Genomic DNA, 237,596 nt, shown 5'->3' with positions numbered 1-237,596 from the left:
CCCCCCCCCCCCCCCCCCCCTTCTGCATGTACAGAAACGGAAAGACATTTAATAAAAGTTTGATTATCTCTCTTGCGTCAGCGCGTTCATGTTCATTAAAGCTGATGGTGTGACACGCAGGTGAAATGATGTGGCGCGATGGTCCTGCCATTACGCGCACCTTCCAGTGATGGACGCACCATGTGCGCCGCGTTACCGTGGCGATTCATTACGCTGATGAGAGGAAGAGCGTTGCCGGAGAACTCAGACTGAGGAGCTGCGATGTTTGGGAGATTGTCATATCCATCAATACTCGGCCGCATATTAATAAACCCTCATGCCACTGTGGTCATTAGCGTTCTCATCTTCCGGAGGCGTGGGCCAGGAAATTCTTTAATATCAAGACTAATCCGATAGCGATTGCCTCGTCCTCATGCGGACACTATCTTGACAGCCCTTAATTCAAATTAGCATTTTTATAGAGCAGTTGAGTGGTGTGTGACGTGGAGATGGAATATTATGGGAACTTGGTGACGTTTTTTTTTTTAATCTCTTGTTACTTACCCATTTCTTCCTGCTCTCTGATTTCCTTGCCCCCCGTGTCATCTTGTTCTTCTCTCCCTCTGCTTTTTCCGTGTCTGTTTTTTCTCCCCGTTCTTCATTCAGGCTCCCCGGTGTGAGAGATTTGCACGCTGTGAGTATGTGGTGTGATGGCCGGCCTTGTGGATTTCTCCTGGGGCAGCGTTCGGCTTTCAGGAGCCCTGTGACTCAGAGACGCAGACAGGCCTGGGGATGTAGTGTTCTCCAGCCAGCTCCCCCTTCAGCTAAGTCGCTGGATTTCAGCTGAATGCGTTCTGCCTTCACCAACAAAATTAATGGCAGCAGCTGGAACTGGAATCAAGCTTTGAATGAATACTGTTAAGAGCAAACCTAAATCCGATATGCATGTGCAAGAAAATTATTTGTGTAAGATTCATTCTTGTTTTGATTTGGCATTATCTGTGTAAAATGGAAGTGGCAATCAGCAGGGGGAAGGCAATCAACTGCTTGGTTTGATTTTTTAACTTGTAATAACTAATAGTAATCCCATGGGATGTGTGACATTTAGGGGAAAAAAGAATGAAAATGGATACTGGAAATGTTTTCACTTTGCTGATTTCGCCTCAGCATGGTTGAGGGCATTTGAGCTTATGCAGGACTGCATGTTTGATTGAGTTTAGTAATAGCTCCGTGTGCAGTGATTGTGAAGGCCTTCCGCAGCGGCAGGAATGAATTCCTGATTCATTACTCTGAATCGGCCCTTGAAGATCCACCAGAGATTAGCCCGGGAAGGGAGATGATATGGAAGTAATGGTTGGAAATGAGGAGACCCATGTAGCCCAAAATGCATTTGATCCGGGTGAGCTGATAGCCTCTTAAAAAAACAGCCCCTTATCTTGTCCTTGAAGGATCCCGTATTTTACTATCAGTGGTTTTCATTCGCTGGGTCCTGAGTGGCTATCTGCTCCATCGCCAGCCCAATCCCTCCAGACCCCATGACGCAAAGAACCACAGATCTGAAGATTTCGGGGTCGGGGGAAAGAGAACAAAAACAAAATAAAGGGAAGGTGCAGGGAAAAGGTAACTGTTTGCTGTGATCAGTCGGCTCATCACGACTTCCAAATATCATCTGCACCAGTGAGGTTCCCTGCGTAGCAGACAGGATCTTTTTTGGAAGGGTGTTATTAAATTTTCATCATCTGAAAGCAGCTTTCACTAATACATATGCTAGTGCTCGTACACGCCTCTGCAAAGCTACACCATTTTTACTCTTTTTGTGTTGTTGGTTCTGTTAGAAGAGGTGTGAATAAAGTGATCACTTCCGTGCAGAGAGGACACATTTGTACCAGGGGATGTGTGGGTCTGTGATCATGTGCGGTGGCTCAGCTGTTAAGAGGAGTGCATGATATCAGCAGTGAAATCTACTTCCTATCGATGGATTGCAAATCAAAATCTCCATAATCCTGTAGAGCAGCATTGTTCCTCTGATTGGTCTTATCCACCATTGTGTGACATTCATTTAAGACCCCTTTTTGTGAGACATGAGGGATGTGCACAAACTCATGCATTGAATTTATAGTCTTTACGCTGCAGGAACTGTGGGTGAAAGGATTGTCTCTGTCTGTAAAATAATTCCAACCCATCTTTCAACACTTTTACTGCGGTTTTTCTTTTCCACAATATGGTGAGACCGGGCAGAATTTTAAACAAGGCATCCATAATCACAGACACTGCACTTCCACAGATGTTCATGATAACATTTGGGCATAAGTGTAAATATCAATTCATTAATATTCATGAGGCGAATGTAGACTGTCCTTCAGTATGATGCAGTGTATAGATTAAGATAGCTCTATCCATTCATTATTTGTCACTTTTTTCCTGACCTTATGCTCACCCAGATAAGAGCCAGGGGTGCTGTGTAATGGGTCCTGATGTGCGGCAATGAGTACTGACTGAATCTTGATGCTGCTCCCTGTGTCTCTGCCCCTGTGAAGCTGTTGGGATGGAGCACGGGCACTGGGTTCTGTTCTCATAATCAAACCGACAGTATCAGCCACATCCACACTGATTCTAGGAGAGTTCTCACACTTACTTACATTTACATTTATTCATTTGGCAGACGCTTTTATCCAAACTTTTATCTGACTTACAAGTGAGGCAGAGTACAATACGAGCGAAAGCCACACACGGAGTCACAGCAGTAAAAGTGTTTCATTAGTTGGCCAGACAAGGTACAAGCTAGCTGGTAGAAACACAAGTGCAATTAAACCAATACATTTTTTTTAAAGGAAAACATTATTGATTTATTTGTCCAAACTAAATTTAGCTTACACTCGATTCATAAAGTTTAGCACAATCAAAAACACCTATTACCCCGTCAGTGACTGCACCAGCAGGAGGGGCTTTCTCTGTAGTTCTGCTCAAGGCATTTTGCTTACAAAAATTCTGAGTCTGGCTGGAAACTCCTCCCCCCCCCCCCCCCCCCCCCCCTTTGAGATAAGAAACCAATTACTGTTCACAACACATGTGATGGTGGAGACACAGGGGCTACACATGAGTGATGCGCATTGACCTTGGGTTGTCCTTCCCTCAGTCTGCAAAATGGCTGGGAACAGGAAGCTGGTGCGCTCAGCAGGAAATGTGAAGGGCAGAGAATACGTGACATTTCTTTGCCATCTGACCGCAACAGGAGATCATATTAATGAAGTCCTACAAGGGAAAAAAAAGTGGCAAAAACTCACACATGCACAGCCCTGTCAAAGATGGGTTTACAGCATTGCACTCAAGCGTAGACCACAGATCATGCTGGCTGTCTTTGAAAAAAGACAGTGGTATGTCATATCCCGTTCAGAAATGCCTTATAATATTTGGCTTACAGACACAGTAGTCGTATTTCAGTGGTCTACCATTAATAAAAATATAAAAAGTGCAAACATTTGAAGCTGCGGGCAGGGGCAAACATTAAACACACAAGGCTTACAATATCTCCTGTGTCCACTAGACGGAGACATTATGCATACTGTGTTTTTGCCTCTGAAGCGCTAAGGTCATGTCCCACACGCCTCTCGTACGCCCGTAGTCTTTCTTATTCAGGCCAGGTGGGAAACTGAGATGAGAGAAAAAACCGCAGTTAAACAGTTAAATTTACTGAAGAGAAATATTTTTTGGAGCAGTCCGACTACACGCACATTCTCCCCCACAGTGAACGCCATATAATAGGCGTTATAGAACGTCCAGTTCCACGTCATCGCCATTTTGGAGTGCTTTTCTTTTTTGTCTCCACTAGGTGGCGACTGTTTACGGTCAACATGAGGCGGTGGTCCATCTGCCCATATGGTCAATGGACGGCCGGCTCATGTACTGTACTGGACAGACAGTGTGCTTTTCGACTGCGCTCTGATTGGTCGAGTGACGTCACCACGCGAGTCTGAATCAGGTAGCTACAAACCTGGGACAATTAGATGCGGGGTGTGCGACTTCGTATTTTAATTAAGTTATAACGTGAGAATTGTCGCTGAAACTCGGTAAGTTTAATTAAATTCCATTCTAAATTAACTTAGCTTAATATATAACCTACGTTTTCATTTAGTTACGCTAGAGACTTGGGATATGGTAGGTTTGTCAGACCTAACTTGAGGTAAACTGTTTAGCTTTTCAGTAGTTGCGAGCGGTTTGAGCTTTTTACATTACGGATCTTTAGACGGTAGCCAGGTAGAGATTTAATGCATCTCGCTAGTTATCTAGACAGTGCTTAAAAACATAAAATGAGAATAATAGGCTACTTTGCATCCTAATGCAACGTAATTTACAACTGCATTTTATTTAACTGTGGGCTCGCACGTATTATAACCCCTGATATGTTAGCTATACCCTGTTACCTTACAGTTACACCTTTTAGTCTATTCGGAAAATTCACAACAGGAACGAACTTTGTCGCCTGCCTAAATGTCATCCTTGGATAATGTAGTCTGGTCTAATAATGTAGTCTGGTCTGCATCTGAATGATTGTGACATCATTGTTTTCTTGAATACTAATAAAAGTAATTTCCTTGAGCAGTATTGTCGCCATAGCCCTGTAGTTAAAATGGTAGTACGTTCCTGTGTCGCCGTTAATTGAATGCTCCTTGAAAGCAGTGGCGCGTGGACGGGAAAGCGCGGGAATCGGGGAGCCGGGACTGCGCGCCCTAGCCGCCTTTTCTCAACCTTAAGTGAGATAATGTAAGTATTGTCCGCCCGTGCTGCCGTTTTCAGCGATATTAATTTTGCATTGTTCCCAGAGGTATTGGCAGATGTGGTTAATATTAAGTTGTTATGTGGTGTGAGTTGGGTGACAGTGTGTGGTTTGCTTCGCTTGGGCGAGTCCCATACTATCTCTTCCTTGGACTCCAGGACCAAGTTCAGATGTGGTGTTACTAAATCTAAAATACTGCACTCCTCAGGAAGACCTTTTTAAATGTATTTCACTTATCTGGAAATTGTTTGGACGGAATTGTGTTTTAAAGATGATTGAATTTTTTCGGTTACACTTTGACGATCATACGAGGCTCTCCAGATGAAATTAGGGTAATAAATGAGGTATGACGGGCCCTGTCATAATGCTCTAGCCATTTATGGTGCCCTCTTTTTTATCCATCATCCAGAGACAGCATGTGTTCTGCAGGTGGTGCATATTAGCATATTAGAGACACATTTTTGACAGTTGATTTTCACATACATTTAGCCATGTAGTATGAACAACAGAATATAACAAGTATGGTACCAGCACAGGAAGTAGTCACTGAAAGGTATGTTTCTTCTGAATAAATGATATACGGTCCTTTACCATTTCCTGTGAGATCACATTTTAGCAGGGGTGTCTGCAGAATCATTCATCAATAAACAGGTGGCCATAGGTGTAAGGTCCCCCCCATGGGTGTAGTTTAAGCTCACATTATAGTCTGAAATAAGTAAATGGGTCATTCTGAGAATCTGACATTTCCTCTCCTCTTCGATATTGCATTTTGCTGTTTTTGCAGCGAACCTTTTCATCTGCAGCCATTTCAAAAAAAAGAAACTTGACATTTATACTCAGTATCCAAGGACAGAGGCAACAAAAAAATCCAAGTAATAAATTGTGTACTCTCCCTTAGAGGCAGACTCTGTTAAAGTGGGATGATGGTACTGTGGTTGTGGAGTCTGTATTGTAAGTCCAGGTTCAGTTCTTAGGTGGAGTATGTCACTTGCTCAAAGGTAGAGTGTAGTGCTTCAGCAGTTCGAATGGGTAATATGTGAAATACAAACAATAATTTACCCTGGTAAGTAATAGGGGTGTAACAATATCCTGGCATCTCATTTTATCTATCCTGTGTATGACATGGGTGTGATAGTGTGAGATTATAATTTGTACTATTGTGTGCAATTTGGCTTAAATGACTCACCTCTTCTTGATAGAAACGAAGAAGTGAATTCTCTTAAATATCTTAATATCTTAATATCTTCATAGGCATTAAAAAATGCCTATGAAGTTACCAACCCCTCGTACCTGTGGGAAAGATGTGACGGTGAAGGATTTAAAAAAATAATTTGATGTATTTTCAGTATTGTCTAGAAAACTTATAAAAAAAAAATTATATTGCATGAAGGTATATGAGTGTGCGTGTAAACTTGGGATTTACCATTTACATTACATTGTGTCATTTGGCAGATAAGCAGCTTGCATAAAGCTACGTAAAGGAAACCTGCACCATAACAGGACTGAAAAAAAGTCTCAGCTGTCCATTGTAAAGCTTCACTCTCTTTGCCAATGTGAAGTTGTAAAGAGATTGAAACCAGAACTGTCAGGTCATTAAAGTAGCATTTATGCTGTTAGCCCCTTGAGAGGTTGGTGATTTACACTTCATCCACAGACAGGATATAAAAGAGTTCATGGAAGCCCATCTTTTTAGCCTTGCTCTACTTCAAGATCATGGCTCATGGCAGCTTTATGTTTGATAAATGTCTTAAATGATAAATAATACAAAACTTTCACAGTGCATAATTTTTTAACTCTGTAACAGGAAAATACCCCAAATTATGTTAAATTTACACATCTTAAGCAATTACTGACTAAAAAAAAAGGTGAAAAGTGCCCAGGTGGCTGTGGCGTTGGAGGAAGATCTCCCCCGAGGTTTCGGGAGATGGAAGCTGGGGGTTATGCAGCCAGGCGCAAGAGCTTGCTGAAATTTTGCTGCACGCTGTGGCAGCTGCGACACATGAGGAACTAAGACAGTTAGTAGTCGAGGGACTAACTAGCGAAAAAGTGGGCTTGGCTTATTGCATCTGTCATTCCGTCCATCAGCCCCCTCTTGGTCTTGCTACACCCTCTCTCTCTGTGGCCTCAGCTCTCTACTGCCCTCTACCCCCTGTTACAACCTCAGCTCTCTATTGGCCTCTAGCTCCTGTTACAACCTGAGCACTCTGCTGCCCTCTGCTGCCCGTTTGGGAGCCTCCTTTGGCTATCAAAACTAATGAGAGGGCTCTTCCAGGGTTTGAACCCAGGACCTGTTGTTTGGCAGTCTGGCATTCTGTCTCTGCCCCACCTGAGAGATGTGATGTACAGCTAAGTGAACTAACCTTCTTATGTGTCATCATCTAGCATGTTTAAAACAAAAGAAAATGTGAGGATTGAACCCAGGACCTCTTAGATACCAATGTGGCACTCTTTCTCTGTCCCACCTGAGAAATGCGAGCGTTGGAGTTCCGATAGCCTTCTTCCATTTCATTCACCACGCGTAAAACAAAAGAAAGTGACAAGATCAGTGGAATAGTGGAAACAAGGACAGATGAGCGGCAAGTCAGAACTCCAGCAGCTGGCAGGTGGCACTGAGGGCTAAGCCGTGTGGGTTCGGCGTGTGAGGTTTGCGGTTCAAGCCCCCGTTGCCCTCTGTTCTTTGCTCTTTGCCGGTCGTCGTTTGTTTTCCGGTCGTTCTGGCCGAGTCGCTTGTCAAGCGCGCAAAAAAAAAAAGGTGAAGTGTGTCCTGGCGGTTGGGGTGGAGGGCTAAGCCGTGTGGGTTCGGTGCGCGAGGTTTGCGGTTCAAGCCCCTGTTCCCCTCTGTTCTTTGCTCTTTGCCGGTCGTCGTTGGTTTTCCAGTCGTTCTCGCCGAGTCGCTTGTCAAGCGCGCAAAAAAAAAGGGGAAGAGTGCCCTTGTGTCGGTGGCGTCGGAGGAAGATCTGCGCCTCACTCCCGTGAGGTTGCAGGTTCAAATCCGGCTGTCGGCGGCACGGGACCTTGGGGGGGACTGCGTCTCCCCCAGAGGTTTCGGAGAGGTGGAAGCAGGGGGTTATGAAGCGGGCCGCGCCGGCCGGCTGGGCTTTTGCTGCGAATTTTTTTTATTTTTTTTATTTTTTTTTTTTTTGGGGGGGGGATGGGGGGATGGGGGATGGGGGATGGGGGGGGGGTGGGGCGGGGAATGGGGGGATAGGGGATGGGGGGGGGGGGGGGGGCATTGACATTTTTTGGCAATGCGTAGCGTTCGCTTTTTTTGGGGGGGGTTTTGCTGTGCGGCACGCTACGCATGTCATCCCCACCCCATCCCCCCCCCCCCCCCCCCCCCCCCCCCCCCCCCCCCCCCCCCCCCCCCCCCCCCCAAAAAAAAAAAAAAATAAAAAAAATTCGCAGCAAAAGCCCAGCCGGCCGGCGCGGCCCGCTTCATAACCCCCTGCTTCCACCTCTCCGAAACCTCTGGGGGAGACGCAGTCCCCCCCAAGGTCCCGTGCCGCCGACAGCCGGATTTGAACCTGCAACCTCACGGGAGTGAGGCGCAGATCTTCCTCCGACGCCACCGACACAAGGGCGCTCTTCCCCTTTTTTTTTGCGCGCTTGACAAGCGACTCGGCGAGAACGACTGGAAAACCAACGACGACCGGCAAAGAGCAAAGAACAGAGGGGAACAGGGGCTTGAACCGCAAACCTCGCGCACCGAACCCACACGGCTTAGCCCTCCACCCCAACCGCCAGGACACACTTCACCTTTTTTTTTTGCGCGCTTGACAAGCGACTCGGCCAGAACGACCGGAAAACCAACGACGACCGGCAAAGAGTGAAGAACAGAGGGCAACGGGGGCTTGAACCGCAAACCTCGCGCACCGAACCCACACGGCTTAGCCCTCCACCCCAACCGCCAGGACACACTTCACCTTTTTTTTTTTTGCGCGCTTGACAAGCGACTCGGCCAGAACGACCGGAAAACAAACGACGACCGGCAAAGAGCAAAGAACAGAGGGCAACGGGGGCTTGAACCGCAAACCGCACGCACTGAACCCACACGGCTTAGCCCTCCACCCCAACTGCCAGGACACACTTCACCTTTTTTTTGCGCACTTGACAAGCGACTCGGCGAGAACGACCAGAAAACAACCAACAACCAGCAAAGAACAGAGGGCAACAGGGGCTTGAACCGCAAACCTTGCGCGCGGAACCCACGCGGCTTAGCTCTCTGCACCAACTGCCTGGACATGCTCACTGCACTTCGTTCATCAAACTTGTGATTGGGTTAGCTCGCTTCCACACCTGGAGGCCACCTTGTTAGATAATTGCTAATTCAATTCACCTGAGTGCATTTAAAGGCTCATTACCTGTGCAGTGGGTTTCCCAGCTTCTCTCAGGTTGTGAGTGTGGTGTTTGAGCAAGAGAAAGTACAAGTGGGACAGAAGTGCTAAATTTTGTTTAGACCTGTTGTTTAGACCATCTTGCTTGTAATAGTGATACTCTTAAGTTTTCTAAATGCATTTAACCTTTAGACATGCATTATTGGTAAAATGGGCAGTAAGATAAGGGACAGATAACATAGACAGTGTCCGAAATGAACTGTGTGGTCTGCCAGCCAGGTTGGTCAGTGGATGGAAAAAATTCACATTGAAACAACACCCACAGCAAAGACATTTGCAACATTAGGTGTTGTGGGAATGTCTCCTTTATTAGTTGAGACAACTTTCAGTGTCATTCATGATTTAGTTTTTACTTGAGAAATTTATTTAACTGTTGTCCCTAGAGTGTAATGTGTATGCCAATGTATGCAAATGTGAAAGAGAAGAAAAAAAAATTGTGAAATGGCAAAAATATTAGACCAACACCAACACCAACAAAAGACCAACAAAAAGAGGCAAAAAATTCAGATAAAGAACACATCAACAGGAAATAAAACCCTTTTTATTGAACATTTGTGTATATGAAGTTATATAACAACAATCAGAAAACTCCACAGAGTGAATCACTACACAAAGTGAAACAAAATCGTAAAACACCTCATCAAAAATGAAGGTATACACAGCAATATAACTGTTGGCTCGCTTGTCTGCACGAGCGATATGGCAGGAAAAACACCCCAAACATTTTTACAAGATTACAGAGAAAATTTTCACACAAAAAATACTCAAGCAGGCAGTTGATATACACAAAGGCAACTAGGATCTTTCTACAGCATCAGATTCTAATACTTTACACAGCTTTGTCTGAAAGGGAGGTGTGGCTTTTCTTGTTGAGGAATGATTATCATTGGTCACACAGCAAGTTTAAAGTTTTTATTTTTTTACTTTTTTGAAAAGGACGTTGCAGCGTTGCACGCATGCTTGCGTGGGGAGACAATAAAGGTTGCATCGCGTCACATTGCAGGTAATGGCTTTTTTCATTTGTTGCTTGAAAGTCTGGTTGGTTGTGCAAATTTCAGCGACTTGTTTCATAACCTGATCCAATGCTTTGTTTAATCAGTTAAACTTATATATATATATATATATATATATATATATATATATGTTTTTTTTTTTTTTACTCTAATTTTTTTGAATGTATCATTTTTATCCCATGGAGTTCATCCTAACATTAGCAATATATGCATTTTTTTTATTCTTGGGTTTTTTTTTTTGTCCCAAACATTTTCATAGCTCAGGAATATTCAAATAATATACATCTATTAAAGAAAATAGAACTATGAGGTTCCTTGTTACAAGAGAACACACTTAGGTGGCCTAATGTGACTACATCTAATAGTTCTAGAACAGATATATCTGGGTTGGATCACAATTGGGAATTTAAAAAAAGTAAGATCTGGGAAAAAAAAAACTATTTATTGCAACCATTTTAAAAAGTGCCAACTATGTCTGGTCCCACAATAAAAGTATGAAACAAAACAGAATCCAGTACATTCAGGTCCGCGCTAAGTCATAATAGAAGGGTTGGATGACACCAGGATTTAATAAAGCAGTAGTGTCATATCATTAGTACGTTTTATAATTATTTTAATTGAGTGTATTCATCCCCAGTATAATTACAATAATTATAATCTTACTTGGACAAATATAAAAATATATACAGGTGAGTGTGTGCGTGTGCGTGCACATCTGTGTCAAGTTTTGGTACATCCAACGCATTTCCTATTTCCTGAAATTCCAGTGTGGGACCTGTGAGCAAGATCGTTAAAAAGAATTGAAACTGAGAGGGAAAACTAAACCAAGGGTAATGGATGGCAGTTGTGTTAAGCTCTACCTACCCTACACAGAATCTACGTGTGCTGTGTCCTAACCATTTAACTGGAAAGGAATATACCCAGATATGACAGGAGTCGTCTTTCTCGGGCAACACCACCCACATAACACTATGGGATGAACATACAATATTGCACAGTGCTCAACAAAAATGCTGTGTGAATTGACCCACTCTCGTTCAAAAACTCATGTTTGCCGTGCATAGCCCATCAGTTCCTGATTGGTCCATAGATGTTGGAACAGCCGGCGCTATGCTTGCTCTTAGCAGTGCAGAAAGGGAATGGCAGTATTACTACAATAATCACTACAGAATAAACTGGTCGCTATCTATTGAGAAATCTACATTTCTAAGCATACACGGCAGTCACAGTGATACACAAAGCTCTCCTTATAGACTCGTATGGAATGACAAATAGCTTTATAATAGTGCTATTAACTACATAACATTGAGAACACTTAGAAACTCCTCCTGAAGCTAGCATCGAGTTCACACAAGAGGTTCTTCAAAGGTAAGAAACTTTTTTTTAAATTGATCAAAACTTTTTCTTTTATTCCTCTTGTTAACCTATAGTAAAGGACACATGGATTCATGTTTTAATTACCTTTACAGACCATTAACTTCTACGGTTTCTGTTGTATGTTTTGACAGCCTTTGCGTTTTGAACAAAAAAAGGCCAGCTACATTTGTCTCAGTTAAGAACTGTGGCATTGTCGTTTTCACATATTCTCCATAACTGACAAACTTGTCTCCCGGATACTCACCCCGGCATCAATCATTTATTGATTAATAATTAATTTATTAATTAATAAGCAACTCAATAGTCTTCGCAACCCAAGCATTGAAAAATAGTGCGATGCCTATCTCTGACACGGGACCTACAGTGCAAATTGGCAGCCATGGAAAAAAATCAAACTGGCAGTAACACATGGCTAGCTGTATTGTCACTGTTTGAAGGCAGTAAAAAGTTTCCTCTCCTATTCAGGATACCATCATGACTGGAGACATCATTCCCAGTAAAGGAAAAACAGGAACTGTTTCCTGGAAGGAGTACGCATGAGGGTAAAGGTCAGGATGTATCTGTTACCTCCCTGAAATTGGCAGTGTTTTTAATTCACGTCAGCTTGTTCCATATGTAAAGTATACTGTTCTACCCAACAAACTACTTATCTTTCAGCTAATTGTACAGTATACCTTTCTTGATTCCCATTGGTTGAAGGCTAAAGAATTGTATAAAAATCCCCATCATATGCAGAATTCCTCCTTCCCAGCCTTTAGCAAAGATTGTTAGAAAAAAAATCATGCAGATACAAAAAATATTCCAAATTGTATCTAAAAAATACTAAGTCCTGAAGCCAGTTGAAACTCTTCCTCCCATTTTCAATCCCGACTCCACACCCTAAACTAAGTATCCAATGACAAGGCGATCAGAAGTAAGACATTAACAAGTTACTGTTATTCAAGCTTGAAGGACACAATGGCTACAGCTTGGTTCAGAGGACTTATTGTGGGGGTTGGAGGAAGAGACAGACGAGTCCAAGAGGACCAGCTAGTTAAAAAAACAAACAAAAAAAACAGACCATTTAAGGTGGCCTTAGAACGAGGACCCATATCATGTAAAAGTAACTGAGGTGAAGCTTTGCCAGACCAGTACCAAAACAAACAAACAATATTACATTGCACTGATATAGAAGGTTTTGGAACATTGGGCTTCAAAGCTAATCTCAGGTCCTCGACTGGGGGAAAAAAAAAAGTATAAAAAGTCATAAGAAACCATGTGCTTATATAATTTTCAGCAGCGTAATTTCCAGGGAACCATATTAGTTAATGGCCTAGTTCTTTTTTGTCCCTCTTTTTTTCTTGGTTTTAATTTTTCAATGGTTTAATAAGTAAACATACAGGCTGACACCGTCCTTTACAACATGAGTATACCTCCACTAGCATCTTGCAGGTTGGAATTTTGTTTTTCTGGAATGCAGTAAGATAGAATTTTGAATCCTGTAATATATATTATCAGCTTTCCTATAGCTCCATTTACATAATTTAAAATAGAACATCTTATTAAAAACATCAAGTTATACACAGATTAGGAAACGCGAAACAACATACAAACACATAAACTAGAAATCATTTAGTCTGCATACTGATATATACAACTGTGTGGTACAATAATTTCAGTCATGCTCTATCTATACAGATCATATTGCTTAAAAGAAGGGGGCACTGGGGTGGGAGGGGGGCATGGGCTTTAGGGGACTGTGGAGGTGAATATGAAAGAGGGCCTCCACCTGGAATGATAACTCAAATCTGAAAACAGGGGGGGGTCAGGAATGGTAAGTACCATTATAATTTGCGAAGGGGTGAGGTTGGGTTTGCTTGGGCAGGGGGGTGGAGAGATGGAAGTGAATGGAGCCATATATCACTGAGGTATGTACACATACTGGCTAAACAGCACTACACGCAGGTGTTGAAAGGCCTTCCCTTTATTTCTTGGCGCTAAGCAGGGCGTCCACTTCCTCCTCGGGTTTCAACACGTGCCACTGGGCGATGGGTCTCCGCGGATTGGCCAGCATGTCCGACCAATGCCGCAGCTCCGTGCCTGTGCTGTTGAGCCCCACAAACACCTTACCGATGGCATCGTTCTTGCCGATCTTGTCATAGTCCAGAACAGTCACAACAATTTGTACTTTCTGTTGAGGAAAAGAAAAGGCAGGGACATAGAAATGGTTAATATTAAATCTGGGGAAGAAAATGGACCAAATAAGTTCCCATTTTATCCAGTTTTCATTGCACTGAGTAGTGATCTAACCACAAATACATCTTCACTGTAATGTCCAGAAGCATGTTATTTTGGTTATAGTTAATTTTAGTTAATATATAGTTAATTTTCCCTTTACAGGTAAAGTGTCTACCCTTGCTAAAGCGCCTCTGTCTTAGAACGGCTGGAAAAAAATCCCTTGTCCTTCGCTACGGGGACACAGTACAGGTAAATTGCCCTGGTTTTCTATTTCTCTTTCTGTATCAGCAGCACTAATAGAGAAGCACATAATTACAGTGATTTCCCTGAAACAATCAACTTCATGGCTTTACAAATATGATCATTATTGTCATTCACAGAAAAAAATAGCAGCAGGATGGGTAGACCACTAAGAGACTAGGCTAGGGGTCAGGGAATAATTTTAAGATTAGACCATGGGTTTTTTTTTTTCCCTGTGGCAAACCTCTGTACAGCTCTTTATGACAACCTTGGTTGAAAAAAAATGTACCACATTGTTGCTGTTCTGCTGCTCCTAATGCATGTCCTAGCTAGAAACCTTGCTATTGGTTCAGTGGGAAGGGTTAAATATTCCATTGTGATTCAAGTTTGTCAGGCACAAAACTGTAAACAGATGAGCAGATTAATCAAAGTTCAGTGGTTATTTATTTATTTCTGTTGCCTTGATGTGAAAGCAGCAAATCATGCATCAAATGCAGGCGGGAAAAATGAATTCGTTGACGAAGAGCTTTGATTACGTTTCGATCTGTGGTCAGGCCGAGAGCTCACTATCTGTTCATTACTTGTGCTATGCGGTTGCCCTTGGTAGGCATACCTAATCTTCCACATAATGGATTAGCGGAAGGGGGGGGGCGGGGGGGGGGGGGGGGGACTGCAGTTATTTCAAAGAGAAATAACTGCAGTCACATCAGGGGTGCATACTCTATTTTCATGTTCTTTGTGTTTATTTATATATTTTGAATGAGCAGATATGAAGAGCTCTGATTAGCAGTCACACGTACAGAGTAGCAAACAGCTGCTCAGTGTGACTTGGAATTGAAAGTGAACCTTGGGAACAAATTGCTGTATCTGAGCTTTGAAGTGTTTAATCCATTTAGAGCAATTAACTGCGGTCTGCTTACAAGGAAAGGCAAACTCAGACACTGTCAGATGACATCATGAATGCAGTCACATACATATGATTTCCTTCTGTATCAAATCCCCTGCCACAGAGGCTACACCCCCTTTTTCACTTTCTGTTGTATCTGAGTGTGATGGAGTGCCGTCACTACGGTTGACTATGCGCTCTGACTGCCATACCAACGAGCCTGGCTCTTTGGCGTCGCGGTCAAAGTCGCATGTTTGGTACCCCGTAGCTTCTCTCAAGCTTATTGGTGGCCACATGGCTAGCTAGCTGAGATGTGTAAATTATGAATAACAGTCAAAGATGTTTTTATGTAACATTATCATAAAGATAATTTAATCTATGGTCAACGTTGTACTCAGAGCACTAGGTAGACACCCTGATCTAAATAATAACAAGGTTCTCAGCTCAGTTGTATTACACAGTGGTAGAATTTCCCCATGTAAATCATGCTCGAAAAATTCACCATGCATGGCTGTAATTAATGTATGACATTGTAGTCTTTACCTCAGAAGGGTAGGATAGTGTGCCTGTGGTTTAGAGTCATATGTGAAGTCATATATGACCTTTGAATTCGGCTTCTTTGCTCGTCACATGACAATGCGGACCATGAGCCAAGTTACAGTGGGTTGTACATAATAATTGTCAAATGTGAAGTCTGCACTACAGATGTCAAACAAGGAAAAAGTATGTTAATGCATAGGTAGTAATATCGGAAAGTAGGAAACATTTCATAGGCATGATAAATAGATATATTTCAATATAATGTGGAGTGGCAGAAGTCTTCATTCTATGAAGAAAATTCCGAAGAACTTCATTGGTTTTGGAGTGAATCCTGTTCCTCCCCCATGTCTGATACTACTTTGAAACCTGAGTATCTTTGGAATTTGTTACCTGCTTTCACTTTTAATTGTCTGGGGGAAATGCCAAAACAATGAACTTTTTAATTAGTTTCACAACAGGGAATATGCGCTGAGTGTTGTAATATTATGTGTTATTTTGCATTGTTTAAGCAGTTGCATTGGCAGCTGTTTTCTCTGTGGACATTAACTGCAGGAAGGTACGAGCACTCATTTTCCTTATTGGATAAATATGCATTAGCACATACAATGCGGTGGTAATTAATAATAGATTGTGCCTTGCCAATAACTCAGACAGTAGTTCACCTGGTATACTGCAGTTTGAAAAATACTGGCAAGAGAAGAGACATTCTTGCCAGCACTGGGTTATCAGAAATGTTATCAAAAAAAGTACAGGGTGGTTCTGGTATAGTGGTTGCAATATTAATTTAACATTTAAATACTGAGAGGTGAACGAGACACAAACTTTAAACAGGATTCTGTTCTTAGTGTCTTATTTATCCGTTTTCCCCTGTGAACCACCCAACCCGCAAAACGGCCCCTCCCTCACCAGTACATTCACAGCTCATATTCCTTGACTGTTGGCTCTGAGACGAAGATGGCTCAAATAAAAGAACTTAAAATCCTGTTATCCACTTACAGCCACCAGTCCACGACCCAAGAAAAAACCTATGCATTGAATTTAGTCAGATTTAGCTGTGGCGAATGCATATGAAATGCTTGCAAACTAGAATTGCTATTTGAAAATCCAACCTTAGTAAAGGTTTTTCTCAATGAGGAAGTCAGTCATTACCTGGATTTGTTCGAATGGCACTTCGAAGCTGAAGGACTCGTTGTAGTAGGGGTTCAGTGTGTTCTTTTTGATTGTCGTTTTCTTTTTCTTCAGCCTCTTCCCGTTTTGCATCAGATGGATTTTAACGTATGGATCTGTGGAAGTGAGACAGACTATGTTCAGAAACTGCACATTGTCACAACCTTGTAATAGAGATGAACCTCTTAGGTTTGTAACACCAACAGACATCAAAACATCTATCTCTTTATGCACCACACTTAAGAGATGAAGTGTAAAATAGAGCCGGACGTGGGTCTACGTCATATGAGATCGCAGTGACCGAGAGTCTGAAATGATCAGACATTTTAGGGTTCATTCTTTTCAGTCTGTTGTTGTTACCTCTAAACTTCTTTCTTCCCCAACCGGCCTAATTGGAATGTATTACTAGACAGATTAGAGGTCATGTGAGCAATCGGTTGTACCATTTATGCCCTTTCCCTCATTAGCTTCTTAGGGAATCTCTGCATGTTGCAAGTAATACAGCGGCTGTATCAGTCTGGCAGTTCTCACCGTCTCACCCACTCTGTAGCCTTAGATAAGAAGTGGATCTAAGCAGGGGTCTCACTTCATGAGGTGAAAAGGCAGAGGTTGGCGATTTACTCCACTGTGAGGAAGTCAGATCTGTTACGTGGTGAACACAAGGTATTGCAGGGACTGTAGTCTCATTTTCTGAGGCTACGGCCAAGGCAGCCAGACTCCAGCATCTTTGCGCGAAGCTCACAACTCTTCCTAAGCTGTTCAGTAATCAGGTCGAGAGTGCTTGTTAGAGATGCAATCAGGACTAGCAGCCCGGCAGGTTTATCATTAGCAATCAAGATGCTGAGGTAGGACTCGTGACTTATTTATGCACTCTGAATGCTAATCAAGTGCAGGAACATGGAAGGAAATACAGCATTCTGTGAAAGGCAAGACGAGATTCTGGAGTGCAGAAGAGGCTTGCTAATGACATCATAAAAGGCAGATTAAGTGAAGTAAATGCTAAATCGTACTAAATGAGGAGAGGTCCTCCAATTCATCTTCAAGAGACAGGGTGAGGTTGGCTCATTTAGTGAAGCCAAATATGAGGGCAAAGGCATCCAGACTGACGAACCTGCATAAACGGGTTTCACTCTCTAATCTCAATAAGCAAACACACAAAGAAAAAAATATGGAAGGAGTCTATCATTCCTTTCCTTCCCCTGGGAAATTATGCTTAGAACTATTTTCAGCATTAAGTGGCCATCCCATATGCTGCATATTATTAGGGATTATATAAAACCTCGTGAGCAATGCTGAAAAGGCAAATTTTGACTCTGAACATCTGTGGGCTGCTGTAGCAGTAGCAAATATTGGTAAAGCTTAATTCCCCTAATCTTTTATCCAATTTAGAGGGATAAGGTCTGCCAGCGAATTAACGGGAGTCATACCAGCGCCGTTTTCGGTGCGTGAGAGAGAGACAGACTCGTGTGGGAGGGAACATTTATTGTGGCTCTTATTATTACTGTGAAGGGTTTCTGATGATAAAAAAATACAGTAGATGGGGCATGCATGAATGGGTCTGCGCTATCTAAATTAGAATCTCCTCTAGTGTTGTGCGGACTGCAGCATACGGGCACAAACACTTTTTATCGTTTGCTACCTTCTACAGCATCATTTGCATTTAAATCCCTGCAGCCAGTCGCATTCTGCCTTCAGACGGGAATTAAAGACTCCGCTTGTATTGTATGTAATTGCATAATAACAGGTTCACTGTGTTAAACAATGTGACGTTGCTTTCTCTGCATGTCTGTAGTTTTGAAGTGTTGTCATGTACTTGTGTGCAACTTGCATAATTGCATTCATCAGCGCTGAACTACAGAGAACCAACAGGGGAGAAAGTGGTGAGGCTCACAGCCTTCAGATGAGTGGTGTTTTCTTACAAATTCTTCCCTGAATTACGGGCAAAGTGGCCAGCGTCTGCGGGAGTACATTTTTGGCTTGGCGTCACTAGAGAATGAGCAGCTGCGGGAGGTTAGAGATGGAGATGATGATCCCTTTAGGTTTGGGCAGTTTATACCAGGCACCCGTAAGCCAGGCCACCTCAAACAGATGTGTGTCAGAAACAAGTCCAGTCCAGTCCAACAAGACCGTCCAGTTACAAACCCAGCTCCCTGACCCCTCCTTCACATTGCTTAATTTTACACTTACACATAATGGTGAAATCCATTAGTCAAGGTCCCAGTATTGATCAAATGACAATGCCACCATGCAAGGTTAAAGGTGAAAGGGCACTCCATCTTAAACGATCTCCAGCCTCACTCAGGAGGCGAATTAATTTATCGAAATACTCAATATTAAGAGGCTGTGGAGGATTTATGCTTCATCCATGTTATTTATTTCTCTACCCCGAGTATGTTCACGTTGCAACCCAGACAGGGGGGGGGTCATCATCATCCTCTTTCTGTTCTGTCAGGCCTGAATCTGCTCTGCTGGGACGCTGAACTCCCACTTAAAAAATCCCAGGCATTTCCTTGCTTTTCAGCTGTTCTAAATACCTTCTCTTTTTTTTCCTTTAAATCTCCACACACAGGAAGGCGCATTCCAGAGCCGAAGACTCGCGCCGAATCCCGCGCTCTTACCATATTAGGAGCACGGCCACGCGGAACTCACAGCAGAGCGTGCAGACTGCCCAGCCAAGAGAACCGACCGGCGGCAGGAACATCACATCAAAAGCTGGCCCGGTTCCCATCCAGCCCGGTCTTATTTTCTACGCAATTTGTCCAAGCTCCCTCCCTTAATGGCCAATTAGCGTCAGGGTTTTTTAGATTGGTGTGTGTTGGGATGACGATTAAATGTTGCAGAGCGTGTGAATTAGCGTGTGATAAAAGGGCAGGTAAGTTGATTGATTTTCTTGACCCGCAAAACAAACAAGGGCTAATGATCTGTGACTTTGAATCTGAATGTCTCAGGTTACTTTTTAAAAAATATCACCGCACATGTAATAAAATAGAGCCCATAATCACACTGCTCACTCTGTGATTCTGCGGTTATTGAATAGAATGGCTTTGTAGCTCAGCTGGTTTGCATACAGTAAAACTACCCCTTTTTGGCAACAGATCAGTTAATCTGAGTACATTTCCTGTAATTAAATATTACATAAACACACTTTGAAGATTTAGCTTCTTAGTCATTACCATTGCATAAAGAAGTCTTTCTAATGAGGGCAGATATGCTTCCTTATTGTAGAATCATAGCGCCACCTGGTGCCAGGCATAGACACTGCAGATGCATTAACCCACTGGTTAGTTATAAGTAATAATCATCAGATATATTTACACCATTATTACCACATTCACATTTTGAGATAAGAGACATTGCTAGTGCATGATTTCTTGCTGTATAAAACTACAGTCCCTTGACACAACAGTGACTACCTGGATTTTACTGTGACACATGCTCCCTGTTGATTTGTAAAGCTTAATCTTTGATGAGAGAACCAGTAAGGGCTTACAAATGTAGAGAGGAACTGTGTAATCCTGTCTCAAATTCTTAAGTTCACCTTAAGCCAAAAGCAACCTTTGCTCAGTGGTATAGCAATTACAGGATATTTCTTCTGAATGCTTTTCATGTTAGTTGTTATTCTGGCTGTCCAAAGTGAGCAGAAAAATCTGCTAGACTGGTATTTTTCTCACATCTAAGAGGAGAAAAAAGCTTAAGTTCCTCAAATGTCTGTCCAGGGGCAAAACATCTAGGGGGGAAGTGATTGAAGGTCCTTGAAATTACTGAAGGTGTTTTTGGGGGAGAGAGTCTAAATCTTCCACATTGACAACAGAGGATTGCACTATCTTACATACAGTGCAAGCTGTCAAGTGTGTCTTGAGTTTTGAAACCCACTTTGCTCTTCCATGCTTCTTCACACTGTCTGTGTTTCCAGGCTTTTTAAATTGCCCGAGTCATTGGTTCTCTGTCCAGTGTAGGGATAATGCATAAGACACGGGCATTTGGAGACTGTCTACAATAAGGAAAATCCAGCCTTTCAGCATGAGCGGCACTAATGCAATGTAGCAGAGTGGGAATATGCATTAACACATACAAAGTGCGTGCACACAAACACAGCTATACTTGCACAAAGGAATGCACACAAATACACACACACACACACACACACACACACACACACACACACACACACACACACACACACACACACACACACGTGCATGCACAAAACGCTCTCAGTGCCTGCCGTATGGGGCCTATGAAGAGGGGGGAGCGTGGGCTGGAAGATCCTCATCTTTATTGTAAAGCGTTTTGGGATGCTGTGGGGACTGTAAATTTATGAGGCAGATAATTGTATTTGGAATTATAACCATACTGGGATTTTTCAGTGCTTAACCGGCAACTGGAAAGTACAATTTGATTTATGGAGGTCTCACTTGCATCAGCTATGTTATCTTGATCCAGGAGGGTTGTGGCTGCAGAAGATAAAGGGGTGTGGACAGATTCATACTCCAGACACTCAAGGTCAGCTTCAGCTTTTTTTCCCCCCAAATTATAGGGATGGGGAATAGGGTTGTGTTAAGCTGATCCAGGATCAGTTGTTGAGGGTTAGAGAACCTGGAGAGGAATGAGTAAGGCTGTGAATTGTAGCGGCAGTGGAAGCTGAGCTCCAGCAAGGAATGTGTGACACTGAGAAATAGCCGCACCTCTCCCTCCCTGGAAATAGACCAAAAGAAAAATCTAGCATTCAGCGAGAAACTGCAACACATTCAAATTCAAGTCTACGACTGTCTGGCACTGTCTGGCCGTGATCCTCCACACATAGTTCATTCTGTTCTGAGATACCGTACCTCATAAAGCGGATGCATTCAACCTGTGCGACAGAAGCTAGGTACACGCTCCCTGACCAGCAGGCCATCCGAGATAACCTTCGCATTACCCAGCTATCACCGCACGCCAAGGTGAGTTCAGCGGCCTTTGCGGGTCATATCCGGCTCATTTCAGTTCGTCTTACCTACATGTGGTAATCAGCTTGCCGTGCGCCTGTACATACCCGTGTGCACCGAGCTGTGGTGCCGTGGCCGTCATCTTCCTCGGTGTGTTTTAGCATGGACCATTAGGCCAAAGATAAACTTGTGTTTGCCCCCCCCCCCCGGCGTTGGGATAATGAAGGGGGATGACGGGGGCTGGGGGCATTTCTCATTTCGGTTGTTGGCGGGACTGGCGTGGTGAGCCTGGCTTCTGATGAGGAGGGACTGAGGGAGAGATTCATCTTCGCTAATGCGGCCCTAAGACAGACACTTATACCCCCAAGTGCCCGGGACAGCTGTAAGTCTGCGTTACTGCAGCGGGTTGGTTCCAGTTCACACAACACAATATAAATATGCTTCATAACCTGCCTCAGTGTTCAGAGTACATTTGGCACCATAATTCTCTGGTTAGAAATACAGCTGCTATATTTTGCCACCGTGTAACCCATCATGCCGAGTCTTGTATGAGTGCAGTGTAAAAGAGTTGATGTAATTGGCTCTGAAACAGTCAGCCAAGGGCACTGACATCCTTTTGTCCGATTGACCTGTGAATTGATCAAATGCCTCTGTGCCCGCTTTGTTCTCCAAATCTTGCTCGTCCCTTCAAACACAGGATTTTTTGATGCAGAAAAATGGAAAAGACAGTTTGAGGACTTCTCGGGACACAGCCGCGGTGTGAAATTGACAGGATCCTCATTTTAAAAAGCCTGGAAACACAGACTGTGAAGAAGCATGGAAGAGCAAAGTGGGTTTCAAAACTCGAGACACACTTGACAGCTTGCACTGTATGTAAGATGGTGCAATCCTCTGTTGTCAATGTGGAAGATTTAGACTCTCTCCCCCAAAAACACCTTCAGTAATTTCAAGGACCTTCAATCACTTGACCACTAGATGTTTTTCCCCCACAATGCCCCTGGACAGACATTTGAGTGACTTAAGCTTTTTTCTCCTTTTAGATGTGAGAAAAAATACCAGTCTAGAGACTTTCCTGCTCACCTTTGATGGCCAGAATAACAACTAACGTGAAAAGCATTCAGGAGAAATATGCTGTAATTGCTATACCACTGAGCAAAGGTAACTTTTGGCTCAGGGTGAACTTCAGAATTTAAGACAGGATTACACAGCTCCTCTCTGTATTCGTAAGTCCTTCTTAATCAGTCCCCACTAGCAGTACTGTATTAGCACTCTACAGTGTGTGGTCTATGCTGTGTGTCAATTATGTGATGCATTATACTCCAAATCTATATTGACCCTGGTCCCTGTCCTGGAGGCAATGAATAACAGGACAGTTAGTAGTCTCGTAAAGAAATAGTGAACGTGAAACCGTTACGATTTCCTCATCTCCTGCTGCTCCTTTGTGTTGATGTCCGTTCACCAACGTGTGTGTAACGCTACACTGCAAAGGGTACGTCCACAGTGCTGTGATGCTAACGATTGCTCAGCTGAAAGGGTATTCCTAAATGTTGATGAAGAGGGGACATTATGAATCCACAATTTTGAGGTGATTGTTTGGCACTGGCATATAAAGCCCCCCAAAAATCCCCATCCATTCCAGCTGGATAATGGCAGGGGTGAAAAGAATAAAATGTTTGCCGAGAGAAATTGATTTCTAAGTTTGCGGAATCAACTGCCTTGTGAAAGATTATGATAACAGCCCTGATAATGAACAACAAAACCCTATGCAAGCTGAGGCAGGGAACACATACTGATTAGAATGCAAAGCCTTGAATTTTTAAAAATGTACCATTGATTTTGGGTTCATGCTTGATGTGTCTCTTCCATTTTAACATTCGTGCAGTTGTGCTCTTATTTTCCAGTAAGCAATCTGACACAAAATGGAGTGCTTGTACATCTTAACAGCATGACAGACAAAGATTGAAACATGAGCTGTTGCATCAGTGGATGCAAAACACTTTCCACTGCAGGAGGTGAGCTTCCTCACAGAGCAGGCCAAAGTTGACAAAGCTGCTTCTGTCACACAATCATCTAAGAGTAATCAAGAGTAGGGGCTTCCCTGGTGCCCTGGCTAAATTCCCCAAACAGTGCTCTTTCAATCTGGCCATCTAATAATCCTTTAATGTAATTTGCTAAATAACTCACTCCCCTCTCTGCCTCATCTGATGTGTGGTGAGCGTTCTGATTCAAAATGGCTGCTGTGTATCACCCAGGTGGGTGCTGCATAGTAGTGATGATGGAGGAGAGCCCCCCCCTCTGTAAAGCACTTTGAGAACCTTGACAGGCTGCTTTTTAAAGGTGCTATAAAAATGTAATTTGTAAGTATTATCTAATCACAAAACCACAATGACCCCCCCCCCACCCCCTCACCCCCCCCAAAAAACCTTTATTGTTTTCTCTTACCATCCACAGCAAGCACATACAAATAAAAGGGTGTCTGACAGGCATGTCAGTGGTGTGTTACAAGCTTTCTGAATCACAAAGGAAGAAAACTCCCCAGATGAATCCCATGGAGATTTCAGATTGAATTGGTGCAGCCAAGTGCATGCTCATATATCAAGCAAAGGCAGTGAGATCTAATACTGGTACCAGGATATTCACTTTCACATCAACTACTGCCAGCAGGGTGCCAAATGAGCTATACCAACCAGCCCAGCTAAGATGACATTTAAAATGGAAAGATTGCATGTATATCACATCTCACCCATTCATGCATGTTTTTTCCCTGATCACATGGCACATTTGTATTAAAGGTCTACTGAGACATATCAAATGTGAAAAGAAATTGCATCTATTACTGAAATCCTTTCTGACATTCCAGTACCAAATAGGTGCTTTGTTGGCTTTCTTTTTATGTCTGCATCAACATTTACCTTCTCCTGTGGCTTATGTGTTATCACATGTCTCTAGCGGGTATCGCCAGCTTGCTAGTTTTACATTAGAGTGCGTGTTGTATTCATGACCGCTCAGGCAATTTTGTTAGACTATGATTAAAAGTCAGGCGGCTGAAATTGCAAAGAAGATTTAAAACAAAAAAAAAAATCCTCTTGGTTCTGTCACTGTAAGAGATGGTGGGGTTACCTGTAGTTTCCTTCTTGCTGCATTAGGACTGTGTGCCTGAGGAAATGGCAAACCTAACACAACCTAACACAAAAACACATTGCAAAGGGCCGCTCTGAAGGGTCAGGCTTCAAGATCATACCGACGGGTAACCTGACAAGCATCAAAACAGTGCCAAAATTAGACGCACAGCCTTCCTCTCCACAGGCAGAAGCACGACATTATACATCACACCAGAAAGCATCCGGCTCCTTTAATCTATACACTGGAGCCAGATGGCCTATTCCACTGCAGACACTGACAAGACACCGGGTTAAGCAACACTCGGGTCTGTCGGAAAAAGCTGTGGTGTAAGAGCTTCTTAGCCTTTATGTACACATTCATCATGGGGTGAGCTACATGTGCATTTGACTGCCTTTTTGGTTTTATAGAGGCAAATGACACATCACACATAGGACAGTGTGTAACTGCACACTCCTCCATCACCTGAGCACAGCCTCTATCCTCTTGAGTTACAAGTCATATGGAGAGTCATATGTTCCCCTCTGCTCTATTCCAAGCATGCTACATACACATACATATATACATATATATATATATATATATATATATATATATATATATATATATATATATAGTGCCTGTTATTAAAATCCCCTGGCCCCTTCTGGGATGAAAACTCTTATCGGAAAGCAACAAGCTTTTCACGCAAGAAATAAAACAGATTAACCCACCTGTCAAAAGCCCAACGGCTCTGCACGGTGTCCAAGCAACAGGGGTCCATTAATAACAGAATCGCTACACTAAAATGGCTCTGGAAAGGTCCCCAAGTCATCTATAAAGCAGCAGCCTCGGGCTGGGAGCCAACAAATGGCAACGTACAAGGAACTCCTTTGCCCCTCGCTCTAGTCGCTGCCTCCACTGATTGGTGCAAGTGCGTTATGGGAGAGGAAGGATTTGGACAATACCCCAGATTTTACCTATTGTGCCCACTTGCCACACTCACACGGGCCAATTTTATTTAATATGAGGCACCTTTCACCATCTGTGTTGATGGCGAAATGCAGCCTCGCAGACTGAACTCCGTACCATGAACACCGAGCACACCAAGCTCATTAAAAAAAGTACCACAGTGCTATCTACTTAGTAATTAATTGGTAAAAACTTGGATGATGGTAAGGCTGATAGGATAGCTTTATTTCTGTTGACATTTTGTTGGTTACTTGCCCTGTGGAGGGAACCTGCCTGCAACAGTACAGTAAAATAGCTTCTCATTTTTGGAGACTGTCTTCAAAGGGTCCATTAGGAATAGGCTTTTGTCCAACTTCTGAATTAGTGCTTCTAATCTGGACCTACGAATCCAACACATTGTTTTTGTGAGCATTGCCTGGAACCATTATGCAATTTACTCAATTAATTCATGAGTACAAAAGATAGTTTAAAAGCACGTTTGAACTCTTTGTCACCACATTACCACAATTCATCACTGTTGCTTTGTAATGACCACACTAATACATTTCAAAAATCAAAGTTTTAGGAGTTCTTTTTTGTAAGACAGGGATGGCTATTCATTAATATTTTAGCATCACAGCCTTTATTTTATAGCCTCCTTTCTGCTCTCTAGATCTGTCTCATCCTGATTAAAATTACAGCAGAGGGACATGGCTAGGAATCGCATAATGAAGGAGATCCCCTGCACATTGCTAACTACAGGAATAATGTTACATTTGCTTAGAAAAGGTGTGATCAGCCATACTTTTCCTCTTTGGGGTTATTTATGAGCAAAATGGACAGACAGGTGCGTCAGCTTTGCCAAGGAAATGCTTAGGGGACCGTTTCGGGGGAAATCACTCACCTGCGTGTGATTTCACCACAATTGCAAACACTCCATTGAGATGTTGTACTGCCTTCCAAAACCACACGTGTCATTTGGCAAGAAATCATTTTGGCCCCAATTAAAATGTAGCTTCCCAAAGAAAGGAGAATAGCCATGTTCATGTTATTTTTCATGCCAGCCTCTACCACTGTCCAATACTGCAGACATTGTCTGTAAAACATAATTGTATGGGCAGAGGTTTTACTTAGTAGGGTTACATAATTTGTTCATTTCCTGTATCAACAGTTGGGGCTGTGTGGTTGAGTGGTTACAAAATGTGGCTTGTGACCACATCAGGTGATACTGCTGCTACAGCACTGAGTCAGGTAATTAACCTGAATCTCTTCAGAAATAAACAGCAAGCTAAACAAAAGAATAAAATGTGAGATATGCAAATCATCCTGGATGGTGTATGCAAATAAACGATGTGATGTCCATTTGCTTTCCCATCAGCGTTTCAACTTTCCATTTGTTCGGTTGATTACGTGCACCGTTCATAAGTCATTTCAAAGTTGCAGTGCCACACATACAGATACAGAAGGCACATAAAGACCTTCATTAGTCACCATTTGCAGAGGCAGTAAACTCCAAATCCAAACAAAAATGCAATTATACACTTCCTATTAAACAGTTTAGTGTACTCATTTTAATAACACTAGTTTTCTTAGCAGAGTTCTTAATGGACTTGCTGTGTTATTTGTACATTTTTAACAAACTGGGATAATTTCTGGATCTCCTCCAAATTATTTCTTTTTCATTGATAATTAGACATCTTTTAACTGAAATATCTGCAATAAATGTGCTGCATACCAATTAGACTCTGTAAACAAGTATGAACGCCAGTGGAGAAAAGGAGTTGCCAAATTGCCCTTCATCAATTACTTTTCCTCCTTTTGAAATTCAGTGTCATGATAGGGATACTAAGTAATTATGGTCATTACACATGCCACAGTAAGATCTTAACAGTGATTTTTATACCAGAATGTTGACTGTGCTAAGTGCAACCTACAGTTCCTGATGAAATAATATAGTCTCGAATGAAAGAGAGCGCTAGCACGATCTTGCGGTGTTTTTTTTTTTTTGCCTTAAGGCATCAAAATGAATTTGTTCTGTTTGGCAAACGCTCATTTCATGAATCGAGCCAAAGGCGACAGCTCATAATGAGGACACACTGGTTCTTTCCAAAGAAAATAACTATCTCTGTCACAAAATAATTCAGTATTTTCTTTTTTTTTTTTGCTTTCAGCAACATATTTGAAGGTAAAAAGGCAAAACCAAACTTACAAAAAGAAAAATAAATAAATAGAAGCACCACCCAGAGATGAGATTTTGTAAAGGCAGCTTGAAATACCACATTTTCTTTTCCCCTCTCAGCTCTGACGGGAGTCCTGGGGTTCTGTACTGCTTTGTGAAAGTCTGTCTGAAAGCCAGCGCTCTCACAGTGGATGCTGAATGATGTGTCCTCTAATCCAGGCTCCCTTGAGTCAACACTTCCAGACTGAAGCTGCCTACCTGCCTTCCAGGTACGTCCTCTTCTCTTCTGACTCCGATTAAAACTCTCAACAAGCTTCTCCCCTTCCTTTTTACTTTGCCTTCTGTCCCCCCCCCCCCCCCCCCCCCACCAGAGCTCCCCAAACTCACATCAGTCACTGACTATGGAACGCTCAGCGTGTTAGAAAATATCTAATTCTGAATGAAGTCGTTACCTGCAGCTGGGTTAGCCTTCAATTTGTGCCTTGAGCTACGTGTGTATAAACATGCAAGTGTTGCGGTGTGAGTCACTGAAATATTACACTTGTAAATCCAAAGGGCCACAACATGACATTTGCCTTCAATCAAGAGGAAAACAGTACGAAATCTTTGCAGTACATTATGTGCATTGCAATTCCAGGAATTTGCCCCAAAACATATGGCATGTAGATAAATAAAACTCATTAACATCAACACACTGCATTTCATCTGAAATAATTTCTTCCATGTACGTCCCCAATCAAAACAGCTTTTGCCAGCTACCGAAGAACACCGCTGCACATGAAGGACCGACTTTCAACTAAATTGCAAACGGTGCCTTCTGATTGGTTTGCCAATATGATGGACGACTCTGGACACTTACAAATCCCCTTCCTGCCTGGGAAGAGATGCAGACGGGTGTGAACTCATGCATATATGATCAGCAGAGCTGCGGTCCAGGGGAAAAGAGGCTTCCCAGTAGTTACTCAGCCCGCTGACAGATGAGAAACAGTTTAATGTTCAAGCAGGTGGGTTCAGCTCTGTGGGCTGGCGAGGTTGTCAGCATAGGAAAATGACTCAGGTGTGGTAACTGCAGCGAGAGGGAGAGGAGAGGAGGGTAATGATTTGGAGCCGGTCCAGCGGAGGCAGGGAAAAGCGGACCCAGCTGTGGCTTAGCCTCTACGTTGGTGGAGATTCATGTAGGTGTTTTTTTCATTAATCCTGGACTGATAAAGTGTCAGGCCCTGAATAAAAGGAAGCATTTTCGGCTAAGACCTATTGTGAACATGCGGTAGGCCCTCAGTGTTGCCTAACACCTCTGTCCCAAGGGATGCCACTCAGATTTGGTGGCTCAGGTCAACACAAAGGCCTGCTTGAGACTAATTCTCACATTTGTTTAATGTGTCCCTGGGGGTGATTCCAGGTGCCTTACCTAGCAAAAAAACTACATCATCTGACAACAGCAACAACCCTCACATTTAGTTTGGAGACACTCCATCAGAGATGTTTTGCAATATCTTCTCAGCAGAAAATTACAACCGAGTTCCAGTAACTTACTTTTTTGCATTTGCTTGAATGTACTTTCACCAACAATTACGACTCCTCTTATTTTAAAATGAAAATTACAGACACCTCATGTGTGTACGCATTGTTAATCAATAGAATAGCATTATTATGTCCCACAGCAAATGAAAGCACATGCACAGAAACCTTTCAAAAGAGAGAAAAAAAAAACATTTTCTTTTGGCTAGTATGCTGAAATTATTCTCCCAAAAACCCTCCTTTCATGTAAAGAAAGGATAGCTGGGGGGATCGCTTTTGCCTGAATGGAGCAAAGCATTATGGAAGCAGGGCTGATGATCCATCACTCCGTTCCCTCCACCCCCTCGGGGAGAGGCGCGCTCCGTCTTCCTGCTCTCAGATTGATGAAAAGCCTCCTGAATCCCGCCGGCTCCAGCTTCACGCAGCGACAGCTGAGCACATACAGAGGTCAGCGTGACCTCTGAGCGTATCAGACAGTAAAACTGTAACCCTCTGTCAGAACCCCACAACTGCAGCTCTGGCCTCTTCTTTAAGAGGACACTCAGGCTTTAGCGTAGGTCTGGTGTGAGGGCCTCATAAAAGCACATTTTAATCCATAGTGTGAGATGCAGGAGGGTGAAGAAAGGATACCTGTTGCGATACCTGGGCCTTGTAGCATTTCTGTTAAAGCCTAAGTTGGATGCCCACAAACTGGTTTGGCGAGATGAAGTGTGTGGAAGTGGGATGGAGTTGTGTCCAGCTCTTGTCTCCACATCCCCCCCCCCCCACGGTGCTGGCTCCGCCCACACAGTCACACATACTCCCACGCTCAGCAGCAGGTTCGCACCATGTTACACTATCTCACCACCCACGCGGGATCCCTCAGGATATCTACACTTCAAACTGGTGTGTTCTGGCCAGGTATAAAATTACACCATGCAGAAAACAGCACAATTACTGTGGTATGCAAAACTGCCTGCAAAAATGTGTATATGCTGTATACACACACACACACACACACACACACACACACACATATATATACATACATACATACATACATACAAACAATGTAATATTTATTTAAACTGGTATGGCAAATGAAGGACATTGTGGAAAAAAGCTGACATAAATATATGTTACTTATGATACTGCCGTGTTCATATAGGCCCATATAGCACATTGTGTTAAACTGTACCATCCACTTTGCGGTGCATTTTATTGGAGAGAGTTTACTTGAGGAAATGAAGGACACCTTTGGTGCTTTTGAGCATTGAATACCATAACGAGGCAAATGGGGCCCTCCTTAAGAGCACAGCACATCAGTAAATTTCAACATTTCAGCTCTCATCAGTTTCCACTCTCCCAGACTTTAAGTGCTTGTTTCCAGCTGTTCTCCCAACGTTCAGTGAAATTGTGCGTCACGCGATTATGTTGATGGACCGTTTAATGGAGAAAAGAATCCCCGGTGAGGAGTGAAGGTTTCTGTGTTGCCCCCCGTCTAATTGTGAATCTTGGCAATTTTTATCGTTTATTTATTTTTCAGCTGCCGTGATTTGGCTCACCTGAACGGCAGGGCCCCAGGTCTTATCTGGGGCCACCAGCCGACACCGGATCACGGAGCCGCTCGCTTTGCCAGCCGCGCTGCCCAAAAAGCCTGGCTGCTGTACACCAAGTCTCCTCCAACATCACTCACCTGATAAGCCTCCCACGTCCATCTTCTTCAGGTTCTTGGCCTCCAGGATGACCACGGTCAGCTTGCCGGCGGTAGGCACGTACCGCAGGGAGAAGCAGATGTCACCAAGCTTCTCTTGCTGTGCGAAGGAAAAGGAGAGAGAGTTACGACCTGAGCTCTAAGACAGGACAGTCCTTCCTTCATCCAGTGGCATCGGAGGCACACCGGTGCAGACCAGGTGATAACCTGAATTTTTCTCCTCCCAGCGGAGCATTCCGAACCTTGATGTAATCAGAAGGGCCAGTCTTGTCCACAGAGGGAGGAAACCACTTGCTGTTGTACACACAGGGGAAGACCACCCTGTTTCTAGAGTGTCATAACCCTAAGAATTGCCTTGGTTTCTCAAAATGCTAAAGTAATGACAGCCTTGAGCACAAGGTCACTTTTATTAACTTACACACTTAACTGACACCATCTAGCGATCAGAAATTAATGTAAACCTAATGCATCTCTAGGGCTTCTTCTGTTGGGAGGCATTTTCAAACATGTTTGCTATATTTCTTTGAATTAAATAAAAGTTTAATAAACCTTTTACAACTTCCATGAATGTGCCAACATCTTTTCCCAGATTCAGAGCAGCTATTGACAGCTTACTTGTAAAACATCTCATTGGCAGGGTGCCAGTACTGTTTCTACAAAAGAAATGAAACGGTTGAAGCAGTGTGAGAAATTGATGCCCTCTAACAAATGGATGTAATGATAAGAACAAACGAGTGAGGGATAGCTGGCCCAGAGTGCCTGAAACGGACTGGTGTTGATCCGGTTGGGCCCGTGTGACTTCCTGTTATCTCCCTGCCTTATCCCAGGCACTGACCTCCATGTTATCTTTGCTGTGTCTCTAATTGTGTATGTAGAATTGACTTCATCTCACACCAAATGAGTGGTGAGATTCTGCCATCCTGGGTCCTGCACTGAGGTGTCCTGCATCCCAGTGTCTGGAGACTCCTTAGGTGTCATTTGTATCCAGTAAAACATGGCTGGGATGCGTGGTATTAAAAATTATACACCCCAAGGATGAAAGAAAAGCCGACGCAAAGCTCTGCTCGCTATTGGACAGCTGATCTGAACGAGTTGGTCTTCTTTAGGCAGCCGTGATTTTTGCCTTTACACTTGGAGCAGTGGACAGAAAATAAAAGGTTACAAGGATGGATGGATTTAGATGGATTCTGATATCTACATGGAGTCTGATATCTGCCTGGTTATGCACCGCAAATGAAATGATGGAATGTTGGATCTGGGTGTAAAAATAGGAGAAGTTTTAGTTACTGTGAATTGGGGGGGGGGGGGTTATGGGTATTTGTAGAAACAAGCCAGCAGCTCCTTGTCATCTTAAACAACTTAATTTAATAGGTTGCAAAAAGGAAAAGAAATGTACATTGAAACAAGAAAGCTAATGTATCTACGCATTCTGATTTATTTAGGTAAATACACAGCATTCCCTGTAAGAATCAGTTAACTGAAGTAATAAGTGATTCTGTCTTCACTAATTCTTAGCGAAGAACATTGTAATTCTGTTCCATCCATCTGTTACAACCTGCACATCAGCAATGATTAAGAAATAAGCACACAGCTGTATACCTACACAGCTCTTCCAGGTCTGTGATTAGATATAATAATACAGTAGCTGGTTTCTAATACCCTGAAGTTACAAAAGAAATGGCTGCAAGTGTTGTTCACTGTGCATGCCTGTGAGTGGGGGCTATATATGTGTTACAGTTTTTATGAGAAGGCAGAAGAAACCTGACCCACTGACAGTAAACAGAATCAAAGACCTCTCTATGAAAAGCAAAAAAGTTTATGTAGAGTAGGCATGTACGTGTGTGTGTGTGTGTGTGTGTGTGTGTGTGTGTGTGTGTGCGCGCCCATGTGCATGCGTGGCTATGTATAGCTTGATTCTGTTATGATGTTTTTAATATTAAGTAACTGAAAGATTCAGGATGAATCAGTGACAGAAGGTTCACATAAACCGTTTTAAATCTAAAGAGATTAAAGCACGTATCTCAATCTCCTCCTGTGAAATTATCAGGTAAAACAGTATTCAAATTAGACAGGATTAAAGACCGGCCACAGACTTCAATGGGTGCAGATAAAGGCCTTCAACTCGTGTGCTGTACAGCGTTTGCCAACTTTCCAATTAACCTTTACATTAACCGACTGGAACAAGAAAGTAAGTTTCTATGGCAACTCATGTCAAAGTCCTATGTACCATGACATTTTCCATGAAAATTGAATTACCACTCAGAGAGTCAAACTTTGATTAATGGAAGGAAGTGAAGCATGATGGGATTCTAAAAGCCATGGGAGAATGACCTTTATATCTGGGGTCACTCTGGATCATACCTTGATTTTGGTACTCATGATCTCATCTACGGTGCTATAACAGTAGTATGAGAAAAACAACCTCTTGTACGGGATAATCTGTAGGGTATTAACCTTTTATTTCTGTTACACCAGTATATTTGAAGGAGTTGGTTAAACGGACTCTTTTACACAAGGACATACATCAATAAATGCTGAGGCAATCCACTGTTGCAATATAGGCTTCTGACATCTTAGATTCAATTACTTAATTCAGGACAGAAATAATGGACTGAGACAAATACCATGAGAAAGCTCATGTCTAATTCATGCCTTTATGCATTAACTAAACAGAGCATGTCAGGGTATTCTGTTGGGATCATTCATGCTCTCCAAACAGCAGAGCAGATCCCACTCCTCTTTGAATGCTCACAGGCGGCAGTGTGGCAGCAGTGTAGCATAGCAGTTAAAGAGCAAGACTTGTAACTTGTAAAGTCCCCACTTACGCACTGCTGTTGTACCCTTGGGCAACGTACTTAACCCACAGTTGCCTCAGTAAATATCCAGCTGTATAAATGGATAACATTGTAAAAAAAAAAAAAAAAAACTAACCGATGTAAGTTGCTCTCGATAACAGCATCTGCTAAATGCCAACAATGTAACGTAATGTAATGTATTGAGTGGGGGAGAGAGCTGTGTGAAAGACCGCGCCCATTTTCCCGCCAGTCGGCGAAACCTCACCTCCTCTTTCTCGGCGCTCTGCAGGTCCCGCCACTCCTCCGTCACGTGACTGAAGTCCACCTTGTTCATGGGCACCTTCACGTCCCCGATGGCATCGTGCTTGGAGAAGCGGTCAAAGTCGTACACCGTCATCACCAGGGTCTTGCCTCCCAGTTCAGTGTACGGCACCTGATGAAGGGGGGTCAGGACATATTAATTATTTACATATTGATAAGTTTGTAATCTGTTCATAAAACACTCGTGCAGACCATGTTCATATGGTTAGGAGTCTTTGAATCAGTAAAGACACACAGAGATCAACAGTGGGGTCCACCCAGCTGGCTTCCTTACTTTCGTTCGACATTTTTACCGTTACATTTGGGGACAGGCTTTAAATGAACCCCCCTCCAGGGAGATGGAGAGGCTGCCATGCTGCTCTCCAGTCTGATGTAAACTTAAGTTAACCTCACCAACGTCAACCTCAACTGTAAATGTCAGGATACTGCTGCTATATGCAGGAGACGCTTTCTACAGATCCCAGCTGGTGGGAAACGGAAATCTGTGAATGCTATACTCTGCTGATGATACAGACTTTTCGGCAAAGGGAGGTTTGCTCCCAATACAAAATGACCACATTTTCATTATTAAAAAAGCCCAATGTAATAGTGTGATAAAATGATGAAGATGTACATCTGTGTAATGTGCTATAAAGCTGTACAATATGTTAAGTACATTTAGGAGAGGGAGAGCTGGAGTGGCGCTTAATAGCCTGGGAACTGAGGACTGAGGGTGGGAACAGGGAGTGCTGCCTGGAGAGAATGCTCAAAAACACGCATCGCAAATTCAAGTGTCCCCTGTAGTTATGAAGGGTTATGATAACGGGTGAGCTTGGGTGATAGAGAGCGCCGCCGCATGATAAGGGGGCTGGTTTGCTGCGTTCCAAATAAATCACACCCGAAGATGCATCCCTGAGACTGACGGGCCGCAAGCTTATCAGATGGGAACTCACAAAAGAACCTAGACGGGGGGGATGGTGTGCGTGTCTGCGTGTGTGGGGGTGTGGGGGGGGGGGGGGGGTGGTTAGGGGGGATTCAGTGTAGGATTTGATTCCTGCTGGCTTCCAATTGAGCTGTCTTTTTCAAGAAATTCATTAAGGAGAAGGACAGAAGGACTTTGCTACAACGGTGTGACAAACTGCTTGACTGGGTCGGGGGAAGCGATAAGGCAGAGAACTGGCATTTCGCCCTTGAGGCGATCGCACTCGCAGTGTAATCATTTTATTTCAATAAACGAGACGCTTTTGATCGGATGAGGACACTGATGCGGCGTGGCTATTTTAAAGTCCTCTGGATTCAACAGATACGGCCAAACACTGTCCACGCCAACCCAGGCTGCTGACGTGCACGGCCACAAATTTTACTCTTACCCTGGTGAATGATCAGGGCTGAATTGTGCTCCATGTGCAAAATTAAACATGTTAACACAATAGTGTTTCATTTAATTGGGTGCAATATATCACCTTAGTGTAATAAAGCATCTTTTTATGTAGTGCAATGCCGGACCTTTTTGTTTTTGCTGTTTTTTTTCTTTGTTTGCAGAAAGCAAGTGCCTATGAGGCAGTTGCTCGAAAGCTTGTTAATGTTCCATCTGCCGATCATAGTAAAAAGCGAGTTGCATGAGAGACTCTGAAGAACTCTGGATTTATACTAACATGCTAATGTGTTGTTCTTAGGGCATCTAACAAAAAACCTTGGCAAAACAACCTTCCACTTAATTAAGGTAAAAAACAAAGAACTGTCAATAGAAATGTAAGGTTCTAGGAAATACAGCAGTGAACATTATTCGTTTTTTGGCATAGTAAAATAATAAGGCTCATAGCTTCAAGACTGCAGGTTGAAGTACGAGTTTGTTGCTGTGTATTTCACACCCTGAATTACTTTAGAAAAGTAGTTGTTTAAATGGATCATGTGTAAATCACACATTATGTATGTAGCTATAGATAAGAGTGACATTTCACTCACATACACTTCAACATTTCACACACACACATTTAACACAGTGTGAAAGTGCTAGTGAAAGTATACCTTGAAGATGAACTGCTCATTAAAGCTGGGGTTGAGCGTCTTCCTGTGGACCTTGGTCTCAAACTTCTTCTTCTTGTCGGGCAGGAGGTAGACCTTGACGTAGGGGTCAGAGGTTCCGCCCATGTCCATGGCTGGCAGCTCTGCCGCCTGGATGATCCCCACGATAAGCTGCGGGGAAGAACCAAAGAACGGGGGGTTCAGCACAGGATGTGGGGTACACAGCAGTCCCTGCGGGCTTCCTTTCTGACCCCGTCCCTCCACCCCCACCACCACCATCCAGAGGGGCCCCTGCATTGCCATTCACAGTGAGTTCGCACCCCACTGAGCTTTTAATCAAATTAATTACCAGGGCCGGCTTTATCTGTTCCATGATTCTGAAAGCACATTAGTCTCACCAAGGAGCTTTTCCGTGACCCTCAGAACTGGGAGAGAAGGACCTGAGCTTTACTGAGGGTGGATTGATTAGTTTTTATGCATGACATATCGACAGTGGAGGGCAATTTCCAAAAGGAAGGGCTAAAATGATTTCTGGCTTCCAGCAGAGTTTTTGAATGCCCAATACAATACCTCATGAAGACATACAGTCATGTTGCCTTTTATTACAGTTATAAATACATTAGTTGTTTAAATGTGCCTTTAGACACATTAATACATAAAAGATCATTGATGACCTGAATTTCCCACCCATAAAAATGTGAAACTGCTCCTCCTTATTCAGGTTTCTCTTCCCCACACAACAAACCAACCTGATATGAGAAGGCAGGGGATGCCAAGAGGTAAAAGGCTGCTGTCTCTGTCAGCCCTGTAAGTGATAACCACACTGGGGGGTCCAGGAGGCTGATTGACCTGCCAATCAAAGTGGCTCCTCCTCTCTTGGGTCCCTCAGGTTGGTCAATCGGCAACCAACGACTCATCAGGCAGCCATCAACTGGCAATTTGTGGATGACCAAGGCAGTCGGGCTGCACGATTTCTAGCTGTCACTGCAACTCGATTGCTTTGCACAGTGATGGAACACATTTGGGCCAGTGTGTACTGACTGTAGAGAGGGCTCACAGCAGAGGGTGGTGGTTCTGGACCCCCACCCCAACTGAGAAGGTGTATCATTGTGTAATGAGGGCAGGTGGCTGACCATGAAGGACGTGAGGACGGTACGAAGCAGACCACACAAGACGCACTGTTCACACACAGGTGCACCACACAGCAAGTCGATCTTCTGACGATGGAAGGATACGGATGCCAAGAAGGTGGGCGCAGTGACCCCAAAACTAAGCATATCACATTCTCACAACATCCCTGCAATGGTGCCGCAGCGTCCTCACCTGGCTACACTGGTTCCCTGAAGGAGATTTAAACTTTCAGTCACGTTCCAAGAGCCACTGCATTAGCTCAGACACCACTAGGTCTTTGCCAAGGTCACTGTGTGACAGGTGTTTGACTCGAGATACATCAGAAACGAGCCTAAGAAATGAGTATTTAATTTTCATAAACTTGTTCAAAATTAATGGGTATTCAAGTAAATCACCTGACAAGCGCAATGGACGGCAATGTCTTCAATCCAATCTACACCAACACACAAAAGAGCAAGACAAATGTCCTCCAGCTTCAAAAAGCTATTAATAGCTCTGGGTGAGAAAGACATAATACGGTTCATGATATAATAGCAACCGGAACTGATATTTTCAGAAATCTCAATTCTGAAAAATTTCGTCATATAGGAGTGTGACTATTCATGCTGACATCCTGTCAACTGAATTACATCCTAGATTGCAAAAAAACCCTCAATGTCAGCTACATTGCTATAGTTCATCATACTGAACAAAGCAGGTAACCTACAATGCCTTCCAAACATTCTGCACATTCTCGGTGAGAACTGACAATATGCAGGATTTTCACTGAAAGATGAGTTCAATATAAATATATATAAAACACTGCTCGCTGTGTGTGTGTGTGTGTGTGTATGTATAAGAGTATTAAGGATAATCCAAATCATTTCTTTATATTGCCACAGTTTGAATACAATAAAGCTTTAGCATTTCCTTGAATGAAGAATGTTTTATGTCAATACGTTAGATATGTTATGTTGTGAACAGCATTTCCAATTACTTCTCTTTGTCTTCAAAATTAAAAAAAATGGCTTTCCATTTATCAGTGTAAACACTTTTAATGTCTTAAATGTGTCTTTTGCAACACAAAAATGGCACTGTTAATTAAAACTAAACATAAAAGGCTCTACTTGGAGTTCATCTGTTTGCCAATTGAAATTCATTTGGTAACACTAGAGGCTAGCTATTCAAGACAAAAAAAAACTGTACGAGTCACATTAAAGTGAATTAATTAAACAATTTAAGAGAACAAATTCTTCGACAACCATTTACTTGGTGATGAAACAGATGTGCAATTTTATCAGAATGACTTCATGAAGGCTAAATCAAGAGGTACTCTAGAAGTACTACTTTAGTTACTTTAGTTTAAAAAAAAAAAAAAAAAAAAATAACAGAAGCATTTTTTCCAGATGTTGTATTTCTCATATATACTGTTGTTCACGTGGCCCAAGGAGAGCAATTGCTTTGGAAGTCACCCTGGCGGGAACTTGAGCCAAATGACTAAATATAAATGGTACGGTGGTGCGTATCTGAACTTCATGCGGTGTGGCTTTAATATTGTGGGTTGTATAAAGTGCTCTGGCTGTGGGAAGAGCTGAAGGGCAGTTGAGGTCCACAGCGGTGTGCAGTTCTGCCCTGGACATCTCTGTGTGCTTGCGCTACTGGACAGGGCTGAACAGCGGGACTCCAGCGTATGACTCAGCTTTAAGCAGCTTGTCCCCGGGGGATTTCCCATAATGCACCGGTCTCGCTCCACAGGCCACACAAACAGCATGTACTTAAAAAAAAAAAAAAAAAAAAAGGGCAAGTGACTCGTAGGGTATGAGCGCTATTGTGTCCATCCCCTTCACTTCCTTCTGCTGGTAAAATGGACATCCTTTCATCCTCTCTGGGGTCAGTGGTGGTCTCCTTACAAAGACACCCCCGACCCCCTGCTTCCAGGAATTGGAGTGTAGAAATGAATATTTAAGCACAAACAGCAACTTTGAAGTTAGGATTTTTCAGCCAGCCTCTCACTGATGACACAGAATGTCAGCAGCTGACATCTAATGTGTGTATGCATCATCAGTGCCCCTGTGGACCAGTTCAGAGGCATATGGAGACCTTGAGCTGTAACTGAAAAGGCAAGGCACAATGCATTTTCCCTTGGAATTATGCATTAAAAAGGCGGCGACATGACGCATCGGAGACCCATCCGCGAGATACGGCAGCTGCGAGTGGAATTCTAAAGACAGACTTCCTTTATTAGGCGGGTCAGGATCCCAGGAGTTCAGAAACAATCAGGCTGTTACAGACCAGCCTTTAGGCAGGGAATACAGGCAGAGTTTTTAGGCATAGTGGGCCTCTTATCTCTTCGCTCTGCTGGGCTGGAAAGGGCAGGTTACCTTTAAACAAAGAGAGGGCTTAGTTTCTCCCCAAAGCTCCGTGCACAGGATGGAGAGTGCATGAACAATCACCTCCACCACCCAGGCAGGTAATCCACTGCCGCCTACACCTGGGCCTCAAAGGCAGTACAACCCAACAGGGCTTTTTGCTAATGCTGCTGTGCTTGTTACTAAGCCAAAACTAGGTCCGTCTGAGCTCTCTGTGCTTTGTGTCCCTAAGTGCCACCTGTAGGTTCCTCTGCAGATTCACATGAATACGCTGCCCAGATATACTTTCCAAGTGAAGGCAACTCAAGATATGCGTAAGTATAGCGTATCGGATTATATTACACATATGATGCTCATGAGCTATGACGAAACAAGATAAATACCCTACATTAGTTATAATGCGCGGTGCACTTATACTCTCTGTATATTTACGTATCAGGTGCTATAGTTGTATAAATGCATACAAAAGCCACATGTAAAGGTATACCAAATTGATTGGATTTGCAATTCATGACCTGAGGACCTTCCTCTCAGAGGGAATTCTTCTTCTCAAAAGTATTCATTTCTGAACGCTTTACGCCTGGGTGTGCGTGGATAATCACAGACTGTCAGCTTTGTTTATGGTTGGAAGCTAGCAGGCCCCCAGCGCGTGACCGGACGGCTTTCACACACCGCCTCCCTTATCTGTCACAGAACATCTGCCATCGGGAAGTTTAGCAGCTCCTCAAGACGCCCGGCTTTGAAACTCATCCGCTGTGAGTGGGAGCAGATGGGGTTCAACACTATCATTTATAAGCGTGTTGAATTTATCTGGGTAGTTTTCAAATACAAATACGCTGAGAGGAGGGGTGAGGGCCTTGCCCCCCAAAAACTCAGAGGTGTTTTTGTTGTAAGGGTAGTTTAGGCATCAAACGAATCACGTTACTTTTTTCACAAAACAAGCATCGTTGTGAGAACAGGATATGCTGTCAAGGTAACAAGCTCTAATGCTAATATAAGGGTGGGTATGGCATTGGTTCTGGTACAACGGAAGGACAGACAGATGGATGGCTTGATGGATGGTCAGGTGACCATACTTACGAGTGGGATTACTTTCGCAAAACGACACACAGAAAGGCGACTGGGACGCGGGCCTCTTACCTGGTTTTCAGTGAAATTGTAATCCAAGGAGAACTGTAATTTGCCCAGTTTCTCTTGCTCCTTGGGCTCGGCCTCTTTCTCCCCATCCGTCAGCCCTGTCTCAGCATCATCATCATCATCCTTCAAGGCCTGAAGGAGACACCCACCAACAGTCAGTCCTCGCCGCTCCGCTGGCGCCGGCCTGCGTGGACCGAGCTCTCCCTGCCCACGCCCGCTCCCACACGCCGCCGCTACCGGGAGGGCGAGCGCTACAACACCACAGTGGCCAACACCCTGACCTCACTAGCATGGGGTTGTGACCGTTTTGTGTGTTCAGACTGTATGCTAGAAAAATAAAATCATAATAATAATAAAAAAAGAAAATCAATGGGCAAGCAGTTTTGGGGGGGGGGGGGGGGGGGGACAAAAAAAAACCCTTTTAAAAGCAAATGAGTTTTTCTTTTCAGAAATCGACAGTTCCCTTGATGCTATTTCAAGCAGATCACTTTCTTGCAAAAAACAATTCAGCCGGGGAAATGTCGGAAATGGTGTTTAGGGGAAAGAAAGGTCCCTGGCTAAACCTCATATTTTTCAGGGGGACAGGTGGAGGGAGGCAGTTTGTTATTGGTACGCATGCAGTTGAAGAGGCAAACCCGTTTGGCTCAGTTCATTCAGTGCGAAGTTGCCTTTCAAAATGTCAGACCGCTCATTGTGCATGCAGGGCATTCTCGTATTATAGAAGTGCTGTGTAGTGAGGCTCCCTACTCAGTCACCCACCCTGCAGGCGGAAGTACACTTGCATTGTCATAGACTTCGGCTGCACGTGTTATGTCCATGGAAGCTATAAGCATCATGCCAGCACAGTGTGGGTTACGGGGTTGTAATGTACATGAGCCTCAACCTACTCCTGTTTTCAGGTTGCTGGTGTGAAAGCAGAAGGCTGAACAAAACTGATTCACATTTATTTTTATTTGGTTACTGTCCATCCTGATACGCTCTGATCCTGCAGCTCCTTCCCGTTTGAACATCATGTACGGACAGTGTTTGTACTGGACGCGCGCACATCGTGGGGTCACTGCATGTACGCAGGTGTTTTTGTGCCAACTGATTGTGGTGCACTGGCAGCACACAGACAGGGGCGGAAAGGTAAGATAAAATGATTAAGGCCACCAGTGGCTCAACAGTCTAATCCTTCATCAGTGCTCCACTGCAAAAAAAAAAGCCCCAGCGGCTTGAAGATATTCCTTAGCAACAGCATGGTGCTGTTGTGCATAGTGATGGGCAGCAAAGGTCAGCGACAGCAATGACCCGAACTATGACTGTGGCTGTCCAAAACCCTTTGTGAGGATCCAACAAGCTGTAAAGTCAAATGCCAACCCCTACCGCCCGGCACCAATTTTGCTTAAAACGATGTGGCAAGCACAAATGTCACCTTATCTGCCCATCTCTCTGGCAGAGCACTTTTAAAAAGTACATTTCTACAAATATTTGAGACTGTATCGTTCAACAAGAGTTGTTTTGGGAGAGACTGGCAGCTTAATCATTATCCATTTTGATTATGGGCACTCCTGGAAAATGCAAATCAGAGCACAGCTCTGTGTTAACTGGGAAAATCAATTTGGTTCAGCCTTGTCGAAAAGCGCACCAAAGAGTTATATATGTGCATACATGGGGATACACACATATACAAGAGGATGTCAATGTACTGTATGCATAGTTACATTTGTTCGGTTCTACAGGAGAGAGTTGTTTGTCAAGAGGCTAAAAAACGCCATAGCAGCAGGCTTAGAAGATCCAACAGCAATTAGGGGACCTACCGCCAGTGACAATCCCGCATAGTCATCAGACACAACACAGATAAGGAGGACATAGAAGGAAGAAACACAAATTAAAACAACCACACACAGGCGTTACCACAAAAGTCTGGGCATACCAGGAGAAATGACTACTGCAGAGCCATGGGCTCTGTGATAATACCCTCGCGGCTGCTGTCAAGCACAGCGTGAATGGCTGGGAATGCTTTTTGAGGGAGTGTTGTTCTCATGTTGTTGTTACCAGCTCATAATAATCAGAGTTTAAAATGTGGAAGCCAAACAAAGTAAAAATTTTGTGTATTTCTGGATTTTAAGTCCTCTATACACCATGTAAGGAAGGGCTTGTGTTATAGTAAAGAAATATTATATGTCATGTATCAGAAGGAATTTAATGATTGCTGAATTTTTAAATTTTAGATGCAGTATTTCCTGTTCATTAAGTAGCCAATAAGATTAGTCAGATGCAGGCCACGATCTGCTCAAACCTGCTGAAAGCACTGCATTCACACTAGTAGGTTCAAAACTGCAATGCTGTCAAAATCGAGTATAACTTCAAAACTGACCACAATGTGGTCTGCCGACAAAGTTATTTGCTTGGGTCACGGTCTCTGATTGCGCCTCGAACAGCATTTGCATTAAAAAAAGTGTCTTCAAATTTTGAATTAAATGGATTTTGCCAATTATTCTGTCAGAACTGTGGAACCACAAGCCCCCATAATGCAATTAATATGCTAAAAGGGGCTAAAGTGTACATGTTCTTTATCACTTTCCCCATGCATTTAAAGGGAAGGACTGAATTAATTTGCTCCCATTGACACTTATTAAGTAACGTCATTTCTCAGGGTTAATACCAATTCATTATGCAGCATACCACACCACAATATTGTAACATGTGCATAGTTCTTTAAACAAAGAAATAAAACTGTTCAGACCAGGAAAAAAAGCAGTTTTAGTGCTGATTACAAGGTGTGTTTTCTGTAACAGTCCTGCAAAAATACAATCTCATGCTTTAGCACAGGTTGAATACATTACTAGAGGAACACCAGTGAAGAAAACAAACCCAAAAAAGAACATTTCCAAGTTCCCACATGCTGTTTTTTTCCCTGACTGTGATTAGAGTCCAGGGTAAGATGTAATATCAGTTGAGCACAGTCCTCTAATTCAGATACCAAATGACGCATGCGTATGCAGTATATGTGTGGCATGGAAGTATTATGTCTGTTTATGTGTGCCTGCTGCATCTTTGCAAAATACTGCATCCTCCCATCGCACTAGGAGGTTGACAGGCTACACTTTAAATCTAATGCCTGCTTTTCTGTCAGAGAACTGCATGTTTTTTCTGCCAGTTGTCAGTTGTCATGACATGTATTTCACTAGTTTCATACACAACCTGTATGCCTGCTTCTTTTTTTTAAACTACAAAACTACTAGTGGAATGAACTCCTACACTAAGGCTGAATACATACAGATATAGGTAACACAACGAGGAGTGTATACTGTTTGAGGTAGAAAAGGATATTTCTTTTGGTCTTTTACTAGTTAACAACTGTCAGGGACTAACAGACTACATGCATTGCCAAACCAACACGTAAGAAACTGGAAACAAAAGCCCTTTACCTCCATTTTGGCTCCTTCCTTGACATCCTTCATGTTGATGGCGTTTTTGCCCTTCTCCTTGCCTTTCTTCTTGTTCTTCTTCTTGAAGATGCACTTCTTGCAGAGGCAGAAGCAGCAGGTGAGAATGAGCAGGACGGCCACGAAGGCGATGGCGATGATGGCCCATGACGGCACTGCCAACCAACCAACAGACACCGTCACCAGGCCAGCCAACACGTAACAAGTGCCAGTCATAACACAGGTGCCACACACAGACGACAATGATGACATAAATGACTGTTTTGTTTTTGGCTGGAGATATGCAAATAACGTCTTTGATATTCTAATATTCATATATTCCATGACTCCTGACATCAAATATTCTAATTATGAACACTTTATCTTATTCCAAGGCTCTCCTTCACAAAAAAGAAAGAAAAACAACTGTTTTTCTCCCCTTTGCTTAGAGCACTGGCCTCGATTAAGTAGAAAAGATTCTGTTGCTGACAGGTGATGCTTCCTTAAATGGGCAAGCTTGTTAATCATGAAAACTCATGGAAAAACAAGTTCAGGATAATTATCAGTTTAAAGGTATGTTCTCTGCCAAGTATTGCTTTCTTCCATTCTGCCAGCGGTGAGGTCAAATGAAATCCACCCGAGCTTATCAATGATTTCCCAACCGGTGCTACTTTTACAACCACCACTGTGTACTCTGCTACTAAATTCCAGTTCAGAGTGATCCATTTTTGAAGTGCGGAGAACATTTAACCAGCACCAGAATCACCCCATTCATGGATAGTCAGTGATGCAATAGTGATGCCAGTTTGCTGTAACTATCAGATTTCCTGGGTAATACAGCTTCACTGTTGTCTTAAGTCTGAAATGTATCTGTTTTTCATACCACCGCTTTTCATCACTTATCCACTACAATGTGAATTTTAACATATTTAACATATAGTGCATCATAACCAATAAGACCGATAAAGACTCCTTAATGATGTTGGTCTCCCTCTGGGAACAACTGTTCCTGACACAGCTCCTACAGCACTAACTACCATTCTCAAGTTAGCATGTCCATGGGCAAGCAAGCAGCACCCAGCTTTGCTCTGGAGTGAAGAAGTACAGGGCTAGTAGGTACATGTTGGACCTTGGGGATGTCATGCCCTCAAAACAAAGAAAGCTCTCCCCTACGAAACAACACACCCATTACAAAGCAAGTTCCGTTGCCGCGGGAACCTGAAAGCATGGCTGCTGAAAGTATCAGAGAGGGATCATTGAGCCCCACACAGCCACGGGACTCAGTGGCAGAGCAGACTGTACCATTCAGCCCGGTAATTACAGCCTTGCGCCTGCATGAAGTGGGACCGCTGCTGGGGACCGAGCCCGACTTTCTCTCAGGCGGGTAAACACAGGCAAGCCTAGTCAGGAGTACAAATGCCTTCTTTCAAAAAAAAAAAAAAAGAAAAGGTTTGAGCACAAAATAAAGAGGGTTCAGTTCAGACAATTTTACTTCAAAATGGCTCTTATTGTGGGTATGGATGTTTTTTCCAGAATGCTGCATTGTATTGGGATTGTATTGATTTCATTTTTGGAAAGAAATTTACATAAAAGTATTCAACAATATCCAAATCTAGTGTGTGTGTGTGTGTGTGTGTGTGTGTGTGTGTGTGTGTGTGTGTGTGTGTGTGCGCAGGGAGGGGGATAATGGGATTCTTACGTGAGCATCCTCTAAAATATTAAAATGTGTTTAATCAATGGTTCTTTATATAAAAAGACTGCACATTTCATGTACATCCACTCTAAACATCTGGTCTGTGTTTTTGAAATGCAGAAGGCTGGACGAGTGCCCGGTCTGAAAATAAAAGGCATTCTGGGTATTACTTTCCAGGCTTTTTGAGTCCTTGATATCTGTACCACACTAAAAAGAACCATCAAAGGACAAGTATATTACAGCCGCTCTGTTCGGGAGCTCATTTCAGTGCCACTAACCTGTATTGTCTTATCCCAACGAGTCCAGGGCAGAGGGAAAAATCAATGGACTGTTGACAAAATCGATAAAGTGCTCTCCTCCACAGAAAACAGTGAGTGATTCCCTGAAATAACTGAACTTCTCGGTCAGCTCAGCTTTCCCGCACTCTTCCCCTGGACCCACGCTTATCCACGAGCCTCCGATTATAAGCCAAACTCCATATGGATGAGATGTTTACCAAAAAATTTCAACCAAGTTTCTGGGAGGTGACTTCATGCTCTAGCTGATAAGTGAATGAATAATGTCTAAAAGAAAATAACTTGTATTGCTGTTTTTATTTTTTTATTTTAAAATATAACTACAAGCATACACATGGCTGACAGTGTAACAGCGACACACTTGTACTGCATATGTGTAAGCTAAAGCTATGAGATCATCACTACAAATATCTATGTGTGTGTATCTACACGTGTGTCTGTAGTGGGGAGGTTTTTGGTCTTGACCTTGCAGTGTGGATAACAGGCGGGCATTTTGAGGCTGGATGGGAGGTCCCAAGTCATCATCAAGGGTAAACACAGTACAATTCTTCATTTAGATTAGCATACAGATACAAGCAGTACACACGGAAACAAGGTGTCACGAAAACACTGCATATTTTAACTCAGATAAGATTTGTCACACCAAGGGCAAAGCGGGGATATATTTAGGTTGTTGTAGCCTGACTGGGGTGCTTATTAGTTCTCACTGGCTGAGGGGAGAAAAAAAAAAAACATTTCATCATGCTTTCACACCACTGTATCATGCTAGCTTTCCATTCAATAATCTATATTCATATGTGAATTGCTCATAATTACATAGTCTTATATTGACTGTTCATAATTGATGTGTGTAGCCATGCTAATAATTAAAAAATAAAGAGAACAAAATATACACGCTATGGGGTGGAAACTATGAGTTAGAAGCTTGTAAACAGTGTTTGAAAAATATACATTTATTTATGCAAAGCAGGGGAATTGTAAAAGGTGCAGAAATACAATATGTCAATTAGAATGACTAATTAGAGGTTGGCAAAGCATTAATTGCATTGCAGTTCACACTGAGAGAACATCTACCTGCTGCCTCGGATGTTGACACTAAGCTGTCAATCAACCACTGGCAATGGCAGCACGCGTGCCAGAGCTTCACCCGTCCAATCGCTGCACAGCTCCCGGGGGGACACGCCCAGCAAAGCAAGTCCTATTTGCAAACACCCCCAGTGCCCGTTTTTCTCCACGAGCTGTGGATTGTGGATTTGAAAAGCGAGGGGAAAAAAAAAGATGCTTCCCTGTTCGCTCATGCGAGGGCGATGGTGTGGGGCTGATGGCTTGAGTTAATGGAGAGGGATGTGTCACGGCATTTGGCTGGCCACACACAGACACCAAAAACACTGCCTATTAATGGAAGAGTCCAGGATGCAGAAGCATCACACTAATACCTGAGAGCAGTGATTGACAAAAGTCCATCCAAAGAAATCAAATCGTGTCTTCTTTTAATGAAATCACAGATGAAATGTTATCTAATGTAATAGAATGTAATAGCACAGCATGAATCTAGGCAAACTGATTTAGCGTATTTGATGGCTGCAGTTTATGTTATTTCAGTCGTACATTATTGCTACCAGATTAGATTTTAAAAAGATTTGATGATGTGGAATGTTTTCTCCCAAGCAATTCCTATTATTTAACAGCACGAAAAACTGTAAATGCATTAGACTACAAGTGTCTTGCCTTTACATTGCCACACTGAATACTCCATTCTAAAGTTTCACCAGGGTGTTGTCTGTACGCTACTCTAACATTACCATGGCTCAATCCTCAAAATCCAGTGGAACATATCTTACTGATTAAATATGAAGTCTTTTGGTGCCAGACGCTTTTATGTTTGTTAATCAAAGGAAGCTTAGCTTCTAAAGGCTGTGAAAATGTGGCGCATGAACATGGGGAGCTTAGTGCTAATATTTATTTTCTTTTAAGAATTACTGCTCTGAAGAACAGCCATTAATTAACTACTACAGCCAGCCTGTGCCTTTAAACGCTGAGTGATTTTTACTGTATGTTCCAGTGCACACACTGTTCCACAGAAAATGAAGATTGCACGCGGAGGGCCGGGTGATAAAATTCGTGTTCGCAGCTTGCGAGGTGAAAATTAAATCCTGAAATGTAGTCAAAGTCAGAGAAACCATGGCAGCCACGCCGCACCGCTACACGGTGAGACACCTGCTTGCCTTACAGCGGTGAATATAAAGAAGCAGCCGGTGTCCTGGCTTCAAAGTGGGGCCGTGTTTTGTATTGTGTTTCGGTAAACAGTCACAGTGATGTGTACAGGCAGTGTGGTCTGAACTGCTTTTGTATGTTGAATGCCTGATTCACTGTGGTCTCGTAGGCAGCTTATCTGATGTAGCCTGTCCTGACATGACGTGGCACCGCCTTCTGGAAAGGTTCATTCTGATTCATTTAGTCTGCAGCACTGCAGGGCATCTGATTGGTTGTTGTCTTGTCAACCACACACGCCCCTGGGTATGGGCGGGGAAAGGCATGCATGTGCCACTGAAATTAAGCCAATGTGATTCTTCCTCGGCTCTGAAAAGTTCTCATCACGGGTGAGTATCTGTCGGGACAGAACCGTTACAATGTGGTAACCCAGAGTGAAACAGGGTATTTCTGTCTTCTGAAGGGTATTTCTTTGCGAGGCTGAGAAGTAATTATCCAGTAATATGGATCTGTCTGATGGGAAAGCTATGGTGAAAGGTATCTGATGGAAAACATGGAGACAAGAAGCTTGGGAACAGACAGGTAGTGTTACAATAGGGAACATGAAAGATATATTATCAGCCATCCAGTGTTTCAATGCTTCTGGCCTGAATTGCTGACAGCGAAAACCATATTAAAATGACTGGCAGACTTTCCAGGTTTCACAGGAGCCGGTTCACCATTTTCATCCTCACCATGACCTCAGATTATTTCAGTATGACAGAACCGCTGCTCGAGATGAATTTGAGACAGCAGGGGGCTCCTCACTTTTATTAATGTAAGAAACTGCCACCGACGTTAAAACTGCAGTACATATTCAGTACAGCACATTCCTTTATCCTCTAGATCAAGGCACGAGGAGCTCTTTGTATGGTATGAGCACTTGAAGATTAAACAAATTATAGCCTGTATCATCCCAATAGAATTACACATCACAGCCCAATATTGGAATACATGCCTCCATGCTGTTTTGTCAGGTACCTAAATGAAGATCAACGTGACATGAAAATCAGTAGACAAATGAAAACATCACATAACTAACAAAGCTGTAGGTCACAGCATCAAATACGAGGGGCTTGGAGAGAACAGTTTTAAACACTGTGCCTCATTTCGTTATTTGTGGCTGGTTTCCGGCCACCGGGCAGAGTGTGTTGGTGCAGTTTGCCATTTTGGCAGGGAATCATCGGTGAAGTAACGACTCAGTCAGGGGTCTGCCGGAGCTGCAGCACAAACCAATGGGAGGTAATCAGGCTTGTTATCTTCCTCTGAATTTTCAGCGTGGTTCCCAAGATTCAAATCAGAAACGGCAATTATGAGGACCACTGGAAGGAGTGTACAGTGATGGACTGTATTGGGACCACATGACATCCGCAATACAAAAACCTGTATATTATAACAGCAGTATAGGTGATGTCTAGTTACTTTATTGTTATGACGTTATGACGTTACATCATGTTTCCTTTTTTGCCTAACATGATCACCTATACAACCATGTACACTGTACCATAAAATTATGTTTGAACAAAAAGCACCCTTGTATAAGACACATAAACCTAAGGCCTGATATATGAATGTAGAAGGAAGGCAGTAATATCCTGGCTTTCCAAATTTGCAGGACGTGAGATCAGATAATGTGCGTAGCTTCAAAGCTCCAGGAGGAGCTGCTGTTCGAGTGTCTTGAGGGAAATAAACCAGACTGAACCAGGAAATGAAATCCGGCGGCAATAGACACAGACACTAGTCTCGTGTTTTACATGTAGACTGCCTGTATCCTGTTTCCTGATCATGGTAAGGTATACGGGCTGTGATGGGCCACACTGACTCGGATGATGAAACGGTATATGAAAGGACTGATAATAACCAAAGTAAAGTGCATCACAGACAAAAAGTCTGGGGTGTATGGGTTGTGATGGGCCACACTGACTCAGGTGATGAAACAGTATGTAAAAGGACTGAAAGCTAAGTGCGTCACAGAGAAAAAGACCCCTCTGCCTCTTTCAGTCAACAGAGTGACATTTACACTGAGGTCCAGCTATGTTATCAACTCCCTGTCAGCAAGGGAACAGGGATGGACGAGCAAGTGGGGCTCTGCAAATTATACCCCCCACCTCTCCACCCCTGGCTCTTTGAGAAGCTTTCTCATGGTCACCCCACCGCAAAGACCCAAGGCTGACGAGGGACAGGAAGAGGAGCCAGCCGGAGATCTGCGGGGCAACACAAATGGAAACTACATAGCTGTTTCTTCACAGCTGGCTTACCTTACCTTTATGAAGAATAAATATGCGCCAGTGAACACAGCATGCAGTGAAGATATACAACGCAGGACAGAACAAGCACGTCCTGAAATTAAAGGCTTGAATTACAAATCGACTGCTGGTGGAGATATGCATTCCAGCTGTTCACAGTACATTGTGCACTACAACATCTAGAAGTGGATAAAAAAGGCCACTCATTCTGTGACGTTACTTGCCACTCAAAGCACAAAGCTCAGCCACAAAGTGTCTTGAGGTTTCTGTCTAAGAGCTAGTGCATGCATTATAAATAAAACTGGTGGCGGGGGACACATGCAGTGGAAAAGAACTGAATATTTTACTTTGTACATATACTTCAGTGGGATAATTAAAAGCCTTGTTTTTAACATATAAATGTACAGCCTGGGCAAATGAAGGATTATAAAGTGTATTTTACAGAGTTTATTTTCCATTGAGAACAAATCAGCTGACACGACTAGTCAGGTTGGACAGAAGTCAGGGCTCTCTCTCTCGAAGGACCTTGAGAGCGGTACTGAATGCACAATCCCAGCTACACATGCTTCCATCCCAGTGGAAGACAGGTGCCTGGACTACTTATCCCAGCTAAAATTTAAAAAAAAATTCTTGCGGCATCACAGCGATCTTGTGACCGAGGCTTGCACGACCTGAGAGGGTGGTTTTTCATTGGCTGCATGGCCAGAGAGTCCTCCACCCATCACATCGTAATGGTGTTCACATAATTCTGTCGCATTTGGACATGCACTGTATGCATGTACCACTGCAAATCATGCACACTGCAAATCTGCACTGGGGAGGGGGGGAAACAATAATGTCCGTAATATCGCACATCAATAATATCAGTAATATCTCACAGGGGGGCCCTACTGGTGCACGTGAAACAATATTCTTTAAGTAAACAGCCTATGAAATGACACAGTGGCATTAACTAGAAAGAAAAATGGTTGTAAGTAATGTAATTTCCCCTGGATTTGGACCTCTATTTAACAAATAAATGTTTTTTGAAATAATTGTCTTGTTCTGTGGTCATTGCATACATACCACATGTACAACCTCTGTGTCGTGGGGGTATGGAGGTCTCCCAACAGCAACTGTACACTCAGTCATTAGAAAACTGCCACTGTTCTCACTTGGGACTTTACTTTAGCACACCCATGATGGGATGCAGAAGTTTCCCAGAATTCCCCAGGGCATGTCGTGTTTTCATACAGTGTACTGCACTGTAACAGTATACACGACGGCACATAGGCTGAACATTCAAGAGGAGTTCGCACAAATTAAGCCTGATAAAAACGGGGCTCTTAATTACCCAGTCAACCCTAGCTTTCCTCCAGAGCGTGGGCTGGGTCTGCACTGTGAGATAGAGGCTGTCAGCCGGAACAGACACGTGCATCTGTGAGGGTAGCTCCTCACTCACAATCACAGAAAAGCAAGCAAGTAAATCCATTATTAATCTAATTTTTATACAGATTCATAGACTTTATGATGGCGGTGCATGATGGGAAGGGTGACAGAACGCCCACAATAAATGAGGCTTTATCGCCCTGAATTACTGTAGAACGTGGGCCGACCTTAACAGGAACTCATTTACCAATCACGCGCTATTGTGTGATAATGAAACAGCCAAATCTGGAGACTCCTCTTTATGCTTTGTGAACTGACACACTTCCTGTGCACAGAAATTCTGGGCGATTATGACAATAAGCTTGGCGAAATAAAACGTTTGTTAAAAATGTGGGAGAGAAAACCTGCCTGTGAAGGAAGACAGTCCTCATGGTACCTTATGTTACCTTAAAATGGTCTGGAGCAGTGTTGTGCTGTGCAATGGCTGTACCTGCCTCCATTTTGTAGGAAAGATGGTAGGTAACAGCAGTATGCTATAACAATATTACTTTCTAGAGAGACAGAAATGATGGCAGCAAGAAGAGCAGTGGTGTTGTATCCAATGGTACACATACGTTTTCCCTGTGTATTCACATACGTTTGTACAGGGTGCTCGTTTTCATCTTTGTTAAAAATAGAGCTAAAACCACAGTTTTAACCACAGGAAAAATGGCAGAAGTCCTTGTGTAGTCCTTATATAGCTTTATCTTCATCTGCTTGGAACTGTGATACCATATGCTGAAACAGCAGGCGTTGTGTCATTTTCGACTGCAGGTGATGACTAATAAAGCAATGTATATTTGTTATTAATGCGGTATGCCAGTCTTATGAGGCAGCGTTGACATTCTGAGACACAGACAAGTCTCTGATGTGCAGCGAGGCGTTCGTGGCCCTGGCAGTAGCGGCATTTGCACACTCTCCTGTGACTGATGGTGGCAGAATAAACAGTAATTCAAATCTGACGTAACGGAACGGCTTTCTCCACTTGTACTCGGACTACATTTTTCCCCTGACAGGTATATCACAGCCCCTTATTTAGTGGCTGTCTGCAACGTGCAATGTGCTAATTAGTCACGACTTTACATGCAGTGAAAGGCTAATAAGTCGCCCAAACTGAAGCGCTGACAATATGTAGACATGAAAGGTCACCTTGGGTTACAGAGTGGAAGTAAAAGCTGTAGGAAGTACTTTGGCTGGAAGAATCCATCTTTTATAAATTGGCCCGGTGGGCCGTTTGGGGTCAGCGTGTGCCCGGAGCGCACCACTGAATGCTCCCCCTGGGGTTCATTTTCAAACGCCGCTGGCCTTTTCCCGGTAAAGCCGTAATCAATTTCAATATTCGCCGGGACACACATGACAAATAATTAACCGAACCGCTGATGAGTGTTCGGAGAATGACTCACTTCTCCATTTTAGAGAGACTGAAACATTTCGGGAGAAACTCGCGTTCGCCTCCTCCGGCAGGCGAACTTGCTGACAAGTTCTTATGTAAAGTGAGATGACAGCTGCAGGCGCAGCTCCTCACTGCTTTGCAATCTTCTATGACATGCAGAACATTACATGGGACCCCTGGGATCATTGGTTTTAATATGAAGACCCATTACTCAAAATCACAGGGGGCCTCCGTGTCGTTTCCCCGGCGACGGCTCCATAGCAACATCCATATGTTGCTTCACACTTATTTCCTCTGAAGGCCAAATTTGTTCATCATATTCTTATATGAGGAGATAGGGCAGTGGAATGGAATCACACAGGCCTCTGGGCAGCTGACATGAAGACCCAAACTTACAGGCCTCCATCATTCAGTAATCTGTGGCTACATCTCACAACATAATGAGTATCACGCGCAGTATATTTAAACTGTTGTTATGACTTTGTATTGCTAAGCAAATATACCGCACATCTGAATGAGTGCTCCCAATGGAAAAAAAAAAATTCTCTCTTATCATATTTGCCGCATCATAAACAAGACTCAGAATAACAACAAGTGATATCTCTCATTGCATTTAAAGAATGGAAAATTAGCTTTTTATGGCAGTCATTTCCTGACAATGAAATTACTTCCATGAGTCAATAAAGCATCTACATTTAGATTGTAAAAGCTTGCTTCCCTGTTCTGCTCACTAAATAAAGGATTAGGCCTAAACTAGGATGAAACAGATGCTTCTTCCCTGCATTAAGCACCACGTACACTTGAAACCAAATATACAACCGATTCAGCCGTTACACCTGTGTGAAACTGAGGACTTTGTGAACTTGAGGACTTGTTACTCACAGGGGATCTTGTTGAGCTCGTTCATGAACTTGTCCTTCAGTTTGGAGAAGGCCTCGTCCTTGGGCTCGGTCCCGGCCCCGCCCCCGCTGGGCACGGCGGCCTCAGTGGCGTTGGGGGTGGTGGTGGGCGCGGTGGTGGCCACCGGGTTCATCACCACGGCTTCCCTTTTGCTCGCACTCATGGTCGCGCTGGGCAGCCTGAGAGAGGGTGGAGGAGGGAGAAGAGAGAGAGGGAAAGAGACAGGAGAGAAAGGGAGGGGGGAAGGGGGGAAGAGAAAGGAGAGGGAGGGAGGAAGAAAGAGGGAAAGAGAGATGGAAATGAGAGATAGGGAGGGAGAGAGCGACAGAGGGTCATAGAAGGAGGGAAAAGGGGAGGAGAGAGAGGAAGAGGAGAGAGAGAGGGGGAAAGGAGAGGGAGAGCATGTGGAAGAGAGGAAGAGAGAGGGAGAGAGGGAACGAGATAGGGAAAGAAAATGAGACAAAAAGAGAGGGAGTGATTAGTGACTGGAACGTGTTGAGTCCCCGCAGAAGCATGTTGGAGACAGCAGGCGGTCCCAGGTACACACGCCAGTCTGTGTGCACACCTGCCAGCTTAGTCTGGGCAAACAGTGCATCAGTCCTATACCAATCTGTCCACAGCGCGTGTGCAAGGACCTCGCATTCACTCATTACAAGGCCAGTACAGCAAGAAGCAATAAACAGACCACTTCTTCTGTTGCAGTAGATATTAATTTCCATACAATCAAAGGGTGAAAGCTGTGTTTGATGTGGATGTATAGCAGCATTTACATTTGGCTTGGAGTCTGGTGGATGGACTGCACCTGGCCACAGACCAAGGTTGTTGACAAATAAAATAAAAGGGGGCAGTGGGGTAGAGGAAGGATGCTATGAACAGCTGACGCAGAAAGGAAGTAGTAAGAGGGATTTCTATAGTCATCGAAAAGACCAGTTTTTCCAGATTCGCATAGGGATTGCCTGAAGATTCTCCCCAGTCTTCCTTAGGAAGTTCAATTCCTTATTCCACTACCCTCCTTTTCGCCAGACCTGTTTATCCACAGGGCCCTGACAGCACCCAAAGCGTAATGATTAAAACACACACGCAAACCGCACGCGGGCACAGACACAAAGAAACCCGGGCAAGCGCAGGAGGCAGGCAGGTAATTTGTTTGTTCGGTTTAGAGCGCAGTGTCCCCGCCTCCTGTAGCGCCGTGAGGTGGGGGTGGGAGGGGGCACTCATGGGGTCTCTCTGTGGGCGGTCGGCAGCAGACAATGGAATTTGTTGCTGCCAGTTGTTCCGAAGCAGGTTGTCAAGAGTTCTGGTCTCCATGGCAACGTGAGGTTAATGGCCCGACTGAAGGAGTGGTGGCGGGTTTTCGCGGCCGGATCGCAGCCTGCTCGGGGATGCTATTTCACGGTGACATGAAGGTCCCTGCTAACTGCTCATTTCATCCCACTTTGCTGGGACAGATTTCGCCGAATCTTTTGCCCTAATTGAGTTAGATAGGCAGCAGAGTGTAGGTCACCGACAGTCCCAGCGCCGGCATCGGCTCTTCAAAAGCACTCGCTCCTGCGCAGGAGAAGGGTACCAGCAGCAAAGACACGGAACTGTAGCGTTCACAACATCCAAGCAAACATTTCAGAGCCAGCGCATATTAACGGTACAGAGCAACCTTAAGTAATTCAAAGAATTTGTGCCATAGATTTTGTGTTGTTCACATGTTGGCTGCAACACGTGCTAATGTTTTTATTTACATTTCCGTTAAAAGAAGGAGCATTCCAAGGGACTCTGGGCCATTTCAACGTTGGCGTCTACACCACACGTGTGGAGAGGCAGGTCTGTTACAATAGGTTTGCTGCACTGAATAAAGACCCAATCACACTTAATTGAAAGGGTACACTTTTGATAAAAGCATTTCATAAGCATGTTACTAAGCAGGTTGTAAATCGGTTGTAATGCAATTCTGTAATGCAATACTTGTCTAAATATTAATGTTTGAACCTGGTATGAAGATAAAACAACAAATCTGAACATAATCCGGACTATAATTTAACACACAAAGTTTATTAAAGTTTAAACTGTTTTTTGTTCCTTTATTGCCTGCGCACTACCTCTGCAAACAACCTGGAATGACTCATTCTTAATGAATCGGTAGGAACGTAATTATCAAATGGTTTCTAACAATATAATTACATAAATAAAGTATGATCAGGGTCTTATTGACAAGGTGCCGGTGAACACCTCAATCTTGAAAAAGAAACAATTCAACTGAATTCAAAATCTGGGAAAACGATATTTAATGCAGCAAAAATATTGCTAATATTGTTATCAGATAAAAGCAAACTTCCAGTAAAGTTTTTCTTTTTTTTTCCTGTCTATGTTTCAGTTTAGTTCTCGAGTGAGATTTTCAAAGCGAACTGCGTCTCCCTCCCCCTTCCCCCTCTCCCCGGCTGGCAGCTGCTTCTGCTCCACAGCTCTTTGAATCGTACTCTCTGCGGTGCCCACATTTAGAACAAGCAACACTTCCAGTGTCTGGCCTTCGTCCAGGCGGCTTTCAAATGAAAACACGCTGTCCGTCCAAACGAGACAGAGAGTGATGGGAGCGCACAGCAGACGCACGTGCACAGCGTGTGCAGCGTACAGGGGTGGGCAGACGATCGCGGATTTAATTTCACGCACAGGCTATGGCTGCACCTCCGGCGGACAGTACACAGGAGCACAACACAGACGCTCAGCTACTCCAGCAACCTTTTCATCCATAGTTAGAGTGAGTCTCATTAAAAAGTGAAGATTGTTGTTTTTCTGTGAATGGTTTACATGATATTCATATGTTTCTATATATTCATACAGTGATTTTTTGTTTTAAAAGGCATTTTCATTTATTCCCTAAATGCTGAAAGGTTTGTGCCTGTGGTGTCTGTGGGCAAGGGAACTGACCATCACACAGTGTCATGACTTCTTCAGATCCATGAACAAAAAAAAATACCACGCCTGCAAGTTTGCATGGCATTAAGCATTATGAAGTGGTGTTCAGGCGAAGACTGATTTTCCCCGAAGTTGTGATGCTGTGTATCCATCTGCAAGCGTTAGCCCTGGGACAGCTTTGTGGCCTCCATCTGTACAGGCAGCTTTGTTTGTGCCTTTGCTTTAAGCCTCAGACAGCGCTTCACCATGTTAGGATAAGGGATGTCTTCTTCCCAACAGTGTAAATTCATGTTGTCTACTATGGCAAATATCCAATATTGTTAATGATATGGCCCAGATACAGAAAAAAAAATCAAAAAGTAGTGCCTTTGATGTTTAGTGCCTCATTTCTCATTTATTATATTCACACGTGTGGCCAGCTAGGCGGTGTTCAATTATTCAGACTGCCATTTCTCACTCACAATGAGTCCTGCAGCTGTAGGCCTGGCAAATGTCAGTTGGTGGCGGCCACAGTGATGACCCAAACTTGTGCCAAAATCTGTGCCACGCGCAGCACCTGAGACAGCGGGCACAGGAAAGAGTGATCTCCCCTTGGCGGCGTTTACCGTGCTCAATGTGTGAATGTGCTGATGAGCCCAGTTGATGCCACCCAACTAAATGCCATCATCTGCTTTCTGTCAGGGGTTTCCATCACCTGCCTGGCAACACAGGCACCAAACGCCGGTTTTGTGTCAACATTTCTCACGTCAGCGGTGGTCACCGTTCACTTTTATTCACATTGTCGCTGTGAGTAAAAGTGAACAACAATGTGGCCCTTTTTTTGCCTTTTTGGCTGGTGACTTTCACAGTGCAGCTTGCTTCCTGATGCTTCTGTGGCACTCTCACACAGCTTAGAGGAAGAGGCTGTCAAGTTTATTTTTCCTTTGTGTTACGGTTTCACCTGCTGCTTGGAAGTGGGGCGAAGGACCGTGACTAAAAAAAAACGATTAAAAATAAAAATTCCAGGATGATGAAAACGCTTGCAAGCACAATGGCAATTTGTCCAGATTATGTGGGTGGTGTTTTTCTTCTGCAAACTGAGAAAAAAAAAACCCCACCCAGGGACTGAGAGAGGCCACCATTTGATATTTTGATGTTATTCAACGTTTAGCGTAAGCGGCACTAATGCACACCTGCCAAGTTTCAAGGCTTCACACTTTAACCTACAGCAGTGAGTCAGCCATTTGCACAAAAGACCTATACAAAGGCGGTAATTAGATGGAAAAAAAGAGAAGAAAATAGCCAAACTGGAGTGCATTAGCATTGCAGGGGTGAATCAAATTCTCTCCCCAGTTGCCGCCTACGTTACATTGCATTTGCTTAGCAGATGCTCTTATCCAAAGCAGTTTAAAAACTGTAGATAACCATTTGTACATATTGTCCATTTATGTTAAACGTTACCCAAATATTACCTATTCACACCAGCAATCTTTGGGTCAGGAACCCAACTCCTTAACTGGTATACCACACTTCTGAATCAGTGTCTGCTGCCTAAGTCAGTGGGTCTCACAGACTTACATTATTGAGAAAAGGTGGAAACTCTTCCAAGCCTGAAAACCGCTTCTGCAATGTAGACTTTTCCTTGTCATTTTAGGCTGTTACAAGTATATTGCTTTATGAAATCATAACAAACACTGACCTATCTCAACCTGCTTGGCCTCTTGGTGTAATTTGATTTCATCTCAGTTTCAACACCGAGTCAACACCTCCCCTTTTTCTTACCCTCACACTGAATGACCCCCTGGTCTTTGCTTATAATAACACATCACTTTGCACTGTCTGACACCAGCTGATATATGTTACTTGCAGTTGCTCGGTTTTTATTTAACCACCACAACATAAAGTCCTTTTCACGCAGTGCATGGATTGAATCCGTTGTGTTTCACTGAGAACATCATTGCAGTTGTGCCTTGTTCACCTACATCAGTCAGGCAGTAAAGGTATTTTTTCACAGGGACACATACTATAATAAGTGTAGGAACAGAGTAATTATGGCAAAGTACCACAGATTATGTTACAACTGCAATGTCTTATAGGAGATTACAATCTAGCCCAGTGTCTGCAGTGTCCAGATTCCAGTGCTTGCATATCAAAGCTGGGGGACAGCACACTAATACATAAATGCATTACATCCATAGTACTTTGAAAAGGCTGCAAAGTTGAGAAAAAAGATATAGTAGAGACATGGCTTAAGCAGAACCATATAGGCAGACAGTAACCTAGTCATTACAGACAACCCTTCACTCTATCCTATTTCCTTTGTTAGATTGAAAAAACTGTCATTTGGTGGTAATGTGTAAGCGTTAAAAAATCAGAAGAGTCACTGCAGACAGATACAGAAAAGGAGAGTGCGGAACCAGGAAGCACAACTTAGGGCTGTAGTCAATCTAGCCACAATGAGGTTTGTACACAAGTATTCCATTTGGTAGCAAGAGTTCCATTTTGTTCCAACTGCTCAAAAAAGAATAGATAAAGAAAACTAGTAACACTTTCTCTTACAAGTTAGCAACTCAAAGTTAAGGACTAAATGCAATGCGGCTGAACTCAGTCTGGACATTCCGCTTCAAATCGAAATGCATCCAGAGATGAAAGGGGACATTTCTCCTAAATATTCTCCACCTGCAACGTGCCAAAGCAGGTGTAAAAAAAAAACACCCAATTAGTGGGGTGCCAGATGTCTCAGCATGGGTCCCATGTTGTCCGCACCCCACTCTAACTGGGTTACAGTGTGTCCCCCCCCCCCCCCCCATACACACATATGCACACACACGTTCACACTCACAGTGCTGCACTCTACCCCCTGCGCTACTCTGATTGGTCAATCTGACACCAGTGAATGCCTTGCTGAGCTATTGACTCGAGTGAGAGAAACCACCTTTTCCCCCCAGCCTCGTTCATGTTCTAAATGTAACTGAAATCATTTGCACAAGGACAGCATGCTCTGGTTGTGAGGCTCTTGGGTACTGCAGATGCTGATTCAGTTGTCATGGTGGCCTGCATACTTCTGTTAATTTTATCTTGTGAGACTACAAAGATGACCAAGACTGCAAACTCAGCCCATGACAAGGCACACTAAAGATGGATGAAACCTGGCACAGTTTCATCACACCCAAAATAAAATTTTAGCCTTTATGCAAGGGACCTCCTAAGAATATAAAGTAAAATATCAAGAACTGAAGCATTTCTTTGAATGTATTTGTGCGTCAGGTTTAAAAACTCAACTTGTAAACAAATTCATTCTTTTTCCATTTGTCACCTGTCCCTTTTTAATTGTTTGAGGCTTTATATGCACTTTTCTCTGAGGAATCTGACCAGTAATAAGCCAAGTAACTGTAACTGTCATATGTAACACACACCGACATTTAGTGGACAAGTATCTGTAGTCACAGACACACTGAAGCATTAGCATTACACTAACCAATTGTATCAGGGGCTGATGGGACATGCGGTCCAGCAGGGGGGAAAATACAGGCCTGAAACTCTGGCCAGGAACTTCATATCCCAGCATAGGCATGTGAAGCACCGCCCAGCAGCTGAGACAAGTGTCTCTTTCAATGATGCTTATCTCTCTTGCCCTTCACTGCTCCCACCCCACCATGAAATTACTACAGGACATGCTGGTAATGAGAAAATCCTACACAGGGAGGTAAGGGACCTCGTTGATTTCGCTCTTGATTAAGGGCAAGATGGTCTCAATCTCTGCTCATGTTAAACACTGTGTGTAATGGCCCTAGCACTTTGTAAGAGAGCTATTTCGCTCTCTGTAAAGGATTGGTTAGTTAACTTAATAACTTCAGGTAGTGCGGGGGAGGTAGAGAGTCGTTTAGGAACTGGAACCATTCATCTCTATGTTACACACTCATTTCCTATGAGTCTTTCTTTAGCAACCCAACCAATATTCTCCTTTTGCAGGGATTTATTTTCATCTACCATTGTAAGACACAAACCCATCAAAATCATGCTAAAGATGCTATTCACTACTACGGATTTTAAGACCAGAACAGAGGGCTTAATACCTGGGTTGAAATGATGCTTCTTTAAGTGTCAAGCACCTTTAATGTACAGCATGACAATTCTTCTGTAGATTAACACAGAAACACTGACGGGGGATATTAAGAACATTAGATTTGCATAGCAAACACTCTTATCCACAGCAACTTGCACAACTTACAGTGTTTACATATTATCCCTTTCTACAGATGGATCTTTAATAAGGCAATGCGGGTTAAGAACAAACAGTGCGGTTAAAGGGCACTAAATCGGCAACCTCTGGGTTATGATCCCAGCTCCATAACACTGTCTCCATCCCATAAGACGAGTCAAAGTGTAACACGGGTCTTTAGAACACTTTCAACAGGTGCAGGAAAGGTTCAGATTTAATCCCAGTCTTGATTACAGCTGAAAGCTTTGACATTTGTTCCCTTTGAGATAATCCTCTTCCAGACAATTGCCCCTGCTTGTCACTCTCGGATGAATGGGATAAATTAACAATCCTAGCAGGGACACTTGTTTTCATCTAGCAGGAATGATAGCAATGTAATTACACTAAAAGGAATGAAAAAAAAAACACAACCAAACTAAATTAGAGGCTGTGTTTCTGCGCGTTAAAACAGCAACTGCAGTGCACTGAACAATTAGGCGCACTTATTGAATTGTTAAACAGTGATCAAGGAGAAATTAAAATTTGAAAGTAATGCCTTTATGCTGTCAGTGTTATTCCTTTCCCATGCTATCTTGAAAGGAACAAGTAAACTTTAAAAGGACCTTGAATTTTTTCGCCACGCCGAGTTTATCCACTTTCTTAAAACTGACTTAATTTACTTGCAAAACTCATGTTCATTTTTATCGCTGTACTTCCAGACAAACACATCAATTGCTCTGAGTCAGCGAACATCGGTCCTTTGACTCACAATTAAATGTGAATAATGCAAGTGTTGCTTTTTACTTTCAGAAGCACAGTTTGGTGCCTGAGCCACCACCAAAATTAATGGAAAAATTTGAGTTTTTGTCAGAAGAAAGTATTAGTTGCACTTAAAAGTTAACGCCAGTGTAAATGAAAATTAAATTATCAATGCAATGAAAATCCTGACGGAACCTAGGGACTGCTCTCTGTGATTTTTCATTGAATAGGCATATTATGCCCACTGTCTCAGGATATTATGGCATTGTTTTCAAACTTTGGAAAGTTTTGTCTCAAAATTGGAAAACAAAATGATAACAGGGCTGAATTTCCTTCATAGCATCATTAATGGGGGGTCTTCACAGCAGGTCAAAACTGTTGACCTTTAGGAATCAGACAAAGTTTATCAGAAATGACATATTGACCTTTGTTGAACATTTAAGTTTCTCGTCATCTGTTTGTGAGCCATTACGGATAACTTAAGGGAAGCTGGGTCCAGCTGCTACTTTTTTGGAAACACTAATGTTCATCACCTGCAATTTTGAAGCTGCCACACACTAAATTCGCATGACTGTACAGGCTGTTAGATTGGAAACCTTGGAAATGTGATCGAAAAACCCCAAAAACATATGCACGCATGCATGCATACACACACACACACACACACACACACACACACACACATACACACACACAGAAAAAGAGCAGAACGCACTAAAATAAGGTATTTATCCAGGATAAACTGAAAGGAGATAAAAAGGAGGCAAATGAAGCCTAGTCCCCTGGTTTTGCTCCAGCATGGGTCTTTACTCACCCCAGAGGCAATCTCAAGGGGTAATGGAAGTGGAAAAAGTCATTAACCCTGCTTTGCAGCACGGCCGGGACAGCTCTATTAAGCGAACGTGGGCAGAAACCCCCCTTTCAATTACCGACTGCGAGGTGCGGAGGAGCGGCATAAATACAGCAACCTCGGCAGTCATAAAAGCGCCAGGAACGAGCCACCCGGCGCAAATCCGCAGGCTCTTAACTCCCAATCGAACTCCTCGCAGGCCTAAGCACTCCTCCCGCCATCATTCGCATCTGGGGATTTTCGTCCCACTAACATTTCGAGGGCCCCGCTTCGCTTTCCTATGAGTTTCCTATGGAAGCACGGACTCCGTGGATTCCAGGTGGGAGACCCTCTGCGCCCTGCGGGGGATGAGAGGGGGATCGGCAGCTTTGTAGGCAGGTGTGCTATGCAGCGGGCTCCCAGCGTGCGGGGTCACAGTAAGGAGGGGGATGCAGGTGTGTGGATTCTTTGGGATTAAGCTCATCGGCCGTACCCACAGCAGTGGAGGAGGAGGAATAGAGAGGGCCGTTTTGAGTCATCTGCTGGGCTCATGATTACGAAGACCGAGGGCTGTCTGTGCCAGCTCCCACAGCTGGGCAGCCGGACAGAGGAGACGGCTCTCAGAGCGAGCGCCTGCACTTCTAAAAACCCAATTATCTTCTGATACGTGGGCAGAATTTTCCAGTTATGAATCATCAGATTGACCCATTTCCATGCTTCAGTCTTTACAAATACGCCCTCAAGAGACATAAGTAATTCAAACATATTTGACAAAAATTTTTTGTCATTCCTTGTCCTAATGAAGAATGATGAAGTCTAAGAGAGAAAATATTGCGAGCATTAGCCTACAGTATCTTAAGCAATCTCCCCTTTAAGTGAAAGGACCAGCAATGTGTCTATTCATTTATCAGTTTATTTATTGCAGTGCAGGGTTGAAGGCTTACACATACAGCACATCAACAAAAGAAAATGGCCTCACAGCTCATCTCTGTTTACCACAGAGAAGCAAAATCATAATGGACTCTCAAAAGCTATCCACGTAAAGACAGGGTAAAGGGCCAGGCTGAGTGAATACTTTTTTTGTCTGCCGGGTTTACCAAAGTGATGGGAAAAAGAAAAGGACAGTTCCAGGAAGGGGACAGTTCCCAGGTCTTGCACCATGAAAAGGTTGGAGTCATGGATTGGCTGGGAGCCGGCCGCAAACAGCTGACTCATGCGGTCAAAGGGTCGTTTGTTCCGGCTGTTGTCGAGGACAAACCACCGGGGAGGGTCACATGACAGCCGCTTTGGAGTGACAGGGAGGGCAGAGGCCGTTTTGACTGACAGGACGCTAATGGCCCTGGAATATACAATGAGACCACCTCTCTGCAGCAGTAATGGACCGCGTATCTTTCCATTATGGGAGTGAAAAGGAGGGAGGCCATGCGGGTCTCAGAGTGCATGGATTGGGGGGGGTGGGATGCATTTCCTGCGGGTTACGACATCTCATTTCCACCTGCCACTGCATGTGCAGCGACTGCCTTTTTGAATACCTGAATGTACGAATGCTGCATTTGCACTGCGGCAGTTTATGATCATTCCTGTTATGATGATGATGATGATGATGATGATGATGATGGTGACACTGAGGGAGACAGCTCATTAGGAGCTCCAAAACACAGTGTGAATCGGGACGGTCCTATAACTGGGTGTGGCTGTAATACACACGCTCTTCTACCAACCAGTAAACAAGAGGAAACCTAAAAGGCCTACAGTGCCCTTCTGTGGAGCTTCCACTGCGCCCCCAGAAACACAGGCACAGCCTCGCCTACCCGTCCTCTGCAACCTGGAGCAGCACAGGTCTGTAAAGACGACTGCTCTGGGAAATCCGATGTGACAAGGACTCCCAGTGCATGATGGGACAGAACGCTGGGGGCAGAATAATAAGAGGAACACCCTTACGTAACCCAGATGGCTGCAAACCATGTAAAGGCGCAGAAAGAAATCATTCATGTCGAAACAAGCAGAAGGATATATTGACAGCTAAAATCACAGACGTATTCTTACAATGATAATACCGACTCCATGTATCTACACATCACACCACATTTGAAATACTGGAGGAGCAGCAAGCTTTCAGCTGCACAAACGCACTTAATTGAAGCTCTCTAACTTGTTGCACATCAGTTATTACTCCCCGGGGGCATAATGAATTCAATAAGGCAAACCTAAATCCTGTTCTGGTTCCATTTTGAAAAGATCACAGTTAGCCTGATATGAACTCTATAATTGCAGAGGCCGCCCTCCACTTGCATAACCATTCCCACTGAAGGCCTCTGCATTTCTGTTACCATATGTGTGTCTGTATGCTGCGTCACCAGCTAATGAAACCTATAACACTCAAATCCCCTGCTCTCTGCTCGATCTACTGAGCCACGGGTAGAAATGTTTCAATCCCTGTTATTCTTTTGTGCCGTTTCTCAGAAGAGACTCGAAGAGATTTAAAATCCCCTCATTTGCATACGAACAAAGTGTTGCCAGGCTGCCAGCGTTAAATGGAAAGTAAAGCAAACTGTGGATGGAAAGGCGCAGACCCTCACAGAGACCAGAAGGTGAGCCTTTGAAGGAAGAAAGAAAAACTTAAGAAAAAGCCTAAGACGGTAAGAGGAGAAGCAGCATTAGTGCCGTCACCATTTCGAGTAAAGTAAGGTTGCATTTGAAGCCATCGTGTTCAAGGAAGAACAGGGATTTACACAGATCCCATTGGTGACTTCAACAGGTAGAATACTCTCTTGCCATTGGTTTCTGTGGAGATGACATCCATTTAGATGTCACCCAGGTAACTAAAACTGTTCGCTTTCTTCACTGTCCCAAGATGGGCGTTAGCCTTCTAACTCCTAGAATTGCAAGTTAGTCCTGACACACACGTCATGTGTGAGTTGCCAAACCACTGCTTCCTGAAGCTCGGCAGGAGGTTAGCTCCATATCGTGGCATTTTGATGATGTCGTCGTCTTGTCACCCTTGCCTAACACTCAATCACGGTGACACGCTACGTGTCACGCTGTGGCCGTGCTGCAGTGCACGCGTGTGACAGCGTGAGCTATGTTCTCCTTCCCGCACACGGGGTCGATGACGAGCGGGGGGCTTCAAGGTAATGAAGAATTGAACAGGGCATGGTCCAAGCCCACCCCTGACATGCGGAGATTTTTCCCAGCCTAATCCTGGATTTCCTGTGAGGGACTGGGGAGTGGAAGTGGAGAATGGCGTTGGCATTCTCATTCCCTCTCTTCTACCTTTTCACTTTCCCCTCACTCCTCTCTTTCCCTCTCTCTCTCTCTCTCTCTCTCTCTCTCTCTCAGCAGCGGCCGATCTTGAGATGTGTGGTGGGCTTTTTATGGTTGCATTTCAGAGTTGATGCAGTAAGAGCTAGCAGATTGCCTCTAACCTGCGCAGGGGGATGACGCCTCCCCCCCGATTCCCTCCCTCTCCTTCTCCCTCTCTCCCACTCTAGGCTGTTATCAGCAGATTGAGCACTTGCCCGGTGATTTAGGTGTCCTCTTTGCGTGCCCACCTCCTCCCTCTCCCCCTACCACGAGGAATTTATAAGGAGTAAGAAGGCTCAGAGTCTCGTTTCCTCCCACATGATTGCTCTGTCTTTTGCTACACTTACATCTTGTTCAGCAGAGGCTTTAATATGCAAGTACTCCTCAGATATTTATCACCGATGAAAGCCTCTCTGCGCTCCCGACAGAGAGAGGGGCAACAAAAGGGCGTCCCTGCAAAAAAACTCATCCTGCTGGATTACACGCCAACTCGAAAACCGGCCACATGCCTCCCCGCGGATCGCTGGCAGGACAGTCTGTTCTCCTGTTTATTCATTTAAGCGTTTGTTTATTCCGTTAGGAGAAATTACAACGATGCTCAGCCTGTCAGAGGGGCTGGCGTCTCGGAAGAGGACGCGTAAAATCAATTTGAATCCAGCGTTTTTTCCGCAGCTGCAGACGACAAGTCTCATGAAGTTCCAGCCACTGACAGAGTGTCAGGAAAATTAGCTGTGTGGTTTAGACACCACTCGTTTTGTGATACTGAAATCCAGCGCGTGTATTTCGCTACTGTAATTACATTTCACTTTTTGCTGGTGGGTAATGTATCCCGATGAAGGCAAAATGCTGGTTTACATTTAAAGTTCAGTAACGGAGAGCAAATGACTAGAATAAAAGGGTAGAGAAAATAAAAATAATAAAAACCTTCAGCTGTTATTCTTTGCCACCAGGAGCACCTGACACTCCTGATTAATTAATTAGGTTCCTGATTTTCTCATTGGGAAAAGTGTTCTCATTTACAGAACTGCTATCTCTCTGCCCCAGGGTTATACACATCTCCAGTGACTACAGAGCTGCAGATAACACATAACACCAAGCCTGTCACTGCCTCCACTTTTTTCTCCAGTAAAAAAGTTTCAACTTTTAATCCAACGTTACAGAGTTTACTGCAGGTCAAACACAAGTGACACAAAAGTATAGTTTTGCCTTTCAGTCAGCGGTGAACAGAATTATGCATAAGCCACATAAAACACATGTGATCTAAAGCTTTTTAGACTACTGCGGACATTACATAAATGCTAGCTGACACAGCCAAATGTTCTATAATTGTACTGTCACTCAAAGGAAGGGAACTCTTTTTCAGTTCCGCAACTGACACCAGGCTGACACTGTGCGAAGCCGAACGCGGTGCCGGCCCTCGCGCCTGACAGACATTTCACTGAGCACTGCGCCGTGTGGTGCCATTGCCGTTTTGTGATCTGAGCTGACACCGAGACACTATTGTGAAAGATCTGCACCTGCAGGAGCTTTGGAACAGGCCGTAGTGGTTCTCTCACAGGCCCACCTCCCTCATCAGCCACAGATAACTGCATGCTGACGGGCAGAAACATGAGTTGCCAGGAAAGACTGCTGGGCGCTACTAATCACCCCAAAAGCAAATCTCCAAACAGCACAGGCCTAACCACACAACTAGATTGGTGCTGACACCACAGTTATTAATTGCTATCAGAATCCTAATCATGGCTGCACTAATGTCATGCCCTGCCTCAGTGCCTGCTCATGAGTTATTAATGCCTTAATAACACTATTATGTTTAACATAATAAAGCAGAGACTGTGGATCTAATATACTTCCTGATGATTTATCATGTCAGAAAATATGGCAATAAATTCTTAGGCCATGTTTGCTATGGATAATAAACTGGTAATATAATTTCTTCCATCAAGGTAATACGTTTTATGACTTTAGGCTGAAAATTTAGACAAAACTATTACATGGTATTGGTAGCATTTAGCATTAGCAACCTGCAAAACATTTATAAATTACTATTATTATAAACTATTATTATTATTATTATTATTATTAGTAGTAGTAGTAGTAGTAATAGTAGAAGCAGCAACAGCAATAGCAGCAGTTGTAATAGTAACAGCAGTTATAGTAGCAGTAGTATGAGTAACAGTAGTAGTAGTAGTAGTAACAGCCATACTAGCAGCAGAGGTTATAACAGCAAGGGTGTCTGTACTTTACAAAGCGGACTGAAGAGGAGACATGTTTCACAGAGACAGAGTAGAGCTTTCTGCAGTCTGGCCCACAGTGCAGGCCAGGGGGATGGAAGTGTGTGTGAAGCTTGTGTGAAGAAGTTGCCGTTTGTGCTCTGTGAACTAGCTGGCAAAGAGGAGCCGTGCTGCACGCGCTCAGCTGTCAGGGAGAGCGCTGTCCGCGGTGCTGGGCTGCGGGCTCGGAAACCCTGCCGCTGTCCGCGGTGCTGACCAACAGGCTGTGACAGCCAGGGACCCAACTGCACTGAGCTGGCCATGAGATGCAAACACAGCTGATGGGTCTGCATCTGCACTGAGCATTTTAATTCGAAATGAGATTATACGATCCTTTCTTCTGCTCCGCTCGGTCTCGAATTAATACTTAGCTGATAAGACAGAAACAAGGATGTTCCCGATCGCACTTCAAGCTGATTGAAGAAAACCATGCTAAGTTTAATGCTTCTGACGTTTAATTTAGACGGTGGCATTTTATATTAGATGGAGGCAATTCATATTTTTATACTGAAATTAGCATCTGTTGTTACACTGAATTTAAAATGTTGTTTCTTTCCTATATTAACGAACATGAAGAAAAGAAACAGTTGAGAAGATTGGACTGTCATACTGGCTTCATTTTCATTGTAAAACATTTTGTTCAGGAAAATAGAAATTGACTTCTGTGCTGCTACTGGAGCTAGCACACTGACATAAAGAAGAGGCACTTCATGATGGTTTAGCCTCTAAAAAGCTCTATCTATTGACTTGGGCGGACTCGTCTGGGTTGTCTACAATTACCGACCCTAGGATGGTAGCAGCAATGTAATTCATATTGATTCTAATCACACACTAAGATGGGGATCGGAGACCGGCGCCCCCTGGGGATGATAAGAGAGGCTGAACATGGGCATTTGAAGATGTTTCAATACTGAGAAAGCTCTCTGATGCTGAGGCCCAGGAAACATAAGCCAACTTCCATCACACCGCTGCCATGACATCACAGACAGATGATGCCTTGAGTGAGTGACAGCCACTGACAACCTGGAAATCCATCCAATGACAATCTAATACAGAATCAAACGGTGAAATAATTCATGTGTAAAGGGTCTCAACTGGAAATTAGTGTGTTGAACCATGACATAACTGTACAGACAAAACAAGCCTCCATATTTCGCTGGGAGGCAACAACAGTACTGAAAATTATGCTTTTGCAAATCTAATGCTGTAAACCAGATTATAAACAGTGGGTCATTAAACTGGAGATGCAAATTAATAATCTACTGTCTCAACGGTGCTTTTGGTGGAGAGCAAGCATGGGGCTAATTGCATGATGTCTTATTTTTTTTCCCCACACTCTTGCTAATTACAAACTTATAATGACATGTATCAATTAAGAATGATCGTTAAGACAAATGGCAAAGACATTTAGGCAAAATACTGCTTTATTTTTATTGCTGGTGTGCTAATTATGATCATTAAGATCACTAGCTGAATGTGAATCACTGAGATCATATGAAAAGGAGATTTTATCATCATGCAAGAAATAAACAAGGCTGTTTATTGAGTCTAAAGCTTAGAGATATGTACAGTAAACATTAATAAATTAAATAATTGAAACATGCACACAGTATGCAATGTGTATTAAGTTGAAAATACTTCTAAACCCATTATAATAAAATACTTACGAAACACTTCAAACAAAAACTATTGGTGCATGAGCATATAATATAACCAAGACATTTCTTACAGCTAACACAAGGTCCTGAATAGACAAAATCATGATTCAAATTTGAAGGTGAACCCGGGACCAGATGACAGCCCAATTACTGCATCAAATTTTGCACAAGCTTGTTTACTGTAGGGTGCTGGGAGCCCAGACTGTCGGCTCCACGCAGGAATAGGTCTCACAGCAGCCTACTCTGTGCCTCTCAGGAACAGGTCACAACCTTATACTTAGTTAAAGTTCAGAGTAGATGCTCCCCGTTGTGAGATTCCTCACAGTGCAATTAGAGGACAATTACAGGCCCCTTCACTGCCTACTACATGGGAGACCTGCAGAGGGCAGTGTCTCTGAGTCATCATCCACCCACCTGCTACCTGAAGCCAAACTTTTGCACACACTACCCGCTGACAAAAAGAAAGAAAACGCAGACACACACGGACGAACCCACACGCGTGCACGCACACACTCTAATACCATGCAAAGCACACATAGAGTGTGTTGGGCATATTTTTCACTACTTTTGTACCTTTGTGAGGGTATAAAAATATGCTAGAGGAAGATGTAAAACTACAGACATTATTAGTGTCACTGAACAAGGGAATTGCAAGGCAGACCAATAATAAAAGAAGGGAATTCAGCTATACCATTTACTTCTCCCGTTGGTCAATTTATGGTTTATATTGACCGGGAAAAAAAGCTTGACAGAGGAAACAGGAATGAGCACTTTTTTAATTAATTACACACACCTGAATGTCATTTGGAACTTCCAAATGGTGGAATTTGCCAAGGTGAGCCCAGGTGTACTGCTATGATAGCTTGCAGCTTCAGTACACAGATGAGGGAGATGCTGAAAGAGATTTCCATTATTCCTGTAGGGCTCCTCTGCAGTAAGGCTATTTCCAATTTAATTGAATCCCAGTTGGTCTTACCTCGGGCACCGGCTATAAGCGCATGTTCCTATAAAAAAAAGTCTCTATCTGATTAGAATGAGAGCAGGCGCTCTGGCAAACCAACAAACAAGACCCAAACTCTCAGCGGCTGAACAAACCCAGTGGACAGTGGTAGTCCTTAAATCTGAGGGAGAGAAATCGATTGTGACAAACACACACGAGAAGAAGGGAGAAAAGCACTTCCTCCTCTCTGGAAAGATAAAGGAGAGGATCTCAACAGGATGCTTGGGCTCCAGCTTTGAAAGGAAGAATATACCTGCTTCCCATCCCTCTCTCAGAGCTCTTACTCCATTCCTTCTAGAGAGGTGTAAACCAACTGACTGGTTGGGCTGCTGGAGCCTTGACCTTGTTTTCCGACCACTCCGCCTCACACTTTTCCCCCTCTCTCTCTCCCTCTCCCGTGTGTGTCTTCTGAGCAACACCCACACCCCAGCTCCCAACAACCAAGAGGTTGCCAATGACAGCATTCGCACTGCGTCATTGGATAGCGAAGGCCTTCATTCAACAGGGAGACCCCGACATTCCACCCTCAATAACCGCTGAATGGGAAACCCCTGTAGCCTGCAATATGTCCCTCCAGCCACCTGAGTCTCTGAAATCATGAACTGATAGATATTTGGTTCTATTTTACGGTTTATTTTTTTCTTGACGTTTCTGTGGTCACAGAATACCATTTCAAATACTTCCAAAATCAGCCAAGGATTCTATGGTGTTTCTTACTCCTATTAATATGCTCCTGTATAAAACACACTACAAAATATATATTTTGATTTGATTGATTTTTAAATTTCTGATTGATTGATTGATGTGTACAATTAGGTCAATACTGTCCATAAAACTGTGTCATAACAAGACCCATTAAATCACACATAACACTTCCCTCCTGCCTCCATTCTATTAAATTCACTAAGGAGATGCACGGTGTTAAACACGCAAGGCATATATTTCCTGAAAAGAAGAGAAGCAAATAAATACATGGCTGTTTTTTACAGACAGATGTCTAAAAGAGGAAAAAAAAAATAAAGTGTGACCAGTCATCGGGTTTCTCAATTCCTTTGCTGTATTCCAGTCCCACCAGAGTGATTTTGTAGTCAGCAGTAGTGCCAAAGTGGACACGAAATGCTTCAAAAGGGATGCAAACATCTATTTCAGCTCAGCCCTATCAGCGGGCTGTTTTCTCCCCCATTCATGGGAATGGGATTCATTACTGTTTTGACTACGTAACATCACACGTAAAACACAATTTTAGATCTATACTTGTATTTTCTGTTCAATCTGGCTCCAATTTTTCGGGTGAATAGGTCTAGTCTATTTCATAATAATGTGTGTCTCAGATGCATGACACCAAAAGGAAATGTCTGCCTTGGTTGTTTGACTGCAAAATAGAGGAAACCGTGTCAATTTGATAGTCAATCAAATCTCCGTGACTTTCAGAAGTGCTGAAATGATATTGCAAGTCATGTCACCCATCAACATTTCTATGTTTTTCTACCCTGGTTAAAGGCAGAATCCGGTTTCAGTGTAATGCTACACTTCAAACATTCATAAACCTTGCCAACTGAAAACTGTTATTGAAAAAAAAAGACTTCATTATTCACTTCACATTACTTGCTCACTTACGATGTAATGGGAAGAATAAATTGAAAGAAGAGTAATTTAAACTGAGAGGATAAATCTGAGCAGAGACAGGCTTGCTGTGTAAAAGCAAGGATAATTCCTCTGAAACCAACAATAATTTTGTCATGCAGAATCAATCCTGATAAACCTGTTACCAGGTAACACATGACATTCTCACAACTCTGTGAAGTTACTATGAGGCCACAGTAACTGATTCATAACCGCCAAATAAGAATAATCAGTGTTAAGTGAGTTTTCCCACTTTCATAACTGGACTGACCATGGGAGAGATTGCCATTGACATGGTTGAAAATTTTAAGCTAGAATCTATAAATGCATATGTATGAATCAATAAACCTCTGAAGAACCACTTGGTATCTGGCACTCCATCAGAGATTGGTGGGATCTGAATACCACAGTCATGATTTACAAGAGATCACATTTCTAAAGCCAACACATTGAGATATGAACAAAAAAGGCACTAATGAATGAGTTAGCTGTTGTCAAGGATAAAGACCTTAGAGGATGAACTTCTTGAAAATGTCCAGGCAAGAAAGCCCCTAATTAAAATATCAAGGCAATGCAATAACTCTGAGCATTGCAAGGAGGTAAAAATACAGAAAAGGGAGGCTGACAGAGAAATAAGCAGGGGAATATAGTGTGTGTGAGAGAGAGAAGAGAACCAGTTTCAAAATTAAAAATCAAAAATCCAGAAATAGTACTACTTCCCGCACCCTCAGCAAATGCTTTAAACCTTGAGTCCTGACAGTGCGCTCACCTATCACCTGCCTTTATGCTCAATATTCAGAGGTACTCAATCGGCAGCCATTGCAATAGGGCCCTCAAGAACAGTCATTCGTCAAAGGGAGAGGCTTTAGGCTGCGGAAGGTCCTTTTACCCCTGCAAACACTGCCTGTGCATAACATCTGTGGGCTACACCCACATGGTCTGAGTAGGCTATGTGTACCCAAAACCCAGTTCAGAACAGAGCGGAGCGAAGCAGCTAGCATATAAAAAGAATCCCATTGTATTTCATCCCAAGTCTCACCGAAGCAACAGGGTGATAGTATTGTAGTAGTGCTAGTAATAGTATTGACCTAAGGATGCAACAGGGTGAGCCATTGGGGTCATAACGGTGTACATCAATGCAGAAAAGTGCCTGCTTAAATTGATCTGGGGACGAATGCTATTATGCTAAAACTCTTTTTTTCCATGTCAGGTTGACTGCCTTGAACCCCTGTGCAGGGACGTTCACTTTGAAATCCCCTGGTTCTTGTGAGCATAATCCAGTAGATTTTCAGTTTCCTCTGACTAATGTATACAAGCAATTTATCCTGATCTTGGGATGAAACTGTTTAGGAGCAAAATGCATGTTTTTCTGCACTTACACACCAACCTTTTGGGAATTACGGAAATGTTACCTATTTAGACTAACTGAATGATAGACTACATCCATTAAAAACATACTGTACACTATACATACATACTGAGTGTAGCTGTCTTTAGCCTGCAGCCATTCATGTGCTTGTGTAACGTTTAAATTGCTAAGCAATTAAAACTTACGTCATGTTGTTTTCGTCCAACTCTACACTGATATAGATTTACATTTATTTCAGTTAAATGCGTCTCCACTTGAGCAATTAAAAAAACCATAGGCAGCCCGGAGAAGACTGGATGAGAGCATCTACTAAATGACTAAATGTTAATGTATGTAGGCAATGCGAGAAGGTCAAGGGTCAAAGAAAGTAAGGTACACAGGAAATGAAGTAGAAACAGAGGAGCTCTGTACTGTGGTCGTATTTACGATCATCACTGGATTTCATACTTTACTGAAATCTCTGAATACTCCTCCTGTGTTTGATCACCTTTATTACCTCCAAACATCTGTACCTGATAAGCCTCTACTGAGTGATCCCGAAGTAGGAAAGGCGCAGTTCACGTAAACAGCGAAAGCGACTGTAAAACCAACTGCCGCAAACCTGCACAGGTGAATATAGGAACAGACAGAGCCGAAATGAGTATGCATGGAGCTCTGTTATTAATAATGACAGCCTGTGATGCTGAGAGCCAAACCATGCTCCAGCGTTATCACCAATAATAGCTCTCTTTAAGCGCAATGTCATGGTAGTCAATTTCATTTACCACGGTCTGTTTAACCACTGAGGAGTAAAAACAATTAGAGAGTCCCGCTGCAAACCTGAGTTTGGGAGCTGGGAGGATGGACTGAATTTCTACCAGTCGCTCAATATGTTTTCCTTTGCTTCTGAAGAGTGGGTAACCCTCTTTAAATTGGCGCTGTGCTTGGCTGACATTTGGAGAGAGAGCGCACCTGTGTGTGTCTTCAGACTGTGGTAGAGGTTTTATCCTGAGAAAGGAGCCGTTCTCACTCACTCTGGCCCAGACAGCTACAGCCGAGATAAGAGATCTGAGAGAGAGACTCTCACAATGTTGATGAGAAGTTATTGCGCTGTTATTGGGATGGCAGCAGGATTAGAGAAATGTTATAAGAAAGGGGGGGGGTGCTGAGGGACTGCTTCACCTGCTCAGAACAGTCTCATGGTAACGAGGCCTCAGTTCTGAAAAACTGGAAGCTACAAGAACTGGAAGAAAAAAAAATCAAACCGGCGGCTTCAGAAATATGTGATTAGGGAGAGCTTTCCACAAATTTGCATGCTAACAGATGAGTAAGGCCAGGAGGCGAAGGGCAGTTAGCACAGGAGAGAGAGAAACACTGCAAAAAAAAAAAAGGATGATCACCTCTTTTGTGCCTCATTGATATCAGATTTATTTAAATGGGAGCTTGGGCCCTGGGCTCTCAGAAGACTGCTGAAGTGGGGGAAACACAATCGGAATACAAACAAGCTTCGGTTAATTCCCCACAATGGAGAAACAGAAACACAGTGATGGCCTACATTCAGAGAGCGATAACTCACCCGTGACACAGACCGAGTATGGGGAGCCGAACTTCAAACGGACTGTGGGTTATATATTGGCTGAAGACGCTGCGTCCACCGGGCGAGAGAGAGAAAAAAATAATTGCTATTTGATTCCGATTAGGAAAGCCAATACAAGAACACCTCTCCAGACCTGATGCATTTCGCAGGCCCCTGGAACAAAGTGTTTACTTCCTTAGCTCAGCGTCCAAAGCGTACTGTTTGAGGACCCACTGCAGAGGCAGAACAGCACACACGTGAAAAGTCCCTTTGCCCTGCATCAGGTGCTTTGGGTCTTGGCTCACTCGCCATGGTGTAAGCTTCACGATCACCCGGCTCCCTTCGACTTTGTCCTGAACGGCTCGCGCTCTCTCTGTCCCCCTGCCCACCCCCCCACCCCCACTATTGCCCTTTTCCCAGATGCTGCCATTTGCCACGTCCTCCATAAATCTCCTCCTGGAAGAATCCCCATAAGTCACGCGGAGCAGCCCGGCACGCTCCGACCTTCCCCTGACCTTGGCAGTTCGGCAGCAGCCGCATCCAGTCTCTGACCCAGAGAGCTAAGCGCTCCGCGGAGGCCCACAGGTGATGACGCAGGAAAGAGCTGGGTAGATCTTACCCAAAGCGCTAATCTGAGCCTCAGAGCTAACAACGTGGGCAGCTGAATGGTACAGGTAAACTCAAGCAGGGAATAAACCCACCACAACGTTAGCTGTGCTGGAAGTCGGTCTGGATAAAAGCGTCTGCTAAATGAATGTAATGCAGTGTAATAGTATTACTGGTTGGCAGAACCTGCAACATAGGTTTTTCCCACTACATAAACAGCATCACAGAATTCAAGGCAAGAATTTAACCTTACGATTTCGCAGGGCAGGGTGAGATTATTATCCCAACAGTGAAACGGACTGGGAATTCTGTGGTTTGCATTAGGGCTTGCGTTTCACAGCACGTTGGTCAAAGATTAGGTTTATCCAGTGTTTCTGTGGGCAAATGGACTTGCTTTAGGAACTACTGATTATTACTAAATGATTATTACTAAATCCCACTTCCCACATACATGAAGCAAACGAATATGCAAGAACTGATAGAATCAGATATCAACATTGGAAATCCATAGCTGTTTCAGTAAATGTCTTTGGCGGCCCATTACTGCAACAATTTTTGCAAGCGTTTCTTTGGCTCAGCAAATGTTCCCCCTGGCAAGTCTCTTAAAGGACCCTGCCGGGCTAGTTTTTAAGACACTGTTTTTAAAGCTTTCATTCCAATAAAAAGCACATCTAGTCCTCATCAAGTGCTGCTTTTTTTGTGAAGCCTAGGAGACTAATTCACAGAACTCAGTCTTCATTATGTTCCTGCAAACTGCAAACTGAGTGTAGCTCAGTCCCATAGAAGTCCATCAAGTACTTCCTGCTCTTTCTATCACATTACCATTGTAGCACCTTGAAAAATCATGGCCAGCAATCAACACATACTTAATTTGAGGTCAGAGTGCTGTGCCCCAGGGGACCCCCTGTCCTTCTTAGTGGGATTAGATCATACATCTACTCTGCTTCATGGACACAGGAGAGACAACCACATTTTCAGTATACGTACGATAAAGCAATGTAATAAGTCACTAACTAAATGATTAAAGTGTATATGCATGTTAAATATGCATAAAACTATTAATAAATAATACACGTTAATGCTGTAAATTGGCAGCATGGACTGGATTGGTGTGCTGCTCTGCAGCCCAGGAACACAGAGATGTTCCAGAAACAGGGAGTACTGCCTGGCATGAATGTTCAGAAATGGGGAAATCCAAATCTTTGAAAAGTGAGGGTTTCCCGTTTTTACTGCCCCACATCTGAGACACGCGTCTGCGCGTTTTACTTGTCAGTGTAATTTATGAATCCATCTTCCCCAAAGCGTTTTGGAGGTCCAAACTTAGTGACCCTTAGTGCTAGCATTGAAATAACACCTTTGGGGAAAAAGAAATAATAAAAAAAAAAAAAAGCCTGGTATTTACAGAGCTCAGCCCTCCTTCCACAATGGGAGCGTGGCTCTGACTGTCCTTTGTAGGTCACTGGAGAGATAACTCCGCTTTGTCTTCCTCCTACAGATAATCTAAATCAGTGTGTGTGAAAGTAGGCCTGCAAACGTGCATATTTCAGCCGGCGTGACAGGTCTGTATATTCTGGGGGTAGGTATTTGCCATGCTCGACACAATCCTATTCTGAATGGTTCTTTGCAGTAATAAGGTCATTTGTCTTGCACTAGCGGGGGGGGTGATCTATACATGTCACACCGGGCTGAAGATGGATATAATCGACAAGGTCTACACTCCTTAAAAAAAAAAGCATAAGGTAGCAGTGCTGCTGTGTCTTTTTTCACAAATCATGGTGATTTAAGGCTGATGAAAAGCAAATCATTGCAGCACATGTACCCCGAAACCAGGGGCACGGCTGCAGCTTGCGCTTGAGTTAGCTGGGTTGTTCCAGCTGCACCCCCATGCATGACTGTAATGCAATTTGATCGTATCTGAGTCTCTCTAATGAACTCGAAGTCTCCCTTCCAGCTCTTGGTAATATGGAACAAAACCTCTTCACAGTTTCCAAAATGCTGGTGCAGATGAGGGTTTATTACGTGGGACTGTAGTCTACAGTATTTTCAGGAAACTAAGGAGAACGATATTCGATTAAATACCTTCTGGGTTTCATCAAAACAGACAAAATCTAATTCACTGTGAGAGGATAAGAATAAGATTTCTTAAAGGCATCGCAAGACCTTCTACAGTGTTAAGTTTAGATCCCACTAGCACATTTATTCGCTCCTCTTGAGATTTTTTTATATTATATATATATATATAAAAATAAAAATCAGTCCACAGCATTAGAGAAGACTCAGAATGAGTGTTCAGGCTAAGCTATTATCTTGCTACAGTTGTCTCTCTGGCTGATATCATCATCCTTTCTCTAAGGAACAGCTACCTTTCATTTGTTAAATGCTTGCTGAAGCAGTTTTACACAACAGGACCAGGCTCGGCTGCTTTAGAACAACAAAGGATGTTTCCTGCGTGCGTGTGGCCAGAAAGTGAAATTCCTTTAAGTGTATAAATTTCCTAATTCTGCAGATTCATCCAAACTAGACTGATCATGTTTGCAAAAGCTATAGTGGGAATCCGATTATCATACAGATGAGGGTCGTCATGGAAACGAAGGATCTTACATGGTGCAAAGACTTTTTTTTTTATTACATACAAAATGTCCCTTCTCGTGCAAAAAATGTGGCAAATCTGAGTAAAATTCAAGGGAGTGAGAATACATTTGAATAACAAATGTGATTTTTGCTGCTGCTGCATCTCTATACAGAAGTTATTTTCAAAATGCAAGACCTTCATTACTAAAATTTCCCAACAAACCGTAACAGCTCCCAGCACAGATACTAAAATTGAGATTTATAAATCAGAAGGGGCGGGTGGCGGGTGAGGTCTTTTCTTGAAGGGCAAAACTGGTACACGTTGTCATGCTTCCTGTGAACTGTAGCTAAAGAGCTTAGATGCACTACAGGCAAAGAAAGTCAATTCCAAGTACAGACTACACTCTGTGTTAATCAGTGGTGTTTCAATGTCAGCCTTCCCGCAGAGCTGAATTGTGGTTATTATGAAGGAACTCCATATTTCAGCATTTTGCAAAGCTCTCATGAAGATCAGGAGCTGTGGGCTCATTGTCAGCAGATAACAAGGCCAATTCCAAGCCTGGGCCACGAGGCTCAGCTTGCTCTGGGAACAAGTTCACCTTGTTCCACAGCACTGTGTAACTTGACAGCGATCTGCAACCCCTGATCAGCACCACCATACATACTGGAGCTCAGCCATTGTGATGACCACACATCTCTGCAATGATGGAGCCCATTAAACTGAAACAAATTAAATCTAACAAATGGGGAAGAGCTGAAGCACTGGAAAAAAATACCATGATGTTATTATCTCTTGAAAATATTAATAATACATATTTATTTACGTATATATTTATATACGTAGTTTATACTTATAATATGAACACATAACAATTTACATTTACTCTTGTTTTATATCCCTAATTGAGGGGATAATTGGGGTACTATCCTCCAACACACTTGTACGGCAACAACAGCTTCTCATATTAGAAGTCCCACAGTGCACCGGGAGAATGCACCTCAAGTCTCAAGAACCTTGTTGCGGCGCATGTGCACACATATCGTCATGTCGGCTACTCAGACTGAGTTTTTCTGTTGCATTTTCCGCTTTAGCTCATTGATGTGAACCCTCGCTTTGCATGTAATCAATTACACACAGCCAGCTGTTGCTGATGCTCTCTCCCTTGCAGTGCAAGACTACAGCTTCTGTTTAGAAAGGTTCCCATTCTGCAGTGAAGTGATGTTAGAACAGCTTATATCAAGTTCTATAAATGTGGTCAGGGGAGTCTGATTAGTGCACTGACAGGAGCCGGGGACAGGCCATCTGCTTCTGCAGAGAAGAGCCCAGCAGAGCCACAGCTGTGTGCTCCAGAAAGGGGGAGGAGACAAGCCAGGCACTGTGTGGCACAGCCTTTAAGGACCTGGGCTTGTAACAGGGGATTGCAGGTTCAATTCCAAGAAAATTCCTCTCCCAGGTGACGGATATAACCTGAACTGTGGAAGTAATTCTCAGGCTAAATGATATTAAAAATGACATATACTGTAAAATCTGCCCCAAATGCCCATGCCTTTTCCTCATTTTGTCCCAATTTGGAATGATCAAGTATGTCATAGAAATGCCACCCATTACTCAGGTGGGTGCTGACAAACATGTGCTCTCCTCCAAAACAAGAGATACCAAGCACCGCTTCTTTACACAATGCAGTGCCCCAGTTTGGGCTTGCACATACATGAACAGGAGGTAGACATGTCATGCACAACTTTATACAGGTATTCTGGGGTGTCCCAGGGTGCCCCTGTTTGACACACCCACCCCTACATCCCCTAAGCTATGTTGTTCCGCTGCTGTGGGCTCCCTGTCATCGTTGGCTGATGACACAGCTGAGATCGAACCCAGGCTGCAGGGATCGGCCTGCATTTGAAACAAGTGCTTTTACCATGAGAACCGCTCGGGAGCCCCGAAGTTGTTTCAGTTTAAGTATGCATAAAAATTTGCACGTGTATTTTGGAGAAATGAGACAAGTACACACTGGAGGATAATGTTATTAAAGCTTCTCTTGAGGCCTGAAAAAATCATGGCTTCCCTTTTGCACCGCTAAATCTCTTTTCCAATTATGGGCGTACGGTACAAACATGGGAAATGCTGCAATGAGTTGATAAAACTACGTCACAGAAACCAAACTCTCAAAGCTTCAGTTAACGACTATGGATACTGTGTTTCCAACAACATCAACTTAGACGTAACCAAAGAAACAAGACAGTACTGAGTGTCTTTGATGATGCTGTCCTTTTTATAGATGTGTATTTTTGTATTTTCTTTCATACCTTTTTGTAGAAGGTATGAACAAACCCCTGCATACCTCAATTCTTGAGAAAATATTCATCCATAGTTGTTAATTGTTTTTCTAATCCAACTCTGTGAAAAGGAGAATTGCTTAGCAACATTACACAATATGCAGCCACCGTTGATGGACGTTTCCTGAAAATACTAATATTAAGGTAATTTCTGTCTTGTTTTACTTCTTTAAAGCTTGTTACAAGTGAGAGCAGCTACAGTTACTACAATCCTCCCTTTAATTGCTTTGAATGCAGGCATCTGGATGCGTTTCAGCTTTGGTCACCAACACCTTTTCAGTCTTTACTGAATCAAAAATATGAAATCGCGAAACTCCGTACACTGTTCTCTGGAATGCATTTGCTCATCACGCCAGAGTAATTGTTGTTAATATGTTGCATCTGTTTCTGATTTCAATGCTTTTGTAATCATGCATTATAAAATACCCTATATCAGATACCATGTAATGGCTGTAACGGTGATATCTTGATGTGGACCTGGTGCGAATGATATGAAGGTAGGTAACGGTAGTGTAATGTGATGTAATAAAAAATAAAAAATAAGTAAGAAAGCGATTCTCACAGCTGGAGCTGGAATGGCAGACACTCGTGCGTGGCGGGGGGTAGGTACGACAGGTACTGTCACTGCTCATTTCACAGGGCTTCTTCAGCCTCGCAGCTAACAGTATACGCACAAAGGAATCACAATCACACCATGACAGACTATCCTCTTCATATGAAATGATTACACTGTGCTATCGGAAAAACAGGAGACGGCAGAGTGCAGAATGCAAACATGCTGGCACGGCAGCGGGACATGAAAGTGTGTGGGGGGGGGGGGGGGTTGGGGGCTGGGGGGGGGGGTTGGGGGCTGGGGGGGTGGGGAGGGGAGGGAAGGGCTGCTTGTCTCCTCACAGGAGGGCAGAGCAGACTCACAGGCTGAACATGAATGGGGAGGGAGGGGGACGGCAGCCGTGTTCACTCCGGTTATGCTGACGGGGCGGCCCCCTGGTCCCACCGGGCCACTGTCGCGTGCGGAGAAACGTGATTCAGGGTCGTGCCACATCCTCCCCGGTGCGTCTGCCTCCCCCCCTCCCCTTGTGTGGAGCTCCCAGCAGGCTACCTACCTGCCCCTCTGCATACTCTACCCAGCTCTGCGTGCCCACACACACACACACACGCACACACACACACGCGCACGCACTCACACACGCACACACACCACACCACTACAGATGTCACACTCGCAGGCAAACTGGATAAGATGTGAAAGGTCTACAAAGAAACGCACAAGCACTCTGCACAAACGTGCGAGTAACGGGAGATGCATGCTGTCGAGAGCTTCTATTTATAGTGTGTGCGTGTGTTCCTGCATGCAGAAAACGCAGAATGCACTGCATACAGAAATGCACACAGAAAATGCATGCCTGCATGCCAGCAAGCACAGTAAAGGGACTATGAACGTGTCAATGCCAGAATCCTGACGTTTTTACCCGTTTCTATGGAAAAATGTTCTGTTCCTTAGATGTGCTATGATATTGAGATGGGAGCAGCTTCTTCCTCCATATAGTTAATGTTAAATCACTGCTGCCAACCAATGCTGCAAATAGTAATAGTAATAATAAAAACAATAATAATAATTATTATTATATTTTGTATAAAGTGTATTGTATTTTGAGTTTGCATTTTGATGGCAGCATTGCTTTACACAGAGAGGAGCACCGTGGAGGATCTGTCCTGCTGTTTCATGTTGCTGGGGGTGAGGGCTCAGTGTGTTTTAACAGCCATGTCCTCTGACGGCAGGGCAGCGCCCGCAGCAGGAGGGTCAAACTCCGGGGGTGTGGGCGCATGGTGGGGGAGCTGCCTGTGGTGCCAGTCAGTCTCTGTGTGACGGGCCAGAACGGACGGGTGGCCTGGACCCATGCTGGGCTGAGAGACGGGGGGACCGAGAGAGGGCCGGCGTCCAGGACTGTCACTCACTCCCACTGACAGGGAGCACAGCCACACACACACACACACGCACACACACACAGAAACTGACATACAGACGCAGACACAAACTGACACAAATACACAGAAATAGGCACACAGACACACAGCCACAGACACACACACACAATCTTACTAGCACAAACACACACACACACACACACACACACACACACACACACACACGGTGTCCATGAACACACACAAAAAAAGTCAGCCTACACCACAGGAGCATTTTGTAATGCATAATTACTGGTCTAATTACAAAAATGTATGCATTGATGAGATGACACAAACTGCGATAATTGGGTTAAGCTCAAACCATTACAGGCCATTCAGAACTGAGACGATGCCGTCCAGTTAGGTCAGGGAAGGAAAATTAATGCACGTCACTGCATTAATGCAAATCCCACACTGATGTTCCATTAAAAGACGCGGCTCTGTGCTCATTTGTGAGCTTGTCTCTTCGCTTTGCATAACATGCATTACCATCACAACCCTCAAACCATGGAGCTCCGCGCGCTGGTAGGATCACCGTGTACCAATTCATCAGACACCAAAATAGCCTTAATGGCTGGGACTGCTTGTACTGAAATGTTTAGAGTTTGCATATAGACAATGGAGTGAACAGTGAACAGGGCGCAGTATAAAGCAAAATCTCTTATTGTTCATCTGTCCCCCTTCCTCGTGCATGCCGGGTAATTTGCTTCTCCCAGGACTTTATGATGTCATGTGGTGAGAGCAGTGGGAGAGAGAAACAGAGATGATGAGAGACAGAGAAAATGTCTTTCCTTGGACTGCGGAACATCCATCTGCGTTTGGCACCTTTTGTGACATCACACGTTTATGACATCATTCACACCCTCCTGGCTGCATCACTGCAACACTAGCGGCCCAGACGGGGCGACGTCTGAGGTGAAAACACATTCTTGGCAGCCAAGGGGTAGTCCAGTGGTGGAAACAGTCCGATGCTTCCCTCAGCGAGAGTTGATTTTATCAAGCCGTTAATTTGGCTCAAGTTTTTTTTTCGTGAACAATGTGGCCAAAATCAGTCTCCATTTAGCAGAGGTGAAGGTGACGGAGCATGAATAATGGATGAAATTTATCTCCTCTTTCATGCCTTCAGTCTCTAATCACTCGGATCACCTCCCAGCTCTGCCGCACTTTTGAACAGATGAGGTGACTGGAAAGTGTTCTCAGACTTGGTCCCCCATAATTGCCAGGCTTGGAGAGTGGCACACTGGGTTTCATTTCAGTGGTTTGGGGTCTGCATCCTCAACTTCTTCCCATGTGAAACTTTTGTCGACTGGCTTTGGCTGCCCCCCGCCAGCCAAACATACTCCTCCTCTCTGAAAAATCTCCTCCATCGCTCAACACTGTGCCAAATCGCATAAAGCGCAGGGAAATTAGCATTTCACAGCCACGGAAAACCTATTGAGGACGCTTTCTGTCACACATCTGTTTCCTCGGCTCATTTTCTCTCATTCAGTATTAATAGGCCATTTCAGAAACCTTCATCAGTGCGTTTATCTTAAATGCCACAAAGCACCGACAGCCTCGCAAATATAGAATATGAGCTCAACCACTAACAGATGAAACATTAAAAAAAGTAAGAGACGGAAGAATCCTGAAGTGAAGACTTTGGATAGATAAACGTTTACAAAGGGGGTGCACATCAGAGTGGCAACGATTTGGCAGCTTGTAATCTTCCTCTGCTCCGAGCATGTCGATACATCAGGACCGAGACGGCCCCCCCAAAAAAATGACAAACGTTTAAAGATGTTTGCAGCTCTCACTTCATGTCGATAACAGAACAGCTCTTAAGATCTCAATCCGTCGGTGTTAAGAACAACCCTGGTGAGCGTGTTCAATCAGGCTGGATTTGTCGAAGGCAATGAGCCCAGAGGCCTTTGAGGATGATGCAACCGACCCATGTAAATGCACAGAGGGGCCGTACAAAAGAAACAAAAGCGCTGACTGCAATGGAGAGGTTTTTCTGGAACAATCACCCGGGCACACCTTTCTCTTGCAACATGATCTAGTGGCACAAAGGTCACCAATCAAAGTATTTCACCAATAGTGCTTAATAACAGGGCTGGAACTTGGGAAATGGCTCTCGATTTTTCCAGGAGGTAAATCAATTCTAATAAGAGTTTGCTTTGATAGTGTGCTCACCCCTCTGCGCACCTAACAGCTCATGTCACTTAAGAGTACGGTCTTCCGAGGCAACCTGACCACAGAGCATGCTACTACACTGCAATTCAAAAGGAGTGTGTGTAGTACCTGGGCGTGTGTGTGTGTGTGTGTGTGTAACAATGTGTGGCCCTCAAGTGGGTGGGGACCCAGAAGACTCCCCTTTGAAATCATGTTCCATCCAGAGTGTGGGCATTAGTGCTGCTTTAAGATCAGGGGAAGGGTAACACCAATGACAATGGAACCTGATCAGGTCGGACGAGAATAAGACAGTCAACAGGCCTTCATGCTGTGGGATGGGGAGGCAAGGTGGATGGGCCACGAGTTACACACCACTTCCCCGGGACGGCAGCTGTGGTTTACAGGGACATTTTTAATAAAAAAAAAAAAAAAACCCATCCGTTCTCTCGCAGGAACGGCGTGCACCGCATCTCCTCCTTTCCGTGTGCGTACACGCTGGTTCCGCCACAGAGCTGGCAAAGCCATGTCCGCTGATCACTGCTGATTAACCAGAGACAGAGGAGAGGGACTGAAAGGCTGAGTGCAGCCCCACAAGGGCTCCTGCACAAGGGGCTCTTCCAGCGCACACACCAGCGTCTGCTCTGCTGTCCTCAGCGTCAGTGCCCCCCTCCCCAACCGACCCCCCTGCCAAAAAAAAAAAAACAAAACACACACACACACACACAAGCAAACGTACAAACAGACAGCAGACTTTACGCTGCTTGTGAAAAGTTCAGACCGTAATTAGCCCGGGCATTATCATGCGGGCTGGGTTTCCGGCACAACCTGATGGGTTTCAACAAACAGGGGCGTGATTTACAGGGTGAATAATGACCCCCACCTCTGCACGGTGCATTTGGCAGAGCCAGTGGGGAGAAAGAGGGTAGCTGATGGCTGGGGGGGGGGATCAGGGATTAATGGATGAATATCTGCTCCAAGACAGCATGGCACCGGGTGAAACGACATGTGGTTGGCTGCCTGTGCGGGCACACATTATTAACAGGCCGTCGGTGCACAGTTATCCTATGCCTTCGCAATTATGTCAAACCCCACATGGAAATTGCTCTCTTCAGCTACGCTATGTTGTCTCAATTAGGTGACATGTGTACAGGCGTGCACTCGTAGAGCAGGTGGGTCCATTGTCTGTCCGCCACAGACAAGGCTTGTGGGGAGATCTCTTCCTCATGCAATTAGCGATGCGCTGTTTCCCATCAGGCCCGTCATGTGTAGAGTTCGGCCAATATCATTAACATTTTGAATTATTATTATCGGTCATTGTTGTCTTCAGAGAGGGGGGCATGTATGTGCTTGATGTTTGCACTAGGAAGGAGATTCAAAGCAATGGATATGATAGATAAGGTCTGAGTGTGTGTGTGTGCGTGTGTGTGTGTGTGTGCGTGGTTTCCAATGCCATTGTTCTTCCTGGCTGAGATTTTGAGCCTTTGGACCATTAACCTTGTGTTTAATTACTGCAATTATCACAAAGCCCTATGGACGGAACTGTTATACCACACTGTATCCGGATTTTAAAAATAACCCACAAAGAGCTAAAATCATGTACCATTTCATTCTTTTCCCCCAATAGCAATGTTTTTCTTTGAAAATATTACAATGTACTGTGGTTGAGCACACCAGATTGATCCATTGGCCTGGTAATATCAGATAGACGCTGAAAACACTTACAATACAATTACCCAAACCTTTCTCCATGCATCGGCAGCGGCGCACTTCAAATGATACAATACATCTGAATCACTGATAAATTACTCTGCTGCATGAATCACACATCTGGTGCATAGCTGTCAGGTAGAACGCGGAGCTCAATCAATACGGGCCATTGACAGTCCCATAATGAGTCATACATTCAATCCAGTTCCAGTCAAACCGGGTTTATAACAATGATTCAAAGTATGCAGTATTTTGCACTGGTTGCTGTGTGTTTGACTGTGTGGGCTCAGTTTTGCAGTTTATTTTGCATGTAGTATCATTATGCGTTTTGGATTCTGTGATCGAGTGACTGATGTATGGTGGAATACTTGTGCAACCTGACTAGACAAGGGAAGCCAAGTTGTGGTAGGGCTTGAATAGTGTTATGTTCACACTCACTAGTCTTGGAGTGTTGTTAGCCTGGTCTGACACTGTCGCTTATTCATCTTGAATGGATTCACTTCTGTTCTTTTGTGCTGGAAGTTGCTCTGGATAAGAGTATCTGCTAAGTGAACGTAATGTAATGTAATGTAATGTTTTGCTTGCTGTCCACTGCGATGCACATGGGCTGCTAGTGCAGAACTGGCTGAGCTTGAAGACGGCTGCTTCATACGTGAGTGTGTCCCATGAGACACAGAGTAAGCGTGACTAATGTGACCCACGTGGCCTGATGACATGTTTTACATTGGAAACCTGCCAATCACACCGAGTCATGCTGGACTCCAGGACTGCACATAGTATCAGCTGTAATCTCTGAGCTAAAAACACCACACACACACACACACACACACACACGCGCGCGCGCACGCGCACACACAAAACCAAAAAATGTAGGGTGAGCCGATTACATAACATGTAACTGGCCTCTTACCACAGTTTACCAACAGCTGACTGCTCCCAGGGAAAATAAAAACAATTGAGTGCAGTAATCACAGTCCATCTAAAGCCGCAGAGCTGTGATCCTCCTAGCGTGGCTTCAGATTGGTCCCCAAATCAGGCCAGGCCGATGCCGGACCTCTCAGATCGCAGCATAATCACCTCTCCTGGCTGCAGCTTATAGGCGCCACACAGTGAGCTGGGAGACGTGACAGAACAGGCTAAAATCCAGAAGTGTATAGTGATTTTTCTATGCTATCGGCCTAAAGAGATAAGCGTGATGCACACCGCTGTGGATGACCTCTCCACTCAGAGCAAGGCCGTGGCGGGTTTATCCTCACACTCATCTGTGGGTTTGTGTCCTGCCGGAGGCTGCACTCATGAGAGGGTCTCACTTCCTGAGGTGGCCATCACTCAGACTCAACCTCAATCTCTGTCACAGCTTGTCAGGGAATAAAGTATGTGCATCATGTGCACATTACTGTCATGTAACTATGTTGTTCTTATGGTCAATTGTTAGGCACTATATGTACACTAAAATTACTGCAACATGTATTTTTTTCCAGCACAGTTTCTTAACTTTATGCCAAAATGCTATATGCTGATATGTGATATGTACTCATGCTTGTGTTATTGACTTTGCTGTTGTGATATGATTTGAGTACATCTCAAATACACAAGAAGCCTCAAAATATACTGAGCCATGCACACAGAGGGTGACAGCCACCAGCTCTGGCCAAAGTGAGGAAGGTAATCTCACTCTTATACACACACACACACACACACACACACACACACCAGCAAAGCTGCCTGGCACCGCTTGCACTGAGGGTACTGAGCGTCACCCAAATCCCACGGAAACGACGGCCAGTTTCCAAGAGAGAGCAGGTGCAGAAACGCGTCTCAATCCTAAACGGAACGCCCGGCGCTGTCCAGCAGAGGGAGGTGCTGAAAGTCCCCTCTCTGCCCACGCCGCCGGCGCTGTCCAAGGCCAGGAGGCGCCGAGAGCCTCTGGCTGGAGCAGTCGCGCAGCCGCAGCTCTTGGGTGTGTCAGTGCTTGCCTGTCTTGTTTGCTTTGGAGCTGTCAGACGCCACGGCCTCGTCTGTAACAGAGGCGACGCTGCGGCGCGAGAGAACAAACAGCATGAGGAGCGCCCGCGTTCTGTGCTCCTCCTCAGATCCTCACGCTCAAACTGGTGGCAAAACCAGCCCTGGCATGTTAAAAGACTGTTGTTTTGACAAAAATATAACTTATTATTCTTTACTTTAAAAAAAAAAAATCTTTTTTCTTTTTACAAAATAAAATGTGCAAAACCATTTTAGAAACCCGCTCCACATTCAACAGCAGCTGCCACACTGTATTAAATTATTTGTGTGACAGCATGTCAGCACGTTCGCCTTTATGGCAAACAGAGAAATGATTCAATGGAAACGAACCCAGAGTCACACAACCTCCTCATTCGCCAATGACATTTCCCTCTAAGATTAAAAAAAAAGAGGTAAAGGGGGCCAATCAGACGTCCAGGTTGCTGTGAGTCACGGCAGCACTGGAGCGTAATAAAGCGCCTGTGCTCTTGTGAACAGAACGTCCATCCGAGTGACAGGCTGATTAGCTGGGTGGAGTGGGTGGACACGGTCCACTCCCTTTGGCCACGGGGCCAGCAGCAGTCAAAGGATGAACGGAGACTTAAACTGATTAAAAGGATGAGAAAGGCCACCCACACTCTCTGCATATGGAGTCACAGCAAGCCCCAGCGCCATCAGATAACTGCACAGAGGCTGTATCTCGTGGTTTCACACCTCCCAGACCATACTCTCCGCTGCCCTGTTATTCCAGGCTACTGAGTCTCTGCAATGCTGCACCCACACCACTAAAATCTGGGGAGCAGCTGAGTGTGCTTGCTTCCCACTCCATAGAGGTGGCTCAGGTGACTATGAGTCTGTGTTATCACATGCAGATGTTGCAGCTTGCACCTCGTTCCACAGTGTGCGCAAACGAATTCCGTTTGTGTCAGAGGAGTCCTGCGTAGCAGCTGACAGTGCCACGCATTAACTATTGATGCACTGGGAGATGGAGAGCTGTCTACACTGCAGCAGCTGGGTGTAAACACAGCCGCTCTGAACAGGCTGTGTCCTTCTCTCTCCAGCACATACGCCTGCCTCAAAGATGGCAAATGACGCCCTGTGGTCCTGACTGACAGGCACTCAGCACACGTCATGTATTAGAATTAACAGCGCAGCTCTGTTGTGACATCACAAACGTGTGGGTTCTTACACGGGTGATCTCTGTACGTCTGTGACTGCTGTGCGTGAGACAAAGGCGACTCTTACTGCTGGCCCCGAGCACAGCTGACACGGTTAAAATGTGGAGTCAAAATCGCTTCCACGTTACAGTTATGGTGATGAATAAAACATTGAGGCTTCAGGAATAGAACGGAGGGAAAAGGTCTAGCAAAATGAAATAAAATCAAAATTCAACTGATTTACATGGAAAAAGAAACACTGGCTTTCAATTTGCTTTGAATGAATAATGTGGGTTGAGGACCAAACAGGACAGGAATGTTAAAAACTGAACGACGACTACCCTTCCATCTTTCATATTCCCAAATGAGGACACAGCTGTGAGCATGCTCTGATTTTACACATTACTTATTTCTGTTAAAGCAGATATTAGACAGGAATTGAGGAGGGGGGGGGGGGGTGTCAGTGGGTGAGATCAGTCTAGCGTTATATCCAAAACTAGAAAATTAAAAGGGGAAAAAAAAAACTGAATTCCCTTCCTGAGCCTGCTTCCAGCGGGCAGAGTTAATACTGTCAGGCAGAGGCAGAGAATAGGCAGAGAGTGCAGTGATTTGATTACTCCGTAAGTCATGACTAAATGACTGCACTGGCGGCATTTCTCTTCCAGCTGACATCAGGTTACTGGGAGGAAACCACTCCCGAGTGGGGGCGGAGGCCAGCCGTCGCAGAACGCACGTCATCCGCCGAGCTTGTAAACAAGCGGCTCCGGTCCCGCGTTCGCGCTAACGCTAAGCCACGTTCGTGGAACGTCTTCTCCCAGGGGGAGAGGCGCTACTGCTTTGGATGCTCTGAGCCCTAAACCTGGCAAGCTGCTCTCTGCCTCCATCTGAACGCAGCAGCACGCCTGCTCCTCCCGTATCTATAATACCAGCCATTCTGCTGACTTTAGCACATCCAGCGGGGTCACATATACACGTACACCGATACACACACACCTATCCCACACACACATGATCACACACCCCTATCCACACACATACACACTCATCCCCACACACGCACACACACACACCCATCCCCACACACACGCACACACACACACACACATGCAAACACACACACACACCCACCCATCCCCACACACACATGCGCACACGCACACGCAAACACACACACACACCCATCCCCACACACACACACCTATCCTACACACACACACACTCACACACACACACGCAAACACACACACACACCCATCCCCACACACACACACACCTATCCTACACACACACACACACACACATGCACACGCACACATGCACACACACACCTATCCACACACACCAACTTTGAAGGACCAAGCAGAAAAGATGCTGGCACACCTCTTTCAGCACAAGGAGTACGGCAGAGACAAGACCCTTCCTTCAACTTCAGAGAAGTGCTCCCTGAGCTGATCTAAACAGGATCTGCCACAACAGCATTAAATACCCCAGACAGGGGGAATGGAATTACAGTTAGCTTTATTACTTGCTCTCCAGATTCATCCTGCCGAGCCTGTCTGAAGAGAGGATTTTTGGTTGCACTTCTCAGAGTTGTTTTTCTCACCCTGCCAGTGTCAAACAGAATGTGCCACTGTGGGCTGACAGGAGGCACGATGTCCCCTGATGCCTGCCATTAAAGCGGAGACACAATCGAAACTGCTGCCGCCTGGCCGTGCAGGCTACTACGCTCACTCTCTCACACACATGCTCACTCACGCACACACACACACACACACACACACACACACACACACACACACACACACACACTCACTCACACACACACTCACTCACTCACTCACTCACTCACTCACTCACTCACACGCACTCACTCACACTCACACACACACACACACACATAGCACAAACATGCACACGTGCACGTGTGAGCACACACAAACACACACTGCCCACGCAAACAATAAACCTCACATTCCACTCGGTGTATGTAAGCAAGCCAACAGCAGGAAAGCCAGAAAGACACGAAAGCTTTCTTGGAAGGAAAGCTATCCTACAGTACTTGCTAAGGAAGAGTAATTCTCATCTCCACAGTGAGTAAGATGAGATGCCTTGAAGGGGATCATCTGGGCATAAAAACACTGCTCCTACCTGGTTCTGGATCGCGGGTCTGCTGAAGGTGCAGGCCGCGGGTGGGAGAGTCCTGACCCGGGGGTGTCGTTTCAGGTGTGAAGCACAGTCCCTTTCCCCAGCGCGCTTCAGCGGAGCTGTCACTCAGCTCCAGCAAACAACGCTGTGTCTCTCCCTCACTGAGACACGCTCCTACTCCCACTGCCTGCCTGCTCGACTCCTGCGCCCCCTCCTCTCTCTCTCTCTCTCTCTCTCTCTCTCACACACACACACGCACGCTAGCTCTCTCTAACAAACACACACACTCTCTCTCTCTCTCTCTTTCCAGCACACGCGCCTACTCACTCACTGTCCTTTCCGTCTCTCATCCCCCTCTCTCTCCCTCCCTCCTCCTCCGTGTTCTCTGCGCTCTCGCTCGCTTTCTCTCGCTCGCTCGCCCTCTCACTCGCACACATTCTCGCTGAAGCGGACGAAGACACTGCCACGCTCCATCTCTTCCCCTCTCTCTCTCCATATCTTCTCTCCATCTCCGCATTTATCCATCCACCTATCCGTCTACTTCCCTTTCTGTGTGTTTTTACAGGCATTTCTGGGATGCAGCTCACACCCCTTTGCTAAAGACAAACACTCCAGCCTCATTCAAGGGCATTCCCCACGTAGCGGTATGCTAATGCCATCCCCCCAAGGTTCTGGTTCACCATTCAGGAAGTCCAGATGTGCGGCCTGAGGAGGGAGACTTCTGCTATATTTAGGTATGGCAGACATTTGCCACATAAATAATGTACTCGCTCTGAGCGTAGTCTTCATGTTTGGTAGCAATCAGGGATCTAGGTTTGCTTCAAAAAGGGGTTTGCCCGGTGCTAACAGACTTCTTTCCCTCCATTTGAAAGCGGATGCAGCTTTTACAGTGGCTAATAGCCCTCTGTGCTTTGATTTGACCTGATTTCAAGGACACCTTAATGTAACTGTTTAGCCTATGTTTATAATTAAAGCAGGAAATTACTCACATTGCCACAAAAAATCAACACAGTTCAACCCATAGAAGGATCTCAGTTGGCCAACCCAATCGTTAACAGCAGGTTCCATATTTTCCATGGAATAATCTTTACTTATTTTCCCTTACACTTTCCATTTTTCCACACATAAGGTATTTATTCTTTAAATAAATAAAATTGCTAAGTGGGAGCAATGTAACAAGACCATAAAACAAGAAGGAATTAATTCAGATTACTCTCAGATTACTCTCTACTCTGGAAAGAATGCTCTGGCACAAAAATTAAGACTAACACTAAGACTGAAACTAGCTACTTCTGATGAAGCTCCTGCAAACCCAAAAGCTTCTTCTAAAACAAAAAATGTGACTGTTTTGCAAGTCTCAGTGTGTGCAAGACCACTTTTTCCAAGTTTCTAATATTACTCTACCATCAGGCACCTGAGCTTTGGCTGGCTTGGATGTGCGACTATCTGTCATCCTATTCAGGACTGATACTTCCGTGATAACGCAAGACAAGATTCTGTTTCCGTGGCAGCACCTCACATTCCGCCCCTAAAGCCCCTAGAACTCTGTCTCTGTGCTGTGAGATCGCTCTGTTCTGACTCCTCCCTGCTGCTAACAGAAAAAGGCCCTCACTGTACATTTATAATGACACCTTGTGCAAGTATGCTATTATGAGCACCACTGCTTCCACTTTCCAGTGCCTTCCGTTCACACTTTTCAACAGAGCATTAATTAGACACATTGTGGACGGACGGACAAAAATGGCCAAATGATATGCTTAATGACACGCTGTGGGGCACGTACCAGACAAAAAGCAAACAAGCTGTCTGGGTTAATGATTACCTTGACAACGCCAGCGGCCCTGACAGGTGCAGTCCTTTACCTGGCGGCGTACCTACTCTCCTTCATCTCTTCGTCACAATGAAGTAGCTATCATTAAAAAGCAGCCAGACCATCAGCTCAAAACTCTCGGGACGGTGGGGGAATGAATGAAAGGCTATTGATCAGTTAAAATTCCTGCCCAACGTCCATGAAGACTGGCTCTAACCTTAGGGAAAGGTGGCCAGGTGTATCTCCTATAAGGGTGGTGGTGTAATGGTAGAGGTAATCTGTGGTTTACCACAGGATAGCACCTGTCTGTTCCCAGCAAGAACACATAATCTGTGCCCTCCCTCGACAATAGGTTGTAAATTGCTGATAATATCGTGTCACCATTGCCTCTCAGCTCCCAGACGGCCTTTTCTCTGAAAATGAAAATTAGCAGGGTCTTTCTGAGGCCATGGGGGGAAATCAGTGAAACAGGAGAGAAATCAACGCTTCAGGAATGACAGTGTGGGAGAGAAAGACTTCCTGTGATGATGATTGAGCATTGGATGCTCGTAAACATGACAAATAACATCAAAGGCCCGTAGCAATGCTGCCCCCTAGGGGTACATACTGTTGGGAGAAGGGGAAGGGGTGGTGTCAGAGAGCAACTTCATCAGAGGACACTATCTACACCCTTTAAAGAGCAGGTAAGACACTAAGATTTAAACCAAAAAACCGTTTAAAACTAATTCTCAGTAACGTTTGAAATGCCAAACATCAACATTCACTGTGTGTGTGCGCGGTTATACGTGTGTGTGTGGTGACCACTTATTGATTTTAATACCTAGCTAATATTCCTCCAAAAAAGTTTGACTGGCTGTGGTTAGTATTCTCCTTGTGAATGGTGATCAGGTGTTCCAAGGTACAATCCTTTCCCAGAGGACCCTCTGCACACATACTGAATGTCTACCTGTCTCTCTGCGGGTTTGATTCAGGTGAATGGTCAAACAGGAGAGTGGATGAAGCATGACTACAGAGACATCCAGCTCAGGAAAATGAGCTGATTTTACAGTAGAATCAGTAGAAAAATTACAATCTGATGGAGAAAATTGAATTTTTTCCATCAGCTAAAACTGAATCTCTTTTTCAAGAGTCTATTCATATCACAAGGTTAAATGAAGCAAGAGGAAAAACAGTCACTCTTCATGATATGAGAAGATAAAGGAGGCTATTACTACTTTGAATGATTTGCCATCTAGTGGTAAACAAAGGTACTGTTCTTTCTTTGCGGGAGCCGTTAATGCTATCAGTAACCGAGTGGCACTATAGTTTCGAATGCATAACATAGCACCGACCAAAAAACAAGCAAAGCTTTGATATTCTTCACAAAGATAACTGGCAAATATGATCACAGACAGCAAAAAAATAGCTGAGGAGTTCACAGACTCCTCCGCTCCAGAATATAATTCCTTATGAGCCCCATCTCAGGGCTTCGGTGATATGATCAACAGACTTTGGTCTGGACGGATTTGTGACTAGCTGTACTTCAGCCTGGGCAGTACACAGCGGGGGTTCAATTTCCAGGCCCGAAAAGAAAAAAAAAATGATGTTGGACTTAACTTCTGTGTGTGGCTCGGAACAAGCCAGCTGGTTTTCCTTCAAAAAAAACACGAACAATGAAGCTCTCGGCTGCCACGTCTCTGAGGAAAGCCCAGAGACACCGCCTGCTTGGCACTACAAGGTTTGTTACCTGCCAATCTGGTATGTCATAACAAGCAAACAGCGGCGGTTTTGATGTTGCCACCCAAACAGAAGTGAAGGATACACCGCCCAAAGCAGAAAGGGGCCAAAACTGGCAAATCGGGCAGAATTTGAGTTGGTTGGGTTGATCTTAGGAACACTACATAAGTTAGGGCTGAATGACTGTTAGGTGCACATGCTGAGTGCTGAGTGCAAATGGGTGTGAAATCAACCTACGCAAACAAAATATAGACCTGGATTACTGAGGTGTAGACCAACAGAAAGTACTTCAGAGAAACGTACATGAAGGTCATATCACTGTAGGGGCTGCACTGTGGTGTTGCGGTAAGGACTACTGATTTGATTCCTTGGTGGGGGACTACTGTTATACGCTTGGGCAGGGTGCTTAACCTGAAATTCCAACTGGATAATTCGGTAACGTAAAAATTACAGCTATGGAAGTTGCTATGGATAAGAGCATTTGCTAAGCAAATGACGATGAAGGTCACACAGCTCTCAGATCTCAAGAGTTGTTAAGGTGCAAATTTCATTGCCCTTATTTATTTCTAAAAACTACTGTAGGTATCATAGGTTTATTTTAATGTCATTTATTCATTCCCCCCCTCGATTTCACATTGTAAAGTTGTATATGGTCCACACTCACTGGTCTATTTCTATAAAAATAGGCATAGCAAATTGAATTGTCAAGCAGCAAGCAGTTCTAGCTTCTAAACATGCTCATGGCAATATTCTGAGTCCTTATCTCACAATGGTCCTCTCAGCTATTTATTTCAACAGAGCCTGGTCAAAAGGCCTTAGCTGTGTCTACTCTCACACAAGCGACTGCTCAAACAACGTTGCATTTCTCTCTGTGGGTAAATGAATGTTTACTATGCAATCCTATTTGACCCAGTGCCCTGAAGTAAGTGCACATCAGTGTGTCTGTTCTGTGAAGATCCAATCCACTCTGTAACAGGGAGATCTGTTTGACAGTGACAGTTAAGTGCAGGTGCTTACAAGTGACAGACAGAGTGATAGTTCCTGAAACCTTTGACGGTGCCCATTTGCTGTCAGACTGGCATTTCTGCAGAGGACTTATTGTTCGCTGTAAACCACAGCAGACCCCGTGTCACCGTTTAATCATTTCTTCTTGGCTATCTCCCCTTGAGGAGGGCCTCTGTTTTCTGCCACTCAGGTAAACAGGTCAAGGTGTCTTCCCTCCAGGAGCCAATTCATTCATCAATATTTACTAGTGCGCTTCTATACATCGGAGTTGACCAGCAGGAAATGATGCCACGTGACAGGAAGTGACATCACACCCACCCACCACCCATCAGGGTCAGCGTAACCCGCGCTGAACTGCAGCAGCAGGCTCGAGACAGGGCTGCTATTATCCGCTTGCCTCCGCGCTGTAGTTTAGCCCATCTGAAACAAAAAAAGCAGAACTGACATTCGGAAACCAACGCAGAGTTTGACTGCAATCCAGGGGAGGGAGGAAAAAAAAAAACTTTTCCTAATTACTGGTGATGGTTTAATTACACCTCTCACTGTATACGACGGCGGCAGCAGCAGCAGCAGGAGGAGGAAACTGCCAGTGCCCCCGCAGTACAGCTCTATCCACACTAATTCCGGGAGCTGATTGGCTCTTTCACGCTACCCAGGTGTTCCTTTCATTGTGGGCGCTATCTCCATTCTCTCCTCTGTGGTATAGCCCACAGGAGTCTCTGGCACCTGCCAGAAGAAACCCTGTGCACCAGCACAATTGACACACCTGCTTGACTATGTGCAAAGAGAGAGGCCATGACTGGGTTCCCTTTTGGAAATTATCCTAAACACCTTGGAGGGATTATGAAATGTCACCTGCTTTACATACCAATCAAACATTAGATGACAAACCACCTAAGTGAGGTACTGGTAGTTTTTGATATGTTTAGATCAAATCCAAGGAATTGTAAATGCGCAAGCAGTACGAAGCTTATCACTGGAAAATTTACTCTGAGTCTCCTTGGAAAACCTTGATGTTTGACCTTTCAACCTGAGGATGAGTATGGTTCTGGAGAACAGAGAGGAGAATACTGTACTTATGTCAGGTTCCATCAAATTTCAGGCACAGTTGGCTGAGGCAGAAAATGGAAATCAGAAAGGGCTTTTCTCATCATGCCCTTTGACCTTATGACCCGAACATCAGTTGGGTTTTAGGAAAAATAAAGACAGCATGTGTGCCAGGTTTCATCAAAACACATACATATTTTGCCATTTAAGAGAGTGGCAAGCACTTCTGTGACGGACAGATGGAACCAAGGAAACCCAAAAATAAACAAGCGTACTGCGTCCCTGAGTTCTGCAGTACCCGCCATGTTGATAACAGCCGCATCGTTCTTCTCCTTCACAGAACTTCTCCTTCCAGCACTTCTTTGAAGAGGCACCAGGCCCCACAGGGATCAGTTTAATCTCTGCTTCCTGCTTCACATACCTGATGATAAAGTTCATCTCTCATCTCTGAGTATCTGTCACTGAGACATCACCGTGAGAAGGTCAGCACTGCTTCTCCAGGAGTACACACAAACAAATATGCAGACACGCACACACAGGCATAAACACACTCGCATGCACACATGTACAGTCATACATACACACACACACACACACACACACGTATGCAGGCATGCACACACACACACACACGCTGTGCCTGCATCCTGACCCGTCACTGTACCCCAGCTCTCTGGAGAGGGTCTTGTAGACGCTGTGAAAATGGGGGAGGTGAGCAGTGCCCTGGTGCCAAGGCTACTCTGTGGATTTGCACGCGGATTAGGGAGGATTTGGAGAACAATCATTAGCCTAGCCTGCAAAGGCTTTGTAATTAAATTACCTGATGTATGTGACCGCTACCCTCCAAAACAGGAGCCTGCAAGGTGACTTGGTAAAATATGAAAAAAGACTTGAGCCTTCTTTGTGAAGATGCAGAAGCCACAATACATGCAGTACTGCCTTAACACACAATATATCATTGCTATATTGCAATTACTATCAAGATGCTACCATATATATAAGGAAACAAAACACAGTATCATCAGTATATTACCAACTTAATTAAAATTCCTCAGTCCATAGAGAGAATGTAAACCTAACAGCACACTATATTGAATATTGAATATTGAAAAATATTCAAATATTCAATGCTCTTCACAAACATTCTACCGTTCAGAACACTAAACCAAACAGCATTTGGTTTATGCAGTGACATGCTGTTCATCAGAACACTCAAACAGGTTGAGCAAAGCACCTGGGACGAGTGGACGCCTCATAGGACCTGGCGTTTTCTGTATGTGTGCTGTGGCCGCCTCATATGCACTATTGCACCCTATTCTGTAAGTTGTTCTGGGAAGCAACATGTAAACAGGAAGGCGGTGTAGTGTCTCTGTTCCCATGAAAGAGGAGCTGCAGGTGCCACAGAGGATCTCTGATGATGTACATGATGCAGAGAGGAGAGCTGTGGGAGGGAGGGGTCAGGGAGGAGAGGACGGGGGCAGGGAACTCCTCTCCTCGTGTCTCATTCTGGACGTGGTGTGTGGGCAGGCAGGGAGAGATCAAGAGCTCCATCAAAGAGGCCAGGCAGGCTCTCCTCACACACTCACAAGGAGTGTCTCTGCCTCTCTGTCATACACACACCCACATAGGCACGCACGCACGAACACACACACACACACACACACACACACACACACACACACACACACACACACGCACACGCACACAAACCTATGCAATGCACTCACAATACACCTAGCATCAGAACTCATCAGAAATATACTGTTTGTTCATTTGATGAAAAATGTGTGTAAGTTCAGTTGATGAGTAACACTGGCATGAACGGGTTACTCTGAAGTTTGACTGTTTCAAACGTCTCTTGATCTGATCATGCACTTTTCAATGAATCCCACTGGAGGCCGTGACTGATGCCACGCATGACCTTGGCAACCCGTGTCCACCTACACATTCCGTAGCGAAGGAACTGACGAACACGCCAAGTCCAGTGAAAGGCCCTGATGAGTAATCAACAGCAGCAATGTCATATTTAAAGCGGTGGGGTCAGTGAAATCATTAAAATTGATCTCATTGACCTCTCCGTCTCCCAACACGTCCTCTACAAGAGTCTGAATTACAGACGGCATCAATCAAAAAGAATCCGCTCCCTGGCCCTGGTGTCTCCCATTAACCTTCTCAACCCAAGCAATCGCCCTGAACGTCGTCAATGCTTTAAAAATCCATTTTCAGTTATGAATCAAACTATGCAAAGTATTATCTTAAGAAGTAAAAAACACACTCGACAGACACCTCTACTTCTATCTGTTATATGCAGGAAATCGCACACTATAAAGCAGCTTTAACCAGGACTCCATTTCAGTGTAATACACAGTAGTACGATGGCATTAGAAACTGCATTTGTAGAGATGACAGAGGCAGTGACTGTCACACTAGTCCCATCCTTAATTACCTGTCACTCCACAACAATTAAAGGTAATTAACAGAAATCCCTTAAGGCTGTGGACCATGTATATTAATGAATTACTTTTAGGTTGGAGCACTGCTCTGTGTTGACACAGTGAGTGACAAGCCTCACAATAGTTTGTCTAGCGGAAAGGCGGCTCAGGGCTCATTACATACAGAGGAAAGTTCCTCGCCAAAACGAAGAGCAAACTAATTACCCGCTTCGACAGTCAATTAGTTCAGTGGGTGGGCAGGTACCTGAACGGATTGTGTTTGCCCATGCCAAGCTGTACCTCAGGTATACACCCTCAGCACCCCCCCCCACCTGCACACTGATCTCTTCCTTGTTCGTGGGTGGAGAGATCACCTCCTCTGAGATTACGTACAAACATAACGCTGGAACTCCAAACACTAACAGCCATTGTGACATCACTATATACATATGCAACAGACAAAAAAGACCTGAAAACAGCACGGTATGTGGACAAAAGCACAAGGACATCCCAAAACGTAGACTATGTGAGCAAGCACTGCTTTATGCAGTTCTGCCATCTAGTGTTGAAACAAGGAAAACTGCTACTTTTGAGGGAGCCCCTCACTTATTCAGGGAAAGTATTGCTTTCTCCACTCACAGCAAAAAGCCCAAAATGTGCTACCCAGGATTCTCCCACACTCCACATTCTCTGGGCTATCTGGGTAACAAGGTAATGACTGCTGAATGTGGCAACATCAGAGAAATGCTGTGAGAATGTTCCATGTTAATCAACTGATTCATTTGTGACAGTACAACACAGTTAAATCTGCTACTGTATATACGACACCAAATACAGACAAGACAGCAAATTATGCGTTTTTAATAAGACAACAATTATAGTCCTCATTGTCCAACATGCCTGTAACTGAAGAAAGATGAGTCAAAGAATCAGTTCATCTGATTCAAATTACATGGGATGCCATCTTACAGCTGTAATGATAGCCTCCTCTCTCTACATGCACACAACCCTGGTGATGCTGATAAGTGCATTACATTAAAACACAGCACTGCCTTAAAGGAGTACACTGGCACACAGTATCATCCTCTCTGGCATTTACTGGATTTCCTCCTGCTCACCATACAGAGATTACTTAGTGCATCAGAAGACATCTTTTTGTTTTAGCTGAAGCCGGTGATGCGCTCAGCACTTCTTAAACAGATGTTTCATGGGGCGGTTAAGCGTGATTGATGCCATGCGGCGCTGTCGGGTAGTAACGGTCGTTTGATTGCTGCTGGGGGGGGGGGGGGGGGGGGGGGTAGAATACGGCAGGGGCACGCTGCAATCACCAGTCTCCCGGGCGCCTTCCGTTTTTACCAGGGCGACTGAGGAACAGGCGACTGGAAATGCAGGGATTGGCAGCCCTCCAGAATGCCAGCCAGCGTGTTGACAGCAAGACGCAGCTTTCATTACCTCCTATCTCTGTGCAGCCAAAGTGTCGACGACACCACGGATGCCTAATTCTAGAATAATCCGCCGCATCGCAGAGAGCAATAATTAAAAGATCTTAATTTGTGGGTCGCACGGTGGGGGGAAAAAAAAAATAAATAAAAAAAGACTGTTCATTGGAAAGCGGCTGGTGTCTCCCTCCTCGAAGGAAACCCCATAACGCGTAATTTGTCATACAGCGCGCCGCTTTGAAAGCGCTCTGCTGAAGACGTGTGACGCCCACCCCCTCCCCCCCTCCCTCCCTCACCCTCCTGTGCCAGTCACCTCCAAATCGTCCTTGACAGCCACACACGCACGCACACATGCATGCACACACACACACACTCCTGCACATGGTCCCACCTCTCTCATAGTAATTCATTTACTGCAGAGCGGGTGCGAGGGTGCTGGGGTGACGGCTCGTTTTGGTCACGTGTGTCCAAATTACCATGTTTATAGTCTCCCGCAGGGGCAGATCTCCACTTTATTATCCCGCCACAAAGCCAGAGGAAGGAAATAATGACGGCCTCATCCCGGCGAGGAGACCCAGTCTAATGCAGGCTGTGTAAACGGCTACATTTTCCCGCTGCTGCCGAGAGGAGCAGGACGCCACCTCCCACCCAAACCCATTTTGTCCTGTTCGCACACAGCTTAAGTCTGCTGCGTGGAGCTTTGTTATGAAGTGGGGGACTGTCCCTCTGCCTGGACCCATTTCCTCCAGTTTATCCCAAACCCGCTCTCTGCAGGTAAGCGGCACCTGTTGTAGCTCGTCCCGAGACGGCCTGCCGCTCGGGACGATCGGAGACAATCAAAGAGAAAACTCTCTCATCTATCTAACGCGTGCACCTCTCTCGTTCCCCCCGCCTGCATTCTGTCACTTTGGGTATGTCATGTGTAATAACAATGAAAAATAGCAGGGCCGCCTCCAGTCACAACTCTGCACTGAGGTCTCCTGAGCCTCCCTGCTTCTTATTCGCCTGGGGGAGGTCGGGCTCAGGGAGAAAACGAATGGGAATTAACCAGGGCACACACACCCACAATGCCTCACAATCCCTCTGGCAAATGGCCGCTTGGCACGCACTGGCAACCAGGCAAAGACAAAACCTACAGATCTGGCTATATATCTGTGACCAAAGATTGTCAACTGTAGTGGTTATTGGTCATTGTCACAAACTGTCACCATATTGTTTATTGCCATGGCTGCTCCATCCACCATGGAAAATACATACTTGGAAATACATATAGCCTTATATCACTTATATCACTCATATATATATATATATATATATATATTTATATATATATATATATATATATATACACTGAACTTACTTCCACATGTAAGAGAGGTGCTAATTTCACCTCATCTTTGGATTTACTTACATTTCTGCCATGACACAGAAACCACTATGGTACAGTATCAGTACATACAGCGGTAGGGCAGATGCTACCATGCACTTTAGAGCGTTCCCGTGCAACTGAACCCTGAGGTCGGCATTATTCCTTTCAGCAGATATCCAGATCCTTTAACTTCCTGCAGGCTTGTGTTATTCACAGATGGGGCTTTTGAAATTGTGCAGAGATGATAAATGACTCAGTTCTGGGACTGTAAGCTCCTTCAAACAGAGTCAATGTTCACTGGCTTTTCAACCATTTCCTTCCTTTTGTATTCAAACAGCGACTCCTCTACTCCTCTTCATGTGTATGCAGTTGACCTTGAATATCTGGATCAATATGGAACTAATAATGCATGGCTTTTGGAGCTTTTGTGGTAAAAAGCATGCACAAACATACACACATGCACGCATCCATGCACGCACACACACACACACATTGTGCAATGCAATGTCGTACAGACTGAAAATGATAACGGAGCTGAACAGTCTGCCACCTTAGAATTTTCCAAACATTCCAAAAACGAGAAAGGGGCATCTACGGTGTGATGTCATGCTCCCCCAACCAATCAGACTGGCTCTACAAAAAATTGATAGCCACACCCCCTTTACCACTCATAATGTCCCAGTTGAGGGGTGGCTGCAATTCATCCCAGAGGATATATGATCCTTCCCCTCTTCTCTATAGCTGAGCACTCCCCCAGTTGCTACCATGTATTTTTGTATCTCCCCTTCCCAGAAAAGCAGAAATCAATATTTCATTAGTCAGAGTCTTTAACCCTGTGAAGGGGGCCACAGCAACAGCGGGAATCCACACAACTCCAGCTCTCCCGCACCCTGGTACAACATCATTTTTTTTGGTAAAATGTGTTGCAAAGTTTGTTCTAAAATCTCCCCTAACAGTGATGTTTGAAGAACAAAATCTGACTGCACCAGAGGGTTGTAGGGTCCAGTTGGGGCAGCTATCAGTTTCTTGGCAAATACACTTAGTGTTTCAGTTCATGTCCAGCTGTTTAAATCAATAACATGTAAAACAGAACTCTGTCACCAACTCTGGATAAAGGCATCTAATTAGGAAATTTTAAAAAATGAAATTTAACTTTGGGAAGAGCACTTCAGTGCTTCAAGTGTAGTGTCTTGAAAATTTCTGTATTGTTATTTAATGTCAAAGAGTGGACCCAGCCTGCTGGCATTTAATCATGAAAGAGACCGGGTTATTTGCCAAGTTGAGTCTGAAAAAGCCTACGCATGGTTGTAAATGGACCAAACAACTCCCCAGACCTCCCTCAACCTCTGGCATTTCTAATGAAAGAAGGCCGGCCGTTTGTTTGTCTTGCTTTGAAGAGAGAGAGCTCAGACTAACCTTTAATTCAATGGCACCCGCTACAAGACCTCCGCAGACACTGAGTCAAGGCAGATAGAGTCGCAGCAGCACTGATTCTGTTCTGTAAGAGAGAGAGAGAGAGAGAGAGAGAGAGTGCAGGGAGGTGATCCACCAGTTCGGAAAAAACACAGCAGAAAGGCAGACGAGACAAATACAAACAGCACATGTCCAAACATGTCCAACTTCCACGTCCAAATGTTGAGCTGTAATTCGGGGATCCCAAAAACCTCCCTCACAGACGGTACCTCCAAACGTCCGGCCAGGGGTGTTTTATTTGTTTTTCGAACGCAGCTCTGAGTATTCAGGGTTTCCACAAGCGTATCATAGCAACGGTGCGGAATCACGACTCATGAGCGCACCCTCAGACCTCCTCCTCCTCCTCGCCAGCGAGTTTTTGGATTTGAATTCAGGAGGAGCACAAAGTTGCGGGCTTCAGCAAGAGCGGGAGGGAGAAAAGGCACGCGCGCTGCGTCGCAGCCGTAAATTCACAGGGACCGCGGTCTGTCGCTGGAGAGAAAAAAAACAAACAAACACGGCGGCTGCCCCATCTGTTCAATTAGATGCGTTTGTCCCGCTTTCAGGAACTCCGTCCAAATGGTTCTGTCTGGTGTTGCATGTTCTCTCCAGCTGTGGTGATACCTCATTCATTTTCAATGGGAACATCCTTGCCTGAACTCTAAATCAAAACCAACCTCGAATTTCGGCTCACATGACACGGCCAGCTTCCAGTCCCCACAGCCCAGACCTCGGGTTTTAAGCAGCAGGCCCAAGAGTCTGTTTTGAACTGCTGGATACCTAAGGGTTCATATTGCTCACTGTATCCCTGTGCTCACTCACTGGCCCTGTGGAATGGAGCAGCATCTTACAAATGCAGGCCAATACCAGCAGCTCACTGTGTGTGTGTGTGTGTGTGTATGTGTGTGTGCGCGCGCGCGCACGCGCGCGCGCTGGTGGGGGGGGGGGGGCTTGTCCGCACCCCACTGGCTCCCCTCCAGGTGAGGGTTTGGAGAGGCGGAATCCAATCACACTCGAGTATGAGGGAGCGGGAGGGGGTTAGGGCTCCAGTTTCAGGGCCAGGTGTTTTCAGGCGCAACACCTTAATCTCTCATGTGCATCTAAACGAGACACTCCAGCAGAATTTGCCTGTACAGCATAAGCCCAGCTCATTACTCAACACTTACTGGATACAAAACTAACATTAACCGTCAATAAGCATCCTAAGACCTGTAAATAACTTCTGTTTTCTATGTGGATTAACCCATGCTTTTTTGAATAATTTAGGTGGTCTGACGCAAAGTAATTATAGATTGTTATAAGATTGTAATAAACAAAAACTTGAAAAAACTACTGTTGTTGCCGATAGGCTAGGGGCAAATTGCCTTTAGCTCAACTGGTAACGACGCTGGCCGGAAGGGGTTGCCAGTGAGCAGTGAGAACCCTGGATTACCACTGCCCTGACCCACGTAAAACCTGGCAAACATCTGCATTAAGTTCAAGGACTGAGGTCACTGCTCCCTGATAGTACACAGACTCCACTTTGTGAGACATACCGTAGCATTTGTGAAAACATTATGGGAGGCGATATTGCCTGACAGATGTGGTTAACCTCCGCGTGCAATGACTATATCTCCCCTATCTCACTGGGATGTCACCCACAGATACCCCTGGTAAATCGAAATGGAGGCGGGTTGGGTGTAAACGTACGTAGGCCATTTACAATAGGTACCACAGCCTCGCCATTATGCTCAACAATCTGAACATACTACCGCTTATTATATTTCCATTTTCACCACTTACCTGAGTCACACTGCCTACGTGTTTCCTCATTGTCTGAAATGGCCCAAACATGCAATTTTCAAACTCAAGATCGTTTCAGATCTTCAATGATGGGAAAAAAAAAAAAATTTACAATGGAAGACCTGCTACTTGATTTTTCCCCCCCTGCAATTCGGTAATCCTGAAATGCATTAACAGAATAAGCAGTGAGTAATCTGTCACTGTCAGCGGAGTTAGGCCAAGATATTGATGAGGGCTGAGATTTAGCAGTATCTGTTAGAAGGGGAGAAAAATTACAGATTCCAATCCTTTATCCCTTAGCGCAAGAGAAGATGTTCACTGCCTCTTTGATGCACAGATTAAAAGCTATTAGTCAGGGGCTGGCAGGTGCACAAGGACAAGTATGCGAATGAAAAAAAAAAATGTACACGATAGAATATCAAACAACACACTAGCCATTCATATAAAAAATGAATAGCCCCACCCTGGGAGATGGAACAGCCACAGCCTACTACAAAAGGAAGAAAAAAAGCTGGCATTTTGTTCTTATTCGATTGCCAAGAGCCAGCAATAGCAAAAATAACGTTGGTCACATTCGAATCACTTTTATCAGAATGACAGTTAGCGGTCAGAAGCCCTGTTTATAACTAAAACTGCAGTTTTGTGTCTGGCCCACATGTTTTATCAGGTGTGTTCCTTGACTCAGGCAAATGATTGCAGCAATTTGTTATGATTTATTTGTTAACTTTTTAACTTTATTCATTACCTTTAACAAACTTTGTCTTGAATAAGAAATTTCAGAAAGTTTCTTAATTACTTCTTGTTATTTTGGCCTTACACTGTCATATACTACATTAGACAATACTGCGTAAGTAAAAAAAAAAAAAAATGGTGATGGTACCATAAATTTGTTTAGGACAGCCCACACTGTGGTTGCAGACTAAAGTGCCCTTGCTGATGAAGATATGAAATATGCACATGACAAGAGAAACAGCATCAAATGCAGCATTGAAGTAAGGAACACAATGGGTGTCAATCAAACGCATTCACAGTAATTCTCACACCCTTAGTTTAATCTTCTTTCTTGTTTTTCAATTGATCTGTTTGAATATTACTGCTTTGCACAAATTAATATTGATTTGAAATTTGTCACATCAGTTGTACATCTGCCAACAATGGCAGCTGTTCTCACGTCTAAATTGGCTTTAATAAACCAGCATCGAGACACTGCCTCACACAATGTGCACTGCGTGCACAATTAAGTGAACTTGCATGTGTGTCATACAGCCATACATAAAAAAGACCAATCAACAACTATTCTGACAGTTTTATAATCTGATTGCTGTACAGATACAGATGAGTATGCAGTTGCAACTGTCGCCAGCCACACGCATATAAGCACACGTTTTGCTCCATCGCTGCATAGCTACACATGTGTATCTACATGCATGCATGCACGTGTTCAAGGATTTGTGTCTTGGTTACCTTCACATAAAATAAAAGACGCCGCGGTAAGCAAAGACCAAGGCTACAGTTGTCCTATGATTGGTGTTCTTGCCCGCACGTTTCACCCTGGCCAATGTGCCGTGTCTCTTTTTACGGTGATAAATCAGACCACGCTCACGCAAGACACCCACCACGAGTTAGCCTGCGGTCCGAGCCACAGCACACCAGCTCCTGCAGGTGATATCATGAAAGATTCTCCTTTTCTCACGGCACGCCCTGAGCCCTGCTTACATTTTAATAGATCAGAGCCTCGCGTAACCAGCCAGCAGATGAACTGGGAGGAATGGCAGGGGAGCACAGACACATCATTTGGGGCGGCTGTGCGTTTCTGACAGCAGAGATATTACAAGAGTAATTCAGAATGAAGGGTGAGGTGTAAAACAAGATGACCTTCACAATTTGGCTCTGCAATTCAAGAGGCTCTTTCTTCACTCCTTGATCGTAATAGCAGGGATCCATGCCGTGTTTACTGGAGTGTTAAGGAGCAAACAGGCCTTATAAATTGTATGCCCAGATTTTAAGTTTTTCTAATGCAAGCCAAAAATGTATGTGTGTGTGTGTGTGTGTGTGTGTGTGTGTGTGTGTGTGTGTGTGTGTGTGTGTGTGTGCGCGTGTGCGTACCACTCTCTTCCCTGAGTACCACTCCCACTCCCCCCCACCCCATCCATCTAAACTCATTTTGCCTTGCTATTAATAGTTTGCACTGGATCTACTCAAAACCATATTTAGAGAGATAAGAGAGTTTAGATAGAGAGTTAAGAGAGATATTCAAATTCAAGACTGTATAAACCAAAACTTTCCTGACCTAAAAAACTTATAGCATAGGCATACGAAACTGCCAAAACATTTTCATTTCGCCAACAAATCCCTGCACGCTGATACGTACTGACAGAGATCCTGTGAATCATACTGCTGCGCTGTTCACAAGCGAAATGTGTCAGATCCATTGTCAATGCGTTACCACTGCCTCTGCTGGTACATCTACCAAAGACTTTCCCTAACTGGTGCTCAGAGCGGATGCAGCTGGCGGTCTTCAAATCAAGACATTCTACAATAAATTTAGGGCAGATTTTAATAGAGATAAATACAGACACGGATATCCATTTTCACATTTGGTCTCATGTGCCATTACTGAAGCATATGGAAATCACGTCAGCCATTAAAACATGCCTCTAAAGTGCATGCTTACGGACCACACAGCATCAAGTATCAAAGCTCTCACTTCTCAGTGTGGTTATTCCAACGCCAGTATCTGCTGTGCAGGGACGTGGTTTAGACGAGTGAACCGAATGGCATCTGCCTGAGCAGATGAGATGTAGGGCATGAGCTGCTGTCATTAGGGAGCTGTTGTGTCTGGGTGCCGGATTAAAAGAGGCTGCCTCAGTCCTCGTTTTGCCCCATTGATTTTCACTTCCACCATTCTGGCTACTCAGTGACTACCAGGGGAATGATGCACATGCTGTGGGCCTAGACCTCGCATAGGTCAGTTCAGTTCAGTTCAGTTCAGCTGTATTTGCGATTTGTATATCTATCAAACACATACAGTGGAATTCCATGTCCATCCTGACGCAGCTGATAAACAGCCAGTCTACTGTTCCCAGACAATTTAGATGAGGTTTCTTTGCACACACAAACAACATAAGCAGTGTTCCTTCATCAGGATGCCTGCTTTGATGGCCATGATGGATGCGACCGGGTAGTAGAGGCCAGAGTCAGGGTCTGGGCCACCAGCTTGCTTACAGAGGGGCAGGCGGGGGTCTCCTGGCTGGGGGCTCTTAACCCCATCTGCTGTGGGTACAGCTCCCACTCACTCATATTGAAGACCCTGGCGGAGTCCACCCTTCAGCTGAGGACCAGAATAACTTTCCTCCATCCAGGACCTATCATGACCAAAGGGGTGGGCCTTGTCATTGTTTTACCCCATACAAATGACCCCTAGAGTTTTATTCACTATCCACCCGGTTCTGTCAGAGCTTCGCTCGGCGTCATTGTGCTCTTCCAGATAGACGGCTCTGCTGGCTTTCCGGCGCCGTTGCCTCCCGTGACGATGCAGCATGCTCATAATGTGCTTTAATTTTCCGTTACGTGGGCTGTGCCAGATCTTGAATGAATTAGAGAGGGAGGGGGGGGAGAGAGAGAGAGAGAGAGAGAGAGAGAGAGAGAGAGAGAGACAGAGAAAGGGACAATGAGAGAGGTACAGAGAGAAACAGAGGGGGAAAGAGAGAATGACAGAGTGAGGGGTGAGAGATAAAATGAGAGGAGGAGAAAGGAGGAAAGAATGAGAGAGAAAGTGCAAGAGAAAATGAGAGAGTGAGAGACAGCGATAGAGGGAAGAGAACACGAAAGAGCGAGAGAGAGAGAGAGGCTGGGGGAACAGTCTTCGCTGGGAGAGGGCATTAGAGAGGAGAAGATATGACAAATGACGGCAGCGGGACGTCGTTTGTTATTGTTGTTTGCTTCCATTAACCAAATTCTCTTCAGTCCTTCTCTTCTCCTCTTCCCCTCCCTTCCCTCACTCTTCACATACAGTGGTGAATAATAGGCCTCCTCCAGATGCATATGCTGACAGTTAAAAAGCAATTTCGCTGGTGGGCGCGGCATGGCTGGATTATTTATCCCACAGTGACACATTTTCAATCGTCTCCTCTTTCTCCCCGATGGCTGCTCACTGGGAGAGTAATTATAGCCCCAACGCGGACTTTAAATTGTAAACTCGGACGCCTTTCTACATTTAATAAAGACTGAGATGCACACAGAGGAAAAAAATAAATGAATAAATAAAAATAATAAATAAGACGATGCACCACCTAAGAGTTTCTGATATCCCGCCAAACTTCCCTTCACAGCCCCCACCAAAGTCATCCTTGCCTGAGGGAGGGCCTATCCAGATTTTATGGTTTTACTTTGTTGTATGAAGATCCTTGAAGTACTCCTCAAACCCCTGAAGGATACCAGATGATATCAGGGCTTTTACCTTGATCCGCTGGTTATCGAGGGCCAGCATCCTGTGGGTTTCAGAGCTACCACACACTTGGCAACCAATTTACACCTGAGACACCCGCTGACTTCAAACAGCGGCTTCAATTAGACAAGTAAGGTGCTGACGTATAACGGAAACACGCAGACCTCACAACGATAAGACTCAGGGGGTGCTAATCCCCGAGTTTGGTGCAGTCAGGTAAGAGGATGACACTGACAATTGCAGTAAACACACAGAAAACATGGTGTTCGACTAATACCCTCACAATGCAGTATACAGAGTTTGGAGTAAAAAGTCTATGCTTGCAAGACATGCAAATCCTATTAGGTAAATTAAGCAAGAGCACAAAAACCTGTGAATGAAACAGAGTCAGTACACGCCAAGGACAAGCCACATCACCTGAAAAGCACCATTTATATAAGAATGCGTCCGAGTTGTTCAACATCAAAAACAACCTTATCTTCTTTGTCTTTGGTGGCCGCAACAGCACGAAGAATTATGCAGCTGTCCTTCAGCCTCCAAACTGTCTCACCTTCTGTTCAACACCGAGTAGCTTCAGAACACCATGCCTCTGACGCAAGGCCACTCAATCTAGTGTCGTTTGACGCAGGAATGCACAGAGCACAATGTCTTCAAGGTAACCTTTTTTACTGGACATCTAGTTGACTGTGGAACCGTATGGAAGCAGTTCAGTGTCCTCTCCACAGACAAGGTGAACGTAAGAAGCGAGATTACCTTGATGGAGAGGGGAAAAATGGCCCCCTGTTTACCCTCCCTCCCCAGGGCATCTTGAGCGTGACTCACGCGCCGTGGAGCAGGGGCAGAGCGGGGGAGACGTGGAGATCTGGAGACGGCGTTCGGCGCCGAGATCCTCTGATTGAAAGGACTCTTCAGCCAAAAGGTTGTTGTTGATTATTCTTTTCAAGGGGACCACTTGTCTTTTTCAACAGGCGCGGGGAATAATGCGGAGCCAGGGAATATTGCTCATGAGTGAGAAAACGGCGACGATGGCGCAAAAAAACACGACGCCTCATTAGGGTGCGGCGTGTCCTTGAACGGCCCGTGTCGCCGAGTTCTCCTTTGTTTACAGTCTGGGAACCGTTTGGACAGAGACGGCTTTTTTACAGAGGCAATCAGTGTGGCCTCAAAAGAAGAGAACTATTAACCTCAAACCACAAAAGACGACTGCTCTCACAAGACGGTAACCGCAGTTAAGATAAATTACTTCATCATTATAAGATCTTTCATTCGTGATCACCATGTCTAACACGGGGGCAAAGAGAAGGTTTATATCTTTTAAGAAACATCCGAGGAGATGTAAAATCGTCTTTAAACTGTTCACTGGAGGATAAACAACTGACACAAAAGATCACATTTGAGGATAATGTGTTTAGAAGTGCAGTGCAGTGACCTTATTGCTGCCTTTAAGTGAGAATGACTGAAACAAGCTCCTTGTCTGCTGAACTCACTGATACATGCTGAAATAGAAAGAGAGAAGCATGTAAGTACCAACAGACTGGTGCAATGATGATGGATTGTGCATGAGTTGGGATGTGTCTTTCCGCATCACATCCATCCACATCCATGTTCCTATAATTCCCTCTTGTGATTTTTACTGGGCTTGCTGGTAAGCTTGGTACACTGGCCAGTTTTCTCCAGTAATAAACACAGAGGGGGACGACTGGCACAGCCCCACCTGCTGGCAGTGGAGAGAAATGTTCCACGACAATTTTAATCTGGCAAGGAATAACCCCTTTTATCCTCCAGTGACCGTGGCCAAAACTCAGGGGAACACGACTGCCATTGATACAGAGGACCAGCTCCTAAAGCTGGGGTTCTGGCTGGTGCAAAATGGTGCTAAAAATCCGTGCCGATTTTATTGTGAGGACGGCAACGCCAAATAACATTTGATTGATTGACCCGATTTATGAAAAGAGCCCGCTGAGACCACAGGCTGGACGTTAACAAAGCCGCATCCTTCCCTAAATCAAACCCCTCTGCCGAGCCTCCTTTCGGTTCACAAAGGGGCTGGGTACTTCAGCGAATGGTGACAGGTGTCTCCCGCCGCATGCGGCCGCTTGGCGAGAAAGAGCGATCGGAGGTGCTGCAGGCGTCAGTGGCACCATGCCAGGTCCTGCCGGGCTCATTCCAGCCTTCCAGCTCCGCAGAGGACGGCCCGTCCACATCTCTCCTCTCCTTACCCTCCGACAGGCCGTCCCTGAGCTGCCGGCTTCCTGCGAGGGGGTTATTTCAGGCAAAGAGATTGCTCTTCATCACTCCCCCACCACGTGCTACACGCTATCCCATGGTGCCATGGGGCACATGGACACGCTTGACCGGGCACAATGGATAACAGAGATGAGGGGAAAAAAAAACTCTGCATTGGGGAGTCTGTGTCTATTGCTTTTAGTTTAGTGGCCTTTCCTTTACTGGCAGTGAAAAAACTGCACCCTAAATGCCAAGTTTTAAGGAACAATATCTTCAAAGACATGTGAAATAATTCAAGTTCCAGGGCTGTGTTATTTCAGATTACAAGTACAGATGGACATAGTACATCTCAGCATTATTAACAATAGCAATAATCCATATCCCATTTCTTGCCCCCCTCCCCCTATTTTAAATAATATTTCTAAATGATTACATTTAATCAGATGGTAAAAGAAAGTGGTTCGGCCATAGGTTACCATCCAGTTCCCAGAAAATGCCTTACCCAGATACATTTAACAAGAGAGAAGCTCAATACTACAGTACAGAGCAACAAAAGGTTTACAGATAACACCTAATGTGTGAGGTAAGAATGGCCTTCAAGTTGAGCTTGAGAATGCATAAAGGAAGAATTGCTTCAGAGTTCCCTAATGCATGCCATATGGCCAGCAGAGATAAACCCTACACACAATGGAAACAATTCAAAGTCTGCGCGAATGTTGAGCTCAAACGAAAGTGAGAAGACAATGGGTCCCACGAAAGCCCACTTTTGCCCACAGCATTGATGTGTCTGATACTAAAACACTGTTTTGAAAAAAAAGGCCTGTCTAGATACCATCTGACCTGGTCATCTCTGAGGCGGGGCTCTACAAATTCCTAATGGTCTGCAGGGACACGTAAAGAGTGGGGCTGAATGAGAAGTATCTGAAGAGAGGGCACGTCATACTGCTCCTCACTCTCTCCTACTCTTACACACTCAATCATACCCATGCACAAACGTGCACACACACACATGCACGCACACACACACACGCACACTCTTACAAGAGGTGCACTCAAATACATTTATGAATACAAAGACACACATAAATATAGGTAGTCTTTCCATAAAAGTCTGCTGACATCTGAAATAGTCCCTACATAAGCATGGGCAGCTCTGTACAGAACGCTAATATGGCTAAAGAATTCAGTTGGGTCTTGAAACCAAGAGGCTGCAGATTCACCACATGCGCTCTAAAGCAAAGCCCTCAGCCCCTCCTGCACATGAACACATCCAACTATATAAATGGATAATATCTAAACTATGCAAATTTAGTTTGAACATCTGGCAAGCAAATGAATAAAACAAACTAGTGGTAAATAAATTACATATGAGGTAATCAAACTACAACTGCAGCTGCTTCATTGGTTTGACATTGTGATTCGAGTGCTGTTCTTACAGACAGCACAGCATGAGAGAGGGAGAACGGCATGCTGGGACAGTGGCACAGACCTCGTCTGAAAGGCAGACTGTGCGTGACCGTGAGCTGGTGAGACAGTGTCTCCTCCACACGCAGGGAGCTCATTGACCTGCTGCACGAGGGGCATGACAGAGTCAGCGCTGCCTCGTCTCTGATCCCGTGGGAGGCAGCCCTGCCCCCCGGGGGAGGGGATCGACGCGGGTCAGAGGTCGGCTCCCACAGTGAGTTCACTTCCCAGAAGGCTGTGCACAGTGTCGGATGCGATAAGCATCAGAGAGAGGGAAATCCCTCAATTCAGGCCCTGCCCCGCCCCGCCAGCCCAAGCCTTCCTGAATCAAACACAAAAATAACGATCAAAAAAATTCACTAAAATTCAGCATCATATTCTAGGGCAGATAAAAATATCCAATGGCCTATGTTTTTTGAACCCCCCCCCCCCCCCCCCCCCCACCCCCCCCCCCCCCACGTCAAACATGTTTCTGAAACCCACCTTTCAAGAAGTCCATTCCAGTTGAAATAAGGCTAAATTCAAGAGTGTTAAGAAGAAATCTTAGTTCTCTCTGCACATCATAAGGGAACGTCCAGTCATTTTTCGTGATGCGTCACCAGCTTACTGATGCATGGATACACATTGACGCCCCGTGTTCGTTAGTGGGATTCCCGTGGGGTCAGACCACACAGTTCAGACACACTGGCCTGACAATGACCCCAGAGCTGGGTGCTTAGGCTGTATAGCTCTTTAGTTATGGAACTGGACTCGTATCCAGAAGTTCATAGGATCAAATCCCAAAACGGGGCACTGCAGCTGTGCCACTGAGAAAAGAACTTAACCCAAACCAGCTGGACAAAAGGGTGATGTGAAGTGAAATGATAAGGGGTGTTGATGCTACCAATAACAGCCAAAATGTGGGGGAAACAGAAACCCTCAAACACAATTAAGGCAGCAGTTGTGTCTCATCACCCCAACCTAACCCTGCACCGCTTAGTCTAATATGCAGCTCGGGGGGGGGGGGGGGGGTCTTTGACCTTCCGTTTCCTCGAGACCGACGCCTCAGCTGAGCTGTCCACCTACCCCGAGCGAAAGGGGAAAACTTCCCCGAGTAGCACCTGGAGACCCAGGTTTGGCTAAGATCACCTGCTTAAAACAAAGCAGCAGGACACCTTCCTTTCATCCTTGCAGTACGCTTTGCGTGCTCGTGTCTCATGTTGAGACTCGCAGAGTCCATGAGCTACAGACGCAGCGATCTGCAAGTCCTCCTCCGTCTCCCTTTGAAGGCAGCTGTGGTCCTTCATCTTCAGGGTGCTCTGTTCTTACATGATGAGAGCAACTTCAAAGGTATGCCTGTAATTCCTGACCAGGTGCCTTTCCATAAACTGTAAGGGTGCGAAACCATACCCACACAATCTCTATCCAGATGCTTAGCAGCAACTGTTAGCCAGCTAAGAAACCAAGCATGCACAAATTAAGTCAACACAACTCTGACCATGAGGCCTTTCATTCTGTATCTCTACACAGTACTACTACCTGAAACTGCAGAAACACAGGGGAGTATATAGTACAGAGAACAAATTCCTCTGCAAGAGTTGATAACAGGAAAAAGGGTGTCAGTTTGGAAAAGCTTTAATACAAACTCACAAGATGACATCTTCACGCCATTCTGAAAGAGGTGCTTGTTAACACCCACTTTCTCAGGTGTAGAGATTAAGTGCAGCCCATATCAATACGCTTTCAGACTGAAAATCAAGTCCCTGCTCATTTAAATGTGAAGAAGAATTCTCTCCATTTAAATCTTAATCATGCTGATCTGGGGAAATCAATGAGGGGAATGGGCTGACACTTTGACCCTTGCCCCTAAAAGCTAGATCTCTCCATCCACAGTCACACAGTTCAAAAAAAAAAAAATTCCCTGGAATCGCTTTAGCATGATCAAAGGGAGAAGGTCTTAAGCTGTCTGGAGCTAGGCAGGTTTCTTTAAACTGAGCTGGGAAGAGCTACTACTGACTCATCCGGATACTTTGTGCTCCAGGCGTTTCCAGAGCAGTTCGCCATGAATGCTAAGCAATATTTGGTTAGTGTAAAATATTATAAATCAAATCGTGTTAGAGGGACTAAAATAGATCCGTGTGAGCAGATGGGATTGCTGCTATATATCGGAGCATGTGCACGCACACGTGTGTGTGTGTGTGTGTGTGTTTGGGACATGAATTGTGGACTTAATCCTTTTCTCTCCACTTGGCAGGGAAAGTGGGAGGTCTCCTACAGGGGATTACCGAGCAGCAGCTTAGGAAATATTCACCAACTGCAAGTGTGCCACTTAGCCTTCAAATTGCTTCTATCGCACGTTCCATAGCATTCATAGTATCTGCCTTGTCTATCGCAGGAGCTGGAGCGCATTCAGAATAACAAGCACCACAACTGTAAGAAGGCTAGTTTTGAGGTGCCTGGATGAATTAAGCACTTGGGGGCGCCTCCATTCTTTCGTATCCGGCTCTTGAGGAAATCAGCAGAGATGATAGCAAGGAGGAAAGGCTTTTGATGGAAACAGCCCATTGAGTCTGAATGCCACCATATGGAGGAGTAGATTTATATAATCTCCAGAACAGTAGCTCCTATCTCCCCGCTCTCCCCCACTCCGTCAGAGAATACAGGCTCCTTCCCTCAGTGGGCTTGGAGATAAGGCAGGGTCTAGAGTTGAGGTAATAGGCTTTTTGCATGCTGTGTTACCTGTGGAGGGGCCTGTTCTGAAGGTATTTCCAGGCTGTGACTCCACCAGGTCTGAAGGGAAAGGGAACGTCGAGCCACATGAGCCGGCGCACGACTTGAAACGTATACTGACACGCGCTGATGGCTTTTTATAATTGTGTGTTTAGCAAACTTAATCTAGCAGGGAAATATTTAAACAGGCTAAAGGGTGAACTCAATCCTTCTGGTAATGCCTCTTAAACTCGTTCTTTGCAATTAAACCTGGGACAGCTGTGGAAATAAACGCAGATGATTAAACTGTATTTTTTTTTGTTTCTTTTTTCTTTTGACCCCCTCTGCCTGGGCGACTCATCTGATGTCGTCTGAGACTTAAATAAGCACGTACTTAAAATGTCCATAACTGGCCTCCTGAACTGAGGAGGAAGTCCTTACTCCACAGATCCAGGCCTCGATGAATGCAGTGCAGAGAGGCTCCCGATTCTCCAGGCTGCTTCATTGCAATTCTCACTGATGCGTTTCCAGAGCCCCCGAAAGCTCTCTATAATCCTTCTGTAGCCAGCGGCGGCTGTACTCTGCTTGTATCCTGAGCAGCGGGGGCGTGAGACTACACCTCGTTCACTTTTAGGACAGGCGATGAATTTCAAAAAGCAGATTCCAGCGCACGGGGGGGAAAAAAAAGAAAGATGGACTCCACACTCTGTCCTGTTGCCAGTGTTTTCTTTACTGATGCTGCCTACAAGGGGGCATCCACAGCACAGATCCACAGGGCAACAGGGTGAGAGAGCTCTGCCTCGGAGCCTTGCTGCTGATAGCATTAAGTCTAACTTCACTGAGCATGATTTTGAGAGAAGTTGCCGAGGGGGTTCCCAAAGTCCCCACAGGGCTGAGATGGGTGGGACAGGAGGATTTGCTAGTGCAAACAAACAATAAGAAAATAAGTTCTGGGATGCAAAATTAAGCTGCGGTATGGGTCATGATAAAGCATAATGATTTCACTACATTTCCGCAACGTTGCAGCGATTTTAATGCGCCGGGGCGATGGCATGGCAACACTGTTAGAACATTATGTGCTAGCTGGGGTACCGGATAGCTGTGCTTTATCAGCCCGATCTCTTTGTGGCTCATGTGAGTGCGCTTCTGATCAAAGACACCCCCAGGTGTCCCCCCTCACCCCTCTGACAACGTGTATATCACACCTGGCACAGCCTCCCTCCAAAATACCCCCCCTCCTCCCCACCCCGGCCAAGGCGCCCCCTGCACAAGCTTACAGCGCAGCACAGAGGAGTCCTATCTCTGGGACTGTCGTCCCTCCTTAGATAATGACAAAAACAAGCCGTGCAGCCAAGCTGAGCGGCTCCATTTATATTTATTAGGTCCACGGGGGACGTATCAGATCAGGTGTCTGAGACGAGCTGGAAGTGGAAGAGGTGCCTTTCTCAGAAAAAAAAAAAGATAATCTCTGCCCTGGATTCAGAGTCAGAGATGCAGGCTACACTGCTAAGCAGTAGCAAAGGGATGTTCAGCACCACGGACAGCAACCAAAGCCAGAAACGCCCAGATGCTTATTTAATGCTACTCTGCTTCACAGTCGTCGTTACAATGAACATCAAAATATAATTTCTGGGGGTCTGTTTGCGCTGTGTGAATGCACCGGGCCTTCTGTCAGTGCCGCTTTATCACTGCACAGAGACTTCAGGGAGGACTGGCTTAGTTTCACACACCCCTGAGAGGTTACATTTGCAGTGTGCTGACAGACAGTATTGTACAGAATGGAAATGATAGTGAGTTTGTGAAATGGGCTTTTTAAAAACCCTGGTCACAGTCATTTTTTGCCCCTGTGAAAATGACACTCATATGATTTTCCGTATTATTAATTAAAGAAATGAGATTACTGAGTGATTTTTTTCCACGCCTCCCAGACCTTCAATGAAGATGAGCTCTGTATGATCTCATCTGTGTGATCCATCCCATCCAAGTGACGCAAAATCCCAGCTCAATCCAGGGGTGCATTGTTAGCCCCCCCCAAACACGTCTCCTCTTTGACATTTATGGCATTGAAAGGTCACAGCATCTGGGCGTCAGAAGACTGAATGGGAAATCAGGCATTCTGATTTATTCAACCTCGGCGACGGAGTGCTTTGATGACTGCAATCATTGGACAGGTGGTCCAATCTGTGACGTTTCCAGTTCTAATTTAGACATTCGCTAAAAAGCCACTACAGAAATCAGAGCCATTGGGAACTCTGAGTGTTTCTGACACCTGATCAGCATCACCCTCACAGACCCTTGCATACTTGTAACACACTCTCACCTAAAGACACTACAAAAGACACACTCTACTTGTCAAATAGTCACCCAATCTTTGGATTAGATCTCTGGGGTTGCTGAAAAACAAGAAATTTTTTTCAAGAATGTTTTGCTGTTTAATTCACAGAATAAGTGCAGCAACCTGCAATTTAGTAGGAACACTGAAATAATACAAATCACCACATAGCCTGGAAAGACATAATGGCATAATATTTTTTTTTTTAATTACCGTCACCATGCTTTAGTACTGCATTTGTCAATCAATCACCCTGCAAAATTGAAAAAATACATACTGCACACCTTTAGAATATATTCTTGGGGAAAAAAAAACAAAAAAAAAAAAACAGGAGATATTACCAGACAGCAGGATTCACCAGCACTTCTCACACACAGAGCGAGATCAACAATATTGAAAATGTCAACTTCCCTGAGCATAAACAACTGTCCTGAGAGCAGGGAAATTAGCATGCCTCTGCCATTTCCCACTGCACTGCTGAGGTCATCCCATTTTCTCCAATCCACAGAGAGCAGCAGGGGAAGGAACTACAGAACACCGCTCCCACGGCAACCCAACCACACAATGGAGGGTACTCACAACTACTGTCAGAACTTGACAGAAGAACTGTGCGTTTGTCATGTGGACAATCGCAGTGTGACATAGTAAGGCCCTGTGCAGCAGTGTGATACAGTACGGTTTAGTGTGGTATTATTTGGTGCAGCGTGGTTAGTGTGGTATAATGTCGTATAGTATGGTTGTATAGTGACTAACACACTGGACTTATATCCAGCGAGGTGTAGGCTTGCTTTTCTTGTGAGGCAATGCAGTGCTCTTCAGCATGATGTTCTGAATTGTAGCAGTGAAAAACAGAGTTTTACACTGAGGGTAAATATGTGACTTTTCTGCAAACCACCCCTGTGCTTCCTGTGCGAAAGAAGCCTGCAATTGCTCCGTTCTTGTTTCCGTTTCAGAGAAGATGAAAAGGGCCGAGAGCGTAAAATGAGGGCCACTTGCATAGATTAAAGGAGGAGTCCTCTCCTCCTCTCTGGCTGGGCTGCTGGGGAAAGCGCAGCACTCTGGGGCTTTCAGCGTGCACATTACCGGGGTGCACTGTCATTAATGCGCACGCTTCCACTCTGCCCCTGTCAGTGACATTTCCCTCTGCAACCGCATGAAAGGGGCTGGCTTTAGAAGCTGGGGGATGTGTGTGTACGTGTGTGTGTACGTGGGTGTGGTGCATGGAGATGTGGTGTGGGGGGGGAATATCCCCATAGCCACCCCCCTCTTTCTGATTGGTCGGCTGGCTGTGGGAGCAGCGCCCGAGGTGTGGCAGAGCGTGACTGTGGCCAATCAGATATCTCTGACCCCTTACATCACAGTGCCCGAGAGACTGCCTAGAGAGATTTCCCGCTGAAGGTGTGTGCTCAGCTGGAAGGCCACTGTGTTTTCCCGTCTTGTGTTTGACGTTTCATTGTCACGGTTCATTCAGGCGCACTGTGGGACGAGTGCCAGGCTTTATCTCTGATAAAGGTGGTTGCCTCTGCATATGAACTACATGAGCATGTGTCAGATAAACCACACATCAATCCATAATATGTAATGTGAGTCAGGCACAGCTGCCTGACACAGATCCTCAGAACAAAAGTTCTTCTTGCTCTGCATAGAGCCGTTCTCCATGTGCCACAGGTAATCCCAAGGTTTTCCATCACTGCGTGCTTGGTATTCTTGTAGCAGTATCCACTGTTTTTTTTTTTTTTTAAGGTAAAATATTCATCACGATGACTGATCTGAACGTGATGTTTAAAACATACGGAGCATTATAAAATGTGCCACTAGAGGCAGACAAAACCAGATTGGTGGATTTGCTGTACTAAACCCTGCATAGTTAACAAGGCATTTGCTGGTTCTGTCGCAGTAACGCACAAAACAAAACAGTTCAACTAGAACACAAACAAGACGCAAATCTTTATGTCCTGACAAACGAACCATGTAACCCCACCAATCACATTCCTTATTATTCAACCCCTCCCCACCCCACCAACCCCGCCCCCCCAAAACAAACCACAGCAAACTACAAAAACTTCTATCCCCGCTGACTCATGGTAGGCAATTTGGCTTTGAGTACCCTCAGTGTACCAATGCAGACGGTGTCCAATCATGCTGAAAAAGCTTCATTTCACAGCTACCCAAATGGACAGGCAACTTTACCACCCAGCTCTCTTGTAGCTTTTAAGATGAAAAGAGAGAGAGAAAAAAAATCGATTTTGCTGGACACCCACTTCCTTAATAACCCGCAATCCGAGGGGAAGGCTGGAGAGTGCATGAAAGTCCTCATTTCACAAAGGCCTGGAATGAGGGCCGAATCTCCTGCCCCGACGCTCCACACGGAGCTTTCACCGTGACAAGGAGCGCTTTGATCTGTCTGAGTAGGGGGGCACCGCACAAGTGCAGTGGGATGACGGGGGCAGCAATCTAACGCCTTTGTCCCGCTGCCCTGCTCCCCGACGCCTGGCCGCTGCTCTGAAATGCCAGCCCAGCGGATGGTGGAAAGAACAGAGGCGCCATTAGGGTGATTGTGCAAAGAGGTGGGTACTGTGGACCGGGGCAGCTGGCTGCTCTGGAAAATAAAAAAGTGTTTCTGTTCACTTCTGACCCCTCTCTCTCTCTCTCTCTCTCTCTCTCTCCCTCTCTCTCTCCCTCTCTCCCTCTCTCTCTCTCTCTCTCTCTCTCTCTCTCTCTCTCTCTCTCTCTCTCTCTCTCTCTCTTGCTCTCGCTCTCACTCGCTCTCGCTCTCGCTCTCACTCGCTCTCGCTCTGGTCAGCTCAAGATGTGGCCTCTCGACAGCCTCTTGCTTTTGTGTGCTTTTTGACAAAAGCTCAAATGGAGAACGCGTTTGTAAAAAGATCAAGACGGGCAAAAAGGGTGTCACGCATAAAGCCGATGCTTAAACAAAAAAAAAGAGGAAACGGTGAAGGTGTTTAGAGAGATTTTAGAGAGAAATTTATCCAGTGCAGACGGATTCACTCACTTTTACTCAAGTAACACAAGGGTTTTTACACCTCTGGCTCTTCTTCAAAGCAGTCAAAGTCATCTGGATCACAAAACCACCATAATTGTAGGGTTCTGAGTGGTTCAGCAGGCAGCGCATTAACTGTGAGCACATGGTGTGGTCCTACAGTCCAGTCATTTGCTAACAAGAATCAGCTGCAAATCTGGCCGCGAACTGTCAGGTGGTTGCTCAGATGACATCAACAGAGTTGCACCTGTCCTCCAATGAGTTCCCGCTCCACTGTAGTGCACTATATGACTCGCGGTGTGAAAAATTAGCTGTTGACTGTGGTGTTGGAGAATTGCATTTGCCTTGTTTCAGCCCTCCTGTGCAATGAGCCTAAGATGCAGCTAGTGACTTCATAACAGATTTGTATAAAGGAAAAAAAAAACCCATAAAAATTGCTTGAGTCTCACGCGGGGACTTATGCATAGAATCAAAGACCGACTGAGAGGATTACACCACCAAAAGGGAATCATTTGAGACAATGCTGCTGACCCATTTCGTTCATATATTTTAAATGAGATGGAAGATCCCATAGGGGTTGGACTTGGATTCATCTCTACACCATTTTCCATAGATTTAGCCTCTTCACTGGATAATCTCTCTTGGGCCCACATGCTGATAACAAATAACCATATTGCTACTACACACACTGTGTAGACCATATTTTCAACATTTTTAGCACAAAAGATCACAATCCTCACCACACATGGAAGTGCAAAAACTTAATACTTAGACTGAATGGTCAAGTTAAACTTAGGTAACTTAACGTAAGGCTCACATTACTTAATGCAAATGCTTCCACTTGGTGGTGGTGGTCAATTTACAATTTCAAGGGATAGCAGCAAAGAAGAGAAAGCAAAGTCTAATTAGGGTACAAGCTTTTATAAAATGGAAACAAGAACTGTACATAACATGTGCTACTTGCCAGAAACTGACCTATAATAAATCTTTAATGTAAGTAAAATGAGCAATTGTAAATACAATAATGCCTTATTCCCGCAGAAAACGATCTCAACGCCGCCAAAGATGACACCATGGCTGAATGGCCCAATTAAGAGAGATTCATGCAAGGGTTTCCCCATTCATGGTTAACTGCTGCTCTAAGAGTGTGTCATCTTTATAACATTAATTTAGCTGAAGGACAATGGAATTGGTTCGGTCCTGGCATGCAAGGCTTTCATTAGTGAAACCCTAGTGAGTACACTTAGCTAGCACTATGCATGTTCTTTAATGTCAGTGCAGGGATGTGTGTATTCACTGTGAAAGCTTACAATCTGAAGGGTGTCAGTTAACTAGGGAGAAAAACTGATCCACTCTGCCACCGCTTGATTGGAGACATTTTTTTTTTTTTTTTTTACAACTGCAGGCTTGTCTCAGCTTGTCACTCAAGCTGAAGCCGTCATCAAGCCGGAGCTATCAGTCATCTATTAGGAACTGGAGTGCGTCACACACTGGACTTCTTAAGTACAGCTACAGACTGACGCCCGCTGTGTGGAAACGAGTCTGGCTTTAAAGATGAGCAGGAGTCTGGCTTTAAAGACGAGCTGGAGTCTGGCTTTAAAGACGAGCTGGAGTCTGGCTTTAAAGACGTCCCCGGCTGGGAGGGACGCGTGCACTGAAACTCAATCTGCTTCCCTCTCCTGTGCGACAAAGTCACAGGAGGCAAATAGCGGGAATACACAGTGGGGGGGGGGGACAAAAAGACCCCTACAAACCCCCTTCCCCTGTTCCAGGAGCAGCCCGCATGTGGAGGTCCTCTCACTCTGTCCCCTGACCTTCTCCCACCCCTGTGGCTCCTGCCGCCGCTTGCTCCTCCTGCTCCCTCTCCCCTCAGAAGGTGCAGCCGGGGCCTTCCTCCCGTTGCCATGGAGACCTCACTCAGCCAAAGCAGGAAACGCCCACCCTTGCGACGGCGAATTCTACACACACACATGCACATATGGACACAGGAACAGACGGTCACACGCACACGCACGCACGCACGCACGCACGCACACACACACACACACACACAGGCAATGCATGCATGCACGCAGTGGGTAGTGAAGGCAGCTGGCAAACTTCCACAGTCAGGAAAGAAGCCCAACCGTCCCGACCGCTGACCCTCTCCGAAACGGCCGTTCAGTCTTAATTATCCTCCCTGGTTATGCTTAATGACTGTTTCTTTAGCGCCAGTAAGTGGGACTCTAGCTGCCAGCAACTGGCCTCTCCAGCTGAGCATAATGGCTTTCATCTTCCACACACCCCCCCAATAACACCCCCCCCACCCCGGAAAGTCCTTTGGAAAGGGTTAATTGTATTTCTAGTGATGGGTCCCTGTTGGGTTTTGCCTGCCTGACTAAAAGTACACACCTGACCCTCCTCTTCAATAAAACATCAGCCTCTTTCATTATTTAAAAAAAGTACTTTGTTCATAATTTGAAAAGAGATCACAAAAACATTTCTTTCTGTGGCAAGGTACGTTTCTTCCAAAAGGTAGACCCATTTCGACTCTGACACCTCTCTAAAAATCCTATTAATGTCGCTAAAAAATAAATGAGGCCCCTATGGCCGAGGGACACAGTGTTCTCGCGGACGCCTGACTGGCCTTAGGCGACAGATGACAGTAAACAATAGCCCCTCGTGTCCCTGTTACCAAGGAGAAATCTGGCGCTGCTACCCGCGTGGTCAGATTATCTGTAAGAGCACTGACATTCTGCTTCCATACTGATTAACCAGTCATGAATGCCAACTTCATGTATAATGTCAGACACTGCTGGTGACTCAAAGTTGGGTGGTACGACATGAGGCATTGTGCGTGTGCGTATGTGTGTGTATGTGTGATATTCATGGCTTGCAGACAAATGTAATAGGCACATTATCAAAAGAATGAACTAGAACACACAACAAAACAAGACAACAACAACCTGCTTTAGATATGCAGACAAGTGCTACAGGAGGGGTAGTATCTGCTTCAGGGTAAAAAAAACAGAAACATTTAAACAAGCTAACAGGAAAATTAATGATGACCTATGGGGGTATTTCTGAAATAAATACAACAAACATCTGACTGAGGGCTCCTCACTGAGGAGTAAAACCCTCCACAGGTGTGACTGGTAAACCAAGAGATTTTCATTACATAACAATGTGGAGTTATTATCAGAAATTATAGATTGCAATATATTTGAAGTTTTCTGGAAAAGACCAATAAGGAAAGGACCAATAAGTCTGAAAATTATACAGAAGTTAGTGTTGGATGAACCAAACACACACCAAATAAACATACAGCCCTCACAGCCCTGATGTAAAGGTGCTTCACACTGTGTGGCCAACGGAACACTTTCCCTTGGGTTGTAATTTCTAACGGAACCTTTCAGTGTGCCTTTTTGACCGCGTTTCTGTATCAGCCACGCAAACCAAGCTGAGACCGCACCCGTCTGCAAGCTGCAGTCTCCCTGCTTTCGGCTCATCCGTATTACATAACCTTATGCCCTTTTACATCAGCCGAGCAGGAGGCCTGATCCACAGCAGCTTATATTTATGTTCCATTTCATAACTCACTTGGCTCAAGCAGAGGTACTGAAACACTGCATGTGGAGAACTGATATCAACACTCCCACTAAGGATTTGACCCCCTCACCCCAGTTTCCCCAATAATCAGAGCTCCAGGTGCCCCACGATGCATTGCCACCTTGCTTGGAGGCCACACACAATACTGTGACAATAGCTGTTTGGTAGATGACATTGCTGCGCTGTACTGGCCAATGCTTAACATTTGAAAACATTCCGGTGTTCCAAGGGTCTGAGGAACTTCTGTTTCTTTCTCTTGGAACTTCTGAAGGGCACCTGTGAATGTGCTCTGAAAATTCACTCACTCTAAATTACTCGCTAATAATGTTTAAGGAATCGGAAATCAAAGTATTTTTTCCTCCTGGAAAATATACACCAAGTAAACAGTCCTTAAAAAGGTTGATTTATGATTGCTTGGTAATTTATGCATGCCCATCAAACACTTTCTCTGGGTTTATTTTTCCCCCTCACAGAACGGTCATTATGACTGACATGAACACACAATGATAGCTCTGCTCTGTTCAAGAGGGCTAGGTGAAACTTTTCTAGTTGGTCTGTGTGTAGCACCCAGACGCCCTGGAGGGGAAGACCCAAATGGGATGTTACTCGCTGTCACACACAGGAGAGTTTTGTCAGAGTATGTCAAGCACAACCAGACCCTCTTCTTTTACTCATCAAAAGGGCCCATCTCTACTGTGCAAGGTGTTTAAATTACAGGGATGCTGTCTGTGCTTTACCAAGCAATAACCACTGTCAAGATTAATATTCTTTGTTTTCCTGAAGAAATTAGAAGATTTAATTCTAAGGTTTCGATGCAGAACTGCACCTGCACATGCACAGTGGCGAAAAAAAAGATCAAGTACTAGGCAGAAATGAAATAAAGTACTCAGGCTGTAAAAAAAAACGCCTTTGATGCAACTGGGAAAGGTTTACTGATTTAAACCACCAAAACAAAAATGAAAGTCTCGTGTCAAGATTAGAAGATGAAAGTTAAGCACAACTTCTCCCGTAAGACTATTAATGTGTGAATTTTTCAATTATTTGTAAAAGAACCTAGCTGGGGTTATTGTATGGTGGTAATACTCTGCCTGATGTGTCTAAAGGAGCCAGAATTAAAATCGTGCTGCAGCACTACAAGTGGCCCTGATACACCCAAGAGAGAGCTAGCCTATTTATAATTTCAAGAACAAGGCTAAAATCGAAAAATACAATAAAACACCACATAATCCTTTTGTCAAACTAAAAAAAAATGTTCACTGTTGTGATTTCTGAAGTTGTTTTCTGTTAAACTGCACTCATATTTTAGCCATATTTACAATTTGAGCATTAATGAAGAAATGGGCACAGCAATCCAACAACTACAGTTTTGCCTTAAGTAATTTCGGTGTTGGTGCATTTTTAGGCTTTTTGGAGGGGGCTTTTTAGGCTTTTTGGGGAAAGGGTTAAGCATTACATCATTCCTGTCTCTGATTGGCAGATTCCCTAATGGAAGGCGATCTATGATGTGAAAAACTCCTCTCACATATGTAACGGTCTAGAATTCCTCACTGGATCAATTTAAGCAAAACCTCTTGCTCTATGGAAACACTTCATAACCAACCAAACCTAACTCCTGTCCGTTGCGATTTATTGATCAGACTTCACAGTGATTCTACCATTAACATGGGAATACAGCTGTGCAGCCCAAACACATATTACGCTGTTGAGTAAGAGGTTGTAAAACCTTTCAGGCCTCATGCATCAGTGCACGGGGGGGGCAGCAGAGAGTAAAAACATTAAATCAATGGTGAACAGATGTCGGATTCAAGCCAGCAGTTGACTATGTCAATCCTCGCAGGGATTTGGCTGTAACGCCAGAGACCAGGATAAGCCCCCTGTATTGGCTCTGGCTGGTCATTCAGCACCTTCTCTCATTTGCGAGCGACTTGGAGGATTGATCTCTCCCCGTGTGAAGGCCCGCTGCCCTCCTGGCCAAATCTGGAAATGGTGCTCCCCGTCTGTGCCGAGTATGCACCAGGAGGCATCGCCCTGATTATCTCGCCGGCCAATCTGAGAGGGATCCAGGAGGGCACTGTTCCTAATTCCCTCCCCCCCTCGTCGCAAGAGGAAACAGCAGGCGGGGACGACAGCCCGGTGTGGCGAAGTGATTCTTCCCCGTTCTCACATGCGCGGGTCACGCTGGACGGCGGATTACCGTGCAATTTTATGTTGTCAGTCGTGATTAACACCCCAACCAAAGGGAGGAGACTCGGCGGCTCTCCGCCGGGGCTCAGGGTGGAAGTCCACCCGTGGATTGCAGGGGGGCTCGGAAAGGGAAAACAGGTGACACCTTTGGCAGATGCTGTTGCTGCATCCATCAGGAGAGGAGCCTCTCCATCAAACCACCAGTGTCGGTCACTGTAACTCCCTGGGCCCCATCCCTCCTCCACTGCCTCCCTAATCTTGCAAGTGAAACTACCTTACACTCCAGAGACAAGGAAATCACAGGGCCGTTATGGGTCTCTGTATCTGAAGGGGTGCACTGATTGCTGTGAGCGGAGTTATACTAGCTATGCTACGCACAGGTGCTCCCTGTTGAATGGAATGTGTCCTGAAACTGATCACCGCCATTCCCTCTATCAAACCTGACATGTAATTCAGTCAAGAATTTCCCTTAAATATAAAGCAAAATCCCATTATAAAAATATATGTATATATGTATATATATAATTTATCATTTTAGATTATACAGATAACTAAAAAACGAAATGTATAGGACTGTATTGAGAGAGGGGTGGTGATTACTAGTACAGTACAGCACTTCTGCCCATTAGGTATGAAATCGGAGCCCTCCCTTTCCCTAATGGGGCCTGAAACTCGAGGCCATATGGTAGGAGCATGCCCCTCTGACCCCCCAACCCCCCTCCCCCAACAACTGGAAGCATCTCTCCTCCATCAGATTAACACATAAATGAACAGTCCTCTGTGACACAGACTTTCAGAGAGATTGTGTTGTGTTGACTGTGACACACCAGATCAAATTGTGCTTTCCAGATCTCATTTGCATGGCTGCTGTCCAAGTTACATGTGAAACCATAGACTACCGCATTACATTTGGAATGTGGAATATTGTAATATTTCCCATGATGCATCTATTCTGCTTGTTAATCACTGGCCCAACATCGGAGACTGGATTCTGCAATAAACATACAAACGCAAAGAGTGCCTGGGTTCCTTTGTCTGACAAGTTATTTGGCCCCATTAGCTGCTAATGAATACTTCAATACCAAACTGTAAATGAAAATAATGACTTACTGTCCTTTCTGTGTGGAGGCACTTCTTCCTCTCTCTTCTTCACTGGAAACAGAAACAGAATTGGACCAACATTAATAATGTTGCAGGGGGGACAGCTGTGTCAGAGCTCAAGCCTACCATATTGGGCTGTTCCCTCTGAAATTTTTAGCAGGGAGTCCCTGGGGGTCCAAGCCTTTTACATTCACTGGGATGCCTGTGTAGACATATCTGAATGGCACATCCCAATTTCCTGGGAGGCAATCTATCTTATGTGACGTACCATTAATGTACACAAAGAGCATACCCCCCACCCACCACCCCACTACTCCAGCTATGAATGAAAGAGGGCAGGAGCAGGATAACACTAAATCAGATGGGGGGGGGGGGGGGTTATCCCCATCAGACAAGTCCTCTTGAGGCCATCCATGAGCTCTGGAAGATTCTTATTGTATACTGTTCACCAATCAGCTTCACCTTGTCTGACACTATCACACAGTAGACACATATACTGCAACGATGGAGTAAACACCACACAAGACTTTTCAAAGACACGTCCGGAGCGTCAACAGTCTAAATGGATTGAGAGTCCAAGACTCCCCTAAAGGCATGAATTTCAGCCTTAATCAGAACATTCAATTAAGGATGTTTTGAGTTACAACTACCTCCTGGCCTGCAGGCATGATTTTTTTTTTAAGTGAGCTGCTATTTATTTCATTAATTAACATCAGTCTAAATAAAATTGACTTAGAAAGTATTAATTACAATATATGAATGTCCACAATAGGACCTGAGCAAAAGAAGTGGCCTTAAATTGAAAGTGAGAAGGAAGTAGGTTTGAACTCTGGAGAGTTATGTTTTAATAGTAATGAAGAGGGGTAATTAAAATTCACTGAGGGCTGTACTCTCTTACACATCTTTTTTTTTTTTTGTCAGACATCCACTAGGGATTACACTGGGAAAGAGCTACCCTGCCCTATTCACCTTGTCAGCTTTCTTTAACGCCATACGTAAGGGTTATACACAACTTTGGGGAAAAAACAATAAAATGCACAAGTCTTCAACAGAAATGAAACCACAATTATACACACGAGGGTGTGGGTTATCTGTCAGCGAGGTAGGACATGGTGGATATTATTGTGTTGAAACCTTGTTTTGTTTTTGTCTCATTTTAAAGATAATTGCTTTGGCAGTGCTCTCTTCTCTGTGACCGCTTTGCCATTAAAGCACTTTGAGGAGAGAGTTCCAAACGTGCAATGATCAGTGGTCTTTCTGAAGACGGCACCTTGTAATTTGTAAAGGACGGAGACAGAGGGGGGGCATTTATTTCCTGGCACTAAAGGCTTTCCTGAAGGCTGCAAGTTGAATATTGCTCACTCTGTTTCACATTTGTCTTGCCTTTTCTATCTGATACATCTTAAGGGGTGTTCTTGTTTTGATAAACCACACACTCAAAACATCAATCATTCAGGAAGATCTACTATTAAAACCAGATGTAAATTCACGAAGTGCATCAGTGCCTAAGTGTGATTGTTTTCCCGACGATGTGAAACAAACAACGCACGAAAATTCGGATAGGGCCACTTGCCACATATCGCCCACAATGTTACCTGGACCTTTGTCAGACAGGTCCTTATACAGACTACCTACTCCACAAAGTGGGCTACCATATAATATTCCCAGCAGGAGATCATATAATTTCACCGACTATATGCTCCATACAATAGTCAATAAATGCCGATGGTTCAAAGCAAAAACAAGACGAGGACCCGCTGCCCGAATGTATAGTTCAGCATGTAGATCAGATAAGACATAAACCACCTACTCATGTCGCCAAATCCCACGTATATTAACACATATTGCCATGACAACCAACTGCTGAAAAAAATCTTCCAATGACAACCTGCACCGCAAACAGCAATATAAATTATGGATGCGATCTTACTTGCGTCTGCCGTTGCTTTCAAAATTTTGGACTTCACAGAGAAGCCTTTGTGGTGGGTATGGAGGAGAAAGTAGGCACCCTCCAATTTTCTCATAGTTACATCTCTTAATCCATGGTTTTGAGATTCCATTACATCAAACGGTGTAAATTTCGGATGGTGGTGGTCAAACAATGATTGCATACGAAAATATTTCTAAGCCGTTATTTGCGGAGCTGGGTTTTTGTTTCTAGCAAACACTCACATGACCCCATCTTTGTGTCTAAACATTCTCCGAAACGCCCTATAAAATGTGCATTATAAATGTCATACATAGCAAATGTCAGGGAGAGAACCTACTGCGTCCCCTGAAACAGCACTTTAACCGCAAAATGTTTTTTATAGTCTTAGCTTACACGAGCATCAGCAATGATATCACATTTATATGCCTCGCACCACGAGGGCAGATGCTGTCACTCTTCATGATTCAATTCCCTTTTTTGGAAAATCGCATCATAAACCACTGTATTAATCAATTTACTTAATTTATTCTACGCCGTAGCCCGAGCGGCGTTCTGTTAAATTAATCACTGAAGATCTTGCCTCTTGTCAATCAATGTCACGCCCTGTGAGGGAAGCGTGCGTTTGTTCCACCACAACATTTGCTCACCGTTTTCCCACTATGGTTATACAGTAGACTCGCGCATCCTCGCAAAAAAAAAGAAAAAAAAATCTAGCACGTGCACAACGAAATTGACTGCAAGCCCACGAACAAAGACATTTCATTCATATCAGGAGGGCTATATCATCGCTATTTCGTAAGTAGATGCACCGTCCCACCGGGACCAAAATGCCCAACGGACGTGCTTCTGTTTTCTGAAGTTTCACCTGGCGCTTTCCACCCGGCGATAACACATTTGTGGAGTCAGAGAAATCGCCACTCACCCTTTAAACACTGCTAGCTAGCCGATTTCAAGTGTACAGTCCACTGAGCGCGACGCTGCTGCTTTCATGCCCACCTCTACCCGCAGACAGTGGAGGAAGTGAGCTGCGTACAAGGTTTCCAACAGTCTCATTAGTGCTTTCCTGAGGACTTACTCGTGCGCGTCGCTGTGATAGCCAAGCCAAACATCAGCTGTACATTAATGACATGCATTTCTGTGTCGCGCGTCGAAAACACGCCTCCTGTAAAACGCGTCTCCTTACTTTTCTCCAAATCCTACAGTACTGACAGCAATACAGCGCGAGAGGAATTTTGACTAGTACATTTTTTGGTCTTTTCCATCTTATCACCCCTCCGTTTTTTTTGTTCTTCCGGACACAATTGATTTGACGGTTTGTTGTGGCGTAGGATATGCTTTTACTGTAGTATACTGATGTAATAAAGTGTTGATAATATTATCTCTGCTGTCAGCTCTGACATGCATTCGCCTGTACACCGTCTCCAGCGCAAACGACTGGATCATGTTAAACCAGACTGAAATCCATTTGTCATCCTATCTTGACGGCGATTTATGATCGAGGCGCGTGATTGTCATTGACCAGATTCACAACATGGAAAAGGAATTAATAAACACTTCTATTAATTTCAACGTCACACATTTACAGTTGGCCAAACATTCTACTGCTGTTAAATCCTAATGGCCCCTTCACTCCAGATAGCAGCCTTGATAAATAAATGGATAAAAATCCATATTTTCAAAAGTTTCCGTTTCTACCCAGACACCTGTGATGCACTCCAACGCATGACTGATGCTTATCTGTATGATAAACATCAGGTGAAGATAAGTCAGTAATAACAACTATTCTCCATTTCTCTTTCCCACTTCCCCTTCCCATTCTCTCAAACCAACACCCAAAGCACGGTTGATAGGTTGGAGTTCTCATTTCCCTCGATAACGACGATCAATCCCTGTACTATATCCATCTAACTGACATCAAAAGAAAGCAGCCAAAACATACTGTTATCAATATTGGCACTACCAGAAAAATATAACGTGTTTGCAAAATACAAGGTCATTGTTAGAAAATGTACACACAAAAGGAGTTCTTTTTTCTCTCTTCCCTTGTCATAACCAAAAGACACTTCAATTAATGAATCCACAACCAAGCAAAATTCCACACAGTGCCAGTTCATTACAAGCAGTGGGAGATCATAAGTCTAAAGTGTCCTCCCTAAGATAGCACTACATCTGGTGTCATTTATCCCTGTGGGACATTTAAAATACCCTGCAAGCTAAACATCACCTCTGTCCTGTGGCTATATAAAGCAACCAGCACTGCAACTGAGAGGGGAAAAAAATCAGGCCCTGAGAGTGTTTTGTCAGAACAATGTATCCAATTTACTTATTGTTTCATGAAGCGGCAATGTGCTGCTGTTTTTGTCCATCTAAAATGTGTCCTCCTCTTTACTTTCCCTTTTCACAAATAGGCTTTGGCAAGGTAGCGGTTATGTGCACAAATAACCCAAATGCAGGCTTTATTGCCCACACTGATGGGGAATGTAATGGGATTTTGCCCCTAATGCACCGAGCCCAGAGGCACTCTGGGATACGGAGAGCATTGTCAGTTCCCTTCAGTGTCTTCATAACCAGACAGTGAGAAAGGATGAGAGTGCATCTGAAGGCAGAGCTGGTACCTTTTAAATTTGTGGCCCTTGCTGAGGTTGGGATGTGCAAACTGAGAGCAGAGAGAACCTGGATCATCTTAAGGCTGGTTGCGTTATTGTACCTGATTGTACTCATGTATGTCTTCAGCAAGTTAGGTGTCATGTTTTTTTTTTTGTTTTTTTTTTAAGCATTGCACTGTTAGGTCCCTGGGACCAGAACTTTATGGCTAAAATACTTTCTACCATAAACTGACAAATGACCACAAAGAACTTATCATTAGGACCAATAATAATAATCATCATCACCATTGTCATCATTATCTTCATAATCATAATCATTTATGAACCAATGGAACTTTACACTTACTATATGAAATCAGACACATAAAACAGTATCACAGACTTCCTTTACGTTATCTGTATTCACATGCCCTTATCCAGAGCAACTTATATTTTACATATTGTCCATGTACACAGAAGGATATTTACCAAAGCAATTCGGCTCAGCCACAGTACTTTGCTGAAGGGTGCAACTGCGGTAAATCGCTGGGGATAAAAACCTTCAACCTTTTGGTTGCAAGTCAGGCTTCCTCACCACAGCTCAGCATTTCGATTCAGAGTAAGTCTCGCTCTGCAGTGTGAGATACTCTAGGATCCCTGCGTCTATGAGAGGAAATGGTGGCCAGAAAGTCCTCCCTGCTCTGATTGAAATGTGTACCGCTGGAGTATCAACTTGACAAGCCATCCGACAGCTTAAATGTCATCTCTCTATAAAGCTGGTGAACGCTGGACTCCGTGAGTTTTATTCAAGCCAGTAAGGTTCACGGAATACAAATGAAAATAATTCTAAAAAAGGGCGGTTTGGTGTTGTATTCCCAGTGATTCCAGACAAAGTGACCATTACATAGAAAATATAATAGTTGTCACTAAATGTGAAACCTTTTGCACATAATCACATGAAATTATTATTATTATGGTTGTTGTTGTTATACTTGTCACGGTTTCTAAAGTTAAACACCTTACCAAAGCCTTAGGCCAGGAACTAATTGTAAGGGCCACAATTTCATCAGAGCCTTGTGTATAACACACAACACATTGCATGTACATACATATTAATGATAGGTAGACAAACACTGATAATAAAACATAACATAATAAACTATTATGGAGACTTTGAATTTCATGTGAAAACATGCAAGATAGATTCATAGAGAAGAGATTACATAAGTTGCAATGTTTGCATATGTATCATCCTCTTATTGTCTGCTTGAGAGAAATGGATTGGATATCAGCTCTCAATACAGAGTTTAAAGTCACGCTCACAATGACAGCAATGATTTTACAATGTTTCATGGTGGTGTAGTTAGTTTTCTACACCCAATTTAATGAAGATCTGAAGAGCACTGTGGTGAACTAGGCAGTCTCTCTAATCTGCATTCTGGTATGTAGTTGTGATGACATCATCTTGTTGCTACAAGAGGCTTTCCACTTCCTACTCTTGCTATACTCCACATGCTGATTCCCATCCCCTGCACTGACACAAAGTATAATTATTGTCAACGTGACTCGAGATCACATTTCCTCTCGGAAAGCGAAAGCACGACCTTTAAAACGCAAATGAATTTGCAGAGGACAGATCAGTGTATGCAACTAAACTTGGGTTAAGGACAAAGTAATGACATTTCATACAGAGTGCAGCGCCATGCTGCTGTGAAGTCTTACTGTGCCAACTCACTGAATCGCTGAAAAGACTGTGATCCTTCACAGTGTGCATGTGTTAGCGGACAATTTTTACAGCCCAAAACGTAGAGAGGTGTCATACTCACCCTGTTTGTAGAGTGAGCTTACATGTGTGTGCTATGTTAGGTTCAGAAGGCAAACACTACAATTTGTGATGTCATAATTTTTCAGACTTCCAGACTCAGAGAGAATCAAAACATCAAGGAACAGGTATGAACACATATAGATTGAAACTTTAAAAAAATGATCAGGGTATCAGCGGGGAAAACATGTAATAAGATGCATCAAAGAGGCCCAAACTCTGCGACCATTCGCTGATGCCATGATACAGTTGTCTAACGGCTCTTTGGGGATAAGTCAGAAGAGTCCCCCCCCCCCCTTAACCCAGTGTCAGATGTGTTTGTGTCCTTTTCAATTTACACTCTAACAGCTGAGGCGTCCCATTCATCTCCAAACTCTGGCAAAAGCTGGGAGATAACAGGGACAGATGGGATTCTTCCTTTTAAAAGCCTCTTAAAGGAACACATTTCTCATCCTTCAAAAAGTGTCACTTCCTCCCCAGACTCACTTTCTTCAACCAAGAGGAAAAAAAGCCAATTTACTCTCTTTAAGCTGTTTGGGAACCTGTCTTTCTTTCCCACAATGTCATGATTGCAGGTGAACGTAGCCTATATTTAGTGTCGAGATGCATTGGACATTTATAGAGAATGAGAGGACTCTGGTTTGTGTGTAATCGGTGATCCACAGATGTGGCTCAGAAACATCTAATATTATTATTTTATATTATATTCTATATGTATATATATATATATTATACTATTTATATTAATAAATTGGACTGCATAATTATTACATTTATTGTTATTATGGTCGGCATACTGCATGACTGTATACATGAAAACTGTTGACAAATATGATAAAGATTTATGGGGGTTTACAACAGCCAGTGGAATAAACAGCAAAGGAAAGGAGATTAGAGGTTTTCATTTCCCTAGTCACTCTCATTTGATCACTGTCGCTCATCCAATTCATAGTTATGGGCCTTTCTTTTTAGACAGAGAAGAAAGGAGCAATGACATCTCACAATGGGATGTGAGAATTGACATTCTCAGTTCATTTTGATGCGGTACAATCAAGCAGAACCAAACACACAAACTGACTCAGCCCACTTCATCTGCCTCAAAGAACAAACCCAATGCTCTCAATGGATTCACGAGGAGAAAGGCATTTCAATAAAGATCTCTCTACCCATTAAGTCCTGTGTTTTTCTGCTCTTTGTGCCACTGGCTCTTTTCAAAGGAGAGAAAATCATTCACAAACTATAAATTCATCCTCGCTGATATGCCCCTGCATAATGATAAAACCACAAATTCACAGCTCAGAGAGAGAGAGCGAGAGAGAGAGATTTTTCAATTCATCATATACACACAAACACACACACACACACACACACACACACACACACACACACCCCAGTATTTTACAGCAATGACACAACGAGAAAAAAACACCCTTGCATTTCTTCAGATTTCCATGGAGAATAACAATTAGGGCTGGCAGCTTTGAAGAGCTCTGAAGCCCAGGACCCCTACTGGCTTTTCTAGGGATTTACAGTACCACAGAGAAAGTGAAACAGAGCCCTTGGTGGCTATGACCCAGGCTCTGCAGAGTGATGGGGAGGAACAGCGTTAAAAAGGGCAAATGTCTAATTACACTTTATTGTCCAAATTCAGACAATGCTGCTCCTAAACTGTGATGAGGATACTTACAATTGGTTTCTGGCATGAGGCTCTTGTAAGGCAGGGGAAATTAAAAAGCCTGACAGTACGGTGAAACCTCAGATATGGCAGAGGCTTCAGTGCTGTGAATACAGCGTGGTGGAAGAGGTTACAATTTCAAGGAGCTTTGACAGGTCAATCACCTCCTTAAAAAAAATCACTTTTCTTTGATGCCTAAATAGTTAATATGGTTTAGTTTCTACCCATCACCAACAGAATATATATATACACAGTATTGTATTCACATTTGTGTGAATGTGTGTTAAGCTAAACATGTCAGCATGCAGAAAGATCAAATCAGAGTATCAGCAACCACATGCATAGAAAGACAAAGGGCACTGTGCAGAGAACCAAACATACTAAACTAAACGTCCAAAAAAGGGAAAAAAAAAACCGTTATGATGAAACTACATGTTGACTAACATAATACACGTTTTCACGCTACGCTGACTAACTAACATGATTACCCTTAAACATGAATTTCGATAGAATCTGAAAAATAAACTATTGAATTGTATGTTATGTAAAGGTCCTAATGTTCTCCTCGGATAGCACACTGTGTTCTATCAACATTAAATCCACGAACAGCCATGCAATATGAATGATGATTACCATGTGTGAGGTTGAATGCATTTCCACGGATTTTTTTCCCCAGTGCAATTTCTGCTATTTTTATTCCACAGCACTGGCAAAGCAGAAAAAGCTCTTACAAACCAAGATAGGATTTCTAAAAAAAAATGAATGAAAAAGAAAGGGAAGAAAAATCTCTTTATGAAAATTACTCTGAAATGACCTAAACACCCACTGTTCAGCAGCTCTAAGTTGCAAGTGGCTAGCAGCGGGGCGTTGAACACACACACTCCCGTGGAAGTATTTTATGAGGCCCGAATCTTATTTCCATTGAAATAACACTCAGAGACATATTTAACTTGAGAGCACTCAACAAAAGCCTTTACATAAACATTGCAGGAGCATACAGTAATGGGGGCCCGAGCCCACCTCATAATCACATTTTGGTTCCATGAACTGCACGTTATAGAGGTAGTTTACAGGAGGAAAGAGCATGCCGTTAACTTGCTGCCATGTTCTTTTGTTACTGCCCACAGTGTCTCACTGTTGCCCGTTTACAAGCCTGTTTTGGATCTCTGCGTTTGGCTCAGGTGCTTCTGAAAACCCAAACTGACATAATGTCCACGCTACTATTAATGCGATGTGGTTATTCTGGGGCCTGGGGCCTTCCGCATCAGCTGCACCAGCGTGAAGAAGCATTTCACACGTAGCTGTGAAGGAAGGGAGGTTACACGCAAGGTGAGAAACATCAGAACGCTTGCTCTCCTTCCACGAGCTGCTTCGATTACACTGACAGGCCAGGCTCATGCTTCTGAGCCAGGGCGTTTTCAGAACCATCAAGCAACACCAAACGATCTTCCCCTCAGAGGACGAAAAAAAATCAATTAAAAAAAAAAAAAAATCGTGTGTTGTCATTTTGCATGTCTGCCACCCTGGGGTTCTTGCTGTCATTTAGAAGTCAGACAGTCTTCTAAACAGAAAAAAAAAGATAAAAAGCAGCAATCAGGATCCACACTATTCATTTCTGGTTCCAGTCATGGGAACAACTGTTTGCCTCTGGTGTCGGAACTACATATTTGAGTGTCTGCCCTCTGTTGCCCATCCAGAAGATGAAGGCTCATTAATTAGACAGATAATGGAGCACACTGAATTTATTAGCAATCCACTGCTGCTTAGTTATGCAATGTATCCGTCTATATATCAGATCAGCTCAATCATAAACCAATGGCACTCGTCCCATGCTCTAATAGGTACGTGGACTCCTGTTTATGCCAAATGTAATGAAAATGGGACTGCTAAGAGGTAGGAAGACATGAACGATTAGCCTGCAAATGCAGCAACAGCTTTAAAAGGTCAATTTAGCACAGTGCTGATGACAAAGCCATGTTTTACCCCCTTCCTCTCGGCCCTGCCCCCAGTGCAAACACACATGCTGGCCTGACCTTGGCCTCAGCAAGAGCCAGAGGTCCTCTGGCCTGCATGGAAGTTATTGATGAGGCAGCTGGGAGGCGACGCAGAGAAAGAACCCAGCCCAGTGGCCATCCCATTGAAACCCAAAGCATGTCTCACTGTTCAGCAATGCTGCCAGTACGGAACACTGGTGCAAGCAGTCAAATGGAACGCAATTAGGAATTAGCAGAGGCAATGTGGTCTGACTGTTATGATCCATTTGACCACACACAGACGAACACATTTATACACACACACACACAAATGTACACACGTAGAAATGTGCAAGCACCAACATGTACACACACACACAGTATAAACATCAACACACATACACACCTGTATGCAAACACCTCAAGCGCATATACACAAAGAGGCATACGTAGATCTGGAGATGTTAAGGGCTTTGGCAGTTCAGCATGACTCACCAGGGTGTAGCAGGTGTGAAGGGTGGTTTCCTAATGGTGGCGGGTGGGCGTGGGGGCTGCAGGTCTTTCATATTCATATCTGCACCCCCTTCCCTCTCTCATTCATTCTTTCTCTCAATCTCGTTTACTTCAGCTGTACAACAGCGATAAAATACGTAAGAGAAAGCAGCCACGGCTTCACTGTGGCCAAAAGACTGTGTGGTTGGGCAGCAGGGCATTTGGCATGCATCTGGGAAGCACAGCTGTTGAAAAACATTAGTTTGATGTTTGCCCTTTTGTAAACGGACGCCCTTCTGCCAAAGATAGCCCGTTGTTTACATCCAGACCTTATAAATGCGAAATTTTATCAAGCATCACTGCTGAACTCTTTCTCAAATGTCATTAGCTGGTGTTCGGGTGGTCCTCCATGACCGCTCCGGTATCTGAAATATCGGACTCACGATTCCATTTGGGTTGCGCTGCTGGTTTTAATTATGCACTACCTGCTTTGATTACAGCTGAGGCTATGTGCGTAACCTTTGTGTGGCTCTTATGAAATGTTACACCACCTTTCATGTTCCTAATTAAATGTCAGCAGTGAATAAAGAGGGAAAAGGAGGGCTCTGAGGGTCCTTTGAGGTGCAGCCTTTCAAATGTCCACCTCCCAAACCCAGGACACGCCGCGCCATCGGGTCCAATCAAACACCAGCTTCACGGAGCCACTTGTCAGGGTCGACGAGCAAACCCTGTCAGCTAATTAGTGTCTTATCTGCTACACGGGGGCTCGAGACGTATCGGCAAGGCACCCTTGCCAGTCTCGCCCTTTACTGAACCACAATCACACGGCCCTTTCAGATCGGCAAAACCTCACCGTCAGGACAAGATTATCATGTATATAAATTACTGGGTCCTGCGTACAAGGGCCTGAAGCTCCATTTGTTAAGTGAAGATTTCTTTCATGTGTTTGGCTTGCACATGATATCAGTCAAGGCACCATAAACTAACAACAACAACAACGACGACAAGAACAACTGAAAAGCTGAATTAGGCAGGCTGATAAATGGTTTGATGGGTAGAACAGCAGGTGGTACAAGCAGAGGCATCTTTAATGTGCATTTCTGTCCAGGGAACATCACGACAGGACGGCAGCATGGAACACTGGATATTTTGGATTGGGGACTAGATATATGACCAGGCCTGATATTCTGCCAGCAATCCACCTGTATTGCTTCAGTGAAAACTCACCTGTGCAAATGGGTAAGGATACAGAATTCTGGCAAGGTGTCCCCCCTACAGTATATTACACGTGTTACTTCATTAATTTTTCCAGAGTATGTCTGTGGGAACTATTAAAAAGTAGTTGCATACCGTTATAGGCTGATATAATTACCACTGCTGTGTGTACTTTTAACCCAAGATATTGATGCCTTTGAGCCTCTCAGAGTAAATATGACCTTATTCCCTGCTTGAATGGCTTACAGAGGAAATCTCTCTGCTCTCTGGCTGATTGCCTCCCAGCCACAAGGTTATGCACAAAACATCCCGAAACAAAGCCCTGCAAATTCTGCCCCCAAAATCCCTTAGGCAAAAAACCTCTCAAAGGATCAGCTCTGGTGATCCAAAGAGCTATCCATTCTTTGAGGGGGCAGAGGTTCTTAATGATTCAATCCTTATATAGAAGGAGTTGAGCTGTCCATCTTGGAGGATAAAATAATTCCCCAGCCATGGGTCCAGCCATTAACCCTAATTTCAACCCTCCCCAGAGATTAAGTGTGTTGTGACAAAGAAACAGGTTGAACACTGTCAATCAGGGTGTATTTTTTCTCTCCAATGGAGAGAAATGGACTCTTCTGTTCACACAGAATGGAATAGATCAGGGGGAGTAAGATGGGCCCCCACTGAAGAATTAACAGTGGCTTTAAGTTGTGGCAGCCTTCAAAGCTTGAGCGTTTTTCTGGTATGTAGCTGCCAAATTCAGGAGTTAACAGACTGAAGACTTTGCATTGGGTTACAATGACATCCCAGAAATTTGTGAATGTTTTTCATTCTACAGGAAGTGAGATTTGTTGTGTAAATCCTAGTACTGCATACATTGCCATAAAGGAAATGACTGGCAGGTGTCAACAAATGTCACACACAAAGTAGTGTTTATTCTATCCTATTCAAGCCTCCGTGTGTAACTTAACATTCACATACTGCATTTGACCAAACAACAAGATGCCACACCAGAACCTGCCCTTCCTATTTTGTGTATTTCTAATACAGAAAAAGAAATCACATTATTGCAACGTGTCCTACAACCTCTCAGCCTCTCTCTCCCTCTCACTCTCCCTTCCTCCACATTTTTTTTCCTTTACCAAACCAAAGTGAACTGGGTGAAGAAATCAAAATGGTCCACAGTGAAATAAACTACCTCCCAGTCTGACCTTCCTAAAACCATCCAAATGAGAATATGGAGAGCAGTGCTATAGGGCTACTGCCCTGTTGGCCTGGCAGACAACACTCCCTTGCATTTGATATTTAAGATGCTGAATCGTAAAAGAGCCGTCATTATCATCATTGTCTTTTGCATGAAGATGGAGTCAGGCAGTGCGCTCAGCTCAGCAATTTGACTTGGAGAGAGATGCCACTATCTGAAGAAGGCTGCCTTGTTTGCAAGCATTTGAGGGTTGAGTAGTTTTCGAGTTGTCATGCTTTTAAGCACCCTTGAGCAGAGAACGGCATTTTCGCAGTTCATATGGAACTTTATACATTACATTGCATTCATTTAGCTGACACTCTAATCCAGAGTGTCCAGATGAACAAAAGTGTATCCATTCAAGTTTGAATGAGCAACAGTGTCTGACCAGGCTAACAACACTCCCAGACCAGTGAGTATGAGAATAACACTATTCAAAGCCAGCATTACACCAAGGACAGTTGTAGGGCTATTGGTGAAAAATCTTGTAGAGTCTAAGCTGAGGGAGAGATCTTGAAATGGGGAGGACCTGGAAGGAATATAAAGCGTCTCAGTCTTAGCCAGGCTAAGCTTCAGGTGGTGATCCTCCATCCACTGTGAAATGTCTTTCTGGCAAGCTGAGATGTGCACAGAGACCTGTGTGTCAGGTGGTGGAAAAGACTGGGAGCGTTGAGTGTCATCAGTATAGAAGTGGTATGAACAGCCATGGGAGGAGATGACAGAGCCAAGAGATCGCATGTAAAGAGAGAAGAGGGGGCTGAATACAGAGCCTTGAGAGACACCCTTAGGCAGGCTGTGGGGTCTAGACAAGCCACCGTTCCAGGAAACCCTGAGCATGCAGAGAGGTAGTATTGAATCCAAAGAAGAACAGTGTCAGCAATCCCCAACGTAGTCAGAGTAGACAGAAGTAGAGTGAGGCCCACTGTATCAAAGGCTGCAGAGAGGTCCAGAAGAATTAAGACTGAGGAGTGGGAGGATGCTCTGGCTGATTGAAGAGCCTCAGTGATGGAGAAGAGGGCAGTCTCTGTGGGATGACCAGCCCTGAAGCCAGACTGAAAGGGGTCAAAAAGGTTGTTCTGGGAGAGAAAGGAGGATATACATACATAATAAATAAACCATTGTGTAAGTCATTCTGAATAACATTAAAGCACAGCAGGCAGTAGTGATAATAATGAGTACTGCTACTACAACTGCTGCTGTTTCTACCACTGCTATTACTACACATGCACGCACGCGCGCACACACACACACACACACGTACACAAATGTGCGCGCACACACACACACACACGTACACAAATGTGCGCGCACACACACACACACACACACACACACACACCCCCCACACACGCGTGCGCACACACGTGTACAAACACACACACACACACATACAAACACACGCACATGCATACACACATACATATATACATAAATACATACATACTCCAATTACCCGTTATTCTAATGGTTGCAGTGAGGCCTGAAGCACATCTATCTGCGAAAAATAGTTTTTATGATTATGATTTCCATCTGAGTTACACTCTGGAAGCTGTGTTTCAACTGGATAAGATAAGACCTTGTGTTGCTTTCTAGGCAGTTGGACTGCATTTGCCTATTTGCTATTTGTATTCGGCATATTACTTTCTGATACTCTGTGTGTCACTTTGGATGAGGGCATCCGCCAAACATAAAACAAGATAACAGATAAATAAATAATAAGATCCACTCCCACAGTACTCTATGAGTCACTCTTCATCCAAAACAAATCAAACAATGCGTTCTTACAGAAGTACCTGCTGTTTATTCTGAAACATGTCCTACAAATAAGGACATGAATGAAAGGGCATCGCTGCTCTTTTCAGGAAATTAAATGTTTGGTCGCATGCAGCAAACAGGGACGGCCATTTTAAGCGTGTGAGACCATTAGCAATTTTGAGTACAGCGAGACTGATCATACACACATCACAACTGAGAGTGATGTGTCGTATTATCGTATTAGTTGCCCTATAGGCTGTAACTGTACAAATCTAATAGTACTGTGTCCTCAAACAGACGCTGCTCTCAGCTGAGAGGAACTGTACACATCCTGTCCCCGTACTGTTGCTATACTTGCTGTATGCACTTTTGTAAGTCGCTTTGGATAAAAGTGTCTGCTAAATAAATAAATGTAAATGTAAATGTAAATGTGTAGCAAAGGGGTATACATGCAAATTCAATTCCAAAATTTTCCAAATACATTTTACATTTTACTGAACATAATTTACTTTAATTCACAAGCAATACTTGCATAAATGTGATTACCTCAATGCATGTCATGATATAATATCATTTAAAAAATTATATTGCTATATGTTTCATTATCATTATTCAGTATTCATAGCTGGGTATCAATGTAGCCTTTCTTACTTGTTTAAATGTGCAAGTCAATATTAAACATTAATAAATGTTTTTAAAAATGAACATGTAAAAACTTACCCAAGTCAGTAAAATATCAAAATTCAAAGTTCAAAGCAACATCCCACATCAAAGAAACCTTTGGAATTCTTATTACAAAAATCAGCAACATGAAATGGGGAAAAACTGCTTTAACCAACACTGGACCAATCATCCTGTCACAATCATTTGTGTGCATCCAGCTGTGTCGCAATGATGAAAAAAAAAATGATGCAATAACTGCAATGATGCAGTGAAATTCCTTGCGGCCAAGATGCACATTAGGGCAGCAGTGTGGTGTAGTGGTAGGGAGCTGGGCTTGTAACTCAAAGGTTACTGGTTAAATTCCCTGCTACTGTACCTGGGCAAGGTACTTAACACCAATAGGCTCAGTAAATATCCAGCTGTATTAATGGAAATCATGTACAAATTTCAATTCTAACCGAAAGCAATATACTGTACTTGGCCAGGCCAAGTTTAGGTTGAGCCAACAGATTCATTTAAATGAACTAAAAATGAATATATACATGGTAAGCACCCCCCCCCCCCCCCCCAAAAAAAAAAAAAAAACCTCAGATATAAGTCTAGGGATATTCTGAATTATAGCTGCTCCCTTGCCAACACTAAGAAATAGTGTATCAGCTGGAGGGGCCAATCTGACAGTTTTGAACTGAAATGCTAATGTGCATACAAGCTGAATGTGATTAGATTCAACTATTTTAGTTTGGTGCCCACCAACGAGTGTTGACAGGAGGCAATTAAGCCACAAATGGCGTCTTCACTTTCGCCATTAATTTGTCTCGTACCTTTCCCTGGCTCTCGCACTGATACAAACATACACAGAGAAACAACGTCCAGATTGAAATCTAATGAGAACTGTAACAAGCCAAAGAGACCTGTCTCCATTTAATTTGAGAGCTGGTGTTCCTTCTCAAATCCACTTAATAAGGACGGCAGGAAGGACATGAGGCAGGGCAAAGACACTTCCAGAACTTTCCTGTACAAACTGAAGGACAATATCCATCCCAGTCCAAGGATATTGCATCTGGGCACGGTGAGTTGGCTCTTATCAATTTCAAAATCTTTGTCCTTTTTCTTTTGAGAGACAGTCCAGAACACAATCTGTCCCAATGGCTGGGGAGCCAAAGTCACATTTGAAAGCCTTGTGAGAAAAATGACTAGAGACTTAATATGCAGCATTGTGTTTGCCCCAGCGCTTACGACCAGGTTTATGATCCTGTCCCATTCTGCTAATCTTTCTCAAAAAAAAACAACTTGCAATTTACAAAAAAAAAAAAAACGGCATTGTCTAACCAATACTCCCCCATCAAACACTCTTCCCTCTCCTAGAATGTGAGAAACATTCAGCATTTCATTTTTTTTCCCCTCTGTCTACAGCGTATGCAACAGTGCTAATTACTGAAAGTCTGTTAACTGGTCTTTTTGTTTCCTCGGTGAGCCGAGCGGAGATAACAGAACGCAGCATTTATTAATATCGAGGAGAGCCGTGGACGGTTCGGGTGAAATTAAATTCAACACATCAATTCCGGTCTGGAGTCTATTGAGGACGTGGGGATAATTAAATGCAAGCAACACTTTTGCGAGCTCTGGCTCTTCAGATACATAGAGAATGAGCCTTCCAGAGGCTTGCTGTCACTTACGGAGCGGGGAAAAAAGGCAGCACGGCTTGTCAATCTACATCATCTTCTCCTCTCCCTGAAATCCAAACACGCTGATAATCGCACGGCTACAGATGCAAAAAAAAAAAAAACTTCCCCATCATCGGTAATGGAAAAATACCAGCACCAGGAAGCACCATCTTTGCTATCTCTTTCAAGCAAAAGCTTCAAAATCGTGACCACACAGCCATTAGCTGACAGTATGAAATCACAGCGTAATGAAAAATGTCTAATTTCGAAAGGAAAAGATAAGATGTTTGCTACATAAAGACAGAAGAGCAGGGTAATTGCTTGATAACGTTTACATGGAGGTACATCAGATGATACATGAATGATGAATGGTTCTTGCTGTACAGGTAGAAACAATCATTTCCAGGGAATTGTACTATGCCTAAAACCTTTCAGCAGAAGGAGCACAGGAATCTGATAAAGAAAATAAATAAATGCTCAGTAATCATTATTAAAAAGTGTTTTTCCAATACTGCTTATTAATAGTAAATGTCTTTCCATAAATCTACAAAATAACAACCTTATGTAGCATGAATAAGGGCCATTTGTGTTTGCTGACTTCAAGGTAAACCAGAACCAGAGGGGCTTGCTGTCGGGTGAATTCTCTGGCTGGTCAGTACAAACTGGAGTGACACAGAATTATTCATCCATCAAGCTCACAGCTTTTTGCAATGTAGCACTCTGCAGGTTCCAGCTACCCTCCATGGAAGAATAAACTTACAATAGTACCAAAGTTACAATCATAATGAGTGGAGCAGCAAAGTTACAAGAGAACAGGAGTGTGTCAAACTCTAAACCTCACAATACCAGAAAAAGTAAAAATAAAGAAAGTTTTGCATTATATTGTAACTTGACTACGCTTCACAGTGCATTAGGATGGCAGGATGGAGGACGAAGCTGTTAACGAAACATAAGTTCCCCAATAAAACAAGAGTGCAGTTTGTGTAGCCCTGCAATGAGAAGTAATGTTCCAAAGGACTCATGAGGATGAAGGTTATAGTTTCATCAGGTTGAAATCAATGAAAGATGCAGCCCATACCAGCAACCAACTATAAAACATTAATGCCCCCCCCCCCCCCCAACTATAACTAAAACTATAAAGCATTAACCTTCTGCCCCCCCCCCTAAGCCCTAGCTGAGGGGAGGAAGAAACAGCTTGCCCAAGAGGCAGCACAGAGGACACATCCTTGAAGGCAGCGCTTCAATCAGGGGCTGTAATTACACTCAGATGGTCACTCTCGTGACGCAGAATCAGGCGGCAGTCCTTCCGGCTGCTCTCGCATTTTAGACCTTGACAGCGAACCCGCATGGGCGTATTTAATGCTCATTTACATTACAGTTAAACCCAATATAAAGCATAAGGGCTGCGTTTAACATGTTTATCATGAGAGTGGCTTAGACTAATGGCTCTTCCTGTGTAACAGTGTCAATGTGTGCTTAGGCCACATGGTGGTGGGAGGGGTGCATACAACTAGGCCAGCGTTTCCCAACCCTGCTCCTGAAGGCACACCGTCCTGCATATCTTCTATCTATCCCTGCTCTACCTACCTGACTGAACTCATCAGTGGCACTTTTGATTAGCTGAGCACACCTGATTTAGTCAAGCAGGAAGGATACATAGAAGATATGCAGGACAGTGTGCCTCCAGGAGCAGGGTTGGGAAACACGGAACTAGGCTGATGATTAAATTTGAGAAGTATTACTTTGTTCTCCATCCTCACACAGTATCTTCATTAACATCATCACTAACAGATTTTATTATGATGTCAATGCGTCAAAAAGCAATACTTGCTTAAAATCATTACTCTTGTTCAGGAGTTAGACTGAGTATGGGCCTAAGTGTGGCCTGCCACATTTGCAGGTACAAAGGCCTGCAAGCATTTATACTGCTTTGTGACTTGGCCTGTGAATTGTACATCACATGCTTAGGCAAGTGTTATGCTTTCAATCAAAAAATATACTCAACAAAAAAAGTAACACTACCTTAAAGTCACTCAGGGTAACAGGGCAAATGCGGTAATACTGCATCCAGGCCAACGTTTCTGAAGCCAGGAATCACCGTGCACATCCTGTAGCAGAGAAAATGACCTACTTCATCCAGTTAAGCTGATCGAACATCAATCAACATCAGTTTTTTCTCAAGAAGGCTATAAACCCACTAACTGCGCGAGGAGAGCTAGGCTGTCTGAGACAGTCCTGTCAGCCAACGTACAGCCAACCGCGTACGGAGACCTTAGCGATAATATGTGTGCATTTACTGAACTATGAACTGAATAAAAGGAAAATAAATCACGAGGCCACTAGAAAGGGATGACAATCCAAATCATCGTATATGGAAGACTGTGACTGTGAGTGGATTACAGTGGAATGCTGTCTCTTTCAGGCTTACCAAACACTATGCGCTGTATAGGTTTAATCTCCCTGAATCCTGTCAGAAACAGAGGTCTTAATTCAATGACTGAGCTTTAATTCTGCGCTACAGTAATCAAGCAATCAGAATGTATTTTATCTCAGAAGGTGGTCTGTGACAAATTCTGCCGATTAGCAATGACGTGAATATGATTGACAGCTATATGGGGAGAGTAGTTTTTTCGTTTTTCATGAAATGTGTATTTGCCATCTGACATCTGATATACATTTTTGAATGGGGTGTTGAATAACCATTACAATCTTGTGTGAATAGTCAAGGCTATGTTAGTGCCTGGTAAACTAGGTCCTCTTACTTTTATATGAAGCATGTTTGCCAACCATATACATGGAGGTCATTACATCCTCAGTAGACATGTGTGTCTGGGGCAGAGGGGGAGAAACAGTCAGGCAGCAGACTTTAACTCAGACTAAACCTGTCAAAGGGCAGAAGAGGATTTATTTAACAGGAAAATAAATTTGTCAAACAGCCAACACAGTTCAGCAAGGGGTTAAGCCAGCTGCAGCTGCCAGGTTACTGGCAGGTTACTATAATCCTAACTGTTTTACAACAAGGCAATGTCACAACAAAATTTCCTGTGGCTCTGAAGAACAGAAGAGATAATGCCTATATTACTTTCCAGAATATGGTGACAGCAATAGAAATGTACAGATACTACATATTTCTGTGTTTCCTATAGAAGGGAATCAACAATGGATTTAGAAGCATGGTGTAGTTATGTTTTGGTTTTCTGAGGAAGAATAATGACCCTTGCAGTAAAGATGCATGTGATAGAGGGTAAATGAAAGACAAAGAGCTAAGCACAGTACCAATGTGGCCTGCCTTTCAACAGCTTTGAAAAGCTGACATAATGTGAGAAAGATGTTTAACTTGTTACTTAGCAACGGTCATTAACTGGCTCCTGTAATACTGAGGGGAATGGGAAGAATCTTATCCATCTACAGAAAAAAGTGACTTTTATTTCAAGTTTCTATTCAAATGATTCGATCTGATGACAGAGATAGCCACACAAGGCATCTCCTGTAAAACAAATAGGATATGTTAGACTGTAAGATTTAAAGCTACTTTCAAAAACTGCAGCTTGTCATAGACATTAGGTCTGCTTGGAAGTCTTTATGTAATGAATTTATGCAGTCCTGAGGTGGGAGAGTACACACTTAATTATGCCATCTTTGGGGAGATTGAGGGTCTGTGTTAGTTGGGATGCATGCAGTTCACTGTCCATTAAAACAATGGTCTGCCTTGATTAGATGAGGGCAAAAACACCTGAAGTAAATGCAGGTACCAGAATGAAAAAAATGGCCACCGTCCGCTGGCCAAAGGATGGTTAAAAAAAAAAAAAAAAAAACAAGAATAAAATTTCTTCCGATGTTTGGATGAAATGCTTGCAAATCATGGAAAACGGTGTCCGTTGGAAAAAATAAGGCACATTTTGCATTTGGACACCCCGTAGCTGCTGTTTGCCTCTGAGGAAGCAAAGCTGTGATTCCATCAGAGCAATCTTGCATTTCGCTGCTCATCTCCTCTGATCTCGGACTGATATAATCAAAGAAAATGTGAAAGATGTGGCGATCCGAAGAGACCCAGCGTGAGAGGGAAATTGGGAGAAGGAGAAGAGGAACACAAAATCTGAAATCTGAAAACATTTCCCTCCTGTAATGACCTGAGAATTATTATTCCTCAAATAATGTCCCACACACACAGTACATCCACTTAACCTATTTATTTATTGAATTTAAATGGAAAATTATGATCTGGCACAAGGAGGGCTTAGTTTTTTGCCCTAACTTGCACACTTGGGAGTCAGCGGTATGGCTGACATTTAATTGTGTGCTCTTAATATCAGGGCCAAAGAATCTTTTTGACTTGGAATGCTCTTGAATGCTGTTGCTGACTAACATTTTTGGCTCATTTTCTGGCTGCAGAAATGAAATCAACCAATAAGCTCTTTTGTACAAAGTGCACTCAAGTACTTTGGATCAGTCAGATGGTGGTTTTAATGAGCTCCCCTGGAAATTTGAGTTTTCACACTGTATGATATTCTTCATCAGTCACTCCTGGCTCTCTCTCGCTCTCTTTCTCACACACACACATACACACAGACACACACACACACACACGCGCACACACACACACACACACACACACACACACACACACACAAACGTACATAAACGTTACTTATACACACTTACATGATTTATATAGTTTAAATTTTACATGTTAACAAAATTGCTTCATTTAATTCAGATATGCAATTTGAATTAAGTATGTTTATCAAAGGTATAAAAGTGCGCCATCTGGGATTCAAACCCATACCCAACAACCAATGGCATTTATTGTATTAGCACAGTAGATGGTCTTATCCAGAGTGACTCTGGGAAAGAGCTTACAACTTATCCATTATTGGAAATCTACTGAACCAACTATGGTCAAATACCTTGCCAGCAGTGAACACCTGGTAATTGCAGCACCAACCTTTGGGAGTCTTAACCCTTACCACTACTCCACAGCACTGCTGAGTAATTAGAAAGATGGAAAACTTCACTCAGCCCACTCCTTACAGCTTGGCTGAGATATTGCAGAAGAAGCCATCATGTAAAATTGGGTCTGTCAGATTTCTTTTTGTAGAATAATTGTGTGTGATGGTTACCAGTTTCCTCTTTCTTTATTTCCTGTGTCTCTATTACATATTTTACTACATTATTTCAATACTTTCAGGGGATACACGTTGCCTCGTATCTGTTGGAACACTTACAAAAATAGTTGAGTGTGATACTATGCATGGCAAGTATGTATGGTAATATTTCTGTGTAGGATATTCAGAGGGCTCCTGTATACTACATATGGTATTTGTACATGGATTATTATAAATGCTCTTCATGTCACAAAGGCTTTTAGGGTTTTTTGTTTTTGTTGCTTTAATTTGAAGAGAGAGATAGCATAAATGAAGACGTGGGCGTTAATATTGGGCTGTGTTATTGTAAAAACGAATCCCACATTAGTATGCTTCTGGCTCCTGTCTAAGATGCTGTCATGCATTATGTATCAACAGATCTTACTTGTTGTCAAGCTAAGATCCAAATAAGCTGTATTAATATTTGCATGCTGCGTTCCTGGAGACACCGTAGGTTTTCTCGGCAGGCGATATCAGAGTCAGCTCCCCTTTTGACGAGGACCCAGCCACCCACGTGCCCTCTGCCCAGTATTGATCCTTATCTCTCACTCCAGCCCATGGAACGGTGTCGCTCTCATCTCTGGCCCTCTGATTCCTTTTGAAAAGCCAGTGTGGCACAAAACGCCTCCTCGCCACACACAGGCGCTGTGGCGTATTGCAGAAATTCCGAGAAGCAAACACACAGGGGGCATGGTATTCTGGGAGGCATACACTACTCCTGATAGAATGATGATGAACTGGATACAGCAAAAAAATCACTCTGAATTAAGGTCTGAAATTAGCACGTGTAGAATTTTTATTTCTATTGCACAAATAGCCAGGCGTTTTAAACTGACATATGCCATTTACTTGATGGCATTTTCTTTTTTAAAGCAAGCATGTGCCTGCAGGGATCATGGCAGGGCAGTACAGCATTTTATATCTGGATTCCAAAAGACTATCTGTGTCTATTTGTTCTGGCTCCACCTTGTTTTAGAGACTAAGTTCCTCGCCCAGAAGGTAGTAGGTTCAAGCCCTAGCTGAGTCATACCAAAGACTTTAAAAAGGGAACCCCCTTGCCTCTCTGTGTCACCTGCCAGATTAACAGAGGACAGGAGTGATGGCCTTATGACAGGCTGGCATCCTGATCTGGGGTGGATGTTGTTCAATCCTACCCCATCAGAATAAGCTCTGACCCTACGAAACATTCAGAGTTGGACTTGACTAAATGGTGTATTGTTAATTTGATATTTTCAAAATGTAGGTGACCACTGAACACTACCAACACTGAACACTGATGCACCTGTGACACTATCATAATGCTCTATGGATATCATTAAAGCTCTCACTTCATACACACGAATAAATGTATATGCAAAAGCACGCGCACACACTCAAAAATTCACACCTGCTAGTTTATATTTAAACCGTCCACGATCAGACGGAAAATTTGATGAGAAAATATCAAGGATGAGGCTTCAAGGTGAACCTTTGGCTCGCCCTCAAAAGGAGACCAGGATAATGAACACAGGGAAGTAAGCTCTATGAAAGAGGTAATTGCGTTCTAAGTAGGAAAGCAGAAAGCCGAGGATGCATCCAATGTGGAATAAGCATTCTATAAATAAAACCCCGGAGGACGTAACCGGCGGCGACCGAATGCCTGGCAGCGACTGGCTCTGGGCTAGACTTCACTCACCTGAGTGATCCAGGATGAAGACACCTCTATCACCGGTGACGAAGGTGGAATTGACAGCAGATGCAGCCCAAAGAACTGTGGTGCCTTTCTTGATTCTCTTGGGCTGATCACACAAGGGCCTCCTGTGGCAAGATTTTTGCAGTTAATGCAGTCTCCTCCGCTCCAGGCTCCAGAATTACATTGCACAAGCTTAACCTGAAAGACAGAAGTCTTAAGAACAAGGCACTGACACATTTAATTAATCAAAAAGTAATTCATCCCAGTGCTAAAATTAGAACCCCTATCAGAGCTTCTTTTCCTTTAACATGGGTTTTCACACACAGATCACAACAGGCTGTTTTTAAGATCCTGCTCCATGATTATTACCAGTGCTTCTAATATTATCACAATCATTTTAACAGCAATAGTGATGTCATAATAGTTGAGGTCACTATAGCCCCCCCCCCCCCCAATCATCCATTATCCACCCCAACAATCACAGACGGCTACACTGGTGTTAGAGAAGTGGGATCTGTATAACCCACCGCCCTGTTACAGCCCTCCACTGTCAAGAGGGCCACTGAAAGTGAAAATTTATATAGCACATGCTGTGTAAGTTTATCTACCTTCTCCTGCAATTTTGCCAGCAGAATTGTTGGGATTCAGCTTGTGCTATACGCGGGAAAACGACCTGTATCATTAGTATAATAAAGGGACCATCCTCCCTATTCTATTCTAACTTTGTTTCTTGCCGAGACATTCTTATTTTAGCAGTAATCACAGCACAGCTGCGCCGTCTGCACTATGCCTTTCTACACTGTGAACAGTTAATGGGTGTTATCGTGAAGAGCCGGCTCTTGTCTCATCTTGCACCTGAGAATTAATGATATACCGCTCCATGACAACAGTCTGCTGAGTCCTTCACAGGCACTCAAAATAGTTTTGGGACAATCCCCGCGAGCATGCTCCATTAGCATTAGTGGATGGAGATCTTGCTCTTAATTTAACCGGGAGCGGATGAGAGCTGGTGGGACCACAGCTACAGAGCTGCACTTAATGCCAAGCTTCATTACTAAACACTGCGTTCTAACTATGAGAGTCTATGTCAAAGGGATGCTCCCTTAAGCACATATTTACATAAACATGCCAGTTATTGCATTCACGTCATAGTAGGTAGGCATACAGTGTTGAATTTATATACAGGGGGGTGAAGTTCTCCCTGATGCTGATTACAAAAAAAAAAAAAATAAATATCCATGCTGATTAATGACCTGTCCAATCTCTTTGTGACGCAGGTCCTCCTGAGTTAATAGGCTTGTTTTTTTTTGAGCTGCTGTCTCTCCTACTCTTGTTTATTATCTGTAATTAACAGCGCAGGGGACAGGGCACCAGACACAGGGGCAACGTAGTGACAGCAGGGCCCGTCTATGTTCTTGGATTAGGATGGAGGTAGTGTCGCTAAAATGGCCCAACTTTCCTGATTAAGATGAAGATTATCCATTTAAATTTGGTACATATTAAGTTTGGATTCCTGCACATGCAGAGTGGTAAAAATATGGTTAAATGGCATGTCGATAAACCTGGTAGATATGAGATTAACTTAGTTGATACAGCTAATGACAGCAGCATAACTGTGTATCTCAGTCTTTTTCACGGATGGCCACATGCACAATAAAGATTTTAGCTGCGCGATTTCATTATTTATTGGTGAGGCCGCCAAAGAAAATATTAGTTATTTTAGATTATCATAAGAGACCGAGTTTGAGGCAGCAGGATGGCTGACAGACGGCCTCTGATCTCTGAGCTGATGGGAACACAGAGTGACTGTACGCTGTCATTCCATTTCCTTAAAGTTCCCCGGTAATCTCCGATATCGAGCGCCGTGGGTGTGATTTGCGACTTCATTACTCTGGCGTATTAAAGCCAATCAAACGTGTTAAGGTGGCGGAATGAGCACCTTACCCAGTAAGTGGCATCTCTCATCCACACTTATTATTTTTGACATTTTAATCAGCTGGCGTTTCAAAAGCGAAATGGGGTTCGGCTCGGTGGAGAGGACTCCTCCCCACTCCCCTTCTCCCGAGGCAGATGGGCGGAATCGCACCAGGCGATGAGAGGTCATGATGCGTCACCTTGGAGTCACCTGTCTCACGAGCACCTGGGACCAGAGCTTGCCTGTATGGATGAAGACTACAAAGTGGGTAAACTTTCAAGCCAGCCTGCCCACAGTGGCAAACTCTCATGGCTTCTAAAGGTTAGCTGTGTTGTGCCTTAATCTACAACAACAGCCCCGGGTGTGAATCCTCGGAGGAATTAAACGGTTCACTCATTGCACTAAATTAATGCTCGCCTTGTGCAACAGCATCAACAAAAAAATGTCATCGCATGTCTGCGAATATAGAGCATGTAAAAACTGTGGAAGCAGCACCCTCACTTCCACTTTCAGCAAAATGAGTGTTCATTGGCGTACCACTATGAGATTGAATCATTACCATAATGATCCCCCAACACAGATGGAAAACATGCCAAGCTCCAGTACACGCCTGGCTCTGAGATGAACATACAGTGGAAGTCCCTGTGGAGAGGTAGGTAATTGCCCCATAATTACCCTCAAGTACCCATACATACAGTACCTAAACCAACATGTTTTCAGTCATGTTAGACTATTCATTCATTCTTCTAATAAGTTCCTATCCTCTCTGTCTAACATGGTGTTACATGGATAGAATGTAAAAGTGAACACCCTTCACGCTGTCTATCATTCTGTTTATCTTTGAGTGCATCATCTTCTTCAGACTCAAATACATCCTTTGCAGCCCAGTCTCGCGGGATGACTCTAATTTAAAAAAAAAAAAAAAAAGGAACAGCGCTTCCTATTTCACCATGTCCCATCTTGCAACGTGAGAATAGCAGCTGAAACACTGTCAGGAAATGCATTCCTTCTGCGATGTGAAAACTTCAAACCTTAATTGTGATTTAGTGCCAAAGAAATGCCAGAAAAGGAAAACTCTAATTTTCCAGCGCCACATCGCATCCATTATTAATGCTTAAAAAACAAAGCCTTCCATTTGTGTCAGGCATGGCCTAGAATGAGCACCCCTAAGCTGCGCTTATCTTACTTGCATTTTTTGGAGTTTAGAAAGGCAATTAGCATAGCTGCAACAGATCCCTCTTCAGAAAAATCACATATTGATTGCTAATTAGCATTAAACGAATATGTAATTAGCCACGAACGCATTTGTTGAATATTTTCATCACAGCTGGTGGATACCTACAGGTTGTGCTTGAAACATTTAGAAAAATTCAATGAGAGTGACTGAAAGCATGCGGGTTGATTTAACAGAGGACAGTGTTTTCGAGAGATGCAGACACCACGGTCACATGGTCTTGTGCTCCAGTTTCTGTTGGGCGCTGTGTTACATAACCAGCATGCTGTGTCATGTGAGCTGGTCTGTTCTGGATGAATCCGTCGCTATGGTTCACTTCCCGTGGGCCACAGCAAAAGGAAATGAACATGGCTAAACACACGAGCCATCATGAGGGGAAAAACAGCGGCAAGCCGCTTACAGTCAAACCAAAGCAAACCATGATGTCATCTGCCAAGTGAACCACATCATTAAAATCACGATCCCTGTGGCAAAATGCATAGACGGCAGCCTTGCCGCACTTTAACATGCTGTAGCTGCTGTGATTGGTCTCTAGTGATGTCATGGGTTACCGGAGCCCACAGCAGGCCAACTGTTAAGAGGCATCATCTTTGCTGTTGGAGTCCACGCCATTAAAGTGGTATACAGGGCCTCTCCAGCCATTCGGTGCTGAAATCCCACATTCTCTTGCATTCTTAATGACATTTAAATATCACAGACTCCCTCAAGAGAGAAGAGGATAATTCAGCATTTCTTTAACATGACTGCCTTTCACAAATGATGAACACCAGAGCCCCCTTTAGCCAAGTTAAAACTACTTATTTCAAGCAGAGAATATTAAATTCCTTGTAATACTGAATTTTACTGACACATTATGGCATGTTATGAATACCGTACAAGTACGGTTTTAACGTGTATGAAATGTATATAGTACATCATACTAATGTTGTTGGCTCACAACCACATACAGCAAAAAAAAAAACTGAACTCAGACCTGCCGAACTGATCCACCTTCCTCCAGACCATTCTTTTCACATTCCCAAGAATACAAATCCCTACACCTTCCAGCACTCTGTGGCAGACTGTCACTGACACGTGAGGTAATAATCCATATATATTTACCGTCTTCTTCCTCACAAATTTCAAGGAGTATGTGCGAGGGGGTAAAGATTCATTTTGTTTTTCCCCCTTTTGTCTCAGATTTTTTGTAAATGTTTTGTTTCTTTTTTTAATTCCCATGGAATTTCTGCATGACAAAATACCCTGCCGCAATGTTTCAAAAGGTCACTGCATCAAATTAAAGTTAACTGATTGTCTCCCCCACCAATAGACACAACACTTTCTCACTATGTTCCATTTCTGCTGCAGCTACTTGGTGAAATTACCAATTAGCAGACGGGGAAAATGTACCACAGCACATAGGGGTATCTGTATTCTCCATCATACCTGTAGATTCTCCAGGGGAACTTCTGTGGCAGATAGATTGCAAGAGGGCCGGAGCATAACCGAGAAGTTGCAATGTGAAACCAACAGAATTCTGGTGTGTGTAATAGCGGTTAACAAAACTGAAGTGAATTTGTTTCCAAACTCATTTGTATGTTCCTGCTCTGAAAATGTAGTAATATTGTCAAAAAAAATTACTGCATGTGAAAATGCACCAGATCTGTGCAGTAATGCACATTTCATATTATCTTAAAATAATAAAATATTAATTCTCAGTTAAGATGCCCACAATTACAGGATAATATAATCTTAAATTTCTAAGTATAATGTTAAGTTTCTCAAAGACTAAACTTCTTCAGGTCTTAAAAAACAGTGACCAAGAAAGTGCTGACACATGGCCACCAACTTAACAACAAAGAGTCGTTTCAAGAACAAGCTATAGAATATGCCAAGATAATTAACAACAGAAAATGTATGTTTTCATTATTTTTGATTTTTAATCTGTAGGTAAAAAGTGTCACTAGGCTTAATGGGTTCAAAGGCTTAGTAGGTATGCTTCCCTTAACAGTTAAGTATGCACAACCATACACTATTCCTGGGTTTTCTGCTCTCGTAGAGCAACTCCCTAGCACCTTTTAAATTGATCCTAACAGACAGCTCCAAACACAGACCGGTCAATGGCTTCACAGAAACCCCCCCCCCCCCCCCTTGTGTGTTATCCAGCTGAGTGTCGGGTGGACAGATCTGACCCCAGCTCAATGGGAAAGCTCTCCAAACCATCACAGGTCCTTGGGCCAGGCCCTTAGGTGGCTCTGTCCTTGGAGATAGACACTTTATCACCGGACCAAACAAAGACTTTGATTGGTTAATCACAAGCAGCCACCTGATCGAGCAGTTGCCCTCTGGCCGGGGCAGAAAGATCACAGACCCTCTGATGGGCTACAGAGTCACTTCCAGGTATCAGAGCCAGGCTTGCTCTTTGTGAATGGCAAATGGAGTTTTCTTTTGAACCAGGTCAAGTGCTTTGCATTTGCTCTTTTCTTTAATCTACTGATGGGACATTTCGCGCTTGACTCTCGCCAGGCACAGAGCACAACACCGATAGAAACCATAATGAGTCAGGCACAGACTAAACGTTTCAGAACCATCAATGGAAAAAGCAAGTGAAATTCTTGGCAGATGTTCCCTGACAAAGATCTTGTCTCTTTAAGACGATGGAAGATTTTGATTCAAATTCAGTTCTTGATGAAAACAGATGATCAAGAACAAGCTGAAGCAGCATCCTATCCCCTGCTCTCTTTTTTACAGGCTGTCTCGCCTTCGCCGTGGCAACCTCTTATCTCCAGAGGAACATGGAGCCTTAATGAAGGGCTAAAAACATAAAGTGACAAGGAGCACTTTCAACTTTATTTCTCTACCATCATCTCCTCAGGGACCTCTGCCCTTCTGCGGGGAAGGGAAACAACAGCCTGTGAGAAAAAAAGGGGAAAGAGAGCGAGAGAGAGATCCCCTGACATCCCCTGATGCTGCTGACCAGAGCCCTCAGGAGACCCCATTCTCCTTGTCTGGGCATATTACAATAAAAAAATCAATATGTTTATTATATCAACTTCTGCAGAAGAACAAGTCCTTCAAATTTACAGAAGCAATGCTCAGGGGGCTGGGGGGGGGGGGGGGGGGGGGGGCAGTGAAGGAGAGAGGAAGAGAGACATTCTCTGGCCACATCATTCCTCCTTGTAAAGCATGGGTCAGTTGGAGTTTGACTGATGGCAACAATGAACAGACCAAAAAAAAAAAATCAAGGTTGAAGAAGTGACCAATGAGGTGGCGATGCAGGAGGTAGGATGACTGATACAGGGGACACACTCGGGAGCCATGGCGAGGAAGGCAGGGATGATCTGGAACTGCGCAAGATTTCAGTATCCTGTCTAAACTGTCCATTCTGGGATAGCTAATATTCACCCCGGATAATACTGTATTGTAATACGATAATACTCTGTGGTATCATAAAGCGTTAGATATAGAAGGGCTCACAATTACCATGTAATTGGTGTCAATGAGAATGTCTTTGGCTGAACCATGTGTCTCACACAAAAAGAATAAAAAGTAATCAAGTGATAAATTAATCAAGACTTTGCTGTGCAAGTTTTACATTTATATGTCTTAGATGGTAGACATTCTCTTTCTTTTCCTGCACATTCTGATTTGTTGTGAAGACAGAGCTTGCCCAGTGGAGACAGACACAGCTACAGAAACTCACACGCATTGCTACTCATGTGACATGATCCTTCTGACTCCAAATTTGTGCATTGTTGTGATCTGCTCTTATTCACCTCATGGCTTCTTCACCCCAAGATTACAAACCGGTAAAAAAAAAAACACATTTCGTGAGCTTTCATCATGGGGGTTCACCAGACTGCAACGATTTTCTTCTTAGATACTCTTCTTCTCTTCAAAACACATTCAAAAGCACATTTCTCCCGCAAAGCGTAAGCCCGACAGATTGAACTCAGCAGAACAGCATTGGATAAACATCCTCGAGCCTATTTGTGTTCCCCCTGCGGAACAAACTGGCGGGCAGATGCAATCGCATGCCGCACAGAGTCCTGAGTCAACTCAGTAACCAGCCAGTGCTGTTGATGGGGTGGGTGCCTGGAGGCTCCACGTGGTGCCCAGGTAGCCATGATGGAGACTGCGGTGGAAGGTGGGGGTGCATGCTGCTACACACATATACTCACACTACACACACATGCACACAAATTACACACACACACACACACACACACACACACACACACACACACAAGCATAAATGCACTACATGCACATACACCCTCAACAAACACTCACACATGCAACACACATACAAATACACTACAAATACACACACACACAAACACACACACACACTCACAAACTCAGACCCATGCAGACACGCTCTCACATAGACAAATACATAACTGCAGACACACTTGCACTGCCAGGACCCAGTGGCTGGGGAGCAGTAATTATCCCCTCCCTCGCCAGCAGGGAGCCCACCCATGAGGGGAGGGCTATGATTAGGGGAAAGGATATGGACCCACAACAATGAGTCAATGCAACCACCCATGTCACAGTTGCAAATGTCCACCGGTGCCAGAAAGGCTAATTTAATCCATTTGAGGGTTGAACTTAGCTATAGAAGCTATTCATGAGACCGCATTACAAATTACAGTACTTCACAACAGCAAACCAAGGCGTTGGGCAACCAGCAACTGAATAATATTCAAATATCCTTAACGTTGTCATAATGTTGCAAATTTCAGTGAATGCAGTCCTTTGCAAGCCTACCCAGCCAAATCCTGTACTTACATATCTGAAACTGACTGTTTGCTTTTACAATGGGCAGGTAAACCACTGGCACTGAAAAATACAGGAGGAGATCCAGATAATTGACAGAGAGAAAGGTCATTTGAAAAAAGGAGTACACGTCAATGTGTGATACAGCATCAAGAACAGATTATAAGAATCTATCCTTCTACCTTATACTTGGTTACACAGATGTCCAAATATCGCACAACAGTATATTTCATATATCAATAGACGCCATTTTGCAGTACGGTATTTTGATCACTATTATATATAATAATAAAAATGTTTAAATAAAATGGGGAATTGACTTACATGTTTTATCATTTGCAGCATATTGTACATTTGACATCAAAAATGTAGTCAAAATACATACATACATATATATTGCATTTTACTTTTTGCTGAGATCACGGTAAAATGCTGAGCTGGAGAGCTGCCTGCCATTTCACAGAAAGCTGGTCAGCAGCCAAGTCACTTATGGCTTCCAAAGAGCTAAGGGATACGAAAACTCCCTAATTATTCCCTGTAAAAGTAAATACCATTCATAGAGGCGCAACAGCGCGGTCTCTCAGTGATAGTGATCAATAGCTGTTTGTTAATCCATATTTTAACGCTGCTATTCATGCCATATCTTTTTCCACTTTGTTTTTATGCCAGATTTTATTGCTGCCCAGTTTGAATGAATGTTTGACTTTAATTAAGCAGCTGTCCGGGATCATTTTATTGTCACGCGACAAGGTCAAAGTCTGTTGGGTCTTTTGGCCTGTTTTAACAAAACTCACATCACAACATCACAAGGGTGCTGTGGGTAGTTTTTGAAAACTCCCACCTTCTCGATTTATTTTCAGCTTTTTCCCCAACCCAGCTGTGCTGGAGTGGAGCTAAAGCAGGGCTCTCATCCTTCATCACTCTTTCTACATCTGAAAGCTCGCGCTGTGCCCATTACCCATTTCTAAGGGAGCTTGTAAACGTGTTAAATTGAGTATTGACTTGGTGGAAAAGAGGGTGTTATTGTTGCTCTCTGTCCTGCAGTCACCTCACAGCCAGCCCCCTCTGCCTGACTCTCCCTCTGGCTCAAGCCTCACCGTGTATCCTCATGCCTGCATGCCTGCATCACCTCCAGGTATGCCGCTACAAGGTCACATTGCCTGCAAATACTAAGAGGGAATCTGCACTGTATACTGAAAGAACACCTATACTAATACTATTATTTTTACCTGACTGTATGGCTCCCATAACGCTTAGAGCCCAGCAAAATGCTAGTTGTTGAGAGGGTCTGTTTGTTGGGAAGTGTGTCTGTGTGTGATTGTATGAGTGTGTGTGCGTCTCTGGCTGTGTGTGTCTGTGTATGCTTGAGTGTGTTTTCATGAGTACAAGTGCATGTTGTATATATAACTGTGGGATGCTGTGTGTGTGTATGTGTGTGTTTGTAGGAGAGTGTGTGTGTGTGTGTGTGTGTGTGTGTGTGAGAGAGTGTGTGTTTGTGTATCTGTGTGTGTGTGTGTGTGTGTGTGTGTGTGAGAGAGAGTGTGAGAGAGTGTGTGTTTGTGTATGGGACGCTGTATCTGTGTGTGTGTGTGTGTGTGTGTGTGTGTGTGTGAGAGAGAGTGTGTGTTTGTGTATCTGTGTGTGTGTGTGAGAGAGAGTGTGTGTTTGTGTATGGGACGCTGTATCTGTGTGTGTGTGTGTGTGTGTGTGTGTGTGTGAGAGAGTGTGTTTGTGTATGGGACGCTGTATCTGTGTGTGTGTGTGTGTGTGTATGTGTGTGTGTGTGTGTGTGCGCGTATCCTGAAACAGATGTCCATGTCCTGCACTCATGTCACAGGGGTTGTGTGTGTCAGGGGGGCTTGGTTACAGCAAAGCGGGAGCACTCCTTCCTGCAGGCTGAGGAAAAGCCTGTCGAACAGACAGTACCGTGCACTCCAACACTCACAAATGACAGCTGGCAGCATTGCTGTTATTCCCTATGTATTATTCACGGGCAAATGCAATTATTTGTCTGTCATTGCTGAAGGAAACAACAAGCTCAGGCGTAAACCAGGTTCACTCTTTGAGGACTCCACATAATGAACCCATGCACAAAAATACACACACACACACACACTCTCTCTCTCTCTCTCTCTCACACACACACACACACACACACACACAGTACCGTAAATTCACCTCTCAACTCTCTCTACTCGTGAAATGTCCCTGAGATTGCCTCACATCTCACTAAAAAAAGGAGCTGTCACCATCTCTGAGTTACACTTACATTTAGATGAGGGAGAGGAACATCCAAAATAATGCATATCGCTCCTCCCCACACCCCCACCCTCCCCCAAAGAGAGCCGACTCCCTGTATAAGCGCAGTTCCCGTGTCTGACCTAGAAAAACAGCAGAGTGAGGAGGTGCACGGCAGCAGGCAGCACTACTCCAAATATAAATAACTCTCCCTGCACCAGTTCCATGCATAATTAAGGAGGAAAAGAAATAATAATAATAATAATAAATATAGCTGCAATCAGCAATGAAGCGGCCAAGCACCTCAGGGCCACCAGGTAGACAACTAATGAGAACAACCCCTGACCAAGACACCAATCCATCACAAGGTGAACAGACACATTGACACCCACTCTTACACTCACACCTATGGGCAATATAGCATGTCCAATTGACAATACCTGAATGTGTTTGGACTGTGGTAGAAAAACCAGAATACCCAGAGGAAAGCCACATGAACACAGGGACAAGGTACAAACTGAATGCAGACGCACCCCGAACTTGAAACCTCCATAATGTTAGGCAGTACTGCTACCCATTTGCACCACCGCACTGCCCCCCACTATATATATGTCAAGCTTAAACATAAGCAGTGCCATAAAATGCAGTGTGCCTTCTTGGGACATTGCAATGAGAAGTGCCAATGCTGTTGGAGGAGTGCAATTTTTGGGTATTTGAAAAAATCCAAAATCATGGGAAAAATGGCAGAGAACATACCATATTAACTGAATATAATAAAATGTCCCTGATTCGAAAAGGACCACTCATTTTTTAACAACTTTTTCTGGCAAAAGACTTTTTGAAGATCAAATCTTATTTATTTAAAGAAATCATTTCATTTGATACCACGAGGCTTCTAAACAGCTTCATACCCCAGGCTGTGAAGATCATGAACACTCTTGCCCCCCCCCCCCCCCCCCCCCGAATCATTAATCCCCCCCATAGGACCAGACAGACACTATTCTCCATTAATGCAATCCATTTCATGCTATACCTAACACTTTTTGTACAGATAAAAAAAAAAATCATTTATTGACAGTACATGCTGCTATTCTCCAACCATACCATAAAGACATGCCGCTCCCCTCCAAATGTTTACAAAACTGAGTGTATTGTTTATGGACATATGTTGTTTTAATTCTCTTTATAATTTATATACACTGTTGATATAGGAGAAACCGCATTTCGTTCTTGATTGTACGCAAGTGCATGATAAAATGACAATAAAGGAAATCTCAACCTAAAATCAATTTAATAAGATACACTGAATAAAACAAGGTACTCTGATATATTTTCTACATCTGTTAGATGAAATTACCACATTTAAATAAAAGTAAAAATAAACTAGTCAACTGGGATTTCTAATACCACTCAACAATCTCAGATAAATGGCGCCATCTGCTGTTCTTAATGTATATTGACATTAAAAAGTCTAGTTGAAAGACAATCCCACTTTTCAGATGTAATTTCTGAAGAAGAAAAAAAAAAACGCTGTCTAACATTCAGGCCAATATGGAAAGGCCAAGTGTTTCTTCAACAGTGTTTAGTGTATTAGTTGTGGCAATAGGTCAAAAGGTGCAGGAGATGTGCCTATTTTAAGTGCTACAAACTAATTGTATCTTAGCAGCCATGCCATTTGGACACTGAACTATGTGCTCATTTTCCAGTTAGGACCTGATATGTAACGATGTAATGACCTACAAAGAATTGGTCGCAATATCTGCTTTTCTTTGTGTGATCTGTGCCTTGTGATGTCCATTAGAACAAAATGTCATTAAAATCTCCTCGCAGGCCTCCCAGCCTGTACCACCCAGCCTCTCCAGCTCATCCAGAATGCAGCTGCCCGACTAATCTTCAACTTCCCCAAATTCTCCCATGTTACTTCCCTGCTTCCCTCCACTGGCTTCCTGTCGCTGCCAGGATCAGATTCAAGACCCTGACCCTCGCCTTCTCTGCAATCAACAGGACAGCCCCTGCCTACCTCCAAGAACTCATCCAGCCCTACACACCAGCCCAACTCCTGTGCTCAGCAGCAACTGGACGCCTCACTCCTTGCGTGGTCAAGGCAGGAGGTCCTCGTTCTGTTCTAAGTACATGGACACATGGGTGTTTAAACCTGTTTTTCAGTATAGCACCCCAAAGTGGCCAAATTTCACTAAACTTGCTGTGTGGCACCCAGGCCTAATTGTAAGCATGTGTATCGACTTCTATGACAATGAACAAAAGCATTACAGAGCCACTCTTCCTTTATGGCGACTTCACGGGCGAATTTGTGGGTACACTGCGGCCACATTGTTCAACCTGGCAACTATCCTTTAACAACTGTTAAAGACAATGGTCCAAAGAGGTAATACACAAAACCCCATTGTGCCATAACTCTAGGAGGAGGTGGTTGAATCTGTTTTTGACAAAATCAAAGATGGATAAAACACAAAATGGCTGATGTGGAAGTTTCCAGATAGGATCCTTAACTAAATTTAGTTTAGATATCTGTTTTTCTGCCAGAGTAACGGGTATTTTAATGATTTTTAATGGTCCTAGCAAAATTCTTTGAATAACTTTTGGTCAGAACCCTCTGTAGATGATACGTACCAAATTTGGTGGTCTAGGACTAGTTCGCAAAAGTAGGTTTTTCAAAAAAATTGAAAATATGATTTTTTTTTTTAAGAAAATCCATTACAGTGGGTGAGACTATTCAATTCATCGTGACCCAGGGATTCAGCCAAAATAAGGATCACAACTCTAGGGCAAATGGTTCAAAAGTAATAAGCAAAAATGTATTCTGAAATTTGGCCTGTTGGTGGCGCTACAGGGATTGATGGATTGACTCCAAATTTGGTGCCTGGAACCTTGGACACACAGGTGTCATGCTTTCACAGCTAGCGTCTTTCACTGTGATGATGCATAAGAAATTTGGTTGGCACATCTGCTTTGGTTCCAAAGCTATAGGCATTTGATTTTTTTTTTCTCTGTTTTTCTGGTATGGCGCCCCATATGGCCAAATTTCATGAAACTTGGTGGGTAAAAAATATTCCGCCAGGCAATAAAGTATACCAATTTTGGCGTGACTCCAACCAAGCATTGCTGACATATGGTTCACTTCCTGTTTTGTTGTCTTCAGAATGGAAATTCATTGCATGACAGCGGCCACATTGTTTGCCCTAGCAAAATTCTTTGAATAAATTTTGGTCACACCCATCTGTAGATGATACTTACCAAATCAACGGCCTAGGACTAATTCGCAAAAGTAGGTTTTTTGAAAAATTCAAAATGGCGGAAAATCCAATATGGCGCACTTTAACACCAATGGGTGCATTCGAATCATCATGACCCAAAAGATTCAAGGGAAAAAAGATCACAACTCTAGGACAAACGCTTCAAAAGTTATAAGCAAAAATGTACCTTGAAGTTTGGCCTGTTGGTGGCGCTACAGAGATGGATGGATTGACCCCAAATCTGAGGCCTGGATACTTTGGACTGTCCTCTATCAATGTGCCAAATTTCATAAAAAAACCACCAAGGGGTTGTATGGGATGCCATAGACTCCCAGAGGAGAAAGTATAATAATAATAGTGATAAATTCTAACAATTACAATAGGTGCCTATTACCTTCGGTGCTTGGCCCCTAATAATAATAAGGCTTTAAAAATTAATTAAAATAGTGCAATGAAATGTTCCTATCATTTTGAGAACATGCAGTGCTGCTTTGTGTGATACTGAATTTGCGATTTATGATTCACCTTGAAGTGCGGTCTAGAAAAGGAATTTGAAAGTAAACAGCACCCAAGGACCCACCATTTCTGCATTTGAGTCTGATGGCAAATCAGGGCTTGTAAATAAAAAATAATGATAAAAAAAAAAAATCACTCTGGCTTAATTTCCACAAATGCTCTTGACAGTCACCTCAAAGCACAGCCAATGAGCAATAGGCTAAGTCTATGCTGGGAACAGACTGTACACTTTCAGTGTGCTGGGCTACTTACATTAGAGTGCGAACACAAAAAAAAACCAAGCCCATTCCAGAGAGCTGTGGTCACTGCGGTGCGGTCAAACAAAATCTACTTTCTGACACACGTGACTGTTTAATTTGCACATTACGACCAGTGAGACAACGGAGGAGGACAGGGGCTGTGCTAATTGTTGACTAATCGTTAAGGAAATAGCTCAGTGATTGCGCATCAAGTCACTAATGGTGTTAAACTGGGGACTGACGGTAATTACATGAATATCTTCCACCTCCGGGAAGTGCCAATGACAATTTTAAAAACAACTACATGTCTTTAAATAACTTTTCCTGCTTCTGCTCACATAAGGATGCACAGAGATTGAACTAACTGAATCTTTTTTTTCCAGGTTTTATCTTTGCTTTCATAGACTGATATCAGAGCAAACTTTGGGCTACACAGTATAGGCTCCAAGTTTACAGCAAAAAAAAGTTAAAGTCAGAACTACCCCAGTTTTGGAGGCAAGAGAAGGTGGGCTTTGCTTTGGTGGGACAAATTCCTCCTCTGCACATATCACCATTGATGAAAGTGGTGTAAAGTGGTCTCAGCTGATGAAACCAGACAGACTAATTGCCTTAATATAACTGTTGTTTCAGACGAGGAGTGATTCACTTTCTGCGCCACCTGACCTTCGCTCGCGCAGGCGGACAGTTTGCCTAATTCAGCACATTAAGACTGAAGCTGCCTCTGTCATTGCTGCTAGGGTAACGTGGAGAGCTGGGGATAAGGCAGGAAGTGATGCGTGGCTGACTGGGCTGCTGCTTCCTCTCTCTCTAAATTTCCCATTTGACTTTAGTCAGCCAAAACTACTATTAAGTAGACATGAGTTTCCTTAACATCAAAGTGTAAAGGTTGTGATTTATGTGGGTAGAGTGGTACCTTCTATTTAGACTGGAGTCTGACGAAGGGATTGCACCTGGTCATGGGCCAAGGTTGTTGACCCCCCCCCCCCCCCCCCCCCCCCATGTGGACATCATAAACAGGGGAGAAAAAGGGGGGATGGGGTGAAGGAGGGCTGCTGTGAACAGCTGATGTGGAAAGGAAGTGGTAACTGAGGTCTTCATAGTCATGGATGGGACCAGTTTGTTTAAATTTGGTTAATTCTTTAGGAAAAAAATCTGAAATTTTTACTCTCTTCTTCAAGACATTTGACATACACGTTTCATACATCCAGTTATCCCTCAATAAGGGTCCAATACAAAAGGAATATTTATATTTACATTCAAGCACTTGGAAGATGCTCTTGTCCAGTGCGATTTTTAAAGCAAATGTGTAAAAATGTGTTTAGTTTGTGCTAAATACGCGCTGATATCAAACAGTTTCTGTTTTTAAAATGATTTTTTTTGCTCTTTCATCTTTGCCAACTTGATCATTTTTTATCTTCCCTGCCCTTTGTGATAAATGTTGCTGCCAGCGCTGACTTCAATCAAGGAAACATCACGCAGGTATGACATTATTGCAGAAGCTGAAAGCGCGCAAACAAGGGACCAAACAGCGTGAACGCGTGATGAACTTTCAGATTGATTGCCATCTCTGTATGATGTGCATCACCATGTCGATCGCTGATGCATCTTGAATCCGGCACCGCTATCGGGCACAAAAAAATATTCCATTAGTTGCATTTAAACCAACAGTCTCTTATGGTTGAGAAGGCCATTAAGCATTGCAATTTGTATGGCAATTACTCAATAAAGACATCACATCTTTGAAGAATGCGAGAGAGGCAGGGAGAGAGGGAGAGGGAGGGAGAGGGAGTCACAGTGGTAGGGAGACAGAGGGGAGCGCACCACCCTGGAAGTCATTAAGGCCATTTTCCGCGGTCCAACACAGCTAATCAAACCCAGTTGTAATTGCACACAGAGTGTGTTTGTAAAGGGAAATTATATAGGGAGAGGGAGAAAAAGGAAAGGGAGGTCCTTCAGAACGGCAAGTCGCTTTTTAATTTTATTAGCCTCAGAGCCGGAAAGGATGTAGGCAAGGGTCTTAGCCAGACCCAAGCTCAGCTGGGTAGGAGGTGCAGAGCATGACCTAGCCTTGACCTGACCTTCTGTGACCCCTCAGCACACACTGGCACCGCTGGGAGGAGCAGGAGAAGTGGGATGTTGGATCCAGATAAAATTGACCCAGAGAGAGACCTCACCTTTCACCAAAGATGCAGAGAGCACGTCAAATGCTACAAACACTGGCTGCCCATGCAATGAAAACCGCATCTTGCGAATCCGATAGTTATGGATAGTGACAGGTCAGGAAGGCTGTGCTGAAAATCTTTCTGTGTAGCTCAGTGATTCACCCCACTGTGAACTCGCCAGTGCAAAAACACAAAGGTCAGACCAATGGAAATTCTTGAGTCTAAAGCCTCCTGATTCCGTTTACCCCTCTGTGTGAGACATATCCGTCTTTACCATAGAAAGTGATTTGATCACAAGCTTCTCCTAGGCCATTCTCCAGGACTGCCCTCACCAGCTAAACACATTACTTATGCATCATCCAATTAAACCAGTGCCTTTGTGTAAGCGCATGTGCCCTTTTCTAATATTAATAGTCTGAATACTGCAGCACGTGCCGGGAGAATACAGCCAAACCCATACGTGAATAGAACATAAAAACATAAAAAGAGTTTGTGGAAACTCTACACATCCAGGAAGATGAAGGGTGATGTTATTAGAAATGGGAAGGTGGTTTTGGAAAGCAACAGGCAGAGAAGAGGAAAAATTAAATTAACGTTCTGCACGGAGCTCGCAAGCGGGAGTAAACAAGAGGCTTGCTGAAATATAATGAAGCGTTGTGACGCGCGGGCCTCGTTACCCCAGGAGCTCAATTTGGGACTGCTGACCTGCATCGTCTGTGGATATTACCGTCGCTGCGGCTCAAAGTGTCACATCCAAAAAATAAAACTTTTCTCAACTGCTCCTCATTAATTTTCCAAAGCTGGATGTCAAACAGGGCTGACAACGATGCTGTGTTATTTGGCACAAAACTTTACTGGATTTCAGACTTTTTTTATTCTAAGACATGTTTTTGGTGTACAGGAAATTAAAGGACTGGCTGCTATGGGTCTGTATGAGTCACTAACAGAAGGAGAAAAACAGTGTATCATAACCAGCAGTGTGGAGTAGTGATCAGAGCACTTGATACAGGACAGGATTTGACAATATACTGTAAAATCAGGTATATATAGTATTCCCCCTTTTTTGATGTAATTATATGTACGAGATCAACAAAGACATGAGCTGTAGCGTGTGCTTCCCATTTCTCAGCTGCAGCTGACAAAACACTAAATCGACATGTGCCTGACTTTGTAGTGTGCCCTGATCTACTGTAAATCCAGTTTATAAAATGCTCAAGCAAATGTAAACAGACAACTTGTGTCTCAGGACAGCCATGTGTTTGCAACGTGAGAACAGGCCTGAAAGTGCAGATGTGAAACACAATGCTTCCCTCACCCACTGCGGTGCTGCCACTGAAAAAGGGGGCCGCTCCACTGGCTGATCCATGAGGATGTTGCCCCGCCCCCCTCCTGATCTCTCCTCATTGTGAGCTGATTTCTCGAGTGGCTCCATCAACACCCAGATGGGAGAAATGATTATGGGCGCAACTGGTCTAGTGCTGGATTTGAACCAATGACACAGGGGTCAGTTGTACAGAGCCTGTACAACTGACAGGTGCCTCACCACGCCACAGAAGCACAAGCTACACAGAAACAACAGTGTCATTTTAACAGGAAATGGGGCTTTGTTAACAGCCCTGCCCCTGCCCCCATCCCCCCTGGTGGGTGAGAGTACCTAGCTTTCAAAATTTCAAGTAAGCCTACAATATTGACCTCATTGATGGCAAGGTCAACTGTTGGCACAATACCATTTAACAGTGTGAGAGTCTGCCGTTGTATCAACTGTGGTGAACTTTCAGCTTGGAGGGGAGGGCAACCATTACAAAAGCAGGTAGCTTAAAACAATAATAATTACCTTGGCAGCAGCAGCAGAGGTGAGAGATGAGAGATTCAGGTTACGCAGCCAAATTATCCAGCTTATTTATTTCAGTATCGGCCTGCAAGTGTCACAAAAGGGCAGGCGGACATAACACATGCCACGTTTTATGTAAATTCACAATTAACAACACCTGCAGTGAATGTAATTAGAGTTATACAGAGTTAAGGTTCTGTACAGGAACACATAGGCCTCTTATGATGCCTACTTCAACACTTGAAAACATCAGAGTAGTATACTGACACTAAATGCCAACCCTATGCCATGAGAAAGTATTCATGTCCTGTTATTACTTTAAAAAAAGCCAAAATATACAAACAACTTGGACATATTCAAATATAAACACCTATTACGTAAATATAGACTCATATATAATAATACCATCTAATCACCTGTGTGGAAGCCAAGCCACTTAAGTCATGGGGTACTAAAGAAATGAAGTGCTATGTCAGATCTTACAGCAGCAGCCATAAGCACATTACTCCAGTTTGCCTGCCTTTACATTCTCCCCTTTTCTCCCGCAGGTGAAATTTGAGGTGGTAACCTTGAAAACGGTTTCAACGAGAGCAGAGTCAAGGCTCATTTCTTTTCTAGGGCAGTCCGTTTTTTTATTTATATTTTTTTTTCCTGAGGAAGCGTGGACAGCAAACGAAGGCCAAATGACGTGACCCGGATAAGCCCGACTATACTCCACTCTGGCAACCACAGAGTCCCAGAATTGATAGCTTGCTACGAGTTATAAATAGCCGTTACCCCCTCCATGCGGGCGCAACTGCAGATTAATACATCACTCCCCGACTGCTATCTCTGCATTAGCCAGGCCCAAATTTATCAATCCATATCCACTTTGCCTTCATAAAAGCCTTTACTTTTCAATCTTTAAATCCGCGCGAGAAGACGACATGCGCATTGACTTTTATTAAGGCCCATTACTGCAGGCGGCTGCAGACGCTGCGTAAATGAAGGCTTACATTGGGAGACATTGGGAAATATTAGCTGGTATAAAAGGTGGTCTGCGCTGCATACTGCTGGCTGAAAAGGACAGCTTTTTAGCTCTAAGTGAACGGGCTGGGGAGAGGAAACGCACCCACGCCGCGCCAGATTTCTTCCATTATGTCTCTGCTTCTTGTTTCCTAATGAAAGGGGGTCCCGTTTATCCTTTCAGACACTGCGGCCCACATCTCTTTTGGCGAGTTAGCGTCTGGGCGGGATGGTTGCCTTCCTCTGCAGTGGGCAGAGCTGCTGAAGACTGTGGGCTCTCTGCTCTGGGGTTGGGAGGCCCGTGAAAGTCGCTGCGATGAAGGATGCCATGAGTGTTGGCCAGAGCTCTCCAGAAGAGCGAGCAAACTTTGCAACAATGTCTGCAAGCTTTCATATCCTCTAATGTGGGTGGGATTTGGCCGTGGCCATTACGCAGTAGTTAAAACGCAACACTGCAACTGCAAAGACAACAGTATGGCATATTATGTCACATACACACAGACACACAGACAGATGGTGGGGTTTCTCTGCTTGCTTCAATCTCCCCTTCTCCTGTTGCAACAGCTGAGCAAAATAACACCCCCATAGACTAACATACAATGCAAATGCAAAGAAGCTCCCCATACATAGAGCATATCTCTCAACATATAACACCTTCCTCAGGACTAGCCTGGGAATTAAAACCAAGACCTTCCACTGTCAAAATGAATACTAACTACAATAGCACTGAGCAACACAAATATTAAAACAGTAGATAAATTAATACAATATGTAAGGAAACTACAGAGCTAATCACCCAGTACCTACACACTCAACATCTGGAATAGATTGCGCATGCATCATGACCGTGCAGGTTTAATATAAAATTGATGAAGTCCCAACACAGACGTCACCATGGAGTATTGATCCCGGTTTAATCTCCTGCAGCGTAAGGAATCGACGGGCTGATTCCTCTGTTCTCCCTGGGTGTGGTTATTGCCTGTATGTCTCTGTGTGTCCACCTGGGTGCCTTCTGGGCCTTTCACCTGGACTCTACGGCTCGTCTCCCGGGCAATGAGAAGGAAAACAACAGCTGGCGGAGGTCAAACTAATCGCCGCCACGCAACCCCGAAGAGTACAGGAATAACAAGCTCCAGGAGAACGCTACTCCCCTCCCCCTGCCCGCCTTGCCAAAAGGACGTCTGGGCCTTGGGCAGCTAATTTTAGCAGCATAAAAATCAATCAGACTTGAATCGGTCGGCCTGACCCTCAGAGAGGAGACTGTTAAGGTGTGGTACCGCAAATCTCAACGCGGGCTTCCCGTGGCGTGTGATCAAAAAAAAAACATACAAAAACAAAACAAAGCCTGTTGGTCCCCCAACGGCCCTTCGATGTGCCAAGGGGGGGTTAGGGGAGTCGAGGAATAAACAAATAGCTCCTTGAACCATCTGCACTGCAATTCATCACCACTCTGTTTTAGATGCCCTCTTTTTCCGCCAGTGTCTTCCTTCGGCACATGATTATCTGTCGTATGGAGCCTGGTTACATTTGGGAAATGTTTGGGAAAGTACTGAAGCCTGACTTATGGCAACGCTTTGTCAACGCTGTGTGGACTTGCACTGTCTACATTCGGGTGAGCTTATGTCTGAAAGCTCAGCGTGGGCTGATTACATAGTTTTATAGACGAGGTCATCCTTCTCAATTAACTTTGATACTGATTGCTCTTGTTTCCTGAAAGCAGTGCCCAGGACTGTCTAACCTGAGGATTAATATTTATGATGTGGATAATGAACCTTCATGAAAAGTTAAAAAAAAAAAAAAAAAAAAGCCAGGTGTCCTGGCTGATCTTTAGGTGTGGAACAGGATGGGTGGGGAAGAGTCAGGTCTTGACCAATGAAATCATTCAATCAACAACTGACCACAATTGGAGTTGGAGAGCATAGCTGATCTCCTGATTCCATGGATTTTTCAGAAAGAAGTGCAAGAATGACTGGATGAAATATTGCACGCAACACTTTTTGCTATACCCAATCTATGAAGAACACCGCATTTATTTCAAAGCATTTATTTCCTTACATTTTGTATTCTAATTTTTTAAGTTTTTTTTTCCCCACAGTGTCAGACTTTAAAATGAATAACCAAAATAATTTTTGCAGAGGCAAAGGTATAGTCCAAGTGGTTTAGGCAAAGTGTAAGTCCTGCCATTTTGATTGGTCATACTCTGCTGCTTATTGCAATGCTTCCCTTCACTGGCGATTCTCATTACTCAACACATTTCATGAGAATTTCACCACCCATCATCTTTCAGGAGATAGGAAAGTATATTTTTCCACAGGATTTAAATTTATGCAAAGCAGCTGTGAAGAGATTTACTTTAGTGTATGAAGGAAATCCTTAACGACTAGGGTTTTATGCTGCCATAAATCTAAAATAAGCCATCGAGGGACTTTTTAAAACGAGCAGGGGATGGAATGAATCACAGTCCATTACTGTATGCTGTTAGGAGGTTACTCCAATGAGAATGTGGATCAAATTGCAGAGACCCAATAAACCATTCAAAAGTGATCCATTAAAATTGGCAAAACTCAAATGTGAGAACACACATTAAATAGCAATGATAATAAATAATAAGAACAATGATGCCTTAATGGATAGCTCAATATCTTGATTTCTCACCTTAATGCTGCTACAGTCAATGAAAGAAACAGATGCACACCGCATTATAAACAGAAGTGGTGAGGCAATGGCCTTCTATCGACTCAAACAAGGTCTTAGATGGTTATATGGATGATGCTCTTTCGTCTGGCCATTCTTCAAAGACTCAAAGACACAAGCTTCCCCAAGCATGGCAATTGTTCTAAAAGCTGATTGAAAGTCAAGGTGAGACTTTGATCTCCTGCTGGTTGCTGTATTTTCGAAGCCTTTGTTGGTCCGACCAAAAGGCTTGTATTGTTTTCTGCACGTGCCAGCTATGCAAATACCTACATAATTAAATATGATAAACAAATCACACAACCAGGTGGACATCAGTTCATTTTGTTTCCATTTTTCTTTTTTTCTCTTATAAAGCTCTAAAACAAAGCCCGGCTAATCTACATTCACGCCAACATCCCGTGAACAGCCATTTGCTTTCTGATTACATATCTAACCGATGGGTTCACATGAATTGCATGCATGGGATAAATAGGCTACACACACATAAGCACATGTGTGCATACCAAAGAGGGGTTTGACATTCCTGCTGTGTCTGCTGGAAAAAAAAAAGCCAATGAGCGTTTCAAAATGAACCACAGAGAATGTGCTTAACTGGACACACCATGCACACCCAAAGAAACAAGTCTTTACAAAACAGATTTACAAGAGCCTGTCAAATGCAACCAAATCCTCTCTCTGGGGTTTTACTAGCTCAGAGAACCACCTTAGGTGCCCCTAAAATGTGAATAACAGATTAAGGCACTTCTGAAGCAGACTGTTGTGGAGTCAAATTTACAACTGCCTGGCTTGTGCTCCACTCTAATACTTGTTGCTCTTACAGATAATTTTGAGGCTGTATGTTCCTGTGTTGATATGATGTACACATGTTGTCTTTAAGGGTGGTTATTTTGAACTGACTTTGACGGTGTCACTGGTTGCTCTGTATCTGGCTGTTCCTGTGATATTGCCATATAATGTGTTTTGCACTGGTGAGAGTGAAATAATTAATAAAGACATGACGCAACACCATATCGGAGACCACCGGGCCACAGTTGGCGATTATGCCAAATCTCTGTGCACACACTGTGCTGCTGTGATGCACCCATTTCCAGCTCTGTGAGTGTAGTTCCATATTAAGACAATGCTGTTTTTCATTACCACTTTGATCAATGCGTGATCTGTGTGACGGGGTGCGCTGTTGTACGTTTTGGCCACTCGGAGTGACTGAAACTTGCTTTAAGAGGAAATGGGACTTTGGATGGCGTGGCAAAACCTGGCCAGCCGTGACAAAAGAAACACATTAAGGCAAGTCAGATCATTTGAGCTTGCTTTGAACAGCAGGGGGAAAAGAAAGATGTGTCGTTTGAAATCCAATTCTCTATCCGCTCTCCCTGCGTTTGATCAGGGAAGGGGGCTGTTATCAGCTGTGAAGCCCTTGGCTTGTACTCCTTTTTAGTTTCACTCTATTCTTCTTTTGCCACAGGTACAGAGACAGATAGCCGGCAATACAAGTCCAGACAAATCTTTTGACATCTGTCTTTTTACCAGACTCTTCTCTGTAGCACTTTATGACTGCAGGCAAGGGCAGAGGGAACAAAAGTATATGAGACCTCAAAAATAGATCGCTTTGTGCCGGGGGGGGGGGGGGGGGGGGGGGGGTGATGAGTGACGTGGGTTCATCTTTTTAAATGTAAATGGGGCTTTGACACCGGTTCCACCTTGACATACCCTCAATATCACAGATATCCCTGCCCATCAATAAAGGTTGTTGTTTCTATGACACACACGCAAATGCGCAAACAAAATGGGACACTGGACTTTTTGTTCCATTCTTGACCGTGAAAATACTTCAGCAAGTTCACAGGTGCTTGTTGCTGACTGTCTGAACTTTAAAAGACGTAGAATGTACTGAAATACAGAGATCGCATGGGTAGAGATTTGGCTGCTCATGACCTGGGAGGTCTATGTTGGAGCTTCGTCTTACAGTATTAGTTAACTGTGACCTCACTCGAGGCACTTGGAAACCACCAAAGATCTAAAACCATGTTAGAAAATATGTTCAGCTCTGTTGAATAAAACATCTGAAATAGTATCTTTTTGACAGATGTTGGGATGTGGAGGATTACCCCCAGAGATCCATATCACTCTTATTTCAACTTCTATTTCTTTTTACAGATATAAGCCAAGTGTGCTCCATTTCAGCAATGCATATGTCACAGGGGAGTGAAGTGTTGACTTGGCCTTTAGATGTGTAGTTATGGAAAAAAGTACATCGGCTGGCTGTCTTGCAAAACTTGCAAAAATCTGGTGAAGGGAGCTGTCCATCATATGTGGTGCTGAAAGTGGAAAACATTCACAGAGTGCAGTCCAGTCTCCTCTTTGGGCAGTTGGAGTTTATTGTGGGGCGGATCGTGGACCAGGGAATGCTGAATTTGGTTACTTAGCTACAGTTCCTGTGATATTTAGATTCAGCTGGTGCCTGCGCCAGCTCAACACCCTCCTTCTGCCGGAGACCGGGGGTGGGCGAGGACGGCGGGGTGACAGCGAGGGGTGTTGGGTGTCAGGGAGTGCGTCAGATGCAGATTGGGGTCAGCTGAGCAGATGCCTGGCGTGCGCAGTGACGAGCCTCTCAGCCGTGTGATTGGGCAGGAGTGACGCTCCAGGCTGCGCTGACAGGGGCCTCTGTGAGTAACCCCCGGACACCTCTGTGTCACGCGGTGACGAGCAGGCCCCGAGTGAGAGAGCGCGAGTGGGTGGCTGCCTGCAGAGAAACAGGGCCTGGTGGCTTCGCACTGTCACACTGCTCCACAATGTTCAGAGCACAAGGGGCATTCTGAGAGGTTTATGAACTAGTGTAGCTAGTGTTAAGGTGCAGGGCTCGTAAGCGAAAGGTTGCCGGTTCGATTCCCTGCTGCTGTACCCTTGGGCAAGGTACTTAACCCAGAATTGCCTCAGTAAATATCCAGCCGTATAAACGGATAACGTAAAAATCGTAGCCTACGTAAGTCGCATCTATGTAAGAGCACCTGCTAAATTATAATAATGTAATGTAATGTACCCTACACATTTCCTCACCCAGAGAAGCAAGATCCCTGTTGGCTATTACCATAAATTGTTGTCAAATGTAACAAAAAAAAGAGTACCAGTCGATAATCTTGACTGGCAGATCACCAAGGCCCTGATTATAAAAAATAACACCGTGTTACAGTTGAATACGTGGCTAATTGAGAGATTTCCAGAGATCTGGCTCCAGTGAAGTGTTTTTGCCCCTGTGCTTCTGCTGTTTATTTCAGATTACTGCCACTGATTCTTAAGCCGATCTGGAGCGGTAAAATCCAATTTTAAATTACATTAGAATACAAACTGGGTACAAGTGTTCCTCTGAGTAACGTTAACAATATTGGCGGGATTTGTCACCGTGAAACACTTGGATTAAAGACATTGAGTCAACAGCGTGATTAACACACAGGCCCTACAATTATTCATTGCCCTTTACAATCACTGACATTTATCTATTTGTATATCCTCATCTGAAGAATCCAGATTCAAAGCAATATGTCATCATTCTTAAGACGCATCATATGCTAGACCAGGGTTGCCAGACACTGGCCCTTTCCTCTTAGTGCGCAGGGTTCTAAGCATATGGAGCCCAAACAGAAAGACAAACGACGGGCAGGAGAAGCTGAACTCAGAACACAGTAAACAACACCCATATCCAAGGGCGACTCTGAGAGACCCCAGAATGAATGGGACGCTGTTCCAGAGGAGACAATGTCCAGTGGCCTCATTCAGGACATTTGTTCTGCGTGTGGGCGGCAAACAAAATTACAGATAAAGCTGGTTGCTATGGTTGTGAGGCCGCTGTAGAGTTTGCACGTGAGCGCGTGCAGATGCACTCCCTCTCCCTCACCCAGACACACAGACAAGCACACACAATGTACAAACACACACACACACACACACAGCTGTAGTTTCAGGTGTGGACAGGGGTGGGGACATGATCCCCTCAATACTGACAGACTGTATTTAACCAACTACGCTGTAACACGGTGTTTATTTGAATGGTAACAGTTTACCCCTCACCCTCTTCAGATGGAACCCATGCTCCTGTTCACACACAGGAAGTGGATGCAGAGCAAACAGCACACTCAGTACACTCAACACATCACAAGCCCTGTCCTTAAACGTGGTCACCAGGGAGAGGGCATTTACCACAAGGACAGACACCACATGGGTACAGAGGTTAGAATTCAACGGCCAATCAGGAGCTGCATCTTCACACGAACAAAGGGAGAGAAAAGTATTCTTCACTTCTGTGGGTAAGTCCCTTATTGATCTGCGCACTCTGACACTTTCTTATTGAAAAGTCCCAGTCTTTGCAGTGTAATTCACAAAACTACTGTCTTAATTTTTAATGAAGCTGAACTGAAACAGGCATTGTGACAAAGGTACTTCACAAAAAAAAAAAAAAAAAACCTCCAGCTCTGTTGGCAATTCCACCCTGCACAGCATTCAGCCAATCAATGCGGTTCATCTCATCCTGTGAGCTAAAGGGCTAGTGACTGCTGTTTTTTTTAAATCATTCCCATTACAGTTTACCTTTACGTCTATCCCAGTCTAACCCTGATACTTGACCTGAGTCTGGTCTTCCCACAGAATCCCCTTAAACACCTTTTAAACCAAACCGACGCTGGTAATAGTTGATACAAAAGAGCACGATGGCATAGTCAACACCTATCTGCTAACCTACAAGTGTTCCCATGCAGGTGTGAATAACAACTGCTCCAACTCACCAGTCTCACATCTCTTTTCAAATGCCACCCTATACATTGATTTCCTTCCTGAAGCAGTCACATGTGCTCAGTTGTTTTGTCTGAAATTGTGTTCCTTCAGCATTCTCCCTTCCTGTCGGACCGAGTCTGCATTGCTTTGAAAAGGTCACTTACAAAAGAATTTGGCCGATGCATATATACCGTCAGGCCCGACATCTCACTTGTATTATTTATTTTGGCCAGGGAGGGGACTCGCTGTTTCAAAAGCCATTCAGAAGCTGTGGAAACTGACAGTCACAGTAATGTTGCTACACACCACTGACACTCTGTGGCTACCAAAGGTCCCTTGTCCTGGTGTAGAATAATGTTTCTGCTCATTTCACTATTTGAAAGCAACAATGTTCATCAATCTCTGCCCACAGCGATGCACCATGATCGACAGAGTCAGTTATGCTCCTCGTAGGTAAGAATGTACTATACCTCAAATCATTCCTTCCATCGAGACAAACAACATTAGAAGTCTAAACAGAGCAGCCTCACGGCAATCTGAGCTCAACCTTTCAGAGAAATCCACTTCTATGGTGACAGGGCGGACCCGCCAGACAGAAGGAAGGATGGAGCCTGAGTGGCACAGAACACAGAACTACGGATCGATGGCAACGCAAGGCGAAGTGGGGTCAGCCCGCCAGCGTACCCCCCAGGGGTGTCTGCGATGACCGTCCGAACCCGCCACGCTCTCTGATCCTGGCGACACCTCTGCCAGAAACACCTGTCTGAAACGGAAAACTTCCCTCTCGGCTTTTTGCTTCACTGGGTACCTGCTCCTTGCTTCTGTCTCTTGCTTCTTCGACAGTTCCCTTTGGCTGAATTTCATGCACAGGACACTGCTCTAAGCGGTTCAATCTCCATTAACCTTTCCTCGTGACCTTGGTCTCTCTGTGGGGGGGGTATCTGGAGCTTTATCAGCGTCTGTGACTGCATACCACTGACATTATATGAATGTTCAAGAGATCACTCTGCTGTGAGACATCAAAATCACTCATTTATTTTTCCCATTTTAAAAAGGATCTACTTGATTCAGTGTAACTAATATATTTATACTGGCATAATGATATATAAATTATGATTAATATAATAAAAATCAACACACACCTATAAATCAATCCCTCCAATAGGTACAACAGATTCCCAGAAGGTGAACCATGATGATTCCTCACAGAGGAGATACAACACTGAATCTGAAGAGAGGACACAGCTGAATCAGCCTTCCCTCTTCAGAATCACCGCTAATCCAAAAGGCCCACACAAGAACAGCAATCACAACAAACACACTGCTGACACCAGCTGTACCGGTGTCCGACTGTGTCACTGACTCACTCAGTCAATCAATTTTTATTTGGTATAGCACCCTTTACAATCACGATTTTCACAGAGCACTTTACGGTCTACTATTTCTAAAGGGAACAGAAACATAAAAACCCAAGTGATATTGAATGAGGAACATTTAAAAAATGACTCCATGACCACCTTACTAAAGGCGATAAAGATCATCTCCTGGATATGTGTGAGAAAAGATGTGTGGCACATATGTGAGTCATTAATGTGTCATTAAGCAACAGCAAGGCTGCGAGGATACAGAGAGATGAAATCAGACACAGGCCCCTGGTGGCTGCACTGGGAAGGCCCTGTGGGCAGTTCGCAGTTGAGGAGGTTATTGATTGGTGCATCATGTCGTCTTTGAGTGGACCCTGCGGGCCAGGGCGGCAGCTCTTTGTGTAAGAGCCATGCTGACATTGAGACTGCCCTTGGTCCCCTGTCAGACCACTGTAGCGTCACTTGTGGCTGTCCCTTGAGGTGCCCAAAAATCCACCTGTTCTGTTGCTATGGCTCATAAAAAGGGAAGGAGTTTCCAACCAGGCAATATGCCTCTCAAGGTGTTTGTCTGAATTCCATCAGTTGAATGGATGATAGACTGCAATAGTTTGTCAACTGCAGGAAATACTTTGATTTTTCTTTTTTATTGCATTGAGCAAAATAAATGACCTTTCAAAGGGAAAGCCAAAGGGGGCACAGAAGGGATTAAAGGATGTTGAACTAGTCCATCAGCTGCCTTTTCAAATGGCTCCAATTATTTATCTGCCAATCAAGAAAGGCGTTCGCAGCCGGGTGGACACAGTGTGCACGGGCAAACAGATGGGACCTTGAACTGGCCAACAGGTTGCCCTTTCGCGCAGATGTTCCGATCATCTCTAATCCTGCTAACCAAGGAATTTACAACCGCTGAATTCCCAGTTATATCATAAAGGTTAGACACTCCTCCGCAGTTTGTGTGCGGTGTGGCAGGCAGGAGAGGGAGAGAAGATGGAGGTGTCTAAATAAAACATCAGCTTCACCTAGTTTATGACTGCAAGAAAACATGGGTGATAAGAACCGTGACCTTTCTAAGCAGCGATAATTTTCTCGTGCATGTATTCCTCTAAATAAAATGGTTTTCATGACTGTTTTCTCTCCGGTACATACAGTACCAGTCAAAAGTTTAGACACACCTACTCATAGAAGGGTTTTTTCTTTATTTTTGATGATTTTTCACATTTTAGAATAATTGTAAAGACACCAAAACTATGAAAAACTATGAAGTAACGGAATTATCCAGTGACCAAAAAGTGTTTTGCCTAAATAAATCAAAACTCTCTGATATTTTAGATTCTACAAAGTAGCCAAAATATTTTTTATATTTTTTAAATTATTTTTTTGGGAAGAAATTCATACATAGGCATCAACTTCACTATTTATATTTAACTATGAAACTAATTTCAAGCACTTAAGCATAAGTCTTTAGATCAAAATATCTTTGAATGCATGTTTCCCATTATCTTAATCAGGTGTACCCAAACTTTTGACTGGCACTGTACATTATTAACACTGCTCAATGTTATTGTAACAAATAGGGCTTGTGAGTGGTTAAAGGTTACATCTTACAATTACATTTTAGGGTCCTGGCATGCACACAACATTATAAAACATAGAAGAAGAATTCAGTGCTATGTTCCTCATATCAAGCAGAGAAAAGCAAGTCAAAAAAGTTAAAAAATTAAGATCAATGGCCAAAAGAATTTTTCAAAAATTATTTGCAAAATGGCAAAAAATTCACCCTGTGTGCAAAAAATGTCAGGAGCTGGCAGAAGAGCTCTGAAAGTGGGTGGAAGAGCTGCGTGTGAGAGACACCCTGGGGAGAGTTTCAAATCCCGCTCCGTCACGAACCCAGACAAATCTCCGGAGAGCGCGGCGTTGGCGCTCATAACTTCATGTCACATCTCACCAATGCTCCACATCGCATCCTATTCATTTGTCTTTATCGCATCCGTACAGACCGCTTTCAATTCCACTCCTTGTCAGCCCCGCAGGATTACCCAAAATCACCTCTCGCTCACCCCGCGGCCCAAGAGGTGTCTAAGTGGCCACTGCCAATCACAACACACTTTGAACCCCCCCCCCCCCCGTCAGCAAACAGAGATGCTTTGGGTATAGACTGAGATGAACACATCTTGGGTGTCACACAGAAGTCAGAGCAATGAATCTGTATGCATGAGGTGCTTGTATCAAGGCCTCTATTCAATCCGGGCTTTGGCTTTTCGTTTGAGTGCCGAATTTAAGCCCATTTCCGTTTTCATTTCATAGATAACATTGTTAGCAGTCCAGCAGTCATGGCATTAATACAATAAGTGCTCAAAGTTAAGGACAAAGCGTTTTTGTGGTTGGACTTAAATGCAGTTCCAAGTCTCAATTTCAATTGTAATGGAATATGAGGATTCTGTACAGATGATACTCACCGAGATTCTGGGTGGTGGTTATACACACTGTTATGTTGGTGTAAGACATGCTGCTGTTTGGAGATGGCATTCTGAAAGGGCTTTCCTATCTGCACACTATGTCTCACTGGTGCAAGATTGCTACATACGTGTGTTATTTTGACGATTACTATTCGATTAACAGCCCTTGTTTCTCACACATCTCTCTGCAGTCTAATGAAAGCAAAGGAAACACATGCTTACCAGTGTCTTTGCAACAGGTTTCACCATTTCATCTCAAGCAACAACCCTGGCGCGCAGCTTTTCAAAACACAACGACAAGCATTATTCTGAATGTCACAGAGGCTCATTTTGATGAACAGAGCACCCTGTGCATATCGTGCATGGCTTTATAGGAGAGATGCTCTGCTAGATTACGATGAAGGCAAATTTACTCTTTGTCTGTGCAGCTGCCACATAGATTTACGCAGCAACATGTGCAAAGCTAAGAGGCCCAGCTGTGTCGGCCCGGAAAACACTGAGCAATTTGAATATTTACATACTTGTCCTCAGTGACTGCAGGCTTTCAGAGAGTATTTTGCACAACACAATGCATGAAAAATTCTTTGTCATCTTTAAATGTGCATCAGAAAAATTATGCAGATCCACCGTTTCTGTTGCGGTTGTAACAATCTGGAGATGGCTTTGTCATTTTGATGACAAGCATATCAAGTGTGCTTATTTTTGAGATGAGGGAAATTTGGGGGTATTTACGAGCTGGAACAAATGAATAGCCAATAAAAAAAGGACCAGAATCATCTCATCCTCCTGGTACCACCGCAGCCTGTTCCTGGCCATAATGGGGCGATTTTGCAGGGCACAGTGATCACAGCAGGCGCATTGAGTATTCCTACTGTCATGAGGCCTTACTTAATCTGAATGACTTTCATTTCCTCCAATCCTGGTTTACTCTCACACAAACCCCCCACCCCCACCCCCAAACCCCCCTCCATTGACAGGCCATGGGAGAAAAATGCATTGAAATTGCCTCCTATTTTCACCGGAACCATTTGGTATTGACAGCATACTCAATTTGCCATGCTGACAAAAAAAAGGAGGAGAGTGAGTGTCCACCTGGGTCCACAGGCTCCTGTCCTGAGTCACTGAGGGAAGTATTTCTACTATTTGCTGCAGTGGTGGTCCACCAGAACTGAACTGCAGCCAGGGACTGTCCACAGGTTTTAGTGTCACTTATTTCTTGTGCTCAGAATGGTTAAATCAAAGCCTTTGTTCTGCACAGGACATCTCAATGGTTACCGCTTTATTATAACCTTGAAGAACTGTGGCCTCTATGGAACAGTGTAGCCTACACTTATACAATGATAACCTTGATAAGTTTCTTTCCCCTTTTTTCAGAAAGGACAAAATGGTCTTCGTGCAGAGTGTGAACTATTTTTGCTTCAAATGAACATTTCATTCAGTCTTTCAAGGTTATGTGCAAGGTTTAAAAGCAGGGGAAATCAATACGTAATTGTATAGCTCATGTCTTTCTATAAAACTTAAGTGTGTATTCAACACTGAGCAAGTGTATATCGTTATTAATTCAAAATGTATCCTTGGGGAAAATTAAGAGGTCAAGTCAAGCCATTAATTCAGAAGATGAAGACAAATCAAAGGAAATCTTTTCAACTCCTCCAGCTGCAATATGATTTACCATCCACAGTGGGCGGATTCCCTCACCTGATTGGTTCATGGCAGCATCATACAGCACCAATGGTAAAGCAGGTGCTAATGAGTCAACCTATTAGAGATCAGTTATGTAAATCTACAGGCAATACTTCATGTTGCACCCTGCTGAAAATTATGCATTCATTGCTGTGCAAGGACCAGTGAGTGGAACATGGGCATCTGTCAGAATATGATATGGTTGCACTGTGATGCAAAATGTACATTGCCTTTGTTAATTTTCTGATGTTAAAAGTACATTATTACATATGTATGCCTTGTACTGTATTACTGGTTATGTTATATTCAGGTGGACAAAGGCTATATATGTATATGATCGCACCTATCACCCTGTACTGAAGGGCAAAAGGGGGCTCTTATTGTGAAGGAGCGTATGGGGAGTAGCGTGGGGTTTTGGTGAGAGAGAGTACATGGCGGTGGCGATTAAAGTTGATTGTCTTTAAACTTAAAAGGAGTGTTCTTTTTGTCGAGTAAGAGCCTTAAGCCAAGAGATGCTTTGACTTCTACGCGACTACACTTCTACGGGTTAAACAAATCCATTCACACTCTGCCTTGGCATGCTTCCACGCAATTGTAATTTATTTGGAAAGCAGGTTCATTTATCCAGAGTGGGGAATGTGTGTTTAACCTGCAACTGTATTCACAGTGTATAGCAGTTGCCTTTCAGCAGCAGCCTGTAAGCAAGAGGACCTTGCTTTAGTTAAAAACACAACCACGTACCCCTCCCACAATATGAGCCAACAAACTGCTATCCCAAATAACTGCAAGAGGCAAAAAAGATAAGGGCAAACACATGCATTGATACACACACAGGGGCCCAAACCTGCTATTCATATTAGTGTCACACTGTCAGAATAACAGGCTGTGGTTCAGTGTTTCAACTCCTCAAATGAGGAGGCTAAGTAATAGTGAAGAGGGGTAGCCCCTGTGGCTCAGTGATAAAGACAGCCTTTGTGGCAGCTCAGCCTATAATACATCAGACAATGGGGGGGGGGGGACCTGTGCAGGGGGTTCTGGGAAGCCATTCATCTGGGGCACACTCATACCTGGCTTTTAGGGCGACATCGCTGTCTTTGACATGAAGTAGAAAGTCACTGGGAGCCGTCACTGAGACGAGCCCCAAATCTGTCAGACAGCCCCAATAACAAGAGACGTCCCAAAACCCCACCCCCCCTTTCAAAGTCTGCCAGCTAACCGAACTTAAAAGGAAAGGCCTAGACAGCTGTACTTAAGGGGGCTGAGATAAACAAACTAAGAACTGAGGAAAAACAGAGGTTTATTTTTGGGAAGAGAGGAACAGCCAGGGGTTACTTCGCTGTGCTGTTATCTCAGAGGTTTACTCCGACCGCGTTCACTGGCGCTTCTCTCCGCAGCCGGAGTAAGAACGAGGCCATGGAAATGAGCCAGGATGGAGTACGATACAGGACAGGGGCGAAGGGTGCGGTGTGATGGGGGTGGGGGTGGGGGTGAGAGGTAAAAAGAACAGGCATGCTGTGGGAGGCACTTGGGACACACGCGCGAGTCTCGCAGTGCCCGTTTAATGGGGCACGGATTTCGAGGGACGGCGGCGGATGGGCAGGAGACTCAGTTGCCACGGCGACAAACAAGCATGTTTGCTTTAGAGCCGGTCCCAGCGGGCAGCCATGCATGCCCTCCCTCTGCCAGCGGTAATAGAAAATTACAGTGACTTTTTTCTTTCATTTATTTGTTTAATTTTTTCCCATAAGCCGGCATCCCTCTTGCTCGGCCAGCTCCCCCAGTCCAGTCCAGAGCCGCATGGCAGGGGTTTTCCATTCTAATAGAGAGTTCAGCCTGGCAGCTTCCCGCAAATTGGGGCGCACTGTACAGCACAGACAGGGTTTATGAAAAATCCAATACACCGGCACAGTCCCCCTGGAGGAACACCTACCCAAAACCAGCCACCCCCTAACAGACCCCCTCACCCAGCCCAGCCCCCCCCCCCCATTTACACACACACACACACACACACTCTTTTCTGTCCTACATTTGATCTCATCCCCAGTTCTAATTAATAAAGTATGGTGATTCCCCCTCCTCTCTTGCGAGGGCCATGATTACCATTGCAGAGGTCACTGAATGTGATTGAAGAAGTGGAACATTGTTGCTGAGGCAGTGTCTGGTTGTCCTGGGTGGTTATTAGATTATCTGACTAACCTGTCTGGAATACATGAATCGGTTCTTAAACTGGAAATGCTGCAATTTACTCAGGCTGAACATCCACAGGTTACGTTTAGGTCATGGGGCTCTCTGCTAAAATTCACAAATAGCCAAATCACTGAAGCCAACTGAATCATGTGGCTGCAGTTAGTTTTATTCTGGAACTCAATTAACATGAAAATAATTTGACTTTTTATGTACCAGTGCATTAGTGTAATTTTCAGATTACTGTGAAGCGAGGTTACTGACTTTTAAACACTTTCTGTAAGCTTAGATCCACCACTAAGTGCAACACATTAACTGCTACTACTAACTTACTTACTCTGCTAAATAAATAAATGTAAATGTAAATGTAAACTTACTGCTTTCAATGGTAGTCATTGTGTGTGCAGTTATTTCCATACCATGTTATTTTACGCATAGCCACACACATGCAGTCACATAGTGAGCATTTACAAAAGGCAAACCTCGAAAGAAATCAAAAATCATAAACTCTTCTTACTGCTTACTACAGGAACAAGGACTTTGATTCCTGCTATTTAACACATTCAGCTTCTCACTCTCCATCACGGATATGTTACTAATACAGTTTTCTTTTTTAGGTACGTATGCTTCCCTGATCAAGCCGTGCTTTTCACCTGTGGTCACTGTCACATTAGAACCAGCTCACTTTGAATCCTTTTCCAACTCTCATCTAAACCGAACCCCCTAAGCTTTGCTAGGTGCATTTGGCGTTACCCATAATGCCTTTCTCTCATGATTGGCAGTCCCATTAGAAGCCACAGTGCGCATTTACCTTCCTGCATTGTGTTCTCTGCACAAAAAAACGGTAGTACCTCATCTGTCCGGCCTGCTGCTTGCCAGATGTAGGTCATGATGAAGACTAATGAAGTTCTATGGAACTCGAGAGCCTCAGTGTATTGGAGTCTGAGCCAGACTGTTACTCACAGCAAACTCGGTATCGTAACAGTGCTGCCCTACTGGGAATGAGGCAGCCAAGAGGCCTAAAAACCGCAGGAAACATTCAAATGACAATCAAATTGAAATTGCTCCTACTCCCAAATCATGTCCACAAACCACATGAAATTTGCAATATTCCAAAAAAAAAACCAAAACACAGTCTCATGCGCGCACTGCCCCAGGTGCGAGCACCTCTCTTTATTCCTCACTTCTGCACAGGTGCATTATGGGATGCCCCCCCCCATCCAATTTGACGTCACGGTTAGCTATGGGAGACACCGCGGTAACGAAAAACGAAAGGAATGAGCGGAATCCTGGTCCTCCACGTGGGCTTGCTGATCGTTATTACGCTCATAAAATATTCAAAATGTCCTCCAGCCTGCCTCTGTGGCTCCACTTGCCCTTTAGTAATAATTAATCCCAGCCAGCCACCTCCAGCCGCTCTCTCCTCCAATAAACAAGCCACGCCCGAGACGGGGTGTGGGCAGGCACGCGCCGCGGGAACACAGCAGCACCCGCGCAGGTCCTGATTAATCTCTCACATCTTCCGCTGCGCCGTCTTCAGGGCCGCCGAGTCTTCAGGTGGATGATATTGCCACAAGGTGCCGGAGTCTTCGCCAGGTCCCATAAAAACAAGATATTAAAAAAAATAGTGGGAGGGAAAAGTAATTTCCTCTTTGAGACCTGTTTTATAAAACGTGTAGCGTTTTTTTTTTCCCCCCCATAAGACTGTTTTTACTTTCTTGCTGTTTTGCACTGTAATATTTCTCATCTTGGCACAGGTCTGTACAGCATTCCATCCACGGTGCGGGAGATTTCTCTTTGGGAGAACCGTATATATGCAAATACACTGTAGATTCTGTGCTCAGATGGTTCATCTTCTGGCATACCAAACAAATAAAAGCACACCTGGTCCAAGATAACAGTGGAATAGGCAGAGGAAAAAAAATATATACTTTTCCCCTTGTCCTGTTACAGTGTTTGATATTGATAATATGGATTGACAACCAAAACATATAAAATGTTTATTTTTCTCAACTTTACTCAAACTGGCTTCATACTCCATTGACAAGGCGTTATGAACAGCCATCTACCTCCATGCATGACTATCATAACATTTAATTCACTTTCTTATTCCAAGAGAACAGGCACCCAAATAATAGCCACATGTTTGGGGAACAGTTTAGTGCACCTAGATATCAGGGTCTGTCAAGACCACCAACCAGTCTCAAATGCCCAAAGAAATCAGCTGTCCCAAACCCCACCCCCACCCCCACCCAAGCCTGTTTTGTTGAACTGTTTACCTCAAGCTTTCATGGTCTAGACGGGCTTGGCATCATGATGCTAAGAAATGTATTGTAATTGGCCCACATCACCCCTGCCCCTTCACCGTTTAGCCAATTATCTATCGATCTTCCAGATACATTAGTGCACTTTGTATTCTGCCGAGCAATACATCTATTTATAAGTTTTAGTCATGATAGACTGTCACCTCCCTTTGACTCCAAGGCTGGTGTCAGACACAAGGGCTTGAAGAGGATTTGTCACCTTTGATAAGTGACAACTGTGTAAAAAAAATATTTTTTAACTTTAATTCCAGCACTGTCACTGGGTATACTGACTCTTCTGAGGTTGTAACCCATTCCAAGAGCCAAATACAAAACTTGAGCCGAGGAAGAGTAATATTGTGCTTCACCTTTTGAGACAGACATACACAGTTACCCTACACTGTATGTTCATATTAGAGCTGTCAGTGTTGATGTGTGAAATCATGCGATTAATTGAAAAATAAATAAAGCCTTATCTGCTAATGCAAATAATCACAGCTCCCCAGCCATCACTAATATCAGCCATCAGTTGGCGAAGTGTGAGGTTCTGTGAAAGATCATCCTATAAAAAGGGGGGGGGGACAGTTGATGGAGAAAAATAAAAAAGTACTGCCATTTTTAATGGTAAGATTCATTTTCAAAAAAACTTTCAGATGATTTTTTGGATAAAACAACATTACTTGTATGAGCTATGAGCTATGATATGGCTGAAGGATAACTAGGCTGCAGTACAACTTTATATGTTAAATATGCATCTTCTTTTGAAAATTAAGTACTTTTCCCTGAACTGAAGCTGTCAGTTGTGCCAGATTGCTGCTTTTCAATATGACAATCCAACAGGAACCTCATGAATCAGTTATTACCTTGGGTTTATTTACTTATGAACTTTAAAAAAAATACATTATATCATTATATTGCTCAAATAGAAAGTTATTATAGCGCTTAAAAGTGCAACTTATGAAACGCTTGTGCTGATTAGTTGAAATATTGCAGACATTCACTCATTTGAGGAGTCACTTCATTATATTTTTCTTCCTTTGTTATAGCCTAAGAACTACTTAGCCAATTCAGGAAGAGCAGTCTGCAAAGGCTTAATTAAAACAATTGTTTTCTGCTGCTGTTTGGTGTCTGTGATTAACTGTAATCGCAGCAATACAGGGTTGATGTGGAGTACTTGTAAGACTCAAGATTTTGCTGTTCCTGGAACTGAAATTGTGACCAAGACAAAAGTGTGGTAACAACATCACATCCAACCCCACTATAAAAAATGAATAAACAAACAAATAAAACTATCTATCTTCTCTGGCAGCTCCTCTGTGAAATGCAGCCATTTTAGGATACATCTTACAGAAGATACTCAGAGAGGCTGTCACTGCCTGTAAGCACGTTGTCTCTTTAAAACACTTGTGGCTAATGAAGCACAGAGAGTCCAGTTTGGAGCAGGCAGGGTGGGAGCAGGTCCCATTAGCTCCAGAAGGTCCCTGCCCACATGGCCGCTGTGGGAGGCGGCCCGGTTTTGGGCACATTTTGGACAGGACAGAACATTAGATCTCGCCTGTGGCTCTTATCCCCATGGCCAGAAATGGCCTTTGTAATAAGGTGCAGCTGGTCTCACTCTGCCGCTGCTAATCCCCCACACCGCCTCCCTCCCCACCTCTTCCAGCTGGGCCAATAACCACAATCTCCATTCAGAAATCAAACTACAATTCATTTCATTCATTTACTGTGTGTGTGTGTGTGTGTGTGTGTGTGTGTGTGCGCGTGCACACGTTGTGTTTCAGAATCGGAATATTTATTCCCTTTGTGGTGCCAGAACCTCATTGACAGTGGCGATATTTGAACATATATATCGAGTTGAACAGCAGCTGCTGTTCTGATGTAACTGTTGTAAAAGCGCTCCTTCTCGCGTGGTCCTGCACTCTGATTGGTAATAATCAGCGGAGGGAACAGACAGAGCGTGCTGAGTTTATCATTTCTGAGGCTTTATTGATCCTGTAATCTGGATTTTATCGCCACGGGGCGCTGGTGCTGGGAGCGGCCCGGTTCCCCAGCCGCAGATAAAGCGGAGCCCCGAATCAACGCTCCCGCCCACCTGTCCTTCACCAATCAAGCGCCGGTCCCCCCCCCGCCCCCAAAATGCAGCGTTAATGGCGAGAGTGCTTTCACGGGAGCCATCGAGTCTCGTCAACAGCCGGCAATAACAGAAAAGGAGGGAAAAACACTCACGCGGGCCCTTGCTGCAGAGACAGCCGGTTAACCAGCCCTGTGAGTCCTTCACCTCACCCCGCTCCGCTCGCCCGACCCTCGCCGCTCGGAAACATCGCCCGTTTGGTTAAGTGGTCATGAGATGCCCCACCTCACTCTGCTCCCACAGATGGGCTTCTTGCATCAAAGATTCACGGCACGCTCCGGCCGTCACACACGTGCCCCAGACGCATCAGTAAGATCAGGATAATGAGGCAAGTTAAGATTAGTCGTCTGAGGCCCCCGGTCCAGCAGCGCCGCTTCCTACTTCGCTGTTATATCTGCGGCTTTCTGAAGGGGGTAGATTCTGTATTTCACGCAGTGAAAGGGAGACTCGAGACATTTTCACAGCAGGGAGTGTAGACAGCCAGATGTGGACTCTGGAATAAAAACATGGCAAACGGTTTCCAATTATTTCCTTAAAAAATGTATATTCTGCGTTTCTGGAACACGAGAACACATTTCGTGCCTGAGGTTATGGCGCCTCCAGCCAGCCAACAAACTCAGTCATATAATTAGAGCCCAAAGAAAAATGAGGAGCGCGGTGTTTTGACACATACAGGGGAGGGGGCATTAAAGAGCTTGTGCCAGCCATGTAAATGTAACTTCCATTTCACAGCGGTGTGACTCATTCCAGTCCTAACCAGAGGGGCTAGTACACTAACTTGCTTCCAGTAAAGCCTGAATTGACTCTGAGCATTCAGACTGCTAATTCCGCTCCTGATTGAATGCTATTCAGCCATCTATTGCACCATTGATTGACTCTGGCATTGACGTGCCAGTGTGTGTCGTTTTAAGTGAAAAAGTGGGGGAAAAGCATTCAAAGTGAGTTAAAGATCTGCGACAGCAATTACATCTTGTAATCAGAACCAGGGTTATCTTTTTTTCAAATTAAAAGGCAGCAGAATTATCTGTTGCAATTCTTCAAAATAAGACAATGGCTTTGATTGGATGAAATCAGGCTGTTTCTATCAGAACTGGTCCTCTGCATAGGACATGATAAGTTGAGTTTGGCCGTAACACAACATCCGAGGTAAAGGGGAAAGATGAGAGTCTCACATGGACAGCTATCTCTCTGTGGTAGATTCAGTGTATTTACATGAACTGCAGTATTGTAATTCACAGGGAGTCGGAACCTCATGCACCGATATCCGTATTTAAATTCAGGACAAACACTAAGGCAGATGACAGTGTCCTGAGTCCTGACCTGGAAAACAGGAAAAACTGGACAACAATCTGTGATAAAATACCTGCCAGAAAACTGTGTGGGGTGGAGGTGGGGGACAGGTTTTACACAGGTATTTTATCACTATAAGATAGGACACGCTTCAATGAGGCTGGAGTAAGTGGAATAGATATGCAGACATCAGTGGGGATATTTAACAGCACAATAGAGACACAGAACAACATGTCGTTAGAGTTATGTTTCTGGAAGAATCTATTCAACCCACCCTTACATGAACAACCCCCCCACCCCCCCTTAGAGCATGGTTACCTATGGTTACCTACAGAAATTGCAATTTGCTGGTCTGTGCCATTCAGTTGCACTCTGCTTTTCTTGGCACGTTGTGTTCTAATATTATTTTATATTCCATGCAATTAATCCATAAATGATTTTCTATGCACACAAGACAGGCGGCCCTCAAACCAAGATCAAACAAATAAAAGCCTTATTGAACGAGCTTCAAATATGGGTATGTTATTAAAAAGGTGAGAAAAAAAATTGAAACGTGAACCAACATTATCATCTGGTGAACGTGACACTGAGCTCCACAGATTATGTGACCTTTAACCTACAGAAGCCATCTATAACGTAGCGCTGACCCTCGCACTGACGGTTTACAGGACCGGCTGCCGCGAAAGGTTGCGGCTGGCAGATGCGGAGTCCGACACGACTCTCATCTCCTCCCAAGGAACACGGCGCAGTACAAGCACGACACAGACCTGTGCACTTGCTTTCAAAGGAACCCACCGCGCAACGGATTCCCAAGGTCAAATCACAATGGGGATGCTATTTATATCTCTCTTTTTCAATGGCTTGCAACAAAAGCCCCCCCTCGCCCTCCCCCCTCCATCCCCTTCTTTTCAGCTGTCAAGCAGGTCCTCAGAAAACAGCTCCTGCAGGCAGTAAAGTCACCCTTGCCACTGCCCTCGCTCCTGACTCCCTGAATTTCAAGCTGAGCCCTGTAACAGTCCAGTCTTACAGGAGATTGCAGCTGTTCTCGTAAGGGCCCAGTCCTAACGGAGCTATGGCTGTTCTTGTAACAGGTCTGTCCTAACGGAGCTTACAGCTGATCTCGTGACAGTCCAGTCCAAACTGAGGCTAAAGCGGCTTTGCACAGCATGCATGGCTGCCTTCTCTTCCCATCTCGCTTTAATAGACTATAAATAAGGAATATAAAACATGACATTCCCCTTGATGTTAGAGGGGACGCGATTTATTCAGGTGCTAGCATGTGCCATGTCGTAGTGGCCAAAATTTCTCACCGGTGCTGCTAACTGGCAGCTCTGCCAGTCATGTTTACTTTACTGCCCAGTGGCAGGTAAAGCATTATGCTTGTGCATTGTTTCTACATGTTGCTACGAACGTTTCTGGAATGTTGAGAGAATGTTTTCAACTGGATAACACTGAATGCTTTATGGTTTAGGACAGAACTTCGTATGAACTGGAGCTGTAACGAAAACGTTGCAGGTTCAAATGTCAGGGGATGGACAGCTGTTGTACCCTTGCTCCAAGTAAATCCAACCACAAGAGCGGCCAAACACAACACGACAGAAGAATGCTACAAACGTAAGCCGCCCTTCAAAGGGGGATCTGCGGAATAAATAAATGCATAAATAAATAATGAGCGCATTTGTGCGTGTTCCGTCTTTGGGTCCAGGGTTTGTCGGTTCCTCCTGCTTGACGGAGGACCCTCTTGAGTGCAAAGTGTGAGACAGCTGTGGCATTTCTGCCTTGAGCGCGGTGCCTTTCAGCATCATTTGGCAGCTGTCTGATTCAGCCTCCTCTTTCCTTGCCACGTTCCCTCCTGATGAGTTATGCAAGTGCCGTTAGCGGCACGTTATATAATTTGAGAGCCGCCACTGAGCCCTCCCCGCAAAACGCCGTCCGCAAGCGCTCATAGCAACCACGGTTTTTCGCGCCACCTGAGAAATGAAGTAACCTGAGTCTGGGAAAACAAGCGATATACACTTAACTGCCGCGTTGCTTGTCTGGAGAGTGACAACGGCCAGGGAATCGCTGACAATCCACTTTCATCTTAAAACACGGGCACCGAGACTCCGCCAACAACCGCACACTAAGCTGTACCAATTATTGGTTTCCCACAGACTCGAAAAGACAGGGCTCGTGTTGTGACTACAGCCCGAGTGCCCATCGATAAAAGCTTATCAGTAGCTGTGGTGCCTTCACGTACTGCCTCTCAAAACATGTTGAGAAGTAGCCGAACGCGCATTTCGGCTTGCTGCACATTTCATCATAGCGGATGTTCCTGCAAAACGCTGCGAGTGAATTTTTCCGTGTCTGTTTCATGTTTCATAATTCCCTCACACTGACAGTGTAAGAGGAAACACCGTGAGAATAAGGCGCGTGCACACAGGGGGGGGAAAGCCGCGCCTCCCTTTTCAAAAGGCATTAGCGCCTTATTCAGAAATCAATAGTATTTTTACCTTAAGCAAGTCGAGCCAAGATAAACCCATCACATCTGAGAGATGGGAGGGAAAGGCAAGCTAGGAAAAACACAGGCAGTGTTTTATCTGATGGTGCGGACTACGGGGTATTAGTGTCTCAGGGCTGTGCACGGCCGTTTGAAGATCCCATTCCGTCCCCTGCTTATCCACACGCTGTGCTGCCTATTCAGAAGCACACATCTGCACCTTTTCCTTCTAACAGCACCACTGGACTCTCGCCTGCCGTAACTCGATCTCAAGCCTCCCACACACTCCACTCTTCGTGTGTAGAAATACACTAAAGGGAGGCAGAATTTCACTACAGGTAAACAAAGCCACGTCTGGGATGGGGGGTAGTGGGGGGGGATGCCAAAACAGGTTCCTTGACTTCCCTCCTACTTCACCCCCAATCAACCGCAAATTACCCCACACCACGCGCCCAGCGAAACCCCCCCTTCCCCGACACCCCCGAAAGAGAGAAAGCACAGGCTTACCTGGAGTACGCTTGTCCAAGCTCAGCCTGGGATCTGGTTGGCTGTCTTCAGAGGAAAGCTCATCTACAAAACGGATTTTTCTGTTCAAAAAGGTGGCGCCTCGCCAAGCAGAAGAGGGGTGGGTGGGAGGGAGAGGGGGGGAGAGAGTGGAGGGGTGGAAGTCTGGCTGCTGCTTATGCTGCTGGTACGTGCCTACCGCTATTGTCTTCTGCCCAGGCTTGAGGGAGACGCATGCATGGCGATGTATTATCCCCTCTTAAAAAAGGACTGTGGGTTTATCTAGCGCTGGGCTGAGTGTGTGCCTGTGTGTAAGTGTGTGTGTGTATGTATGTGTGTATGTGTGAGAGAGAGAGAGAGAGAGAGAGAGAGGGGGAGATAGGAGGATGAGAGAGGTGGAGGAGAGAGAGAGTGAGGGGAGAGACTCTCGGCTGTTTAACAGAGCGTCGTCACGCAGCAGTTCCTTCGGAATCCCTCCAGTGAGAGAGGGCCCGCATCACCCAGCGCTCGACTCCGATTGGCTGAGAGCAGGGGGAGATGCCGAGGATATGGAATCTGGCCGCGGTAAACTAGGATGACCCCTTCAACTAGCATTAGCGTCCCCCCCCTCCCATTTCTGGACCCTGGGGGCCCCCGGGAATGACGATCAAGGACATCAAATAAACATTTTTCCCCTTGGGGCTGCATGCGTAAGTGGAGTACAAAGAGGAAGAAGGGATACATGGCAACCCATGCCTGCTTTCACTTACACGCACACACACACACACGCACGCGTGCACACACACACGCACACACACACACACATATATGCACACGCTCACACACACACACGTGCGCACACACACACACGCACACACACACACACATATATGCGCACACACACGTTCACACACACACACACATGCTCACGCACACACACACACGGATGCGGTAAGGTCTCACCGGAGCATGGCTTGACATGATTTCCCTGGGGAACATGAGGAGGACTCCATCAGAAACAAAGCAGAGCCACACAAACAATGGCAGAACATACAAGGGCAATTGCCAATTAAAAGGCTGAATAGTAACTGGATCCAGTCCTGGGTGGCTGGAGAGACATGGATTTGGATGTATACGATGTATATTTCCTCTGTTCATTATGTTATTGGAGGTGGATTATCCCCAAAGTGGAGCTCTTAATGTCTGATACCCTTCCATTGTCTTAAGCACAAGGTCTGAGTTTGGACACAGGTTTACACCATGAAAACACATTGATGAACATGCTTGATAATACTGATAAAAACCTCCAAACATCATATTAACAATGTAAATGATCCAGCAATTTATCAAAATTATTCTCATGGCATTGCAAAAAGCTCCTTACATGAATGAAGGCAAGGAATCAGTTAAGTATATTGCTTTCTTATAATGCCTACTGATGCAACTGAATACATTGACTGTGGAATTCCCTGCTAATTTCCCTCCCACCAAAATATATTATTGGAAACCCAGACAATGTAAACATACCCATTTCAAACAAATAGTGTTTTTCTTTTATTTTCAGATCATAACTTCCTCTCTTGCATTCAACATGTTGAACAGCCACAGACACACACAACCTTTACAGATGAAAAAAGTAGCGTTTGTTGACATGGTATGCACCAGTCACCTCATACAACAAATTAAAGAATTCATTTTTGGCTGATACTTGCACAACATAAGGTTTGCAAGAAATAATATGGTCATGTTGGTGTTAATTCAAAACCCTGGGATACTTTTCCTCTTAGTACACAAACAGACAAACATCTTTCATCATGCTGTTCAAGAGCAGCACTTCTTGTGTCAAGAACATTAATTAATACAACATGCAATGAGGATAACCACGCAAAGGTGAAAAAGATGGATAAAAAGCAGATGTCCAGCCCAAGGGCATTCTGGTAAAATACACCTGACTCAGCCCTTTAGATGCCATTACTGTTATCAAAAGCTTGTACTAAATTTCCTCTTCTATCATATAATTGTAATGCTGGTTTCATGAATGCCAAAAATGACTTTGATTAAACATAATTTAATAGGTACCGGTCTGCAAAAACAGCAGAAAGCTATGGCTGTAGCACTGATTAAAATCTTGCACATTTAGGTCTACTACTGAACAGAGGAATGCATTATCTGGCAGCTATTTGCCTTGAGAAGAATATACTAATAATCTGAAAAATACTGATGTTAAACAACACTTCTAAATGTGAAAAACCCACATTTATGAGGTATTACTATTATTATTTTTGCCACATGCCACATATTACTTATTAAAATAAACAACCTTTTTAAAAATAAATAAATAAATAAATGATTCTGATATTTTAAATGTACATTTACAATCACAATCTTTTCCTGCCCTTTAGAGTGTACCGTCCGGGTAAGCATATTTGAGATCTTTTAAAACAAACGGGATGAGCCAGAAAAAGCAATTACATGGTGCGATGGCACTTGGACAGTACGGCAAGGTACTCACCTTCTCTGTAGCCGAGAGGTGTGAGAAACAATGATCTACTGCCCTCTTCAGCTGGCTCCCCCGAGGGCCTCTGCCGGTATGAAAACTGAAACGGAAAAACAAGAGAGATTAAAAAAAAAATGATTCTCGTCTTTCGTAAAAAGGTCTGGTTGGTCTTTACTCCCATTATTCCCACTATTCTGTGGCCCACTCGCAAATTCCCAATTGAAATGAATACAAGACTGTACACAAGACTGAAGTGTAAATTACACACATAATTAACACGGTTTTGAAATGTGTGTTATTAAGATGGGAGCAGGACGGGACATTTTAATAATGTCACATATGAGTTGCGTATACATGTGCATTTCTTCATGGAACCTGAGCAGGTGGTAGCCTTCCTCCAACACAGTGAGCCAACACCCTGTTATATGAAGTGATTCCCTGCGTTACCCTTTCATAATAACTCTCACTGACACTCTGACATGCCCCGGGCAGAACTGCAAAGGTAGGCAGCCACATTTCCAACGATCAACCTTGCATCATTTTGGATGACCTTGAGAAATTCACAAATGTTGCCTCGAGTGGTTTGTCGGCCATCAAGCCAAAAACAGCTCTGATTCCTCCAAAGCACTGAAGGGGAGGGGGTCACCAGCCTAAAAAGCCATGCCCTGAGCATGGAAACACTAAAAATGCTCTTACAAAACAACAAAACACAGCCACATCTGCTTGTCTGCCCTAGCACCAGCATGCTGGCTGTGTCGCTATGTAGTGCTGTGCTCCATTATTGCATTTCTCCCCACATCCGGGAAGAAACCAGGTGATATTTACTCACCGACAAACAAGAGCTGCGTTTTAAAACATGAGCCCTGAGATCTCCTGGAATCCTTTCATCTTTCCCAAGCTCAGACATCACACACCTTTCCACTCTTTGTTTAAATACAATGCTGGTATTTGGGATTGGATTTCATCCCTCCCTGCTGTGAATGCAGGCACATGTCCAGCTTTGATAGCACGAGGCATCTCAGTACTGACAGACATGATTAAATCCTGTAGAGCTGCCTATGCTGAGAAGGACTCTGGCGAAATCCTGCAGGCCGCAGGGTGGATAGGTCTGGACTACATGCAAACTCCTACACGACAGCGCCAGTTAAAATACAACATTCCCATAACATTCCCATGAAGCATTGCACATAAAGGTTTCTTTAATGTCACGAAAGATGCTACTAGAATGCTACTGTTTTCTACAACCTCTTACACTCTTGGATATATGACAGCATGCAAGATCTGCCATGCCATGCCATTCTAAATCACTGTATCATTTCAATTATTGATGCCCTTATTTTAGTCCTTGTCTGGTACCACACCAAATGCCTTCTTAAAGCAAAGAGGATGTTAGTTTTTTCCCTTGATATGAGCTGAGACTTTTATGAATTCATCGGTTTCAAATTTTAAGTGGTTATGGTATGTAGCCATACCTCACAGCTACTTGGGCAATGTGTACAGTTACAGTCACAGTTACATCTTTCAAATGGTGTAATTAAAGTTAAATAAATCTACACAAAATGCTATGTGTTAGAGGGTGGGAGTAGGTCCAAAATAACATATGATTATGAATGAGACACAACAAATGAAAAAAAAATGCAACGAAAAAACTGTTTGACTGAATATGCTCTTATGAACCATCACTGTAAATTCTGCAAAAGGGCTTCCTATACAAACAGGGTAAGTTATTGGACTGACAGCAGCAATTAATTGGTTGTTGTCTCCGCATAGTGCAGCAGGTTTTGAAATATTAAATCACTCGATGAGGCAGCTGCTAACCGCTGTAAAGCTCAGCTCTGATGGCATCATCATTACTGGCAGGGGCATTGAGAAGAAAGAAAGGCTGAACATTATCTATCTTGTTTTTTTTTTTTTTGGTGGACAGGCGTTCAGGAAAATGAGAGCAATACAGTGTTAAAATACACTGAAATAGCATCATGATATTCACACCTCCAAAATACCATGCACTCCAGTAGCATGGCCTAAGCAATTTATGCGGCAACTAGCAAATCAAAGTGACGTGATTAATCATGCATTAAAAGCAAAAATGATTACAGACTAATAAAATTGTAAATGAATGGTTTCAGCCATCTGCACTTTCAGATTGCCATTTGGCTGAGGAGGTGATGAAAAATACTCGAGCCTGTTTTTCCCATGTAATCATCCGGACTCAATCAGTCAACCAAACATCTGAGGTCTTTTTTTTTTTGGCCTAAATAATAGCAATGTGGAAGTGAAGCTTCATAAACTCCCATCATGGCTGGGGCATCCATGTGTCGTGCTCACCGCGACAGTGAGTATCAAGTACCATCAATATCAAGAAGAATATCAAGAAGCAGTACACCGCATTTGCACAGTCCCCTTGGCATGTTATTGCTCGACATGTTTTTCCTTGTGCGCTGAATGGTTTTATTTGACTGTCAGTAGGGGAAAGAAGAGAAACCAAGCATCCTTTTCAGTCTGTAGTGGATCCGAGTCAGGGTGGAAAGGCAGGGAGCTGCCCCCCGCGGTGACAGCAGTTTCCTTCTCTCTCTCTTGTCTGTCTGTCTCGCTCTCCGGCTCTCTGCTGTGCTTACAGATCCATGCTGTCCCTGGCGGAGGCCGGGGCGACAGGCAGCGACAGCGTGATAGATGGCACGGGACTGTGTCTGCTCTGTGTCACTGCAGCACCCCCAACCCCACGCCCGCAGACGAGACCTTCGGCGGGTGACCCCGACGCCGCCGCGCAGGGGCTCATGGGTAATATGCAGATTGAGTGAACGTCTGTCACCGCAGCCTCATCAGCGAGTCCTGTAGATGACAGGGGTACGACCCTGGCAGATGCCTCCGTTTGAGAACGGGGACAAGATTGGTAATGGCCATAACAATGGCACTGAATGGAAAAAAAAATTGTGAGTTGGTATTCAAATGAAAATCCTGACATCTGGCTGAGGGATAAATTACAAGACATTTTCGTTTTTTTTCCCTTTTTTATGCGGATTAACAGTACTGTGGTGGATGCTCAGGGGTTCCTGGGCAAACCGAAACTCTGTTGGAAGGAAGGGCGTGGGGGGGGGGGGGGGTCAGGCTGTTATGAAAGTCACTGATCACGCTTTTGCAAAATGTCATGCCAAACTAATTTAATGGGTTTTTTTTCCCACCCATCAAAGTTTCCCTTTGGAAACGCACATCAGGATGACTCATCCAGTGCTTTTTAATACAGCATGCACTCAGCAGTCTGACTAAGGGAAGATGAGCAAGCCCTTCAGGGTCTCAAATGGACTCATTAATTGATATGTGCCCCCCATGCCTCCCCTCCCAAACATGTCCAAAAGTTTTGCTGTGTATTAATCCACTGTAATTCAATGGACTGTATTTGTTCTCATCAATATAAAGTGATCATTATGTGTTGTGCACATGAGTAAAATGTTGCCGAATCTCACTGTCCTTGATTGTCAGCGGAGTGAATCGGACGTCTGTTTTGTGTGATGCTAAAAGTCTATTCACTCGGCTGTATTTCGCTGTTGTGCTGTGATGATGCTGATGGTTGATGGAGCGAGGACTCTCTGGGCCTTGAAGGTACGGTGTTTGTAGAGGTATGCTCAGCACGTTGAGATAAACCTCAGCAGACCACAGCTTGGTCTCCATCTAAATATAGGGGAAAAAGGCCAAGTCCATCATGACTGGAGTCCACCGGCTGCACAATCTCATATTCCCAGTAGCATTCGCTGCCTGTGATCTCCAATCTACCTGACCTCTGGCAATCAGCAGGTCAGTCTGTTCTCTGCACTTCCTTTGAGAGAAGCAATCTGAGAAGCTTTGATTTGCTAATTCAGCCCTCTCCCTTATTTGCATGGTCTGGACTCCCTCACTTTTTTTTTTTTTTTTTTTAACTGGCATTAATAGTTTCTTCTCTCGTGTGGTAAATTGAGTTCAGGTGCCTGCCTAAAACCAAAACCAGGGAAGAATCCCTGGCGGAGGTCGAGAGCAATTTACCCGAACGCCGTCAAACAGATGGCAAGGGGTCGATTTCCACACTGGGCTTTTTAATCTCACTCTGGAGAGAGAAAAAAAAATAATCAAGACTTTTATTCCTATCCAGAATGTCAAAAACAAATGAGGCAAAAAAGTTCTAAATATCAAACTACCCTGAAGTTATCATGAGGACAATCATTATTCACACAACCCACGGGGAGGGAAGAACCAACTTCCAGCAATTTCAGGGGAAAAAAATTATTGAAGAAAACCAGCTGAAGAAGTTACCAGTTATTAAACAGGATAACCCATGGGGAAAGAGGCAGAAGCTGCATTTTAATGAAGAGAGTCATTAATCATTATGAATGTGCCTGTTGATTCAAATGCTACCGTCTATTAAATGGCGCGTATTTATGGACTCCCATCAGTACCTGAACTCATTGACAATACCTGTGTCACACCTCCTGATACACATAGCAGGAGATTAGCTACCTGTCACTTTCCAGACCACTGCAAGATTTATAAACTAAGAAAATGGTCTACACCTGTATATGTTTTCAGGAACAATAAACTAGGAAAAAAACACCATGCTAACTTCACACGTCTCAGAAATGTCATCAACAATCAAATGGAGGGTCTCCAGTCTAAGCTCACTAATTAATTGGAGAGTTGGATATATGACCATCATCTGAGGGAACACCAAATTTAATTCATCCATGTGAATAATCTTATCCCTTTGTAGGGATATGTTCTCATAGTGAATTACTTGAGCCACTGTAGCTCTATCAACACGCCACTGCTGCCGCATGCTGTTTGTGGTGGTGGCGGCTATATGAAAGCCATTTGATTTGCTGACACTAAACTACACAGATCTGCTACTGGTAGGACATTAAAATGCAGACCATAACAGAAAGAGCTCCACCACCCATCGAGCTGTCCGGAATTTCGCCTGTGCTAATTTAATTCAGACTCCATACAGAACAGACTCAAAGCTCAGAGGGACGGCTGTGTATCTTTACAGCAAACAACGCAGCAATTCTTTCCTGTTCTTGTGAAAAAGCCCCTTAAGACTCTTTACCGAAGGAGGATGCTGTAACGAGATGCTTCAATCACGCAATGCCATTTCCAACCACTGAGAGGACATAAAAACAACAAAGGCTATTTACTTTGTCACTCTCAGATTTCACTCTCCCCTTAAAACACTGTTGCCACTTAAACACTCGAAGGCTGTTAACAGGAACCCTGGCAAATGTGTGAGAGGCTGCAATATGTTCCTACAAAATGCATCTTTTCGTGTATGCTTGGATGGAGATCTCCTAACGGAGAGATACCATCTAATGCACACACAGGTGACACAGCTGGAAATTCCCAGAAAAGTGTTCTGTAAACTTTGTAATTATTTATTTATTTATTTATTTTTACTGTTATGTCAAAGTTACCCCACAAGAGCTGGGTTCGATAACTGTTGAGACTCTGGTCGCTTCTGGGCAGCTGCGTGAGACCAGATGGCAAAAGGATGGCAAGTGCCACAGTGTAACACCGCTTCTGGGTTCTAGCCCTGAAGAGAGTCACCTGAATGACTCATTACTGCAGCTGAACAGAGGGATTCACAGTGGTCAGGGGTATAATAAAAGTAAGTGAACATTCATGCTATCACCACATCATGACAGGGGAGAGGCCATGAGAGGTCAAGATAGATGGTGGAGGGGTGGGGGTAAGGACGATGAAACACACTGTTCACTTCACTGTTCACTCCAGTACCTATTTTTAGCATTTGGTGGGAGGCAAGCTGCCATATTTAAGAACCATCGCATGGCTCTGTGGGAGAATGCACAGGTACTGCTGCATGCACGCATGCAACACTGCATCATGGAACACTGCATCATGGAACAGTGCACCATGGAACAGTGCAAGTCACCTGTGTGTGCGCGCACCATAACTCTGCACACTTTTACTGCCCTTCGGAAGAATCCTGCATCCTTACAACCATCATCTCAAAAACCCTCTGAAATATCCCAGCAACTGATGCCACTGATCTTGTGCAACAGCCTATATTTGTGTGTTGTCTGAAAAGCAGCACATTCTCCCATACGCTTACAGTCTGTTAGGCTCTTAAGAGCACTTGCAAGCCGATTGGCCCAAATCAAATGCACACAGTGTACCATGAACACGTCACACCTCAAGACTGTTACATTCGCAGGGTTTTCAGCGAGCAGCTCTTGTCACGTCTCCCTCTCTGTGATTCGTCAGCTTCCATAACCACCCTCGTTAACTCTCTGCTGCCCATGTCGCCCAGACGCATGGTACTACACTCTACACATTCGTTGCATTCACCTTTCACCCGCGCGGTCACATGCAGTGCGCTGCTTTCGGCCACAGACACTGCAACACTGCAGCGTGCTACACATCTTGGGGTATAGAGGAAAGCATGCCGTCTTCTGCGTTTACAGCACTGGCAAGTCACCGCCTTGGATTATTTAGGTCACTGCATAAATCTATGAACCACAGAAGCAGTGTGCTGAGATTCGACGGCGGGGGGGGGGGGTGGGCATCTTTTCATGTGTTATGACCTTTTAGAAAGCCACACTACGTTAATCACAATATTTAATAGAAGTAGGAGTTGTAACTTATTTCTGTGTCAAGGGTAACTGAGGGAAGCAAAGCCATGGACCTTGTTGCTGTTGTAGAGCATGGTTAGGATGTCCATCATGCTCCCCGGAGTTTTCACATCCCTTTCTGTAAGCGTCTGCTGCTGGCCAGTTTAAAGGACTTAATTATGTAATCAGCCAGACATATTTAACACTCATTTACATATCCTCTCTTTGTATCAGATCATCTATGGTAGAGGATTTGGACACGGTATGTGGTGTGATGACAAGAGAGGTAACCAAGGAAACACAAACACAACAGGAAACAAAAGTTGGGCAAGAGCTGCTCAGAGTTTACCTTAATTCACTTAAATGTAAACCATGGCTGAGCTGACACTGATACAATTAGGGTGGATGTTTAAAGAGAAATTATTTTTCTATCGCAGCCATGCTTGACAACATGTAATTTTCACATGCGGCCCCCTCTCTAATTTGTCTCATTATGTGGCAAAGGGATTATTATCTTTACTTCAAAATACTTTTTAAAATGGATGGTGGCATATTCAGACATGGCACGTCTGCCAGAAGAGGCTGCCAGCCATGTAATTTCCATTTGGAATAATTTCCATTTGGAATAATTTAAAAGGTTATCGTGAATACAGCCAGCCACCTACCTATATAACTCCCACTCCAGCAAAAAAAATGAATTCTGCTCGATTGCCTAATCGTGAGTATTGCTTAACTGCTGAGGACAATACGAAAATGTGCTCAGCATCGCTTCATTTCAAGTTAGAAATAAATCCTTCTCTCTCTCTCTTTCACTCTCCATTCCACAGCGGAAACCAGTTTAAATCGCTTCTCAGGGAAAAAAAAAAAAAAAAAAAAAAACATGTCATAGTCAGCAAAACAGTGCGATTTACCGTATCAAATGAGTTGTAATGAATTCTGCTTACGGTAAGCCACTGTGTCCACCCACCTCAGCACTTTGCACATTTGCCGGAATTTGATAAGAGCATGCCCTTTGGTCAAACTGCTGCGACACATATTGGGAACTAGACTCATTTTGCATTGGCTGATAAGTCTCACCTGGGAATAATATCCGTTTTAACACACAAGCCATTTATGTAACTTTTCTTCCAGGTTCAGTTGATCATTTTATTTCATGGAATGGAATATTTGATTAAACTCTGCATGGCAGACGATACCTGGAGGAAGCAGTTCAAGATGAAGTAGTATCCCTCAGTGACATACTGACTGACTGACTGACTGACTACTGCAGTAGTAATATTTTACCACTAGAGGGCAAAAAAACAAGCAAAAGAGAGAATCATACATACGTTTTTACAAATGTTTACATAATACCACCAGGTCATACATACAGCATCAGATATGTGTGCATTACTGTGTACTGGGTTGGTGTTACTGTGTGTTATGTTGTACAACACATAACATCAATGTGTGTCATAATGCAGGTTGCTACCTGCTCCATGATGGTGCCAAATCATGTGACCTTAACTGTCATGAATAGTAATGATGGGCTATGACATGTGTCATGTCATGTTTATAAGTGTTACATGATGGGGGATGAGCTGCAGTCTTAATACTAATGTGCTTTAAGAATCGGTCATGCTACATTACATTTCATTACATCAATAGATTGTCAAGCATCCTCGATGAGGAACTGCTCGAGAGCAAGCTTCTCTTTTCCAACTAAATCAGCAGTTCAAACAGCATACACTGCTTCCTGTCAATAGAAAAACGCAAATCAAGTAACTGCGCTTTCTTTTTGGCATTGTTTTTTTCATTGAAAAACAGAAACTTTTCAAGTGGCAGGTCTGCCATTCTCCATATAATTTGCACAGGAAATCTACTTATTCTCAAGCAGCTGTGTGTTGTGCTGAAAAGCAACCGCTTGGCTCGCCATGGGGTAGAGGAAACTGCATTCCTTTTGATATTATCCATTATAAATTAACACGCCATTTTCTGTTTCTCCCATCTCATTGTTAATAGGCATTAGTATGTTGTACTTCTGCCTTGCCCATTAAGTCTACCGTTTGCAAAGCTTTTAGTACAACACTTCACTGTTAACGACTGCGGTAATGTAATAATTTGCTGTACGCTTCCTAGGGGGTATAAGCACTCCATGTCTTATTTTTCATAATTACTCCATTTCCCCAAAGCTAATTTTGAAAACTGATGTTTTAAAAGTCAGACATGGAATGGCCTTTGAAAGCCTTGCCGTAACTTTCTTCCTGTGGCCATTATTATTTTTTTGCTCGGTTGTGTCAAAAACATGTTTATCCAAAAAATGCAGTCACTTTGAGAACTGCTGAGTGATAGTCCAAACTTTATAAAGTTATTTATTTTGCCCCCAAAACAGGCCTTATTCACTCAAAATGCAAACTGTAATTAAAATCTAAAGGGAAACATGGAACCACCTTGTCAAATTAAAACACAAAGCCTTTGGTGTAACTCAGAATTCCTAATCAGAAGCAGGACTCAGGAGGTAAAAAACGGCTGACAGTTGTATCTCAGGATGTAGCTCAACCAACGCCAGATCAGAGCCATTATGTCAGACTCTAACTGTAATGAAACACCAAGTCCAGTCACTCCGAATCTGCTGTTGTTGCAAAAAAGATTACAGTGACTGGCATAATTTCTTTCTTTTTCTCCAGCTCTTGACAGATGCTACTTACCAAACAGATATATATCTGGGTGATTTTAATTGGCTTGATTCTTCACGCCCCAAAGTCACCTCAAATTCAAACATGCATAGGAATATCCTGACCTAATGAAAACAGTGTCAACAGTGTTGAAAAAGGTACTTTCATACAGTAAAATTCATTTACCACGCTGGAGTTAATTTAATTAAAACAGGCTGTGTCTTCCTTTTTTTTGGAATCTAGCAGGACTCACAGAGAGATGAATCCTACAGCCTTGGATATCAGGTTAACCTGAAACTGCCATGCATGTAGTCGCAGTCATAGGATGCAGTGGAGGATTGGGACACCCCCAGACTTATGATTCAGCAATTTCAGGTGCCTTTTTTAGGTGGTGGTGGGCGGGGTGCTTTGGACAAGTGAACAAAGATGCCTTTACAGGTCACAGCCTATGCCTCTGTCCATGATCCTATACACCCCCAAAACTGTCAGCTAAAATGTTCAATTTACATTATTCCTTAAAGGGCATATGAATCAATTAAATCAGTAAGCTATGCCTATTAAATAACAAACACAGCCACATTTACATCATGACAACTGGTAGATCCACAAAACCAATTTAAAGAAATTACAGAATTGATTTGATTAATGAGAATGGTACTGCAGTTAAAGGCAACAGAACTTTTGCGCAGACATTCTGCCCTCCCAAGCAAAATATATCTTCTGGTGAGTCAGCTTGGAAAGTTACAGTCATTTATTCCATTTCTATGTGTATAACTATATGACAAGAGATGCTGGAGGGTGTGGAATAGCAATATGACACAGCTGATTTAATATAACATTATAATAGGAACTTTTATAGGAAATTCTGTTTCTTTCAGGATTGAATACAGTACTGCACCAAAAGAACTGTCTCTCTGATCAAAAACAAACAGCCCCCCATGGGTGCCTCACAGAAACAGCACTTTAATGTAACTGGTGTATACTAGTAACTGGTATCACGGAGCCAAATTGGAGCGTGACCATTCTGTGTTTTGTCAATTTAAAAGTTAAGAAATTTCGGAATATTCTAAAAGAGCGCGATTAAGTGGAATACAGGATGCAAATGACTGACAGATGCAAATATTTTCCTTTTAATAGTGGAATGAAACATCATTATTCGTGACCAGCACGGCTTTTCTTCAGAACTTCAGAGGAAGCGGAAACGATTCGTTTTGCCACCCCTGCACGTCATGGGGGATAATCGACAAAGTAGTCAGCTGGAGATGCCTTGTAATTGGAGACAGACCCGGGAAGCGTCTTCAATGGATTATGATTCGCTTCACTCAAGAGGGAATGAAAAAGTAAATAAATCTACGCTTTTTTTCAGCAAAGTAATTTTTTTTCCGTTACATATTATAATGTTTGAAAATGTTTCATGTATTTGCACTGAAAAGCATCATGAACTGAGTATTTTTTTTTTTTTTCCCAATGCATTGTTTAGCTTATTTCTCCCATTGTATGTAGTGATCTTAACATGTGGGTATATGAAAGAAGCAAAAATGAGCTCTCAGTTCAAATGAGGTGGGAAAACTAAAATGAGCATTTTGGAATCCACCCCTACCACAAAGTGCCCATATAAAAAGAGCTGTCTTCCTGCAATGTGTCGCAGCAGATGCAAGCTCTTTACTGCAAAGGCCACACACATACTTCACAATAAAGACAAAATCGGGCGCTTCCTAAGACTAAATGTCCCTGCCTTGTTTCAATTAAGCCGTACCAGCTCATGCAGATCAATAAGTGGCTATTATAAAATTAGCCGGTAATAAGCAATTTATTTATCTGAGGAGACAGCCAGTAGAAAAACAGCGCTGGCGGAGGAGCGGGAAGTGAAGGGGCAAGGCAAGAGCACCATGGCAAATCCGTTTTGTCACTTTGTGCCCGACGCATCTCAATGAGAGGACATCGCTGTTAGCCGGCCAGGCCAAAACAGAGCGCTCTGTAATTAGCCCCCCCCCCCCCTTTATTTAGCCAGACGGTTGCTAACGTCCTGAAGGTTGCTGTCCTTCAGTTCCCGTCAGGGGCTTATTAGATTCTACCAGATTCTATTAGCTGCCTCTTTGGAGTGGCCATCACTTAGTAAGACCGGGGGGTGGGGGGGGGTGTCTATGCATCTACAATTCCATAAGTGATTGCATAATAATTTTCACTGAATTTCACTGTCTGGAATCCAGGGGTCATCACTTAGTATGACAGGGGGGCAGGGGGTGTCTATATATCTATAATTCCAGTGACTGAATAATAAAATTTCAATAAGCTGAATTATATAATTAAACCACTCCCTTACCCTACATTTTTTACTTCTCTTTTCTACACATTTTCCTTTTTTTAAATTATTACCTAAACACTTAAATCGCTATGTAAATTTGTATCACCTTGTTGTAATCCAATTATATATTTCACATTAGTAACCCTGATTTGGGAATACTGTTCTTTTGTGAAGCTGTGCCTTTGAATACTGATCTGAGTTGAATTTGAGGGAGGGAGGGAGGGAGGGAGGCAAATGGAGAGAAAGAGTAACAGAGGGAGAAAGCAGTGACTGAGGAGAGATGTCTAGGGACTGGAGCTGGCAGTGCAATGTGGCACAGCGCGAGGTTTGCATGCACGGCTCAGCCGAAGCAGTCGTCTGGGGCGTGGGGGCGTACAGATACACTCAGTGACCCTGTGGTCTCCTGTCCTTTTCCTTGCTGATGTGAGGAGACAGCAGTTCTGCATAGCCCCTACCTTTCCTCAACCCCCTGCTCTGCTGTCTAGTCTACTACATCAGACAAGCGCAGCAACCATATGCTGCATGGCCAAGGTGTACAAATAAATCATTTTAATTTTGGACGATGTCCTGCATGTTTAATTTCAACTGTGTCTAGAATCCAGGGGTTTTAATTCTGCAAACCATGTTTTTTTAAGCAACCTTTCAAAACTCATCCAATTATACCACCTCAAAAATAATAAATTATGAGCTTTTTAATATTCAGATTTGCAGCTCATACAGATTTCCACCTGACTAGAACAGCAGGGTCATTGTTGCCTGTAAATGCCGCAGTTTTGTGCACTACATAGAAAAATCACAAACTCCTAGAGGGTTTCCATTAGCTGCTTTCCTCACACAATGTAGCCCAACCTGATGGGAGGTTCCCACTGATTGGAGCTTTTCAGCCAATCAGCTGGAGACATTCCTGCCATTGTGACATAATTAGAATGCTCTGCTGCACAGAGATCTGGCCCTGCAGCTGGAGCAAAACCCCTTCAGAGGGATGATGGGAGATGAAATTGGTACAGTGTGGTGGGGTTTAAAAAGGGAGAGGGGGGCAATGCAGAGCAGTACAGCTGGGTATTCAGACATGTGGCACGAACATCACGTGACTTTCAGGGTTTGTTATCCACACCTCCCAGCTCTGCCGCGCAGCACAACGGCAATGTGGGAGGGAAGAAAAAAAAAAAATACCCTCGGCTCAGCATGCCAATTGAAAAGCTTCAGAGGGAAGTCTTTCAGATCCGATTGCTTCACATCCTGGTTTTTGCACAGCTTTCTCCAGGCTGGATGCGATTGCCAGGGTGACCACAAATGCATATCCTCTTCAAAGCTTCCTTTCACAGCTGAGAGGATACTTCATACCCCCTGTGTATGGCGGAGTGTACTGTGCCACAGGCATGCATAAGTCAATGGGAGACTGATACTTTTGGGCTGTGTCTGTGAACACAGTCCTTGAAGGAGCTGCAGGGGATGACTTGGCTGGTATTTGCTTGAATGTTGAGCGGCTTTACTCTCGCCATGTAAGTGGAATACCATTATTTATACCTTATAACCAGAGAACCACTGCCACTGGCCTGGACTGCAGGTTAGACGGTCTGCAGCACCTGCCATGCAAGCTGGCTTGAGTTTCGACCAAAGCACCACATGTGTGGACATTGCATCAATGTTTGTGATGGATTAGCACAGTTTGCAATACCCAATTATAACCCACAGCTTCATTCTGTATAAAGACCTACGTTCTATAACCCATTTGAACTGTTGCCATTTTTCACTGGTGAAACAGAGGTAAACAACCTTACAAAAGCATCCAACCGGAAGTGACTGGAACCCATAACCTACAGGCTGTCCTATGAAAAGTGTATGTATATGTATATTGCCTATGGCACACTACTTACAATATTTCAATTTTCTGAGCTGGAGGTTACTGAAAAGCCATTTCCTTTCCTTTACCGTTCGCAAGATGTGTTAATTAGAGCAAGAATGTGAAAAGTTCACCAATCAGGCAATGAGGTAACGAACTAAATGAAATCATGCAATGAACAGAGAAGAGGATTTAGTTAAGTGTAACAATCCTATTATTTGTTTTGCACTTCATTACTTCTTAATGTGCTTTTAATGAGATTTTTTCCTCTCTTTTTTTAATATACAGTATGTTTAACGCCCCTGTGCATATCCATGTTAAAAATACATTGTTTTTCAGCAGATCAAAGATGAGTCAATGCTGTGGTACAACATAAAAAAGAAATTGCCTTTTGCTTTTGTAGAACTGTCAGCATTCTTCTAAAATGCTTTTAGTTGCATACTTACTCACTATTGTTTCTGAAATTTAGGAATGGGCGTTTACTCCAGAAAGGAGTCTCCCCTAGGGGGCAGTAGAGCGGAGCTGGAGGACTAGTGTCCAATGGAGATGACTCAACGTTGAGGACAGACACATGTTCATCTCTCTGGTCTCTGTTCCACAGCCCCACACTCTGCATGTCCAGGTAGCACGTGACGAACATAAAAAGATCTTCCTCCCCTTCTGGATTACGATGTTTAACGAACACAATTCAAACGGCCTCTTTCAAATGCGAACACCAGCAAGTCACATAAACACTGCCATTTCTTGTAACGATTTAATCACCCATAGACTAAGCACGACACACTGCCAGTCATATTCAGGAATGCAGGGCAAAAATGATGCTTCTTGCTAATGCTATCTCTTCAATATAACATAACTGAAAAAGATGAAGAATCATCCCTAATGCACTCTAAGTCTGAAATTAACAAGTCATAGGAAAACACCAACAAAAAACTATACGTAGATGTTGAGTGGAAATAACTCATTCATCAGCATGTCTACCTCAGGTTTCAGGACAATGTGCCATTGCCATGTTCATAACTTGCAGCATATAATACGCAGTATGCAATGTCCTGTTGGCTCTTTGTAAGGTGACTGTGAGTCATTCCCCATCAAGCTGCACACAAATGCAACCAGTATAAGGTTATACACATTAAACCGGTCGAAGATGGACTACTCCTTCTACCGGTTGCTTAGAAGCTTAGCGACTGATCAAAGCAAAGACAGTTTGCAGGCTGGGAAGCCTTGTGGACTGGGGAAGTTGGGAGTGCAAGTATGTCTTTTTGCAGGCTCTTAACTGGGGCCACTGCCCGGGTTAGGCTTTCATCTTATTGATAGGCCACAAACTGCTCCAGTAGTCTCCTCCCATCCCATTAGTGCCTCTGTGCAAGTGCATCAGAATCATTCCCTCTACTCCCGAGTACATTCCAGGCATCTCAATACCTGTAATCATCTAAACTACACAGACCACCACAACCCCTTACTTTCCCTTCTCTTACTTTGGATTTTAGTACTTCTTTTGTTTTGTTTTTAAGGCTCATTCAGATACATTAGCGCACGACAGTTCGATATACTTCAGGCCGACATCAGTGACTTTGCATTCCACCTTCCAGGATGAAAAGAAAAAAAAAAAAAATGACAGTTTCATTTTTGTTGTGACTTGCGAGGCAGAACTTTGATTCCGAATGCGGAGGTTTTTGCTACATAGTTTGACAAGGTCAAGTCAGAGGCGTGCACCGCCTGGGAGCGAGTGACCTTTTCCCTCTGCCTGGTCTTGTTCAAAATTCTACTATTCAGACTGTTGCATCACAATGCAAAATGCAGGCTTGGGAGCATGTCAGTTCATTTCATCTGTAGAATTCATTTCTGCCATGGTTTAGAAGCGTTCAAGGCTCCATATTATTTACATAACAAAATAACATGCAATTACTCACTAAGGCTGACTGATTCTCTCAACATCATTACCATTGGCTACACTCCTACTCCAGCCAATCACTTCAGGCACATTGACCTGCTCAAAGCCATCAGGCTTGAGGTGGCAAATAATGACATCTGTATGTGATTTTGGTCACAGGGCTGCCATTCATCAAATGTTCCCTCTTCAAGGACTATCATTAGGTATTTTAGCTTAATGGCAAATCAATTTATCTTCCCATTACCTGTGGAAACAGCCCTGCATCATAGGGTAAGGCTTTAGATGCAATCATACAATGGAGCAGCAGTTATTTTTTCAATGTTCATGGATTCATTCAATCAGAGCCGGAGACAGCCGGGCTACTGTATTAGAAACAGTGATTGGATTTCTAACAAAGGAGTGGCCAGTTCAAAAGCAGACCTGTGGATGCAGTCTGTTCTGACACACCCCTTTATAACCATTTATAAATTGTGGGAATGGGATTGATATTAACAAAATGTGCATTTTGCACATTATTCCAAATTCTGAATTAGATCAAACTGACAACTGCCCTTCAATAAATAACCCCATGCAGCTATAGCCCTCTTAAAAACATCAACATCAATTTTTTTGTTTTGAATTTATCAACTCTGATTAATGGTTACATAATTTCATTCGTTACAGTCAAATATTGCAGAGCTGGTAAAATGTAAGATGATTAAATGATGAAATATAAGAAGATGATAAATGATTGGCAGATTTTAGAGTGTACCTGAATGACTAAGACTGACAGCCTCTTTAGTCTAGACAGACTAAAAGCCTCTCATTCTCATCTGCACCCTGAAATTCAGCGAGTTCAGCAGTGGGAGACCAACTGCGCTTAAACTCATTTGACCTTCGATCTGCAGAACGCACCGTCCCATCCTGACAGAGCACACAACGCTGCACTGTGGAGGAACAGCCAAAAAAACTTTAGTTGAAGTACCCGGCAATGCCACCCTGTCTGCCTTATCATAGAGGACACCCTGCTGCTTAAACATCTGCTCCCTGAATCAGAGAAAGGACAATGCTGATTCTACCATAATTTAACAGTTGGCACTGTTAAAATGGTCTTTCTACAGGGCCAAACTCTGTGTCCTTTGCCAGGATCAAGAGCTCTGGATCTGCTTTCCTCAGCTGATCAATGTGAATATGGCTCATGTTATCATATCTACATTGATAAAAATAGAGGGTTATGATAAAGGGTTATAACGCTTGTTTTTTTTTCTCCAGTAATGGTGTAAGTTTCAGCCGCGACCCTTTTTGGTCACCTTGAACAGGCGGTCACATTCTCTGGCTCGATCATTGCTGCTTCCTGGGATGTACGCAAATAGCACCTGGTGTGCTTTCCTTTCTTCCCAGTGTCAATGTCAATCAAATCAAAAGGCTACTGTCAGCTGTTATATATTATATATACAGAAAAGTTTGGAAGTGGACGTGTTTCAGGAAGGATAAGCATGAAGGAATGATGACATCCACCCAAAGGCTGAGACAAGGGAGAATTACAAAGTCAGTTTAATACTGTGGTTTCCTGAGAAAACAACAAAAATCCTCATTAGAAACGAATCTGCTCTCAGGGGTCTAAAAGCAAATGGGATTCATACCTGGTCTGGATACTGTAGGTTGCAATCAGCTACAAAATGGCCAACATTTCCTGAAGGCAATTATATCATTTTCTGCTTTTAGAAGTATGGGCTGGAAATCCAATGTCTCTCACTAGCTCATCTTACAGGTTGTCACTGAAAATGTAAGGGGGCTCACACAAGTTTAGCTCAGCATTAAATTAGTTTATCTTAGTGTCTCTGTGTTGCGTCGGAAACTCATTTTTATGTATATACCTTTTTTTTCTCCCCTGTAGAAGTCAGCGTTTTGGGAAATTCTGCCTGCAATTCCCACAATGGAACTGAACAAAGGTGTCACCATTTAATTTAAATTGTGTGCCACTGCAGAGTTGAGTGTATTAGAATAGCTCTCCCTCCTCCAGGTAGAACCGTTGAGCTAATTGGATGAAGGGGAAAGTATTTCCACTGCAGACAAGATGTCTCAAGTGAACAATGCCACAGGATTTCTGTGATGGAAATATGACCGTTTTATTTGGTATTTTGAAGTAAGGGTTCTGACAAGCTATAGTTTGTAAGTTCAATTTAAGGTTGATTTTGCACACTCTGATCTACATATGATCCTGCTGTAGCAGTTGTTGGAGATTATGTCCCATAAACTGTAAGTGTCTGTGGCAGTGGGCAGCACGTTATCTGTTTAATTGCTAAACACAGAGGGGGATGTTGTCCGATTTCACTTGGAACCGTATCAGGATAAACTGTAACTGGAAGCCAGTGCTGTAGACTCTGAAGCATAGAGATTTGCCTAAATGTAGAAACACAACAAAAACAACACTGCCTTTTGTTCCACCAGAAACATCACAAAGGCTTAATGAAACATATCTAAGTGTACGTGTTTGTGTTCAGGCGTGTGAGGCCTCTTCACTGATTGGCAGTGCCATTTCTCACTCGTTGATGGCGGCAGGGGACCTTAGGCGGAGCAGAGAGAGCGCAGAGAGACTGACCTTTTCCAGCACGAGCCACGGGCCTTGCAGCGTGTACACTGTGGGCGCGGCTCTCTCACACTGATGGCCCTGAATGTCAGTAGCCTGCAGCTCCTCTTGGGCGACTACCAGCTGCACCGATGTGCCCTGCATCTCAGAGGGGCATTGTGGGAAACTGGACAACTGTAATGCAAAAAAAAAAAAAAAAGAATTCAGACCCTTTTCTACTATAGATAGCACTTCTTCACTTAGCTTGACTGTAAAATGGACATCCGATGACAAGCAAATACAGCACATCCTTGCCGAGTGTACTTAAATGATACACAAGTGTGCAGCACACAAGCCACGCACTTAAAGGAACAGTCTAATTTAAACCACTGGATTACAGGAGATGTGCCAGGGTCTTCCGCTCTGCTATCAAAGCGACCGCCCTCTGGGTAAGGACCCCGAGAGCACTCCTGCTACCATTCAGGATGAGCCTGTTGTCCTTTCTATGTATTCCTGTGTAGGTCTGCAGTAGCGGGTACAGGTGGGTTTATGTCTATTTGTATATTTGTGCGACATGGGAAAGGGGACGTTTGGTGGTGAATTCTCGCATCTGTGTGCGGCAGCTCCAGCGGTGTAATTGGTTTGTTAGGTCATCCTCCGCGTGGAGTCCCTAGCGAGCATTCAGCGCAAAACAGTCATGATTAATGTATGAAGGGAGCCAGGCAGCGGGGACTGGCGGGAGTCTGGTGTGCTCATTTGCATATCCTGTGATGCAACAAACCGCATGCAGATTAGTATTCCTGTTCTGTTGCAGGGGTTCCCATGGCTGATATTACACCGCGCACGTCTGAGAGGGACAGCATCCCTTTGGGAGAGGCTGTGGAGTCTTTCTGCAGACCACGCCTTTTAAAGAGACAGCACTCCCCTGAGAAGGACCATAATATCATACTGTGTGTTGCATGTTTAAAAGGGATGCCATCCCATAGAAAGCTGTTACTTTGTACAGTGAAACACATTTTAAAGGGACATCATGTATTTATGAGATGAGGTGAACTTATACTAGTTTTAAGAGACTCCACTCCTTTTGAGAAGGGCCATAAGGTTGTTCCACGGACTGCATGACTTAACGGAAGCCTCCTCCATTTGAGAGGGGAAGAAAGGTTGTGCTATGAAGGACACCATGCTTTTGGAAGGGACCATAATGCTGTACTGTGTGGCTGTGATTTTGCTGAAAAGCTGGGTCTGATCTAAACACGAGGAAGCACAGACAGCCTGCCTGTAGTGACCAAAATGTGGGGGGGGGGGGATTCCTACGGGAGACAGCACACCGCCAACAGTCCCTGAGATTCACTTTCCCCCCGCTCTCTGGGGATCTCCCATTTAGACTCCACTCGGAGCAGAACATGTGCCTCTGCTGTCTCCTGCTGACAGTGACACTGCGAAAACTGCGCCGGGTCCCGGCCTTCATGCAAACTCCCCGCCCGAAGGTGTCACTGCAAACTGCACAAAACAACAATTACGCAACAAGGGGTTGGTAAGATGTACAAAGCCTTTTAAAAACCCTCACAAATCTGTCTACATGGTGTGTGCTTAGTATGTCCAAGCCAACGCTATCCTTGGGTTAATTCTTTATTTACTTTTAGCATCACATACGCCAACACTGATTTCATCAGGTGATCACCTTCACACACAGGCAACAATATCTTTGCCTTCTCAAATAAGAACAGAGTATGGATTGTTATTGATACACCAGGTCCATGTCATAGCCTCTTGTCTGGAATGTCTGAGGAACTGGGTATGCTATAAGTCTTCTAGACATTCTGCAATGTTTTCATGAACAAGTAGAAAGAGGTGTAATGTAAACATGGAGGCTGTGCTGGCAAAAAAGCTTCACCACTGACCTGAGAGTCTTAATCTACACTTAAGAATGATCTGTCAGAAGGCATGCTGAGAAAGAGACATAGCCTTCCACCACCTACACATTCCCCACCTCACTACTCTATCCAGATCCCTCATTCTTGGTACTCTTACTGTACATTAGTGCAAACCAACTTTTATGTCAATATTTGAATCACAAATCCAATCCTTTTGCTGCCAGATTAATATAAAGCTAATTAAAAAAGCACAACTATTACATTGATTTATACATAAGATGACAAAACTGAATGTATATTAAGGACATTCACCTCAACATAGATTAATATATTCACCTCAATACATATACATGTATATTATATTTATATAAAATATATATACACTCTTATAATGGAACAGCTGTGATTCTATCACAGAGTCTCCCTTTTGAATCGGGGGCATCCCTTTTGAATCGGGGTCACTTTGCGAGATAATTCATACTGTCACCATAATGGATTCTGGTACTGTAATGAAAAAGTTTGAAAGAGAACAGGTAAGCGTAATAACATTGAAATTTGGGTCTTGCTTCTGTACAGTGAAGTTCTGCGAGTCCAAAATTGTCGCAACCGTACTGGCATGTAAGCAAACTATATCTAATAACATCAGGTCATCCATTCGCTCTGGAGTGTTGCGTTTACTGTTTTAGGAATTCAAAGTCAGAACTAAATATGCCACAAAATAAACCCTCTCCAGTCTAATCAGTACTTTCTCAAAAGTCACAGTTCAGCTCCATTTTTTCCTTTCAAGGAGACTGTTTGTAATGTGCTGCAGTCATTTTCTGGTATATATTTTCTTTCACTATTCACATACATGATCTGCATATTGTCAGCTTCTAAATGGTAATCTTGTTAGAACTAAACAAAGGCTCAACTATTTTTACAGCTGTAAATACCTATGATTATGAAATGAAACTTGCACCCATTGCTTTCAGAATGTACTTGTTGAAAAAGGCAATACTGCCATCTTCTGGTGGATCATGGAAAAGCTGTAGGGTGGGGGAATTGCCACTCCTGCCTCTGCCCTTTGAATCAATTCCTTTGGTCAATCAGCAAAATGCACAAATAAAGTATATTACATACTCATCTCCTTTTATGGTTATTATAGATTGATGTTTATGACTCTAATTGGTACATCTTTCAGGGAGACAATCCTGCAACACAATGCAATAATAATTTGCTCCAAACCCAGGATTTTTCTCTGTATCTTTTCATGACCATTTACTCATTCATCAAACAATATTTCATTAGCTTTGTCTCATGACTCCAAGATATGCGGTTTGATAAATTAATGGAGGGGTGTACAGCTGTTTTATGGATGCACTCTATTATTATTTGGCAGATCCATTTCTGCATTATGTCCTGTTGCCATGACTACTAAAAAGGATTTTTATCGCAGCCATGTGCATTTATTAGTAGCTGAAGAAGAGAAACACCATACCATTCCTCGACTGTCCTTTGAAAATTACACCAACTACAATGTACATGGGTATGATTTAAGAGGCGGATCCCACCGCAAGCTCCCTTTCGCTGTCAGTTAATGTCACACAGGATGCATATCTTTGAAGAGAAATGCGCCATCATTGGGAGTAGTACAGCATCCTTGTACTGAACGTAACTGTTAACAAAGAAGCCTCAATGGACCGACTATGCCGATGTTTCCCCATCTTTTCAGAGATGACTGACTGACAGCTAGCTCCCCGAGCCTTCGCTTGTCTACTGGAGTAAAAATCCATCCTGCACTTTTAGAGTGAGGTTTACAGACTGACTTAAAATTAATGACAAGTGTCCTGTTATTTTTTCAACCGTGTTTTTAGGCCTCGCTGTAATAGTAATTAATTAAATCTGAACGACTGTCCAATTAACACCAATTAACACATAAATAGACTCTATGTGGTCAACTTTACTTTAAACTGTCATTTTAAAATTCAGACATGTACCTGATCCAGTAACGGACGACAGAACACCAGCTCGAAGGTTTATATAAGATTGGTAGAAATGGAGTAGGCCTACAGTCTACATCATTCCATGAGCTAGTGCGGACTAGCTCATGGACTCATGTGGACATATTTATATGTATGCCACACTTTTAGAATGGGCATGGTATATGATATCTGTTTGATTTACAGTTTATATATATATAGTTAAACACACACAAAAGCCAAATTAAGGTATTTTGCCGTGTAAATAAGAAGGAATTCAAATAAACAAGTAGTTAGCGTATTTATATGGCTACCGCATAGTCTTGCCAAGCGGCCCCTGCCCAGAAACCTACGCAGAAGTGACTTTTTAGGTAGAAATGACGACTTACCTGCATCATGAGGACTGCCACGTTTTGGTCGTTAAAAGTGATGGTTTTCCTCGTAAAAAATTTATTTGTCCAAAACACAGCTAGACACTGCCTACATTTATTACCAGAACGCTATTTAAATATTTTAAAACCGAGCGATAACGGCACAGGTAGAGTCTACTGCAACAGCGCGTGGCAAAGACGTTCAGCACGTACATTTTTTCCTGTGTAAAAACATTTCTTTAAATTTCTTATAATTTGTCTTCCACACTTTCACTTCTTACAGCTGAACCCTTACTATGACCGATAAACATTTAATAAAACTTTTTAAAACTTCTCTAAAAACTAAAAACTCTCTGGTGAAATTGTGGCGTTTTCGTTTGAGGATGACTTGAGGAAAAACAGGTGCGTCGCATTAAAGATGTGAAGGAGAGTGCGCGAGCTCACGCGCTCAGTTTGGCTTTTTAAAATCAATCTAAATGCAAATCTTAAGAACTGTACTTTAGAACCGGAGAGGCCTAACTTTAAATCCGACCATGATTACATAGTGAAACCACGATTAATACAGCATTGGGAAGCATTTGTTAAGTTGCAAATATCATAGTGTTAAAGGAATATTTTGGTTTTACATTACATTTGTGAGCAAATGTGAATATTAGTCAAACGTTAGCTGTTTTGTTGAGTTTTTAATACACCAATGTGTGTGTGTGTGTGTACACCAGCAGGTGTGTGGTGCACCAATATTTCGCAGTACCTGCTGTTTACTTACATTTGTCAGGCGTCATGCTTCTCTGAAGATGGTCCTTTGATCTGACTGGGTTGAGGATTTTTAGTAGCGCTTTTACAACATTGCACCACTAGATGTCAGCAAACATCTCTTACAAAGCATTCCAAAAAAACTGAAAACTCAAAAACTCAAATGCAAAAGACAGCTGGATCCATTGTCCGGTTTGCTCTGGTGACACCAAATACTATTTATTAGGGCTTTACAAAGACTACAAAATTCTTCAGATGATTTAAATCACTGTCTCTGTCTATTTACATGATATGTTACATACAAATGTACAAAATATAAAACATTCAAAGACAAATGTTTCACCAAAAAAAAAAAAAAACTTTTTTTTTCTTTTTTTCCAAAGTAGTAAACTATGTACTCACTGAGATGTAATTGCAAAAAAGTTGGAACATGTTGCTTGGTTGACATACCCACGATGGCCTACACAGGTTTGGTAAAGAATGGTCTGGCATAACTGAGTACTATGATGTTGGGTCATGGGAGCCAGTGAGGTTTGCAATAGATCTGTTTAAAGTTGTAATTCTTGCCTCTGGTTGATGAACTGTGAGTGAATAAATGAGTGGCATACTGATCCAGGATCAACTACCCCAGCCCTGATCCTAATTCCTGCCAATCTGTGCAAAAAAAAAAAGAAACAGATCCTGGGCGAGCGGTTGGGGTAAGGTGTGGGCGGAAAATAATATGTGGAAGAGACACAAAGGCCAAAGAGTCGAGCACAGAAAGCAGGATTGTCCTGAGGGTTTTGACACCATTGTTAGCATCTTTTTTTTTGCAAAGCTGTAAACTACTGTTGGAATTTATCTGTGGTTGGCTGAGAAGACTGCTAGCACCGGTTGCTTGTGTTTTACACCCACTTTTTGTGATCAACTGTCAGCAGGCCAGTAGAGCACCTTGTAACAGAAACCTATAAACTGAAACAGAAATACATCATTCATAATTGGTAGCCAGTTAAGAAATCTCTTAAATACACTGCCAGTGAATATGACTATAACAGAGAAATGGCCGCAATAGAACAATGGGCAGATTCAACAGATGCCATGATGCCAAAGACTTATTTTTTTCCTGTTTTCAATTTCAATATTTTTTTTATCTATACTTTGCATAAGGAAAACATCCAGAGAAAAAAGATTTTAACTATTTTTGGCTTGATTTTCTTCCTTGTCACAACATTATTTGTAAAACAGATCTACTGACCCCCAGGTCTGGCTCCCCTGAACCGTGGTTGAGCAGACTTTTTGCATGAATGTTATCAGAATTACATGCTTCTATATATTGTGTAGCTCCTGCATAGGCAAAACAACCAATCATTACAAGACAACGCACACCGGTCTCTAACAGCTCGTTGGTTTGCAGTTCTTCTTCTTTTTTTGTTTGCAAAGTACAATAATTCTCAGCAAGTTAAGCATAAAGTTAACATTGACAGGGTAGAATGCATCTTTGATTCACTGTGCAAGACTTCATATTTACAATTTCCCCAACCCCAAATAACTGTGCAAAACCAACCAGCATATTTTTTTTTTTCATTAAAGAAAAAGAAAAAAAAAAAAACTAAAATACTCTAAGCGGTCTCCATCCGCGCCGATCTTCATCGTCACCTCGTTCTGTTTGCAAAAGTAAACTTTGTTTTTCATGTAAATATCATATAATCAAAATGACCTGCTCACTGGGTTTGTGCTCATGCCAGTTCAGCTGATCCCAGGTCAACTGGGTAAAAACAGTGAACAAAAAAAAAAAAAAACAACAAAAAAACTACCCATACCCATACCTTCAATTTTCTTTTCTATAGATCTTCCCTATGTGTTTCTGACAGCCACAGTTTTAAGAAAAACCATAGATTAGAAAAAAATAACATTTAACCTAGATAAGTGGTGTGGCGGCTGACAGGGATTGTGGGAAGGTTTTGCCTCCGACTAAGTCCTCCACAGGAAGTGCAGTTCTCCTCATTTGCCATTCTTTAACTTCCACTACAAAAAAAAACGTGTGCTGAGAGAACACACAATAACAGTACATATAGCGTGCATGTCCTGTACTTGTCTGTGTTTCCATAAGGAACGGTCAGAGATCCATGCTTAGGAATAATTAAACCAGCCTGGTTCTTTGAAACGTGTTCGCAAATTTAAGGCAGTGAGAAAGCACCATTGTCAAATTTGTTCCCTTCTTGATCAGGTCCTTTGATTAGAAGCCGTGAGTTCAAATTTACAGCACTTAGCAGCTTTCTGTTGGTATAGTGCTATTTATCCATAAGGAAAGGGGTGACTGACAGGTGTGTGAGCTTGAAAAAAAAAAAAGAACTAGGAAAATAGAACAAAATGAAGAATGTGTTTTAGTAAACTATGCAGCAAAGGTGGATGTCTATGTCACTGTGCACTTGGCAGTAATCACAAGTTACGATTGGCACTTGTCCAGTGTTTCACAGTAGTGGTTGCCTGGATGTGGCACAATGCGCTTTGTGCTTGTTTGTGAACAGGTTGCATGGATCTTGGAGCGGGCGCCATTTTGTAAACCAGAGACTGGCTTAGTCACATGACTAGAACCGCGTGGCTCAACTGAGGTCAGGGCCAATTTAGACTGGCACTCGCCATCTCTGCAGCACCTCAGTAAACAAAACGTGAATATGCCCTGTAAACGTCTGCCGTAATTACAAACTTAACACAAAATAATAATAATAAACGAAATCAAAATTCCAGTTTCACCTTAATATATTTCTATAGTTTCTTTTCACCGTGTGTGCAGCCTGCATTTTGGCGCCCAATGAGGGACACCACTTCCAGTTGAGAAATGGAGGCCTGTCTCTCGCCTCCGTACACATGGAAACGCACCAGAATCAGATCAACTTGAACTTTTCTACACAACTTTTTTCTTTTCTCTTTTTTTTTTTTATTTTAACCCCTGAACAGGAAGTGACTCCATACCCACAGCACTCTGTGACCTGCCTCATTTCAGGGCCCGGACGTGCGAAGGGGCGAGGGGTTCTGTTTTCCCGCCAAAAAAGCGCTTGGCTCCGTTTCCCATGGAAACGCCTTTACCCCAGGCTGCCCTGAGCCTCCTCTACAGGGTGGACTCCAGTGATGTGTCGAGCAGGTCGTCATGGTGACTGGCGCTGTCACTGTCACAGCTCTGAGCGCTGGAATAGTTGGCGGCCTCCTGCAGCCTCATCAGCATGTTCATCTAGCGGAGAAAAGACCGAAGCATTGGATTTTTACACTCTGATTACTGGCGGGGCACTGAAAGAAGTCTAAATCAACAATCCAAACTCTAAGAAAGCTAACAAATAGCAGAGCCCAGTTTGCTAATCTTGAAGGTAAATCCCCTTCTCTCAATGTGGAATACAAACCGCAAAGCAAAGCCTTGCGATGTCCCTCACTGCACTGCTTACAGTGCTCAGCTTGGTGTGGCTCCCCCAAAAAACCATCTTAATTTTTCCCTCAGTGACCTTGGTGGGTCCAGGGAGACTGAAACGTGATGTGGCTGAGAGTTACAGTAAAGACTCTCTGATTATACAGTTCTGTGTGGGGATTAGTGAGTCTGCAGAGAAAGCCTATTTCTTTCTCCCTAAAATCACTCTGGCAGTTATCTCTGATGGAGTGGAATTAATGTCCAGCCATCCAAATAACTAACCGCTGAGATTCTTGCATAGAGCTAAATGGCTTTTATTTTCTTTTTTACTTGACTGCCAAGGTCTACCACTGTCAAGTATGTCCATTTACTTTCACAACCGAAGTGCTTTGAAAACATCATTCATAGTGACCGGAGATTAATTGAGCTTTCATTTTAAACGCATTGCTTTTTGTCACTGACAGCAACACCAGCTGGACTAAACCGAACTGAACTCTTCTGCAAATCTCACCAGTGGGTCTCCCTCTGTGTCGCTCTGGGAGACCTGTTTGGAGGCCGCCCCCTCTTTGGCCCCGCTGCACCCATCGTAACCCACGTCCTCCGGCCTCAGCTGAAGCAAGGACTGCCAGTCATGCTGGGAAGAGGCGGAGCTCCAGGGGTAAGTGTCAATCACCCACTTGGAGGGGTCCTCCCACACAGCCCTCTTACCATACAACTGAGACAAAAAAAAAAAGAAACTGACAAATGAGCTTAGTGTGGAACCCACTTTTAGTGACATCACAATGACATGGCTCAATGTCATGGCTTTTGCGCTACTGCAGTATCCAGCTGCACATCAAACAGAGCTCGAATTGCACAGACATTTTTTTCCTAACACGGTTATAAAAAATGTTAGTGTCTCTAGGTCTGCAATGCACACTTGTCCCTGACTGGTCTAGTTGCCCCATGTGACACATCCGGGACAATCACAGATAAGCACATGTAAACATTTGCTGCCAGGAAAGCTCCGCCTACCTGGAGCCCCTCCCTCACTGCCTCCAGCAGGTAGGGTACCAGGGAGTAGTTCCACAGGTCAGTGAACCACACGCGAGAGCCATCCGCATCCATGGGACAGGACAGGAAGAGCCGGGGGCCTGGGGAGAGACAAAGTCAGGCATTGAAATACCACAGATACAACAACTGAAGGTGCTCAAAGTTCTTAAATCGCTCATTCAAAACTTCATATAGCAGGATAAAAGCATGAAGTCCAATGCAAACACTGCAGTGTCTCAAGGGTGGCAACGTCTGGCAAGCAGCTGTGACCGCAGCGGTCATGTGACACTGACCGATGGTGACGTCGGAGGAGCTGTGGGCCTCCAGGAAGCTGTTGAGGTGCTGCCAGGTCTTGGGGATCCAGTCGATGATCTTGATGAGGTCGTTGCTGCGCATGTTCTTGTCGATCTCTGTCTCGATCAGCTTCCTGCGCAGGTAGCGCCCCAAGAAGCCCTTCACGGGCTCCGTGTGGTTGGCGCACAGCACCCACCTGCAGGTGAGGGACACAGAGAGACGCCATGCTGATGTTAAGCAAACATACACACGCAACGCATAACCAGCTTGGAGAAGAGGTCCACCTAAGAATGAGATTCCTCATTTTAAAACTTAAAAAAGAATTTAACAACCAAGGAGATGCTCTAAATAGTATTTATGGAGCCCATATAATCTTGAGAAAAAGGAGAAACAAAGAACTCGTAAACAAATACATATAAAGTGTAGATCAAATATTGTATATAGATATAATATCACATGCAGTAAGATGTGCAGTTTTTTGAATTGGAAATTGAGCTGGTTTAGAAGCATCCACGAATGCCAAAACCTAAGCCTCACAGTTTCAAACAAAAGCTTGCTGACATTTTCTGTAACGTACTCAAGGCAATACAAATGAAAAATAAGTTCACCTTGAATCATTCTGAAGCAGGGACTAGGTATCTGTAATTACGTTCTTGTAGACTGAGGCATTCAACAACACACACTGTGCAATCAATGCAGGAGAGACAGTTTGCGGGCCACATTCTTATGTAAATTGAAATGATATAAACCTTATCTGTGAGAAAAATAAGGTAAAAAAGCAAGGTGTTGGACCTGGCTGTCATAACCGCACAGGAAACAGCTTTATTCACAAACATCAAAGCTGCAGCACAGACGTGACAAACAAAATCCTTAATATGCCCCCATAACGCTGGAGGTGATGGCAAATTCTGGATGAATTTCTGAGCTTGTCTGTTTGAGGGGTGCAAACAAAACAACAGGAGGGCTCAGAAAACTGGATTAAAAATAACAGTGATAATAATACAAAAGAGCCACGATGAGGCACACACCTGAAATTGTGGTGAAGCTCCAGATTGGGTGAGGACGACACACCCTGGTTCATGGTTCCGATGACATAAGGGCTAAAGAAGGGGAAATACAGGACATCAAGGGCAAGGCAATTAAACTGAGGGCAACACAATCACAGAGGAGGGCAGAGCCATTTGCCTCTCCTTTCATATGACAATATTCATACTCTGTTCCAAGGCTTACACTACAATGAACACAGAGCTGCTTAAAGGATCTCAAATGGAAATTTGAGAAATTGCTCGAATGGGATTCAGTGAACTCTGCACGCAGCAAATTGTACTGAATTTATCCAGGAAGATAGATGTGCTGTTAAATCACTGCCTGTGAAATAGCGCGTATAACATTACCACAGTGGAAGTATATGCTTTCCAAATCTGATGGCACTGTTCATTATTATTACTATTACTTATTAGTATCATTATTATTATTATTATTATTATTATTAATTCATTTATCAGCAGCATTTATCCTGTTTTGTGGTGTTCACAGCATGGTCATGCTCACCATTTGTGATATTTGCAGTTGAGAAACCCGTTGAAGATGTCGCTGAGAGAGCCGATGTGGTGGAGGTTGTCCAGGATAACCACTAGGGGGAGCTCCGTATCAGTCTCCTCTGAGCTGCACTGCTCTGCCAGGCTGGACAAATACTGCCGCAGGTCCTGCACACACAATCACACAAAACACTTTACCTTGGTAAACGGAGCAATACTGCGCAATTGCACATGAACACACACACAGCAGGAGTTCTATATACATTATGGAAGAACTGAGATATCTATGTCCATTTCTAGTATTTACAACCACAATCTATAAAAAAGTTCTCTTCTGAAACAGGTCTTATGGTGCTGCACACACACACACACACATAAACGAGTGCACACATGTAACACAGTCTACCATGAGTATGAAGAAATTACAGTCAACACTTCTCTCTGTTTCACTTATTTAAGGGAACAACATTTCAGGGCTGCTAAGCACCTCAGTCTACACACACAGGCACAGGCTGAGCCCTACAGGTCAGACATGTCTCTTTTCCATCCTGGGCTTTTGTCATTATCTCCTCATGACTGGGAGGCATATGAAAGATGTATGATCTTACACATAAAAGCACGTGAGTGTAAATTTCACTGATAGAGGGCCAGAGTCCTGCTAAAGCAGATACAGAGTTGTTAAGTCTCTACCTTGCTGGACTTGTGGTCCACATTGAAGCTGGCCACGCTGCCCTCGGTGACCTCCCTGCCGGACTTGGCAATAATGTACTCGGCCAGCTTGCTGGCCAGGAAGGACTTGCCGGTGCCGCTGGGCCCGGACAGGATGATCCGGCGGTGCTCCATCAGCAGGTTCAGGTAGCGCTGGATGATGGTTTTGGGGATCAGCGTGTCGAACACCAGCCCGTCGATGCTGTTCTCTTTCACACCTGGGAGAGGAGGGGGGACAGGGGCTGGCGTCAGACAAGCAGAGGAATGACTGAGCTCTGATACACACCAGACAAAAATAAATGTAACCATCACTAAAATATGAGGTAAAGAGGTAAAGGTATTATTACACTCATTAATAACTACATGCCAGAGGCAGAGGGACAAGCTGGTTTACTAGAATAGGAAGATAAAAGCCTTGTGTGGCAAGATCCCCAGGCTTACCCTGAGGGTGTAGCCACATTAGTATGTAACCTGGGTCAAAGTTCAACAGGCGTACATACAGAATGAGCATATGAGACAAATACAGGACAGCCCTAACATTATATATCATGTATAGCTATGACTGTATATTCATCAATAACTGAATACCCTGAAGGTGTTGCTATATCAGTACATACCCTGGGTATAAGGTCAAGAGGCTTTAGTTGCCTGCAGACAGCTACTAGCCATTGGGGCTGAGGAACCGGCAGTTAAATGTCAGTTAATTTCACAGGGACAGGAGAAACCATCACCTGATGTGATCCATCACACCTACCAGCTATGCTGAGGTATGGTTAATTAGCGTCTGGAAGTAATACAGTTCACCGATCCTGCCTGTATAATTCACTGAAGTTGCGATCTCGTGTTCAATGTCTCAAACTCAGCTTGTGACAGAGTGTGGAAGGAGCCAAAAGACCCTCTAATAACAGAACAAATGGCTACACAAACGTGTTTAATGATACGGTGTCTGGCAAACGTTCCAGCTCCTTTAGCTAGTTCAGATGAAACTGTGACAGTTTTTCTCGTTTTTGCTAGCGAGCTTTCTGGAAGGGTCACGACAGAGGAATCACTGGCCATCCGCCAACACAGAAGGAAGGCCCACCTCTTCAGACTGCATCTTGGCTCCCCTACCTAATAATAACACTTAGTCTTTCCCTTTCTTTTATGTTACGGTTTGGTGGCATTACACTTGCTGAATGTCTTTGCATTGTGGCACTTCTGTATTCCATATGGTTATTGGTTATTACAGCACTGTGTGATGGATTGAGACATGTTCAGATATAATCTGTCGTTTTCCGTGTGCACTGTCGTTCATGTGACATATGCACCTTTGTACCTTTGCTTTGTCAGTCACTCTGGATGACAGTGTCTGCTGAGTGACTGAATGTAGATGTGGCTGCAATCTTTCTCCAGCGCAGTGCATTGTGGGATATCAGGATGAGAGGATGGGAGGGGCTGGGACAGGCCTACCTTTGAGGCTGACGGTGATGACGTTGTTGTCTCCCACCAGGTACCCGCAGGGCAGCAGCTCGGGTACCTCGGAGGCGTGAGCTCGCACCACATCACCCATCCTGTAGCTGACGATGCTGTCTGAGTTCAGCCCCAGGCTGGTCAGCGGGTCCACCCGGAATACATACTCCTGTTCCACAGCACGTATTGGGTCACACACAGAGTGAGGTCAGTTAGAAGAGTGGCATCAGCACAGGTCACCATCAGCTTCATAACAATGCATTCATAAAATCCAGTGCCTGTGGTCTCAGATGTTAGAACACTGATGTCATTTGGAGCTGCCCAATGCAGATCATGTGACATGTGATCACATGACCCATTGTGTCTCTGTGGGATATTTACATTGGGGTCTATATTACAGGTTAATATTCATGAGGGAAAAAATCAGGTGTGTTTACCTTGAACAAGCGTCGGATGACACCATCTAACACATCCCACTTAGTCTTCCCACTCACACCAATGGATCCAATGAGATACTCCTGGAATTTCGTACCCTGGTTATACCAAGGGGTTCACAGATTATACGCATATTACAGACACAGGGATTTACCTCTGTGTAAATCACTCTGTTAGTGGTATGTTATTTCACAGTAATTACTCACACAGGACATCAGATAAAGCATACAGTTGTATTACATTCTTCAAAGCCCAAAGGCTCAAAATAAGTATTTGTAAAGTAGGCAATTGTCTTCACTGGTAGTGTATTCTGTTTTGTCACCTTGGTCTTATTGGATCCATCACCGATTGTGACCACAATTCTCACACTCCGACCCTCTTTCCTTAGATTGCCTTCATACCCGTCATCCAGGAGGATATCTGCAGAGACAAAGGCATCTTTCAGGTGCTTCGTAAGACCAAATTCACTGTGCAGACTACCTTCTACCCTTGCCTCGATCCCTCATTAGGGAAATGCTGTAGATGACCTCATATACGACAACAAAACAGGTAAGAAAGATTGGATGCACAACTCACATACAGTACGCTGTGTATAGACTCCCTCTAATTTAATATAGGGGGAGCGCCTTCTTTCAGTTCTGTTGCTTATTTTGACATTAGAAATTGTCAGACCGTGAAACGCCTGAAACTTTAAATTATGCCAACGGGTGACACACGGTAATTTGATGTGCTCCTGGAGGGATTATTTAAAGTGCACTAACTCATTCCCCGAAAGCGAGATGAGGTGTGTGGCGCTCTCTGCTCTGATGGCATGCCGGGACACAGGCTCTGCACCGGGGTGATAAGGGCGCCCGTGTTCCTCCACCCCTTCCCCACACGCTTCTGCGCTGACAGCGTCTCTCCGTCAATTAAACAGCACGCTCCTCTGAGAGCGTAGCGCTTTCTGCTTTAATTAGGGGGCCGCGCGTAGAGACGAACGCACTCTACGCGCTACAATGCACTCAAGGTTAAGTGCATGCGGGCGTGTGCCTTTCAACAAGCTTGTGGGCCGTCTTTTTCAATCTCAATTAAATGCTCAAAGTCTGTCTTTACATCCACCAGATGGGTGTCATTTTAATTTCGCCCACTGTCTGTGTGTGTGGTAGTGGACACCTGAAGGAACCCACCTTAGAGAACACATAATTAGTCCAATACGTAAGATGTGATCTGTAAAAGGTCCAATTCAGTATCATCAACTCTGTATTTGACTTCTTAATGGTATACCATACAGCAAATTTAGTGGATGGTGCATTATCATGCAACAGGCAACATCCTGACATGACTAAGTCTCATTCGCAAACATTCCCACAGACTGCAGAGAGGATGCCCTGCCCTGTAGCTGTAACTGGGAGGGGTGCAGAGTGATCGGAGATGCCCCTACCTGACATGATGGTGTCGGTGATGTTGAGGTTGTTGAGTGACAGCCCCAGCGACTGGCGGGAGGAGGACGAGGAGGTGCTGGAGGTCTCAGAGGGTGGGCGTGTCATCTTGACGGGGGCGGAGGCAGGGGCAGTGTTCCCAGTGGACTTCAGCCTGTCGTTCTCGGCCTTCAGCAGCTCGATCTCGTTCTGGGGGCAGAATCGCAGCGTCACCGCAACATTGCCACAACGTCTTCAAAAATGTCTCCTTGCTGTGATGCGATTTTGGGAAGGGATTTTAAAAGTGAGGACTGCAAGAACTCATTCAACCAAAAGGAACAAGACATATATGTAAAAAAGAGAAAAAACAGCCTTTCACGTGTAAGAGGTACGGGCAGCCATGTTATCTAGATGGTTATTTTAATTAGAGGGGATAGCTTTCAAGATTTTTTCACCTCCCCAGAACTCATCATGCCAGGGTGTGACTAACCCCAGGGGAAAAGGTCCACTTACATTTAGAGGGAGATTTGAGGGGGAACAGCTTCATTCCTTTGTCATCTTTTATTCTGGGTTTTCCATAAACATGATGGGATACAATTTTTTTATCTCATCTAAATAGCTCCTGGTGGGATAAATTAAGTTGCATCTCCTAATAAGTTCTTATAATGGTTCCCCCAATCTGCTGATCATAAGCAGTCCAAGTCATAAAAGTAAAAAGTCCCCATCATAATTATGCCGTCTGCTGATCTCCTTGTGCTGGCTTCTACAATAAAGGTCAGAACAAGCTGACACTAACCACACTAACCACCTTAGTAACTGTCCCTGCTTTCCTGCTTTCAATGGGTGGCCATGTGCCATGGATTGACCTTGTCATTGATCCTGCTTTGCACCTCACAGCAAGTGTGTGTGTGTGTGTGTGTGTGCATGCAGGCGGGGGGGGGGGGTTCCAGCTGAGTGGATGAACTGAAAGTCAGTACCATCACAGGTCATTTAACCACAGTGGTCACTGCCGCCACAGTATTGTTGATACACCTAATAATTTCCATTTTCCACATCAGCAACACATAGACATTTGCCATTTGTCACAGACAGTACAGTATAACGCTGATTACATAGTGATTTGTCCAACACACAAAATGTATTTGAGATTCAGTGTTCACATTTATGCAATTTAGGTCTATATCGCTGCATATACTCTAAAACCACATTGTATTTTACAGCAGAAGTCACCATTATAACCCATATCTTTTTATATTATCTGTGGTTTCCTACACTTGCATTCACTGGCTGCTGAATCACTGTGTGAATGGACTGTGTCGGCTGAAGTTTGCAGCTTAAGACAGCTGTCTGTCTTTGTGGACCTGCGGCTCTGCTTTGGCCCTCCCCTAAGGGCCGCCCCTCCTGCCCAGCCTGGCTGTGATGTTGGGGGGTAAGGAGAGCTCTGGGGTTGATGCTAATCCCCTCTGACAGCTGAATGAGTGGAGACGGCCCTGGTGCCCTGTGAATTCTACGCCCCAGTAGACTCCCAGTGAAAGCTGGCCCGTGTCCGACCCTACAAATCACCCTGTCTCTGTATCCAGAAACCCACTGCAGAACACTGCTTTATTCTGCTACGTGGGGGGGGGGGGGGGGGGGGGGGGATTGGAGCTTGTCACCCCCTGGGCCTGAAGAAGTGTTTGTATCATACACATGTGTGTGTGTGTGTGTGTGTGTGTCACCGTATCTGTGTGTGTGTACGGAGAAAGGGGGGCTATATTACATTTAGTCACTCAGCAGACGCTCTTGTAGTGCAAGTGACTTACAAAGCAAAGGTATAAACATGCATATAAGGTCATATGAACAAAGGTGCATACAGAAAGGGATAGACCACATCTGAACATGAGCCAATCCATCATTGTCTAGTGTTGAAATAAACAGTGCCATGCTGAATACAGAAGATACAGAGGTGAAACAGGTGAAAAAAAAAACAACAAGTACAAAAACACACAATACTAATATTACGAGAAAAGGAAAGGGTTAAGTGTTAGTATTAGGCAAGGGAGCCAAAATGCAGTCTGAGGTGGGGGGTCTTCTGTCAGCATCTGTTTAGCATAGTGGTAAGGAGCAGGCTCCTAAATGAAATGTAAGGCTCATAAATGAAAGGTTGCTGGTTCAATTCCCCGCTGGGGCACTGCTGCTGTACCCTTGGGCAAGGTATTTAACATAGAATTGCCTCAGGAAATATCCAGCTGTATGAACAGATAGCATCTAAAAACGAACTTATGAAAGTCGCTCTGGATAAGAGCGTCTGCTAAATGACAATAATGTAATGTAATGTAATATAGTGACATTACAGGTTGATTTGCTTTGAACCCACAGTGTCACCTGTCAGTCCAATGTCCCCCGCTAAAAGAACGCAGCCCGTCCGCTTTAAGAAGCCCGTTATTACAGCATGTCTCTGCCGCTCTGGTTGGGGCTGCCTGTGTTATGACAGGACTTTTATTAAATCCACAGCAAAGCGCGTGCCCACCATGGGAATGCGACACTCTGACGCTCCAGTCAGACCGGGACGTCTCTGTATGAATGCGCCCGTTTGGACTCGATAATCCCTGTTATTAAAAACCGAATAACTCATATTGTTACGGCCCTGACAGACTGGAAATACATCCTCCCCCCCAGTACACCCCCCCCCTCCCCAACGGTATGGGCCAAGTACACCTGTAGCGGCAAGCTGCAATGAGCCGCAGGTACAAATTCATAGGGATGGATGAAAATGAAAAACATAAAATAACACTGTAATGAAATGTAACATAATATAAAATGACTGACAGGTTTTCAACATTATCTTTGGTGGTTTCCAAACAAGCATGTATGCTGCTCAAAGCAATATTTCCAAGTGTGATACACTATTATTTCTAGAAAAGGCCCATAAAATATAGAGCATGTGCAATTTTAAACTTTATAATGAGAGCATCAGCTAAAAGTCCATGTAAGCACACATAACTGACTGTACACTTGTAATACTTCTATTTCAACTACAAAAGTGACATCAGCAATATTATACTGTGCTGAGTCTAGGCTGAACTGTAGATAATTTTTCCCGGGGGAAACTGAAGCTGCCACTTAGATGCACACTTTGATCATATATGCAGGCTTGGTGGAGAAGCAGACAGTTTGCAAAAAGCGCTACAGATCATGGGGGACCTTGAGGGATGATTCGCCCCATAGGGGTCACACACCTGCATGCGGTTCATGGCCTCGCGGATCTGGTCCAGGTGGTGGGCGGAGCTTAGGGCCTCCAGGCGGATGTCCGTCAACTTCAGCTCCTTCTCTCTCAGCTCGTTCTTCAGCTGCAGGATGATCTCGGCCTCGGCCTCAGTGCACTCACACAGCCTGGGGAAAGAGAGACAGGAAGGTCACACTCCTACACACAATTACATACTGACACACACACACACACACACACACTCACTCACACAGCCTGGGGAAAGAGAGCGAGGAAAGTCACACTCCTACACACACACGCACACACACACAATTACACACACACACACACACACTCACTCACACAGCCTGGGGAAAGAGAGCGAGGAAAGTCACACTCCTACACACACGCACACACACACAATTACATACTCACACACACACACATACTCACACACACACATACTCACACAGCCTGGGGAAAGAGAGAGAAAGGTCACACTCCTGCACACACGCATACACACAGTTACATACTGACACACACACACACGTACACACACACATTCACACAAACATTCACACATATTTGCACACACTCACACAGGGGCAAAAGCCACATTAGGGAGATAGAGTTCTTCTTCTCAAAATAGAGCAGAACATATTAACTTGAGTCACTTAGTACCATACCAAGCAGTCATTGACATGATTCCCTTGAAAATGCTGTTAAAATGTATGCTGAAATGTCACTCATCACTAAAAAAATCATTGCCACTCTCATATGTTTCTAAAGCTACATATACTGTAAGATATTTTGTGAAATATATGCACAAAATTACACACATGAAAATGGCAATAATGCATGCATAACATTTCTAACATGACACTGACATTATAAACGCTTCCTTGTGTTTTGGCTTCATTGTTAAAAATGTTATTTTTTCCAGTGTCCATCGTATCCTTGTCAGTTGAGACCAAGGCTAATATAAATTGTTCATTACTGAAGATTCAAGCCTGAACAAGCACAAACACACTCAGGTCGCCCATCCTCCGAACTTCAATTTAAATAATCACATTCACCAAACAGAGTTTTTTTCTGCAGGGCTGAGTAGGCACTCGAGCACAACTACTGCCGCTGTCTCATCCTCTCAAGAAGAAGCACCTAATGAAGCCGGGGCCAAACGAGTGCTTCAGCTGGCTCATGCAGTTCTGATGTAAAAACAGGCCACACGCTTGTCGCAACTGGGAAACTAACGTCTTCTAGCCAAGGGAGTGGCTGACATTGAGATTGAGGACCGCAGGGATCTCTCGCTCCCTGTATGTCAGGGGAGCTACTGCTTACCACAGCAACGTCACAATGGAGGGAAATCCTATTAACCATGCGCTTATTGTTCCCCTCTGACAAATAATTTCACGAGGTTTTAACAAGCTCATTTTGTCGCTCTGTTCCTGTGAAATGTTGTGGTGTTAGAGCCCAATTAAGAGGTGTGGGGCGGGACTGATATGAGGAAAAGGGTTATGATGGTGGTAGGAGAAACAGACAGGCGACATCAGCACTCCAAACTCCAAACCCATGGGAGCATGCAGCGCGTTACCGAGATCTGTGCTTGTAGACCACGTGGCCATTTAGCCTTTTCTTGGGCATCCAAACGGGAGAGGACTTGCTATCGCAAAGACATTTACTACAGACAGACAGACGGATAGACACACGAAGCCGGGGGGAGAAGGTGAAACACACAGGTGTTTAAAATAAGCCGAAAAGAAAAGAGAAACAGGAGCGGTGAACAATCTGGAAATGTAAAACCAAGAAGGCTATTTGTGGCACTGCAGTGGGTGGATGTCTGTTGTGTCCCTGTAGAGTATGTATGTTTGCCTGTATGTACTGTATGTGCAAGCAGATTTTGCCAATGTGTCTGTGTATATATTTGTATACAAGTGTGCGGTTGTATACACGTGTGTGTGTGTGTGTGTGTGTGTGTATGTGTGTGTGTGTGTATGCCCATGCGTGCATATATGTTTTTATCTGAGTGTAGTGCATGTACATGTTTGTGCATGCATGTGTACACATAGTGCACATACATGTTTGTGTATGTGTGTGCATGTGCGTGTGTGCATGCACACCTATTTGTGTTTGAATGTAGTGCGCATACACATGTGCATGTGTGTAAGTGTGAGTATATATATATATATATATATATACACTTAAGTGTGTGCATCCTGATTTTCTGAACTCACTCTGTAGTGGACGTGGACAGCCTGAGAGAGGCGACACTCCCCTGCTTGGCACCGTGCTGCAGCTTGGGAGAGGAGGGCAGGGAGGAGTCCGTCTGCTCCTCGATGTCCGAGTGGGGCGAGGGCGGCTTGTTGGGCTTCTTCTTACTGAAGGCCTGCTTGAAAGAGCTCCGCAACTGCAAGAGAGAGGACTGCGTCAAACGCCACACCCACCAGCGCATCACTTCCTGCACGGGTTAGTCCATCCAGAAGTGCTCTTCAACAGCCTGGGGTCAGTTAGAGGGCAGCAAAGCATTGCATTAAGGGTCTGAGGGATACATTCAATCTAATGCAACCATACAGGGAACACAACTGACGCAAATGTTTCAGGGGGTGGGGTCAAATTATAGCCCTATATCACTTATCAACATG

The 237,596-nt window shown here is 43.9% G+C and overlaps 2 protein-coding genes across 6 annotated transcripts in view; both read right to left on the bottom strand.

Moving 5' to 3' along the window:
- Positions 1 to 9,668: 9,668 nt before the first annotated feature.
- On the bottom strand, positions 9,669 to 196,637 carry LOC118771788 (synaptotagmin-1-like). Of its 5 annotated transcripts, none has more exons than XM_036519821.1 (12): positions 196,282 to 196,637; positions 153,278 to 153,472; positions 129,469 to 129,510; positions 104,614 to 104,695; positions 54,266 to 54,462; positions 44,102 to 44,274; positions 40,692 to 40,820; positions 36,076 to 36,243; positions 34,013 to 34,180; positions 30,935 to 31,052; positions 16,570 to 16,703; positions 9,669 to 13,707 (listed from the first exon to the last, which is right to left on the bottom strand). In XM_036519821.1, exons 5-12 carry the CDS (start codon positions 54,444 to 54,446, stop codon positions 13,501 to 13,503), a joined length of 1,278 nt encoding a protein of 425 aa, XP_036375714.1. In that variant the 5' UTR covers positions 54,447 to 54,462; positions 104,614 to 104,695; positions 129,469 to 129,510; positions 153,278 to 153,472; positions 196,282 to 196,637; the 3' UTR covers positions 9,669 to 13,500. The 5 variants fall into 5 exon arrangements, with proteins under 5 accessions (XP_036375714.1, XP_036375718.1, XP_036375715.1 ...); XM_036519825.1 differs by having other exon boundaries at positions 40,692 to 40,811; XM_036519822.1 differs by having other exon boundaries at positions 153,278 to 153,399.
- Positions 196,638 to 221,975: 25,338 nt separating this feature from the next.
- Positions 221,976 to 237,596, bottom strand: part of nav3 (neuron navigator 3) — a 119,073-nt gene continuing 103,452 nt past the window's right edge. Inside the window, exons 26-38 of the mRNA XM_036519792.1 lie at positions 237,189 to 237,361; positions 234,992 to 235,145; positions 231,797 to 231,983; positions 230,699 to 230,796; positions 230,379 to 230,474; positions 229,942 to 230,110; positions 228,475 to 228,710; positions 227,798 to 227,952; positions 227,275 to 227,346; positions 226,246 to 226,442; positions 225,935 to 226,053; positions 225,432 to 225,635; positions 221,976 to 224,752 (exon numbers count right to left, since the gene is read on the bottom strand). Coding sequence (XP_036375685.1) covers positions 224,633 to 224,752; positions 225,432 to 225,635; positions 225,935 to 226,053; positions 226,246 to 226,442; positions 227,275 to 227,346; positions 227,798 to 227,952; positions 228,475 to 228,710; positions 229,942 to 230,110; positions 230,379 to 230,474; positions 230,699 to 230,796; positions 231,797 to 231,983; positions 234,992 to 235,145; positions 237,189 to 237,361 — 1,980 coding nt within the window. The 3' untranslated portion in view covers positions 221,976 to 224,632. The remainder of the gene's footprint in view (positions 224,753 to 225,431; positions 225,636 to 225,934; positions 226,054 to 226,245; positions 226,443 to 227,274; positions 227,347 to 227,797; positions 227,953 to 228,474; positions 228,711 to 229,941; positions 230,111 to 230,378; positions 230,475 to 230,698; positions 230,797 to 231,796; positions 231,984 to 234,991; positions 235,146 to 237,188; positions 237,362 to 237,596) is intronic.

The sequence above is a fragment of the Megalops cyprinoides genome, chromosome 25 (assembly GCF_013368585.1).
Source record: "Megalops cyprinoides isolate fMegCyp1 chromosome 25, fMegCyp1.pri, whole genome shotgun sequence".
Classification (NCBI taxonomy): Eukaryota; Metazoa; Chordata; class Actinopteri; order Elopiformes; family Megalopidae; genus Megalops; species Megalops cyprinoides.
The sequence above is the reverse complement of the archived record's forward strand: the minus strand, read 5'-3'. Positions and strand labels throughout refer to the sequence as shown.

Bases quoted from the DNA above. Each gene is read 5' to 3' on its own strand.
- LOC118771788 (XM_036519821.1), bottom strand. From the start codon at position 54,446: ATGAGTGCGAGCAAAAGGGAAGCCGTGGTGATGAACCCGGTGGCCACC. The intron at 31,053-34,012 runs GTGAGGTTTCGC...TCCTTCGCACAG, and splicing joins AGAGCGCCGAGAAAGAGGAG to CAAGAGAAGCTTGGTGACAT. The intron at 13,708-16,569 runs GTAATGACTGAC...TTTCCTCAACAG, and splicing joins TGCCATTCGAACAAATCCAG to AAAGTACAAATTGTTGTGAC.